This window comes from Odocoileus virginianus, chromosome 17 (genome assembly GCF_023699985.2).
Source record: "Odocoileus virginianus isolate 20LAN1187 ecotype Illinois chromosome 17, Ovbor_1.2, whole genome shotgun sequence".
NCBI classification, from domain to species: domain Eukaryota; kingdom Metazoa; phylum Chordata; class Mammalia; order Artiodactyla; family Cervidae; genus Odocoileus; species Odocoileus virginianus.
In genome coordinates, this window is record NC_069690.1 from 58,491,383 (window position 1) to 58,772,838 (window position 281,456).

Here is a 281,456-nt window from a genome sequence, read left to right on the forward strand (position 1 = left end):
TGGATTTCCTTCCCGGTTAGGTCCCCACAGAGCACAGAGCAGGGTTCTCCGTGCTGCAGCGGGTCCTCATTAGTTGCCTATCTTACACATTGTCATGAACATTTGGGGGCTTCCCCCTTGGCACAGCGGCGAAGAACCTGCCTGTCGGCGCAGGAGACACAAGAGATGTGGGTTCAATCCCCGAGTCGGGAAGATGCCCTGGAGAAGGAAATGGAACCCACTCCAGTGGTCTTGCCTGGAGAGTCCTCGTGGACAGAGGAGCCTGGTGGGCTGTGGTCCAAGGGGTCACACAGAGTCAGACACGGCTGACGGCCTGAGCACAGTGAATGCACGTCCATTCCAGTCTCCCAGTTCAGCCCACCCCTTGCGCGCCCGGGGGTTTTGATTTGGAAAGTTGGTGTTCTTTGGTTTTCACTGGAGGAGCTGTTGGAGAGGACTCAGTGGGGATCTTCCGGAGCAGACGCATCGGACACCCTGCTGGGCTGACCCTTGGTCAAATGACCGGAGGTGCCCGTCTGCCAGCCGCCAGCCTTCTCGCTATGCCTGACACCAGGCAGCTGCAGGGAGCGGGCAGCCCCTTGGGCAGCGCTGTCCGAGGCAGGCAGCCCCTGACCCCTCCTGGGCACAGGCACACACACACGGCATGCTAACACAGGATGTAACCTCTGTCAGCATCCTCTTCATTCATTATTAGCAAGCACACCTCATCTTTTTAAAAACAGTCACCAAATGACAGCTGACTCCCTGCCTTTCCAAAAACTTAGCCCCAGGAAATGGCAGTTGATCCGACTTAATGCTCTACATTTGGCCGTTTTTCAGGCTTGCCATTTTTCAGCTGAACTGAGATGCTGAATGATAGATAGCTACATCTAATATAAAAAGAATACTATATGATCCATGTAGCAGGTTCTATTTTAATACTGATGTTTATTATGAAATCAATGGTACATTATTACATCGCAGGAATGAGGTGGCCAACCGTGTACTGAATTGACTTAGACACATTAATAGATTCCTTCATGTATCCATATGAAAAAAAGAATACTATAAATACATAGGGCTTCCCAGGTGGTTCAGTGGTAGAGAATCTGCCTGCTAAGAATTCCTGCAGGAATCACAGGAGACGTAGGTTTGATCCCTGGGTCAGGAAGATCCCTTGGAGGAGTAAACGGCAACCCACTCCAGTATTCTTGCCAGGATGATCCCATGGACAGAGGAGCCTGGTGGGCTACTGTCCATGGGGTCGCAAAGAATCAGCTGCAACTTAGCATCTAAACAGCATAATACCAGTTAAATTTGGAAAATATCTTTGTTTAAAAAAGACAGGAAACTGACACACATGATGAGTTCATGGAAAGCTTAACTTTATAAAATTAATAATTTTTAAAATTTTTAAATGACTGATCCTGTAAGTAGGCCATTCAGCAAATATTTCATGAGCCCCTACAATGTGGTCAAGCATCACTCCAGATGCTGGGAGAAGACGATGCTCTCATGGACCTTACCTTCTGGATGGAGGAGATAGACAGCAAATAGGTAAACAGATAAACAAATAAGATAATTTCAGGTTGCAATAAGTGCCTTCTCACAGGCTAATGTGAGAAGAATCCCAGGGAGTGGAAGGCACTGGGCTAGGTGTCCATGTGAAATTACAGATCTGGGTCAAGAAGACCTTAAAATCTATCCTATGTTCATGGATTGGGAGAACAGGAGAGGGGGATGAACAGCCCACCACACAGTCCACGCATGAAAGCGCACAGAATCAGCGACGCCTGTTCTTGGTGTGTGCCAAATCTCTTTTTTGAAAAGCACCTCTCCCACCTCGGCCTGGGAGTTGCTGAAGCAGGATTCTTTCAAGAGCTCAGGAGAAAGTGATCCCATCAGGAATGCCGCTGGGAGGGCATGTGGATGTGCCACAAACGTCAGAGGCCGGCAGGGCATTCCAGAGAGCGAGGTCAGACCGCGGTCAACTGTAGATAGAGGCTGACTTAAAGCACCAAGTGTGGGGAGAGATCCTGGGAGAGAGCAAAAACGGAAGGAACTGATGGCCTAGGAAACTGCCATCGTCCGTGTTTTAAGATTCATCTTGTCGACTCAATGTCTGCAATAACGTCTGCAGACAAACTTCCACAGGAAATTAGAGACTCACCGAAGGATGCTTCCAACCTCAGAGGAATCATGAAGCATCTAAATCACGCCCACTTCAGGCATGCAGCCGTAAAAACTCACAGCTGTGTTTTTGGAGAACACACCAACTTTTTATTCCCTGCACGTATTTGCAAGCAATAAGGAAAATAGGTGATCTGTGGGTAATTAATAGGCACCAGAATAAACCTGGGCACTTAGTTTCGGCTGATGAGCATCGGGCAGTTCAAGTTTCCATTTATAACGGAGGCTGTCACTCGTCAGCAATGTGTGACTTAGAGCTGCCACAGCCGGCTAAACACACAAGCCAGCTTCCCTTCCGATAGTGTAACTAAAATTAAAGGAACAGTCCAGACATCAAACAGGACATTGCATTCCAGTTCTCCGGCACCTGGCCTGTTTTCCATCACACGTTACCTGGTCTCATGGCTTCAGCTACTTCCTCTCCACCGTTGATCTGATTCTCGCTCTCTCTCTCCCTCTCTCCCCCAACCCTCTCTCTGTCTGTCTTTCTCTCTCAATCCCATAAATCTACTCCACGCCCGGGACACATGTATCAGTTGCCGCTGAGATGTTCCCTCTTTGATGTCACCCGCATCTTTGGTTCAAAGGAACCGAAGGCTCTGGTTCCCAATGCAATTTCTCCTCCTGTATCAGCTGTGATTGGTACCACATTTCGCCCTAACAAAGAAACCTGCAGATTGGAGATGGTAGGCTGAGCCAAAGCTGGGATCACACACCCAGGCTTATCTGAAGATCCTGTCCCAGCATATCTAGAGGACCAGCAGTGCATCAGGAGGAGTTAGCTAGAGAATAAAAGACCAGAATGGAAACAACAGGCCAGAGACGTCCAGCACGGGTGGCCAAAGGTTACTGACGTATGCACGCACGCATGCTCTGGCCTGGGCTCAGATCAATATGCTCAGATATTGATCTCTTGACATGGCACCGTGGATTCACCTCTGAGCTTGTGTGCTAAAGCTGAATGAATTTCTTTATGACACAAAGCTCTGTAGCCCAGAGCATGGCCCAGAATAGACGTGAAGACCTTGAAAGGAATAGACATAAGAATACAGGAGATTGTGTTCCCAAGGGAAGATGAATTGAAAAGGGGCCTTTTACAGAAATATCAAATGGAATACCAAGAATATCTGCAAAGCAAGAACACACACACAGCTGAAATTTTCACAAATTGGAAGCATCTGAGATTAACAGAGATGGAAAGGAAGCAAGCCGCTCAGACACACCAGCAGGAGCTAGAATGGCAGCAGCCTCTGGTTGTGGAAAATCAGCTCCAGAGGAATTAGCCTGAGGGCCCCAGGGGAGCCAGGAACAGCCCTCTGAACCCCTCAGCCCCCCGCCCGCTCTTGGGGAACAGGTTCACAGGCAGATTCATGGGCCTGCCCTGTCCCATGCTCCCGATGCCAGAACCATTCCATGCTGAATGTCCCTGCAGACCAGCTGGGGAAAACGGATGTGATGAGCGAGGCCAGCCTCTTCCGGCCAGCAGGGCCTTACAGCAGCAGCTTATCTAAGTGCCGGGCAGCATTTGGCGGGTGGAGGGCTGTGATGCACAGTTTTATCAGGCCATCTTGGCCACACGTTCCTGCAGCCGGCAGATCTGATCAGTGAGAGGAATGGAAACCCGTGGAAACTGCCACTTGATGAGTTACCATCATCCACGTGGTTGAGCCGGAGCATCCTGGGGGCCCAGACCACTGTGACACAGAGAAAGTAGAATCATTCCCTGTTCGGGGTCAGCAGGCTCTCTCACTCTGGGGCGGATCCACACAGCCACTCAGACTGCAGTCCTGTACAGTGCCGGTGGCCAGAGGTTCCTGACGCTTGCACGCACGCACGCTAAGTCACTTCAGCCGTGTCCCACTCTTCGTGAGCCCATGGACTCCTGTGTAGACTCTGCTCCTCCACTGTAGCCCGCCAGGCTCCTCCAGGCCAGAACACTGGAGTGGGCAGCCATGCCCTCCTCCAGGGGATCTTCCCAACCCAGGAACTGGACCCAGGTCTCCCACACTGCAGGCTTATTCTTTACCATCTGAGCCACCGGGAGCCCCCTCCAGTGGGTACACCAGACACTTCAGTGGGTGCAGTGTCTCAGCTTAGGCTTGAGGAACTGTACAACAGGAAGTACAATAGGAACCAGAGATCAAATGCCAACATCTATTGGATCATAAAAAGCAAGAGAATTCCAGGAAAATATCTACTTCTGCTTCATTGACTACGGCTTAAAGCCTTTGACTGTGTGGATCACAACAAACGGTGGAAACTTCTTAATGAGGTGGGAATACCAGACCACCTTACCTACCTCCTGCAAAACCTGTATGCAGGTCCAGAAGCAACAGTTAGAACTGGACACTGAACAACCGACTGATTCAAAATTGGAAAGGAGTACGTTAAGGCTGTATATTGTCACCCTGCTTATTTAACTTATATGCAGAGTACATCAGGAGAAACACTGGGCTGGATGAAGCACAAGCTGGAATCAAGATTGCTGGGAGAAATATCAATAACCTCAGACATGCAGATGACACCACCCTTATGGCAGAAAGCAAAGAAGAGCCTCGATTTTCTTGGTAAAGAGCCTCTTGATGAAAGTGAAAAAGGAGAGTGAAAAAGTTGGCTTAAAACTCAGCATTCAAAAAATGAAGATCATGGTATTCATGGCAAATAGATGGGGAAACAGTGGAAACAGTGACAGACTTTATTTTAGGGGACTCCAAAACCACTGCAGATGGTGACTACAGCCATGAAATTAAAAGACTCTTGCTCCTTGGAAGAAAAGCTATGACCAACCCTGACAGCATGTTGAAAAGCAGAGACATTACTTTGCCAACAAAGGTCCGTCTGGTCAAGGCTATGGTTTTTCCAGTGGTCATGTATGGATGTGAGAGTTGGACCATAAAGAAAGCTGAGCACCGAAGAATTAATGCTTTTGAACTGTGGTGTTGGAGAAGACTCTTGAGAGTCCCTTGGACTGCAAGGAGATCCAACCAGTCCATCCTAAAGGAGATCAGTCCTGAGTGTTCATTGGAGGGATTGATGCTGAAGCTGAAGCTACAATACTTTGGCCACCTGATGCGAAGAGTTGACTCATTGGAAAAGACCGTGATGCTGGGAGGGATTGGGGGCAGGAGGAGAAGGGGAAGACAGAGGATGAGATGGCTGGATGGCATCACCGACTCGATGGACATGAGTTTGAGCAAGCTCCGGGAGTTGGTGATGGACGGGGAGGCCTGGCATGCCGCGGTCTGTGAGGTCATGAAGAGTTGGACACGACTGAGCGACTGAACAGCAACAGGAAATAGTCGTGTTGTCCGGCTTCTCCTCAGCTTGAGTGCACACCACCCTGAGGGCTGCCGGCGGTTCCAGGAAAGACCCCCAGGCTCACAGTCGGCATCAGTTTTGCTGACTCGCTACAACAAGGGGGCGCACACGGCCCGGGCACCTCGGGAAGAGGCTGCGTGTGGGGCTTTGCAGGACTCGGGTGTGTGACATGTATTCCAAGGCAGGGAGGGCAGGGGCAACTGGAATCAGTCAGGGTTGGAGGTGGTCCTGAAGCGGGCTGGTCTAACCATTGGGTGTCCCAGGGATCTTTGCCTGGGGGCGGGAGGAACAGAGCGAGCCTGGGGAGCAAAGCTGGCGATAAGGAGGCATGGGTCAGTCCCGGCCACTGTGGCCGTGCCGTGACTGTGCATCTCTGTCTGTCGGGGACACCAGAGCGTCTTATCAGGGCTGACGTGTACTTTCTCAAGCCCCACAAGAAGTTAGTGGGTGTTCTGGGGGGCGGTGGGGAAAGGAGATCTAAATAAGCCTGGAGAATAAGCCTGTGAAACAGTGTTGAATAAACACGATACTGGGCTTCCAGGAGCTTTTTACACACTCAAGTGCCTTGTGAGTCTCCCAAGACACCCCCCCGTGGGGTCGGCGAGGCCACCTGGTTCTGTCCGAGCAGAAGCCGCAGCCGCTGGGGCTTCTCCCCTCCCCGCTCCGGGCCTGTCCCCTCTGACTGCTCTTCCTCTTCACCCTGCACCCTCCCCTCTGCTCCCACCACCCGGCCTCCTCCAGTTTCCATCCCTTCTTCCCAGAATGCTTTTCCCCGTGTGGCTGCAGAAAAGCATCCCCTCCCCTCCTTCAGGCCTTTTGCAGATGGCACCTTCCAGGACGGCCTCCGTTTTCGCTCCACGAAACCCACCTCCCCTGACTCTTCCAGATGCCCTGGTCATTGCTTAATTTTTCTTCTGCGCACTCATTACATCTAAGTCACTCTCCACTTTATTTTTTTTCTTTATAGTCTTTCTGCCTATGTGGGCAGGCACTTTTTAAAAATTATTTTATATTTAATTTTTATTTTATCTTGGAGTATACTTGATCTACAACATTGTATCAGTTTCAGGTGTACACTGAAGTGATTCAGTTCTACACGTACATGTATCTATTCTTTTTCATATTCTTTTCCCATATAGGTTATTACAGAATATTGAGTGGAGTTTCCTGTGCTATACAGTAGATCTTTGAAAGAGAAAACTGCTCAGTGGTGTCCAACTCTTTGCGACCCCAAGGACTATACAGTCCACGGAATTCTCCAGGCCAGAATACTGGAGTGGGCAGCCTAGCCCTTCTCCAGGGGATCTTCCCGACGCAGGGGTCGAACCGGGGTCTGCTGCGTTGCAGGCGGATCCTCTACCACCTGAGCTCTCGGGGAGGCCCACAGTAGGTCTTGCCGATCATGTTTTTCCTGCAGCAGTGTGTACCTGCTCATCTCAAACTCCTGTTTTATCCCTCCCCACTCCCCGTCTCCTTTGGTAACCATGTTTGTTTTCTATGTCTCTGAGTCAGTTGCTGCTTTGTGAATAAGATCATTGCATCATTTTTTAAGATTCCCCATCTAAGTGATACCCCACGGTATTTGTCTTTCTCCGCCTGACATGCTTCATGTAGTGTGAGCATCGCTAGGTCCATCCATATGGCTGCAAGTGCCATCACTCCATCCTCTCTATGGCTGAGTAGTATTCCACTGCATGTATGTACCACATTTTTGTCCATTCATCTGCTGATGGACATTTAGGTTGCTTCCATGTCTTGCAGAAGGAAATGGCAGCCCACTCCAGTATTCTTGCCTGGAGAATCCCATAGACAGAGAAGCCTGGTGGGCTACAGTCCATGGGGTTGCAAAGAGTCGGACACGACTGAGCGACTTCACTCACTTACTTACCATGTCTTGGCTATTATAAAGAGTTCTGCAATGCACATTGGCGTGCAGGTATCTTTTCAAAGTAGGGTTTTCTCCAAATATATGCCCAGGAGTGAGACTGCTGGGTCATATGGTAGTCCTGTTTTTAGTTTTTAAGGAACTTCCATAGCGTTTCCACAGTGGCTGTACCAATTCACATTCCCACCAACAGTGCAGGAGGGCTCCTTCTTCTCTTCACCCTCTCCAGTGTTTATTGTTTGTGGACTCTTTAATGATGGTCATTCTGACCAGTGTGAGGTGAAACTTCATTGTAGTTTCAATTTGCATTTCTCTAATATTAATAGTTAGCAATGTGGAGTGTCTTTTCACATTCCTGTTGGCCACCTGTAAGTCTTTCTTGGAGAAAGGTCTGTTTAGATCTTCAGTCAGGGACTTTTAAACACTTTGTCCCATGGGGCATCCCCAGGGCTGGAACTGTGACTGGTGAGTCACAGGCAGGCACATGATACAAATGTGTGAAGTGAGTGGCTATGCAAACCCCTTCCAACGGAGGAAGTAGGGAGTGAAGCCCAGGTTTTCAGTGCACACCCCATAAAGGGGTTTGGGGAGAACACAGCGGTCGCCTTGGGGACTCTTCTTCCAAAGATTTAGAATCAAGTCTCCATTTCTCTGGTAATGAGTGATGTTGAGCATCTTTTCATGTGTTTGTTAGCCATCTGTATGTCTTCTTTGGAGAAATGTCTGTTTAGTTCTTGTCTACAAGCAATAAATGCTGGAGAGGGTGTGGAGAAAAGGGAACCCTCTTACACTGTTGGTGGGAATGCAAACTAGTACAGCCGCTATGGAGAACAGTGTGGAGATTCCTTAAAAAACTGGAAATAGAACTGCCATATGACCCAGCAATCCCACTTCTGGGCATACACACCGAGGAAACCAGATCTGAAAGAGACACATGCACCCCAATGTTCATCGCAGCACTGTTTATAATAGCCAGGACATGGAAGCAACCTAGATGCCCATCAGCCGACAAACGGATAAGGAAGCTGTGGTACATATACACCATGGAATATTACTCAGCCATTAAAAAGAATTCATTTGATCAATTCTAATGAGGTGGATGAAACTGGTGCCTATTATACAGAGTGAAGTAAGCCAGAAAGAAAAACACCAATACAGTATACTAACACATATATATGAAATTTAGAAAGATGGTAATGATAACCCTGTATGCGGGACACCTAAAGAGACACAGATGTATAGAACAGTCTTTCGGACTCTGTGGGAGAGGGCTAGGGTGGGATGGTTTGGGAGAATGGCATTGAGACATGTACATTATCATATGTGAAACAGATCGCCAGTCCAGGTTGGATGCATGAGACAGGGTGCTCCGGGCTGGTGCACTGGGAAGACCCAGAGGGATGGGGTGGGGAGGGAGGTGGGAGGGGGGTTCAGGATGGGGAACACATGTACACCCGTGGTGGATTCAAGTCAATATATGCCAAAACCAATATAATATTGGGAAGTAATTAGCCTCCAATAAATAAATGAATTTAAAAAGAAAAAAAAAGAACCCACCTGCCAGTGCAGCGGACATAGCTTCAATCCCTGGTCTGGAAAGATTCCTCAAGCAAAGGGACAGCCAAGCTCTTGCTCCACAATCACTGAGCCCGTGTGCCTCAGCTGCTGGAGCCCTTGCCTCCTGGAGCCCACATGCTCCAAGCGCTGGGCCCCGGTTCCACTGAGGACCATGAGCCTGGAGCACGTGCTCAGCGAAAGCAGGAGCCTCCACAGTGGGACGCCTGTGCCCCACCAAGAGTGGCCCCCGCTCACTGCAGCTAGAGAAAACTCCATGCGCAGCAATGAGGATGCAGAGACCATTGAAGACCCAGCGCAACCAAAAGTAAATAAATAATTTCAAAAATATAAATAAAAACTCCTTTTGTAACTTGCAAAAAAAAAAAAAAAAAAAGAATCAAGTCTCCAGATCTCACTCAGGTCAGTCTTTTCTTCAAAATCCAGCCACCAGCCTGGAATGGAATACTGTGGGCCACTAGATGGCGCCATTCACCAGGCTTTGTTGGATTCTTATCTGTCGCCCTGCAGTCCTGACTTCTGAAATCACCTTCTTGGAGAGGATGAATTCCAAGGAACGGTGACCATTCCCGAGGCCATCTGTCTAGACCAGGCAGAAACCCAGAGTCCCACCGCATCACTTATCAACTAGCCACCCCACCACGGAGCGCAGATTAACCCTTTGATGGGAGCAAAAGATGTTGTTAGTGCAGTTGACCCCGGACACCCCCAGGAATTGGTTCCAGGAACCTTCCCCATATCAAAATCGAATTCCAGGGACTTCACTGGTGGCCCAGTGGGTAAGACTCCACGCTTCCCCTGCTGAGGGCACAGATTCCATTCCTGGTTGGGGAACTAAGATCCTACATTCTGTGCAAGGCAGGAAAAAATAAACCAAACCTCTTACATAAAATAACATGGTATTTGCACACAACCTAGGCACACCTCCCACATACTTTTAAATCTTCTCTGCATCACTTGTAAAACCTAATACAATGTAGTGTTAGTGTTAGATATGCTCAGTTATGTCTCACTCTTTGCAACCCCGTGGACTGTAGCCCACTAGGCTCCCCTGTCCATGGGATTTTCCAGGTGAGCATACTGGAGTGGGTTGTCATTTCCTTCTCCAGGGGATCTTCCTGACCCAGGGATCAAACCTGCATCTCCTTTACGGAGAATTCTTCACCGTCTGAGCCCCCAGGGAAGCTCCATAAGGTATAAGTGCTATGTAAATATTTACTGGTATGGCAGACTCCAAGTTTGCCTTTTAGAAGTGGAATTCACTTATTTATTTTGAGATTTTCGGTCAAAGTATGGTTGAATTCATGAGTGTGGAATCCACAGACACGGAGGGCCAACGTCCCTCGAGTAGTAACCCAGCGAAGGCGAGCAAAGCTGTGGGCCTTTTAGAAAGGCAGCAGGACTCAGTGCCTCCCCTGTGAACCTGGCCTCTGGCCTTCTGAGCACAGCCCTGCCTTTCTCTCTTTACCCTGCCTCCCTAGAGAATGGCTGAGAGGTTAGGGTTCCAACTCTGTTTCTGGCCTCAAGTCGTGACTGTGTGAGAGGCGGGGTGAAACGGAGTGAACCAGTCTGACTGAGTGAATGTCTCCAGGGCAACCTGCCCCCAGACCCCGAGAGGTTCATCCAGCATCTCTCCACTTGGTTTACACAGCTCCACGATGCAGGCAAAACAGTGGACAGGAGGGATGTCATGAGCATTTAATGAGATGCTTCGAGCCGAGTTTTCCATAAAGCTTTGTTTTCCATTTGCAGATACCACCTATATCTGTACGCTAACACTTAAGTCCGGGTGACTGGCTGATCTGATGAACCCAAGTCTGTCATCCTGGCTGGTCTTCAGAGGTCCCAGTGAACAGAAACTCCGTGACTGAACCTCCCCGCATTGCCTTGAATAATAGACCATTAGCTCAAGTCTTGTCTGCAAACACAGGCCCAGGAAGCTACTGACTTCATGAACGTCAGTTGATCAGCAACTATTTATGGAGAACCTGTGATGTGCTTTGGTGTTTTAGGAAGATTATTCTGGAAGCCAAAATATGGCAGATCAGGGAGGGGTGGTAAAGACAAAGAAACCCCTTCTTCAGTGACATACCATTGTTTCTTTCCCTCGAGAGGAAATATACACATCAAGGCATATTAGAACAGTTGTTAGATTTTGCTCCTTGTCGTCGCTTTATGTAACCAAAAAAACCAGAAATAATGGTTCCATTGGGGAACAAAGGCACATCCCAGGGTCTGCTCACTCACTGCAGCCACGCTCTCGCACACAGACGGCGCCCACGATGAGTAACAAAAAAGTTTTGCCCTGACTGGGGACTTCCTGACGGCCAAGCCCATGGGCCCGTCTCCTTTCCCAGAAGTCACCCTGTGTTCCAGCGCGTCCTCCCCTACTGAGAGCTGTGGGATGACTTCCTGAGCTGCTTCCACACTGGGAGCCATCACCCTGCCCTCTCATCACCCCCCAAGGCTTACCTACTCTGACGGCTCCTCCTCTCCTGTTTAAGCAGATAACTACCACATACACTTACCCAGTGCGGGTCTATTCTTTCTCAGCTCTCATTCAGAGTGTCGAAACATATCAACCAGAAGAGAAAAGGGAGATCATTTCCGTGACATGATTTTATAAAAAGAGAATAGATTTTATAAAAAGCAGCAGCAGCCAGGAGTGGTATTTACTCACCTAGTAATCACTCTAATTATAGACAGTTGGGTGTCACGGGCAACCATATTGGGTGTCCGGAAGGTTGCATCAGACAGGATGTCTCATTTCCAGCTTCCTCTGTTAATGCCCTGCGCACGCCCTGGTCAGCATCTTTCAATTACAATCTGATTGTTACACAAATAGGAAGTCTTCCCATTCGCTGAACTGCAATTTTATCTTACCGAGGATGTTCGATTTCCAGACCCTGGCTTGGTGCTCCCAGTCTTCTGCTGATGTACATTTCCCTAGACAGAATGGATATTTTGTCTGGGAAAAGATGGACCGTAGGAGTTCTAATTGGAGAAAAAAGAGAAAAAGTGGGACTGCTGTTCCCATTTCAGTGAACTGTGTGGTCTCTCCCTCCCCGCTCCTCCAATATTCCTTTGCTTCTGTTACTTGGCCTTGAAAACTCTGTTCCAAGAATATGGAAGGATTAACATGCCATAAGCAAGGACTTCCCTGGTGGTCCCGGGTTAAGACTCGGCCTTTCAATGCAAAGGATGCAGGTTCCATCCCTGGTCAGGGAGCTAAGACCCCACACACCTCACAGCCAAAAAACCAAAACATAAAACAGAAACAATATTGTAACAAATTCAGTAAAGACTTTAAAAATGGTCCACATCAAAGCAAAATTCTTCTAAAAAAAGATGCCATAAGCCAATATCTAAATCAAGAGTTTCCACTCATATAGAACCTACACAAGAACTAGAACTTGAAAAAAAAAAAAAAAACCGGCCTGACAGTAAACGAATTCAGCACCTCTGAATTTATTTATAATCTTTCCCTTGGTTTTTTATCCAAATGGATTTCTGGGATTTTTTTTTTTTAATTTGAGGGTGGAACCTCTCAAAGTGGCACCTTCTGTCTCTAACAGAAGTCACAAACTGGCTGTCCACAAACCACATCCAGCCAGCTGATGCATTTAGTTTGGCTCACATACTGTTTTTTAAAAAGAATTAGTTGTCAGCATTTAAAATTTTTACATAAAAATATAGGTTTCTATAAAACAAATATTTCTATATACCTTGACATAAGATACGGATTTCTGTAGCGTCTCAGGGAAAATAAAGGCAGATAAGGCCGCCCTGGGATATACCCAGTTATATCCACGTGGTAACTGGTGGGTGGTGATCCATTAACCTGGTAGGAAATAGACAAGGCAGACCATCCGCAGGAAAACGTGGAGCCGGGAAGGGGAGCGGTTTTCTCCTGTATCCGCATCTCTAGCTCGGAACCTTGATTCTGACGAGCATCCAGTCTACCTCCCCAACGTGCCTGAAACTGAAAGCCTCTTCCTGAACACCTGCCAGACGTCTGCTTGCTGAAGGCAGCAGAGTGGTGGTGGGTGGCGGTTTCGTCACTCAGTCGTGTCCGACTCTTGCGACCCCATGGACTGTAGCCGCCAGGCTCCTCTGCCCATGGGATTCTCCAGGCAAGAGTGGAGTGGGTTGCCACGGAATTGGCTTTAAATCTTCCCTCTTCTTTGCAGCTACCCCCACCTCCCCATCAGCCATCGTGCCCTGAGGCTTAGGCTCTCAAAAGTCCCCTGGACAATGAGACAGCACCTAAAATGCGGCTACTGTGAATTGAGATATGCAGGAAGTGAAAAGGACACGCAGGATTTGTTTTTAAAGATTGCTAGTTTATTTTTAATATTTATTAATTTATATATTTGGCTGTGCTGAATCTTAGTTGGGATCTAGTTCCCCAACAAGCCTGGGCACCCTGCACTGGGATCTCAGAGTCTTAGCCGCCAGACCACCTGGGAGGTCCCAGAAACACGGGATTTTAAATATTTACGCTAAAAAACAATGACAATCTAAACTGAGTGATCAATAATTTAACTGATTGATCAATAATTTTACATGGGTTACCTACTAAAATGATTGTTTTTGACATACTGGGTTAAATTTAATAACATTTAAAGGGTTAAATATTATTAAAACTAACTTTCCCATTTTTCTTTACCTTTTTTAACAAGGTGGGGTTTCAAAAAATTTAAATGGCGTACGTCTCAAAAATTTTAAGTTACATTTGGGGTTCACACCTGTGGCTCTCATTTCTTTCTGTTGGATAGCACTGCTTCAAAATAGCCCTTAGTGCCACATGATGAGTGGCTAATTATATCTACAATGGAGTCATATTACAATACATAAATGTATGAAATCAACACGTTGTAAACTTTACAACACGTTGTAAACCTGTATAAATTTACACAATGTTTTACGTCAAATATATCATAGGAAAAAACATCTTTTGGGTTTGTCCTATCCTTTCTGAGCTTGCCACCAACCTAGAGCCCACTTTCTTACTTCTTTCACTCCTAAAATTTCACCTTAGTCTAGGCTTTTCCCCCTTCTAATCTATTTTGCACACCCTGGTCCAGTTTATCTGCCTAAAACACTGCTTTTATCATGAAACACTCCTGCTCAAAAACTAACACCAGCTCCCATCTCTACTCCATCAAGTCCAAATTCTTGGTAATAATAAGACTTTAAAAACCTACTGGGCACATTATGTAATTCTCCCAACAACCTCACACCTAGTATGCCATATTTTTTTATTTTCTAAATAGAACAAAAAGGGCTGCAGCATTTGCCTGAGCTGGGAGGTGAGCGGGAAATCACCTCTGAGCTGAGAGGATGATTCAGTTAAAGCATCCAAGCAGCAGCTGCTTCCCTCACAACAATTTACACAACACCTCACATTCGACTAAAGAGCAATCAACATCTGCCCATCTATGAGCTGAGCTATTTTTACATCAGCTGAGAGAAAGAATAATAGCACTGAAAGAAGAAACTGTTATATTTGCATTTCAGAAAAACAAAACCAAAAGTCAACCAGAAAAGCTTAAGAGAAGCAGCCCAATTTGTTCACTGTTCCAAAAACTATATATATAGCTTTGTCACATAATAGAAAAATTGAACTACGCCAGTTTGGATGCTGTGGCAAGACAATAAAATACCATTTTGTCTCAAAACTGGAAAAGCCTGAATTAAAAATTCATCAGTAATTATATAAACCATAAACTAGCAGACTTGCTGATTCATAAGCTGTGTTGGTAGTTCGATGCTAACATGTATTTATGTTGGGAAGAGAGACCCTTTGTCAGGACTCACCTCCAATTACCTGATTTTTACTATGCTGTCTACAAAACTCCATCCCTTTCATTAAACACAGTATGTTACACACATTTTCTTTCGGGTTTTTTTCAGCTACAGATCAGACAGGTTTTGCCAAATAGTGTCTGGCAGAGTCGTTTGGTGTACGGGTCTTGCAATCAGACAACCCCACATTTTACCATTTACTGTGTTACTTCAGACAGAATTGTGTAGCCGTTCTCTGCTTCTGTTACGGCCTCTCTAAACTGGGCATAATCACACTTTCTTCACAAATTTTTATAAGAATTCAACGAGATAAAGCTCATTGTTAACACAGCTCTGGACCTGCGGTAAGAGCTGTAACGGCGGGACAAGGATGAGACAGCCCCTTATCTGTCCGGCCTCGCCACCCTTGCTAGAAACAGTTTCCAAGCAGCTCGAAGACTCCAGAAGAGGGTGGGGCCTTAGCGTCCAACGCGCGCTCCTAAACTCTCAGTTTAATAGCCGGGGCGTCGGGTGGGGTGAGATCGGCGCGCCGGCCCGTCTGTTTCGCCGGGGCCGCGACGCAGACGCCGGACTGGACTCAGCCCGCAGGCCGGGCGCAGCTGCGGGTCGCTCCCTCACGGCGCTCCGCCCCGCCGCCCCCGCAATGAAAACACCACCACGTGGCCTGCAGCCGTTGCGTCACTCTCCTCCACCCAATGGCAAGCCGTGCCTCGGAGCTGGGGGCGGGTCTCCAGTAGGGCGCGTCCGCCCACCACCCTCACCCGTTGGCTAATTGTGCGCCGCGCTGTGCGCTCTCCACCAATGGAGGCCGCCGGCGGGACCCCGCCCTCTCGGTGGCTCAGTCAGCCGGACCCGCTGGAGGGGCGGGGCTGACGAGGAGGGGTGGGGCGACGCCGGCCTGGGCGGGGTCTGGAGGGACGGGGCGGGGCCTAGCAGGCCCGAGCGGGAATGAGGCGGCCCGGCCCGGGGGGCACGGAGGTGGGGCCTGACGGGGTGGAGGCGGGGGCTAGCGGGCCGGGGCGGGGCCGAGGCGGGGCCTGGCGGGCCTGGGTGGGCCCGGGCTGGGGTACGGTGGCCCGGGTGGGCGGGTAAGGGGCGGGGCCTCGCGGGGCGGAGGCGGGGCCTGGACGGCCGGGGCGGAGCCTGGCAGACCGGGGAGGGAATGAGGCGGCCAGGCCGGGGCCTGGCGAGGCGGAGCCTGGCGGGGAGGGGCGGGGGCTGGTGGGCCGGGGCGGGGCGAGGCGGGGCCGGGGACCGGCCTGCGGGGCCGGCGCCAGCGGGCTGCTGAGGTGGCTGTCGCCCGCTCGGAGCCGCGGCTTCCCGGGTCGAGCCCCCGATGGAGGCCGAGGGCGCGGACGGCGCCCCTGGCGGGGCGGAGGCGGCGCTCAGCTGCTTCTCCTTCAATCAGGATTGCACGTAAGCCGGGCCGCCTGCCCCGTCGGGAGCTGGGAGAGAAAAGTCGCGATCGGGGGTGTCGTGCAGTCGGCGACTTGGACAGTGGGCGCAGGCCTGTGCCCCGGGGGCCTGGGTGGGACGGTCGGCGCGGCCCGGGCCGGTGCGGGTCCTCGTGCCGCCCCTCCTCCGGCGCGCGGACCCCGTCCTCCTGCGGGCAGGGAGCCAGGAGGGGCCGGCTGGGAGAAGGGGGGACAGAGCCCAGGGAGGGGGCGGAAGGAGGCTGGGGAACTTGGGGGGCCGGGGAGTGACCAAAGCGGGGGTCTGGGCAGGAGGGGCGGTGGTCAAGACAAAGGAGATGGGAACGGACGGGAAAGTTGCAAGCTGACCGAGGGCGAGATAGCTAGGGCCCAGGAAGATGGGAGTTCAGGAAAAACTTTCCCATTTGTCCTTAAGCATCTCAACGTGGCATCTGGGCAGGGCCAACGACAAGGAGGCAGCCTATCCCCGAAGCCAGTCCAGCCTGGTCCCAGCCCAGCCCAGCCTGGGCGCCTGCCTGCGGGCCGGGTTGTCAGGAACCTTCCCATTGCCCCCAGTGTGTCTTCAGGAAGCCCACTCGGCCAGATGGAACTCCTCCTGGGAGTCCAGGCACGCTGTCCCCGGCCCAGGCTGCCCTCCAGGGGAGCGTGACCTCCCCTCTGTTGCTTCTTGAGTAGATTTGAATGTCTCGCCTTGATGTTCACATTCGGACTTTGGCCAGTGAGCTGGGGGTTGCTGGACTGTGTTTGAGACATATGGAGGAGTCGGTCCCTTAGAAGCAGAAGGCTGCTCCCTTTCCTCCTTTAGTGGGATTGTTAGACATCTCGGGGACCATATGGAATAACCTCTTTGGAATGTGCCACACAGCATCAGGCAGCGATGACCAGTCCCAGTCCCCCACTTCCTGCTGTACCAGTTTCTGTCGGGTTCCTTCGTGGAGTCGCCTTCAGGCAGGTGTGCTGGCCGTTTGTGCCTGGACTGTGCTAACACTGAACAGTCAGCAGTGTCATTAAGGTCGTCATGTGCCATAAGCAACCCGGGCCTTCCATGCCCTTTGTCTTCTCTTTAAAAACACCCCATGCCAAACAATATGTCTTTGTTCAAAAAAAAACTGTATGTGTAATCGTGTAAGCTGGTGGCCAGACAATTTGGTTCCATGAGTGACTTTCAAGCTTTCCTTGACCACAGCCCACAATAAGAAATACACGTTACAACATTACCCAATATCTATCTACCTATATGCACATACACAGACATATATGTAATATATATTGTTGTTTAGTTGCTCAGTGGTGTCCCCTGACTCTTTTTGACCCCATGGACCCACCAGGCTCCATGGAATCACCCAGGCAAGAATACTGGAGTGGGTTGCCATCTCCTTCTCCAATATTATATATATAATATCACTGAAAAGCAATTCACAGCTGTTTACCCTTCCTATGTGCACTACCTTCTGGAATTTTTTTTTTTTAATTTTTTAAGCCACTTATGACTCACTGAATTGTTTTCTCATGGTTTGAGACCAACAGTTTACAAAAATGATGGTCTAGATACCATTCTGATGTTTTGTAAGAAACATTTTGCAAGAGAGGGTGGCTGTTGAAATGCCCGGGTGTTTGCCTTCCCAGTTGAACTCAGCTTCAGGAGGAGAGCAGGTTAAGGAGGAGAGTTGGTTTGCTTCTTAGCAGGAAGTGTTCTCAATCCTGCTTTGCAGCACTCTTTATTAGATGTTCTTAAGGGTGTTAATTTTTACTCTAGGCGAGTCCCAGCTTTCTATAGCAGGTGGAGAAGCATGTCATTTTCAAAACCATAGGGCGCTCGGGAAGTTAATTTCCGTAGTCTCTACGGTCAGTTCTGTTTTCTTGGATGAAGGCTCTGCTGGACAGCTCTGTCTCACCTATAAATAAACCTTTTTGTCACGGTCAGTTGCTTTGAGCCTTAGAGGGTATGACATTGGATTTTAAAATAAGCACGCCCCTTACCGAATACATTTAGGAGTATCAGCTCTAAGTATAAGCTGAATTTGGGATCCACTATTTCAAGAGAAAGGAGTAATGACAACTAAGCTTTACTAGTCTGCTTCACTCATACTTTCATGCTCGGCCCTGTGCTAGACAATTTGGGTATATTTTTTTCTCATTTCATTTATGATATGTGTTTGTCCCAAATCTCGTTTTCATGGGAGGTGATGAGAAAATTATTTTTTTTTCCTGCAAAAAGGCCTTATGAATGAGATAAAATTTGAGTCTGAATTCCTCGAGTCAGAGTTTTCTGTGACCATTGATTAACCATTTAAAATACAGCAGTGGGACTTCCCTGGTGGTCCAGCAACTAAGACTCAGTGCTTGAAATGCAGGGGGCTCAGTTCGATCTCTGCTCAGGAAACTAGATCCTGCGTGCTGCAAATAAAGATCCGTCGTGCCAGAGATCTGGCATGGCGGGAAGAAGCACAACAGTGATCACAGTGCCATTGCCGGTCTTTAAAACTTCCGGAGCAGAGCATGTGTTTGAAAATGATTTTAAGTTGCCAGATCTTTTGATTAACATTTTAAGACTCTTAATTACGACTTTCCCCCCTTACTTGAAAACTTTAGAAACGTTGGTTTGCAACTAAATGCACATATGAAAGAAAGTGAAAGCGTAGTCTCCGAGTCACGTCAGACTGTTTGCCACCCCATGGACTGTGCCTGCCAGGATGCTCTGTCCATGGGACATTCCGGGCAAGAATACCGGGGTGGGTTGCCATTCCCTGAAAAATCTTTATAGGGAGAAGCTTTAAAAACAGCGCTGGCTACAGAGTATGTGTGTTTTGAAGGTTTAAGATGCTGCTGGCCAGCCTTTCTAGGTGCTGCTTGTGGCCGTTAGCGCGCTGGTTCTAGAAGCGAAGCCCCAGCTCTGAGCCCGCTGCTGCCGGGGGCTAACCTCTGACCTCCCGCCTCCCCCAGCTTAGCCCCTCAGCAGAAGGAGCCACCTGTTAAGGTGTCATCCCAGGGAAGAACAAATGTTTGGGAAGGAAAAAAAACTTCCCATGAAAATCATATGACCTTCTCTTTTCCAGGCTAGTGAAACGAGAGCCTTGGGCATCTGGACTTGTAGCAGTAAGCTGCTTATTTTAGTTTGTGCCTCCCTGTGAAGGGTGAAGCACACCTTTTCATATAGTTATTTTAAATGAGAGAGTTGGACTCATTTTTATGTCCACGTAGGACTGGCTCAGCACTAAAGAATCCACCTTCAATGCAGGAGATCTGGGTTCGATTCCTGGTTCGGGAAGATCCCCTGGAGGAGGGCATGGCACTCACTCCGGTCTTCTTGCCTGGAGAGTCCCATGGACAGAGGAGCCTGGCGGGCTACAGTCCATGGGGTCATAAGGAGTCAACTTAGCGACTAAGTAAGTAAGTGAAAGTCACTCAGTTGTGTCCGACCCTTTGCGACCCCATGGGCTAGTCCATGGAATTCTCCAGGCCAGAATAATGGAATGGGTAGCCTTTCCCTTTCCCAGGGCATCTTCACAACCCAGGGATCGAACCCAGGTCTCCTGCATCGCAGGCAGACTCTTTACCAGCTGGGCCACAAGGGAAGCTTAGTGACTAAGCACACACATATGCTCACCCCCCCCACACACATGAGGCTGTATGTTTCCCTGTCCCCCTGGGAGCCCAGAGGGACGGCTGTGTCTGTCCGCAGGCAGATCCGGGGTTGGACCCAGCACCGCATCACTCCCGGGCCGTCCCTGTCTTCACAGGTCCCTCGCTGTCGGAACCAAGGCCGGCTACAAGCTGTTTTCCCTGAGCTCCGTGGAACAGCTGGACCACGTCCACGGAAGCAGTAAGTGTGTGTGTGGCTGTCGGAGCATCACGTCCTCCTGCCGGATTCCCAGCCGGGCTCCTGAGCTTTCCATTCCCCTCCAACCCCGTGAGCTGTCACACCTACAGAGTCCATACTTTTTCAGGTTTAAACATAAATCACTGCTTCCACTCGCTTAGGAAAAAAAACCACCATAAAGTGAGATTTGACTATAGCTTAGGTAACATTTTTCTTTTTACATAAGAAAGCCTTTGAAACTGTACTGTTGACACTTTCGTATACTTATATGCATGGTCAACAGTTTTTATAATTGTCAAAGCAAAAGATGACTTAATGATTATTATTATTATTTTTTTGCCCTTTCATTGGCACTATAGAATATTGGTCACATTCATTCAGTCCTGGAAGTCACTTCTTGGTTTTAATAAAGCAATACTGCCCCAATCACAGAGTCCATATCAAAGACGTTGAAGTACTTCCAGCAAATATTAGAAACAAGTCCAGCTTAGAAATGTGACTCTCTTGTTGTCTCAGGGAAAGTCACCATTTTTGCCAGCATCATAGTGATGAAATCCATCGTGCTGGATTTCCTGGAAAGGAAGTGGCTTGGCACATGAAGTCCTGGGCTCCTAGTTTATTTGTAAGATGTTATCGTCATTATTATAACTTTTGGAGAAGATCGTGCTCTGTATCTGCCCTGTGTTGTCCCCCGTGGGGCTTGATGGAGCCCAGAAGAGGCCTGTGTGTGAAAAGTGTTCCCGGGAAGACACAGAGGCCCCCCACGGGCGCTCAGAGGGCTTTCTGTTAGCAGTGTACCTCGCTCCTGGGTGCAGGACTCTGCTGGTCGTAACACAGACGTCCAGGTTACTTTCACCAGGAAAGGGACTCAGAGACAGTCGGGGTACCGCAGGACGGGGCGTGGGCCAGAGCTCACTGTGCTCCTGCCCCCATTGTTGAGGTACCTGTACCTCTTAGCAGCGGGGACCTGAAGAATTCCGGAAGCAAAGACTTCCAACAGAGCTGTCACTCCTTGGAAACCACTCACGGAGAAAGAGCAGAATGAGGGAATTCCCTGGTGATCCAGTGGTTAGGACACCCGCTCACAATGCAGGGGCTGCGGGTTCACTCCCTGGTCGGGGAACTAAGATCCCACAGGCCGCACGGCCAAAAAAATAAATAAATACGCCAAATGTACCTGTTTTTTAAAAAAGAGGGACTAACCTGGTGATCCAGTGGTTAAGAATCCACCTTCTAATGCAGAGGATTAGGGTCAGGGAACAAAGATTCCCACAGGCCCGGGGCAACTAAGCCCACGCCCTACACATAAGACCTCATGCAGCCAAATAAAATCCAAATTTCAAACATTTTTTTAAAAAGAGAGAATAGATTGAGATGGTCTAAACCTCCCAGATGGGGCCTCCCTGGTGGCGATGGTAAAGAATCCACCTGCCAATGCAGGAGACACAGCTTCGACCCCTGGGTCGGGAAGATCCCCTGGAGAAGGGAATGGCTACCCGCTCCAGCATTCTTGCCTGGAGAATCCCTGGACAGAGGCGCCTGGCGGGCTGCAGCCCACGGGGTCACAGAGAGTCAGACAGGATTGAGGGACCCAGCAACAGCAAACCTCCCAGATAGGTTCTACAGAGCCAGTGGGGCCCCGGACGGGTAGGGAGGGGGTGGAGAGGAGGGGGCTCCAGCGCTGCGGCCGCAGCGGAGCGAGGAGAGCCGGCTTTGTGCTCGGATCACCGTGTCCCCTTGCCTGTCCACCACCTAAAGGGCGTGGGGACTCGGGAGATGGTTAGAGCTTCACTGTGGGCGCAAGAGAAGGAAGTCACTGCAAGTGGGTGCCAAGGGAGGCGAGCCCCGAGGAGGCCAGCAGAGGGCAGGAGGGAGCCCAGGGCAGGGCCCCGACGTCTGCTCTCCCACCCCCACCTCTCCCCCATCCCGGCCTCCCCATCCCCGTCAGGGCCCTGACGCCTGCTCTCCCACCCCCACCTCTCCCCCATCCCGGCCTCCCCATCCCCGTCAGGGCCCCGACGTCTGCTCTCCCACCCCCACCTCTCCCCCATCCCGGCCTCCCCATCCCCGTCAGGGCCTGACGCCTGTGTCCCCCGCCCCCACAAACAGGGGGCTGACGTCTGCGCCCCCAGCCCTCCCCCTGCACCCCCCACCTCACCCTGGGTAGGGCCTGACGTCTGTGCCCCCCCAGACACACCCCTTCATGGGAAGGGGGGCTGTCGTCTGCTTACCCGGCCTCCCCCCGGCCCTGCCTTCCCCCAATTAGGGCCTGACGTCTGCGCCCCCCGCCTGCCCCCTCGCCCCCTCCGTGGACGGGGCTGACGTCTGCGCCCCCCGCCTGCCCCTCGCCCCCTCCGTGGACGGGGCTGACGTGTGCGCCCCCCGCCCCCTCCGTGGACAGGGGCTGATGTCTGCATCCCCCGCCTGCCCCCTCGCCCCCTCCGTGGACGGGGCTGACGTCTGCACCCCCCGCCTGCCCCTCGCCCCCTCCGTGGACGGGGCTGATGTCTGCACCCCCCGCCTGCCCCTCGCCCCCTCCGTGCACGGGGCTGACGTCTGCGCCCCCGCCCCCTCCGTGCACGGGGCTGACGTCTGCGCCCCTCGCCCCCTCCATGGACGGGGGCTGACGTGTGCGCCCCCCGCCCCCTCCGTGCACGGGGCTGACGTGTGCGCCCCTCGCCCCCTCCATGGACGGGGGCTGATGTCTGCGCCCCTCGCCCCCTCCGTGCACGGGGCTGACGTCTGCGCCCCCGCCCCCAGATGACACCCCCGACGTGTACATCGTGGAGCGCCTCTTCTCCAGTAGCCTGGTGGTGGTGGTGAGCCACGCGAAGCCGCGCCAGATGAACGTGTACCACTTCAAGAAGGGCACGGAGATCTGCAACTACAGCTACTCCGGCAACATCCTGTCCATCAGGCTGAACCGGCAGGTGGGTGGGGGGCCCCGGGGGCGGGGTGGGCGTCCCTCGGGGTCGCCGGAACCGAGGAGGGGCTTGAGTGCCTCTCATGACCGCAGGCACCTGCTCTGCCGGGTTTAAGCCCCAGCCCCGGGCTGAGTCTGCTCCACGTGCTCCTCCTGGTGGCCAGACCTCCCCGGCCCTCCCGCCTGCAGCACTTCCTTGAACACTGGCCACGGACTGGGTGAACGCTGTCCCCCGGGTACAGGCTGGGCTCAGAAGCCATCTCGTCAGCCCTGCAGGGGCCTTAAACCAGAGGGGCACGTCTGCCTTGGGCCCAGATGGGGGCAGTCCTTGCAGGCGGGCGGCCATGCCCCGCTGAGGAAGCTCTTGCAGAGAAAGTGTGGCCCTTCCCAGTCAGTGCTGAAGCCTGCGGTGACCAAGGCCTTTCCTGAGGGCCAGGTGACGGGCCCAAGGCAGGAGGAGCCCTTGAAGATGTTTCTGGCCGCGTTTTGTTAGGGGCTCCCCTGGTGGCTCAGGCGGTAAAGGATCTGCCTGCACGCCAGGAGACCTGGGTTCAATCCCTGGGCCAGGAAGATCCCCTGGAGGAGGGAATGGCAACCCAGTCCAGCACTTTTGCCTGGAGAATCCCATGGACAGAGGAGCCTGGTGGGCTGCAGTCCGAGGGGTTGCAGAGTCAGACAGGACTGAGCCACCAGCACTCCCACTTTCTTTGTTGGATGGAGCCTTAGTGTTACTTCAGATGCGTAATGCACACTCTGTTACAAATGGCAAGTTCCTGTTAAATAAGCATTGGGGTGTTAGTCAAGTCTCCCTTGAATTATTAGATTTTAAGTCCTATACGAGGGACTTCCTTGGTGATCCAGTGATTAAGACCACACTTCCAATGCCCGGGGCACAGGTTCAATACCTGGTGGGGGAACAAGGATCTGACATGCTGCAGGAAACGCGCCTCCCTCAAAAAATAAATATAAATTAATAAATCCTATGAGGGCAGCAACTGTACACATTTTGCTCACTGTTCTAAGACCAGGTAGAAAAGACAGTGCCATTTAGAAAGGACAGTGCTCAGTAGAAAAATGCTCCGTGAATATCTGTCTCCCAGCTGCCTAATAAACACATAAACAAATAAACCCGTTCTTTAGATGACTAGGCAGACCTGTCTGTTCAGTTGAATATCATGTCCGACTCTTTGCGACCCCATGGACTGCAGCCCACCAGGCTCCTCTCTCCATGGAATTTTCCAGGCAAGAGTACCACAGTGGGCTGCCATTTCCTCCTCCAGGAGATCGTCCCTACCCAGGGACTGAACCCACGTCTCCTGTGTCTCCTCTCTTGGCAGGTGCATTCTTTCCCACTAAGCCACCGGGGAAGCCCATTAAACACGAAGACAAGTGAATCGGGTTTTCGTATGGTGAGGCAGACCTGCCTACTCACTTACATGGCCCCAGGTCTCTGCAGGCCGTGGCCCTCCCCGAGGTCACTGTTCGCCCCTTGGTGCCTCAACTACTAAGTGCTCAGTTACTGGTTTTTTTCTTTTAACAAATGAGACAACGTGCTGTCTCAGGTTTCTGAGAAGGAAGTGGTTGTTTCTCTGGGCTGATCACTCTTCTGACTGACTAACCCCTGAAGTCCGGGGTGGCAGAAGATAGCCTGAGAAACGGAATACGGGAGGTTTGAGTGAGGAGTAGCAGGAGATAAAAAAGATAAACCTGGGTTCCCGGCAAGGGAGAGGAAGGCAGTTTGAGGGCTTTTTTTTTTTTTTTTTACTTGAAGGCTTTTAAGCACAATTCTTGGCTCCGGTGCTGTCTCTGATATCTACTGGTTGCACATTAAATTTCTTTGCAGAGCATTTTATCTTGGCATATGCTGATAGCCAGGGTATAAATCTTAAGACTGTTTAGGCAAATGTCCTGTCAAGATCAGAACCCTTAAATGGTATCCACGACGTTTATTTGTATAAAGTCTCACTTGCTCACTCTCCAGTATTTTCATCAGCAGATGGGGCTGTTAAACTTTGCTGCCAGCCTCTCCTCAATAAAACACTCATTAACTTCAGAGCTCCCCTCCCCCACCTCCTGAAGAACACCCCACGCCTAGAACTTTGCGCTGTCGTGGCCAAGCCAACCAGACCTCGGGCCAAGCAAGGCTCTCTTGCTTTCATGTTTCTTCTGCTGAGAGATGATCTGAAACGAGTCTGGAAAGTCTTCAGGCTTTGCTTTTCTTAAAAGTGTTCAGATTTGGCAGAAACAGACTCACAGACTTAGAGAACGAACTTACGGTTGCCAGGGGGAAGGCTGGGGGGAAAGGATAGTTAGGGAGTTTGGAACGGACCTATAGACACGGCTATATTTACAGTGGATAACAAACGTGGTCCTACTGCCGAGCGCGTGGCAGCCTGGACGGGAGGGGGTTTGGGGGAGAATGGACACGTGTGTGTGTGTGTGTGTGTGTGTGTGGCTGAGTCCCTTTGCTGCCTGCCTGATGCCATCACAACACTGTTTGTTAACCGACTATAAGTGAGTGTCAGTCGCTCAGTCATGGCAGACTCTTTTGTGACCCCGTGGGCTGTAGCCCGCCAGGCTCCTCTGTCCATGGGATTCTCCAGGCAAGAACCCTGGAGTGGGTTGCCATTCCCTCCTCCAGGGGATCTTCCTGACCCAGGGATTGAACCTGGGTCACCTGCATTGCGGGCAGATTCTTTATCACTGAGCCACCAGGAAAGCCCACTGGTTACAAAATAAAGTTTTTTTTTTCTTAAGGTTTTTTTAAAAAGGAAAGCATAAATAAAATTCCTCTTTAACCTGTGTATAGAGAAGAGCTTTTCTAACAAGAGCCAAAATCAATAAAAGACTGATAAATCTGAGAACAACGTTCAGGTTTTGGATGTCACTTTTGGTTTTGGGGGCAGCCGCAGCCTGTTCCCTGCCAGGCCGGGGTCCCGCCCTGCCCCCCGGAGGAAGTGGAAACAGAAGCTGCTTGTCTGTTTCAGCGGGTCCTCAGGCAGTGCAGCTCCTTTCTGGAAAACGGGGGGAAAGTCCAAGATTTGTACATGGAGTTACGAGGAAAGAAAACCCCCTTTTTCTTCTAAATCTGGGTAGAAAGGAAGAAAATTGTGTAACTGTGATTTTTCACTTTCAGTGGCTCTTGATCCCCTAACACTAACAGAGGAAGCGTATTCTATGGCATAAAGACAATAAACCCAACGGATCTGGGTTTGTAAACATCCACACTTCTTTGACCATCTGTTCTGAGGGACCCTCGTTGTCCAGACGGGGAGTGACTGGATGGATGCTTCTGAGAGCAGGCGCTACAAATCATTTCCTAATTATTTAGGATAAAAGGAGCTTTCCTTCTAGAACCTAGGAAAGTAGATGCGAGCCAGGGTGACAGGGAGTGAGCTGAGCTGGAGGCCAGCCCCAGGTTCCACCAAGGCTGAGTGGTTAATAAGTGAAAGTCGCTCGGCCGTGCCTGACTCTCTAAGTGATGTCCGAGTCTTTCGCAACCCCACCAACTGTAGCCCGCCAGGCTCCTCTGTCCACGGGAGTTTCCAGGCGAGAACCCTGGAGTGGGTTGCCATGCTCGCCTCCAGGGGATTTTCCCAACCCAGGGATCGAACCCCAGTCTTCTGCCCTGGCAGGAGGGTTCTTTACCAGCAGAACCACCGGGGAAGCTGGCTGGTTAGTAAGGGGGCATAGAACACTCTAGTTAAGTCATAGGGAGTGCGGGGAAATGGCAAGGCGCTGGGTAAGTCAGGGAATGTCCATTTTACAGATGAACGCTAATATATGCCATCAACCTGGAGACCCTGTGAGAATCTGCTTTTTCACCTCTGGGCATCCAGCACTGTGGTCGCAGAGCCTCAGCTAAAACTGAGAGGGGTGTTTCAGTATTATTTTCCTGCTTGGTTCAAGTGGCAGCCTCCTGAGAAGTTCTGAGCGGGAAAAGTCTTACTGGAAGAAGAGGTTTTTCTCAGAAGGAGAGCCTGCTGCTTCTCAGAGCAATTTTAGGTCCTTCCTTCCCAAGAGTTGTTCCTGGGATGAACGGATTGGACCGGGAGCTGTGGTCTGCACTCCCAGGGTCCCTGTTAAAAACCCCTGAACCAACGTCTGCAGGCTTTGCCCCCGGGACGCTCGGCGCTCACTGGGTCCTAAGAAGCAGTGGTCGGGAGGAAGCCGAGGCTGCGGGTGTAGGGAGCAGGGGCTGCCGGAGGCAGGAGCCCCCAGGCTGAAAGCCCCTTCCCAGATGGGAAAGAATCCGCCTGCAGTGCAGGAGACAAGAGTTCGATCCCTGGGTCAGGAAGATCCCTGGGTCAGGAGGAGGGCATGGCAACCCAGTCGCATATTCTGGCCTGGAGAATCCCGTGGACAGAGGAGCCTGGTGGGCTACAGTCCACAGGGTCTCACAGAGTCAGACACGACTAAGTGACTGAACATGCAAAGTACAAGAAAACAGAAAGAAATCTCAATTTCTACATGAAATTTCCCCAAATCCTGTACTTTGCGCTTCTGTCCAGAGGATGGTGATGGAAACGTGGGCACATGCCCGTAATGTAATCTATAATTGATGGCCACAATTCCTGTGCATTTAGGCTCGGAATCAAGTTAGGACGCACAGGCCAGAGGGTGCGTTCCGAGGACCAGGTGCTTCTCCATCCCCAATAACGGATGGTCTGTGATTTCAGAGGCTGCTGGTCTGCCTGGAGGAGTCCATTTACATTCACAATATCAAGGACATGAAGCTTCTGAAAACCATCCTGGATATTCCCGCAAACCCGACAGGTGAGCCCCTGCCTAGGACGAGGGCCCCGTGTCTCATGCCCCGTGGCTTCTTGCCAGCTGTGTTTTCCAGTTGAAAAGCCCTTCGTGGAGATATTACGGGCAGGGCTCCCCGAGGCTCATCAGGACAGCAGCCTCCGGATGGTAAAAGCTCCCCTGCAAGGCCGTGGCCGTGCCTCACTCAGGAACCCCCAGCAGACCCTGTGAGGCAGCGGAAACCACCAATATAAGATCAGAGGCCAGGAGTCTCCTTTGCTGTTCCCAGCCTCTCGTTGATTTTCTGTGCAAAAACCTGTGAGGTGGAAACTGGGGCTCTGGATCTGATGAATTTCGTGGGTTCAGGAGGGAGATGGGACCGTGTGGCCAACAGGCTCAGGCACATAGACTCTGAGTGTCTTTTGATTTGGGGAACTCGGTACTGAACATTTCACGTCCTGCCATCGCTTCCCACCCAGCACCGCCGAGGCTGTGAATTTCCTTCCCTCCGTCTGTCCGTGTTCTGCCCGCCCAACTTGTGTCAGAGGCGGCCGGCCGCTTCCTCCAAAGGGTCTGCCCCACGGGGTCCAAGCTCATTTCCTGGCAGCACAGTCTATGCCCTGAGCGGCTGAGGGTGGAAATCTCCATAAAAACATCTGCCAGCCGCGGAATGTGGGGTCACTGTTGGCCTCACAGGCTTTCGGGGAATATCGGGGGGCAGTCTGCACCCCATGGCAGCGCGGGAAACCGGGTGGGGTGGCTGTGCTCCCCAGGGAGCGCTCTTTAGAGGCTGGAACGCAGGTGGGGTCTGTGCACAGAGCACCTGTGAGTCCAGAGACGACTTCTCTCTCTTTTTAAAAACTGGAAAGCATACCCCATTAATCAACCCAGGGAGAACTGCATTTTATAAACAACTGTTGACTTGCTTGACATATAATACTCTAATATAATACTGGGGCTTCCCTGGTGGCTCAGGGGTCAAGAATCCCCCTGCCATTGCAGGAGACGCAGGTTCGAGCCCTGGGTCCGGCAGATCCCCTGGAGAAGGGCATGGCAACCCACTCCAGGATTCTTGCCTGAGAAATCCCATGGACAGAGCCTGGTGGCTGTAGTCCACGGAGTCTCAAGGAGCTGGACGCATGTTAGCAACTAAACAGCAACAACTGTAAATACCAAGTTAAGAATGACTTAGAATCACAGGACCGCCTTCTCATTCCAGCTGATGATGCCAGCGCTTCTTGAATGAAAAGCAGGCATTTCTTCTCCAGCTGCAGAAGGCTTACAGCCAGACCATTCTGGTGGAATTATAGCTGACCGTGATCTGTGAAAATGTGTGTCAAGCCTAAAGTCCCAAAACCACATAAAAACCCAACTCTTTATATATATATATTTTAAAGATCAAAAGGAAATATACTCAAATATTGAGCATGGTGAAAAGCCTCTGGGTTGTAGAATTATGTGTGCTTTCTTTTCTCTTCCTTTATAATTTCTAGGCTCTACAAATTTTTTTATACTATCCCTTTTATCTTGTAAAATAATATCAAAGAAAAGGCACATTTCCCTTCCTACCAAAGGTTTCATGGGGTACCTGTGACAGAAATGGAAGCCTAGGAGAACAGGAATCCCTAAACCTGTAGTAACATCCAGTTTCTGAGAACTGGACCACACACAACCAAAGGGGCTCCCATTCAGCATTTCCAGGGACCTTCGTGAAGTCTGCGGGGGTCCGCGTGCAGGCTCCTGGGCTAAGTTCAGGTGGGCTGGCCAAGGTGCAGGCCAGAGGCAGGTGGGTCGGTTCGTGGTCACCCAGGGTTACCCACCCTCACCACCATCCTTGGCCCCTTCTTGTCAGAATCCAGCATTTGCTCCCTGTCCATGAGGTGCTACAGAAAGTTACGTGTTAGTTGAAGAAGTTCAAGCTTCCTTCCTTTCTGGGAAGCTTACATTTTTATATAAGACTCTGAAGGTCACCTCACACCTACCAGAATGGCTCTTATCAAAAAGACGAGATAACAGGTGTTGGCGAGGGTGTGGAGAAGAAGGAGGCCTCTTGCACTGTTGGTGGGAGCGTAAATTCGCACAGCCACTGTGAAGAGGACAGCGCTTCCTCTAAAATCTAGAACTAGAGCTACCTTATGGCTAAGTAATCCCATGTCTGGTTATCTAGCCACAGAAAATGGAAACACTACCTCAAAAGGCTATCTGCAGGGGTATGCTCATAGCAGCGTTATTGACAACAGCCAAGACGTGGGAGCACCTCCGCGTCCATTAGTGGATGAACGCATGAAGAGGTGTGGGGCATGGAGATAATGGAACCTAACCAGCCATGAAAAAGAATGAGGCCTTGCCAGTGAGGTGGCATGGATGGACCTCGAGGGCATCCTGCTAAGTGAATTCAGTCAGGCAGAAGAAGGCTAACACCATAAGATCTCACCTATGTGCAGCCTTTTCCAACAAAACACACACACGGATAGACACACTCACAGACATAGACTCAGAGGCATAGGCTGGTGGTTGCCAGGGGCTCGGGAAAGGGGGATGTAAATGGTTGAACAGGGTAAAAAGCTACTACTTTTCAGTTAAAAAGAAATAAATCATGGGCGTATACTCTTCAATGTGGAAACTATAGTTAATAATACTGCACTGCATGTTTGAAAGTTACTAAAAGAGTAGACCTTCAAAGTTCTCATCACAGAAAAAAAACGTTTGTAACTGTGTGTGGTGAAGGATGTTGACTGGACTTACAACGGTGATGACTTTGTAATATACACAAACATCAGATCATCATGTGGGACTCCTGAAACATGTGATGTTCTGTGTCCATTACATCTCAGTTAAAAAGGGAAACAGACTCTGAAGGGTCTGTCCAAGTCTTTCTGCGCAGAGGCCTCCCAGCCATCCCCGCCAGAGATGGGCCTCAATATTTTGAGTGGAGGAAGTAGGTTAATGAGAACTGGGGTTCTTGGAACAGTAAAGCTAGAAAAAAGGCTGGATCCCCACAGCTCCCTGCCTCGCTCACTTCAGGGGTGGGAATCAAGCCTGCAAAGGGCAGGGATAACCCAGTCCGAGTTACATGATGGACAGCAGACCAGGTCTTGAACCCACATCTGCTGCCTCTCTCAGCCAGACGTTCCCAAAACAGCTTCCCAACAGCTTCACTGAGATATAATTCACATGCCACACCATTCACCCATTTAAAGCATACAGATCAGTAGCTTTCATATTCAGAGAACTGTACCCATCACTGCCGTCAGCTTTAGAACGTTCTCATCAGTCCCCTCCAGAACCCGTTAACTCGTAGCCATCACCCCCTTGCCCCCAGTCCTAGGCTCCCCTAACCATCTTTCTGTCTCCATAGATGTATCTGTTTTCTGGCCATTCCCTGTAAGCGGAATTAAGTGCAGTCATACAGTGCCTGGTCTTTGTGAACAGGCTTCTTGCACTCAGCACAGTATCTTCCGGGTTCATCCACACTGTGCACATCAGGGCTTCATTTCTTGTCACTGTCTGATACTATTTTATTGTAAGAAGATCCCACGTTCTATCTGTTCGTTCATCAGTTGATAGACATTTGGACTGTGTCCCCATTTTGACTATGATGAATCACGTTGCTGTGAACATTCGTGTGTAAGTTTTTATGGGCTGTACATTTTAATTTCTCTTGACTGGAAGTTGGGGGTTGTATAATCATTCTATGTTAACCTTCTGAGGAGCTGCCAGGCTGTTTTCCAAACCCTCACTCTGTGCCACGTTACATTCCCAGCAGCAGTGTACGAGGGTTCCAATTACCTGTCTTTTTGAATTGAGGCATCCTAGTGGGTGTAAAGTGGCATCTCATCGTGGTTTTGATTAACACTGCTTTTTTTCTTTTTTAACCCATGTGCTCAGAACCCTTCAGCAGTTACCAGCTACATTTGTAAGATCGTAACTCTTTTCTCTGGTTTGTTGCTCAGGCCGGGGTTCAACCACAGCATCTTCCCTGCTAAGGGCCCCTCTGGGAGGGCACCCACCAGTCAGGCCACCGGTCTCACTGTCTGCGCTCCCCATTTCCGCGAGGCCAGAACACCTGCCTGCTTAGGCTAGCTGTTATGGAAATTGCATTTTGATTGCAAATTCCCCACATAACATGGAGCATTGAGGTTCTCAGAGCAAAACTGAGAAGGTGTGGGTGGTCTCTTCTAAGGCTGGGGCGGGGGGGGGCGGCCCTGTCCAGGCAGGCAGGCTGCAGGGAGCCTCGGGAGAGGGCACCGGGTCAGTCCGTCCCTCCCACGGCCACGGGGCAGGTGACAAGGACACAGCGCTGGCCGAGTCCCCGGCAAAGCCGGAGGAGGGCAGGACCTTGGTTCCCATTCTTGACGTTTGCTTTCTTTTTTTTTTTTAAACTTCTGCTCTTCTGCCCAGAAGATTAGGGTCAGGTCCATTTTAGCCTAATCTAAATTTTCTCTTATGCTTTTATAAGAAACCCACTTAACAGGCTCACGTGTAACAAAGAATCAGCAGGCTTTTTTATTTAAAAAGATGTCTCTCTTGTCTGATCTCCAGGTGCCTGTTCTGGTGATGCTTTTGGTTCTGGGGATTCTCTGAATTCACTTCTGTCACAAACACCTGTGTTCATCGAAACCAATGTTGTGAAAATCCTTTACTTAAATGCTCTTTAAAGGTTCCCAGTAGGAACCTTTATTTCAGTTGGGAGCTTACGGCCCAGAGGCTGAGTTGGAAGCGAGGCAGATGTCATGTCGGGCCCTGGGGCACAATTCAGAGAAGAGCAGGGAAGGCATTGTGCCTTCCGATCGCTCAGCTGCGCGTGGACATGGTCGGTGTCCGGTCAGCAGGTCTCCCCTGGGAGCTCAGTTCACGGGCCCTTTGATGGGAAGGGTGTGCGGGGCGGCGCCTCGCTCGCCAGCAGGCGGCGCTGCGGCCCCGCCGCGTGCGGACAGCTCCCCGCGGTGCCCGCCCGGGCCCCGCGGACCCAGCCGCTTACCGGGCCGCTCCCCGCCCGGCCCCGGCGGACCCTGCTCTCCGCCCGACCCCCCGCCCAACCCCCTCCCGGCCCCACGGACCCACCCAGCTGCTCCCGGGGCTGCTCTCCCTGCCCGCCCCCGCCCAGGCCCCAGCCCGGCCCCCGCGGACCCAGCCGCTCACTGGGCTCCCCCCTCCAGGTCTGTGCGCGCTCTCCATCAACCATTCCAATTCCTACGTGGCCTATCCTGGGAGCCTGACCACAGGCGAGATTGTGCTCTACGACGGACACTCCCTGGTAAGTCGGCGCGGCCGCGCGGTCAGCTCCGGGTGAGCCCTGGGTGTGGACGGACGGTCACGCTCTGCCTCCGTCGCCATGCGTCCACGTCGCCACGAGGCAGACAGATAGGGGGGAAGCGTGTCCTGCGGGCCGCGGTGCGGCCTGCGACGCCAGCGCCCGTGCTGCCCCTGCCGCCGAGCTCCACGGAGCCGGGCCCCAGAGGTTCATCAGCCCCATGGCTGGTCACCGTCTCCCCGAGGGCAGGAGAAGGGACAGAAACGCAGCCGCTGTGAAGCAGAACCTAGACCCAAACAGCCCGGCTGAGCGACAGGGAGCCCAGCAAAGGGGGGAGGGCGTCTCGGAAGGGAGGAGGAGGGACGGAAGGTGGACGGCACCCCCGCCCCCCGGCATCGACCCCACCATCCCTGTTGCCAACAGAAGGCTGTCTGCACCATCGCTGCCCACGAGGGCACGCTGGCTGCCATCGCCTTCAACTCCTCGGGCTCCAGGCTGGCCAGCGCCTCCGAGAAGGTGAGTGCTGCCCGTGGCCGTGTCCTCGGGGGCCCCCCTCTGCCAGGGGTGCGCAGGGTCCTGGGCGCCACGGAGCTGCTGGAATGCACTTCAGAGGGAGGCCCTGGCCCCTGCCTGTGCCACCTCATCTGTCATCGCTGCAGACCCAGGGCTGCTGTGTGTAGGACGTGAGCCTCTCTGCCCAGAGCCTCGCGGTCTGACCAAGAACTGGTGTGCTGGTTGTCACGGACAGATAAGGGTTCTGGGAAGCCAGAGCAGACGGATGGAGCATGCCAGTGCCTTGGGCTTGGCTGGGGACGGACCAGGAGACAGAGGGTGTTCAATTCACCTTCCAAGAACAGCTTACACAGCATGTAGACAGCCCCCTGTGTTTCCTCTCCGGGGTCAGATGCTGCAGACTGATCCAGCAAGCTCCCTTCCAAAGGGGCAGGTCTGAAGGAAGAAACGCCCACCCACTCTCTTCCAGGGCACGGTCATCCGGGTGTTCTCCGTTCCCGATGGGCAGAAGCTCTATGAGTTCCGGAGAGGGGTGAAAAGGTCTGTGTTCACCGTGTGTGTCTGCGTGTGCTCAGCGGCTTCAGGCCTGTCCGACTCTGTGCGACCCCGTGGACTGTAGCCCGCCAGGCGCCTCTGTCCATGGCATTCTCCAGGCAACGATACTGGAGTGGGTTGCGATGCCCTCCTCCAGGGGATCTTCCCCACCCAGGGATCGAACCTGAGTCTTACGCCTCCTGCATTGGCAGGCGGGTTCTTTACCACTAGCGCCACCTGGGAAGCCCTAAAAACCAGTGTGCTGCCGCCGCTGCTGAGTCACTTCAGTTGTGTCTGACCCTGTGCGACCCCGTAGACGGCAGCTCACCAGGCTCCACCATCCCTGGGAGTCTCCAGGCAAGAACACTGGAGTGGGTTGCCATTTCCTTCTCCAAAAAACCAGTGTACATGCCTGAATTTTAAAATATGCCTCCTTGTTTAACAATGCTGACCATCACCTGAGCCTTCAGAGAGTCAATCCTTTTAAAATTTTCACAGCAAAGATCACTGCTGACAGATCACCATGGTAAATAGAATAATCATGAAAAAGCTTACAGTATGTTAAGAATGACCAAAATGTGACCCAGAGACATAGCGAGCACGTGCTGTGGGGAAGACGGCCCCGGAGGGCGAGCTCCGCGCAGGGTCCCACGAGCCCAGTTTGTAAAAGTCGCAGTGTCTGCAGCCATCACGAAGTGAAGCCCAACACAACGAGATCTGCATGTGCCCAGACTCCCCGGGATATGTTTAGGTGTCTGTTTTCTCATGAAGCTGACTTCCAGCCAGGAGGCCGCTCCCCTCGCCCGTGCCCGGGCTCACCCTCTCGCTGTGGCTGTGTCTCCAGGTACGTGACCATCAGCTCCCTGGCTTTCAGCATGGACTCGCAATTCCTCTGCGCCTCCAGCAACACGGAGACCGTGCACATCTTCAAGCTGGAGCATCTCGCCAACAGGTAGGACTGGAAACGCTCGGGGGACTAGAGCGGGGCCCACCTGCGGGCCGAGCATCCGGCTCCTCCCATCAGGCCAGCAGCGGTGTTAAACCAGAGATAAAGGGCACAGTAAATGGGATGTGCTTGGGTGCATGCTGCTAAGTTGCTCAGTCGTGTCCTATTCGGTGCGACCCCAGGACTGTAGTCCAGCAGGCTCCTCTGTCCATGGGACTCTCCAGGCCAGAATCCTGGCATGGGTTGCCATGCCCTCCTCCAGGGCATCTTCCCGACCCAGGGATCAAACCCACACTAGTGCCATCTGGGCTTGAATCACCCCCAAACCGTCCCCTCACCCTTAGTCCATGGAAGAACTGTCTTCCACGAATCCAGGCCCTGGTGCCCAAAAGTCCGGGGATCGCTGGACGAGAGGAGTGGGGTCCTGGTCTGACTGTGCCCCCGACTTCTCTGCTAAGGCCCCGAGCCCGTGTTACTCGCTGTCTCCACCAACGTGGTGACTGTGTCAGCGGCAGACTCGGGGCGATCCCCGGGGGTCAGGGGCTGCCCTCCTGAGCCTGCAGCCCCGCTCCCATGAGCAGGAGACCACAGGCGGGTGAGCTGTTGTGACTGGACTCCCGTGTCCTCGTCTGCAGACCCTGACATAACAACGATCGTGTGTGCATCTTAAGTCTCTAGCAGGTTCCCTTTAGTATAGCGCTGGGCTCAGAGGGAAACCAACTAAGTGTTTGCCAGTCTCTCTGTCAATACTGCGATGCTCAGGCCAGCCTTGTGCCCGAGCCTTGCGCGTCGACCTGCTTCGCCACCCCTGCTGCGCTTTTTAAAACTGAGGATGTGTGGCCGCTCTGCCACCTGCGCCGACTTCCCCACAGCATCTGCTGGCTTGTGTCTCTGGGTCACATTTTGGTCATCCTGAGCATATTTCAAATTTTGGCGTTTGTCATGGTGATCTGTCATCAGGGATCTTTGGTGCGAGGATTGCAAAAGGATTTACGACTCGCTGAAGGCTCAGGTGATGGTCAGCATCCTTTAGCAATAAGGCTGCTTTCAATGAAGGCACGGATGCTGTTTTTAGACATCATGCCAGTGCACACTTGCCAGGCTGCAAGATAGTGTGAGCATCACCATTACACAAACGGCAAAAACAGAACACGCGTGTGACACGCTGTGTTGCCAGGACTGGATCTGAGCCCGCAGTAGCTCCAGGGTCTGCCTGAGCGGTTCCTCTCTAGCACCACGAGACTGCCAGAGCCTCCAGCCCCCGAGGCTGACCCTGGGCGGGGAGGACGGGCGGGAGGGACAGAGCCTGTGCCAGGCTGGAGCCCGGGGTGTGCGTGTCCCTGTCACAGACGTCAGGGCGCGGAGCAGCACGCTGGCGTCCCCCCGTTCAGCGGCCAGGGCGTCTGAACTGTGTTTCTCTGGCCGTGTTGGGGCTCGGTGGTGGCACACGGACGCCTCTCTAGCAGCGTCAGGCCTCCCTGCCTCGTCCACCGGGGCGCTGAGTCCCGGTGCGCGTCTGTCTGCACCCGACGTGTCCTCCCACCCCCCACCTCCCGATTCCGAGCCTGGGGGCCCAGCCTGGGGGCCCAGCCTGGGGGACCCCCAAAGCCCCCAGCTCACTGTAACCCCAGAGACCCCTTTATGAGCGAGCACCTGCCATGCGCCAGCCCCGCGCGGTGTGGCCACCCCAGTGCTCCGAGCAGGTGGCCCGAAAGCCCCACCTCCCGCGGAGGAGCGCCCCCCGGCCATGCTCCCCGCAGCTCCCTGGCTGGGCGCCCCCACGGCTGGGCGCCCCCACGGACACGCTTACATCCTCTCTCCGCACATCTGTGCTGTGTCCCCCCATCCGTCCCGCGTCCCCGCCCCTGTCCATCCTGCATGCCTCCGTCCGTCCCGTGTCCCCCTGTCCGTCGCACGTCCCCCCTCTGTCCGTGTCCACCCCCCCCCAATCCGTCCCACAACCTCAGCAGGTTGCCCCGGGTGTGCGTCTGTCCCGCCGGCGCAGGCAGGTGTGAGTCCAGTCCACTGGCAGCTCACGGGGGAGCCGGCCCGTCCCCCACCCTCCCGTCTGGCCGAGACCCAGGGATGGGGTGCAGGTGGCGGCTGCAGGGGGCGCAGCAGGCCCCGTGGACTCCCCCACCTGTGAGCATCCTGGCGCCCACCCAGATGGCTCGGGGGCCGTAACCCGACACCGCGCAGGCCTCTCGCCCGGGGGTTTGCTGCCCACATAGTCTGGCCTCGAGGTCTGACTCTGAGATCGGCCTGTTCTTTTCTGGGTGAGCCCAGAACAGGCCTGGGTTTGTGTTACAGCGGCCAGGGACCGATTCCGTCTCCCTCTCCCCAGCCCCCTCCCAGCAGCCTAGAATCAGACCCATCCTTCACCTCCTGAATGGAGAGAGGCCACAGCGCCCGGAGCCGCTCAGCGGCCGTGCGAGGGCTCCTCCCCAGAACACACGAGGCCTCGCGCCCTGGGGCACGGCCGGAAGGGCACGTCCCCAGCCACCTGGGCAGGACGTCGCAGCAAGGCACGGGCCCTTCCCCGTGCGGAGGCCGCGGGTGTTGGACGGCCGCCGGGTGGGGCTCGCGCTCACCCTCGCTCGCCTTGCTCCCCAGCCGACCCGAGGAGCCCTCGACCTGGACTGGCTACGTGGGGAAGATGTTCCTGGCTGCATCCAACTACCTCCCCACCCAGGTGTCCGACATGATGAACCAGGACAGGGCCTTCGCCACCGGGCGTCTGGGCTTCTCCGGCCACAGGAACATCTGCACACTCGCCACGTATGCCCACCCCCCCAACGCCAGGCAGAAACCCTCACTGGTGTATTTCCCGAAGTGTGGGATGCCCCAAACATGCAAACGTGTTTAAGAGAAAGTCGAGAGAAGGGAGCCAGGAGGGGCAAGTAAAGGCAGACCCGCCCCCCAGCGCCCCTACCTCACCATCCAAACCCCCACACTGTCAGCCAGTTTCCGTCTGGTTGGACTTTTCTCCTAGGGGGCAGCTGCAAGCTGGCATGGAGGTTTCAGCCTCCTCATTCCAGTGATACTGTCTTGAAGACAGTTTCCATTTTTACAGAATTATGTGAAAGGGCTCTAGTTCCAAAGTCTAGGTCCAGACACCTGTGGGATGGACAGACATCTTATCTAAGACCTTTAAGTGTGCCTGTTAAAGCTGAATGTTGGAAAGATTTCTGTAAAACTAGCCTGTGATGCTGGGGGCCAGTTTCCCGCCGTTTCCTTCGCTGTTAGAGGCAGAGGCGGGTCCCACTCGGCCTTCTGTGCAGGGTTCACCCGCGACCTTTTGTCTCATCCACACAATCACACTCAAAGACAAGGAACCGTCCTCAAGGGAGATCAGTAGGACACGCAGCAGAAACCCAGGCCGCGGGGCTGGCGGGCCTCGGGCGTGTGGAGGGCGGGACTGGGCGCTGGGGGGGCCGGGGGCGGGGCTCGGCCCCTGGAGACGGGTCTGAGCCCACCCCCCACGTCCGTGGGCACCGCGGCGAGCGTCTTCTCCGCCCTCAGGATCCAGAAGCTGCCGCGGCTCCTGGTCGCGTCGTCCAGTGGGCACCTGTATGTTTACAACCTGGACCCTCAGGACGGAGGAGACTGTGTCCTCATCAAGACCCACAGGTGAAGAGGCCAGTCTTCAGAAGGCCAGGCTTTCGGGACTCACTGTCTGCGTCCCCTGAGCCCAGGGCAGGGACGAGCCTCCTGCTCTGGTTGGCGGCTGGGGCAGGGGTGGTGCAGTGGGGGGCAGGGTGTGTGGGGAGGGGCAGCCGGGGTGCAGGAGGCAGCGGGGGCCCCAGGGTGTGAGGGGAGGCACCTGGGGTGAGGGGGTGGCGCCCGAGTGCAGGGTGCGGGGGGCCCCAGGATGCCGGGGTAGCCCCGGGGTGTGGGGGGCCGGGGTGCGGGGGGCCTGGGGTGCCCGGGGAGGGGCACCCGGGGTGCAAGGGGGGCGGGGGTGTGGGGCGCCAGGCTCCTGTCGGCTCGGCAGCACGCATGCCAGGCTCTCCCTGCTAGCCCCTCTTCCCCCGGGGTCCCTGGGACGTGTTTGCTAAACTGAACGGAGATGCTCTCCTGCCATCTGCGGGCAGGACGCCCCTTGCCTGGGCCCTCTGGGGAGCCGGCCTGCACGTGCCCGCCTGGTGCGCACAGGTGGGCGCAGGTTCCGGAACCAGGAATGGGACGTTCGCGACTGACCTGGCCGTCAGAGGGCGTGCTGGTCTGGGGAACCAACAGGGAGCTAAGCCTGAACCCAGGGCCAGGCCCGGCCTCCCCGGCTCTTCCTCGGGAGGTGTCCTGGGCAGGAGGTGACTGCTCATCTCTCCCTGCCCCCTCCATCGCTGCCGGTAGCTTGCTTGGCTCAGGAACCAGCGAAGAGAATAAAGAAAACGACCTCAGACCGCCCTTACCTCAGTCTTACGCCGCGACAGTAGCCAGGCCGAGTGCGTCCGCAGCCTCCACCGTGCCAGGTGAGCGGCCCGCGGGGGCCTGGGTGAGCACAGTCCCAGGTGAGCGGCCCGCGGGGGCCTGGGTGAGCACCGTGCCAGGTGAGGCGCGGCCCCGGACCGAGGCCTGAGATCAGCCCCCCAGCGTCTCTCACGCCTCACTGCCGCTCTGCAGGTTACTCCGAGGACGGCGGGGCGCTCCGTGGCGAGGTCATTCCCGAACACGAGTTTGCCACGGGACCGGTGTGTCTGGACGACGAGAACGAGTTCCCTCCTGTGAGCACTGGCCGCCCCTAGAGCTCGGTCCCTGCGCCTGGACGGGCCCTCCCCTCCGCCCGCGGCGGAGCCTCTGCCCCATTGTCTGGGCCGCACCACCTAATCCTGCCCGGACACCCGGGAGGCCAGCGGGGTTTAGCCTGAGATGGGCCTCCGCGCCCAGACCAGCCCACCCACGTGTTAGGACGGCACATTGTCACCCAGGGGGTCTCTCGGCTTCCGGGTTCAGAGACCCAGGCCGCAGTTCCGCTTCTTTAGCTGTGTTCGCTGCTCAAGACCCCTTTAATTAACAGCCGCATGTCAGTGGGGACCTCCCCCACCCCCGGCCCCTCTAGCCTGGCCGCCCGCGATCCTGCTTCAGCCCTGCCGGCAGCGAGGGCCCAAGGCTGGGCTGGGCGCTGGGCATGGCTCCTTCTCACACCTTGGGGTGAGGAGAAGCTTGTCCCCTGGTTCTGATCCTTCAAGCTTCTGTTCGGGGCAGCAGAGACCCCCTCTTGTGAGCTCTAGTTAGAGAGCAGCCTGGACGGTCACCTTGGAATCATCTCGAGATGGAAGCAGTGTTTAGGCCTAAACGTGGGGGCTCCCTGACCGTCCCTCCCGAGGCAGAGAGAGGGAGCCACTGGGGCACAGGTCTTGGGGTACGGTGTTTCCTCTCGGTGGTGATTTCGTGTCAGTTGGATTCCATTCACAAAAGGATGGAGTCTGGGTCTGGCTTCTCTCTTGCCTAGATCTGTAGAACAGTCTGGTAAGCAGAGGAGAGAAAGGGAGGGGGGTTCCCTGGTGGTCCAGTGGTTAAAACTCCACGCTTTTCATGCAGGGGTGCAGGTGTGATCCCTGGTCAAGGAATTAAGACCTCACATGCCTTGTTACGGCCAAAAAAACCAAAAAGCTGCCATGGGCCCTTCATGCGGGGGCAGAAAGGCCACATTCGTCATTTCCCAAAAGGCTCCACGGGGTGCTGCGTGAGACAAACATTTCTGGCTTTTTATAGATTGTCACACACAGTGCCAACAAGTGAGGTTGACATTTCAGGGGTGGAAGGCAGTCATCGTTAAAACTGTGCATTTAAAAACATTTGTTGGCTCAACGCCTCCCAAGGGGGCAGTTGTTTTGCTTTGGGAGGGTCTCTCACCCCTCCTCACTACAGAGGGAGCTTTACTGTCCCCCAAAACTTGACATCTGGGTCCTGACGTTGCATCCTCGGGACCCAGAGCAGGTCAGACGCAGTGGCTTATGGGACCTTCCTACTCGTCATCAGATCCCACTTCAGCAGTTGTAAAAGTCTGAGGCTGCTCTAAAAGATGATTGGATTGTGAGACTCTCAGCTGTAATCAGAGGAACCTCTTATATTTACAGAACCGGGTTACCTTGGTTATTGGCATTCAGAGGTGATCTCTTGCCAAAGAAAACCTGTATCAAATTAAAGGTACCCCATGTTATTTGGTGTACCTGTTGTTTGACACATCATTTGGAGTAAAAAAAAAACTGGAGATGCTTAAGAACTAGGGATAAAATGGGATGCCTGTCTGCTTAGGCAATGCCAGGGAGCCTGGGAGGAGCCTGTCGTCCCATCTCCCGCGTCAGGTCCAGATGAGTGGAAGCTGCTTTAAATTGCGTCGGGGCTTCTTATTTACACGAGTGGGAGTGTCCGTCACCGAGAGAGGCCCCCTGGAATCCTCGTCAGGCCCTAGTGATCCTGAAGCAGCCCCTGAAACTGTGCAGTGACAGCGGGAGGGCTCGTGGGGGCCCTCGGACCCCAGCCCTGCCCTGAGGCTGCAGGCACAGCGACGGATAACGCGTGCAGGCTTCTCCGTCTCAGCCACGAGGGTCAGAGGCCTGGGATGTTATCACCAGAGGGACTGTCTCAGTCACGCCCTCACTGGCTGTCATCATCCCCGGAGAGTGTAGACATTCCTCTCTCTGCCTGTCCTGAAGTGCCAGGCCCATTACAAACACCGGCCCAGAAGTCTCATCTCTACCCACATTTCTAAAGGCACTCCAGGATCCTGACGAATCTTGGGGTCTCAGCAGCTCATAGACAGGAGCAGAGGTTTGCCCGGATAATCCCGAGGGGTCCCTGTGTCGTCACTGCTGATCTGGAGTGGGTACCATCCGTCTTCCCTCCTTGGGATTTTCTTTGCTCCGAACACAGTGAGAGAAAAGAGGACTGATCATTTCTGGTCCCTGGAAAGATGCTGTATTCGGGAAGGGAGCAGCTTTGGGTCAGTAACAAGTCGACCTTGGCAAGTCTGCTTATTTTCTGACATTTGTCTTACTCTTGGGAGTAGGAGTGAAGGAACTGGGACCAAGGGTGTTTATTGACTTCTTCACAGTGACTTAGCTGTCTGTGTTTACAAGTAAGATGCGCCTTTAAAGAAAATACACATATTCATATCAATATGCATGTATATTCTGGGCTTCCCCGGTGGCTCAGACGGTAAAAAAAAAATCAGCTTACAGTGCAGGAGACCTGGTTCGATCCCTGGGTTGGAAAGAGCCCCTGGAGGAGGAAATGGCAACCTACTCCAGTATTCCTTCCTGGAGAATCCCATGGACAGAGGAGCCTGGTGGGCTACAGTCTGTGGGGTCACACAGAGTCAGATGACCAAACACGCACACACTCGCAAACATACATATACATATTTTACAAATAGTATTTTCTGCATCTAAAGAAGACAGGTGACCCCTGTGGCCACACACAAGGGTCGGTCTGTGGACTGACGGACGGATGGGGAACCTCCGCCGGCCCCGCGTGGACACTGACCCACCGGCATGCCCCCCGCCGGCCTGCCCAGAAAGGGTAAGGCCGCTCTGTTTTGATTTCGGCAGATCACCTCGTGCCGTGGAGATCAGCAGGACAAGGCCGCGCCGTCCTGACGGGCAGCAGGACCGCCCCGGTCAGGAGGTTCTGGAGCAAACGAGGAAGGTGGACGAAAGGCAGGCGGCTGAGTGAGCAGCACCGGGGGTCAGAACCCCCAGGGACGCAGTTCTCGCCAGGCGAGCTCCTCTCAGCTGGCGGGCGCGGGGGCTGGCGTGCACCCACGTCCTGCCCTGGAAAGCGTGTCCCAGCCGCAGCGTCCACGTGAACAAACCGTATCCATCGACAACCCGAATTTTACATTAGCAAGGGCATCCTTTTGAACATGTATGCTGTGTATAAAATGTACCTATAGAACACCTCTCAGAACTGTATTCCTTGTATGTGACTCAGAGAGGCTGTTGTCGCCAGGCAAAAGATGTTTGCAGTGATCGGAATAAATCATTTATGACCTTTCAGTCCCATTTAGGACACTAATAAAATAATCATGGCAATACACTTGAGGCTTTAAAATTTTACTTCTTTGTGGTTTGAGGAAGCAGGAAGCATTCCTAAAATCTACAAAGCACAGACATTTGCCTGTCGAAGGGGATGGAGGGAGGTGGGGGAGCTTCTGTGGCTCTTCCGCTCGGAGACAAGCGACCTACGTCAGGTTTGCGTCCACACTGCCCCAGCGTCCGTGGGGGCGCTTCCCGGCCCCGGGGCACCTCCGGTCCGCACCCCGCCGCCTGGGCGGATCAGCAGGGTCATCAGCTCCCAGGTGGTCTGCGGGCGCAGGAAAGGCGGGGCGGGGCTGCTGCAGACGCCGGAGGGCCGGGCCTCCGCCCAGAGGACCAGCCAAACGGGGTCCATTTCCGCGCTGCTCGGGGTCACGTCCTGTGCCGGGCAGGCATCTTCACGTCTCGCCTGGTGCTCCCTCGGCGGCAGCCTGCGAGTCCGGCTACATAATCGCCCAAGTCCAGGGGCTGGTCTGACTCCTGCCTCCAAAGCCCCGGCGTCTTTGCTCACAGCGCGGGTGCGGCGCGCTCTCAAACGGGGACGCAGAGCGCTGGCGGCAACACAGCCCTGAGCCTGGTCTTCAGAGCGCACGGGGCCGCGGGGGCAGGGACCGCGGCGTCCCGGGGCAGGGACCGCGGCGTCCCGGTGCAGGCGCCGCTCACGCGGCCGGGCAGCGGCAGGCGGGGCGGCGGGGGTCGCAGCAGGGACGCGCGGAGGGATCCTGGCTGTAATCCGCCCGGGACACGCGGTCCCGGGCGATGTCGTCCAGCGCGCCCGCGAGAGCCGCCGCGACCCTGGGCAGCACCGCCCGGTACTGCGCGCCGCCCTCGGCCAGGGGCGCGGCCTCCGCGAGGTCAGCTTCCAGGTCGAAGATGAGAGGGCGCTCGTGGCGCCGCTCGGGGCCGACGCTCCCGTCGCAGGCTCGGGCTCCGCCTGGGGAGGGGACGGCAGAGACCCCGTCAACCCATCGTCGGCCCCAGGTGTGCAGAGCACCGCGGCGAATTCTGAGTGGTAACTGGTGTGAGCCCTGAACCGGCGTGCAGCGGAGAGACCGTTCACCCACACAAGTCTGAAGGGCTCAGCCGGGAACGCACACGGAGCTCACGGTGTGAATGCTACTAAGCTAGACAGGCCTGATAAACACTTCGTTTTCCACTAAAGTCCTTAAATGTTTATGCTAGGAGCGAAGACTATGGCCCAGGATGAAGGCATTTACCTACGATTGAAGACAAACTTCAACAGAGCCCACTCCTAACAAAGTATAAAAGCCAGCCTCCTCCAGTTTAAGGAGATTAGCTGATAATTAACAGCCCGTGAGGGGGCTTCCCTGCTGGCTCAGGGTAAAGAATCCCCTTTTCAATGCAGAAGGCTTGGGTTTGATCCCTGGGTGGGGAAGATTCTCTGGAGACGGTAATGGCAACCCACACCAGTATTCTTGCTTGGAGAACCCCGTGGACAGGGAATCCTGGTGGGCTGCAGTCCATGGGGGTCACAAAAGAGAGTCACGCATGACAACGACAAAACAACAACCTAGTTCACCTAAAAATCTCGTCCTCATCACAGGACACACAGGTCTTTCTCTGGTCTAATGTAGCAGATGTCAATTCATCTCACTCATCGAAAAGCAGGTTTAAGTCGTTCGGATGCAGAGTTTCAAGGATGGGGGTGAGAGAAGGAATCAGCTCCCTCAGGCTGTGTCCTCTTTTATCCTGTTCACAATTTTCACCCCATCTGTTGACATCTCCCTTCTCCCTTTGCTAACTCTCTTGGGAGTTGGGTGACTGCAGAGAAGAGCAGACCTCCCCTGGGTGTCATCATTCCTTTCTGGTTGTGATCATTTCCAACAGTCTTATTACGTCGTATGATCCTAGCATTGTGGTGCCAAGGCTTTTCTGGCTGGGTCCCGACTTCTGAAATTAACTCAGCCTGGAGAAACCATACCTCTTCGATAGAGTAATGTAAGGGCTGTAATCTAGACGCTTCCCATCTGAAAGCATAACAAATATCTGACTGGTTTGCATTTTAGGTCTCGGAGAGTCGCACATTCTTGTGGCAGTTTTAATATTCCTCAAGTGATGAACTCAAAGAACTGGTTTTGCTTTTGTGACACATTTTCTTTGGGGTCACTTATTCATGCTCAAGGCAAATAATGTTTGTTCTTTATTATATAATTCTTTGGAAAGCTCTGACCTCAAATAACTGAATCAAACTGGAATCCATATCATATCCCATATTTGGAAGGATTTTTTTTTTTTTTTGCATGGGCTGGGGAGAGGTCTTGTTTTTCATTCATTACAAAAAAGTGTTAGAGTTCCTACCAGATCCAAGGTTCTGTGTGAAGCACATCAAGAGGACAGAGATTAAAGAGCTGACAGAGCTGAGGTTGTGCTCAGACGCTCAGTCGTGTCCGACTCCTTGCAACCCCATGGACTGTAACCCACAAGGCTCCCAGCAAGGATACTGGAGTGGATTGCCATTTCCTCCTCCAGGGATCTTCCTCACCCAGGGATCAAACCTGTGATTCTTCTGTCTCCTGCATTGGCAGGTGGGTTCTTTACCACTAGCACCACTGGGAGTTGAGTTTAGAGGGCTTAAAACTACTAGGAGAAATAAAAGATGTATTTAAACAACTGGCATATTTGGTAAAATGTGATAAATATCAGAGTTCTCCATATCCTACCGGCTGGGAAGATGAAAAGGCATTCTGCCATCCAGGTGGCCTTAAAAGCTGAGAGGGACTTTAATCCGGAGGCCAAGGAGAGTCACTGCTCTGGAGAACTAAGGACGGGCTTCCCTGGTCATCCGCTGGATAAGAACCCGCCTGCCAATGCAGGGGATGCAGGTCTGGCCCCTGGTCCGAGAGGACCCCACATGCGGCAAGGCAGACAAGCCTGTGTCCACAGTTACTGAAGCCCGTGCGCCCTGGAGCCCGCACTCCGGAACAAGAGAGGCCGTCACGGTGAGAAGCCTGGCACCGCAACGAACAGCAGCCCCGCTCGCCACCGCTGCGAATGACCACGCACGCAGTGAAGACCCAGCACAGCCACAGACAAATAACACTTTTTTAAAAAGAAAAGAAAATACAGAACTTCCCTGGTGGCCCAGTGGTTAAGACTCTTTGCTTCCACTAAAAGAGATGCAGGTTTGATCCCCCCTTGGGGAACTAAGATCCTACACACCCTGCAGCCAGGAAAAAAAAAAAATGTGCAGGGACCCAGGATGGAGGGAGTTTGAATTCAGTTGGAAGCAAGAAGCCACTGGAAGGTTTTAAGAACCATCCTGATCTGGTACCAGGTTTCTAAAATACGTTAACATTTAAGACGCCCACAGGGTTAGTCAAGAAGTAGGAGACCTCAGTTTGCTAAACAGACCTTCTGTAACTATTTTCTGAAACAGTCTCTCCAAGCCTCCACTGAACATTCAGTCACCCTGGCCCTGCAAGTAGAACCATGGGGTGAAGTGTTTTTTCACAGGAGAAAGTACAGTGTAGACGCGCTGGGCCAGCTCCGAGCTGGCTGGGGAGCTCGGGAAGAGTGGGAAGACCTTGTTTGTGTATTTGTGGGTGTGGCGGGGCTCCTGGGACTGGATTTGGGGAAGACGCCATCAGAGATGCCGACTGTGACCCCAAAGGAGGGCAGCCGCCCTTGCCGTTAGGCCTGAGCGGGGGTCTGCGGGGCACCCCCCCCCCCCCGCCCCGACTCACCAGTGACGTAGAAGGCCTTGTACCGCTCCAGGCGGACGGTCTGAAGCGCTCCGTCCTCTCCGGCAGCCCCGCTGTTGGGGTGGAACAGCACCTGGGGAGGGGGGACAGGGCCTCCTGGTGAAGCGCACGACCCCCTCCCTGGACAGCAGGAGTGTCCTTGTCATGGTGCCTGCTCCCCTCACCGCCGAGCGCACCCCGTCCCCGCCCCCCGCCCCACACACGGCAGCCCCTGGTCCACATGGCCTACTCCCTGGAGCCTAAGCGGGTGGCGCTTCTCCGGGTCAGTTCATCTGAGTGGGTTACAGGTCTGGCTGGATTCCAAGCCCAGAACTAGCTAGGTCATCTGCAGGGTCTGGTGCAAAATGAGGATGGAAGAAACCTTGTCCCCAAATCAAGAATTTCAACTGTCAGCACAAGGAATTATGTTCATTATCCTCTGATAAACCATAATACAAAAGAATATAAGAAATAATGGATACATACATATAACTGGGTCACTTTGCTATGCAGTAGAAATTAACACAGTGTTGTAACCAACTCTACTTAAGTACTTTTTTGTGATTTCATTTTTATTTCTCTATTTGCTTGCCCCAGGTCTCAGTTGGGGCATGTGGGATCTAGTTCCCCGACCAGGGATGGAACCTGGGCCCCTGCACTGGAGCAGAGTCTAAGCCACTGTTCCACCAGGGGAGTCCCCTAAAATAAAATTTTAAAAATAGCTATTTTATTTTACTTACTACCCTTGGCCCCCAAATTACAGTTTTCAAGATGCCAGGGCATGCCGGGGGCATGGGTTCGCTACCTGGGGCAGGGTTGTGGGGTGGGGGGCTAAATCCTACAGGCCACAGGGGTCCCCCGTACCCCCCCCCAAAAAAGAAAAAAGAATCGCCCTCCAGAATGGAGTTCAGGGTTCCCAAGGGCAAAGTCTGGTAGGAAATAAATGACCAGCATCCTTGGAAAGCTGGGGGCTTTGGGCTGGAAGCGTGAGACCGCCCTGCTATTAATCATGACCGATACATATCGCTGGAAAGGCGCTTACGTGATTCAAAGTTTCCATGGAGCTAAAAAAAAATGAGAAACATCTGTTGGAGCAGTAAACAGCTGTCCCCCCCCCCCAGTTTCCCGGCCCTGAGCGGGTGCCAGCGAGGGTAGGCCCCCCCCAACACCTGCCACTTCCGAGCTCTCGTGACAGCGCCCGCGATCCCGGCGGCGTGATGACAGCAGGCCCCGTCCAAACAGGAAGAGGATCATAACTCAGAACCCTCACCCCTTCCAGCCCAAGGAAGCCAAGCCTCTCACCGCAGGAGGCTGTGTTGTTTGCTTCTGGAGAGGACAGGAAGTTGGGGGGGGGGGGCGCTTGGAAAACCTATTGTCAGCGGAGCTGCAACCTTACTCAGACACCCAGGAGATGGGAGCCCTGGTCTGTGGTTTAGAATCCTTGACACCGTGTGACTTTCAGTAACAGAATCTCCGCAAGGGCAGACAGTCTCAGGCAGGATGTTTACTCATGTTGCCAGGCACCGCTTCCGAAATCCAAGAGGAAGCAGAGTGGCTCACCCTCAGTCCGGTGGATGGGTTTGGAGAACTCTGTACGCGCACTTCTCTCCCCGCTGAGCCAACCGACGGTGGCGTTCTTGTTTATATCAACAAAGGAAGGAGGCTGGCGAATTTACACACGAATCACAGCTGGAGGCATTTCCTCCCCAGGGGACACGCAGTCCGAATTTCAAAGATAACTTTATCTTCTGCAAACATGTGCATCTTCTTGGTGGTTTTTCTTACCTGTTCGCTTTATTTGATCCTATCGCCGTTTTTCAAGCAGGAGGCATCTCCTTACTTTAAGCCCTGGAGGCCGGTGCCTAGGTGACATCCCCAGAAAGCCAGGAAGGGTCCCAGCCCTTCGGGTGGGGTCGCACAGACCCCCTTCTCCGAAAGTGGTCAGCCTTGTGCCAACCGCTCTGGACAGTGTCTCTGACCACTAGGGGCCTCTCTTCTCCCTAAGAGAGGTGATCAGTGGTCCAGAGAGGCAGACTCAACTGCTTCGACGACGCATGGTCTCCAGGGATGGACTGGGCGTTGAGTGACCACACAGCCCCAGGTTGGTCGGGGCAGAGCAGGTGCAGACCTGCTATGGAAGCCTTCCGCTGGCTGACCATTCTGAGCCTTGGACGTGTCAGCCTGGGGCGGGGATAAGACGTGACCAGCCGTGACGCTGCCACCTCCGGCTTCCAGCCGGGAGCCAGGCAAGCCCCGAGTGGGACCTGCGTGCGCCCCTGCGTGCCCCCTCTCCCCGCGCCTCCCTTGCCCGCTGCGGCTACCCTCAGTGCTTGGACACAGACCCCCCCAGACTGCAGGGTGTGCGGGAACGCACAGCATAGTCAGCAGCCATGGTTTTGAACATCACAGACAAGACGGCCCTGGCTGTCCACGAGGTGAGTGGGGAGAAGACCGCTCCGCAGGAAAACCGATAGCCCAGCACCTGCTCTCAGCGCGGGGCCCAAGGGGCGGTGCCAGGATGGGCAGGGCCAGGGTGCACGCGGCCCGTTGCTTCAGCTCACCAACTTGCCGCCACCTGTTTGCAAAACGGAAGCACCCAACGGCTGAGGCGTTTTGCATAGTTTTGAGATGACAATCTAGGGGTTCCTTCGAGCTTCTTGAAACTGGAATGGTTTTCTAAACCAACCCACAACCCATACCAGAACCTCGTAAGCCCAGAATATAGTTGAGGGTGAACACTAAGTTGTGTTTATTAAAACATACATGTGTATGCTGTGGGAGCGAATGAATATATTCTGAGTATTAAGGAATGTTCCAGACAGGTGGAAACGTTTAAATCTAACTTTTAAGGCTGTCATGTGCCACTGGGTGTCCCAGAATGTCTGATGCAGTGCCTTGCAGGTGATACGCAGTAACTGGTTACTGAATACGGAAACACACACATGTGCGCGTGCATGTCTGCACACACGTATGTGTGTGCACATCTCTATAATCACGCCTATGTTTCCCTCTGGGTCTTCCATCAGCAACTTCGAGAGGATTTACAGTTGTTTCTTCCGGGGCCGACTAGGAGAGACCAAGGTGGGCCCCGGGGTGAGAACCCTCCTGCCACCTCAGGAACTGAAAGAGATTCAGGTTCAGTCCCTGGGTCGGGAAGATCCCCTGGAGGAGGGCATGGCCGCCCACTCTAGCATTCTTGTCTGGAGAATTCCATGGACAGAGGCCATACTCCACGGGGTAGCAAAGAGTCAGACATGACTGAACCGACTTAGCACACACTCAGAAAATACCAAACTCAGGACCAGCGACAAACGATGCTGACCTCTCAGGTGCCTTTACTAACACTGCAGGAGTCTAGGCCTTGGGGTGACCGGGCCGGGCCCACAGGAGACGCACCCTGAAAGTCCCTGCAGAGCTTCTGGTGAGTGGTAAGGTGTGGTTGTTCCCCTTGGGTCACGGGGTGCTGTCAGCTCCACTCCAGCTGTGTCTCCACCCATCACACATCCCCACAAAACCCCAAACGACGCTGTGGCTTTTATCAGGCCGTCCTGCCGGGTCCCTGGGGCCCAGGTTAGTCACCGTGCAGCCCTGAAGAGGGGCCCCGTGAGTTTGCGGAAAGAGGCAGCCTGAGAAAGCAGGTCTCCGCCGGCTGTAGACGGAAGTTCCGCGCCCAGGAGCTGGCTCCCACCGGCGCTGGGACCGAGTTGAGGAGCCAACGTCCAAGCTTCCTGGTGACCTCAGTCGTCCTCCTGGACACTCAGGAGCATCTCTCTGCTGACGCAGTCAGCAACCCCCCAGGGCCACGTATCGCCAGCTCCCAGCCCAGGGGCAGGGAACCTTCAGGAACTGCCCCAGGACATTCGACTCACTTCCCTGTGACCCCCGGGAGGCCAGAAATAGACGCTTTGATGTGTGGGTCCCTAACTGGGAGGCCAGGCCCGGATCCCACCCGCCCCCTTCCCTCTTCCCACTTCCTCTTCCTTTTGGCAAAATGAAACAGAGAGAGACAGCCACGAACGCTTCCGGGAACGCCCTGAGAGGGGCCTGGGGGCTGGAGGACTGTGTGCGCTGAGTACTCCAGGAGCCGGGAGAGGTCAGGGCCCCCCAGGACATCATCCATCCATCCACTCACTCATTCATCCATCCCGTTCAGTCATCCAGTCATTCACTCAGTTCTCATTTATTGCATGCTGGCCAGGTACCAGACCCCGTGTTAAGCGTACTGAGAATTCCACGATGAGATTCCTGCCCTTGTGAAGCTTTCGTTCTGGCGGGGTCAGTGGAGGGGGGAGGCAGGGAGCCCCATGATACACAACACAGACACTGCTCACACATCCCATCCAGCTAAAAACTGTGCCTTCTGCCTATGTCATGTCAGAAAAGTAAATGATGTTGAGAAAAAAAAGAAAAAACCATTTGTTACAGGGAATAAGTACCCATGGACGCCCGCCCTAGGCCAAACTGCTACATAGAAATCTGGGTGATGAACTGGACTGACAGGAAGCAGAGCAGGGAGTGGAAAGAGGCTCCTCTCAAAGGAGGCCCCCTCCCCAGGGTCTGACGCACTGGACCTCCAGCGGCCACTGACGGGCATCTTCTGAGGATGGGCCTACCTGCACAGAAGCAGGCAGGCCAGCCTCCGGATGAGCCTGGAAGGACACGCGCCTCCTCCACTTACCCTGTGTCCCGTCTGCGCCCAGCCGAACAGCACCTGCGAGACGTCCAGACCGTCAAAGCGTCGTCCTCGGGGCAGGGGAGCCCCAGCCAGGGCCAGCACGGTGGGGAAGATGTCCAGCACGCTGCAGGAAGACCAGGCAGAGTCAGCCCCAATGTCCCCAGACCCTCTCCTGGTCATCCTGGGTCAAGACCCACCCGGACAGCCCCCAGCACGGGCTGTCTCTCTGCCCGGGTTCAGTCCCTGGGTCAGGAAGATCCCCTGGAGAAGGGACTGGCAACCCACTGCAGTGTCCTTGCGTGGAGAACCCCATGGACAGAGGAGCCTGGCTGCTGCCGCCCACAGGGTCGGAAAGAGTCAGACACGCCGGGAGCTCTGCTCCATCCTCTGCGACGGCCGAGCCGGGAAAGGCTCTGAAGAGGGGCTCTGCGACGGGACGGGTCAACGGACATGAGTTTGAGCAAACTCCGGGAGTTGGTGATGGACAGGGAGGCCTGGCGTGCCACAGTCCGTGGGGTCGCAGAGTCAGACACGAGTGAGAGGCTCAACGGAACTGAACTGATGTGTGTGTATAACTTTTACTTTGCCCTACAGCAGAAACGGACACATTCGACTCCAGTAAAAATTAATTTTTACAAATAAATGAAAAGAGAACTATGGGGCTCTACCTGTCACCGCCTGGGCCTCCACCTTCCGCTGAGCGGGAGCAGCGTGTGACCAGCATCTGCAGGGGAATACTCACTTCATTTCCCTCCCTGGGTCTCACTTGTGTTTAGAATGCGGTCACGGGTGACACGTCCCGTCCCGTTTCATTCAGCCCGTTTGTTCCTTTTACAAACTAGTCCATGTCTGGGGGCAGGAGGGGAGGTGCTCGGTCGGGCTGGACTCTTTCCGACCCCGTGGACTGTAGCCCACCAGGCTCCTCTGTCCATGGGATTTTCCAGGCAAGAATGTTGGAGCGGGTTGCCATTTCCTCCTCCAGAAGAGCTTCCTGACTCAGGAATGGAACCCACGTCTCTTGCATCTCCTGCACTGGCAGGCGGGTTCTTCACTGCGTGAGCCGCCTGGGAAGCCCTGGTCCGTGCTGAGGGCAGGAGAAAAGGCAGCGCCCCGCGCCGTGGAGGAGCGCCACGCTCACAGCCCCGCCACCCGCAGGCGGCCGCGACGGCGGTGTTCCCGCTCTGGTGTTCTCTGAAGTCGCGCGCTACCCTCTGCCTCTACCCCAGGGCACATCTCTCTCCTGCATTCTGGTCAGAAAAGAAGTTCCTGCAGGCACAGAGCTGCGAGACTGAAGGCCAGGCCCACCGAGAGTCGGCGGGACTCAGTGGAGACCCACGGTCCGGCCCCGTGAGGCTGGACATCCCTGGGAGGGGGTCTGGAGGGGAGCCTCCCCAGGAAGGGGTCTCAGAAGGGACTCGGCAGGCCATCCGCTCCGCTCCCCCGGCCCAGGGCTCCGGCCACAGCAGAGGCTCCCCCTTGACTCGGAATAGGGGTCTCTGCTCTCCCTTTGGCCTCCACAGTCCACGGGGCCGGCAGCTTGTCTCCTGCGACGCTCCTTCCAGGAGCTGGCACCCACACACGTGCAGAGGCAGGAAGGGCGGCAAGCCCTCGTGGAGCACGGAGCAGTCCAGAAACAGGTCCAGAGTCGGGGGCGGTGGGGGGGCGAGGGAGGGATTGGGGGGGTGGGGGGAGGAGGCAGAGGGCACCCCAAACACGCGTGCAGAGACAGGAAGGGCAGCAGGCCCTCGTGGAGCACGGAGCAGTCCAGAAGCTGGTCCAGAGTCGGGGGCGGTGGGGGGGAGAGGGAGGGATTGGGGGGGTGGGGGGAGGAGGCAGAGGGCACCCCAAACACGCGTGCAGAGACAGGAAGGGCAGCAGGCCCTCATGGAGCACGGAGCAGTCCAGAAGCTGGTCCAGAGTCGGGGGGGTGCGGGGAGGGAGGGGATGCAGGGGGAGGCTGCTTCCTAGAAGTGAGGACACGACCTTGGGGCAGGTGTGATCTGCAGGCAGGAAGTGAGAAGTGGGGGGCTCTGGCGGGTCGGTTTGGGTGCAGAGGCCTGAACTCTGGGTCTGGAGTGAGGCAGGGGCTGGCAGAAGCCCCTCTGAACTGTGAAGAAGCGGGAACCAGCCCAGGGCGTGGGGAGCACGCTCTTCAGCCTCTCTCAGTTGCCATCCTTCCCGCGTGGGATTCGCTCGAGTTACCCCCGGGGGAATCTAAGTGCCCCCCTTCTTGGCCCGGGTCCCGTGGAGGAGGCTGGAGAGGCTGCAGCTCCCCCAGCACCCCCAGGTCCCCCCCGGAGACCAGCAGTTTCATCAGCACCTTCCAGGGAGCAGAGCGCGCCCAGAACATCAGGAAAACCCGACACCAAAGCCCGCACGTCCGTGAGAGAAGAGTGCAGCCCGGAGTGGGTTCGTCAGGACCACCCGCCCCCCCAGAGCCTGCTGCCAGACACAGCAATGGGGACGCGGTCTTGAAAGGGGAGGCATGGCTGGGCCTTGCCAGGGAGGGTGGCGCCTGGCCCACGGGACCCCCTCAAGGGCACTGCCTGCTTGTAGCTCCTTCCGGACCCTCTGCCTCGAGACAGCTGCACCCCCTGCATGCAGCGGCCTGCCTTTCTGATCTGGGAGAGAGCCGTGCCCCCTCGCCCAGGGGACTATCTGCTTTCCTAGCAAAACAGACCCTTAGCTGTTTTCCACATGAGGTTATTTCACGTCCTTCCTGCCCCGATCGTCACTGTGGACTTGGCCCAGGAGCCCTCACGAGAGTGGATCTCGGTTCTAGACAGAGATGGGGCTCCCAGCTCAGGTGCGAGCAGACCCATCCCTTTCTGCACACAACCCAGGGCGTCGCACTAGAGCTCTGACTCAACCAGCATGAGTCTCCTCCCAGGGGGCTCATGGAACTGCCAGGGGACGTTCCGGTCGTCACAGCTGGGGCTGGGGGAGCCGCTGGCATCTAGAGACCAGGGATTCTAGCAAACATCCTCAAACGCCTGGGACACCTTCCACCATAGAAAATGGTCCGGCCCAAAACGTCAGCAGCGCCAAGGTCGAGAAACCCCACTTCAGGGCTTTAGGGTCAGACCTCGGGCACTTCCGGCGTGTGCTGCCAAGCCCTGCCCTCCCGAAGGGACATCAGCTCCAAAACAGCAGGATCTTTCGGTCTGCTGCTGCTGCTGCTAAGTCACGTCAGTCGTGTCCGACTCTGGCGACCCCACAGATGGCAGCCCCTCGGGCTCCTCTGTCCCAGGGATTCTCTAGGCAAGAACACTGGAGTGGGCTGCCATTTCCTTCTCCATCGGTCTGATGAGCCTGTCCCAACATCCGGTCCCTGGAGCCATGCCTGATCCATACTGGACACAACGATCCATCTTCAGTGAAGAATTTTATGATTTGGTTTTGGGCGTGGGGGATCCTAGCTCCCCAACCAGGGATCGAGCCTGCACCGCCTGCACTGGAAGGCAAAGGCTTAGCCACTGGTCGGCCAGGGAGGTCCCCAAGGTGGGCTTCCTTGGGGACACTCGCCAGCGAGCCCCTCAGTCAGCTGTCACCTCTGAAGCCTGAAACAATCAGCTCACGGATGCCGCTGCATCGTGGCACCGTGACTGACGGAAGGCACAGACGCCCTTCACAACTGACAACAGCATGCTTGGCTGCTGGTGACGTCACCCGCGAGGTGGCCGAGTTCCTTGTGCACGTCCAGCCCAGCACGTGAACCCCTGGCCTGACTGCAGCGAGTCAGGCCCAGAAAAAGCAGCCAGCCTGACGTCACAAACTCCAGCCCGAGTTGTTGTTCGCACCTGCTGGTCACCCCCCTCCCCGACGGTACTGGGCTGACCAGGGGCTCCTGGGGGCCCAGAGGCTGCAAGGGGCAGTGCCTGGGCACCCGCTGCGCTGGCATCACAGCTGGTTACCCATCTGTCCCCCTGGCTTCAGTCCCCCCACCCCATCCCTCCCCTCAGGACGCGGGAGGACTCCAGTGAGACGTGCCCTCCTCCTCTGGGCTGTGTTCTCTAGCCCAGGACCCAACTGGTTGACAGCAAAGGACCTTTGGAACTAGAAAATTAGTCTTTAACCAGAACAAAGCCTCTGAGTGTGTGAGCAAGCACCTGGGCCCCCCTGCCCATGGGTACGGGGCAGCCACGAGGAGGACACCCCCCCAGTTAGGAGTCACGGCTGCGTGGTGTTGCGTTCAGGACGTTCACCGTGGCCAAGCCCTGTGCCCAGGACATGGCCTCCAGGTCAGCCTCGATAAGGAGATCAGCGTGATCTGAGATGTGATCACGTTGACAGTTGTCCTGCGAAGAAAGCAGGTGCTTCTTTGTAGAAGCTTCTTAGGCAGAGGCAGGAAGAAGGTCCTCAGCCAAGGATTCAGCCTCTCCTCCCCAGCCAGAGGGCCCCTCCTTCCCTCTCCTCTCCAGGGCACGTGAATGCCTAGACCCCTCTCTCAGGGCCATCGGTTCCGAGTGACCCACCTCGGACACCTGCCCTACCCCAAGTGGGGAGTCATTCGTGCACAGTGGTGTGTTCTCCCCCGCTCCCCACAGCCAGCTGGCGTGCGTGCATGCTAAGTCACTTCAGTCGTGTCCGACTCTTTGTGGCCCCATGGACCTTGGCCTGCCAGGCTCCTCTGTCCATGGGATTCTCCAGGCAAGAACACTGGAGTGGGTTGCCATGCCCTTCTCCTGACCCAGGGTTGGAACCCGGGTCTCCTGCATTGCAAGCAGACTCTTTCTCATCTGAGCCACCAGGGAAGCTTAGCCCAAGCGGTGATGATGCTCCTGCAGACGCCACTGCGAGCAGTGTTGACGGCCGTGCAGCCCACCAGGCGCCCTCTTCCCAGAGATGGTCTCCCCGGAGGAGGGCTTGCAGAGCCCCCCGTGCTCCTGCCGTAAGGAGCTCAGGCTGGCCTGCAGGCAGCTCCGCACGGCTGCGGTCTGAGGCTGGGAAGGCCCTGTGGACGCCTGCCCAGAGTCGGCGAGGGGGAGGTCTCCAGTCATCCGAGCACACGCCTTCTCCTTGCATCTCAAGGAAACTGCGGGGGGGGGGGGGGTCGTACCTCAGCAGAGCTGCGCTGGTGACGTTGCCGGGGACCCTGCCGGGCCAGTAAGCCAGGGCCGGGACGCGGTGCCCCCCTTCCCAAGTGGTCTGCTTGGCGGGACTTCCTCCTGCAAGGCAAGGAGGCAATCGGTTCTCTGGGAGGAGCAATCCTTCCTGTCAGCAGTCCTTCCTCCCCGTCCTTCCTTACTGGGATGCTCTGAGCGCTCCCCGTAATTCCAGCAAAGGCCCGACTTCCCTTGGTAATCAGCCATTTTTATTCACCTAGTTAATCCCTTTCAGTGTGTGTGTGTGTGTGTTCAGTCGCTTAGTCGCGTCCGACTCTTGCAACCCCATGGACTGTAGCCTGCCAAGCTACTCGGTCCACGGGATTCTCCAGGCAAGAACACTGGAGTGGGTCGCCATTTCCTTCTCCAGGGGGACCTTCCCGACCCAGGGATCAAACCCACTGTCTCCTGCATTGGCAGGCAGATCCTTTACTCACTGAGCCACCTGGGGAGTCCAGTCTCCTTCAATACGTGCTTTTATTTTACTGGATAAAGGTGTAAACTGCTGCCTCTGTCCCTCTTTATGGAATCATGTCCCCTAATTCCCTCACTCCACTGATGACCGTCAGCTTGCCTGGCTTCTTCACTGACTGGCTTCCTGAGGACCTGCACACCATGACCCGGCAAACAGCCTGCACACTCAGACACAGTAGGCCTTCAACAAACACCTGTCAAATTACGGATGAATGAACGTGTCTTCCTACAGGTCATGTTGAGGATGGGAAATAAAATCATTTGACTAAAGGCAGAAAATCCCCCCAGCTATTTGATCTGGCATAGATTCTGTTGTATTTTCCCTTTGCCTCACTCCCCCCCTCCACCCGCCGCTTTTGTCTGCCTTTATTTTTGAATGAATGAGTTGTTCCGATGTTGTGGAGACAGCATTCATAATAGCTCCGACCTCTTACCTCTCTTGGGGAGGTAAGAACAATCTATTTGCAATCTACGAATTTCCACTGGGTAATTAAGGGAATTCTTTATGTAACTACCAAGTCAAAAGTGACCAGCAGTGTAACGGTGACCAGCAGGCTGGAAGGGATGAGGTCATGCCTTATGGAAACATCCTGAATACACGTTGTGTTGAATTAACCATGACCATCCCCACCACTCCCACACACGCCCCGACTTCAGCCCAGCTGAGCCAGGAATTCCACACAGTTAGCGTGTCAGAGGCCTTCCAAGGCGAGGCTCTGTGTGCCTCACACAGGCCGCGGTCATGCAACGGCCTTATGTTTGGCTGGCGTGAACAGGGATGGGGGGAGAAGACCAGGCTGCCGGCATTCTGCAGCGCCCACCCCGCAGCGAAGGCAACCTTTGAAGTCCCTGGCCCAGCTCGCAACACCGGAAATGCCCAGCATTCTTGGAATTTTCTCATAACCAGTTCTGGAGTCCCCCCAAGTGTTGAAGTAAGAAATAAAACACCCACCAACTCGCGTCCGTGTGGACGGTTCCTGTGTAGGGGTGTGGGGCTCTTGGAACCAAGTGGGCCTGGTGGGAAACTCTGTGGCCTGGCCCGGGATGTCTCGAGCACCTGGTTGCCATCCAGAGTCCTGCTGCCCAGAAGGACCCAGAGCGCCCTCCCATCATTCACGCACATGGAGCAGAGAATCCGGCGCTGCTGGGGCACTCCCACGTGGCTGCAGAATGCATGACTTATGCCTCTGCTCCGGGCCAAGAGCAGGGTGGGAGCGTCGCACGTGCGGGAGCCCTGCACACATTCATCCCCCACCCACCAGGGGCGTTTCCAGGGACGCTTGGGGAATAGGTGGGTGAGAACATGGAGTCCACTTATTTGCAAGTCCATGGAACACAGTATCCCGATGAACTTGCTTAGCCCCAGAAGCTAAGGAAAAGTGAAGGCTTCGATTCCAAGAAACCAGTCAGTGATTCTGCGGGTCAACCAGAAGGCCCAAACTGGGGGTGTGTGCAGTGATGGGACTGTGGGCACCAGAGTCAGCACTGGAGTTGCATCTCTGCCTCCAAGATGTTTCCAGAGGGTACACTGGCCCCTGGGCTTCCCAGGTGGCACTAGTGGTAAAGAACCCTCCTGCCAATGCAAGAGGCATGGTTTCGGTTCCTGGGTGGGGAAGATCCCTGGGCGGAGGGCATGGCAGCCGTCTCCAGTATTCTTGCCTGGAGAATCCCATGGACTGAGGAGCCTGGCTACAGCGCATGGGGCAGCCAAGAGTCAGACTCGACAGCACACACACACACAGGCTGTAGTTAGTAAATCTGCTAACTGGTCCTCGCCACTAGGGGTTCTGCTCATTTGCCATAATCTTCTGTATCGTTCTTTTTCAGATGATTAACTTCCCTTATTCTTTTTCAGAGAAAAATATGTCGATGTGTTTGCCTTATTTCAGCAAAGAGTTGAAAGCTGGAGCGGTGAGGAGGGATTTGGCCCGTGATGAAACATGTACAGGTCAACAGAGTGGGCAGCCACCTGCAAAGATTAGGAATCAGCGGAAAGAGAGCAGAAGGCTGGCTGAGGGAGCCTGTTGGTGTGGACATTTGCAGGGGGGTGGGGGGCAACCCCCCATCTATGTTTTGAAGACTGGCCGGCTGACACCTGTCTGTGCCCTGGCTTCTGGCTTTACCAGAAAGACACATTGATAAATTCCAGCCATGCCCACAAGCCTTGTACTTGAAAGGAATTTATCTCAAGAGCCCAGAGTGCAGGTAAGCAATTATAAATATATATATGTATTTATATACATACACACACCCCACATCTTCTCGCTCCAAATTCCAGTATCCAGTATGTCGTCAGCGTTGCTAGGGTGGACCGACTTTGAAAGGTTCGGCTGGCACTGCTGGTGGGCCCCCGGGGCTGATGCCTGATAGCCAAGCATCTGATGATGAGAAACACCTGGCGCTGTGTGCTGGGCTTTATCCGCACCAGCAAGTACGGAAACCCACGGTAGCCAGCCCCGGCCCCCTGACACCCTTCAGCGACACCTGCTCCTGCTAACGGGCCCTCAGCTTGCGTTTAACATGGGAGTAGTGGCACCAGTGTTAAAGGAGTTGCCTGCCGATGCAGGAGACGTAAGAGATGTGGGTTCGGTCCCCGGGTCGGGAAGATCCCCTGGAGGCGGGCCTGGCAACCCACTCCAGGGTCCTTGCCTGGAGAATCCCATGGACAGAGGAGCCTGGCGGGCTAGAGTCCATGGGGTCGCACAGAGCTGGAGATGACTGAAGCGACTTAGCAGACACACACTAGTAACAATAATTTCTCCAGTTAACTGAACCTCTTCCAAGTACCAAGTTAAGTGCACCCCTGAACTCTCCCATAATCCTTAGGGCACCTTTGTGAGCTGAGCACTGTTAGTCTTCATTTTTCAGATGCAGAAGTTGAAGCTCAGAGAGGTTAAGTCATTTGCCCAAAGTCACACAGCGAGGAAACAGTCAAGTCAGGATTTGAGTCCAAGGCTGACTACATGGCTGGCACCCTCAGTCATTAAGAACTTCTAGGACCTTCCAGGACTGTGATTCCCATCCCCATATGCAGACTCGAGTCACTAGGGGAGCTCTGAAGAAATACTCATGCAAACGTCCATTTCCCAAAGATTGTGAGTTAATTGACCTGAGCTGGGGTCCAGACACCAGGAAAGCTCTGTAAAGGTCTCCTGGTGAGCTCACGTAGAGCGCGCCAGTTCCAGGGCAGTAAGAGAGGGGACACGATACATCTCGAAACTAAACATAGCGTGTGTCTATAATGACAGGTTTTATGTGGCCTGCGCCTTTAGGCCCCGGAGAACAAAGGTGACCTACATTACAGTGAGTAAGAACAACAGTTGAGTCCAGCCCGTAAAGTAACATGTGCAGTTTTTAATTTCAAAAGCTCTTTGTTCATGGACAGCAACCTTCATCCTTGGACCAGTCGCAGTGGCATATCCAAAGCATCCGTTGAATTTGGCTTTCTGCTGAGAGACCACGTGCGACGGCCAGGAGAACGCATTTCGATTCACTTGTGGTTAGTTATGAGTCTAATTAAGGCCGAACCTCTTAGTTAAAGCAATAAATATTTAGCCTCAGCAACCAACACATAAACAGAAGCGTGATTCATGAGTGGCTTACTTCCTCCTCCCTGGCTGTGCGAGCAGAGACCGTTCCATGATGCATGGAGGAAGCACCACCTCGGTCCACGTTCAGACACACGGGCCGGTCCCAGCGAGGGGCCCTCCCAATGCCACGGCCCCTGAGTCAGAGGGCAGGGCTGCTCACACAGAGGCTGGCAAGCCTCTCCGCACACGGAGCCACCAAGGACCCCTGGAGATGCTGGTTTTGTAAGTCTCAGGCGGGGCTGTCATTCCAGGCCTCTCTGACAGCAGTCTCTGGGGACCAGAGGCTGAGAAACAGCAGTAGGTTAACGGGAGAAGGCCTTCTGGTTGTGAGGCCTCGGGCGGTACGCAGGATCTGAACAGCCCCAGCAGGGATCTCCCACGGCCCCTGCATCGCAAGTGCAGGGTCTTAACTGCTGGACACCAGGGATGCCAGGCAGAAATCTTAACGTCCCTCTGTCTCCTCCTCCTCAGGCGTGAAGGGGGAAAGTGACTGTACTGGTCTCATGGGACGCTGGAAAGCGGACGTCAGACAATGTATATAAAGTTCTGAGCAAGGCCCTTGGGCACCGTGCCTGCCACGGGAGTGCCCAACAAACGCGAGCCAGAAAAAAGCCAAACAAAACAAAGGCACGACAAAACCCCCTACGGACAGAAACCGGCAGAAGCTGCGTCCTGGCAGCTCGGGCACTGAGTTCAGGCCTCTGACAACGTGCTTTGGTGTGAAGCGGACTTTGCTTTTGAACTGAATCTGAATGTCGTTAGACAGGAGCCCTCTGTCCCACTGACCGAATCCCTAGTCCTGTCCACAACGGGCGACAACAAGCTGTGTTCATTTAAACTACCTGCGCGGCCCCTCGAGCCGCTCATATGAGTGTCTCAGGGCAGAAGAAGGAGCCCACATTCTGTAAACTTCTAAAGAAGCAGGCTTCGTTTCTAAATATAAATACGTGCCTTTGCCAAGGATGCCCGGAGCTCACACACTAGTTTTCTAGAAACACACGGCAACCAGGCCTCTGGTGGGGCCAAGGACTCCAGCTGGCCCGGGGTGGCCATGAGTGGGGTGGGGGCATTCTGAGCCTGGTGGCCAGTGGCCCACAGGGGACATCACTTGACTCCCACTGGTCCCAGGAGGGCCGGCTGCCAGCATCCTCCCCACCCCGCACCCCCTCTCTGCACCCCCGTACTCCCTCTGACCCCTGACCACCCCCCACATCCCCTCTCACCCCTGCCCGCCTCCCCGCCCCCCACGGGACAGACAGCCCAGGCGGCAGAGCCAGCTTCCCAGTGGGAAAGGTTATGTAAGCGCCTGATAGCATCGCGTTACAACCAAGGTCTCCCAGAAGGCGAGGATGCCAAACTCAACAGCATGTTTCCTCATCACCAGGGGGAGGAAGGAACAGCTCTGCTCTTCAAATAAAACAAGGAAAGATTTTCCAGACAGAGAAGCCGTCCGTTAGGGGACAAACAAGGTGCTAGTTCAGTCCCGAAGAGGAAGTAGGTCTGGAGCGGGGAGGGAGGGCCGCTGCTGCGACGCGGGGTGGGGGTGTTCAGGTTCAGCAGCGGCCCGTGCCCTGGGCCCCTCTGCTTGGGGGAGGCCAGGGCACTCTGAGGTGCCCCCTGCCCCCGGCTCAGCCTCTCACCCCCGCGGGGAGCCGGCCAAGCCCCACGCAGCATCCTCGCCCAGCACGGGACGAAACGCCGCTCCAGGAGACGCTGCCTCATCCCATCAGCTGAGCACCGCCCGGGCCAGGAGAGGAAGGGAGGACGGGGAGGGGGCGCCAGCGCGTGGCCTGCCGTCCTGGGCCTGGCGGCGGGGGAGCGGGCGGCGCTCCGGGTACTGTTTGTCCCACTCCGTTGTGAAAACATGGACCGTCTTCTCGGTTTCATCGACCCTCGGGACGGGCCCGCTCCCAGCAGGACACACAGGCCCCCACTGACCAGGCACCTGCCTGAAGACAAGCCGGTGGCCCAGCGGGACCCTGGCCACACCCCCCCCACCTGGGCCCTGCCTGGCCCCCCGGAGCCCCCTGTAGCGTCCCGGGCAGAGGGGAGGGAGACAGCTGCGGCCAGGGTGGCGGGGAGCCGATGCGGAGGTTGAGGTCGGGGCAGAGCTCAGCCCACGGCCAGGGGCACCTGCGTGACCCCCCGAGAGAAGCAGAGGCGCCCAGCCCCACCGCATGCTCAAGCGCTGCGTCCCACGGAGACGCAGCCAGACCGGGCAAGGCCGTGCCACCCCCTCCCAAAGCTGTTATCTCAACACGAAGGAGCCCCAGCCTCAGGGCAGAGTTTCCCGCCACCCCGCAAGGTGGGTCTCCACCACTTGCAGAGGGGGACCCTGGGCTGGAAGGGCCCAGGCCTTCGGGCACCAGATGCTCAGCTGAGTCGGACCCCGGCTCCCGGAGGCCCCTCTCCACCTTCCCACTCTGCAGCCCACGGATTCAGAAGCACTCAGACAGTCAAAACCAGAGTCTCCTGGACGACCACAGTGGGCAAAGAAGACAGGCAGGGTGTTCCATGCGTTGGGGCAGTCGGTCAGGGATGACAAGCACGTGGGTGGAGGTGAGCCGGGTGCTGGGCAGACCCTGCAGTCCCCTCGATCGGCGGCCCCGGGGAAGCCCCTACCCTGCTCAGGCTGCGGGCCCCTCACTGGGCCTCTAAGGCGGCGGGGGGCGGGGCGGGGGGAGACGGCTGAGCCTCTGAGCCGGCACTGTTTGAACATGACCCCTATTCATCAGCTGACTCGGTAGAAACGAGGTTCGTGCTGGCCCCAGCCCTGGCTGCACCCCCTATCTCAGCCTTCACAGCTCAACCCCGTGCCTGGGGAAGCGGGCGAGAGGCGGTGAGTGCTCGCAGTGTGTGTGTGGGGGGTTTCTTTGGGGTGATGAAACTTTGGGGGACTCAGCAGAGGTGAGAGGATGCGTTTAAGGCCAACACACAAAGCTCTGACTCCCACACCAGGAGATGATGACCACAGTAAGTTCAGTGACCGCTCGCCATCTCATATAGCTACGAGATCATAGAAAAAGCCTTCTTTTCCCTTGTGAAGAATTTGATATACATAGCACATGGCCTCATGTATAAACCCACAAACACCACATCTTCCCCATCCATTCATGGACGGACGGACACTTCCTGGGGCTCAGTGGTCAAGAACGCGCCAGCAAATTCAGGAGACGCGGGTTTGATTCCTGGGTGGGGAGGATCCCCTGGAGGAGGGCGTGGCAGCCCACTCCAGTGTCCTGGCCTGGAGACTCCCATGGACAGAGGCCTGGTGGGCTGCAGCCCAGGGCGTCACAGAGAGTCCACACGACTGAAGGGGCTCAGCGCTCACAGTTCATTCTAATGATGAGTCAGAGTCCCTTCCGCACCGCGCCCGACTCTGTGTCTCTTCTCTTTCCATTTATAAGTTCCTCCTCTCTCTTCCCTACAACATATTTGCAAGCCCGGTTCACTGGTTTAAAACTGCCTCCTAAGAGACAAGATGAGACAGGTCCTCAGACAAGAGGTCAGAGGTCACCTTCTTAGGGAACAGAAAGAGCCCCAGAGAGGGACCGCTTCCTACAGTCGTGTCCCCTCAACCTTGGCCTCCACGCGGGCAGGATTTTCACCCTTGAGAGTGAAGTGATCGCAGTCCCCTCTGACTGAGGACGGCACCCGGCCCGAGGGCACATCAGGACAGAGAAGAGGGTCTGCCCCCAGTGAGCGCAGGAACCACTCCCGGCGGCGCTGGCTTTCTCTGGGTGATGGCTGCAGATTAGAGGATCTGCCTGCCAGTGCAGGAGACGCGGGCTTGATCCCTGGTCTGGGAAGACCCCACAGGCCTTGGAGCAGCTAAGCCCGTGCGCCCCAACTCCCCAGCCCACGTGGAGCCCCGCTTGGAGCCCACGCTCTGCAACAGCAGAAACCGCTCGTGAGAAGGTCACACACTGCAGCTAGAGAAAAGCCTGCTCAGCAACAGAGGCCCACCCCAGACAAAAATAAATACACACACAAAATTATTTTGTAAAAAACCTTCCTCCACCACCCAGAGGCAACCACTGCCTCGCGTTTTGTTGCGTCTGCGGAGAGTTTTCTGAGACTATATATACTCAGCGTTAGACAGTAAGATCACACTTTACATATGGTTTTGTGACCTGCGTTATTCACTGGAAAGTATTTCATGTCACTGTTTCCAGGTGAGTCAGAGGCACCGTTTTCGGTGGCTCCTCGTGTTTCTTTAGATGCCTGTGCCACGACTCCCTGCAGCACTCCTGTCTCGCTGGACACTTGGGTTATGTGTGTGTGTGTTTGTTTAAATCGACAGCACTGAGCATTCTCTTACATACATTGTTGAGCACCTGGCTAACTATTTCTTGAAAACAAATTCTTAAAAGAGAAATCAAAGCACCGTCCGTCATGCATATTGTTTAAGACTTTCATCCGTACTCGAATTGTCCCCCGCAGCACTGCCTTTCAGAGGGTGAGGGCCCTGTGGGGAAGAGCAGATGGGTGCTGAGCTGAGGCTGAAGGATGTTTAAATAGAGAGGCAGTGCGGCTCAGCAACCTCGACGTGGTAGCAACCTGGCTCCGAATTCCCCAGTGTGTGACTCCAGGCCAACTTCTTAGCCTCTCTGAGCCTCTTTCCTCAGCTGTAAATGGAGTTATTACTACCTGCCTCTCATGAAGGTTTAGAGACGACACATACAGAAGCCTGGCATGATTGTGCACTAACCATTTCTTAGTGAAGTAATGGTTGAATGGATGAAGGGATGACTGTGAAAAAGGAAAGAAAAGAAAGGAAGGGGGAAGAGCAAGGTCGTCAGGACGAACGCAAAGGCAAGTGTGTCTGCTGGACGGCCCTCAGCCTGGCCTCTGAGGCAGGGCTAACGCCCTGGAGGAAAGGAAGGGATGCCCGAAAGCATACCAACTTTCTCCATCCCAAACTGTTTCTTTTCTGGGAGCTGGTGCCTGTGAGTAATCTGTTCCTGTGTCACAAACAGGCCCCAAGGCCGGGAGATAAATCGGTCCTCCCAGAGGTCAGGTCTCCTGTCCCCACCCCCGGTGGAGACCTTACCTCGACGAGCCTGCCACAATCCGGTGAAGGGCCCCACACTCCCGGCCAGCTCACACTTCTGAGCCCACGGGCCATTGTCCCCTAGAAACCAGGAAAGGCAGCACAGAGTCAGTGGGCTGCGGGACACCGCCAGCCGTGGCCCCACACCCCCGTCCTCGCCACGAGTGGAGACAAGGACTTGTGAAAACAAGTGTGAGGCGACCCTTGGAGGGCCACCTTTTGGGGCGAGGGCGTCTGCCTCCCACAGGCCCGTAGAGACGTGGGCTGCCCCATGCAGGAGTCTGGCCTCTGGTTATGGACTCAGCAGTCCCGCTACCAGTGCCTTCAACTCAGCAACTGTTCGCTTTTTCTTTTGTGGCCACACAGCCTGTGGGGCCTGAGTTCCCTGACCGGGGATCGAACCCGCGCCCCTACATTGGGAGCGTGGAGTCCTACCCACTGGGCCACCAGGGAGGTCCCCAGCAGCTCCTTCCTGAGGACCTGTGAAGAGCCAGTGCCTCCCACACATCACTGCCTCACCCTCCAGCCTACGGTGGAAGCGGCTCGACCCTGCCAAGGAGGAAAGAGGGGCTCAGAGGGGCTAAAGGAACTTTCCCAACGCAGAGGTTCAAACACCAATGTCCACAGCCCTCACTGCAGACAGCGACCCCCGACCCACGGTTCCTGGGTGGGGTGCGGGCAGTGGGGCGGGGCTCCGAGGACTGCCCGGGGTGACACATGCTCACAGCGTCAGTCATGCGTTGACAATTAGGAGCAGTACCCGGGTGACCCTGACCGGCACCCGAGGGGTCGCAGGGGAACCGAGCTCTCCGTGCAAGCCTGTCCGGGGGTGCGGCCTCGGGGACCCCCCCAGACAGGTGCTCAGCACACAGGCCCCTGAGCACCAGCGGGGCCCCACGTTCAGGGCAAGCCCCCTGCTGCGGTGCAGAGGGTCACGGGCTGAGATGCTGCTTCTCTGGGGGCGCGTGCAGGGTTACCCATTAGCCCCGAGGGAGGCTGGCTGCGGTTTTCTGTTCACCTGTAAACCAGAGGAATGTGTTGTTTTTCCCCTCGAGGTCAACTGTGTCCTTGATCCGGCCCACGAGGCGGTCCATCTCCCGCAGACCCGCGCTGTACGGCCTTAGACTCCTGGGTCCTGCTGACAGCGGCGTCCTGGTCAGGGGCACATGCATGTGTGCCAGGCCCACGTACAGCAGGAAGGGTCTCCCGCTGGTGCTGAAACGAGAGAGCCGGGCGGTGACCACCCAGAAGGGCCCCGGGGCCCAGCGGAGACCCCGGAACCCCTGCGGCCCAGGGAGCACACATCTGTCTACAACCTACAAAGACAACGTGGAAGTGACCTGGTTAGCGGGTTAGTCTGTGAGTCACTGTCATCATCGTAACCACTCTTTAACACTTACTGCAAAACTGACTCACCGTGTCTGAATTCACCCTCGTGAGAAGGCCCAAGTTCCCTTTTCCGGATGCAGCGTCAGGGGCTCAGGGAGACTGAGAGACGGACCCGAGGCTCGTAAGTGACTGCATCCGGGTCCAGACTCAGACCCGGCTGGGAGCAGTGTGCCAGCCCCGAGCTGCTCATGCTAACGCCCAACGCACACATGCTTTTAGGCTTTATCTGCCGTCAGAGCATCCAGGCCAGCGCGTCCATTCCCAGCCTCGGGCCTCTCTCGGGGATGAGTGGATGAGTCGAGGTGGCCACGGGGAATCCCGAGGACACAGCCAGGAGCGGCCTGCTGGCGTGGGCTGCCCCTCTGCCGCTCCGGCAGGGTCCTCGGGGACTCTGCTTCCTGCCTGCCTCCACCTGCATCCCCGCGGCGGGCAGGGTCAAGGCGGCATGAGGGAGCCTGTGGGGGGACGGGCTTTCGCAGGACACAGCGGGGCGTGGGGAGACCTCCGGCAGGTTCTCAGAGAGACAGAAGTGTGGCTATCTTGTCACCAGTTGGACCATGAAGAAAGCTGAGCACCAAAGCATTGATGCTTTTGAGCTGTGGTTTGGAGAAGACCCTTGAGAGGCCTTGGACTGCAAGGAGACCCAACCAGTCCATCCTAAAGGAAATCAGTCCAAATATTCATTGGAAGGACTCATGCTGAAGCTGAAGCTCCAATACTTTGGCCACCTGGTGTGAAGAACTGACTCCTTAGAAAAGACCCTGATGCTGAGAAAGACTGAAGGTGGGAGGAGAAGGGGACGACAGAGGATGAGATGGTTGGATGGCATCACTGACTCAATGGACATGAGTTTGAGTAAACTCCAGGAGTTGGTGATGGACAGGGAGGCCTGGTGTGCTGCAGTCCATGGGGTCGAAAAGAGTAGGACACAATTGAGTGATTAACAAGAGATAAATACTTAAAAAAAAAAAATAAACAACTAAGGAGGACCTCCTGTGTAGCCCAGGGAACTCTACTTGACATTCTGTGGTGACCTACAGGAGAAGAGAATCCAAAACGGAGAGGAAATGTGTAGAGGTGCAGCTGATTCACTTGTACAGAAGAAAGCGATACAATATCGTAAAGCAATTATTCTCCAAAAAAATTAAATTAAAAAAAAAATCAACAATTTTCTTGCTACATTTCTATAGTCTCACTGTCCAAGGCCGTAGCCACACCATGTGTGGCTATTTCAATTCATGAAAATGAAATAAAAGAATGCAGTGTCTCACCCACAAGGGATGAGCCACACAGACATTATGCTACATGGAATGAGCCATCACCAAAGGACAAGCAAGGTCAGACCCACTTAGAGGACGGCCCTGTCGCAGTCAGCTTCAGACGGACAGGAAGGAGAACGGTGGTTGTCGGGGGCTGCGGGCAAGGGAAGACAGGGAGCCGGTGTTTCATGGGGACAGGGTTTCAGTCTGGGAAGACGAGAAGTTCCTAGAGGTGTATGGGTGACCCTGGGCCATTCACTTAACCTCAGTCGTCAGCGCAGTGGGGACTGCCAAGCCTCCCCAGCCGAGCTGTGACTATTAACTGCCCAGAGTAAGCGCTGAATAAACGGCAGCCTTTAAGATCCCCCAGAGAAGGAAATGGCAACCCACTCCAGTATTCTTGCCCGGAGAATCCTACGGACAGAGGAGCCTGGCGGGCTACAGCCGTTGGGGTCACAAAGAGTTAGATATGACTTAGCGTCTGAACAACAAAGAACATCACTTACATGGGGAATCTAAAATATGACACAAATGGACTTATCTAAGGATCAGAAAGAGGTTCACAGAGAACAGACGTGTCGTTGCCCAGGCTGGTGGGGCTGGGGGTGGAGAAGGAGGACTGGGATTTGGGGATTAGCAGATACAAATTATTATAAGTAGGTGGATGAACAAGAAGGTCCTACCGGAGAGCTATGACTATACGGTTCCGTATGACTACAGGGAACTGCAGTCAATACCCTGTGATAAACGAGAATGGAAAGGAATATAAAAAAGAATGTATAATGGAGTCACTTTGCTACACAGCTATTAACACAACACTGTAAATTAACTATGCTTTCATTTAAAAACAACAAGAGAAAAGAATCAGCCTTCAGCATTCCTGCTAGGTCAGGAATTTAAATTCAAGCAAAGACCCGAGGAAAAATGTTCAAAGTCCTGGGGTGAGACCCTTGCTGAGCACGGGCAGGAAACCACAGTCCAGGGACCCCCCAGTGGTTTTGACAAACAAGTCCAGGTGGGGTCAGGGGTCACGGAGGAGAAAGGAACACAGATGGGGCCTCGTGTGTGCTGACTCCTCAGAAACCACGGGCGACCTGGCAGGTCAAGTCCTACAGAGACCAGGTGCCTGAGGATTACTCTCCACCAAGTTAAAAGCCAACAGGATTCATGTGACTTTTCACTCAATAACGAATTAATAAACTCACAAATGCTTCGCCTCTTTCCTACAACAAAGAGTTTGTTCACTGACGTGCTTGCCTTTCAACTGGTCAGTTAACTGGTCTGAACAGCACCACTTCCTGTTCCGGGCATCCGTCAACCCCCACCTAGCTGCTACTTCCCCAAACCCCCCCAGGAGCACGGAGGCCCCACTGCGAACGCGGCAGGGGACGGGCCCCGCCAGCCACGGACTGGGCGCCCGCCCCAGGGCACCGTGAAGCCAAGACAGCCCCCAGCGAGAGAAGGGATTTTCCCTCTTCAAACCAGCCATCTGGAAGATACAGAAACAAGCAGACCAGTGAAAAGGCCTGAAAAACTCGTGAGGTGCCGCCTCTAAAGCTTAAGGTGCTGCCCTCAGAGTCTGGATCTCGAGCAGGTCGTGTGATCAAGTGGAAAGGGACCCACTTAATACCGGCCCCCAAAGACACCCAGGGTCTAATTCCTGGAATCTCTGTTACCTTGTACGACCAAGGGCACTTTGTAGATGCAATGAAGCTAAGGGTCTTGACATCAGAGGCTTTTCTCGGACTGTCTTAGTAGACCCCAAGTGTGAACGTGTTAGTCGCTTCAGTCGTGTCTGACTCTTTGCGACCCCATGGACTGCAGCCTGCCAGGCTCCTCTGTCCTTGGGATTCTCCAGGCAAGAGCACTGGAGTGGGTGGCCATTCCCTTCTCCAGGGGATCGTCCTGATGCAGGGATCAAAACCAGGCCTCTCATTGCAGGCAGATTGTTATTGTCTAAGCAGCCAGAGAAGCCCAGGAGACCCTAAACATGACCACAAATGTCCTCCTAAGGGGGAGGCAGGGGGAGGCTCTTGGCTACAGAAGAATAAGGGCAAGAAGACCACAGGAGCAGAGAGCAGAGTGGAGTGGCCAGGGAGCTCCCTGGTGGCCCAGTGGCCAGCATGCCACACTTCCACTGCCCAGGGTCCGGGTTCCATCCCTACTGGGGGAACTAAGGCCCTGCAAGCCCTTGGTGCGGCCAAAAAAACAGAATGACGCAACCACAGCCAAGAAATGTCAACAGTCACCAGAAGCTGGGAGACACAAGAAACGATTCTCGGGACTTCCCGGTGGTCCAGGCGCTAAGACTCCACCCTCCCAGTGCGGGGGGCCCAGGTTCAATCCCGGGTCAGGGAGCTAGATCCCACACTGCAACTAAGCCTGGCACAGCCAAAAAAATAAATGAATATTTTTTAATAAAAGAAAAAGAAACGATTCTCCCTGGAGACTTGAGAAGGAAACAGTCCTGCTGATATCTGGACTTGAGCCCCCATGAGACGCACTTCAGACGTCTGGTCTCCAGATCTGTAGGAGAATAAAGTGCCGTTGTTTCAGTCAATAGGTTGGGGGTAAGTCTGTGATAGCAGCGAATGTGCCCTGCCAGCTCAGGAGCCCAAGAAACACTCTGAACACACGGAAGACAGCGGATGGGCCCCGGCCTCGAGGGGGGACGCGCCGCAGAGAGGACACGTGACCATGACTAGGGCGTGCTCTGAGCAGGACCCCGGGAATGGACCTGCACCTAGGGCCTGGGAACCCAGGCCTGGAGCCCCAAGACAGGCTGTTTTCCAGCTTTATTTGTTGCAGTTCAGTCACTCAGTCGTGTCCAACTCTTTGCAACCCCATGGACTGCAGCACACCAGCCTTCCCTGTCCTTCACCAACTCCCGGAATCTTCTCAAACTCATGTCCACTGAGTCGGTGACGCCATCCAAGCATCTCATCCTCTGTCGCCCCCTTCTCCTCCTGCCCCCAGTCTTTCCGAGCATCAGGGTCTTTTCCAAGGAGCATCTCTTCCAGGAGACGTACGTGCATCTTTGTTGGGCAATGGAACTCTGCCACGGCTCTGAGCCCATCTGGGCCAGGGGACACGGGGGTGGGCGCAGGGCTCCTCACCTCGCCTGCCGGATGAACTGTGTGGCCTTCTCGGCGTACTTCTGTGCAAGGGCGCTCAAGTTCACGGGCTGCTCCACGATGTTGAGGTTTTCGTACAGAGGAAGGGCCACGTCAGAGTAGCAGTCCCGCTCAAGGTTCCTGTGTGGAAACCACAGATGGTAGAACACTCATTCCCACGACCCGGGTAGTCATGGAGTTGGACAAAATGCCGTGATGCGGCGATGCACATAAATACAAAACACCGAGCAGCCTGGCCCAGATGGTTTTTCCAGCCTCCCACTTCCTCTGAGTGTAAAGCTGATACAACACCTTCCACTCCCTTCCAGCAGAAATGTGCACTTCTTGGGCAGGCCTGGCCGCTGTATGAGGCTCCCAATGACTTTTTTGAGCTAGGGTGTTATTATTCCTGTTTTGCTGGGAGAGAAACTGAGGTCTAAACAAACTGAGATACTCAAGCAGAGTCCCAGAGCCAATCAGTAGCCTGACTTTTCCCATTGACCCCCCCCCTCAACTCAGGGGGACCCAGGAGGACTCTCCAGTTTCCCTTCACGGCCCCACTGTGACCTGGGCCACGAGGTAAGCGCCGTCCCTGGACAATCAGGAGAAACACTTGCCTTGGTCCATGGTCACACAGACGACAGATCAGCACGCAGGGAGCTTAGATGGTAACAGTGTCTCAATAAATGGCCGTTATTACACTAACTACTGTGTTATTAATAAGCCATCTGAGACTCACTTGCCCCAAGCAGCCCAGACGCCTGCGAACCTTGCAAATAACCGTGGTGCACGCTCTGAACAAGCAGAGCACCTGGCTTTATCACCTGATTACGGTATATCGCCTTTTTCTGATAGGAAACGTACTGCGTGCTGATTACAGAACATTGGAAAAATACAATGAGAGAGAAAAAAAATGAAAACTTCTTAATGGCACAGCAGGACTGAATGAACCATGGTCGCCATTCTGGCGTATTTCCTCTGGGGCTATTAGAGGTGTAAATACAGACGCAGTTCAGATCTGTGTTGATGATTTGTTTCCTGCTTTTTTCACTTACTATTCTATTGTGAGCACTTCCCCATTTCACTGAATACGTTTTGAAAGCATCCTGTTGAGTGCCTGCGCGGCATTCCAAGGCTGGGACGCCGCCTTATTGCGGGCGGGGGTGGGGCGCGCCAGCAGCCCTATGCACTTTTCCTGTCTCCCTCCTTCTGTCCCCTGGCGGGATAGGTGCGTGGTCCAGGACAAGAGAGGGGAGGCCACCCGCGTGAGACCTGGTAGCACCCCCTCCCCCCAACTGAGCTCAACAGCCCAAGGAAACTGGAAAATTCCAATTAAAAAAGTGCTGTCCCCTCATCTCCACAGAAAGTGTTCTTGCCCGCCACGCACATGATGCATCTAAGATTCGCACTAAAGGTATACGACCTTCCTTTGCTGCGGTTACTGGTCCTTCCCGGCCTCTCTGTCTCCTCTGGATGGACCACACCCCCGGGACTTCCCCTTGCTCTGAAGCCCAGAGCCGACACCTTGGCCAGAGTTACCTGGATGGCCTGTCGCCCCGGGGACACGCCGGGCAGGGGGGGTGGTTGTAGCCAGGGGTGTCAGTGCAGCCCATGTCGTGGCTGTAGGGGATCCCAAAGTAGTAGTCAAAGCCTGGAACAGAAGCACCGGTCAGACTGCGGGCCTGCGTGCTTACACTCAGGACAGAAATTTAATTTTCCATGATTTAACTCTGCAGTGTTATGAGTGTGTAATTAAAAGAGGATTTGATGAATATCCCTCAGTAAGTATGCAAGGAAAACATGTTGCTGGCTCCTGGCCAGCTGCAAGACCAGATTTGCAAAACATCTTGTGATTAGAGTTAACCCGAAGGGGAGGGAAGCAGGGAGAATCCCTGGACTCCTACCATGCCCAGTGCAGTCCTGGACACAGCAGGAAATATCTGGGGCAAATCTACTCCCTGCACGACACTTTGAGGGACAAAAGAAGACATTCTGCCCTCAAGAAACTTCCCATCTGAAGAGGAGATAAGAAATAGAGATTTAGCTTGAAGAGCAAGCTTCCCAGGAAGCCAGCAAGAGACATCAGAGGGAGGCACCCCAGGATGCTGGGGGGTGGGGTGGGGCTGGGGTTGAGATGGGAATCTCAAAATGCTTCTCAAAATAGCTGGCGTCTCAGCTGGATGCTGAGGGCTGGCAGGATTGGACTTGGGACCGGGAGAGGATGTGAGGGTCAAAGTGAGACCTGAAAACCCCGAGTTGACTTTTTTCTGAGACCCCTTCACTCACCCTACACCTTCTGCAGCACAAGCTTCAGTGTGATGTCTTCACAGAACTTCCCTACCCACCCCCCAGTCCCTGCTCCAGCGAACCCCTCAGACAATCTGACCTCTCACCACACGGGACCTCACGGGGGCCACTGTTCCCCGACATGGGAGAACGGGGTCAAGGAAAATGTTGATGGCCTTGCGATGAGGGGGCCCGAGGGGAGACAGAGGGGGGCCAGGACAAGGGCCAGGCAAGAGGCACGAGAGAGGAGCGGCACCCGGGTGCCCCAGACCCCCCAAGTGACCCTGTGAACGAGGATGTCCTGACTCAGGAGAGAGGCGGCCCAGGACCCGGACGGCTTGAACCCGATGAGTCTTTTCACACAGACACCTCTGTTTCCCAGGTAACCGGTCCCCCGGGGATCCTCACCACGGAAGCTGGGGTGGTGAGAGCCATGGTGCCCAAGATGCCACTTCCCTGCAGGAAGACGAGAGAGAGGCTCTCAGAGGAGTTCCCGAGCGGCCCAGCCCGCGGGGCGCTGAGCGCACGCTGGGGTCTCCTCCCTGAAGGCAGGCAGAGAGGCTGCGCTGCGCCCACCCCCAGCCTGGCCCACCCCCAGCCTGGCTCTCGGGGCAGAGGGGGAGTCCCCAGGGAGACAGAAAGTGAGGCAGGATGACTCAGGGCTCATTCGGGAAGTGGCCCAGGGAAGGGGAAGGCGGGCTACCAGGAGCCCAGAGGAGCGAGCAGGCTGGGCTTCCACCCCCAGTGAGGGTGGAGAGCCCACGGCAGCACCCCCCATCACGGGCCGCCCTGGCCCCGCGCTGGGGACCTTGCCAAGGACCGGGGAGCAGGTGCAGTGCCCACGTGGCCCCAGAGATGCTGCTCACACCTGGTTTCATCACCTTCCTCCCTGGCCAGCAGCAGCCGCCTACAGAGGCTGAGCGAGGGGCCGGGGCCCGCCCCCCCGCGGCCCTGCAGCCGGCAGGCAGATCGGAAAAGTCAGCCGCACCGCACTGCGCTCCCACTGCGCTCCCGCCTGTGAGCGTGCGGGGAGGGGCGGGGGGGAGGGGGGCGGTGCGGATGCGTGGCGAGCCCGGGACTCGCTGCCCTGCCGGCCCTGCTGTGACGAACCCAGGCGGCGAGGGGACGAAGAGAAGGTGCGGTGCGGAGACCGAAACGGCAGAGTGTGAAGCAGCATGAAGGGCGGAAATGAACAGGCAACTGCAGGAGTCTGGCTCAGTACATGCTCTCACGTGGCCTCCATGAAATGCTTCCGACCCATCTTCTTTAGACGCATGCATGCAGCCCAAATAAAGACCTGCTGCCTCTACAGAAAGCGTATATGAGCAGGGGTGGGGCGGTGCTCGGGGAGTCCCTTCTAGCAACTGGTCTAAAGGTTTGGAAGAAATTACGTAATAAGAAGTTAAGGGAAGTGGATTAAGCATTAGATAGACTTCTTAGGTTCAGTATGATGTGGAAATATAGACATAGTACAATTTTAAAATTCTTTCTAAAATGATAGTAAATATGTAAAATTACACCACCAGGAAATGTAAAATAATAGGAAGGGCAGAAAAGTAGGACCAAGAGGTAGGTATACAACTAAGGAAAAACCCATTAACACAGATCAAGGTTAGGAGCAAACAGGGGCTTCCCTGGTCGTCCAGTGGCTAAGACTCTGAGCTCCCAATGCAGGGCGCTCAAGGTCATCCCTGTCAGGGAACTAAGATGTCACAGGCCACAGCTAAGAGTCTGCATGCCACAACTAAAGATCTTGCATGCTGCAACTAAGACCCCACACAAGCGAAAAAAAAAAGTAAAAAGATTATAAGCAAGGAGATCATGGTGTCAGTGGACTCAATATTCCTTCAGCAGGCTTTTAATTTTCCCTGTAAGTGTGCTTCTGGGGAAAGTCATACTCTCAACAAGGAGACATGCTTTGGTATCTTGTCCCAGAAAAAAACAGAAGAAGGTATAGTGAGCGGTGAATAGTTGATCCGTAATCAGTTGCCTTCTTGGGGTTGAAAGGCATGAAGAGGGAGGGGCAAGTGCGACCCAATCCAGCTTGAGAAGAACCCATGCCACCCCCACCCCCCACCCCCATCTTAGGGTCAGCTGGCCCAGGGACCAAAGCCCCTCCCCGGGCTGGGAGTCACGCGGATGCAAGGACCCACTCCGAGGATGCTCAGCCCACACTGAGAGCCTCACCGGGATCAGGGCCTCCAGGCGTGGAGACAAGGGGCCGAAAGGAGAGCAGGTTGGAGCCTTAAGGGTCCCTCCTCCTGCGGCCTGGGGCTCATCCTCACGGACAGTGAAGACCCCCACTCTAGTCTGATGGTCTGAAGCATGTGTCAGGCTCCTTGACCCAGAGCAGGGGTCGAGCCGACACACAGAAACTCCTGCTTCCTGCAGGCCCCAAGGACATCCTCACGGGACCGTCGTTGCCACGTCACTGTGCGGAGGAGGGGAGGGAGGCGGGAATCCTGCGCGACCCGCGGAGAGTTAGGAGAAAAAGCAGAGGCGTTAACACACGGTAATTGTTTTTCTCTTTCTGACTTCACTCTGTACAGAGAAGAAACAGAGACACAGAGATGGAGAGCAGGGGAAAGAGGCAGGGACGATTGAGAAGCCAGCACGGACGCATGCACGCCGCGTGTGACGGAGCCAGTGGGAGGCCTCTCGGCAGCTCAGGACCTCAGCTCCTGCCCTGCTGACCCCGAGGGGCGGGATGGGGTGGGCGGCTCAAGAGGGAGGGGGCATGTGTGCAAGTGTGACCGACTCCAGGCCACGTACTGCGGAGGCCTCCACGGCACTGTAACGTGGCTGTCCTCCAATTATAAAAGAGCGCAGGTGGACTGAGGATGCCCCTGGGATGCTGGGTTGCCTTGGCCGCTGTAGGGAGGGGCGGGAGGAACTAGTTCTGACGGAGGTTTAGTCCACTGTCGTGCTCAGCCGCTAACTCACGCACGACTCTTTGCAACCCCGTGGACTGTAGCCCACCAGGCTCCTCTGTCCATGTGATTCTCCAGGCAAGACCACTGCAGTGGGTTCCCCGTTCCTCCCCCATGGGATCCTCCCGACCCCGGGATCAAACCCCAGCCTCCTGGGTCTCCTGCACTGGCAGGTGGATTTTTATCACTAGCACCACCTGGGAAGCCCTAGTCTACTGTTAGGTCTTTCCAATTATTGATACTGAGAGCTGAAAGCATTTCTAGTTTCCACAGCAAGAAATGAACACACAAGCGGACTCAACAGAAGAGATGGCTCAGCAGACGAAGGAAGCAGCCACCACCGCAAGCGCAAGGGACAGGGTCCAGGCGGCGGAGGTCACGTTACCAATCATCCCCGTGACGTAGCCAGCCCCCCGCAGCACTTCGGCCAAGGTGGTCTCGTTGAGTGGAAGGCCCCCCACGGACGTGACTGCAAAGTTGTGAGTGACTCCATTGCGGAGGCCCAGCCGGCCGGTGAGCAGGGCCGCCCGGGAGGGTGAGCAGGTGGAGGCCGCCGCGTGGAAATCCACGAACCTGGGGGAGAGAAGAGTGATGGGGGGGTCCAGACATGAACAACAGCAGTCACCTGGGGCCCAGTGCTGGGGAGGAGCGCCAAGATATCCAGGTGTGGGGCAGGTAAACAATAAACCTAGACAGCATATTAAAAAGCAGAGACATCACGTTGCCAACAAAGGTCCGTCTAGTCAAGGCTATGGTTTTTTCCAATAGTCATGTATGGATGTGAGAGTTGGACCATAAAGAAAGCTGAGCACTGAAGAACTGATGCTTTCAAAATGTGGTGTTGGAGAAGACTCTTGAGAGTCCCGTGGACTGCAAGGAGATCAAACCAGTCAATCCTAAAGGAAATCAACCCTGAATATTCATTGGAAGGACTGACACTGAAGCTGAAGCTCCAATACTTTGGCCACCTGATGTGAAGAGCTGACTCCTTGGAAAAGACTCTGATGCTGGGAAAGATCGAAGGTGGGAGGAGAAGGGGGAAACGGAGGATGGGATGGTCGGATGGCATCACCAACTCAATGGACATGAATTTGAGCAAACTCCAGGAGACAGAGGAGGACAAAGGAGCCTGGTGTGCGGCAGTGCATAGGGTCGCAGAGACTGAGCAACTGGGACACGACTTAGCAATTGAACAACAGCAACAACAAAGAAAATGAAGCCCACTGGTGTTTTTCTGGTGGTCCAGGGGTTAAGATTCCTTAACTTCCATTGCAAGCAACATGGGTTCAATCCCTGGTTGGGGAACTAAGACTCTACAAGCCTTGCAACGTGACCCACCCAAAAAAGAAAATGAAGCCCACAGAGATAACGCAACTAATCCAAGGTCACATAGTTAACTGAACTAGATTTAATCCAACATATTGAATGGACTGCATATCCCCTTTATCTGCAGATTGTGTATTTTGAATTCACCTACTCAAAGTACCTGTAACCCCAAAATCAATACTCATGGCTCTCACACGCCAAGCAAGTGTCCTTGTCACAGGCAATTCAGTGCCATGGTTTTTCAACGGTTTTCTTTCTGTTGATGATTTTACTGCTTAAAACAATCCCAAGCTCAATACTCAAGGTCTGGCCAGCATGTCTAAGCTTGAGAAGGCTGTGATGGGCCTTATGGAGAAAATGCATGTGTCAGACAAGCTTCATTCACAATAAGCATGGTGCTGTTGACCTTCAGTTCAATGTCAATGAATCAAATATGTATTAAATAAGTCACCCAGTCATGTCCGACTCTTTGCAATCTCATGGACTATAGCCTCCATGGAGAAAGAGCCAGGATCCTCTGTCCATGGGATTCTCCAGGCAAGAACACTGGAGTTGGCTGCCCTGCCCTTTATCAGGGGATCTTCCCGACCCAAGGATCGAACCCGGGCCTCCCGCACTGCAGGCAGATTCTTCACCATCTGAGTCAGCAGGGAAGCTGAGCCACGCCATCACAGATGGTAAAGAATCCGCCTGCACTGCACGAGACCCGGGTTCCATCCCTGGGTCGGGAAGATCCCCTGATAAAGGGCAGGGCAGCCAACTCCAGTGTTCTTGCCTGGAGAATCCCGTGGACAGAGGAGCCTGGTGGGCTCCATGGGGTCAGAAAGAGTCAGATACGACTGAATGACTTTGACGCACATATTAAATGAGATGTCTTTAAACAGAAACACAGGTAAAACCAGGTTCCGTACCGATGAGGTGATGAAAGTGTTGTCTGCCATGTGAGAAATTAAGTACCCCAAGGCTGCCTGGATGGTCATAGCTGCTGCGGTCCACGACGCCAGGTGAGGTCATCGGCGTCTAAGCATCACGCGTTCGAGCAAGGCCACCTGGACCTCCCAGCCCAGCTGTCTGCCTGCTGAATCTCCCCAGAGTGGCCTCAGTCAACCCAAGGTGGAAAAGAACTGCCCACTCAAGAGATGCCTAGATGTCTGACCCCTGGCATCACGACCTACAATCAAGTGGTGGCTGTCGCGAGCCGCTGACTTTGAGGACAGCTGACTCAGCAGGTCAGCACCAGGGCAGAGATGGTGGGACAGCGGCCCTCCCCCTCTGGCCCCCAGTCCAGCACACGGTGGGCACCACCCAGTGCGTGCAGAGTGGGCGATGTCCCCGCCCTCTCTGCTCCTGTGAACACGGTGAGTCTTGCTAAAGAGACCAGGCCTCGGCCCTGGAAGATGGGGGAATTCCAGGACACCAGATTTCATGGGGGCACACGGCCAAGGAGCAGCAGCCCCCGGGGGCAGAGACATGCCCCATGAGGCCCCAGCCGCGCCGTCTGAAAGCACAGGCCTGGGCCTGCGCCCACGCTCTTCAAGCAGGTGGGCGATGCCTCCACCTGGCAGAGTGAGGGCAGGGGCGCCCACATCGTGGGGTCCGTGTGTGCTGGGTGCGGCCGCGCTCTGCTCCCAGGGAGTCCGGGGCCCCGGCTCTGCCTTCACACCCAGCCAGCACTTCCTCCTGACCCTCCATCCCTTGGGGTTGGAAGAAGCCTCCCTGCCCTCCCTTGATCGCTGGGCTCCCAGCTGGTTTCCAGGCACCAGCTTCTCTCAGAGCATCGCCACCTGCCTGCGGGTCGTGGCTGGACCTGCTCGGGACACCAACGGCCACCGGGAGGCGGAGAGGTGAGGAGGGGCATCCTTTAGACCTTCAGAGGGGGCGAGGCCCTGCCAGCACCTTCACCCCTAGCTTCCAGCCTCCTGAACCACGAGACAAGGCATTTCTGGTGTTTTAAGCCACTCAGTTTGAGGGGCTTGGTTACCGTGGCTCCTGTCAATGAACACACCACGCTACAGATCCCCAAAGATCCCCCAACAGGACGGGGTCCTGGAGCACCTCCCAGCCCCGCCTCTGCCATCCCCCACCGCAGGCATCTTGCCGGCCGACACCTCCCTCGGCTGGAGCTCAGCTTGCACAGCCGGACTCTTCCCACCCTTCCGAGTTCTGACCTAAACTTCAAAGCCTACCACTGTCACAAAAGCCAGTGAGAGTCGCTCAGTCGTGTCCCACTCTTTGGGACCCCATGGACACCAGGATGCTCTGTCCATGGGATTCTCCAGGCAAGAACACTGGAGTGGGTTACCAGTCCCTTCTCCAGGGGACCTTCCCGACCCAGGGATCGAACCCACATCTCCTGCGCTGGTAGACAGATTCTTCACCACTGAGCCACCAGGGAAGCCCTATCTCAGAAGCTCTTATTCCCCAGAAGGATGATCCTGACTTTGACTTCTGGGCTTGTGAAGCTTCCTTGCGCCTGAAAGCAGACATTCGTCTGACAGCACCTGGGCGCTTGCTAACGGGGGTTCCCTGGGGCTGTGGGCTCCTGCTCCCTGCCCCGACACCCAGCCACCCAGACTTGGGCCCAGCAGAGCTGCACAGACCCCTCCATAATGGCTGGGCCACGACCCATGACCCGAGCATGGCGATTCAGAACCCAAACCTGGAATCTCCTTCTCTTTTCCTTTTTTCCCCAAATTCTTTTTCTTAATATAGTTTTGTTCAGACATAATCTTCTCCTTGTGTGTATTTTACTTGCTTACGTTGGGCACCGCGGGGTCTTCATTGCTGCGCCAGCTTTTTCTCTAGCTGCAGGGGGAGGGCTTCTCCCTGGGTGGCTTTCTGTGGAGCACAGACTCTTGGGCGCACGGGCTTCAGTAATTTTGCCCCCGGGATGGAGAGCTCACGCTCAGTAGTTGGGGCACACAGGCTGAGTTGCTCTGAAGCATGTGGGATCTTCCTGGACCAGGGATCGAACCCGTGTCTCCTGCATCAGCAGGTGGATTCTTTACCACTGAGCCACCAGGAAAGCCCCCCAAGCCTGGAATTTTCCGACCCAGAGAGAGAGGAATAGCTCGCTCTTCCCCGAGTCTCAAGCTACAGTGACATAAACCCAGAAGGGCAGGGCCTCAGTACCCACTGTAACCAGGAGCCTGAAATATTGGCCTAACCAGCCCAGAAGGCCAAACCAAAGAGGAGGTCTCTCCAGAGTCGGGTTCAGGAGCCGCAGCGGCGCCCCTTCTGGGCTGGGGCTGCGGGAGTCCCGGCTGTCACGCGCGATGAGCCGGAGCGGGGCCTGGAGAACAGCACCTGACAGCAGAAGGCCGGTCACTGCCCTCAGGCCGCAGGGGGTTCCGACTCAGAGCTGGGTGATTCCAGCAAGCGCTCCTCAAAGACTGGCCACGGAAGCTGAGACGAGGGTGTAACACGCCGCCTGTTCGCCTCGTCTCTGAGCGTTTTTCAGGTAGGGCCATCTGTGCCATGTTTCAGATTCCACGTGTGTGTGTGTTCGTGTGCGTGTGTGCCTGCACGTGTGTGAGTGAGTGTGCATGTGTGCATGCATGCATGTATGCGTGTGAGTGTGTGTGCGTGCATGCGTGTACGTGCACGCGCATGTGTGCACGCATGCGCGCTAAGTCGTGACCGGCTCGTCAACTACTGTTGGTTCTCAGTTGCATTTGACTCTGCACGACCCCGTGAACCATGACCCACCAGGCTTCTGTCCATGGGATTCTCCAGGCAGAAATACTGGAGTGGGTAGCCAGTCATTCCCTTCTCCAGGGGGTCTTCCCCACCCAGGAATCAAGCCCAGGTCTCCTGCATTGCAGGAAGATTCTTTATCGTCTGAGCCTCCAGGGAAGCCCACTTAAAAAATAAGAATAATCCACTGACTTGATGTATGTTTGCCTTATGACTCTAGGAAGAGCCTCCATGGGACGCCCCTGGTGACCGAGTGGTTAAGACTCCAAGCTTCCAATGCAGGGGGCTCGCGTTCAGTCCCTGGATGGGGAAGTAAGATCCCACATGCCAATAAAAAAAAAAAACCAAACACATAGCTGCCATTTATCAAGTGGTTACTACCCTAATCGTATCACATATATCATTTCAAATAATCAGAATTCCATGTTACAGATAAGAAGGGTAAAGCAGAGAGTGTGAGCAACCTTCCCAAGACTGTGCCGCTGGCAGGAACATGGACGCAGCTTGCTCTGTCCAGTCCCTGTTTCATGTCAAAGACCAGTCCCTGGAGTCTCCCTGGTGGTCCAGTGGCTAAGACTCTGCACGCCCAGTGCAGGGGCCAGGGGTTCGATCCCCGGTCAGGGAACCAAGACCCCACACTGCGACCAAGACCCAGCGTAGTCAAATAAATACATAAATAAAAATAAACATTAAAAAGAAAATAAATAATCAAGCCTGGACGTGGGAGGGAGGCTCCAGAGGGAGGGGGCATATGTATAACCGCTGGCTGATTCATGCAGACGTTTGGCAGAAATCAACACAACATTGTAAAGCAATTATCCTCCAATTAAAAAGGAACAAATTTTTAAAAATTAAAAAAAAAAAAAGACTGGAGATCCCTACACTTGGGAAAGGACAGAGCTAGAATTTGCACCCAGGCCTGTCCAAACCCCAAATCCCACATTCTTCCCATGTCCCCTTGCACCCAGGAGAAGCCCAGCAGCTGAGCTGGTCCACAGAAGGGGCGACCCTAAAACCACCCAAACACCAGTCACTGGTCTGGGTTGGTCCACAGAAGGGGCGGCCCTAAAACCACCCAAACACCAGTCACTGGTCTGAGCTGGTCCACAGAAGGGGCGGCCCTAAAACCACCGAAACACCAGTCACTGGTCTGAGCTGGTCCACAGAAGGGGCGGCCCTAAAACCACCCAAACACCAGTCACTGGTCTGAGCTGGTCCACAGACGGGGTGGCCCTAAAACCACCCAAACACCAGCCACTGGTCTGAGCTGGTCCACAGAAGGGGCGGCCCTAAAACCACCCAAACACCAGTCACTGGTCTGAGCTGGTCCACAGAAGGGGCGGCCCTAAAACCACCCAAACACCAGTCACTGGTCTGAGCTGGTCCACAGACGGGGCGGCCCTAAAACCACCCAAACACCAGTCACTGGTCTGAGCTGGTCCACAGAAGGGGCGGCCCTAAAACCACCCAAACACCAGTCACTGGTCTGAGCTGGTCCACAGAAGGGGCGGCCCTACAACCACCCAAACACCAGTCACTGGTCTGAGCTGGTCCACAGAAGGGGCGGCCCTAAAACCACCCAAACACCAGTCACTGGTCTGGGTTGGTCCACAGAAGGGGTGGCCCTAAACCGCCCAAACACCAGTCACTGGTCTGAGCTGGTCCATAGAAGGGGTGGCCCTAAAACTGCCCAAACACGTCACTGGTCTGGGACTCACCCCGCTGCTGCCCAACCTGACGGCCTGACTCACAGCCACACAGACCACCTGAGTGACACCCGAATACCCATTTCCCAGCTGACATCCAAGGACAGGCAGAGGAACCAGGGTGTGAGTGGGGCTGGTGTGTCTTCTTCTGCACACAGGCAATCAGGATCCCAAGTTTGCCTGGAGGAGTGTGGAGCTAATGAGCCCAGAGAGCTCACGTGGGCCACAGAAAAAGTCCTCGTTTGCTAAACCTAGGCTCCCCAGGTGGCTCCGTGGTGAAGAATTCGCCTGCCAATGCAGGATACTTGGATTCAATCCCTGGGCTGGGAAGACCCCCTGGAGAAGGAAATGGCAACCCTCTCCAGCACTCTTGCCTGGAGAACCCCATGGACAGAGGAGCCTGGCAGGCTGCAGTCCACGGGGTCGCAGAGTCGGACGTGACTGTGCAACTAACCGCACAAGAAGAGTTTTTTCTCTGCTCTGAGTGAAGACACAGTGAGAAGGGGGCCGTCTACCAGCCCGGAAGAGGGGCCTCACCAGAACCTGACCCAGCTGGCACCCGGATCTTGGACTTCCTGGCTTCTGGAACTGTGAGAAATAAATGTCTGTTGTTTAAGCCACCCATTTGGTGGCACTGTTACAGCAGCCCCAACTGGCTGATACATCCAGGCAGTGCCCAAAACACTTGTCCTGGGTTGATGCCACTGTGCTGGCCTGGTTTTACCTACCAGTTGTGCTGAGAGTGGTCTCTTGCTGAATACGCCCATACTGTCCTCTTGGAAACGCTACGGCACAATCCTGCGGAAGGATGTCACTCGGCAGGTCTTCCCTGCTGGTCCAGGGCTAAGGCTCTGAGCTTCCATGCAGGCCTCCGGGGTTCCATCTCTGGTCAGGGAACTAGACCCCACGTATCTTCATTCCCCACTCAGTCCTGTCCGACTCTTTGTGACCCCAGGGACCAGAGCCCGCCAGGCTCCTCTGTCCATGGGATTCTCCAGGCAGGAATACTGGAGTGGGTTGCCATTTCCTTCTCCAGGGGATCTTCCCGACCCAGGGATCAAACCTGTGTCCCTTGCACTGGCAGCTGACTCTTTACCACTAGCACCACCAGGGAAGCTCCCTCAAGAGTTCACTAGATCCCACACGCCACGATGAGAACATCTTGATTGCATTCTATACTAAGACCCAGAGCAGCCAAATAAATAAATAAGTGAATATTTATTTTTAAAAAAAAGTAACTCTGAGTTCCTCCCTGGACTGTAGGTTCTATGAAGACGGGGCTTCAAGGGGTCACTGCAGCCCCAAGCAGAGTGCCTCAGGGTGATGGGGCTGCTCCAGCAAAATGAACAAAACTTGAAGAAAGAGGCCCCGGTCATTTGATTTGAAAAAGCATGTTAGTCCATTTTCCACATAATCACTTAAGCGGATGCTTTTAGGGTTCAATTCCTTCCCCACTGAGAGCTGAAGTTCATAGCTTAACTCTCAGCAACAACCTTATGTCCTTTATTTCCAAGTCTTTGGGAAGCCCTGGCTGTCCCCCCCTGCACAATGAATGCCCGCCAACACCCCACGCAGCCCAGCGCACTGACCTCCAGGTCACCTCCCCCTCCCAGCCTCCGTCTCTGTTTGGCAGGGACTAATTAATAAGCAATAAAATGGTCTTGCTCTTTGGAAAGCTTCGTTTGTTTTTGCCCAACTCTTTCTGGGCAGGCTTGGGCCAGTTCACCAACAGGGGTCCTAATTAAAGCCTGAATCGACATGGTAAAGGGAAGCTAGAAATACAGAGCCAGACGTTACACCAGCCCGTGAACAGGAAAATCAACGCAAATTAAGACACAGCCAGACAGAAACCAAAGCAACTCGCCATTGCATCAATTACTCATATTAGAATCAGGGAACGTGAGCACAGGAAACGCGGCCTCGAAAGCCCCGGAGATATAACATCTCGAAGAGAAGCGTGTCCAGCCTTCATTTACAAGGAATTTTAAACAGAGGACGAGCCCTGCTCTTTCAACTCTCTAAATGGCTGTGTGACTGGAATGAAAGCTATCTGGGCTCCATTCATAATCTAAAGGCGTGGAGGTGGAAACAGGCTCTAATGACCATCTGCGTGCAGAGCGGCCTCTGAGAGCGGAGGGACAGAGGTGGGTGGGGGACCCGGGAAAGGGCAGGAGCAGGACGTCAGCGGACGTGGTCAGCTCAGCCGCCTCGCTGCTGCTGTTTAGTGAGAAGGGTGCTAGCTGGGACCACTGAGCAGCCATAGGCAGGGAGTTCCTTGGCGGTCCAGAGGCTGGGGCTTTCTCCTTCAGGGGCACGGGTGCAATCCCTGACTGGAGAACTCAGATCCCAAAAGGTGTGCAGTCAAAAAAATAAAATAAAAGGAAATGTGGCAGCAAATAGCCCACTTGGTATGTTTTGCTGACTCATCCACTCATCCATCCACCCCTCCACCCCTCCATCACCCACCCCTCCATCCACCCACCCCTCTGTCCATCCATCCCTCCATCCATCCACCCCTCCACCCCTCCATCACCCACCCCTCTGTCCATCCATCCCTCCATCCATCCACCCCTCCACCCCTCCATCATCCACCCCTCCATCCACCCACCCCTCTGTCCATCCATCCCTCCATCCATCCACCCCTCCACCCCTCCATCACCCACCCCTCCATCCACCCACCCCTCTGTCCATCCATCCCTCCATCCATCCACCCCTCCACCCCTCCATCATCCACTCCTCCATCCACCCACCCCTCTGTCCATCCATCCCTCCATCCATCCACCCCTCCACCCCTCCATCACCCACCCCTCCATCCACCCACCCCTCTGTCCATCCATCCCTCCATCCATCCACCCCTCCATCCCTCCATCATCCACCCCTCCATCCACCCACCCCTCTGTCCATCCATCCCTCCATCCATCCATCCATCCATCCATTAACTCACCCATCCATCCATCACTCCTACTCTTATTCTTTTCCAAAAAATGTCCCTGGCAGCTGAGCTTGGTATGATCCTTGGCAAGTCTCCCATTTCCCTTCCACACTCTCGCAGTGGACACCCACCAGGTACTTGACAACAAGATGCGCACACAATTTATGGCCCTGAATGTGATCCATTTTGGCAAATGTTCCACGTAAGTTTGAGAAAGATGTATGTTTTGCTGTTGTTGGATAATAGCAAAACATACATTTCTACAGTTGATAGAAATAACTTTTCTGAAGCTTCAAAAATTTAAAAAAAAAAAAAAAAAGATGGGCAAACAAGCATCTCAGGGCCTCCGAGATGGGACACTTCTGCCAGCGGCCACCACCACAAGTTGAGCCATCCTGCAAGCGCACCCCTGCCCTCCCAGTCACCAGTGTGGACTACGCCGGTGAGCTGGAATAGTCCATCCCAAACGTTGTGGGTGACTTCAGGGCTCAGAGCCCTCAGATACCTGCAGGGAGGCCCTGCAGCAGCTGCTCCATCCACAGGCCCTCCCTCCAGCCTGCACACTCACTCTGGTGCCATCCTCAACCACGAGATTGCCAGCCAGACCCAGCAGAGCGCGGGCTGTGTATCGTCTGGATGGATCCTCAGCACCGAGGACAGTGATGCTGGGGGCGGGGCGGGGGAGGCCTGTATGCATATTTGTAGAGAGAAGGGGCATCTTTCAACGCTGGGTCTCCGCTCTTGCTTTTCCCGCCACCTCCAACTTCTTTCCTCCCCTTGCTAGCTAATTCCTACTCATCTTTACGGTCCTAACCAATAAGCTCCAGGGAGTCCCTCCCAGCTCCCCTCTGGAGAAGTGGCCTTTCTTTCCTGTGGTCCCACAGCTGTGTCCTTCACGCGCTTCTTGCCCTGGGCCTTTATTGTTTGAAAGGTGAGAAGCCCAGCTCCACCTTGCTCATTTGTGCCTGTGACGATGTATCAGTGATAGGCTAATTCTGTCCCCCCAGAATGTCAATCTGATTACATCCAACTCAGGTGATAAAAGCCTCAGGGGTGGGAGATGCTTCTGGAGTTCCTGCTCTTCCTTCTGCATCCTAAAGGCTGCTTTTCCTGTCTTGATTTTCCAGCAGACTGTAAAACTCAAGATCTTAAGGGCAGAGCTGGCAGGAGCCTCCCAGTGTGACTCATGATGTGCCCTTAGCAGAGACTTGCTGTTGAACAGCTACAGCTGGGAGACTTAAAAGCAGAACGACTGTCGCCCACTGCGCTGGCTGGTGAAGGGTTCAGTTCCTCTTCTCTGAGACTGGCCGTCACCAAGATCAGCGTGTTCCTGCATGTCCCCGTCTGCTACACAAGGATAAACCCAGGCTTCACCTTGTCCCAGGGGACAGGTGAGCATCACTAGAGGTTTATGCCTATTTGACGCACTGCCCCAAGGACAAAGAGGCAAAGCCCCATCCCTCGACGATGAGGATTTACAAAGGGAAGGCAGAAAGGGACGTCCCAGAGCAAACAGCTCAGAGCTACAGGTGAAGCTCACAGGAGGAGAGGCTTTCTCCCCAAGGAGGGTCCCCACCCTGAACCTGGATTACTGAATTACAGGGTCAGGGGCGGAGTAGAGAAGGCCGGAAGGGGATGCCCTGGTGGGGAAGGGTCTTTCTCTGGCTGATATAAGTCTCCTTCAGAAAATCCTTCCTGCCCTCGCTCTTGGGCGTCTATCAGACTTCACTCTCCTGCAGTTTCCAGCACCTCCCCGGGTCCTACAAAATCCCCAAAGCAGCAGAATGGCTGAGACAGTCCTGAGAGGTGGCGGAGCAGATGCAGTTTTGCAAAAAGTCAGTTCTGAAAAGAGAAGTCACACCCGGCCTCGGACCCAAGTGGAAACCGTGCACCTCAGTCGGAGACCTGAACCCACAGGCTGGGGCACAGGCCAAAACCCAGACTGGGACTTGAACACACCTGGTCTCAGGATTAATGAAGCTTGGGCTCCTGACGTCTCATGGCAGCAAGAATTCAGTGAGAGTCAAAGGGATAGGTAAGAAGTGGGTTTATTTAGAGAGAAACACAGTCCACAGACAGTGAGGGCCGTGGAGAAGGTGACTGGCTCCAGGAGATGGGGGCTGTGGTATTTATAGAGGTGGGTAATTCCACAGGCTAATCAGTGGGAGGAACGGGCCAGCTATTTTGGGGAAGGGGTGGGGACTCCAGGAAGGGCCACCGCCCACTGCTGACCTTCTGTGGTCAGCTCTGGAACTGTCATGGCGCCTCTGGGTGTGTGACCTAGCTCTGTGTGGTGCAGCGAGCGTGCACTGGGGCGCAAGGGCTGGTGGGCGTCAACTGGTCTGCCATCTTGGGCCCATTTGGTTCTAATCAGTTGATGTCCTGTCCTCGGGCTGCGTCATTCTTTTACAAAGGTTGTGCCCTGCCCCCTTCTCTCCTGTTTCAAACTGACAGCTCAGTTCATTCCTCACCAGGGCCGTTTTTAGAAACAGCCTCAAGCTCCTGGGGGCCTCTGACCTTGCAGGGGTGACCGCTGATCTCAGATTCTAAGTCACTGCCTGGAACTCTCAGAGCAGCAGGGACTCGCCTCAAAATTAAATTAAGGGCAGAGAAGGCACCAAAAGAGGAAGAAGAGAACTGTGCATAGCTAACAGATTACAAGTTAACTCACAGAAGCAAACATATTTACAAAGTACTGTCACCTAAACCCCTGTGTTCACTGCAGCATTATTTACAACAATCAAGATAGGAAACAACCTGAGTGTCCATTGATAAACCAAAGAAGATGCGGTATATACACACAGGGGAATATTACTCAGCCACAAAAAAGAATGGAATTTTACCATTTGCAGCTACATGGATGGATATTATCCTTAGTGAAGTCAGCCAGACAGAAAAAGATAATTACTGTATGATTCCACTTATATGTGGATTGCAAAACAGAAAACAAACGAACCAAGACAACAAAATAGAGAACAAACATGCTGCTGCCCGTGGGGAAGAAGGAATGAGTGAACGGGTAAGGAAAATTAACAGGGACACATTCCGAGTTTCAAAATAAATGAGTCATGGGAATGAAATGCACAGTGTGAACACTACAGTCACTAATTCTGCAGAACCTCCGTATGGTGGCAGACAACCACTGAGAAGGTATCTGGGCATGTACAGAAGCATCCAATCGCTGCCTTGGGCACCAAGAAATAACAGTCTTGTAGGCGAATCACCAACCCGCGCAGGACCCTGTGGGGCCCTCCTGGGCAGGAAAGCCTTTCCACACCCCCATTTCTTGTTTGTAGAAAAGAGGCTTCACTCAGCCCCTGTGACCTCCCCCGAGTTCTGAACGTGTTACTGTTACTTGCTCGTCGTATCTGACTCTTTGTGACCCCACGGCCTACAGCTCACCAGGCTCCTCTGTCCATAGAATTCTCCAGGGAAGAACGCTGGAGTGGGTGTCCATCCCCTTCTCCAGGGGATCGTCCCAACACAGGGCTCGACCCTGGGTCTCCTGAATTGCAGGCAGATTCTTTACCGTCTGAGCCAGCAAGGAAGCCCCTAAGTTCTGAAGGTAAGATTCAAATAGCTGCTAATCAGGGCAGCGGGGAACTGCACGGACCACAGGCTGAACAAGAAATGGATGGGGGCCTCCGTGGCGGTCAGGTGGTTAGGACTCCAGGCTCGCACTGGAGGGGTTCCATCCCTGGCTGGGGAACCAAGAGCCACAAGCCTCAAAGTGAGGCCAAACAGAAAACCAAACCAGAAGACAATGGCTGACGACTAAACCACAGCTCTCAGCCGCCCCTCCACCTGCGCAGCTCACAAGTCCTTTGCCAGCTTCAAACGGAGGAAAACTACCAGATTCCAACCCCCACCCCCTTCAACAGCTGCCTTCCCTCTTCCCGGCAAGCCGGCCCAGGCCTTGAAGGACGCTCTTGGCAAGCTCCCGTCTCCCAGCAGCCCTTGACGAGAAGGCTCTCGACGGGAGGATGTTGACTCCGCCACTCACTAACTCTGTGCCAGTTGCCTGACCTTGAGCCCTCACCTGTGGACGAAGTGCAGCCTTGGGTGGCAGCAGGAACCAAAGGGGGCGACACCCGGGGCCTGCACCGGCAAGCACTCGGGACAGGCTAGTCACCATCACGGTGTAAATAGTGGTGCTGGTCGGGCACGCGCGGTCCAGATTCCCCGGGGACTGCCCCGGGTCTGTTCTCCTCCACAGTTCTCTCTTAGACTGCTCCACACGCAGAGGAGACAGTGCATATGGACAATTCAAACGTATACTGCTTCTAAAAACAAAACCACAGCTAACCTATCTCCAGTTGCTGTTGCTGTTTAGTCGCTCAGCATGTCTGACTCTTTGCGACCCGGCGAACTGTAGCCCGCCAGGCTCCTCTGTCCCTGGGATTCTCCAGGCAAGAGCACTGGAGCGGGCAGACATTCCTTTCACCAGGGGGTCTTCCCCACCCAGGGACTGAACCCGAGTCTCCTGCATTGGCATACAGATTCCTGACCACTGAGCCACCAGTGAAGTCCAGGTATTTACAGTGTGGGCTGTGCTGAGTTGCTCAGCGTGTCCGACTCTCTGTGACCCCACGGACTGTAGCCCACCAGACTCCTCTGTCCCTGGGATTCTCCAGGCAAGAACACTGGAGTGGGCTGCCACTTCCTTCTCCAGGGGATCTTCCCAACCCAGGGATCAAACTGAGTCTCCTGCATTGCAGGCAGATTCTTTACCAGCTGAGACACCATTATATATATATATATGTCTATCCTTTTTTTGGTAAATTTTACTGAAGTAGAGTTGATTTACAAGGTTCTGTTAACTTCTGCTGTAAGCAGAGCGACTCAGTTACACACGCTCTTCATGTTCTTTCCCACGGCAGGTTGTCACAGGCTAGTGAAGGCACTTCCTTGTGTTCTGCAGTAGGATCCGGTTTGTCCGTTCTATGCATACTAGCTTACATGCCCAAGCCCCCATTCCTCGACTTCCTTTTATATATTCTTTTTCAGATTCTTTCCCATTATAGGTTATTACAAGATACTGACTGCAATTCTCTGTGCCTGTTTTATATGCAGTGGTGTGTATCTGCTAACCCCAAACTCGCAATCCACCCTCCTCACCTTTCCCCTTTGGCAACTTTGTTTGTTCTCTACATCTGTGAATCTGTTTCTGTTTTGTAAACAGGTTCAGTGTTTTTAGACCCCACATGTAAGCGACATCACACGGTGTTTGTCTTTCTCTGACTCACTTCACTTAGCAAGTTCATCTCGAGGTCCATCCTCGTTGCCGCAAATGGCATCATCTCACGCCTTCATATATTCATTTACTTTCGGCTGTGCCCCTAGGCCTGTGGGATGATGGTTCCATGACCGGGAATCAACTCTCGCCCCTTGCAGTGGGAGTGAGGGGTCTTAACCACTGACCCACCGGGAAGCCCCGACATTTCATTCTTTCTCACGGAGGCCACCTCGTCTGTATTAACGGGTTGCCACCATCCTAGGAAACGAGCCCACAAATAAAAGGAAGATAACAGGAGACAGAGTTTCTCAAGTCCCCCTTGGCCCCTGTTGGGCAATACGCGCTCCTTCCGAGAGTCACGGTTCCCCACCAGCGGCCAGCAGGCAGGCAGGGAAAAGCCCGCAGTGAATCAACCCTGGCCTCACAGGAAGCGCGCTTTCCTGTCAACAGAGTGCAGAGTGAAGAGCTGTCGACACAGGCCCAGGGCCCAGTCACAAGGCTGCAGCAGCCGGGAGGGGGGCAGGAGCGGCCCCCACGTGCGGGGCCTCTGGCCCCGAGAGGCCCTTTCCGCTGGGGCTGAGCACGCAGGTGGGGACGGCTCCCGAGGAGAGCCCGGGGCCTCACAAATCTCGGTTTAAGTAATGGGCCACATACTTCCCCACAAGCCCACTCGACATGGAAAGCACGGGGCCTTGAGCATTAGGCAACCCAGTTCCTGTTGAGGCTCTGGTCGATGCTACGGATTAACTCTCTCCCCGGGGAGGAAAAGAAATCTGACATGAAAAACCTGGGGAGACATTTCAAAGCACCTGGACCTCCTGAAGCCCAATTATTGACGAACAAATGTTTATGAATTGTCTACTAGGCTCCAGGCATGGTGCAGGAATACAAGGGTACGGGGACAGACGAGGCATTTTTCTTCCCGAAGCCCAGAGCTCGAAGGGCTCTGTGGAGTCTCCTGTGGCTGCCGTAGCAGATAACCACAAACTGGGTGGCCTGAGATAACAGAAACTGACTCTCACAGTTTGGGAGGCAAGAAGCCTGAAGTCAAGGTGGCGGCAAGGTCGGTTCCTTCTGCAGGTTCATCAGGAGAGCCCATCCCAGGCCTCCCCTGGTTTCCGAGGGTTGCCTGGCAACCCTTGTGGGTGCATCACTCCATCCTCTGCCTCCATCCTCACTTCACCTTCTCTTCTGTGTCCCTGTGTCTTCTCGTCCTATAAGGACACCAGCGGTTGGGTTTAGGACCACTCTAAATCAAGTAAAGATATCACAGAGATCTTCAACTAATGACATTTGCAAAGACCCTATTTCCAAATATGGTCACATTCTGACACTCTGGGCAGACGTGAATTTGGTGCTGATGCTTCTGAACCCAACACAGGTGGTCAGATGGTTAAGCAGTCACCACGGAGAGCGGCAGAGATGATGACAGGGTACACAGAAGACAGCCAAAGAAGCCATCCTGAGGCCCTCACGTGCAGCTGGGAACCAGGTGGTGAGCGGAAACTAAACAGGAGAGGAGTACAGAAGGCTGAGCACTGAGGAACTGATGCTCTCGAACTGAGGTGCTGGAGAAGACTCTTGAGAGTCCCTTGGACAGCAAGGAGATCAAACCAGTCCATCCTAAAGGAAATCAAACCTGAATATTCATTGGAAGGACTGATGCTGAAGCTGAAGCTCAGATACTTTTGGCCACCTGATGTGAAGGGCCAACTCATTGGAAAAGACCCTGAGGCTGGGAAAGATTGAGGGCAGGAGGAGAAGGGGACAACAGAGGATAAGATGGTGGGATGGCATTGCTGACGCAGTGGACATGACTTTGAGCAAACTCCGGGGGATAGTGAAGGACAGGGAAGCCTGGTGTGCTGCAGTCCATGGGGTCGCAGAGTTGGACACAACTTAGTGACTGAATAACAATAGACAGTGGAAAGTGTATCAAGAAAAACTAATCACTATCTATAAAATGGATAACCAACAAGGACCTACTGTGCAGCGCAGGGAACTCTGCTCAGTACCCTGTAATGACCCACATGGGAAAAGAATCTGGAAAAGAATGGCTGTGTGTGCATGTATAACTGAATCACTTCACTATATACCTGAAACGATCATATTGTAAATCAACCACACTCTAACACAAAATAAAAGGTGTATTAAAAAAAGAGTTGGACAAGACTGAGCGACAAATCACCACAACAACAAAAGAACTCATGACACAGATGGGGCTTAAACAGAGGGGGAAAGCAGCTGAAGCCATGAGGGGACTACAGCTGGTCCAGACAGGAGGGGCCTGCGGAGGACCAGGGCAGGGGATGGGCTGGGCTTGTACGTTGCTCCTTGGAGTTCAGATCTTATCCTCAGGGTTACTAAATGCCTTTGAGAGGCTGGAAACAGGGAGACGTTTCTTGAAACTTCCTCTTGGCTGAGGGGAGGAGGATGGATGAGAGTGAGCGACACCAGATGCAGGGACCACAGGGTCCCTATCTCAGGAGAAAGCTCTAAGTGTGAGGATGCTCATGGGTGAAGCTCCAGAGAAGCCTGTGAGCTGTCCCAACAAGCCGGCGGGGGTGATTCCCCACTGGAGGAACTTAACCCTGTCAAACGGGATCTGGCCAGTCAGAGTGACCCCCACCCAATAAGGGAAACCCAAAGTCTGGAAGCCCGACACTTTTTCTCAGTCTCACTTTCAAGGAGGGGAAAGCTGCACTGGAGCAAAAAATTTATAAACACTTGGACTGGTTCAGATATACACCCCTCTTCCATTCTGCAGTCTTCTGAGTTTCGTGCACCATAAATGGACCATAAATCCTGTCAGCTCACAATTAAGTCCTTTGGCCTTTGTATGCCCCACTGACTTTCAGTCACTCTCCAAAGGTCACCTTCTCCCTTAAACTTCCAGGCTGGGGTCCACATCCTCCCCACAGACTCCAAAAACTCCTGATTCAAGCTCATGGACTAGATTGTAATCTGTACTTTGCTTTCAACCTGTTCCCACTAAGAGACCTTGAAGGCAAGGATTTTTATCTTGTTCACCTTTGTGTTTCCACTTCCTAACACACACACACACACACACACACACACACACACACACACACACACGGTTAGTGTTGTCAGAATCCCTGAGCTGCAAGGACTCACTGTTCTCAGTGCTGGGGCCCTGAGTTTGATCTCTGATCAGGGAACTAAGATCATAAAAGGTTGAGGAGCAGAACCAAAAAAAAAAAAAAAAAGTGTTATTGGATAGATGCATGCATGGATGGATGAATGGGTACATGGAAAGATGGATGGATGAAGGGGTGGATGGATGAATGGATGGATGGATAGATGGATGAATGGATGAAGGGGTGGATGGATGAATGAATGGATGGATGGATGGATGGATGGATAGATGGATGGATGGATGAAGGGGTGGATGGATGGATGGATTAAGTGGTGGATGAATGGATAAATGGATGGCTGGATGGCTGAATGGATAGATGAATGGATGGATGGATAGATGGATGGATGGATGGATGAATGGATACATGGATAGATGGATGGATGGATGGATGAAGGGGTGGATGGATGAATGGATGGATGCATAGATGGATGGATGGATGGATGGATGGATGAAGGGGTGGATGAATGGATAGATGGATGGATGGATGAATGGATAGATAAGTAGATGGATGGATGGATGCATGCATGCATGGATGGATGGATAGATGGATGGATGGATGAATGGATGGATAAAGGGGTGGATGAATGGATAGATGAAAGGATGGATGGATGAAAGGATGGGTGGATGAAGATATGCATGGATGGATGGATGAATAGATGGATGGATGGATGAATAGATGGATGGATGGATGGATGGATGGATGAATGGATGAAGGGGTGGATGGATGAATGGCTACATGGAAAGATGGATGGATGAAGGGGTGGATGGACGAATGGATGGATGGATAGATGGATGAATGGATGAAGGGGTGGATGGATGAATGGATAGATGGATGGATGGATGGATGGATGGATGGATGGATGGATGGATGGATTTCTTCATGATGTTGTACTAGCTGAAAAACCAATTCATCAGTCAATTAACTACATCAACATGGACCCATCAATTGCTCTCTGAGTGTTTTTACACAGCCCTCTTCCCCTGGCGAGTCGGGGTAGGACACGCACAGAGATGCTGGCTCAGCACCCCCGGCTCACCTCATTCCTTCTGCAGCCATCTTGTCCAGGTTGGCGGTGTCCTTCGTGCCCGCCCAGTTGGCTCCCAGGTCACCCCACCCCATGTCATCCGCCAGAATGATCACGAAATTCGGTTTCTGGCCTCTTGTTTCCCCACTGAAGCTAAAATCCACGAGAGGATAAAGACATCCCAGGAAACTCAGCCCCACCAACAAGACCTTTAGGGAAAGCCAGGCCATGGTGATCGGGGAGGATTCTGAGTCTGTGAAGTGACACGGTGGTGGAGTCTGCCAGAAGACACCGGGGGTGATGGGGACACCTATCGGGGTGTTGGGGGCTACAGAAGCGAGGCCCCCACCTGGAATCCTAATTCAAGTCAGGAGACTCCAGCCCTGAACCTGGCTTTCTCCAGCCCGGCTCTGGGAGGGGGCGGGCAGTGTGCGGCAGTCAGACCGCAGTGTCAGCAGCTGCTTTCGGCCACTGGGAAAACGAGCCTTCAGTTCAGGACGGTGTGAGCCGGGGCACAGGCCGTGCAGCTGTTCGGGGCTCCAGCTGGTGAGTGCGGGATAAACGCTCACATCTGTGAAACACCTGGACGGTCCAGAAGCCACAGTCCTCCCCAGTCGAGTTTCTGAGTTCCAGATGGTGGAAGACTTCGTGTGTCTGTCAGGTTTCCTGAAAGAACAGAAATTGACAAGAAAACAGAGGTAAAACTGCCAGTGCAGCTGTGTTTTACTCAGTAGCTTAGGAAATAACCACTTTCCCATGCCAACACATGTTTTCCTTCTTATTCGAGTACTGAACGGGTTCATCAGTTTCTCCACCTGAGAATTAGTGATGCTAATAATATTTGCAATAGGCCGATGATTACAGGGCTGGAATCAACATTAGGGACGATGTCTGAACCTGCTCACTGAATGGGGGGGAATATTCTGAGGCCCATGTTCCAGATCGGGGGATAGGAGCCAGCACCCCACTCTGTGAAATACCAGTGCTCCCCGACTCCCACCCCATCATGTTTCCCTGACTCACGAGAAACCAAGTGCAAACGTGTCAAACCCATCAAGGACTCTAGAAGAAGGGGTGAGACCCTTCCTACCAAGACGTGCTCCTTCCTAACAGTCAGGCTGTAAACTAGCATGCTATACAACAGCAGTTCTAGTTTGGATTTTTGGCTGCACCTTCGTTCTCCTACCAGGGATAGAACGAGAGCACCGAGTCCTGACCACGTGGACTTTATTGGCATTTATTTGGAATTCCCAAATAAAAGAGCAGTCTGTACTTTTTTTGTGGTTGCACTGTGCAGCATGCAGGATTGCAGTACCCAGACCAGGGTCAGACCCAGGTCCCTTCAGCGGCAGCTCGGAGTCTGAACCACTGGCCCGTCAGGGCAGTCCCTCTGTATGAAGTTCTTGATGGAAAGTTGGGGGGAAAGGGAAGGAAAATAATTAAGTTAATGGTTGGATCTGGGTGGACAGTCCAGGGAGCTTACTGTAGAACTCATTCCACTTTGCTGTACATTTGAAATGTTTCATAATAAAATGTTAGGGAAAAAAATGTCCAAAATGTGTTTAATGGAAATGTGTCCCTTTACATCTTGACAATGTAATTTGTAAAAAGAAAATCTTAAGTCAACCAGTGCTTCTCACATTTTGACGCACATACAAATCAACTGGAGAGTTTATTAAAGTGCAGGTTCATTACGTGAGGCTGGTATCTGGAAACTGTATTTCTAATGTAGTCTTTGGATCACATTTTGAGTAGCAAGTGGCTTAAAGGAAAAAAAAAATCAAGGACTTCCTTGGTGGTCCAGTGGTTAAGAATCCAGCTGCCAACGCAGGGGACACAGGTTTGATCCCTGGCCGACGAAGGTCCCACATGGGGTGGGGCAGCTATGCCCGTGAGCCACAGCCACTGAGCCACGGGCTGCAGCTACGGGAGCCCGTGAGCCGAGAGCCCAAGCTCCACAGCGAGAGAAGCAAGTGCAAGAAGCGGCGCTCCGCAAGCGGAGAGCAGCCCCCGCTCCCACAACCAGAGAAAGCCCGCCCGCAGCAAGAGACCCAGCACAGCCACAGCACACAACGGCCCGAGCGACTCAAAACAAGCAAAGCGAAGCGTGTCAGTCGCTCAGTCATGTCCGATTCTTTGCTCGCCCACCAACTGTAGCCAGCCAGGCTCCTCTGTCCATGGAATTCTCCAGGCAAGAGTCCTGGAGTGGGATGCCATGCCCTTTTCCAGGGGATCTTTCCGACCCAGGTCTCCTGCATTGCAAGTGGATTCTTTACCATCTGAGCCACCAGGGAAGCCACAAACAAACAAACAAAAAATTAAGATTCTGGTCCTAGAAAAAAGCAGACCTAACTAGAGGTGATTAACATAACTGGAGATGATTCAGCTTCAGTGGAAAAACACAAAAGCAATGAATCAGGTTGAGTTTTGAAAGACAGAAATGGAAGGTTATGCTTTCAACTGCAGGCTGCAAATGGAAACACAGAATAAAACCATATTACCCCTAGTTCACCTAAAAGCCCTAAATTGACTAGGTTGGTAAGGAGACATAGACTTGAAATTCTGGATCAGATTTTAAACGTCTCTATGGAACACCCAACCTATTAAAGGAGAACCAAGTTATAATAAATAAAGACGCTACTAGGGCTGGGACTTCCCAGGTGGCACTAGTGGTAAAGAACCTGCCTGCCAGCGCAGGAGACGTAAGAGAGTGGGTTCGATCCCTGAATCAGGAAGATCCCCTGAAGGAGGGTGGGGCAGCCCACTCCAGTCTTCTTGCCTGGAGAATCCCATGGACAGAGGAGCCTTGGCGGGCCACAGTCCACGGGTTCACAAAGAGTCAGACACGACTGAAGCAACTCAGCACAGCACACACCAGGGCTGGGGTGTTGAGAGATGCCATCTGTTTCCCTGCCTCGGAGGAAGGAATGAACAGCGAACAGATCCAGCCAGCCAACCCAAAGGCCAACCGGCTGGATGGGAGTGGCTGGAGGTATGTAAGTTCTGGAAGATCCAGATAAACTTAGAAGGAGAGGCAGATATGCACTTCATCAAAATAAAAGGAATTCCAAGTCAATAGTCATGGTCATCTGGAGGGCAATGAATCAATTGTTCAGAAATGCAAATTCCTCTGTTTTCCAAAAGGAAAGTTAATATTTCAAACTCAATTAGATTCAACTGGTATTTGTTGATCCTGAGGCCCCAAAGACTTCTCCCTTTCTAGAAGAAAAAGCCTTTGCACACGGAGGGAGCCTACAAACACTTGTTGACTTGTCTCACTGTACTGGCTTCTGACCATGAGCAACAGTCAGAGGAAGCTTTTCTTCTTCTTTTTTTTTTTTTTTATGGTGGAGTGCAGTGTATTACACCAGTGGTCCCAAGGCCCAAGTCTCCTCTTAGCCAAGGACCCCGACCAGCATTTGTGAAAATCTTTTATACCCCATGTGTACGTGTCCAAACCCACCAGCCCAAATCCCTAGAGGCTTACAAAGGAAGGGTAAATACAATCACAATAATCCCATCATTCACGTGTTGTGTGTTCAAACAGTTAATAATCAATAAGCCTGTGGTTACATTCCGATAGATACTGTCCGAGGCAGGGATGATTAGTGTCTGTTTTCTCTTAGGCAATGAGTAACCTGGATGTGATCTTCAAGATTCCCCTGCCCAGTGGGGGTCGTATCCTTCCACTGTCATTCCCACAGGCGCTAAGCACAGAGTTCAGAGTCCACTGGAGAGGCGGCCGTGCCCCATCAGCACGGACAGGCCTGAGATGGAGTCCAGGCCCTATGAATTCCTTCTTCAGTCTATTGAAGCAAGCATCAAAAAGACAGCTATCATCTTTAAGGTGAGCGCCGGGGGCAGCTTTCCGGAATCCCTGAAAACCTGATCCGCCTTGCCCGTCAGGTTTTCTCCTCAGGACCTTGTCATGGGTGGGATCTCGTGTGCCGGCTCCGGCAGTTTAACATTACATCAGTTTGTCCTTTAGGAAGAACAGGATGTTTTCTGCATTCTATTTCTATAGTAGATCTTTGCACATTATCTTCTGGCCTTGGGGCCTATTGACATTTTATGCAAGTCAGGTGACTGTAAACCTATTTTCCGTTTCTGTGGTGATCTTAACAGAAAAGTTGCAGTCTCATAGGACAACAGTACAGCATGTCACAACATAGTAGAAATATAACCTTGTCAACACAAAGGTCAATTCTTCTGCAGAAGCTGTCAGTTGAATTTATCTCAGAGGTTTACCCCACACAGACTCTGTGGCTGGCTTCGGTGAGGCAGCCCCTGCCTAGCACTCCTGGCTAATAATTAACAACCATCTCATTGTTACCACACTAGGGCTAAGCTCTTATTTTTCTAAATTTTTAACTATATTAACAATGGTTTCCACTGCAAAACCTTAGCACATTAAGAGCAAAAACACAGCAAGCAAACATTGACCCAATAACCACTTTTAGAATAATTTTTCTTGTGTTTCCTAATAGGGCTTCCTCACCCCCGAAGGGCTCTATGCCTATTAGGGCCTTTGTGTGATCACGTTCTTTATGCTGTTTTATGATTAGGGTATTATGAGCAGTCATGTACCAAGGACATAAACGCATTTGCTAAACAAACTAAAATGCCAGCAAAGGAGTTTAAATTGAAACACTCCTTTCATCCTGGATAATCTCATAATATACCACCACCTGGGAGACATATTGATTAAAGTTCTAAGTTGATTCTTATTTGAAAAGAGATTGGGCAAGGCCTGCTGCCTATGCCACAGAAATTAGGGAGTAGTCTATTAGACAAGCATCAGAAAGACAGATATCATCTTTAAGGTGAGCGCAGCTTTTCGAGATCCCTGGAATCCTGATCCGCCTTGCTTGTCAGCTTTCCTCCTCATGACCTTGTCATGGGTGGGATCTCGTGTGCTGGCTCCCGGCATCTCCCCCTTTTTTATTTTTTAAGAGCCAGATGGATCTCAGTCGCGAGCTTTTGAGTGTTTTGCCGGAGAGTTCTGACAATACAAGGAAGGATTATAATGAGAAGAGGACTAGGGCTGCTACAGCAGCATAACTGAAGATAGTTGATAAGATATTTTTTTCCAGTAATAAAGTTGGAAAAAGTACAAAAAAATCATTAGCAGCCCCTGCAGCAGTAAAGTACAGAGGGGAATGTTCTAAGGTTTTCATCTGACCGTGAAGCTTTCCAAGAGCTAAACTAATGCTGGAGCTATTCCATACACCCAAAATATGATTTTTAATCTTTTCCCAATTGTAATCGGTATCACTTACTTTTAGAGGTGTTACACAGATCCACCGATAGTTGGTGTGACAGGATAATGCTAACTTTACCCTTAAAGCCTGCAACTCAGTTCCAATATGTATGACCGTTTCTTCTAGGGCGTCTATTTTTACTTCTAATTTCCTATCTATAATCTCTTGCGTAGCTAAAGCTAAAGAAACATTTTTTTTACATATCATTGACATATTGAGCAGTGTGTACCTGTTGAGTCAATGATATCGCCGCCACAGTGACAGAGGTAATTGCGATTATTAAGGCTGAAATCCCAAAGATAAGTAGTCCTACAAGCGGTCGGGATCACATTAAATCTTGCAGTTTTGCAGAACGGCTAGACCGTAATTGTCATGCCAATAGGTACTCACTGCGACGGGCACCATAAGGTAAGGTGGGCGTCGCAGCACCACAAAGGAACAAACATTATATTGAGAGGTTAGGCAGGACGAGAGCATGCACTGCTCACAGTAAGCTATATCTGGTCCACCTGAATAGTTCATCTGTATATGAAGGCTTTTAGAGTCATCAGTGAACAAAAAAGCGTAAGGGGAGGGTAAACAAGCCAGCACAGAATAGGTGGAATCATTTTCTGGCCGAGATAGAGTAACAAGGGAGATGTCAGCAGGGGCTCTCCAAATTTCTGGTTGCCAAAAAGTTTTGCCCTTAGTTGTATAGGACAACATGGGGGGAACAAATTGATTATGATGCCATTTGCTGGCCGCCAGCGGCCAAGGGACGGAATCATCTTTCCAATTGCTAAACCAATTGGCATAGTCAGGAACAGATCCTGGATCCTGACTCGGGTCTGGATTGCTCCAGTCTTGTATCGAATAGTTTCCTCCTCCCGGTATTCTATAATCTATTTTCAAATTATAAGTACAAGATTTCCATACCGGATATCCCAGGAGGTTGTCTATAGTTTTCCATACGACGTCTGAAGGAGCAACATCAATACAATTTGGATATTTTGGTGAATCATTGAGGAACAAGGATTTATAGGGGTCAAGGACCCCAGGCATATGGGCCTGTAATATCCAAACCAGCCAATCTCCTGCTTTATCTGAAAATTTTGATGCTGGAGAATCTGTCAGAATTGCTTTTTGGAGACTCCGACACACCCCTCTTTAGAGGGGGTGATAAGATCTCTTGTATAACTATGGGGAAGTTAAAGCAAACGGGAAGGTCATCTGTTAATCCCTTAAAAGTATAGTTAAAATTAATGGGATGGTGATCTTTATCATAGGAAGCATAGGATCCTCCCAAGAGATGAGGCTGGTTTGTGTTGACCCCTATAGGGTCATTGTTCCAAGTAACTACTTGGAAGGTTGGGGGATCAGGGAAATATGCTCAGTATTTTTCTGATGTGGAAGAGGTAGCACTTAACTGGCAAGAAAGTAAAGCAAGCATAGCAATAAAAACCCTTTCAGGAGAGGCTGAAGATCTCTGTAGAGAAGCTATTCCTTGTGCTTGATGGCAAAGTGACTTAGTTTGCCCCCATGTGGGTATGGAGGCTTGTTGAGTTGCCCGCGCAGGACGTCTTGGTGGTTTTCTACTACATAAAGGAGCAGGAGGATCACAGTCTTTTATGCAAAGCCATGACATCTGTCTAGTGGGTGGATCTACCGTTTGTTCTTCCAGGATCTCCGCTGCCGGTTGTTTCAGAGTCTGCTGGACTTTTCAGGTGGGTGGCGGAGGCAGGGGCAAAGGAGTGCCCTTCGTCTTTTGTGGTCAAAGCAATGGGGGAACCGGATGTCTGGGGGACTGCGACATGGCGAATCTGTCTGTCCGGGATCCAAATTGGTGAGTCAGCACCCTTCAGGTCCTGGTTCGTGGCACCACTTGCCAGGGTCGACCCCAGCCTCGGTAGGATCCAGGGCTACCCTCAGGATGAACGGCGTCGGCGAGAGAAGATGCGTGAGCCCAGCCTCTGTGAAGCCAAGTCTCAAAGCTTTTCTTCTTAAAGCCACTTAGCTTGGAACCCTAGAGCCTCTAGTTCTTCATCCATAATCCATTTCAGGATGACCCAGCATGAAACCTTCCAGGGAGTGGGGGAAAACCACTGAAGAAGGAAGTTAAAATTAAGGTGGGAACAGAAATAAACAGATTGTCTTTCTTAAGAATTCTATGATAAAACATTCCTCTGAGGTTTTTCAAAGAGGGTCATTAGTCCTTACAATTTTTATAGAATGGAAATAAGCTAATTTAGCCAGTACACCATCCTTCTCCTCCACGCCCACACCTCCAGGGAGACATTTAATACTTTCCCCCACTTATTGTTTTTAACTAAAGGGAAAAAGCAAGTCAGACGTTCAAAGATTGGTCTCCAAGCCACAAACCTTGATTAAGATCCAGGCTGACATTATGGAAAACAGTATGGAGGTTCCTCAGAACATTAAAAATAGAACGGCCAGACAATCCCACAATCCCACTTCTCAGGGTATATCCAGAGGAGATGAGATTAAGATCTTGAAGAAATACCTGCACACCCGTGTTTACTGCAGCATTATTCACCAAGTGTCCAGTAACGGGTGAACTGGTAAAGAAAATATGCCGTCTATCTTACACACACACACAATGGAATTAGTGGACCTTAAGAAAAGAAGGAAATTCTTCTGCATTTATAACAACCTGGATGAACCTGGAGGATGTTCTGCAAAATGAAATAAGCCAGGCACAGAAAGATAAATATCTCCTGATCTCACATAGTGATCTCACTTCTACGTGGAGTCTAACAAAGCAGAACACGCAGAAGCAGAGAGGGGATGGTGGTTGCCAGGGGCCAGGGGGTGGGGGAAGGGAGTTTGTCAAAGTACAAACATTCAGTTATTTGGAATCAACCACCTCTGGGCATCTAACGTCCAGCACGCTGAGCAGAGTTCACGAAACTACACTGCAAACTTCGCATTCACTAGCAGCAGACCTTCAGTGTTTCTACCACCAAAACAATTTTAAAGGTGACCATGAGATGAGGGATGTGTTGATTAGCTTGACTGTGGTCATCACTTTGTAATGTATGTATATATCAAAACAATACATTGTACAGACAACAAATACAGTTCTTGACAGTGGACATGAACTTGTGCAAACTCCGGGAGATGGTGAGGGACAGGGAAGCCTGGCGTGTTGCAGTCCATGGGGAAGCAAAGTGTGGGACATGACTCGGTGACTGAACAACAGGCAAGTAACCCAATTTTCACTCGTCGGTTGTACTTTGGTAAAGTTGGGCTGTTATCGCTTTTTTAAGTATCCAAGCTGAGGGACTGCCTGGTGGTGCCGCGGTTGGGACTCCGCGCTCCCAACGCAGGCAGCACAGGTTCCCCCCGGTCAGTAAGCTCCAAGACCCTACAAGGCGCATGTGTCCTAGCTGCTCAGTCGTGTCTGACTCTCTGGCACCCCACGCACTGCAGCCCGCCAGGCTCCTGTCCATGGGGTTCTCCAGGCAAGAACACCGGAGTGGGCTGCCGTGCCCTCCTCCTGACCGGAGGTGGAACCCAGGCCTCCTGAATGGCAATCAGAGTCTCTGCCGTCTCAGCCACCAGGGAAGCCCCACAGTGTGCACGGCAAGGCCAAATAAATAAATAACAACAAAAATTTAAAAATACATATCCAGGCTCAGACTCTGAGCTGTGTCTTATCTGAGGTCACTTTCCCCAATTTTCTTTACACATCACACTTTCCATCTCAGAAGGGGGTGTGGTCACAAGCAAGGAGCACTCCTGGGGGCTTAGGAAGAAAGGGGGAGAGACTCCCCTGGTGGTCCCCTGGTTAAGACCTGGCGCTTCCAATGCAGGGGGCCCGAGTTCAGTCCCTGGTCAGAGAGCAAAGATCCCACGTGCTGCTTGGTGTGGCCAAAAAAAAAGGCAAAAAGGGGGTCTCTGGCAATAAAGCCATCACCTCTCCTTCCACTGGGTCGGAAGTTAGCCGACCACCTTACTCAACAAACTCCTCCAAGGAAGGCCCATCTGTTCCATCGCAGCAGAACTCCCTGATGGTCTAGTGGTTAAGAGTCTGCCCTCCCAATGCAGGGGTGCAGGTAAGCTCTCTGGTCAGGGAACTAAGATCCCGAAAGCCTCCCGGCAGAGTCAAAGAAAGAAATAAAAGGTTATCTGGGACAGATCTTGCTGGGGAGAGCACACCCTGCCCCTGTCCTTGGGCCGCAGGAGAGGGAATCTGGCTACTGATCAGTTTGGCCAGGGTCTGTGCTCTTCTCCCAAAGAAGGCAGTGGCACCCCACTCCAGCACTCTTGCCTGGAAAATCCCATGGACAGAGGAGCCTGGTGGGCCGCAGTCCATGGGGTCGTGAAGAGTCGGACACGACTGAGCGACTTCACTTTCAGTTTTCACTTTTGTGCATTGGAGAAGGAAATGGCCACCCACTCCAGTGTTCTCGCCTGGAGATCCCAGGGACGGGGTCGCACAGAGGCGGACACGGCTGGAGTGACTTAGCAGCAGTGGCAGTGCTCTTCTCCGCCAGCCCCGGTGTGAAGCAAGGCGCTGGGCCTGCTAACCCTGGTTCTCCTTGGTTCCGGGCGGGCTGACGGGGGAAAGGTGCTCCTGACAAGGGGACGATGCAGTCTGCGGGCCAGGAGCGCCGGGAACCGGCGGAGGCGGCCACCTGAAGTGCAGGAGGCCCGTCACCTGACCCTGGCTCCCCGAGGGGCCCCCGGCCACGCGGCCCACGAGAGGGCCTCCAAACAGCTGAAACAACAGGACAGCCGGCGGCCCTCTCTGGCAGAGAGCTCTGTTGGGTTTCCAAAGACAAAGCTGCGGATGAGCCGAGGCCAAGAAAGACACAGGCCCGGGGGGAGCGTGATCTCTGGTTGCAGAGCCCTGTGGTCTCGCCGGCTAGTCGGAACGCGGGCGGAGGGGGCGCGGGCTGCAGCCGCCAGGCACGCGGGCGGTCCCGGGACACCAGCTGCCCACGGGTGTCCAACATGATCCGACATCGCCCATCGGGGGACGCGGAGCGAGGGACGGCCTCGACCCGGGCGCTGTGCTTCATCAGGGGCGGAAACGCGGAACCCACTGCCCGCCTGGCACCCCCCCTTGCGGGTGGGTTACGGGAGGTCAGGGGCGGCCCCACCGAGGAGCGGGCCTTTCCAGCGGACCCGGGAGAGAAGCGAGCAGGACTCGCGGTTCTGGAAGGTTCTGCCAGCGAAGCACACGGCGCAGAGCGCAGGGCCGGGGCGGGTGAGCCCCGCTGCCTGGCTGGGGCCGCGGCGCGGCGGGGAGAGGCTGCCGGGGGCCCAGGGCGCGGCGCTAAAGGCGGAGGTGTGCCCGCCAGCAAGCCCTGGCGAGAGCACCGCCTGCAGTTCTGCCTCGCCCGCCGCCAAGCTCAGAGCCGGCGAAGAGGCGCTGACTTGGCGGCCGGCGTCAGGCGGTTCCTCACCGCTGGGCGTGATGAACCTCCTCAGGGCTACTGCTTGGTCCTGAGACCCCAGCGTGTCACTCTGGGGCCGGCCCAACTCGGAAAGATTCCCTGAGTGCCTATGGTGGGCGGGGGCAGCGGGGACTTGCCTGGTGGTCCAGTGGGTCTCGGTTGGATCCCTGATGGGGAACCAAGGTCCCACCTCCCTCTGGGCAGCTAAGCCTGCACGCTGCAAGCAGAGACCCAGTGCAGCCAAAGTTTAGAGGGAAAAAAGGAGTGTTTGAGGGGGGCGGAGCTTCGGTCCCAGTTCAACAGAGGATGCAAAGGAAAAGCTTTGTTTTCTGTTACGTATTTTTCTTTTTGTTTCACTGAGGTGTCAGTGACACACACCCCTGTGTAAGTCTAAGGCGTGCGGTGTAAGGACTGGACAAACGTAGACTGTGAAACCACAATAAACCTAGTTAACGTCCATCATCTCCTATAGACACAGATAAGAGAGACAGAGAAGAAAAATAAATGGTTTCTCCCTTGTAACGAGAACTTCGAGAATCTTCTCTCCTAACAACTTGCAAATATTCCACAGAGCAGGGTTCCCTACAGTCGTGTGTCATCCGTCTCATCCCCACGACTCATTCATCTTCTAACCAGAACAAAGGAAATCTTTGAATACCTCCATCCAAAGTGGGAGAGCAATTCCACTTAAAAGACTGAAAAAAAATTTTAAGGGACTTTCCCTGTGGTCCAGTGCTAAGACTCCACGCTCCCAATGCACAGGGGAAAGGTTCAACCCTAGTTGGGGAACTAAGATCTCAAATGCCACAACTAAGATTGAAGATCCCCAGTCCCAGTGCAGCCAAATAAATAAGTAAAAGTTTTTTTTTTTTTTTAATTTAAGTTTGAAGACATCTAGCCAGACCCTGTTGCTGGGAACATCAGCTTCTGTGACCCCAGCAATGCCAGGGCACAGATGACATTCTGCCTGGCTTTCGGCTGGAACCACCTGTTGGGATCGGCCCAGTAGGAAACCACGTGGCAGGAGCCAGTCTGGGAGAGCAGAGGTGACCTGAGGTCACACCTCTAAATACTCAGCAGGCTGCAGAAATTATATCTGGGTCCTTGAACACAGGTCAGAAAAACAGAGAGTAGATAGGCCTCTGAACAACATCCTTTCTCTAAAACTCCGTCCTCCACTGGGAAGAAAAACCATGAGGGGTAGGATCCAATGAAAGACTTTCATCAGGAGGGACAGGACATAAGTATACGGAGGGCTGATTCACTCTGATGCACAGCAGAGACCAGCAAAATACTGTAAAGCAATCACCCTTCGTTAAAAATAAACTTTAAAAAATACTTTGTTTAAAAAAAAAGGGGGGCTTACAGTCAGTTACCTCAAATCCACTCCCTTAAAGCCTCTTTGCCAAATGTTTAAGGACATTTTACAAAGCAATGTTTACCTATTATTTACCAAAGTTCTTGTAATGGAACCTGTCAAACATACGAAAGCTGAGAAACTCACACGTACCCACCCAACATCTAAACTCAACAGCTGTCAGCACAAGGCCGCCGCCTCTCCCAGTTCCCTTTCCTCACTCTCCACTTATACTCCATCATTTGCAAACAAATCTCAGACATCATGTAACCTCATCGACAATCATTTCTATATGCTTCTCTAAATTATAAGAACTGTTTTTAATATACTTACAATTCTCAGTAAAGCCCCCCTTTAAAACATAATACAGTAATTTGTGTTCACCATCGAAAACCCAGTGAATGTTGCAACGTCCTCAAAGTCTCACCATTGGTTCTGGGTTTTTCTACAGTTTGTTCTGGACTCCCCCGGAGGCTCAGCAGTAAAGAATCCGACTGCAATGCAGGAGCCACAGGAGCTTTGGGTTCGAGCCCTGGATCGGGAAGATGCCCTGGAGAAGGAAATAGCAGCCCACTCCAGTGTTCTTGCCTGGAGAATCCCATGGACAGAGGAGCCTGGCGGGCTGCAGTCCCTGGGGCCACAAAGAGTCAACACGACTGAAGTGACTTAGCACAAACTGTTCTAATCGTGATCCAAACAGAGTCCGTTCTGCACTGCACTGGACTCACGTGTCTCTTCTCATTTATATGTTCCTCCTCTCTCTTCCCTACAACATATTTGTAAATAAATTTGGTTGTTGTCTTGTAAAATTTCTGATCTGGCTGATTTTACCTCCATTGTATCCCTTAAAATGTTCCCTGGAACTCTGTTCTGTTAATCTGTAGATCTATAAGTGAGACTAGATTCAGGTGAGTTTTCAACTTATTCTCTTATTCTATTTATTAATACTTTATCAGCTGCACCATGGGCCCGGTGGGATCTCAGTTCCCTGACCAGGGTTAGAGCCTGAACCCCCAGTTGGGAGTGGGGCGTCTCAGCCGATGGGCGGGAGGGGCTCTCTCAGCTGAGGTGTATTTTCGGCAGGAGGGGGGACAGGCTGACCTTATGCTCTGTTTCCCCCGGTAAGGCTGGTCAAGGGAGTATGTATCAGAGTTGTATTTTTTCCTTGTGTCATTTTTGCATGACAAGAGGGAAAACTTTCCCTTAAATGCTACTGGAAAAGACCCCGATAATGGGAAAGCTTGAAGGCAGGAGGAGAAGGGGACGCCAGAGGATGAGACGGTTGGATGGCATCACCGACTCGATGGACATGAGTTTGGGCAAGCTCTGGGAGTTGGTGATGGACAGGGAGGCCTGGCGTGCTGCAGTCCATGGGGTCGCAAAGAGTCAGACAGAAATGAGTGACTGAACAACCACCACAGCAACAACTGTCTTTTCTGTTTTGATTTTCTCCCCAAATCTGCAGCTCTGAAATGAATATGTGAGATTTCACTATGGACTGAATGTTTGTGTCCTTTCAAAATTCTTCTATTGGTGGGACTTCCCTGGGAGTCCAGGGGCTAAGGTTCTGAGCCCGCCATGCAGGAGGCCCAGGTTCAATCCCTGGTCGGAGAACAAGATCCCACCTGCTGCAAATAAAATTAAAAAAAAAAAGATCCCATGTTTCACAACTCAGACCTTACGCAGTCAAATAGACAACTTCACATATTGGCGCCTCTCCCCTCATCAGGACAGACTTGCAGAGCCGCCTCTGGGAGACAGTGCAGGTTAGATGAGGTCGCAGGGCACAGCCCTCCTGAAGAGATTCGTGCCCTTGCAGGAAGAGTCAGGAGAGAACTTGCGCTCTCTCACAGGTGGAAACACGGCAAGAAGGTGTGATAGCCAGAACCCTCAAGAGCCAAGTCCACCTCGCTGTTAGACCTCCACCCTCCAGAACTGGGACGGACAGGGTTGTTTTCTCGGCTGCCCGGTCCACGGGGTTCACTCTGGCCGCCCACGCCCACCCAGAGACTAAAGCTGTTTTATCTGAGAAGCTCTGAGGCTGAAGCAGGGAGGAAGTAAGGATAAGCCCAAAAGTTAGGGGAAAAAATAAATGCTCAAGCCAGGACTTCCCTGGCGGTCCAGGCGTAAGGACTCTGCCTTCATTGCCATTTGTTGCTGCTTGGTCCCTCACTCCGTCTGCCTCTCTGCGACCCCATGGACTGCAGCGCACCAGGCTCCTCAGCCCTTCGCCATCTCCTGGAGCTCACTGCCACAGGCCAGGGCTCCATCCCTGGTTGATCAACTGAGATCCTGCAGACTGTGCAGTCCTGCCCCTCATCCCCGCCCCACCCCCTGCAAAGAAAAAAAAAAAAGTTCATTCCAGTGAAGTAGTTACTTGGCAAATCTGCCTTTTGTAGAACTGACTTTGGGGATGTGTTGACATTGACTGACTTTGCAGAACATGTGTCCAGGCTCCAGAAGAGTCATTCCTTTGCCGTGTGACTTTGGATAAGTTGCTGAATCTCTCTGGACCTGTTTCCCAACTTGCCTGAAAAACAGGACCACAGAAAAGTCCCTGCACCCCAAACCCAATGGTGAGCATGAAATAACCCAACACAAGGGCTGGCTCCCAAGACGTGCTCAGAGATGTGGGCTGTTGTTCTCCCCTCCCCCAACTGTCTTGAAGATAAAGAGATAAGAGCCGTGAGAACACTCTGAAAAAAGCACTGTGCAAAGCCAAGGCATTACTGCCATGGCTGATAAGCAAAACGAATTGGAGAACAGATGGTGAAATCCAGAGTGCCTGCAGCTACCGGCCGAGTGCTTGTCCTGACTCTGCGCTGCTGGATTCTGAACCCAGAAAAGGTAAAGGATACAAACACTATGGTTGCCACCAGGACACAGGGAAGAGTTGCCCTGACTGGCATCTTCAAAGCTCTGAGCCACAGTTCTGGTCACGCAGTCCCACGGCTGTCAGTGCCATTCTGGGAAAACCCAGAGGGTCTCTCTGCCCCCGGCAGCCTCCAGCGACAGCCAGCGTGGTCTCGGGAGCAGGCAGCCTACCAATGCGTCAGAGCAGCAGGAGGTGAAGTCAAGACGCAGAGGGCATGTGAGGGGAACTGACTCTCTGCTGATGCTGATGGAAAGTGGGAGTTACATAATGCCATTTGCAGCGACACGGATGGACCTAGAGAGCATCACAGCAAGTGAGGTCAATCAGAGAAGGACAAATGTCACGTGATATCATTTATATATGGAATACTAAGAAAAAAGTACACATGGGGCTTCCCAGGTGGTTCAGTGGTCAGGAATCTGCCTGCCAGCGCAGGGGACACGGGCTTGATCCCCAGTCCCGGAAGATCCCCTGTGCCGTGGAGGAGCTCAGCCTGGGAGCCAGGACGACCGAAGCGCCCGAGCGCCCGAGCTCCGCTCCGAGATGCTCCTGCTCGCTGCGACAGAGACCGGCGCAGCAGTGAGGCCCCAGCGCGGCCAAACCGAGTGAGCTTCACCAAGGGAACAAACGAATTCATCTGTGAAACAGAACTGCTGACTGAGAAAACAAGCCCACAGTCAGCAGGGCTGGGGGAGACTGGGGCGGATGTGTGCACACTGCTGTACCTAAGACGGGCTTCCCCGCTGGCTCAGCGGGTAAAGAATCCGCCTGCAAGGCAGGAGACCCTGGTTCGATCCCTGGGTCGGGAAGATCCGCTGGAGAAGGGACAGGCTACCCACTCCAGTGTTCTGGCCTGGAGAACGTCATGGACTGTATAGTCCCCGGGTCACAAAGAGTCGGACACGACTGAGCAACTCTCACCTTCACTTTTGTGTATAAAATAGATAATCTACACCGACCTACCACAGCGCACAGGAGACTACTCATTACTCCAAATGACACATGTGGGAAGAGAATCTAGGAGAGAGAGGATGCACGTCCACGTGTAACCACCTGATTCACTGTGCTGAATGCCTGAAAGAACGCAACACTGTGAATCAACGACACTCTGATAAAAAAGGTTTCTTAAAGTGGGAATTATATTTTAACATCAGAAACGCCCAAAGGACCAACAGTCACTGACACAGAGCCAGATGCTTCCGAAGGAAGGGGCCCCAACTCCAATATGGGAACCCCCCGAGGGCACTGCCCAGTCCGGTCACCCGGCCCAGAGTGGGTTCAACCCGTGTTTGCCAGACAGAATGCCTCTGTCTAAACCGAACTACAACCTAGCCCCACTCCCACCCTGAAAGCTCAGCTTCACCTCAACACTTCCCTAAACCCAGATGACCTTCCCCGGCCTGGAGACTCACTTGCACAAGCACCCTTGTGGCAGCGCCACTTAAGGTGACAAGCACACGTGTCCTCCCCCCTGAACTAAAGAATAAACACTTTGAGAGGACGGACCACATCCTCTGAGGTGTGGTTTTGTGGCCTGGGAAACTACTGCATTTGCCAGTGTGCATGGGTGATGGGCAGAGGCTGTGCTCAGGGAGGAGCAGTGGGTGTAGCCGGGAGGACTGGTGGGTTCCCTGCACCGGCCCCGCCCCGGATCCCAACCCAGCATCAAACTCAACTACCGCCGGCTCACTGCCCAGAGTCCACCTGCCAACACATGAGACACAGCTTCGATCCCTGGGTCAGGACGATCCCCTGGAGAAGGAGTGTTCTTGCCTGGAGAATCCCATGGACAGAGGAGCCTGGCGGGCTACAGTCCATGGGGTGGCAAAGAGTCGGACATACTGAAGTGACTGACAGGCACGCATGCCAGTCATCTGGAAATGTGTGGATGCGCTGCTCCGACAGGGTTAAAACAGAAGCTTAAGACTGTATTGTTCCAGGGAGCGGCAGGACGGACTGCGTGTTTAGACGAGACAGGGAAAGCCAGCATCTCCCTTTAGGCAAGAACAGAGCAAGGGAACAGGTTTTCATTCCCCGGGCTTGAGAACTTCAACGGTTATCCAAAGGAAGCCTGAGTTGATGGAGCGGTCCCACACCCAGCACCTTCCAACAATTCCAGGGAGGTTGCATGGCTCGCCACTGAGTCACAGAGTCTAATATGACAAGCGTTTGATCCTGAAGGTGATGTGACTAAAACCACTTTGTTCAGAGAATTTTGGTTTCTGTTTTGTTCTGTTTTGGGGACTTTTGCAACAGGTTAGAGATCATGTATCGAGGCCTCTGTGGGCCACAGTTCACTTTCTCTTTCTTTATAAGCGGCGAGATGATGACAGAACTACAGGACCAGTGAACGACGGAGACAAAGAACAAATATCAGTGTTGACAATCAAGTTAAAACTCAGCATGGATCCAGTGTGCCCAGCGATGCATCAACACTGCCCAGCGCGCTAACCAAGCCTGAGACAGTTCAGACCCCAGAGGCCCCTGGTGCCCAGGGGGAGGTGACCGCCTGTCCCCGAGTGCGATGTGCTCTCCGTCCCACCCGTACCTGCCTTCCATCCTCTTCTCCCTCCTCCCCTCTGCCTTCAAGGCCTTGCAGGGTCTCTCCCACCCGTTCCAGGCTCACCAAGGTCCAGCCTCCTCAGCCCCCAGCCAGGAGCCACGGCGTCAGCACCGCTCAAGCACAGCGCTGGATCGCCGGTCATCACGCTGAGTCAGTCACCCCAGCAACGCGGCGCTGAGCTCCTCACACAGCTACCCGCTGCGGGAGGCACCATCGTCATTGTTACTATTCCCATTCTTATTCCCCAGGCTTCCCTGGTGGCTCAGATGGGAAAGAATCCACCTGCAATGCAAGAGACCCAGGTTCAGTCCCTGGGTCAGGAAGATCCCCTGGAGAAAGAAATGGCAACCCACTCCGGTCTTCTTGCCTGGGAAGTCCCGTGGTCAGAGGAGCCTGGTGGGCCACACAGTCCAGGGTCCCAGAATCAGACAGGACTGGAGCAACTTAGCACGCAGGCACACATCATCCCCTCTGCATGGATAAGCAGAGTGAGGTACAGAGACGGTAAGCAGTTCACTCAAGGCGACACAGCTGTGAGGGCAGACCCAGGACTCCAAGGCGGGCCTCGGAGTCCACATCCACACACATCAGAACATTGATAGCAGGGGCCCCCAACCTCTGCAATCTGATGCCTGATGATCCGAGATGGAGCTGCTGTAACAGAAATAGAGTGCGCAATAAATGTAATGCACTTGAGTCATCCCCAACCGTCCCTCCTCCCGGCCCCTGGTGCCACAGAGGCTGGGGGCCCCTGGATCGAACCCCCAGGCACACAGCCCCCTGCCTGCTTCAGCCCACTACAGGACAGGGCTTTTTCTTCTTCTCCAGGGAGAACTCATCCCGGACGGCGGGAAATCCCATCTGTCTTGTCCTCGTATTAACGTGCTTCTTATTCATTGGCCTGAAGATGTTTCTGATGGCGTATCCTCTGAAAGAATGTGGGAGGGGATGTCCCCGGCGGTACAGTGGTTAGGACTCTGCTTTCACTGCCGAGGGCCTGGGCTCCATCCTTGGTCAGGAAACTAAGATTCCACAAAGGGTGTGGCATAGCCAAAAAACACAAAATAAATTTTAAAAATGTTGAGGGGAAAACAATAAACCCCTTCTGCACTAACTCAAGCTGCCCAACAAAGTAGCACAGACTGCGTGCGCGTGTGCAAGCTCACTCGTGTCCAAATCCTCGTGACCCCGTGCCCTGTAGCCCACCAGCCTCCAGGGGCCATGGGAGTCTCCAGGCAAGAATACTGGAGTGGGCTGCCGTTTCCTTCTCCAGGGGGTCTTCCCGCTTGAACACGTGTCTCCTGCACTGGCAGGTGGGTTCCTTACCTCTGAGCCGCCTGGGAAGCGCAGGTGGCTTAAACTAGCAACGTGCCTCCTCCCGGCCCCAGGGCCGGGGGGCCTGTGGTCGGGGGACTCAGAGGCCGTGAGGACCGTCCTCCCGGCCGTCTCCTCACTGCAGCTCCCCGAGGCCTTTTCTCGGTGTCTGCCCAGACTTCTCTAACCCTTTCTTTCTCTTTTTGGCCATCCCCTCCGCACGTGGGATCTTAGTTCTCAGACCACAGATTGAACCCATGTCTCCTGCCTTGGCATCGTGGAGTTTTAACCACTGGACCACCAGGGAAGTCCCTCTCTCTTCCTACAAAGCCACTAATTCCATCACATGGGCCCCACTCTATGATCTAATCTAATGCTAATTCCTCTCAAAGGGTCCATTTCCAGACACTATTGCCAGGTGGGGACCAGAGGGCGGGGCTTAGTCTGAAAGGGGAGGAGCACAGACATTCAGCCCCCAAAACCCTCAGTTTCAAGGTACCTTCAATGCTTCATCACAACTCTAAATAGGCACAAAAGGTCATTTCAACTGTATTTAATAGTATTATCTAAACTATTAAACCACTCTTGTCATATATCCAGTGTCATAGAAACACCACAGCACTGTGAAAACTACCTTTACTCATTTTTATTTATCTATTTATTTATGGCCATACCACGTGGCTTGCGGGATCTTAACTCCCTGACCAGGGATTGAACCCGGCCCCAGCAGTGAAAGCACCCGGTCCTAACCACTGGACCGCCAGGGAGTTCCCACCATTATTCATTTAAAAATGACTTGGTTCTCATTAGGTTGGAAATTTTCTTTCATTTCACTCTTTTTTCCCCAAAACTGCATTTCCATTTTATCACGATATACTTGTATGTTGAAAAGTAGTTAGTTACCTTATCCTGTTTTGTGCGGTTTCTGCTAAGTCCCTTCAGTCGTGTCTGACTCTTCGCGACCCCAGGGACCACACCCTTCCAGGCTCCTCTGTCCACAGGATTGTTCAGGCAAGAACACTGTGAGCGGGCTGCCATGCCCGTCTCCAGGGGGTCTTCATGACCCAGGGCTCGAAGCCTCATCTCTTAAGTCTCCTGCATTGAGAGTTCTTTACCACTCGCACCAACTGGTAAACCAGACTTTATATATAAATTGGAATTTGTTTATGCTTTGCTCCAAGTGTAAAAAAAAAAATCCCTTCTAGATTAAGCCACTGTCATTATTACTGTAAGTCATTTATAATCAAACAACATATAAATTGTGACAGGTTATCACTAAGCACAAATAACGTTCTTGGAAATGCATCTTTAACGAGATGCGCTTGGGGGGTGGGCCATACTGACTTGCAGAGAGGAGTCTTCCCTGACAGAACATTTTGATCTTCCCCCAAGAGGTGTTTACAGCTGGACCAGCGCACCCTGGTGAGACCTTGGCTCCGTCAAGTGAGAGAAGGCCCACTGCGCAGGAATAAACACCCGACCTGCACCATGGTGGGCTCTCACACACATCAGCTTAGAAAAGAGCTGATGTTCAGAGAAGCGACCCCCCACATCTGCACCTAGGAACATACTTTCCCCTTGGCAAATCTTCAGATTTTTCACAAAACATGCATTTCTGTTTGAAGGTCACTCAGTTCAGTCACTCCGTCGTGTCCAACTCTTTTTGACCCCATGGACTGCAGCATGCCAGGTTTCCCTGTCCATCACCAACTCCCGAGGCTCACTCAAACTCACGTCCGAGTCAGTGATGCCATCCAACCATCTCATCCTCTGTCGTCCCCTTCTCCTCCCACCTTCAATCTTTCCCAGCATCAGGGTCTTTTCCAGTCAGTCAGATCTCCTCATCAGGTGGTCAAAGTATTGGAGCTTCTGTTTCAGCATCAGTCCTTCCAATGCACATTCAGGACTGGTTTCCTTTAGGATGAACTGGTCGGATCTCCTTGCAATCCGAGGGACTCTCAAGAGTCTTCTCCAACACCACAGTTCAAAAGCGTCAATTCTTTGGCGCTCAGCTTTCTTTATCTTTCAACTCTCACATCCATATATGACTACTGGAAAGACCACAGCTTGATTATATGGACCTTTGTCGACAAAGTAATGTCTCTGTTTTTTATTATGCTGTTTAGGTTGGTCACTTGAAGGTCGCTACCCTTCTTCAAACCATCAGATGGGTCTGGGTTGGGGGACTCCTATAAACCTCAAGATAAACCCAGTACCTCTGCCTGGAAAATCAAGATTTCTAGAGGTTAAAGTTGGTGATGTTCTCTGCTGCCTGCAGAAGCAAATACTAAAAGTTTTAAAGGAAGAATTTGTGTCCATCGAGGGATTTCCCTGGTGGTCCAGTGGTTAAGAGCCTGCCTTGCAACACAGGGGACGTGGGTTCGACCCCTGGCTGGGGAGCTGAGACCCTATGTGCCGCCGGGGAGCTAAGCCCACAGGCCACAACCAGAGAGAAGCCCACGCACTTCAACTAAGACCCAACACAACCAAAAGAAGTAAGAAATAAGTGTTTTTAAAAATAAAATTAAAAAATAAATTGTGTCCATGGAATACACGTGGTTGGATCATGGGTGCCTGGGGCAGACAGGAAAGGGGAAGACGGGGCGGCAGGCGGGTCACCAAGGTCTCCCCACAAGCCCCCTCCAGATTTCCCCCCTTCACTGGCTGCTCTGAAGACCCAGCGCTTAGAGCAGGCCCGCGCCTCCCTGAGCTCCAGACAAGATTCCTTTCAGTCTGCTTACCCCAAGTTGAGGTTCTCACGGGCTGGTAAATGCAGAGAGCTTATTTGCAAGCCAGGGTCATATCTGCCTAGCAACCTAACGTGAAGACTAGAAGGACTCGGCCTTTGGCTGGGACCAGGCAGGCCAAGTGAGCACAAAGGAATCTGTTCTCATGCAAATAAGTCAAAGCCAGAGGGTAGAAAAGAGCCCTGCGTCCGCTCTCCGGAGCCAGCGCGCTTCCAGAGGTGCTGCTGGACCGCCTAAGGGCCTCGCGACAGCCTCGGCCCCTGCAAGTGAAGGCCCGGGGCTCTGATGCCTCCGGGTTGCGACAGACACAACAGGAGGGGCGAAGGGGGCGCTGAACTTGGGATTTAATTTCCTGATTTTTCTGGTTTTGCACTTCAGATTCCAAAGGTCCTTTTGTTCAGGCTCAGAACGAAACAGAGTTAGTTTTGTTTGGGGGGAGGTTGGTGGGGTAATTGACTCACATGGTAATACAGTGCTTTCCCTAAAGAAGAGAAAAAAAGCAGGGTTTCCACCCTTGGTCTCACTAGGATCCAGTGAACAAGGTGAAACCAGCCCCTAACCAGGGTGGGGAAAGGTCACAGGTTTGTGGCTGGCAACACTGGACAGAAGTTGGGTTCCCAGACACCCCGCTTCTGTTCAAACACAGGTGGCAAATGTCATACCTGATGAGCTTTCGCTGCAAGAAAGGCAGCGTATCTGCACCTTGGCAGAAACCTTTTCGCGCTCTGTGCCTCAACCTTTCTCATCTGTACAATGGGGATGAGTGTCATCTGCAGAAGGCTAGTGACGGGCTTCCCAGGTGGCGCTCCTGGTAAAGTATTAGACTGCCAGTGCAGAAGACTCAACAGGCTCTGGTTCCATCCCCGGGTCGGGAAGATCCCCTGAAGGAGGGCACAGCAAACCACTCTAATATTCAGAGCCTGGCGGGCTACAGTCCATAGTGTCGCAGAGTCCGACACGACCGAGCACACAGACAGATGGGCTTAAGGTCAGATCACACAGACGGCACCTGATACAGGGGACAGAGCAAACGTGAAAAAAAATGACTAATAGGTGGCGGTGTTCCGTCATTAAGTCGTGTCCAACTTTTTGCGACCTCATGGACTGCAGCACGCCAGGCTCCTCTGTCCATCACCATCTCCCAGAGTTTGCTCAAATTCATGTCCAATGAGGCGGTGACGCCATCCAACCATCTCATCTTCTGCCGTCCTCTTCTCCTTTTGCCACTGACACGTATAATTAATATTAATAAAACAGCAACCCATTATTATTATTATTATTATAGTTATGCCCTTCCAAAAGCTAATCATTTCACTTGGTCAAAGACTCAGATGTGATTTTCCCAAAGGTTCATTCACCCCTAGGTCTTTCTACACTTTTTGTCTAATTTTTAAAACCAAGCAGCTGAAGGACCGAGATCTTCTGTGACTTGCCTGCAGTCGCTCAGCCATGATTAATGGATTGCTCCCTTAGGCTCCTAAGCAGGTCTCAGAACACTATGTGCTGTGTCATGTTGAATATGGCATTTCCACACTCGGAAAGGGCTGTGTCCTGACGCGCTGTAACATCCTATGTATCAAGGATTATGTTTCCAGGCACTCCTGATTCAGCATTAAGTGCTTGCATGCTGATGGTTAAAATCAGAGTCTAAATATCATTACGGTGGAGTCTTCGAAAAACAACTCGAAAATGATCCCCAGGCGGTTGGACCTGCTAAGTCACAAACAGCAGTGACAATACGCAGTTACGGATACTGAGGGCTCACCATAAGGCAGTCTCTGGGATCCGTACTTTACCGACATCACCCATCACGCCCTCCGGTTCTGGAAATACCACCACTGTCCCCACTCCATAGATTTGGAAATTGAAGCTCCAGAATCAGGTTGCCTTTGCAAGGCTGCAAAGCGCACCCGCGGTCCCCAGAGCACTTTCCCGGTCCCGAGGGAGCCCTGCGTCCTCAGAGTCCGCCCCTGGGCCACCCCTGACCCGCAGAACCCGGACCCGAACCACCGGAGAAAGCAGGCAGCGCCCGCAAAGAGATCGGTATTAGGACTCGGACCGCCGACTCCGCCCGGCGGCGACCCTCCGTACACACACCGCCAACTCGGGTCTCCCGAGTTGCAGACATCAGGAGCACACTCTCCGAACCCAGACAAGGGAGCGGGGAAAGAGGCCTCTGCTTCCCAGCAGGTCTTCACGTGGCCACGGGGACGCGAGGTGGACACCAGGCGGTCCGGCCTGGGGCCCCGCGGCTCCAAAACACACTGCTTTGTCCCCGCCACGAGCTCGTAACTGAGGTTTCCCGAGCACAGTGTGCTGAGTGCAGTGACCCTGGGGTCTGGACTCCCGGATGGGAGCGCGCACCCCCTCCACGTCCCCGCCGACTCCCCCGGGAGTTAGGCGGCCGCGCACCTGCGAGGACGCCGCCTCCCGCCCGGAGGGGAGGACGCGCGCGCCCCGGGCCGGGGATGCTGACTCAGCCTGGCCGCTCGCTCACATCCCCGGCGCGCCACGCGATGCTGTCGCCGCTGCACCAAAGGGGGTGAAGCGAGGCGCCCGTGCAGCCGGGCCGCGAGCTCCCCGGGGCCTCTACGGCCCCCGTCAAGAGGAACCACCAGCATGCGCTAGTTGACGAAACCGGGGGAAGTGGGCGCGGGAGGAGGAACTCAGGGTCCCCGGCGCCGCGCGCGCGGCTCACACCCAAACTGGAAGGAACCTGTTCTGCCCGCGGCGGGCGCGGAGCCGCGAGCCTGAGCCCTGCGGGCGCGGGCAAGGCCGCGCAGGGGGCGCGCCGGGGACCCGCGGGCAGGGAGGCGGCCCGCGGGACCCGCGCGCCCGGCTGGAGGTCCCGGCTTTCGGCGCGGACAGCCCCCGGGTCCGGCCAGGCCGGGAGCGCAGGGATGCGCGAGACCAGGAGGGGCGGGGGACGGCGTGTCCAGGATGCCGGCGGCCGGGGCGGGGGCGGCCCTGCGGGACCCCGCGGCTAATCGGAACGGCGAAGTCATTACCTTCCGTGACCCCCGGCCCCGGCTCCGGGCGGGCGCGCGCCCGGCACGGCCTCGTCCACGTGGGCCGGCGCGCGCACGCCAGGCCTCCTTGGCGGTGCTCCGCGCTCGCAGCACATGGTCGGCGGCGCGCCCCCGAGGCCGGCGGAGACCGGCTGCAGCCGGTATAGGATAAGCGATAGGCAGCGGCGCGGGGCCGGGGCGCGGGCGGCCGCACGCACGGCTCGGCTCGGGCGCGGGCGCGGGCGCGGGCGCGGGCGGCGGGGCGGGGGGCGGGGGGCGCGGCCCGGGGGCCCGAGGCGCGGGGGCGGGCGGGGGGCCGGGCGCCCGGGGCTCGCCCGCCGGAACCAACTTGCCATAGGCTGGGGCCCACGCCTTAGGGGTTAATCCTTACTCGGGTTCCCCGAACTGCTTAAAAGGAGGGGGCGGCCCGGCCTCCGCCTTAATTGGGAGCCTTTGGTGTTCATTCTCCTCCCTCCTAACTTGGTGAGTTGGTTTTTATCATTTTACGTGTGTAAAAGTTTGATGGTGGGCTGTGGGTGGTTTTGTCAAAATCTGTGTTCGGAGCTTTTAGGGAGCTGGTGTGGCCGGGAGTGGGGGGAGGCTGGAGGGAGGGAGAGGAAACCACTGACCGGCTGAGCGTTTTGGAGCCTGTGTTCCCCGAATCCTGACAGTTCGTGACGCTGGGGGCCCCAGGATGGCGCGCTGTCGCCGGGGTAGGCAGCCAAGAGGTGCCTGTCAGCGGCCCCGGAACAGAGGGTCCGGAAGACACCTAAAGGCAGATCTGGCCTTTGGGTGCCCCCGCGCCGGCCCCGGCAAGGGTCTCCGGGCTGTCGGCAGCGGGGGGCGCCGCGCTGAGCCCGCTGCACGCATTTTCCGCATGAAGTTGTCCGCGCGTCACGGGAGCGAAATGTCAGAGGTACTGTCCCCAGGCTGGCGCGCACGCACGGCGGCCCCAGAGGCAGCGCCGGGGAAAGCGGGGGTCCCGGCCTCCCCCCCATCCGCCGCACGCGCCGGGGCTGCCGACCCGGAGGCAGGCTCGACCCCAGACAGCCGCTTGCCTGCCCCAACCGGCAGGGCTGTCAGCGGACGGCTGGTCGCGCTCAACTTCCAAGGTCCCCAGGGCTGCCCACCACGGGGAAGCGCCCGGGGAGCGGAGATGTGGCCAGGGAGGATGGTCTAGCGGAGGAAATGGGTTGCTTCCTTCTGGTTTTCTTTCCTGCCTTCTTTTTTAAACTAGAGCCCCACGCTCCCCCAGCAGACAGGTGATAGAAGTTTGTTAGGTGGCAGTGTAACTTGTCACCGAACGCAAGGGCGGGGGGAGTGCGTCAGTCTCAGAAAAAGACTTCCCTGGAGTCAACTGGGGCAGAACGAGTGGTGACAACTTGTCCACCTGGGACTGGTTTTGTATGCACAGTTTTAGACACTCCTGGGCAGCTCTTTGTACAGAGACGGTTTCTGCCCTGGGAATGGGATTTCTCAGTAATCTCATCAGTTTGCAAATCATAGTAAGTGGATTAGGTGCAGGGTCTTGTTTGCAAAAAATAGTCACAAGTGCTGTGCAGAGATCTGTAAGGGAGGAGTCTCCCTGCATCCAAGCACCCGTCCCAGCATCTGGTGGTGGGGACGGGGAACAAGTCACCCTGCCTGGTGGATATAGAAATACTTCTCTTAATTAAGGGAAGCCTGTCCAAGATAGAGTTCCAGTATGTAAATAAACAATGCAGCCAAGTGGAAAAGCTCTTCTCTCTTCATGAGAACCACTAACCCTGAGTTTTCCTTCTGTGGTTTCCCAAAAAGGACTTTTCCTCCCTGAAGCTCTGAGGAGGACACTTAAATTAGGGGCTCAGTGTCCGCATCACCGTCTTGTAAAAGGGGTGAACCAGTTTAGCCAATGATTCAGAGCTGTTGGGACGGCTGTCCAGGTTAGGCTTGGGTTTTTTTTTTTTTTTTTTAGATTATGGAGGTGAACTTCACCTAAATACAGACGGGTTCTGACTGCTAGGGCCGGAAACAACTTGTCGAAAGCTGTTCTCCAGGCTACGCCTTTAAGAAGGCTGGAGACAGGCGGTGGCTCGGAGGCTGCGCTCACACCAGCGGCACCTCTGCCCACCAGAGCCTGCATTTTGGACTTCACTGTGCTCTCACCCTGGATGAGCACCCTGATGGTCCATCCCAGTCCAATATTTTGCATTCTTTATGCCTCCAGGGCCAAGCTTTTCTCAGGAAATCAAATCGCAGAGAGATTCCCAGCTCTAGCAGCTTTCCAAGCCTTGGCAGAGGAGTCATTTATTTAAGATTAGATGACCAAATGCTCATAGGAAATCACTCCAAACGGCCCAGCGCATTTTGTTCGTCCCCCTTCCTTTGGATGAACATTAGGGTGAGGGCGGGATGGCTGCCAGGAACCCGTTTGGAGTCTGAGCATCTTACCCTCCAAAGTAGCTGCGTCTCACCCCTGCTTTTAGAGGGTGAAACTTAGACATGAAGTCATTTCCCCAGTTAATGGTAAATAGAAATTCAACAAATGCACAAGAGCCTCACAAAGGCAGACCTGTGGGCCTTGGGTCAAAGGGCTTAGAAACGAATTGAGAAAGATGAAAGGGTCATGTAGGGCCAGTCGGGGTCAGAGGCTATCAGAAGTGGAGGTTTCTAGAGGCAGGAAGGAGCTGAGATCATCCCTGTCTAGTTCAAGCACCCTGTTCACCTCTTGATACTGAAGTTCAAGGAGCAGAGCGATTCTCCCCAGGCCACGGGGTCGCACGACTATATCCCCACACAGTCAACGAGTATCCCTTCCCATCAGAGAAATGCATGTACCCGTAAAAGCAAACAGATATCTCCATGTTCTGGAATTCTCAGAGCCTCTTAAGCCCCAGGCCTTGGTTTCTGGCTCTGTTTGCAGAGGCTGACCTGTTTGTTAAGCCAGCCGGCCTGCTGAGTGCATAGCAGAGTCCAGGGAAGGTTTATTCTGCCAGCAGGGCTTTGGGGGGCTAGAGTCATGCATCGCCTCAGGAGCGCCCCAGGACACATACTTTGTTCAGTGAACTTTCATCGAGCACATACGATGTGCCCAGCACGCTGCCCGGCACTGGGTCTGAGCCGCAGCCGTGGGCCCTGTGGGCAAGGTGCCCCCGCTGTGTCACGGCAGCCGGGCTGTGCCGTCACTGCTCTGTGTCATGAGCTCCAGAGCTCCACACAGCAGAGCGCAGGGTGCACTAGGATGATACAGGAGTAACACTGGGGGTCTTTGGGTTCTGGGGGGTCATCTTCCCTTTAGGGTGACCCCAGTAATAATGAGGAGAGCTGTCCTCCCCAACCCGAAGAATGCAGGTGAAAGTTACAGTTGCATCTGGCTTCAGGGGAGGAGCCTAGATATAAAACAAAGTTTGGAAGAAAAAAAAAAAACACAGAGGCATCGAACACCCAGGAGGAGCTCAGAGAGGAAACAGAAGGGAAGCAGTGGCCGCCATCCTGTAGCCAGCTGGCCCAGCACAGGTCTCGCCAGCATCGACGCCTGTCCACCCACATCCGTGGGCATCACCTGGCACTCACGCCTCCCTCCCAGCTCCCTGGGCACCCTGGGCCACCAGGTTTAACCGGAGGAGTCAGGTAATCGGGCACTAAAGGATCAGCTGCCAGAGCTGGGTGGAGCTTTAAAGAGTCCCAAAGCCAGCCTCCTCATTTGACTAGTGAGGCGCTCAGGCCCAGAGAGGTGCAGCAGCTTCCTCCAGGTCACACAGCAAAGGGGTGAAAGACAGAGAGCCGGGTCCCCAGGAGCAGAACTGAGCGCCGGCCTCACCCAGGGCCTTCTGAGAGGAGGCGGCCTCAGCTTTGTGCGGAGACTGCAGTCCGCTCCTGCTCTAGTGAACGCGGGCGTCGACAGTCGTGTCCGGCTCTTTGCTGCCCCATGGACTGCAGCCCGCCAGGCCCCTCTGTCCGTGGGATTCTCCAGGCAAGAGCACTGGAGTGGGTTGTCGTGCCCTCCTCCGGGAGATCTTCCCGCCCCAGGAATCGAACCCAGGTCTTCATTGCAGGCATACTCTTTACCAGCTGAGCCTCCAGGGAAGCTGTGCTCCGCTAAGTACCACCCAGCCGGAGATCGTGCCTCTGTCCTGCAGCAGGCTAGAGAGAGATTCCTTTTGTCCCCCTGGGGCCTTTATCAATGTCAGCCCAATGTGTTTTTGTTCAGGTTGGCCTGAGCCCGCTATTAAAATGCTCGGATTTCCAGGGCCCCCTTCTGGGTCAGATCGTGCCCATGTGGCCTTGGACTTAGCCACCACTGCCGGCCGGAAATGTGCTGAGTTCCTGAAGGATGCGGCTGAATGGTTTTAAGATGTGATGGGATTTCGGCCTTCAGGGTTTTTATCATTATCATCGGCACGCGCTGGCGCTGGCGCGTGGAGGCAGGGGCCACTTCTGTGCTGTCGCCGTAGGCCCAGGCACCTGGGGGGTGCAGGGCACCTGGGTGGTCTATAGGGACCCGGGCCCCAGCAATTGTTTTCCGTGAGCTTGTAACTTAGCTGAGCAAATAGGACAAGTGCGTACAAGTGGACAGCACCCCGTTTTTCAAGGATGCTTGTCCCATGAAGGGACCCCTGAGGTTGAGTGGATCAGAGGAAGCCTCGTGGAGCAGGAGGACGTGATGGAGCCGCACTTTGTGGGCGCCAGCTGTAGGGAGGGGGCCTCCAGCCTGGGGGGCGAGGCACGGCTACAGGCAGGGGGCTGAAGGCTCCGAGGCGGAGGGGTCCAGGGTGGCCTGGCTGGCCAGCGAAGTTCTAGAAGAGGCAGCAGTAAGGCTGCAGTGGTGGTGGGGGGGGGGGGAGTGGGTAGGGGGTCCAGCTAGGAAGGACAATGAACGTCAAGCTGGTCCCGCTGGATTCTGTCCTTCAGAAAGAGGAGAGCGCTGAAAAAGTCCAAGCAGAAGAATGTCATGACGGTGCAGCATTTCAGCAAGATTAATCGTACCAGACACGTGGAGCCAGTTAAGACACCAGTGAAGGAGTCTTGGGCTTCCAAGGTGGAGCTCAAAGGAATGGCTGAGTCGGGGAACAAGAGGGGAGGGTGACCTGGCCTGTGGGCCCCCCGACACCCCCTCCTTCCCTCCCGGGGTGACCACAGTGCCAAAGCCAACACTGGCGCGGATCGGGTTGGCCAAGAAGCTCAGTCACATTTCCCATACCAGCTTACAGAGACCCGAACAAACTTTCTGATCAGCCCAATACATTTTTTCCCCCCTTCTCAATCGTAACTGCTCTTTCCCACTCCTCTTGGCACGCTTCTGCCCCAGCCACCTCAGCCTGGGCGTGAACTCAGAATGTCTAAGGAAGGAGGCGGCCTGGGAACACCTCCACTGCTGGAGGGCTTGGGGTTTCCTGTGATAGCGGCTGCCTTCCACGCTGGGAACGTGAGAGGCCAGCTGGTCTGTGACCGTCGGCCTCCACCCCGAGCCACCGAATTCCCTGCGTCCCATCTTCCCCCTCCACTCTCAGGCATGACACGCGGACTCATCAAAACAGAGGCCTTTGCTGCAGGGAACATAAGCTTCTCAAAGTGCCGTGTGCCCTATTTTATGCAACCAAATAGCTAACAGTAAGAGGGTAAAATGCGTATATAGTCCTTTCAAAGTACCAGGCTGACGTGCTATCAATAGGCTGAACAAGATGAAATGAGGTCAGATTCGCTGCTTTGTAAGAGTCTTAGAGCAAACTCTGAATACTGGATCCTTGTATCAGAAACTGATGAGTTACTCGCCAGGTGGAATTTGTCCTGTTACTTCTCCTTTGCCCTCCGTTGGCAATAAAACCCGCCTTGGTACCTGCGCTCTACCCCTCAGCGCTAGGCTAGCTGTGCGTCCCGAAAGGTCATGGGATGCAGCCGCGTAATTGCAGAGGATTCTTAAACTCAAGGTGGTGTCATCCAGTCTCCTAAGTCATGTCCGAGTCTCTGCACCCCCACGGGCTGCAGCACGCCAGGCTTCCCTGTCCTTCGCTATCTCCTGGAGTGTGCTGAAATTCATATCCATTGTATCAGTGATGCTATCTAACCATCTCATCCTCTGTCACCCCTTCTCCTCCTGACCTCAGTCTTTCCCAGCACTGGGATCTTTTCCAGTGAGTCAGATCTTCATATCAGGTGGTCAAAGTATCGGAGCTTCAGCATCATCCTCGCAGTGAATATTCAGGGTTGATTTCCTTCAGAATTGACTGGTGGGGTGCCATAAGAGCTCAGAGACCACAGACTCATTGATTCTTGTAGATGTTAATGTTTAGTTGGGCTAAAAACACACTGGACTGTTTGAAAGTGTGTGTAACTGCAGAGGGTTTGAAATGCCCGTGTTTATGGGCTTCAGTCCACTGCAGAAGACTTTAAACGTCCCTCCCTCCAGGATTAACTGTAGTGTGTCCCCTTCGTGGTGATACAGCACTGTCTGTTCTGATGTTTGTTGCGACTCGAATGGAAAAGCACAGTGAAGTCGGGGGTAACTGGGTTAAGTGCCCTGGCTGCCCAGACCCCCGAGTTGGTGGTGCCTTATTTGGCCATTACATCCTAGAGCACTGGTCCTGTGTGGAGGAAGTCCAGCCCTCAACACCACGGGGTGAAGCACTGTGAGGAGCTCGAGCGTGCTGAGCTGGCTCCCAGCAGACAGATGCCCACGTTTCTATCTGCCCCATTCCCGTCCTGCAGGTGCATCCGCACGCGACCGCAGGACCTGATGGGATGGGAGCAGGCGGCTCTGAAGGCCCCGCGGCACCGGGCAGATGCAGGGCGTCGCCTGCACTTGGCCCTGGAGGGTGGCCTGTGCGCCTTTTTTCCTGGGCTTCATTTCTGATCCACGTTTCTTCTGTTCAGTTCAGTGACCAGTTATGGTCACCTCACTTGTCTTCAGGTTCACGGTCAGCATGGATGCCTTTCTTCATCCTCCAAAGTGCCTCTAAACATTCTGCCTGGGTTCTTTGTTTGGTTAGTTTTTCCCATTAACTGCCATAGCTTGGAAACCTAATTTCCCCAAGGGCTCCATCATATACAACACAAAGATAGTTCGTTAGGTGACAGCTAGCTAGCTAGACAGAAGGATGGATGGATAGGTAGATGATGGAGACAGATGATGATAGATAATAGATGACATAGGTACATAAATAGGTACATAAGTAAATGGACAGATCTATAAATAGATATATCTATATTATATATTATATATATAGTATATATATAGTATATATTATATAGATATTATTACTATTCAAAGACATTATCCTAACTGCACATGATTTAAATGTTCATTGACCTAAGAACTGTAGTAAGTAGCTCTTATCCGTGATGTCCACTATTAGAATCATCTGCCCTCAGGCCATTACTGGTCTAATCTTGTTTTAATTTTTTCTTTTCAGGTTAAGAATGTCCCATAAGAAATCGCAGCTTTGTTGCAGAGCCAATGTTTATACTCAAGTGCCTGACGGTGGATGGGGCTGGGTGGTGGCCGTTTCTTTTTTCTTCGTGGAAGTCTTCACCTACGGCATCATCAAGTCGTTCGGCGTCTTCTTCAGTGACTTAATGGACAGTTTCAGTGAGTCCAACAGCAGGATCTCGTGGGTCGTCTCCATCTGCGTGTTCGTCCTGACGTTCACAGGTTAGTGTGTCTCTCAGCTTCACGCAGTAGAGGCGTGTGTGTCTCGGCAATTTGCCTAATTAGCTAAGCGAGGCTGAGGAAGACGGTCTGCTTGCCAGACTTGACTGCCGTCAGTGCAAGGCACACGTGTCAAAGGCCTCCTGTGTGTGCTCTTAGGATCCTGTAAGGTATCCTGAGAACAACAGTGAGCTCCAATTCACTGGGAAGCTAGTCATTTCCTAAAGAAGAAACATCAAAAGGTCCTCGGCATCCCAAGCCCTGGTCTCTTAAAAACGAGGAAACAGGTGGAAACTGCAGGTGTGGCTACAGGCAGGAGAGAGATGGAATGTGTGCAAGGAGAGCATGAAAAATGACACATGTTGTCCAGAGGGGACGTTCTGAATTCCAAACACTCTTTCCCTAAAGGAGCTCCCTTCTGGACTCCCAAATCCAGCAGCATCAGGTACAATACATTGTTGTGTAATTCTTAACATACTCACTTTCACTTCATCCCCTACAGACCTGGTAACACGACATAACTGTGCGGTCTCACGATGGTTCATCCACCTGTCGGGGCCACGGCAGGCTTTCCTGAGCAAGGACGGCCATTGAACTTACCCCTGACAGTTAATGGAGCTGAATTCAGCTTCCCGAACTTTAGGTTCACATCCTGTCATGGAGCTGTTACCTCTGAAGTTTTCTGACGTGTCATTTGCTCAGTCGTATCTGACTCTCTGGCCTGCCAGGCTCCTCGTCCGTGGGATTCTCCAGGCAAGAATACTGGAGTGGGCTGCCATTCCCTTCTCTAGGGGATCTTCCCGACACAGGGCTCAAACCCAGGTCTCCTGCATTGCAGGCAGATTCTGTGTCATCTGAGCGGCCAGGGGAGCCCGAGCGTGTCTAAGTGTACTGTTTTCTGCCCCGCACTGCCCACACGAGGCAGCTCCACTATTCTCTGCTGAAGTCAGACTTTCTCCCATTGGTCCCGACACCGTCTCCTACACATCTCATGGAAGCACTCCTAGTTCCGCTGTGAAGATTAAGATAATTTCCTAATTGGCTGTTTACTTTCTTGGAAAGATAACTTACATGAACTAGAACCAAAATTTCACATTTGATAACCGAAATAAGAAAATTCCAAAGTTGAACTTTTAGCCTTTTTCTAACCAAAGATAATATAGTCAACAAGAAATACCTGTTAATACTATCATACCAAAGATCACTGTTCTTGTTTGACTGTGATTGATTCAGTGACTCATTGACTTGGCCACGCTGGGTCTTAGTTGCAGCATGTGGGCTCTAGTTCCCTGACCAGAGATCGAACCAGGGCCCTCTGGGTTGCGAGTCCAATTTCTTAGCCTCTGACCTGCCAGGGAAGTCCCGGAAGATAACTGTTCTAAATGCCGTTATGTTGTTGCTGTTCAGTCAGTAAGTCACAGCCAACTCTCTGCGACCCCATGGACTGCAGCAGGCCAGGGTTCTCTTTCTCTGTCTGTCACCAACTCCCAGAGTTTACTCAAACTTATGTCCATCGAGTCAGTGATGCCATCCAACCATCTCATCCTCCGTCATCCGCTTCTCCTCCTGCCCTCAATCTTTCCCAGCATCAGGGTCTTTTCCAATGAGTTGGCTCTTCGCCTCAGGTGGCCAAAGTATTGGAGTTTCAGTTTCAGTCCTTCCAATGAATATTCAGGGTTGATTTCCTTTAGGATGCACTGCTTTGATCTCCTCACTGTCCAAGGGAACTTTGATCTCCTCACTGTCCAAGGGACTCTGAAAAAGTCTTCTCCAGAACCATAATTGGAAAGCTGAAAGCATCAGTTCTCCAGCGCTCAGGCTTCTTTATGGTCCAGCTCTCACATGTGTACATAACTCCTGGAAAACCAAAGCTTTGACTAGACGGACGTACACAGAATGCTTTCATCCTGGTCGCCAATGCCTGAGTCTGCGCACTGCCTAAAAATGGCCCACGTGATTTCACTATTCACTATATTAACGAACATATGAGCTGATGCTCTACCAACGTTAAGAGATGTGTTCGCCTGACCTCAGCAACACGGAGTCCTTTTTTGGTTGTTTTGCTCTTTCTGTCCAGCATGTGCCACGTTGTTCTTCCTCCCTCCACCTCTGGCGGGTCCCTTGTACTCAGGGTAGCAGTGGTAGGCTAAGTAACAAACTAGGAAACGTATTTTCCAGACTTAAATGTCCTGGGGGACAGAGTGCGCAGAAGCTAGGCCAGCTGTAATGCATCAGCCACTTTGAATTATCTGTCCCACAGCTAGCCTGCTTCTGCTATGCATAACAGAACCCACCATGCTTTCATGCCGTTTGCAAGAGTCAAGTGGAATTTGACCCTAAATGGAGCCGTGTTCAAAAGAATCCAAAGCAATGAGTATAGGAACAAAAAAGTGACATACAGTCATAGGAAATCTCATGTTTATTACAGAATAACATTCATGTAATACATGTCCAGTTTCACAGGGGCTCCTGGTGGGTCAGAGTCTGTCATCTAAGAAGATAGATGTAAGTTTTAGACTGTGAATCTGGGTTTTTCTTTGAGGAGCCCCCAAGAGATTTGAGAGGATGGGATCTTAGGACGGACTTAAAGGCACAGAGAACATACTTGGGGTTGCCAAGGCGGGAAAGAGGGAGTGTGGGGTAAGCTGGGGAAACAGGTGTGCATGGGACGGATGAAGAGCCAGGGCCTCCTGTACAGACAGGGACCTGTATTCAGGAGCCCGTGATAGAACTTCGTGGGGTGAACTCCCTGTGGTCCAGTGTTAGGACTCTGAGGCTTCACTGCCGGGGGCATCCCTGGTGAACTAAGATCCCACCAGCTGCAGTGCAGCCAAAAATTTGTGTAACTGACGAGTCACTTTGTTGCAAGTCAACTACACTTCAGTAACAAGTTAAAAAGACAGACTCCCGGGGAGGCTGAGGCTGATTCCTGGGAGCTGAGACCCCCGCCCTCCTCTGCAGCCCCCGTCTCCACGGTCCTGAGCAGCCGGTTTGGACACCGCCTGGTGGTGATGCTGGGCGGCCTGCTGGTCAGCGCGGGCATGGTGACGGCCGCCTTCTCGCAGAAGGTCTACCACATGTACATCGCCATTGGCGTCGTCTCTGGTGAGCGTCTCCCGGGCTGGTACCGTGTCCGGAGACTCGGTGTGGGGAAGGAGGGGCTTGGGTCCATCGCGTGTTTCCTCCCCCCGTCCTCTTTTCTCTCTAAAATGAAGGCTCGCCCACGTCTGTGCCTCTGAACGGGGCTCTTCTTCCCAACGCCCAGGACTTTGTCTGATGTTGTTTTAATATTTACCGATGAGAAAGAGAACTTCTCTTTCGCAAGAGTTTGCAGGCACAAGACGTCCTTTTCACAAAATAAGGTTTGAATTTCTTTTTTTTTTTAGGTTTGAATTTCTTTAACCAGCATTTCCCAAGTCTGGCTGTGAGAAGTCTGAGCTGTAGGGGAGGGGCCGGTGCTGGACTGAGGGATCTGAGAAAACTTTTTCCTTTCTAAAGGAGTCTGTACAGAAGTCAGATTATATATACACACACACACACACACGTAACTGTATATATATCATAACTATATATAAAACTCCATAACTCTATATATAACTCTCTATAACTATGTATATATAAAACTCTCTATATATGTGTAACTCTGTATGTAACTATATATATATATAACTAAATACACACATACACACATGTATACATTTGGAAAACTTTTTCCCTTTCGCAGGAGCCCACATATTACTCACAGATTATGTATAGTTATCCCTGTATATATACATATGGGCTTCCCCAGTGGCTTAGTAGCAAACAATCTGCCTGAGTGCAGGAGACACCAGAGACACAGGTTTGATCCCTGGGTTGGGAAGAACCCCTGGAGAAGGAAACGGCAACCCACTCCAGTATTCTTGCCTGGGAGATCCCACGGACAGAGGCGCCTGGCAGGCTACAGTCTAAGCGGTTGAAAAGAGTCAGACCGAGTGACTGAACACACACATGTGTATATATAACTATATATAATTCTCTCTTATAACTAAATACATGCACGTATATGTGGAAAACTTCCTTTTCAATGGAGTCCATACATTACTTAGATTACATATAACTATATATATATATATGTACATAGTTAAGATTTGCAGACTTTTCCCATGTATTTCTGCACATACAAAAACTACTTTATTTCCAAATAGAAGCCTTATGTAAAAACTATGTTTGATAAGGGTTCTGTGCATTGTGGATTATATAAATCTGGGGGGGGGGGACTGCAGAAAAGTAGGGAAAAAAAAAAATCCCACGAAACAGATTTTTTTGTTCCTTTCTTTTTTTTACAACAAGTTTCCCAAAACAGCTCTTGCAGTTTTTCCAGACCTCTGATGAAACCTGCTTTTCTTTGCTCCAGAATGAATGTCTGGGCTCCCTGAATGTAATCATTTCTAAAATAAGCGCCCAAATCCCAGCTCTTTGAACGCACGCTTCGGGCATCAGCCGGCATGTGTGGTTCTCACTGTCCTGTCGATGTCCCGTCACAGGCCTGGGGTTCTGCTTCAGCTTTCTGCCGACTGTCACCATCCTGTCTCAGTACTTTGACAAGAGGCGCTCCGTGGTCACGGCGGTTGCTTCTACGGGAGAATGTTTCGCTATGTTTGCCTTTGCACCAGGTAAGCGGACGACCAGAGTGTGCGTGTCCATGTGAGCTGGCTCTTCTTGCTCTAGATCGGGCAGAAGGCTGTCTTCTCTAGTCAGGCACCTTTCAGGATCTATCCTCCCTTACTCCCATTTTAGGAGTTCAAACATTTTAATACTCATCCAAGTTTACGTAAATAGGAAGCTCTGTGTGTGTGTGCCTGTGTGTGCATGCACATGCGTGTGCTCAGTCACCCTGTCGTGTCCAACTCCTTGCAACCCCATAGGAAGATACACAGCATATATTCAGTGAGGAAGCTTGAATATTCAGCGAGGAAGCTTGAACCATCCATTCCAAAATAGATTTGGGGACTGCTCATACTGTTCTATTTCTCTCCTTGGTCAAAAGAGCCATATTCAGTGCAGATTTAAATTGTGCTGGTAAAGTCGGGTTCATTAGCTGTGTGTGGATGATCTCACGGGGAATCCCCTGGTTTATTTCCCTGTCTCACTGTGAATTTGTGAATCTCACTAACCAGTGGCAGAGAAATCACCTTGGAGACCTGGATTCGCCTCTGTTCTTTGGTGAATGTGTCCGTGAGTGGCGGTGGAATTCAAAGGAGATGTAGCATTTTGGGGTGACACGTCACGTCTGAAGCTTTTCAGATAGTTCAGAAGAATTAATGTATGTGTGCCTGTAAATATGCAGACAGAAAACTGTTCATTGTTGAATTTCGGTGATGGCAGGCATATGGGTGTCACTCTCTGCACTTTTCTGTTGGTTTGAAATGTTTCAGAATAAAACCTGGAGGGGACAGTCAGTGGCCTGCGAACCCCCTGAAGGTGGTAACTGCATCTGGGTCGGCTTTACCCCATAGCTCATCCCTGGCACCTGGTGGGCAGGCACCAAGGAGTGTTAGATGGAGAAAAGGAAACCCGTTATTGCCAGAGGAGGGTCAAAAGCACTTGAAGATGCCCAAGCCTGAAAGTTTGCAATTCTGAGTTTTCCATATTAACAGGGGAAAGAGGTGGGAGCAAAAAAATGCTGAAGTAAATGGAGCCTGGAGCCCCCGGCCCGGAAGACGGGACTGTCTTGCTAAGCCCATCTTCGTCACTGCATCTCTTAAACCTGACTGTCAGCTCTCACAGAGTGAGAATCAAGTGAAGCAAAATTCTCAGGAACATCATTTCACTTTCTGGGATGATGATGAAGATACCTGGAATCTCGTGGGGCCTGTTTATCCTCTAGTCACTGGGGAGCTTGAAGCCTCCTTCGGCCTGACTCCCCCTCCCCATGCCAGGGTGCCCCCCTGGCCTCCAGGGTGCCTCTAGGCTGGCAGGAAGGTAGGCAGAGCATCCCGCAGACTAGAAAGCGGAGAACGGCATCAACACAGCTGCTGACAGCCCTGTACCGTGTTCACACAGTAACTGTGAGTGCCGGGATAATCCTGTGAGCTTTCCGATTCTTAGTTGATTTTCTCCTTCGTCTGTTACTGCTGAGAGCTGAAGGAGTGGCTGGAGAAGGATCCAGCTCAAAGGGTGGAAGTTCTGTTTTGAAAAGACCAGAGAGTCAGTATTCCAGGCTTCCCGGACACAAGTCCTTGTCAGCTCTGTGGGGACGGCACGGGGGCATCTCAGACGCTGCTGAAGAATGCTCCCAGCTGTGTTCTGGTCGAGGTCTATGATCCAAGACGGGCCAGGGGCTGGGGCCAGCCCGCTCTCCGTGCACCCTGATGTGGGTCACAAGCTTTGTTCATTTCTTGTGCCCCTGCTTGGAGGAAGGCACCCCCAAAGCTCCCTTGGAAGCCTGGGCTGAAGATGTTTGCTCCATCTTGTCCTGATACATCTTCCCCCTCCTCGAGTCCTGGAAGCCCCCAGGAATAAAGCATGTCAGGTCATCTTTCTTGCTGTGCTGGGTCTTCAAGGCCGCATTGGCTGTGTCGAGCAAGGGCTTCTCCCTGCGGTGGCTTTTCTTGTTGTGGAGCTTGGGCTCTGAGGCGCTCAGCCTGCAGGAGTCTCAGCTCGTGGGCTCAGCAGTCGTGGCGCATGGCCTTAAATCGCTCCTGGGCGGGTGGGGTCTTCCCGGAGCGGGGACCCGACCCGGGTGCCCTGCACTGGCAGGCGACTTTCTGTCCGGGAGCCACCGCAGAAGCCCCAGCCGAGCCGTTACTGTTCCATCAGCCCTCATCTGCAGCTGTCTCCCTTCCGCTCTCCCGCCCCCCGCCCCAGGCCCCCTTCTGACCTTGGTTTCTCTCTGCCTCGCCGCCCGCCCCCTGCAGCCCTCACAGCCCTGAAGGAGGCCGTCGGCTGGAGGCACAGCATGCTCTTCGTGGGGCTCCTGCAACTCAACCTCGTGGTCTGCGGCGCGCTGCTCAGGCCCATCGTCATCGTCGGCACGCCGGGGACCCCCCAGGCCCCCGCCCCCGAGCACCGGAAGGAAGCGCAGTACATGCTGGAGAACGAGAAGACCCGCACCTCCATCGACTCCATCGACTCAGGGGTGGAGCTCACTACCTCACCTAAGAACGCGCCTGGCCACCCGGCCGGGGCGGCGGAGCCCGCGGCCGAGGTGCAGGCCCGCGGCCGGCCCGGCGCCCCGCTGCTGGACTTCTCCGTGCTGACCGAGAGGAGCTTCATCTGCTACACGCTCTTCGGGCTCTTCGTGACGCTGGGCTTCTTCGCCCCATCCCTGTACATCATCCCGCTGGGGCTCAGCCTCGGCCTGGACCGCGACCGCGCGGCCCTGCTGCTCTGCGCCATGGCCGTGGCAGAGGTGTTCGGCCGCATCGGGGCGGGGCTGGTCCTCAACCGGGAGCCCATCCGCAAGGTCTACATCGAGCTCATCTGCGTCATCCTGCTGGCCCTGTCCCTGCTCACCTTCACGTTCGCCACGGGCTTCTGGGGCCTCCTGGCCTGCAGCGTCTTCTCGGGGGCCATGATCGGGACCGTGGCGGGCACCCACATCCCGCTGCTCGCCGAGGACGACGTCGTGGGCATCCAGAAGATGTCGTCGGCCGCCGGAGTCTACGTCTTCTTCCAGAGCATCTCGGGGCTGGCCGGACCCCCCCTCGCAGGTAAGCGGCGTGCACAAAGGAGTACCTTGGTGGGCTGAGCTTCCCCCCTTTCCCACGGTGGTTCACCCCAGGATACTGACTGCAGTTCCCTGTGCCACGCAGCAGGGCCTGGCGTCGATCCACCCCACACACACTCCTTCGCACCTGCTGACCCCCGGTCTGTGCCGCCCCCCCCCCCGCCCCCCTTCCTCCTCGGCAACCACGGGTCTGTCCTGAGTCCGCTCCTGTTTCGCAGGTGCTTCCACCTCTGTCACAGTTGAGATTCCACATACAAGGGTCCTGTCCTGTTAGGAGTCATGCCAGTTTCCCAGTCAAGTTGAATGAAAAACAGCGTCTATTGATCTTGATACTTGCAGAGAATTTTAGAGGTGTCAGGATGTATGGTATCTGAGCCACCTCTCTTGATTTACTGTGAGGAAGTGAACCCCGGGGCATGTCAGCCTGCAGCCCGAGGGGGGATCGGCACCCGGGTCAGGAGGGACTGGGATCTGCAGCCCGAGGGGGGATCGGCACCCGGGTCAGGAGGGACTGGGGTCTGCAGCCCGAGGGGGGATCGGCACCCGGGTCAGGAGGGACTGGGGTCTGCAGCCCGAGCCGCCTCAGCATTTGCTGCCGGGTCGCCTGGTGAGACGCTTGGCGGGGGACACAGGGATTTCTGACCTCGTTACACTCTGACTTTTCGGAAAGCAGGACTGAGGGGCTTCTGTAGGCCAGCATCCCTTGAGGGGGTGGCTTTTAGGGAACTGAACCCAGAGCAGCACTCTGCGGATACTCCACTGGTCACTTTGGAACATTTCCTAGTAGGAAGGCTGTTTTATATCTTGTGTGCTAAGTCTCTGTCATGTCCGACTCTTTCTGACCCCGTGGACTGTATCCCGCCAGGCTCCTCTGTCCGTGGGATTCTGTCCGCAAGAATACTGGAGTGGGTTGCCATGCCCTCCTCCAGGGAATCTTCCCAACCCAGGGATGGAACCCCAGGTCTCTTAGACCTCCTGCATTGACAGGCGGGTTCTCTACCACTAGCGCCTCCTGGGAAGCCCCGTTTTATATCTTGGACTGGAAACAAGTCCTTGAGGTTACTATGATTACACACCTTATTACCCCGGTGACCTGAGGTGGACCAGGGTAAAGATCAGAGAGCTCTTTCCTTTCAGGAGAGGATGTCAGCTTTCTTTCCAAGGAAATGAACATCTCCCTGATCGCATGTTCTAGATTCTCGACCAGGACAGACCTGCCCACAAAGAACATACAAAGTGACAGAATTCTCTCAGGTGCTGGGGGTGGGGGGCTGCCGGCGTCTCCTCTGGCGTCTGGAAAACTCCCCACTTCCAAGCTCTTTTTCCTTAAAGAAGCCAGACGGAAGCAGGAGGGCAGCGGGTGGAGGGGCTGGGGCTGGGGCTGGGGCGGGGCGGGGCCCGCGTGGCTGACGCCCGCTGCCCCCGCAGGTCTGCTGGTGGACCAGAGCAGGATCTACAGCAGGGCCTTCCACTCCTGCGCGGCCGGGCTGCTGCTGGCCGCCGCCTGCCTCGCCCTCGTGAGACCCTGCAAGCGGGGGCTGTGCCGCCGGCCCCGAGCCCAGGAGGGCACGGCCGAGGGGCCCCGCGGGAGAGTGTTGCAGGACATCCCTGAAGACTTTCTGGAGATGGACCTGGGAAAGACGGAGCACAGAGCCCCCGTGGGGACGGAGCCCGTCTGACACCCGCGCCCGTGTCCGGGGCTGGGAGGGCCTGGGGTGGGGGCCCCGCACCACCCTACCGCTTCCCACTGCACTTCAAAGGGAATGGATGCGTGAGCCACTACCAACATCCTTCTTGTTTTCTTCTTGTAAGTTTTCTTTTTTGCTTGTTTTTCATGCCAAAACAAAAACGGTGGAACACCTTTCTGTCCATCAGCCTGGCTGGATTCAGCAGCAACACAAAGACACACAGGAGGAGTCTGGGTCACATTCCGGCTTTAAAATAGGGACAGGAATTGGCAAAGTGGTTTGAAGAGCTCTCACATTTGATAAGCTACTATTGTAGAAAATGACATCTGGCCCAGGCCACTGAAATGGAATCGGCCACTCAAAACAAAAAAACAACTTACATCATTTTAAAATTCCTCATTTTCAGAACTATGAACAAATTGTTTAAAATCCTTTGAAAAATTCTAAAAAAAAAAAAAATTCTGAGGTTTCCACTAACACATTAGGGCCTCTGAATTTTCCAGATATTCCATGGAAACAGTACAATTTAAGACCAAACCTTTGGCCAGTAAATGGAAATGTTTTAAAATACACGTAACTTGAACTTCAGAAATGTGAACATGACCACTTCTTTGTACGGCCAGTCATTTACCAGAAGCATTTCAATACAGAACACACAGCATGGCATTCAGAAATGAATTTCCTATTGCTTTTTAATTATTCAGAAATATGTGATTGTCGTGTCTTTAATTTAAACCACTATTTATTATTAAGTTATTCTAGAATGAATAAAGTAATCAAAAGAAAGAAAGTCTGAGACATAAGCAGAATTTTTACCTCCTTTCTGCAATCCTTGACATGCCTCTTAACTCGTAAAGTTACTCTCTAAAAGGCCAAGTTGTAAGGATTCTTCAGTTGAATGGCAATGGTGTGTGATTTAAAGGAGAGGGGGGATGAACAGCAAATCGCCTTAGCTTTTTTAAATGACTTGTTTTATCACCTAAGAATACTTGAGGATCTCATTTGATTAGAATTATATCTCGTTGAATTGTTGAAACATTCGCTTTTTTACGACCTCACTGTTGCAGCGTTTCTGTGCCTCACACGGGGCAGCAGATGCGCTTGCCTCGCCGCGTGAGCTGCGTCCTAGAGAGCGTGGCTGCTGTGTGTTACGGGGTCTCCAGGGGAGCCGGCCGCTGGTTTTCTCGGCGTCACACTACACGGACCGCATTTCTCATGTGCACGTTTTTTTTTCTTTTGTAAAAGGGCAGGTTATGAGGGGAACAGGTGGGCTGTGTACTCACGTGTCCTGAATCTCACTCTGCAGGTGATGGTCAGAACCGCTGCCCCACCTTTACTCATTTTACTGTTCATTTTTGACAACTCAGGGGGAAAAAAAATTTAACAAGCCTAGTTTGGTTCCAGGTACACACAAGCTTGAATGTTTCTCTGCACTGAAATGAAAGTGGCATAGGCCTGCTACGTTTTTGTATAGCGTTGGATCAGCCATAGAAATAGGACAATCTGTAACTCTGGGGAGGGCAGGGAGGAGGCCAGAGTGTCCGTCAAAGACAGACACAGCTGGGACGAGGCAGGCAGGGCAGACGTCACTGCCCGGAGGGACTCGCAGCTTGTGGCACGTTTGCAGGCTTCATGACTTCAGCACTTTACTACATTTTTTACTATGAATGTTCGATACAATTTAATATTTATAACTGGTTTCAGAGCAATCTGCTCAAGACATCCATTCTGTTAAGTGCATGGGGAAAAAAAAAAACGTATGCCAATTTCAGTATGTCAGTAATCGAGGTTTTTACATGTTTGGAAGAAATTGAAAACAGGATTGCTGATTTGTTCTGTATTCTGTGACATTCTGGTACTTCTAGATTTGCAATAAATGTATGGCTTTTTTATTTAGAGGGAGTGGTTCGTTTTCCATTGACACCTCAGCGTGCGTTGTTGGGTCCAACAAAGGTTTTAAAAACTCAGGGAGGATTTGTTTAACATTTTTCAAACCTTTTCTACAAAATCTTTTAACTGTACTAGAGACACATAAATGGTTCTAAGATGTGTTTGTTGAATGTCATTATTTCATAAATGAACAACGAATGAATGAAATGATCCAGTGACCACAGAATGATAGCTAAGCCCATCAAAAGCAACAAGTGAAAACTGGGACTTCCCTGGTGGTCCAGTAGCTAAGACTCCAAGCTCCCAATGCAAGGGGCCCAGGTTCAATCCCTGGTCAGGGAAATAGATACCACATGCTGCAACTAAGAGTTTGAATGTTGGAACTAAAGATTCTGCATGCCCCAACCAAGAAGCAGTGCAACCAAATAAATATTAAAAAAAAAACAAGTAACTGTAAATAGTTCAGACTAACCATATGTAGTTACAGAACAGGCCTAAGAACCACTCTAATCTGTCAGGAAACAGCATGACCTCTGCATGTCAGGAGTCCATGAAAACTTTCTGTTAAATTCCAGACAGGAACTACTGAAGGCTTTGCAGGCCCCACAGGCTCAGTCACAGCTACTCAGCTCTGCCTCTGCAGGGCAAGAAGAGCCACAGACAAAATGTAAATGAATGAGCATGGCTGCCTCAATAAAAGTCAATTCGTGTGAAAGAGACCCGTGGACCCCAGTGTTCATCACAGCACTGTTTACAGTAACTAGGACACAGAAGCAACCCGGATCAGCAGACGAGTGGATAAGGAAGTTGTACATATACACAATGGAATACTACTCAGCTATAAAAAGGAACACATCTGAGTCAGTCCTAATGAGGTGAATGAATCTGGAGCCTATTACACAGTGAAGTCAAAGAAACACCAATACAGTGTATTAACGCAAATAGATGGAATTTAGAAAATCGGTAACAATGATCCTATTTGTGAGACAGCAAAAGAGACACAGATGTAAGGAATAGACTTTGGGACTCTGGGGGAGAAGGTGAGGGTGGGGCAATTTGAGAGGATAGCAACTGAAACATGTTTTCTACCATATGTAAAATAGATGACCAGTGCGAGTTTGATGCATGAAGCAGGGCACCACCTCGGACAACCTGGAGGGAAGGGGGGGTGGGAGGGGGGCTCAGGATGGGGGACAGGTGCACCCATGGCAGAGTCACGTCGATGTACGGCAGAACCATCACCATGTTGTTAAGTAACCACCCTCCAATTAAATAAATTTTTTTTAAGTTAATTCATGGATCCTGGAATTTGAATTCCATAAACTTTTCACACACTATGAAATACTGTTTTTTTTTCAACCACATAAAAATACAAAAACCATGCTTAGTTCGAAGGCTGTCGAAAAATTGGCGTGAGTTGTATCTGGCCTGTGGACCGCTCCATGGCATCTGTGACACCATCACACAGGTGCCACCAGTGACAGACTGTAAACTAACAGTCCTGATGGGGAGACTGTGGAAACAGTGACAGATTTTATTTTATTGGATACCAAAATCACTGCATTTTGTGACTGTAGCCAGGAAATTAAAAAATGCTTAGTCCTTGGAAGAAAAGTTATGACAAACCTAGACAGCATATTTGCCAGCAAAGGTCTGTATAGTCAAAGCTATGATTTTTCCAGTAGTCAATATATGGATGTGAGAGTTGGACCATAAAAAACTCTGAGCACCAAAGAATTAATGCTTTCCAATTGTGGTGTTGGAGAAGACTCTTGAGAGTCCCTTGGACCACAAGGAGATCAAACCAGTCCATCCTAAAGGAAATCAACCTTGAATATTCACTGGAAGGACTGATGCTGAAGCTAAAGCTCCAATACTTTGGCCACCTGATGTGAAAAGATGACTCATTAGAAAAGACCCTGATACTGGGAAAGATTGAAGGCAGGAGGAAATGGGGACGAGGATGAGACGGTTGGATGGCATGGACATGAGTTTGAGCAAACTCCAGGAGACGGTGAAGGACAGGGAAGCCTGGCGTGATACAGTCCCTGGGGTCGCAGAGTCACACATGACACAGTGACCGAACACCACCAGTCCTGACCAGGGGGAAAAGACCATCATGGTCAAAGTAAGCCTCAGGTCACAGGTGCCAGAGGCAGGAAAGATCAAACAGCTGCCAGCCTGTCATCACGTTTCACTTCCTGTGATTAAGGCGGTCTGGCTTCCACCTTGCTGACTAGATAATTTCACTACAAATATAGACTATTTTCTTCCCCAAAATAAAGTTGATCCAGTTGTAAAAATGACTTAAGATCATGTGCTCTTTTTTTTTAGATCATGTGCTCTTTTAAGACAAATGAAATGCATCTCTGAATCAATGTTTCCAAGCTTTTAAACAAGGTTATCAATTTTCTACTCCAATAACATATAAATGTAGCATTTATGCTTTTTTAAAAACCACCAGGGAATTCCCAGCTTTTGTGCATTTATCTCCCTTTCCTTTAGCTTAATACCTGTTGATAAAATAGAAAGTGGATTCTAACTCGAAGTTCTCATTGTCCAGTCATCCATTCAAGCCACCTAGAGGTATTTATCCCACCTAGACTTCTGTACTCCTTCCCAGATATTCTGAATCAGAAACGATCATGAATCCTTACTTTTAAAAGCTCCCAGATAGGCTCTGTTCAGGCTCTAAGTCATGTCAGAAGTCGTGTCAGATACGGGGCTCATGAGTATGCCTAGTTTAGAAGGCGTTGCCCTTAAAATTCTAAAAGGTTATGAGCATTAATTAAAACCACCAATATAAAGACAATTCCAACATGGTATATGCTAACGCTCAGTTGTGTCCGACTCTTTGTGACCCATGGATTGTAGCCCACCAGGCTCCTCTGTCCATTGGAGTCTCCAGGCAAAAATAATGGGGTGGGTTGCGTTTCCTTCACCAGGGGATCTTCCCGATCTACAGACTGAACATGCTAAATGGTCACTCCCATGAGTATACATCGCGTTGGGAAAAAAGAACCCGTCCCGGTCTCCAGATTTATCTTTAATAGGAGCCCAGTCCAGCAGGTGGATGGCACTGTTGCATAACTAAGGAAACTGGCTCCCTCTGGTGTTCAGGGTCTGTCATGACTGCCTGATGGTGCAAAACAAGGTGTCAAGGTGGGGAACTTACAAAATTTCAGTTTTCATGTAAGAAGTCTCACAGCCAAATCACAGTGACCACAGTGGCTGCGGATCTCCTCGAGGGGAAACGGGATAGGAAAACCGACCCCCAGAACGCTATCTCTAAAGGCTTTAAAATGCAGCTCACCTGACAAGCCCATGTACACGCGTGGCTGGGCCCCTGCGCTGTCCGCCTGGAGCTACCCCAGCACTGTTCATTGGCTACTCCGGTATAAAGTAAAAAGCTTGAAATAAAATACAGCTCACCTCAGAATCCTGGGGAAAATACAAATTGTGGCCATGAATTTATATTTTTATCTACCTTTCCAGCAACCCAAGAAGACGATACACACACTAACGAGACTAGCAACTTACCCCCTAGAATCTGACCCAAACGTTCCTGTCTCTGCATGGGGATTCCTTTAAAAAAATAATAATAATCGTTTATTTTTATTTCTTGATCACGGTGCAGCCACGTGGGCTCTTAGTTCCCTGACCCGGGACGGAATCCTGGCCCCTGCCCTGGAAGCACGGAGTCTTAACCCCTGGACCGCCAGAGAAATCCCGGGGACTCTCTCCCCAGCCCTGACTCCCGCGCTGACCTCCGGACCGTGCCGCAGCCCGCTTAACCTGCCCTCAGCAGAGCCCCTGGTGCTCCTCCTCAGACCTGCTCCTTCCTCCACAGATCCTACTGACTTTGCTTTCTAACTATACCCATAGCCAGACCGTCTCTGCCAAGTCCGCCAGCAGCCCACCGTCAGTGTGATCCGAGCAGGAGGACTGGTCACCTTCTAGCTGGCGTGCCCACTTCCGCCCCGACCCCCCTGGCCTCCCTTTTCCGCAGAGAGGCCTTGCAACGATCCTAAAGCACAAGTCATACCCGATCCCATTCACAACCTACAAATCCTTAACTGGGCTCCCCACGCCCTGCCTGGGGCTACAATTTGCTGCCCCGGTTCTGCCACGCTGGCTGCACTGGCTTTGTTATTGCTCCTTGAAATCTCAGGCCTCAGGCCTCAGCGAGTGTGGTTCCCTCGGCCTGGTCCGCCCGTCCCTGACGTGTGCACGACCCGACCCTCCCATCCACCCCCTGCCCCTGCCCAGACGTCACCCCCCGAGGAGGCGCGCCTGAGCACCAACAGACACATCACTAGTTTCCTCCCCTCCGACCTTACGTCAGCATTTGTTTCCTCGTTCTTTATCATTAAGGGAGATGCTACCTTTTAAACCGGAGGACAGTTGCTTCACAGTGCTGTTCGCTTCTGCCATGTGATGCTGTGAAGCAGCTGTATGTACACATACACCCCCAGCCTCTCTCCCACCCCACCCCCAATCAAGGCGACAGTGAAAGTCGCTCAGTCGTGTCTGACTCTGCGGCCCCACGGACGATACAGTCCGTGGGATTCTCTAGGCCACAATACTAGAGTAAGGCAGCCTCTCCCTTCTCCAGTGGATCTTCCTGACCCAGGAATCGAACCGAGGTCTCCTGCACTGCAGGCGGATTCTTCACCAGCTGAGCTACCAGGGAAGCCCAATCCAGGCGGCAGTTGATTTACTCACTGATGCGCTCCCAAGGCTTTGCGTAGGCTCTGGCACATAGTAGGTGATGCTCAGAAAATGCAGCTGAATGGACAGTTTAGTGGGTTTCTCAGTTCTCTTGACTCTTTCAAAGATGAGCCTCAAAGGGCTCCCGGTGATGCCCCACTATGGCAGGTCCACTCTGAGGAAGAAAATACAAGTCCATTGGAGACTAAACAAACTGAAAGAAAGCACCTCTAGGGCAGGCATCAGTCTTCTGTATATGCTGGTTCCACAGCTGAGGAGCCAACTAACCAACCAAACGGCAAAATATTTCAGTTCAGTTCAGTTCAGTCGCTCAGTCGGGTCTGACTCTTTGTGACCCCATGAATCGCAGCACGCCAGGCCTCCCTGTCCATCACCAACTCCCGGAGTTCACCCAAACCCGTGTCCATCAAGTCAGTGATGCCATCCAGCCATCTCATCCTGTGTTGTCCCCTCTTCCTCCTGCCTTCAGTCTTTCCCAGCATCAGGGTCTTTTCAAATGAGTCAGCTCTTTGCATCAGGTGGCCAAAGTATTGGAGTTTCAGCTTCAGCATCAGTCCTTCCAATGAACACCAAGGACTGATCAGGATCCTTTAGGATGGACTGGTTGGATCTCCTTGCAGTCCAAGGGACTCTCAAGAGTCTTCTCCAACACCACAGTTCAAAAACATCAATTCTTCTGCACTCAGCTTTCTTTATAGTCCAACTCTCACATCCATACATGACCACTGGAAAAACCATAGCCTTGACTAGACAGACCTTTGTTGGCAAAGTAATATTTCTGCTTTTAACATGCTGTCTAGGTTGATCATAACTTTCCTTCCAAAGAGTAAGCGTCTTTTAATTTCATGGCTGCAATCACCATCCGCAGTGATCTTGGAGCCCAGGAAAATAAAGTCAGCCACTGTTTCCACTGTTTCCCCATCTATTTGCCATGAAGTGATGGGACCAGATGCCATGATCTTAGTTTTCTGAATGTTGAGCTTTTAAGCCAACTTTTTCATGCTCCTGTTTCACTTTCATCAAGAGTCTCTTTAGTTCTTCTTCACTTTCTGCCATGAGGGTGGTGTCATCTGCATATCTGAGGTTATTGATATTTCTCCCAGCAATCTTTTTTGTTTTTTTCCCTCCCGGCAATCTCGATTCCAGCTTGTGCTTCTTCCAGCCCAGTGTTTCTCATGATGTGCCCTGCATATAAGTTAAATAAGCAGGGTGACTATATACAGCCTTGATGTACTCCTTTTCCTATTCAGAACCAGTCTGTTGTTCCATGTCCCGTTCTAACTGTTGCTTCCTGACCTACATACAGATTTCTCAAGAGGCAGGTCAGGTGGTCTGATATTCCCATCTCTTGAAGAATTTCCCACAGTTTATTGTGATCCACACAGTCAAAGGTTTTGGCATAGCCAATAAAGTAGAAATAGATGTTTTTCTGGAACTCTCTTGCTTTTTCAATGATCCAGCGGATGTTGGCGATTTGATCTCTGGTTCCTCTGCCTTTTCTAAAACCAGCTTGAAAACACTCCAGAAAGTTCCAAAAAGCAAAACTTGAATTTCCTGCACACCTGGAAACTATTTAAATAGCATTTACACTTTATTTACAACTACTTATATTGTATTAGGTATTATAAGTAATCTAAGGGTGATTAAAGTATCCTGGAGCATGTGCATAGGAAATACACAAATACTATACACCACTGTACAGAAGGGACGTGAACATCCATGGATTTTGGTATTGTGGGGCTCGGGGCGGGGGTCAGTTCTGGAACCAATCATCCTGCAGATAGAAAGACTGACGCTTGGAGAGCTGTGAATGTAAACATATCTGGTGCAGAATTCACTCTATATACAGGCATACATATGTGCTAACTCACTGCAGCTGTGTCTGACTCTGCAGTCCTACGGACTGTAGCCTGCTGGACTTAAGCCGTTTTCCTGGGGCCTCCCAGGTGGTGCTAGTGGTAAAGAACCCGCCTGCCAGTGCAGAAGACATTAAGAGACATGGGTTCCATTCCTGGGTCAAGAAGATCCCCTAGAAGAGGGCATGGCAACCCACTCCAGTATTCTTGCCTGGAGAATCAATCCCATGGACAAAGGAACCTGGTGGGCTACAGTCCATGGTGTCACAAAGAGTCAGACACAACTGAAATGACTTAACACAGCATAAGCTATTTTTTTCCGGTAGACTTTTTTCTTTCATGATGTCTCTATTGCTTTTTTTTTTTTTTTTTGCCACACCAGGCAGCTTGCAGGATCCTAGTTCCCACACCAGGGACTAAACCCGGGCCCTCCGCCGTGAAAGACTGGAGTGCTAACCAAGGACCGCCAGGGAATTCCCTCAAGGACGTGTCCTTCCCCCTGTGGTTCAACTGGAAGCAAGTGCTTTTCTCTGTATTGAGTCTCTCTCTTTGGTGTTAAAGCAAGACACTGGGATTTCTGACTTTGAGCAGCCCCAGAGGGTCCCACTTGAAAAGAGGTTGAAAGAAAGTTTAATCTTACAACCTCTTCTATAAACAATCTGAAAAAAATCAGTTAAGTCTCCTGCTTCTGGTGCTGTCCTTATGAGGTCATGCAGCATAGTGAAGGCAAAGCAGAACTTGGAAGTGAGGGAGATCTGGGGTCATTTCTGCTGTTGGTGTAACTGCACACAAGTTCACACAAGCCTGAGCTTGCACCACATTATTCACACTTTGCAACTTCTCTTTCCAAAAGTGAAAAGGACGCACCAGGCCCTTGGCAATGGAAAGAGAGAGTTTAAAAAAAAAAAACACCATCTGTTCCAGGGAATCACAGCAGGTCCCCAAAGCACACTCATGGGGAATCCATCCTTCACAGGGACCCCCAGCTTTCAGCCGATATGAACACTGTCTGCACACACTGAAGACCCCGCAACCTTTTCCTTCCAAAAGCCTCACTCTCCTGTTAATTCCACTTCAAAGGGACACGTTCCCACGCAGACTGGAAATGGGTCATAACAGCACCGCACTGTCCAACACGGCAGCCAGGAGCCATCCGACCCGCCCGCCGTTTGACAAGCGGCCACTGGGAACCCAGACGCAGCGTCCCAGCAAAATACAGACGGACTCTGAAGACCTGGTCTGAGAATATAATGTAAAGTGACATAAGTCAGACGGAGAAAGACAAACACTGTGGGACATCACTTACGTCTGGGACCGAAAAGAGCAGAGCTGGTACAAACGGAACAGAACAGAGGTTATCAGGGCTGGGGGCGGCGCAGCAGGAGCGATGCGGTTTAAGGTCCAAACTCGCCGGTAGTAGAGAATCTGTCCCAAAGAGCAGCGCAGAGTACCGCGATGACAAACAACACTATATATAAAACATCAACCCGCCAAGAGACCCGTCTTAGCTCGGCCCCTGCCCCGGCGCCCCGACACCCCCGGCCCACACACACGGAATGGACATACCTCGGGGAGCTCGCGCGGGTCACCTGTTGGTAACACGGGCGAAGTGGAGGGCCGGAGCTACGCCATCACGTGAATGTCACCGCCTCTGTCCGCACGCGCTCACGAGCTCCCAGGAACGGCGCAGGGGCCGGAGCGGCTCTGAGGACCCACGGGCACCGAGGAGTGGGCAGGGTTGACGCGCAGAGGCCTGGCCTCGCCCGGCCGGGCCCGCACGGACGCACTCCCGGCCCTGCGCGCGCCCCGCGCCCCCGCGCGGCTGCGCTCCGTTCCGCGGGGCCGGGTCCGGTCCCGCCGCGGCGACGTCCGCCACGCCCGGCGGTCCGGTGCAGTCCGGTGCGGTCCGGTGCGGTCCGGGCCGGGCGCCCTGGGCGGAAGCTGCCGGGCGCTTCCTGCGGGGGGCGGGGGAGGGGAGGGCCGCGGGGGGCGGCGCGGGACCGGGATGCGGGCGCGCGCGCTCGCGGCGCGGGCATCTCTGGGGCGCGGCCGGGGTCTGGACGGAGCTCGGCCTCCGCGTAGAGTCCCCGCGGCCTGAACTTGAACCCCGACCCTTCCCGTGACCCGAGGGACCCTGCTAAGTCCCTGGGCGCCGCCGGGAACGCTTCGGACTCAGTTTTCTAGAATGGTGTTCACACGGTGGAAAATTACTCTTTCTTCTCAAATACCTTGTTGGTTCAGCGTTTGCAGAGCAAAAACTGCATAGGTTTTTGTCATTGAGAATCATTTTTAAAAACTACAAACACTTTTCCATAGTGTTTTAACTTCAATTGCAAAAAACAAATTATATTGTTTAACTTAACCCTAAGAAGTGTTCCAAAAGTAAATGCAGTGCAATCATTGGTGACAAATAACACCCAAGTGAGGATCGCAGAGTAGACGCCAGAGCTGCCGCTTGTGACGGGAGGGGCCGGTGTAACAGACCTGGTTGCTGGTCTCCGGGGCAGTCAGTGCGGACAGACTTCTGTCTTCACGGAACAGCTGAAACCCCGCCCCCGAACACAGTTCTTCGAATCTGAGTTCTTTTAGGTTTGCAGCTAAAGCTGACCTACGGGACTGTGCTCACCCTGCAGGGCGATGAAAGGAAACTGAAGGGGATGGAGGAGACCTAAAGCATGTACCTCCGGGCGGAAACAAAACTCACAGCAGATCCGTCGGAGTCCATGCTGCATGGGTCCCCTTGGTAGTGTTTCTTAGAAGACCTGGTCTCTGCCCTTCAACTAGTTCTAATGACAAACCACCGTTTTCTAAATGACTAGAGGTTCACCGAGCAGGAGACGGGAGGCGGAGCCATTGATTTGGTTCTAAAATGTGCTTTAAATCATGCTGCGTAAATAACAACAGTGCTAGGCTTCAGGCGAAAACGGTGGAAAATAAAGATTCCCTTTAGTTTCACCCTCCAGGTTAAATGAGAAGCGGGAACTCCTCTCTGCCGGCATACGGTCACGTGATTTGCTCTAGCTTCTAAATTTCCCGGATCCAGCAGTCTGTCCGGTCTTAAATTTTTAACCTGTTCCCCACCGGGACATCCAGCCTGATGTGAACATCTCTGGCAGATGCACAGGTAACCGGCCCCACGCTGCCCCTCACTCATGTAAACATCAACGCAAAGGAATGGGAGATTACTGCAGGAATAAACCCAGCACCTGCTCTAGGCTTTAAGAAAAAATGCCACACACACAACCACAAGCACCACTGTGTGAAAGGGAAGAGCAAATGTGAGTCCGTGTTGGAACAGTTTCCTTTCCTTTAACCTCTGTGCTCTGTCTGTTGCTACCGAGAATGCCGGGGACCTCTCAGCAGTCCCGTGGTTGAGACCGAACTTCCCCAGCAGGGGGCGCAGGCTCCAGCCCTGCTGGGGCAGCGAAGATCCCCCATGCCCCCAAAGTGCGTTCAGAAAAAAAGGCTTGAGGCCTGAAATGCACAGCAGAGCGTTTTCAAGGCTCTGACCTTTAAAAGCGTAACACTTTTCTGTTCATATACAGAGGAAAAGCTGCAGAACACAAAGTAACATCCGTCGTGTTGGAGGTTTGTAAGAAGGTGGCGATGTGACAAATGGACAGCACCCAGAGCAAAGGATGCAGACACCAAGAAGCTGCAACAACCCCCCCCACACCCCCTTCCCTTTTAGTACAAAAGCCGCCCGAGTTCTAACTCTGCTGGGCACGAGTCCACCATTTCTCGGTCTGCTGGCTTTCTGAAGAGTCACTATTGCTTTCCCCCAAAACTCCTCTCGATTTGCTGGCCTGTCATGCCAGTGAGGAGTATGAGCTCGGACTGGCCGACAATCGCGACACGTTATCTGCAAGACCCCTGGCAAAGGACTCCGTCTGTGAAAGCTGAGAACAGCGGCGTCCCCACAAGTACCAACAGCGGGGCAGGATGGGCACCGTCAATGCCACCTGCAAATACTCCCCAGGAGGAGCTCCCATGTCGAGCTGCTAAAAACTGAGGTGAGCTGTTGCTTCTTTCAGGGATCAGCTAATGATCAGCAAAGGAAAAAAAGAGGCATAGTGGGCCCAAGGCTGGAAGAGTTTGCAGAAAAGCAGAAGGCATGTGAATGGAGGGTGATGTGTCAGGGTCAGCAGACGGGGGCACCTCTTTCTAAAAACTGAGCCAGAAATCAACCCCCAGAAATGACGTCCCTTGGAAACCCTTTCTTAGGTCAGAGATAGCTATTTTCACAGGATCTGTTTACTTACTAACTTCTCCTGGTCCTAACCTCTCATGAGATATAAACACATGTGAAGAATGGAAATGACGCGCTTGCTGCCACAGACCAGGCTAAGAGAGAAAAGAGTTTTGAGTTTTTATTCTAAATGAGCCACGGTTCAAAGTTCAGGTGCTGTTAAAAAAAAAAACCTTCACTCCACTGCCCAGACACAACACAGAATCAGTTTATTCCAATGAAGTACTCCCGCCAAACGAAAGCATGATGTGCACGTGTTTATTTGAATTATTCCTACTGAAGGTCCTTATTTCTGGAGAAGAGCCAGGCATCTTGTGATCCACTCCTTCCACTCTTTAAAGGCTTCCACAGGTTTTGGCAAAGTTACCAGCTCCTCACGACTGTGTTTTGGAGTAACTCTAGGAGTGTCGGTGGACTCGGCATCAATCCACCTGACCAGCGCCTGGAAAATCAGAGACACATCTTTGAACAAATCACAGCAGAAGAGACTCAGGCAAGAGAAAAACAGGATCTCCCAAATCATGGAATCTGCGTGGGTGACTGATGCCCCCCACAAAGATGTTCCACCTCATAGAGACGGCCGTGAAGGAGAGACCACGCTCGTCAAAGGGTGTGCACCAGAACCACGCCCACTGTGAGCACACGGGACAGTCACAGGACACACGGGAGAGGAGAGGAGAGAAGGGATGACATGGGTTTTTGAAGGTGGGAGAATGATTATTTTGTTTTCTCAACTTGCCAAGGGTTCCACGAGGCACTGCAGTGTGCGCATGGGGACATGTACACACCTGAAGTGTGCACACTGGGTTGGCAGGCACGCACACGTGAAGACACATGTGCAGACAGGGACTGCAGTCACCCATGTGGGTGGCCATACCCACGCAGGTACGCGGCGTACACTGACATGTTTGTGGGCACCTGTGGATGTAGGGACATTCTTTCCTCCTCAACACCATCCCTTCCTCCTAATGAATATCACACTCCTGCCCCACATTTGGAAAGATAAACCACCTCCACATAGTTTTAGTTTTTTAGTTCTAGTTTTTAAACATGAATTTTGCTCTTCAGTATTTTACTCTGCTCTTCAAAGGCAAGCTCTCTGGCCCTAAACAAACAGCAAATGCAGAAACCTCTCCACCAAGTCTCAGTGGGGTCTAAGCATAAGGCAAGTCAAAGCTGTTGATATTTCTTTGCATTTTTTTTAAACCACAGCATCCTGCTTACCTCTGCACTAACTTCCTCTGATAAATCACCTCCAGAGAAGGGCCTAATAGCAAATGGTCGCTTGCTCCTTAAGTAACCACTTCCCCACTCACTTTGTACCGGTCTCTGAGCCGGAAGCCGACGGCACTCTGCAGCTTGCGTAAGCAGATGGGGCAGAGGTCCAGCGGGCGCCGGTCGGCTTCCTCCAGGTGGTTGGAGCCTTGCATCAGGCAGGCCAGCCACTGGCAGTGCCGGAGGCCAAAGATGTGTCCGATCTCGTGGGTCAGAGTCTGCAAGACAGCCACACGGAGGCGCCCGCGTCAGCGGCAGCAAGGCGAGCTCGTCCAGGAGCAGATCCACAGAACCTGCTCCCTCCGCTCGTCGCTAGGGCCTGCTCGCTGGGCCCTCACCTGCCCGAGTCTCCCGCCCTCCTCTCTGTGCACCTCCCCCGCGGACACCATGGGTCACTCCTTGGCGGGGCCGGAGGTTGGGGGTTGCCGCTACCCCCCGGGTGCCAGCAGCACCCCTCCCCAGCTGTGACAACCGGAAGTCTGCAGGCTTGTCCAACATGCCCAGGGTGGCAAACTCACCCTGGTGGAGACCATGGATCTAGACAGATACCCGCTGAAATTCAGTTCTGGCCCTTCCCCCAGATGCCGGGGCAGCAGGGGAGGGGAGGGGCTCGATCTGCATGACAAGTGGTCAAGGCAGGGAAGGCACAGCTGAGCCCCTACCCCAGGCCCCGCACAGTCAAGACTCTGCTCCAACCTTACAGCCAGCCTTCTGCACCCACGGGTCCCGGGCCACGCGGGATGGTGGTACTTATGGAGTCAGAGAGACACCTGTGTGAGTGGGCCCAAGAGGCTAAAAACCATGCTGCTTAAGGGTCAGTTGTACTTAGAAACCATCATTCCATCAGGTGTTGTTCTTGACCCCAACACACAGCCCGTGTCACTGGCCATGAAGCAGACAGACAGGAGGAGACAGGCTTTCCAGAGCGGGGCGGGGAAGGCATCAGGAACAAGCAGCAGGACCATCAGCTGCAGGAGGTGACCCAGGGGAGGGAAGTCTAGGGGAGGGAGCTGGCGGAGGCCCAAGGGAAGGCCTGTTCTCCAGGAAGGGAAACCAGGGTGCAGGGGTCCTGCAGGCTTGGGGGGCTGGTGGTGGGGCAGCCTGACTTGATGACCATGAATTCTGGAATTAAGCTAACAGTAATGAGGTAGGTACAGGTAAGGCTGTGTGTTACAGGACATAAAACAGGCCCAGATTCTGTACATGTCACTATGAGAGTGTCCCCATTTAAATTCTGTTTTTATTGATAACTTCAGTCAAGCGATATCCACCAAAAGTGTATTCACGACACCAAGTCACTGACAAGGTGACCTTCAGGATTGGGGGTATATAAAGTCAAGGACTCCGATCCCTTAAAAGCCACTGCTGATGCATCGCTTGAGCCACCCACCTTGCATGAGCGGAGCAGCAGAACACTGGAGACCTCAGGAAGGTAATAGTCGTCGAACACCGAGTAGTCGCTCGAAGACTTCCTCTCCAGCTTCTTCACTTTGCCTTTGTAGTGTGAGCTATAGAAGTCCGTGCCGTACCTGGCAAAGCTGAATATGCCCACACCTGCGGGAAGGCGACAGGTCAGCCCAGGGTGAGAGGAAGGTTCCCTCCTCTGGGGGAACTACCAGTTAAGAGCCCGCTTGGGCACCTGGCCAGGGCAGGCACGCAGCCCCCAGGCTCAGGGAGGTCTGCCCACCAAGGGGACTTCTGGCCCAGATTCCTCAGTCTTCTGCTGTCCAACCTGCTCTGCTCTGTACAACTCAGAGGTCTTGAGGTCAAATTCTTCAGAAAAAGAAAGTTCCAGAGAGTTTGTTTTCTTTTTCCCCATAAAATAAGTTATTTTCTCAGGAATTCCTTGGCAGTCCAGTGGTTTAGACTCTGCACTTTCACTGCTAAGGACCTGGGTTCAATCCCTGCTTGAGGAACTAAGATCCTGCAAGCCTCGTGGGGTAGCCAAAAAAATGGGGTGCATTCTCTTAAATCGGCCCAACCAAGTACCCAAAGGAGCAGCGGGTGTCAGGACCACGGGCGCTTACGCACTCTCTGGAAGACTGCGGGCAACGGGTCTCCTGGCAGGCCCCTCCATAAGGCGCCCGTCCTTCTCTCTTCCCTCTGCCTGCTGCTGCTCCCCAACACCTTGGAGATCACGCTTGGTCCCCGCTTTCAGACTGAAGAACCTCCCCGTCCTCCCATCTGTAAACAGCACTGCTCTCTCTACGGCTGGCGCCAGTGACCAGAACAAGCACGCCTGTAACTGACTCCCTGTGACACTTCAGCGAGTCTCGGCCCTCTCTGCACACGGGAACAGACACAGAACTCAGGCTACAGGGCGGCTGCTTTACAGTCCAGCTGGCCACCCGGCCTCTTTCACTAGGCTTGTCTGTTAGTTGCTAGTGTGAAAGCAATAAGGAACTTTTTTGATAAGGAAATGAATTCATAGTAAGTTTGTCAAACCTAAATTTGATTCAAAAAGAATGCGTCTCACCCCACCTCCATATTTGAAATATAGGGAAGAGGGCACTCTAGAAGTTAAGAAAAAACTAAACCTACTCACTCTCAAGTGACTTCCTTTGACCAAACAAAGGTGGGCACATTTCACTACAACACCTTAAGTGAAAGTCGCTCAGTCCTGTCCAACTCTTTGTGACCCCATGGACAGTCCATGGCATTCTCTAGGCCAGAATACTGGAGTGGGCAGCTGCTCCTTCTCCAGGGGATCTTCCCAACCTAAGGCTCGAACCCAGGTCTCCTGCATTACAGGCAGATTCTTGACCAACTGAGCCACCAGGGAAGCCCATAATACCTTGAGCAAGAAATTTTTTTCTTCTAATAATCCTACAAATACATTATTTCCTTTACTAATTAAATATTTCTCAATTTTAAAATACCAATCTTTATAAACCTGCCGAGAACAAAGTCACCTGCAGTAAGGAGACCCCCTCACCGCAGGGCACAATACCCTGCTCCCTCATTACGTCTTCTCTCATGTCATGCAAAATTTAAGAAACTTATTGGGGTAAAAAAAAGGAAATAAGCAGAAACACTTGGGGAGAATGCTTCCTGACGTCCTCGAATGCATAAGATAGACTGGTTAACAAAATCTAGATAAATATTGTTTAAAATTTTTTAATGGTTCTGGTTCTCTCAGGCTAATTATAAAAGATTTGTTTAGTACAACTTTTTGCTTCACTCTTTTTTTTTTCCGATAGAAGGCTCATACAAAAAAAAAAGCAGGACAGCAGGGACCCGAGCCTCTCAGGGAGTGCGCTAACAGGTCGTGGCGGGCGGGCGGGCGGGCGGGCGGGCGTGGGTGTGGACTCGCTCGTGCTCAGTGGCTCAGCTGTGGCCAGCTCTTTGCAACCCCGCAGACTGCAGCCCGCCAGGCTCCTCGGTCCATGGGACTGCTCAGGCAGGAAGACTGGAGTGGGTTGCATTTCCTCCTCCAGGGGACCTTCCCGACCCAGATCTCAGCTGCATCTCCCGCACTGGCTGGTGTCACCCGGGAAGCCCGTGGCTTCGTGGGTGTGGGGCTGGAAGACTACAAACGCAGGAGAGCGAAGGAGGGGCAGGCAGAGAGGCCTCACGGCGCCCTGGGCCCCAGACCCGATGAGAGGGAAGAGGCGGTCTCTGACAGGAAGGCCTTGGCAGCGAGGGCTCCCCGCCCTGCCACCCTGAGGCTCACACACTCCAGGCTCAGTGACAGCCCGCCTGCGAACCGGAGCTCACACAGCCCCACCGCCGCTACCTGCTCCCGCCCCCACAACTCCAGCGGGCAACCATGCCCCTCAGCTCAGTGGGCTTCTCCCCTCCGAGCCTGTCTTAGATCCTGACGGATGCAGGCAGAAAAACAAGAGCAGAAATGGAAGGGTGGGAGAAGTAGAGAGAAGGCAAAAAAAAAAAAAAAAAAACCCCAATAGGCAAAAATATGACTTGCTTATAGAGCCTTTTCCTCCCCAGTGCTAAAATGCAGGGTTCCCCATGAGTTACAGTTAAGCTTATTTCAAGTCAAAAACTGAAACTGGCCATAAATAACAAAACGTCTGTTCTGAGACACAAGATATGAAGCACACACTTATAAATCAGTGCACAGCGACCTCATCTATGCAAGACAACTACGGAAAGAGCTGAAAAACAATTAGCAAGATTTCCGCTTCCATTAATGACAGTTCAAATATCCTTATTTAATTCACCCTGTCACTGAACTACCTATATTTGCCATCTGTTGCACTGAATGTCTATATATGTGTCAGCCATAAGTACACACTTTCTATGGATCAGCAGTTTTATGTAAATTATCTCAAAACAACACAGTGAAACAGGTATTATTAGCTCCAAGTGGTGCAGGCAGTGAATGGCTGAGCTGGGCGGGGGGCGGTGGCGGGGGTGGAAGGACCCAGATCATTGGGGCCTATCAAGAGCATCCTTTCTGCTACGGCAGGATGCGGCACCAGAAATACTGCAAGGTCTTCACTATCTAAACTGTAATTGGTTGGAATTTTTTCCCTTTTTCAAAATTTTCACAATGAGTCTCAAGCTGAGCAAGTTTCTACCAACAATGTGAAAAAGGAATACCCTCTGTCAAAGAGGCCTGTCCAAAGACAAAATTCCAGGAGTCTCTCGGGTAAAGATCGATCATTGTTATTCCCACAACACAAAAGGCATCTTCGGGTTTCTTCTTTTTTAAGAACGTCAGGATCTGCCCTATTAAAAAAAAAAAGTATGTTTAAGATATATTTATGTGTGTGTGTGTACATATACCTATACATTTTACTCAATTCAAGTTGTAAGGCTATCCAGCTCACCTGCATGAATCTGAAGGTTCCGTGTGCTATCATTGATTCTAAAGGAACATCTGGTTGCAGAGACAGGAATCGGCTCTAGGAGTTTGACTGTCAACCCGTAGAAGAAGGCTTCACAGTAGCCCTTGAGCCATTTCAAATATTCCTCACTGATACTTCTGGTGTTTCCCAGCAATCCTACGACAGATACAGAAGAAAATTTAAAGAGAGATTTTGAGATGATCAGAACAGTCTTTACCTCAGTCTACAGTTAGAAATGTGGAATTAGGAACAAATCAACTCTAAATTTTCAATACATATTTGCCATTCACTCAGGTGACCACTGATTAGAAAGAAAACCTGGCTCCTTGGTGCCTCAATGGTAAGGAACCTGCCTGCCAACACAGGAGACACAGGTTCGATCCCTGGTCTGGGAAGATCCCCCAGGCCTCGGAGCAACTAAGCCCATGCGCCACAACTACTGAGCCTGTGCTCGGTAGCTCGGGAGCAGACAGCTGAGCCCGTGTGCTGCAATTACCGAGGCTCGCCTGGCCTAGAGCCCATGTTCTCCAACAGGGCACCACAAGGAGAAACCCATGCACTGCCACTAGAGTAGGCCCTGCTTGCTCCAGCTAGAGAAAGCCAATGTGCAGCTGTGAAGAGCCAGCACAGCCCATAAATAAATAAAATTTTTGAAAAAAACAAAACCTTCTTTCTCAAGGCAGTTTGGTTACCAAACTTCCACTGTGGGAACGAATGTCAAAAATGATTATAAAAACTTCCCTCTTGAATGAGAAGTACAAGGCAAACTGTCCAAGGCAACAACACCATCACAAGACCAAACCAAACCCAGCATATTGGCAAGACGCACCAATGCACTGTATGTAAATCGTCTGCTTCCCTGGAGAAGGGCTCTTTCTGTGAAGATCACTGAAAAACTCTTCAAAGTCTTGGGGAGCCTCAGGATGGGAGATAATCCAGTCTGACGGTGAATGCAAAGTAATGGGTCCAAAGAGATCGCTGTCTGGCCTGAAGGCCTCATTCAGCAAGCGCTGCTCCCCGGGGTCCAACTGCTCATACTGCTTCACAAGCTCTGGGTTCTTTGAGATGAGGGCCGTCTTCAGGGTGTGTTCAGAGTGCCGTACTGTTTGCATCTGCCAGAAGGACACACGTGGTCACATGGAAAATGCATATCCAAACTGGGGTCTTTACAGACATCATTTATTTCCCCCTAGAACGGAATGACTGATTGCTAATGCCTGGGCGTCATCACCAGAGAACTGCCTGCTTTCACCGTTTCTAATCAGTTTCTTAGGGGGACTTCCCTGGTGGTCCAGTGGTTAAAAATCTGACTTGCAACGCAGGAGATGCAGGTTCCATACCAAGTCAGGCATGAGATCCCACATGCCTCGGGGCAACTAAGCCTGTGAGCCACAACTAGAGTCTATGAGGCGCAATGAAAGATCTCAGGGGTCGTAAGGAAGATATTGTGTGATGTGACTAGAACCCAACAGCAGCCAAACTAAAAAAAAAAAAAAAAAAGTCAATTTCCTGGGGAGGGTATCTGAAAGAGTGGAAAGACAATCATATGATTCCTTCCTCCACCTCTTAGGGAACCTGCTCCCACTATAACGTTCGTGGTCACCCTAAGACACGACCCGATTCCCTATCTCCTTGACTTTTGGGTAATAATGATATTATGAGCTGACTCATGACAGCCACATGAAACACATTCTTTCCCACGTGTCTCAAAGACGTTCCCGACCAAAGGGAAGTGCAACTCATGTTAAGTACTGAGTTTCTGTAACTTGGCTGCAGGTTGACAAGGGATCTCGGCCACTGAGGTGGTGTCACCCTGGGGAAGCCGTCAGGGGACCGACCAGGAGCCAGACTCACACTGACAGGCCTCTTTCGCTCACGCGGCGTCCCCGCCTAGAGAGGTCATCCCTCCGTGTGACGGGCTCACAGCTGCTCCCCGAGGGGTCTGGGTGAGGGAAGAAGAGAAACGGGACGTCAGCGTGCGGAGCCCGCCGCTGCAGTTTAATGATGGGGAGGAGGGGAGATTTTTAGCTAATGGCTGTCCTCGTTGACAGCTGAACTCCGGGGTCCAGGGCCACCTCCAGAACGAAGCTCTCTCTCAGCAGGGCTCGCCTGGGAGCAGAGAAGGGTCCTCACCGCTGCTGTGGGGCCCAGTCCCGTCCGGTCAGCCCACCTTCACCGGCGGGGCGGCTCCCGCCGCGGCCCCGCCTCAGCGGGCCGGCCAGTCTGCGCCTGCGCGGGAGCCACCACCCTGATGGGGAAAACGGCGGCGTCAGGGATCGGAGGTCGCATCCGGAGGCCCGGCCGGGCCCGGCTCCCCCGAGACGCCCCCGCGCACCAGCTTCCGCCGCGGCGGCAGTTCCTCTCACACCCTACCCCGCCCCTCGGCCACAAGTGTCCCCCTCCTCCACCAGCAGGCGACCCGGCCCCAGATCCCTCCCGACACCCTCACCCAGCCAGGCGTCAACGCCTCCCGCCCCCGGCGGCGGCCCCAGGCGCGTGCGCATTGCGCCCTGCGCCCCCATTCGCGCACCGCCACGCCCCCGAGCTCCCCGCTCCGCACGCCGTAGCACGCACGCTCCGTCGCCCCGCCCCTTCGCGCACTGCCACGCCCCCGCGCTCCCCGCACGCAATGTCGTAGCACGCACTCTCCACCGCCCCGCCCCTGCGCGCGAGGCCGTACGGCGGGCGCGGAGCTCGAGTCGTAGTGGACGCTGCGCACGCGAGAGAGGCGAGGGGGCGACGAGTCGCCGAGATCCGCCCCGCGCTCCACTTTACGCGCTGCCGTCCGGGGGCGCCGCTGTCCGGCCACGCCTGAGCCGCTGGGTCAGCTGCTCGTGCGCGTGCCGGGCGGGCCGTGGGTGCGAGCGGCTCCCCTGGCGTCGCGAGTCCGCGGGTGGACGCGCGGCCGGGCTGGCCGGCGGCGACCCGGGCCGGGCTTCTCTTTCCCCGGACGCGCCCCTTGGTGGGACTTCAGCCCCGCGGCCTCTGAGTGCAGAACGAAAGGGGCAGCTCCGATCCCGAGGGCCTGGGCAGGCTCCCCGGCCCAGCCCGGTGCTGCCCTTTCGCGCGGATGCTGTGCTGGCCGAGCCCGAGTGCTGCCCAGGAGACGGCCTGGCCGCATCCCCTCCCCGGCCCTTCCCCTTCGACATGGGGGTCTCCTGTCGGCCTCCTCCTCCCTCCTCTCTGACAGGCTCCCTTCCCTCTCCCTCCAGTTTGTGCTGCGCTCGCAGCCCCTCTGTCCTGGCAGCTTCCTACTGGGAAGCCCGGGGAACACCTAACCCTTTATAACCGTTTCCCTAAACCTTTTCTTATACTTGTCCTAAAGGGGCGCCCGACTCCCCGCACCTAACCTGAGACATCCTTGCTGCCCCTCTTCCCTCCCCCACCCCCGCTTCCCTGGTAAAGAATCTGCCTGCAGTGCAGGAGACCCTGGTTCGATTCCTGGGTCCTGGGTCGGGAAGATGCGCTGGAGAAGGGATAGGCTACCCACTCCAGTATTCTTGGGCATCCCTTGTGGCTCAACTGGTAAAGAATCCACCTGCAATGCGGGAGACCTGGGTTGGAAAGATCCCCTGGAGAAGGAAAAGGCTACCTACTCCAGTGTTCTGGTCTGGAGAATTCCATGGACTAGCCCATGGGGTGGCCCATAGGACTGAGTGACTTTCACTTCACTCCCCCGCCTCACCCACTTCACTTTCACCTCCTCCCCCGCCTCACGGTTCACTCAAGAATACCTCTAAATTCCAGGTTTTCATTCCAAGCCCCTGTCCTGCCGCTGCCAGGTAACCTCTTGGAAGAGGTTCTCCTGATTAGAAATGAGGGTGTGTGCCAGCCATCCTTGTCCAAAAAGAAAATTTGTAACAAAATTAGAAGGGTAAAGAAATTAAGTGGCACTGCCCCTAGCCGGGTTTTGGAATAAAGGTACATAGAGGTAAACACTTGGAAATCCTGCACATCTGAAATGTTATTATTCAACCCTCATACCTGACTGTTTCCCTGGATTGGTGTGGAATTTTAGGCCAAAATCAGTTTCTCTCAGAACTGTGATAACTCTTCAATTTCTTTTGTATTCCAGTAATGTCACTTTGACTCCTCATCCTTGGTATGTTATTAATAATACCTGCTTTTTTGAGGAACATCTTACAATTTTCTCTTTATCCTTGGAGTGCTCAAGTTTTTTAAGTTTTTAAAGCTGTGTCCTAATCTGAGAGGTTTGCCCCCACTTCATTTTGTTGCTCACTGGTTGGGCCCTTCAGTCTTCTTTTTTAAAAGATAGCTTGTATATCTTTTTATCTTTTTTTTTTTTTTTTTTTGGTGGGGAGGGGTTGTGCTGCGCTGCCCGTTGGTTGTTGCATGCAGGCTTTCTTGTGGAGAAGTGAATGGCTACACTCCAGTATTCCTACCTGGAGAATCCCATGGGCAGAGAAGCCTGGTGGGCTACAGTCCACGGGGTCGCAAAGAGTCAGACACCACTAAGGTTTTCTCCAGTTGCTGCAAGTGGGGGCTGCTCGCTAGTTTTGGGGGCGCAGGCTACTGACTGCAGGGCACAGGCTGTAGGCAGGAGAGCTCTGTAAGCCTGCTTGCCCCGCAGTGTGTGGGATTTCCCCCACCAGGGAGGCAGCCACGTCCCCGGACCAGCAGGGAGGTCGGGGGCCCTTCAATCTTGAGATGCTTGTCCTTCCATTCTGAGATTTTCTTCTATTATTTCTTTATAACTTCCTTCCCTCCCAATTTTTTTTCCCCCTGGATATGGGAATTTCAGGATGGGTCCCCTAATTTTCTTTTCTTTCCTATTTTCCCATTTATCTTTCTGTACAATTTTCTGAAGTTCTCATCAACTGTCCTTTCTATTGCACATTTATTTTCAGACTTTCTACTTTTCAAGAGCCCAAAGCCCTTCTTGTTCTGATTGTTTATTTTGCACCTTTTCTCATTTCAGGGGTAAAAGGTCGCCTCTTATCTCTCTACAGATATTAACTACACTACTTTTGAAGTTTTGTTCTGCTGTTTCCTGTATTCGGGTCTTTTGCTTTCATGTTCAAATGTTCCACAAACAGCTGATGATCCTTGGCTGGCTGTTAAGATGTTATCGTAAGGCACAAAAAGCTGGTTGGGGGTTCTGTGTGCATAAAAGTGGCTTATTCACTGAGGTTTCACGGATGTGAACTGGCAGAGAACCAGCTGATTCACTGAGGGGAGATCCCCCGGTGTCTGAACCTACGACAATGCTGTCTTTCCCAAGGAAGGGTCATTTCCTAACCGACTGCCAGCGTCAGTCGGTTACGAGAGGCCCGTCAGTGTGAAGATTCTGACTCCTTAACCCCACATTTTCACGCCTCCACCTTGCTGCCCACGATGGCTCTGAGTCTCACAGCCAGCTCGTTTCAGCGTGAGAACGCAGTGAGGGGGTCAGAGGGTCTCAGTCACTCGGCTGCTCCTGAGAATCCCCCCTCAGTCTGCTTTTCTGCTAGCCCTCAGCTGATGATCAACCGCTCTGAGGAAATGGAAGCTGGGTCAGGAGGTGGGGAAAGGTGGGTAGTGTGAGGTCGCCGAGTCCCTCAGCAGGAAAGCAGCCCGGAGCGGCTGAGGCAGATCAGGGGGGGCGCTGTGATCCCGGGGTCTAGGGCACTGGGTCCTGGATGCCTCAAGGGAGGTGGTGTTCAGTCACTCAGTCGTGTCCGGCTCTGCGACCCCATGGACTGCAGCACGCCAGGCTCCTCTATCCTTCACCACCTCCCGGAGCTTGCTCAAACTCATGTCCATAGAGTCGGTGATGCCATCCAACCATCTCATCCTCTGTCATCCCCTTCTCTTGCCCGCAGTCTTTCCCAGCATCAGAGTCTTTTCCAGTGAGTCGATCTTCGAATCAGGTGGCCAGAGTATTGGAACTTCAGCTTCAGCATCAGTCCTTCCAATGAATATTCAGGGTTGATCTCCTTTAGGATGGACTGGTTTGATCTCCTTGCAGTCCAAGGGACTCTCAAGAGTCTTCTCCAGCACCACAGCTCGAAAGAATCAATTCTTCAACCCTCAGCCATTTTTATGGTCCAGCTCTCACACCTCTACCTGATTACTGGAAGGGAAGACAGAAAAGCAAGTTAGCCTGTGTTTCCAGTGTGCTCAGAGCCAGGGCTCCATGGGGAGGGAGGAGCTGACTTGTCTTCTCCTTCTTGCACTTCAGACAACCTGTGCTCCCAGACCCAGAGCCCAGGTTCAGTGGGGGTTGGACCACATGTGCAATGAAGCTGAGAACCCAGGCACGCTGGGAAAGACAGTTGCTAGGGAAAGACATCCTGCATCCCAAACACCCAGCTTATAAATCACCTTCTGGACCCCGTCCTGTTTGCAAACCGAGACTCAGTTCGCCTGTAATGGACCAGCTCAGGCAGTGCCAAGGCAGTGAAGCCATTAGCAGAAATGAAAAGCAAGACATCTTTGAGTCCATTAGGTTAAAAGGGGATTTTTCTAGCTTTTATTATTTATCATTTGTGACTTCAGATACTGTTTCCTGGAACAAACAATCTGTTACAGTTCTGATTCAACTGCCTGGAGCAAACTGATGCTTATCATCAGCCCGGCTGCACAGTGCAGCGCAGTCGGCCACCCCGGCCTTGGGTGCCGTGGCCTCTTTATGCAGCTCTTTGATGTCTTGTCAGGCAAGATATTTTCTGAGCCTCAGACTGTTTCCCAATGCTGCCACAATCTGCATGTGTGTGTGTGTGTGTGTGTGTGTGCCTGCACACGTATACAGACACACGTGTGTGTGTTTCTGTCTGTCTGTCTTGCAAATGAACAAACCCAGTGAAATGAGGAACAGCAGACTTAGGTTTTGACTTAAAGAATGTCACTCCTGAAAAACAGGAGTCAGGTCCCCAGGATCTCCTGTGGGTGGCATCTAGGACCCCTTGGGTGGGAGCTGAGGAAGTGAGTGAGGAGGCGTGACCTCAGGACCCTGGAGGGCGTCCTGAACCCCTGCCCCGCCCGCCCCACCCTCTCCTGAAATCACTGGCACCGTCTCTGCGCTGGAGCTGTATCTGAAATTCAGTTTTCTCTCACGTTCCCCTTTTTCAGTCTCCATGAAGGTGGGCGGGGGTGGGGGTGGATGAGACGCAAATGAAAGAGGAAGTGTCTCAGTACAGACGAAACGCCCAGCAACCCACTAGACCAGTGACCTCGGTGGAAACCCCGAAGACACCTCTGTGTCCTCGGATGTCCTGGGGGCGGGGCGGCCGCCCAGAAGCCACCAGCTTCTCTCTGGCCAGGTCATCACGGTCACCTGCCTGGGGTGAAAGAAACGCGGGGGTGCGGGGCAGCTCGGACGCACCTGAGCAGGCGAAGCCTCTTTGCCCTGGTGTGGTCTTCACGGCTTCTCCCAGGAGCTGGAATCCAGTCTGCTCCTGCCAGGGGCTACCAGCCTGTGTTCACGGAGGCGCCATCTCAGGGGGCCCCCCTGGACCTCAAGCCCTGCTCGCTCTCCATGCCTGACAGCACCCCCACCCCCTGAAACCCGCGGGGTGCAGCTGGGTTACCTTACAGACAGGGGAGGACCCACAGCCTCCAAGAGGGAGGACAGATGTGGAGACGCTGTTGGCGGGCAGAGGGTGGCGTGAAGCAAACTACTAGTAAAGACAGGATCGTCAGGGTGGCACCTGAGTGGTTAGAAAACACTCATTTCTTATTGGGCATAAAAATGCATTTCTCCTGGAGTCCAAGTAACAGTAGACACCAGTGAGAAATACTTCTAATAGAAAGGTGGAAGGGATGGGAGAGTAGGCAAAGGAACAGAATCAGTCCTGATCCCGCAGGGAAATAACCTGGGTACACTGGCTCAACATCCAGGCTTTTTCATGCTGTGCATTTTCAAAGAGAACTTGTACAGACTGATTTGTCAATCCATGTCTTTTTCCAGAGACAATTCTCTGCCTCCAAGGATGTTCATCACAGCATCATTTACCATTTGAAAAACCTGAAAAATAAGCATTCATCATTAGTGTTTCAGCCAAGTAAATCAAGTTATAATCTCACAGGAAAATATGCAGTCTTTAAAAAGACTGATCTCACACTATTTACATAGAAAGATGTTGCCAAGATCTGGCTGAATTTTTTTCAAGTTTTCAAAACAGCATATATAACTTGAGTTTTTTCATATAAAAACATGGGTTTTTACATGTGTAAAAATATTTGCCAAAATGTTGATAATGACTCTCCAGAGGGAAGGCTGTCTGCGCTATCTGCTTTAATATATTTTTGTACCGTTTACATTTTTTTTTTGCAAGGAGCATTTACTAGTTTTATATTTTTAAGCTATTCATTTTCAGAAATATTTTATGTAAATCCATACTTTTGATATCAGATATATCCATTATAAAGTAAGTGAAAATGAGAGATACAAAACCTATAGGTAATACAATACCACTTTGATGTTTGACATTTCTGTATAAAAATTGGCATGTCTTATATATATATAATCTGTGAGTACAAAAATAAGTACATTACAAATGTTAAGTATGAAATTTACTTATTCACTTTACACATGTGCATAAAAACAAGTCTGAAAACTTGTTATCATGTGTGGTTTTTTAAAAACATCATGAGACTATTATATTTTAGTCATAAGCGATATTTCCATGGTGGGGGGCAATGCTTTGGGCTGAGTCCTGGAGGAGCAGGCCTGGCCAGTGCAGGACAGTCTGGGTTGCGGGGACAAGACGTCCCCAAAGCACAAATCACATCAGAGCAGGCACGTTTGTCGGCCTATCGCCCCGGCATCTGACACCACGGAGCTGTCTCTGCTTCTGAAATTCCCTCCTGGCTTTTCTGGGTCACCTTCTCTCCAGGCTGCAGCTGCTCCGGTCAGCCCTGCAGGCACTGGGGCCCTGGGGAATGAGGTCAGGACCGCGGCCTCGGCTGTGTCCGGTGGGAAGTCTGTACCGACCGTGAGGATGCAACCGACCTCGTTCACAGTAGCCTGGAGGCCCAGACCTCGGGAAGGAGAACCTAGAGTCTGCGTCAGGGCACTTGGCTTCAGGGTGAAACAGCCCCCCACCCCACGGCCCGTCTCAGGGGAGATGCTCAGCCTCCCTGAACCTCAGTGTTGTCATCCACAAAATGGGACCGTAAGAACCTCTGCCCCGTAGGGCTGCTGAGGAGGTGAAGGCGGACTCAGAAAGGGACTTCCTGGGTGGCTCAGTGGTAGAGAATCCGCTGGCCAGTGCAGGAGACTCAGGTTTGATCCCTGGTCTGGGAAGACCCCACAAGCCCCTGCCCCAGAGCCTGCGCTCAGTAACAGGAGAAGCCGCCGCAGTAAGAAGCCTGCACGCCCGAACTGGAGAGGAACCCCCACTTGCCACAACCAAAGAAAGCTCACACAGCAGCTGAGGCCCAGCGCAGCCACAGATAAGGAAATAAATAAAATGATGCTGCTGTCCTGTGCGCAGTCGTGTCTGAGACTCTTTGCGACCCCATAGACTGTAGCCTGCCAGGCTCCTCTGTCCATGAAGTTTTCCAGGCAAGAACACTGGAGCAAATAGCCATTTCCTCCTCCAGGGGATCTTCTGCACCCAGGGACTGAACCTTTGTCCCTTGTGTCTCCTGCATTGGCAGGGGATTCTTTACCGCTGCACCACCTGGGAAGCCATATATATGTACATAGATATATTTTAAAAGACTTGGGAAAAGCCCCTTTCAATGAACTGTATAGAATCCAAAGAAGTTGACTCCAGCAAGAACAGTCCCACAAAACCCCAAAGCCCAAAGCCCTGACATTTCAGCAGGTCAGTTTTTGCTAAAAAACCCACGCTCATGACAAGCCCTTGTGATGCGGCCTTGTGGGCGGACTCGTGGGTCACAGGTTCTAATTGTGGAAACTGTCTGACACACAGCCTGTTGACATGAGTCACTGGGTGTTTAAGGCTCAAGGCCAAGGTCCCTCGTGAGACTGCTTTGAGGATATGTGCATCCTCACGAGAAGACAGCAGTGACCTGAAATCCTTTCCATCCGGGGGGGTGAGTGAACAGTCCCGAGTCCCGACAGTAATGGGCTTTGGAAGCTGCAGGTGGTGAACATCGCCCGCCGGCATCTCCCTCCTCTGACTCCGCTGAACTCCCCCGGCATTTGCTCCTGCCCAGAGGCTCTCCTCTTAAATACACACCTCAGTTGATTCAGGATCCGGCCTGGTCACCTGAGTCAGTCGTCGCAAACGGCAATTCACATTTCAGTCTACTTGTAAAACACACACGGGACAAAAGTCGACTTCATGGGGAGGACTCCGTAAAGGGGCCACAGAAGGAATCAGCCTTTGATGGTCGGGCCTGGGTGGGAGAGGGCGTGATAGTGTTCCTTCCTTTCAAGGGCAAATATTTTTGCCTCCTAAATATTTGGATTTCCTCTCTGAAGTCTTCTGAGCTTGTTTTCTGAATTGTCAAGGTGTTGGATCACATAGAAGGCTTTTCAATTCCGGACTCTGTGGCCGGGCCGTTAGGAGAACAGACAGAGGACAACCCCAAGATCCGGCTGGATTTTCTTTTAAAGTTTCAAAACGAAAAAAAAAAGAAGTTTCAAAATGGTGTGTGTGCATGTTTGTGTGTGTGTGGGGGGGTGTATAACTTGAGCCTATTTATATAAAAGGGTTTCCCAGGTGGCTCAGAGGTAAAGAATCTGCTTGCCAATGCACAAGATGCTAGTTCGATCCCTGAATTGGAAAGTTCCCCTGGAGAAGGACATGGAAACCCACTCCAGTGTTCTTGCCTGGAAAATCCCACGGACAGAGGGGCCTGGTGGGCTACAGTCCATGCGATTGCAAAGAGTCAGACAAGAGTGAGCAACTAAACAACAAATTCATATAAAAACATGGGTGTACACGTGTTTTATTTTTTGTACATGTGTTTTAAAAAGCCGTTTGGCAAAAAAGCAGCAGAGTCACGGGGCCAGAGACCAAACCAGTGGTGGCCCGTGGGGCCGGAAGGAGCAAGATGAGGGTGGGAGAGTGTGGGGTGCAGTCGACTGGGTGTCAGACAGGCTCAGGACGTGTTGTACAAGAAAGGAATCCAGCCAATTATTTTGCGATATTGTAAATGGAAAGGGCTTTAAAAATCGTATTAAAGTTTTTAAATTGTTTTGAAAAGATGTTGGCGGAAACATGAATAGTCATTTTCCATAGGAAGAACCCACAGGCTTGAGTCCCAGCCACGCCCCTTCCAGGGGATTACTGGAAGCTCTCTGTTTCCTTGTCTCTGAGGCTGGGGCTTCCCTGGTGGCTCAGAGAGTCAAGTGTCTGCCTGCAATGCCGGAGACCTGGGTTCGATCCCTGGGTCGGAAGATCCCCTGGAGAAGGGAATGGCAAGCCACTCTAGTACTCTTGCCTGGAAAATTCCATGGATGGAGGAGCCTGGAAGGCTACAGTCCATGGGATCGCAAAGATTCGGACTCAGCTGAGCAACTTCACTGAGGCTGGATGGAGACTGTGTGCGGGTTACACAACACAGCAAAAGCACTCCTTCAGCGCTGCTGGCCGGACCTCGAGAACGCGGGTGCTGCCGCTGGCCGCTCCACTGGGCTGACCCAGCACGTGGGGGACAGATCAGAGTCGAGTTCACAGAGAGGATGGGGAGGAAGAACCCTAGGGCCACTCAGTGCCGCCCTCGCAGGGGTCGCGCCCAGCTCAGCACGTTCACTCCCCGGAGGCACGAATCAGAAAGCCCGGGGAATCTGCCAGGTCACCTCCAATGACCCCTGCCCCCCGGAGAGGCGAGGGACCAGAGCTGCTCCTGACCTCCAAGTTGATTTTCTTGGACAAACTTGGAGTGACTGAAGCTTGTCACTTTCTCTGCACTTTCCATCACCAACCAATCCCCTTTCTGCCGGGCATGTTACTAAGACGTGTTTCAAGAGAAGGTTTGAAGTGTTTATGTCAATATGCTTTTTTTACAGTCTCCAGTTACAACCAGGTCTTGCTGAAGGACCCACGCTGATGCCCAAAGTGACCTTGACTTTGCTCTAATCCGCATGCGTTAGTGTTAAACTTTAACTCTCCAGGCAAGGGTGCCAGATACAAGACAAGGTTCTTAGCTACATTTAAATTTCAGATCAACAGAGAATAATTTCTCATGTGTATGTCCCAAATATTGTATGGAATATAGTTAGACCAAAAGAGTATTTGTTGTTGATCTGAAATTCTAATAAACTGGGCATCCTCTTTTCTTTGCTGTATCTGGCAATTCCATATCCATGAGAAATCTTATTTCGCCCCATCCAAGACCTAGACAGGCCTGACCCTGCGTAGCTTCCAAGATCAAGGAGATTGGGCATATTCAGGCCGATATGACTGTAGGCAATCCCACTCCTGGGCATGTATTTGAAGAAAACCGTAATTCAAAAAGACACATGCACCCCTATGTTCATAGCAAAACTACTTACAATAGCTAAAATATGGAACCAACCTAAATGCCGATCGACAGATGAATGGATAAAGAAGATGTGGTCTATATATACAATGGAATTTTACTCAAGTCATAGAAAGAATGAAATAATGCCACTTGCAGCAACGTGGATGGGCCTAGATAGAGATTGTCACACTGAAGTAAGTCAGACAGAGAAAAACAAGTACCATCTAATATCACTCATATGTGGGATCTAAAAAGATTGATTTACAAAACAGAAACAGACTCACACACTTTGAAGACAAACTTGTGGCTGCACAGAGGACATGTGGGGAAGAGGGGCAAATCGGGAGTGCGGGGTCGACACAGACACACCAGTGTGATGAGACAGATAATCAACAAGCAGCTGCTAAAGCACAGAGAACTCTGCCCAAGAGTCCGTGATAACCTGTGTGGAAAAGCACCTGAAGAAGAGAGGATATATGCATATGTAAAACGGAACCACGTGGCTGTCCGCCTGAAACTAACACAACATTGTACATCAGCGATACCCCCCAGCATGAGATAAAAACTTAAAACATTAAAAATAAAACACACACGTTTTATTTCCCTATCTCCAGATTCTTGGAGTGGGTGGTGCCCTTGGGCACGCTCCTGTGACACAGACGCAGCTCTGGGACGGTAAGCAGGTCACTCTTTATGCACAAGAGGACACGTCCACTCGCACGGAAAGCGTCTCCCTCGGCGCGGCGCGGTGCTGGGTGGCTCCCGGAGAGGAGAGGCTGGGCTCCCAGTGTCCGCCTTCAGGGGGCTTGCGGTGTCGACTCCACGGTGTCACTACAGTGTCTGACTCTGCGTGACCCCTGGACTGTATCCCACCAGGGTCCTCTGTCCAGGGGATTCTCCAGGCAGGAACACTACAGCGGGTCATTCCTGCTCCAGAGGATCTTCCCCATGCAGGGGTCCAACCCGCACCTCCTGCACTGGAAGCTGAGCGAGTGACCTGGGAAGCCCCATGGTGTGTCTAACCACCAAAGCCAGAGCAGAGCACAGAGCCCTGCCGAGGTCCCCAAGCCTCCCTCCATCAGAGGGGTGGGGCGGCCCGAAGCAGGACTCCTTGCCCGGCGACCTCTGGCTGCCCCTCAGTGTCACGAGGTGGAAGGAGCGACCTGAACGCATGCAAAGTCAAGGGAAAGAGTGACGTGTCCTCGGTGGCTTCCGCTGGGCAGAAGAGAGATGACCTGAAGAGGCAAAGAAGGGGAAGTGAGTCTGGAAAAAGGGGGTGAGATCAAGAAATGCACAAGTGGTGAACAGGCCGAGGGAAGAACCCAGAGTCACCCCACCGTCCGTGCGCCCTTACCAAACAGGAAGTGCTCCGGAATGGTCACTCGAGAGGAGGCGGGGACCAGCTCATCCCTCGAGCAGACAGTCTCGTCCCACCGAGAGCGAGTGCTGCTCACACACAGTTGGTGCCTCGGGTGAACTCACGCCTGGGCTCCAGCGAACGGTGTGAGAGAGAATCAGGTCTGGTCCAGCTACCTCTGGGCGAAGGTGGCCGTGAAAGACTTCAGGGCTATCACTCGCTTGACAGGTTAGATGCAGCCAGAGAAACTGACCAGGGAATGGATTTTTGAAAAGGCAATTTGTTTCCCGATTTCTCTTTTTGGCAGATTTAATTAATTAATTTTTTATTGGAGTATAACTGCTTTCCAGTGGTCTGTTAGTTTCCGCTGTCCAACAACGTGACGCGGTGACAAGCATACCTCTCCCCCTCCCTCTTGGGCCTGTGGCGCCCCCCAGTCCAGCCCTCCAGGTCTTCACAGAGCCCGGAGCTGAGCTCCCTGGGCTATGCAGCGGCTTGCGCTCGCCGCCGTTCCACTCACGGTGGTGTGTGTGTGTGTGTGTTGGTGCGTCACTGCTGATTCATCCCGCCTTCCCCGGCCCGCTGTGTCCACAAGTCCATTCTCCACGTCTGCATCTTTGTTCTTGCCCTATTTCCTGATTTTTCAATTAAAAAAAAAAATGAGAGTACTGGGCTCTCAAACCTAAGTCGCTCATTTCTTATCAGATTTTTGACTTAGCAAGTGTGTGAGCTAAAAACCCAGATTAGACTCAGTTTTCTCATCTGTAAAATGAGAGTGTGGCCCATGTCTCTACACTCCCCACCAATTGACCCAAAGGAAAGTTCTCAGTGAGGGAGGAGTTGGCAGGTAACAAGGCCTGCTTGGAGGGCCCAGGGCACCTGCGGTTCCCTTCATCCTTTCTGGATAAGGCGGCTGGAGGTGAAGCTGGTCTGGGAGCCAGGAGCCCACAGGAAGGGTGCTGAGGGGGGACCAGCCCTCCGTCCACTGAAGAATTGACCACCTAGAAAGGCAAGGCCGGCAGAGTGCCTGACGGTGGCCAGCACAGGTGTGCAGAGGACCGTGCCTTCTGTACCCAAGCCCTCGCCAGGTGCAAGGCACCTCTGACTCCGGCTGTTTCAAGCCACAAGAAGGGACAGGAGGGACTGTGTACCACCTATCAGCCAACACCTTAAGGAAGCTCGGTGGATCCTGCTTCTGCCCTCTTGGGAGACCAGAGCTACCACCTAACATGTGCCCTGAATCCTGATGGAGAGGCCACGGGGCGAGGGATGCCCTGGACCCCGTGGAGAGCTGAGCACTCAGCCAGACGTTTGCCCCGCGCCAGGCCTTCGGCCACCACCCTGTCTCTGACTCCTGAGTCACCTGACCCAGGGGCAGGGACAGCACCTCGGATGTTCCGAAAGACAGAGACCAGGCACCCCGTGGTCTTGTTTAAATTCCTGACCCAGATCTGTGAACAAATAGCATCGCCGCTATTTTCAGCCCTGATGCTTCGGGTGCAAGCACAGGTCATGAAACCCCACGCTCTCTCGGAAAGGTACACCGCCCTACCCCCCAAATATGCCAGGAATCTGTGCCATCCAGCTGGTCAGGTTTCTCAGGGTCAGAAGAAAGGAGAGCGGAGTTTAAACCACAGACATCCTGCTGGGAACCAAGCAGGCGTTCCCTGTGTCCTAGGTTCCTGGGCTCCAGGTTAGGGGTGACAGGCCCCCAGGGGAGCTTCTCAGAGCACCCTGGGCTGAGGGACCCACCCTGACCTCATTCAACTGCAGCCGTGCCTCTCCAGAGACACAGCGACTCGGGGGCTGTGTTCACTGGAGGCTGGGGTGGGGGGCACGGAGTCAGGGCCGCACCCCGCCTTCCGGGAGGCAGCAAGTGCTGAAGGGGACAGGGAGCGGCGGGCGGGGGGGATGGAGGCGGGAAGTCACCCCCTTGGGCAGCAGAGGCAGCTCCTGGGGCTCTTTGAGTGCCCCCAGCACAGGGAGCGGGAGGGAGAGTGGCTGGAGGGAGCCCGCCGAGAAGGGGCCTCAGTTCAGGGCGCGCGCGGGGGCCTCCGGAGGCAGCACTCACTCCGCGGGGTCTCTGCACCCGGGGAGGCCCCTGAAAGTGCAGAAACAGGAGGGCAGGCCTCCTGGCCGTGGAGGTGCCGTCCCTGGGGCAGGAGGGCAGGTGAGAAAGGACCCGGCCATGGAGCGACCAGCCTGTGAGGAAGCGGCCGCTCACCCACTGCAGCTCGCACCAGAGCGATGCCCAGTGCACTTTGTTAAACAGCAGTTCACTTCCAGGTCAAGGGAGGAGTTCACTTCCAGGTCAAGGGGAGTTCACTTCCAGGTCAAGGGGAGGAGTTCACTTCCAGGTCAAGGGGAGGCACTGAAGCTATTTCCACAGAGGTGAGTGGAGTGACAGCAGTGAATAGAGTGGTGAAACGGCTGCTGGGGGGACCAGCCAAAGGGGAGGTGGGGGACTGGGCCCTGAGCAGGGGGCGGTGGGGCCAGAGAGAGAGGATGGGGGACTGTCTTCAAGAAGAACCTGACCAGGAGGGGCGGTGGTAGGAGCGGTGTCCGGGCCCACAGGCTCTGGTCCAGCCTGCGCATCCCAGCGCCAGGTGACGTGGGCCAGCAGCCACCTCTCTGCAGGGCTCAGCTGTATCTGACCCAAAGGGAGAGGTTGTCTTCTGCTTGGGGACCTGGTAGCTCTGAGGCCTGGTGACTCATGTGGAGCGCGATAGAGTGGTGTCAGGAAGGGTGGGAGCCAGGGGGATCTGAGACAGCCCTGGGGAGACGCACGGAGAAAATGATGCAGCCGTCAGCAGAAACTGGACGTCAGAGGGGAGGACGCGGCTGTGCTGGGTGGGAAAGCTGACGTGTTTGCCTTTAGGGAAGTTTGAAGGGGATGAGGATGTGTCTCCAAGTGGGCAGTGGAGGCAGAAGATCACGGTCAACGAGGACATTCACTCTACCTCCCCCTGCCCCACAGACATCAGTTCAGTTCAGTTCATTCCCTCTGTCATGTCAGACTCTTTACGACCCCAGGGACTGCACTGGCTCCCTAAGCTTCAGCATCAGGGTCTTTTCCAGTGAGTCAGTTCTTCACATCAGGTGGCCAAAATATTGGCGTTTCAGCCTCAGCATCAGTCCTTCCAATGAATATTCAGAACTGATTTCCTTTAGGTTGGACTGGTTGGATCTTCCTGCAGGCCAAGGGACTCTCAAGAGTCTTCTCCAACACCACAGTTTAAAAACATCAATTCAACGCTCAGCTTTCTTCACAGTCCAACTTTCACATCCATACATGACTAATGGAAAAACCATAGCTTTGACTACACAGACTTTGTCAGCCAATAAATGTCTCTGCTTTTCAACATGCTGTTTAGGTTGGTCATAGGTTTTCTTCCAAGGAGCAAGCATTCTTTTAATTTCATGGCTGCAGTCACCATCTGCAGTGATTTTGGAGCCCAAGAGAAAAAAAAGAGATACCCAAGTCCTAATCCTTCAGACTTGCCAGTGTAGGAGAGGTGGGTCTGATCCGTGGTACAGGAAGATCCTCCGGAGAAGGAAATGGCAGCCCACTCCAGTATCCTTGCCTGGAGAATCCCATGGATGGAGGAACCTGGCTGCCTGCAGTCCAGGGGGTCACAAAGAGACAGACACAACTGAGCGACGGAGCACAGTGCAGGCTTCCAGATCCTGGTGATGGAAATGGCACCTTCTTTCAGAGCCGAAGTCATGAAGCCACTACGGAGAACAACTGCACTCAGAGCACATTCGTCCCATCTTGGGACCTTGAGTGTCTGTCTCCTTGGACCTGCTCTGTCCCAGGGGAGCAAACAGGGACCCTCAGAGGGAGTGGTTTGTTCGCTGCCTTAAAGCCGGCCCCCAGTGTTAGAGCCAGAATCAGAAGCGGATTCAAAATGTTCCAATCCAGCACCTCAGGTCTATTTTAGAAGCAACTGAGCAGCTTAAATATGAAAAGAGATAGTGGCTTGGTTATGCAACACTTGCTATCCAAGGCAGTCCCAAGACCAGGCTCCAGAACTAGGATCTGAAGTCAGATGTGCTCTCTGGACACACGTATTCGGCACACGTGAGGTGTGATGCTCACCCCCACCAGGAGGTGCAAGGCAAGCAGGACAGGGCAGTTTGCAGACCACTGTTTGCATGGGTGGTGGGGGGAGTCACTTGCCAAAACAGGTCCCTCCACTGGCTGACTGGTGGCCAGCAGGGTGCCCTCCCATGAGGTGAGCTGTCAGATTAAGCAGGGTAGATCACTGGAGTAAGCTGGAGAAGGCAGAGAGGATTGATGAGAGACAGACAGACGGACAGATGACACAGAGCAACCTGTCTCATTGCAGAGCTGCCTTGCATCCTGAAAACTTACCCGGAAGAGATGTCTGTGCCCTCACTGCCCCCACCTTAAGGCCACCTCTCATTCCTCTGGGCGGATCTGGGGAGCCCCTCCCAGCCCCACGCCCCGTGTAGGTCACTGGACACAAAGCAGAGGCAGACTTACACAATTAACAGTATCTGCCCCATTTTTGTTTGGCATCTTTGCATTGACATGTCGACATCTTTAATTCTTCTTTGAGGCGATATTCTTCTTTTAACTTTATTTTATTGACATACAGCTGGTTTAAAATGTTGTGCTAATTTCTGTTTTCCAGCAAAGTGATTCAGTTACACGTACATATACATTCTTTTTCACGTTCTTTTCCATTCTGGCTTCTCACAGGGTGTTGACTGGAGCCCCTGTGCCGTACAGGAACTTGCTCTTTACCCATTCATGCCCCTCCTCCTTGGAGGCGATGCTCTTAAACGCCTTCCGGAACTAATTTTGCTGCCTGTCACCCCTGCGAATCCACCGGGGCAAGTCAGATTTGCAAGGGGGCCCTCTCTACGGAGACAGGTCCCGGGAGGGCCCCTCACAGAACCAGTTGCAGATGGAGACCTCCTCGGGTTCCTCTTTTTCACGCTCTATGAGCCAGAATGAGATGGGGAAACCTGGGACCCCATTTTTTTCTATATCAGTGTTGCCTGAATGAAAAAATGCTTGAAAAATGAATGTTAAACCCTTCACCCATGGAGGAAAGTTCAGTATCTGCCTGAACACAATGCTAACTTGGAAAAAAATACCTATTTTGTGCTTTTCCATAGTAAAATGAGAGGAGAGCTGAGCTCTGTTGGTCCCTGGTCATGGACGTGACCTGGGTTTACACCTGTGAGCTTGGCAGGCTGCAGGGGCTGGGGCGCATGTCCCGTTAGCACCATTTCATCTAAAGTCTCTTCACTTGAGCCCCTGTCTAGGCAAAGCCCCTCATTGTTACCCCAAGACTCTCTTTGAAGACCTGGAACAATGGTAAACATGTACAAGGCTCTATTCCCCACCATCTGGGGAAAAAAATACAGGCCTCTTTTTCCGAAAATAATTGAAAACAAGTAGATATTGTTTCTTTGGGTCTGTAGTTCAGCCTTGGCACTGATCCTGTGTTACAAAGAGTTCTATTTGCATGCCTGAAATCAAAACAGATTGGTTTCATACAATTTTACTTGTCACTCTACCTCAATAAAGCTGAAGGATCATTTGTTCTCATGAAGAAATGTTAAAATACAAAAAAATAAAAGGTCGGATTCTTGGACTGTGCTTAGGAATCCCATTCTTAGGAGGGTGACCATGGCCAGTGACACTCTTCCTCCCCGCTTCCCCGCCTTCCTTCCCTCCCTCCCTCCAGTATCCACGATGGGGACACGAACTCGATATCACCTTGGGTGACAAAGGTGGGATTACAGACTGAGAATTTCACACGTTGCTTTCTGATTTCTCTACCTATTGAGGTGAAAAACAAAGGAAGCGGAAAGGAGGCCAAGAGGTACAAGAAAGACAAATTCAAGTCAGTGAAAAGAATAACATTAAAAAGATGCAATTAAAAAAAAAAGATAAAAATTGTAATATTACTTTTGGTTGGCCAAAAGGATCGTTTGGGTTCTTCCAGTACATCTTGCAAAAAACCCAAACGTTTTGGCTGACCCAATAGCTTCCCTCAGTTCCTCCTCTGGCCCTGGGGCCGTTTCTGCCTTGATGGTGTATGAACAAACTTGCCGTACAGGTGTTGGCAATGAGGTGCCCAGTGCCCACAAAGGCAGGGCATCTGCCTCAAGTCAGGCGGCAGAGGAGCCTGGGTTGGAATCCACATTCTTCTTAAAGCTTCAAAGCCCGTGTTCTTGTTGATCAATGGCAGAAGCACCCTGTCCTCAGCCTTAGAGAATCTTACAGAACAGAGGAAAGCAGCAGCAACAGAGTCCCCAGACGAGTCATCATTCAGAGTTGAAACTTGGGTGAAAAGCATTTAGCGCGTCTGTCCCGCGCTGGCCTCGGCTGTGTGCACCTCTCGTGTCGTCGAACAGAGAGACCATTAAACAGATTGCACAAAGCCTGGTGGGGAAAAGTGCGCCCCCCTTGGGGACCCAGGGTAACCTGGCCACGTGAGGACCGGACCGGGGCTGAAAGCGTCTTGATGCCTGGGGTCAGCAAAACTCTACCCCGAACACCTCTGGCTCGGCTTTGAGGTGGTGTTTACAGTTACAACACTACCTGCACAAGACTACGATTTCTTTATTTTTTGCTAACTTCTACTATGAACAATTTCCAAACGTACACAGCATTTAAAGGAACAGCACAGCGAGGGGCTTCCCTGGTGTCTCAGTGGTGAATAGCCTGCCTGCCAGTGCAGGAGGCATGGGTTTGAGCCCTGGTCCGAGAAGATCCCACAGGCCAAGGGGCAGTAAGCCTGTGCGTCACAACTAGGGGCTTCCCTGGTGTCTCAGTGGTGAATAGCCTGCCTGCCAGTGCAGGAGGCATGGGTTTGAACCCTGGTCCGAGAAGATCCCACAGGCCAAGGGGCGGTAAGCCTGTGCGTCACAACTCGGGAGCCTGAGCTCTAAAGCCCATGCCCCCAGACCACCGGAGCCTGCTCGGCCAGGAGCCCAGGCTCCACAGCGAGAAGCCGCCATGACCAGAAGCGTGCGCGCCGCAACTCGAGAGGAGCCCCTTCAGCAATGAAGACAGCACAGCCAAAAATGGATGAATAAGTAAAATTATGAAAAAATCTTTAAAAAATAAATAATAGCACAACGAACAATTTTTTTGACCTGTTGTCTTATTTTATTCAAATACAGGCTGCTCACACATGGTCCAAGAACACCCGAATAATAAAGCAAACATAATCACATGTTACATATTGGTCTTCAAACATCACAATCAGTGATGCCACACTTGGCTATGATCTCGCCAGCATGAAACCTCAGCCACAGCTCAGCGGTCACCAACCACCCAGCAGAGCTGCCTGAACTGGGAGCTGCTTGAAGCTAGTGGCTTGAGCACTACTCAGTTCAGTCACTCAGTCGTGTCCGGTCCTTTGTGACCCCATGGGCTGCAGCACGCCAGGCCTTCCTGTCCACCACCAACTCCCAGAGTTTACTCAAACTCATGTCCATTGAGTCGCTGATGCCATCCAACCATCTCATCCTCTGTCATCCCCTTCTCCTCCTGCCCTCATTCTTTCCCAGCATCAGGGTCTTTTCCAATGAATCAACTCTTTGCATCAGGTGGCCAAAGTATTGGAGTTTCAGCTTCAGCATCAGTCCTTTCAATGAATATTCAGGACTGATTTCCTTTAGGATGGACTGGTTGGATCTCCTTGCTGTCCAAGGGACTCTCAAGAGTCCTCTCCAACACCACAGTTCAAAAGCATCAATTCTTCGGCGCTCAGCTTTCTTTTAGTCCAACTCTCACATCCATACATGACTACTGGAAAAGCCATAGCTTTGACTAGACGGACCTTTGTTGGCTAAGTAATGTCTCTGCTTTTTAATATGCTGTCTAGGTTGGTCATAACTTTTCTTCCAAGGAGCAAGGGTCTTTTAATTTCATGGCTGCAGTCACCATCTGCAGTGATTTTAGAGCCCAAAAAGATAAAGTCTGTCACTGTTTCCACTGAGCACTATGGATCATCTTTTTTGGCATTTTGTCCCAAAATTCGGCCGATTGAGACTTTGAGTGAGTCACTGCAGACTTAACCAGCGCTGGGGCCTTCTCTGCAAGGTTATGGATGAGCTGGGCCGTGGTTCTTGGATGGACAGTCCATCGCCCTGACTGAAAGATTCAAATTTTGCCCTTTATTCTCTCTCTCTGTTTCTGGGAGAGAGGTCTTGCTGCTCCATCCTTTCCCCCCACAACCCGCCCCCTCCTGGTGAGCCCGAGGCCTCAGGGCCTGTGCACCTATTGTACCCTCTGCCTAGAATGTCTTCGTCCTGCTTGTCTCTGTAGAAAAGTTAGAAAGTGTGGAGAAGACAAGGTGTCTTGTGATTACCATCTCTCCAAAAAAAAGTTAACATTTTGGTGTCTATTTTCAGTCCTTTTTTTGTGTGTGTGCAAACTGTGTGGAATGATTGAAGGCCCAAATTCTTTTCTGCAAAAACAGTCTTACTGTGTATATAACTCACGTACTATAAAATTCACAGATTTAGACACAATTCAACAGCTTTTAGTCAATTCACAGTTAGGCAACCATATCTATGATGTACACCTGATTTTTTTTTTCTGTGCCATGCGTTAGTCTATTTTATTATTTTTTCATCTGTTTTTTTAAATGAAGTATAGCTGAACTAAGACTTTAATTTTTTTTTTTTTTTTGGCCATGTGGGATCTTAGTTCCCTGACCAGAGGTTGAGCCCTGGATCCATAGCAGTGAAAGAGTAACCACTGGACCGATGGGAAACTCTAATCTGAGAACAAGACCATCAGACCCCAAAGAGACTCACCCCATTTCCCATCCCAACAGCCCCAGGCCTAGCTAACATGCATTCTGTATCTATAGTTTTGCCTGTTTGGGATATTACATATTTATGAAATCATATAATGTGATTGTAAAGATACATCCAGCTTCTTTAACTTAACATCTTGTTTTCAAGGTTCATCAATGTTGTAACGCATGTCAGTATTTTATTCATTTTATTGAATAACATTCTATTGTATGAATATTCCCCATTTTATCCACATGTCAGTGGTTGGACATTGGGGTTCTCATTTTTTCTCTATTATAAATTAGCTGCTCTGACTGCTCATGTACACATTTGTATGGGTTTGCCCACACTTCTCTGGGGTAAATACCTAGGGGTGGAATTGCTGGGTGATATGGTAACTCTGTCTTTCCAGGTGGCTCATTGGTAAGAATCCACCCCCCAGTGCAGGATATGCAAGAAATGTGAGTTCAATCCCTGGGTCGGGAAGATCCCTGCAAGAGGAAATGGCAACCCACTTGTTTTCTTGCCTGGGAAATCCCACGGACAGAGGACCCTGGCGGGCTACAGTCCATGGGGTCGCGAAGAGTTGGACATGACTGAGCAACTGAGTATGATAGCTCTGTGCTTAACACTTTGAGGCCCTGACTGTATTCTAAAGGGAAATGATCTCACCAGCAGTGAATGAAGGTTCCGATTCTCCTCCTTCTCACCAACACTTTCTGTGGTCCTTTTATTTAAAATTCTAGCCATCCTAGTAAGTGTGAAGTGGTTCTCATTTGTGGTTTTGATTTGCATCTCCCTGATGGTTAAGTGATTTTGAGCATCTTTTCATGTGCTTATTGAGAGCTCGAATTCTTGTTTGGGCATTGCTGTAAAGATCTTGGTTACTGTGCCAAAGGCAATATCAAGTTGCTGGTGAATAAAAACCTAAGTTTGGTAACTGAGCACCCTTTCTGAGCTCTCCTCTCAGATAGTTTAAAGCTGGTTTTGTAAACAATCATGAGGACCTCCTTGGACACAAATCCTATACTGTTGGACACATGAAACTAACCACTACAACAAAACGGCCCCCAAACCTAGAAAGAGAGTAATAAAACTACACTGAAATTTAGTTTTACGACGTTGAAATAAAATGTATATGCATAGGTATAAACATATGTAACCTATGGCTGATTCATGTTGATATTTGGCAGAAAACAACAAAATTCTGTAAAGCAATTACCTTTCAATTATAAATAAGTAAATTTTTAAAAATCATTTCATTATTTTTCATTGTTAAATGGGTGAAAAATTATTTGCTATCAGATCTGGAGATAGCGTATGGAAAGCGAGAATGTTTTTCACAATACCAGTGATACATGGAATGCAGAGTCAGTTCTAAAGAGTTCTGCTCAACAGTACCACAAAGAATCTGCGGTTGAACTCTCACGAAAACCTGAAAGACCATAGAAATGGTGGGTTTATGAGAACAGGGGATGATTTCTGAAGTAAATGCCCCGACTCAGAAGTCATCTGATTTGCAGAAATTTGAACACAGAGCAGGCCTGTGAACACAAATTTAATCATAGTTGTTGCTATTTTGAAAATAATTGCATTATTTAAGTTGTTCAGCGCGCTCTGGGCCTCGCTGCTGCACACGGGCTCTCGGAGCTGCTCTCTGGGTATGCACGGGCTTCTCACTGCGGCGGCCTCCCGTGTGCGGCGCAGGCCCCGGGCGGCCGGGCTTCAGGAGCTGCGGCACCTGGGCCCGACAGCTGTGGTTCCTGGCCCCAGGGTGCTGGGTCAGTCATTGTGGTGCACCGGCTTAGCTGCTCTGAGACATATGGGATCTTCCCGGACCAGAGAGAGACCCCGAGTCTGCTACATTCGCAGGAGGATTCCTAACCACTGGCCACTAGGGAAGTCCCATAGTTGCTACTGTAAGAACAGTTCGCCCCACTAGCTTTGGCAAGAAATCAAAGTAGAAAGATACAGGCAGGCATAAAGTGAAATATACAGCTACTTAATTATCACTGGGACTTAAGCTAATGACATGTTAATGAGTCATATATACAGAAAATGGACTAGACAGAAATACGAAATTTATTTTTAGTGGTTGTGTAGAGTAGTAAGATTGGGGTGATTTTTTTTTAAACCATAAGTTTTTGCTCTTATATGGAGAATATAATATTCACTGGAAGGACTGATGCTGAAGTTCCAATACTTTGGCCACCTGATGTGAAAAGCCAAATTATTGGAAAAGACCCTGATGCTGGGAAAGACTGAGGGCAGGAGGAGAAGGGGGCGACAGAGGACGAGATGGTTGGATGGCATCACCGACTCGATGGACAAGAGTTTGAGCAAGCTCAGGGAGATAGTGAAGGATAAGAGAGCCTGCAGTGCTGCAGTCCATGGGACTGCAAAGAGCCGGACACGACTCAGTGACTGAACAACAACAATAGAGAGTTTTACAAAGAGATGTTAAACAGAAGGTTCTCAGGAGCTCCTGGATTCTATCACAGGCTTCCCTGGTGGCTCAGTGGTAAACAATCTGCCTGCACTGCAGGAGACCTGGGTTCGATCCCTGGGTTGGGAAGATCCCCTGGAGGAGGGCTTGGCAACCCACTCCGATATTCTTGCCTGGAGAATCCCATGGACAGAGGAGCCTGGTGGGCTACAGTCCATGGGGTCACAAATACTCAGATATGACTGAAGGGACTTAGCATGCATGCGCACATATTAAAAAAATTCTTTTCCATTATGGTTTAACATGGAATATTGAAAATAGTTTCCTACGCTATACAGTAGGACCTTGTAGTTTATCCATTATATTAACAAATACAGAAGCTTACATCTGCTAACCCCATTCCATCTCTTCCCCAAGCCCCTAGTCCATCCCCTTGGCAACCACAGGTCTGTTCTGCTTGTGAGTCTGTTCCTGTTTCCTAGATGGGCTCATCTGTGTAATGTTCTAGATTCCACATATAAGTGATTTCATATGATACTTGTCTTTGTCTGACTTAGTTCACTTATTATAATCTCTAGGTCCATCCATGCTGCAAATGGCATCATTCTGTTCTTTTTTATGGCCGAGTAATACTCCACTGTAAATATGTACCACACTGCTTTATCCTTTCCTCTGTCGATGAATTTTTTGGTTGTTTCCATGTCCTGGCTATTTAAAGTAGTGTTGTTATGAACACTGGGATGCGTGTATCTTTTTGAATCATAATTTCCTGGGCCAGATATAGGCCCAGGAGTGGGATGGCTGAATCATTTTAAGTTTTATGAGAAACCTCCATACTGTTTTCCACAGTAGCTGCACAAACTTCAATTCCTACTAGAGTACTTTTTATCACAGGTTGAACTGAGATAATGACCATTAAATGAATGAATCTGACTTTCATATATCTGAAAGCTCCAGTGAGTTTCTGAGGACATCAGAACCTAACCTTCAACACCTCAGAAAGACAACACACTGGAATATCTACGGCCTATTACAAGGACATTCTCCATGAGGCAAAGAGGGCAGGAAAAAATAACAACACACTGCTGGTGGGGGCTGGTAAATTTTCCAAAAATCTGTTGAATTACCCTTAGATTCTTCAGAGACGTGTAGTTATAATTTTCCCCATAAAATTCTTTTTTCAGGAAAACTTGAAGACCTTATCATAGGAATTTTGTATTATAGACTATAACCCTGTATTACACTATGAACAATTTTTGTTGCAAGTTGGAATATTCTAGAAGGCTTTCAAGAATCTGAAAGTAGTAAAGGACATGGGAGCCGTGGAGCTCAAGCTCCTTGCTTCCCCAATAATCGGTCTAATCTGGCCACTCCAAGTCAGTGACCACCCACTCGTGGGCCGCTTGTCCCCAGGGGCTGAGCTCTCTTCACCCGCCAGGCTCCGGCACAACAGGACAGCGAGTCTTCTGAGAAGGGGACCCTGTGTTGTGCCTCCTGGGGAGGCAGATACGTCAGACGGGTACATTGCAACAGCATCCGTGTAATGATGGTGGGTCCGCGTCACCGCCGAGCAGAAGAGCTCAGTGTGGACGAAAGTGGCTCCACAGGAACTGCCCTGAAAGCTGCAGCCTGGGGTGGAAGCCACCCTGCCATTTCCCTCTCTCAGTCTCAAAGGGTGGGTGAGATTTGTTGTTCACTTGCCAAGTCCTGTCCAACTCTTTGTGACACCAGGGACTGCAGCACGCCAGGATCCTGTCTTTCACTGTCTCCGAGTTTGCTTAAATTCTTGTCCATCGAGTCGGTGATGCCATCCAACCACCTCACCCTCTGTCGTCCCCTCTCCTCCTGCCCTCAATCTTTCCCAGCATCAGGGTCTTTCCCAGTGAGTCGGCTCTTCGCATCAGGTGGCCAAAGTATTGGAGCTTCAGTTTCAGCATCAGTCCTTCCAATGAGTATTCAGGGTGGATTTCCTTTAGGATGGACTGGTTTGCTCTCCTTGCTGTCCAAGACTCTCAAGAGTCTTCTCTAGCACCGCAGTCCGAGAGCATAAATTCGGCCTAGGGATGGAACCCACGTCTCCTGCAAGGCCCAGCGAATTCTTAACTGCTGAGCCAGCAGGGAAGCCCTTGGCAGGATTCTGCTCAGGGCAGAGAGAACCAGAGGAGAGGCGGCGTCGGGGCAGGCAGCCACGTGGTTCAGTGGAATGAAGCAGGAAGGGCAGGCTGGCTGGGGAGGGAGGCTGGTGCCTTGAATGTTGGGTGGAGGTTTGAACAAAATGTTGTTTCCTGCGCTTTAGAAAGGGTCTGCTGGCGCTTCCCTGGTGTCTCGGAGGTGAAGAACTTGCCTGCCCAAGCAGGAGACACAGGTTTCATCTCTGATCTGGGATGATCTCGTCTGTCATGGAGCCACCACAGGCTTATCCTTGAGCCTGCGCTCCAGAACCCGTGCTCCACCCCCAGAGAGTGGTCCTCACTCACTGCAACTAGAGAAAAGCCTGCGCAGCAGCAAAGACCCAGCAAAGCCAGGAATAAAAGGTAGATACACGAAGAAAGGGGTGCGCTGTCTAGGGCGCCCGTGTCACACGGAGGGTTATTATTGCCGTAAAGCTGGGCAGCCACCTGGCTTTGCAATGTCCTCTTTTTCAAAACTATATTTGTTTATTTATTTGGCCATGCTGGGTCTTAGCTGTGGCTTGCAGGATCTTCGTGGTGGCACGGGGGCTCTAGTTCCCTGAGCAGAGACGGAGCCCGCGCGCCCTGCGTTGGCAGTGTGCCTCGACCCTGCTGGAGCACCCGAGAAGACCCTCACCCTCTGTGACACCGACTCAGCATCGCCCCCAGAACTAGACCCCGCTACAGAAACGCAGGGACGGCCTGGACGCCACGCGTGCTGTTTGCGGAGCCTGGGCGCCGCCATGGTCTTTTTCTCAAGATCAAGTTACAGTGGACTCATTCTGGCGTCAAACGAAACCGGCGAGTTAATTCTCACAAAGCTGACAAGAACTGGGATTTTCCATAGAGAAGAATGGAAGAGAACACGACACTGCTCCTCTCCCGAGGTCAACAGTGTTGGGCCTCGTGGCATCGTAGGAGTTTGCTCTCTCCCTTCCCCCACGTTTGACGGGAGGGAAATCCAGCCCCAATCTCAAGTGGCTGTGAAGTCGGCCAACAAAAGAACGATCAACTCAGAGAGGCTTCACTGCTTGTCTTCCTTTCATGTAACTTCATGGGGAAAAGACAAAGCAACACTGCGTACGATCGTTCATTCTGGAGGGAACTTCCTTCTGCCTCCTTGGGGCCGGAGCCCCGCGGAAGCCTCTCGTTGTCGTGGTGGGCGTGAAGACAGAGATGCTCAGGAAGTCCTGACAGTTTCTGTCCCTCCTTGCTCCAGCTGCAGTTCTGCCAGGGTCCCGAGGGACAGTTACATGGTACGGCTTTTAAAACTGGGCCCGAGTCTTTTTGTTTTTTGGAGGGTTTGCCAGATTCCTGTCACCCAAACCAACTTCTGATTTAACCTATGAACTGAGAGTTTCCTGCATTCTCAAAGGACAGAAGTCTCTTTTTTTCTTCCAGAAACCCACAATCTGGGCAGCGGGACGGGCCACTGTGCCAGGGCGAGGTGACTGCCCGTCAGCCATGTCGACAGCGCCAGCACTTTCCTGGACAACAGGGTTTAGCCGTCTCCACTGACAAAGGAATATTCTCTGTTCCAGCAACAGAATAAGAAAGGTTGTGGGGTTTTCTTTTTTTTTTTTTAAAGACCTCTTGGTTTGCTTTGGGAGAATTAAATGCACACGTGAGTTTAGTTTCAATTTTAAGAGATCTTAAATCTCACAAAGAAAGCCTGTTTGCAGTCTACAAATTGGTAGGTATTTGTAGATTTGGAAGTACCTCCAGAGTCTTCTCAATTTTTCTTGCGGTTAACAGGGAAATCTCACAGTAAATGTTGAGTTCTTGGGCACAATTTTTACTTTGCCAGAAATGCCTGGAACCAACCCATCCTGGATTACAGCCATCACCACGAATGCTTGTTCACACCTGATTTGCAGTCCCGATGGTGGGGAAAGCCCCTTCTCTGCTCCGGGGTAGAAAAGCACATGCTGCCTCCCGTAACGGCAGTTAGGAAAGGTGCACCCAGACCAAGAGTTGTCGAGCGACTTCTAACTGAGCAGAAGTCACAAAGGGAAAGGACGAATGATGTAAGTGCACGAGCGCCGTCTCACCTCTGAGGTCCCGGACAGAGTCCAGCCCAATCACGAGGAAGACACCAGGCCGCTCCCGACAGAGGGACGGCTGACTGAACACCAGCCAGCATTTCCTCAAGCCGCCGAGGCCACCAGAACAAGGCGAGTCTGCAAGGAGGAACGGCCCAGAGGAGCCCAGACAGGGCAAGTCATCATAAGAAGGTGTCCTGGATGCATGGACTTCGAATAGAAAGGGGCAGCAGGGAAAAACTAAGGAAATCTGAATGAAGTACAGGTTTTAGGTAAAAATAAAGCATCGATATTGGTTCATTAATTTTAACAAATGGATTACTATGGGACACGAGTGTAATGCAAGATATTAATTAGGACAGTTCACGATGTCACCTGGGGAAACTGTCACCCACAGTGTGGAGTTTTAGGAGACTGCTATTTTTGCAATTTTTCGGTAAATCATAAAGTTCCTTGAAACAAAAAAAGGAGTGGTATCATATCAGTTTGCTTTTAAAACGCCATTTCAGCTACAAAAGATGTAACAGCGTTAGACTCACAGGTGGACAAACTGAGCCCAGACACCTGTGCACAACTTCAGTGATTTTAAGAGCAGCAGAGAGAAAAAGTGGTGTTTCCTGCTCCTGGCTCCCACATCAGAACGAATGTTTGGGAACTTTCTTCAAGTCCACATCCCTTCCTCAGTGAGGAAACGTTCATAGACTAACTTAAGTCAAAGTATCGTCAGAGATCTGCCAAAAGAGACATTTCTAAGGTTCCAGTCACTGGGCGGAACTTCTTTCAGACTTTAAGTATCTGCTTTACTTTGACATTAATCAAAGAGTTAGTTTAAATAACATCATAGTATGGGACAGTTTATAAATGTTTATTAAAAGTCAGTAATTTTTACAAAGCAAATATTAATAGCAAGAGGCAAAATTTTTGCAAAATATGTACAAAAGTAAAAAGCCTTGATGACTAGCAATTCATTTTATCAAATCAAATCATTCTTTCCACTTTCAGACCTCCTGTAGAAATAATTTATTGCCAATCCTAAAGCACTGACAGAAAAAAAAAAAAATGTACAACAATTACCAGATGATGTGCTCAGTTCTCAGTTATAAAAAGATAGATGTATAAAAAATCTGAAGCTGCAAATGACTTTGATACAGAGCTAATACAAATCATGTTGTTAGGTACAGTATCTACCAGGTTGTTACAAAATAGACTTTTTGATAAGGCTTCTGTGGTAAATGAGCTCCACCAGGCTGGAGCAGCAGGGAAAAGCCATTTCAACACGTTGCGATTCTGCTTTCAAGTAAGAGGGAAAGAAAGGGTAAACGGTACAGTCTGCTGCATTGTTACGGGTCCTTTACAAGAATTAACCCCTAAACAGGCAGGACTGAGGACAAACACAACACTTAACTGTGGCAAGAAATACTACAAACAGGCTTTCAGAGACAAGCCCAGATCAGAGACTGAGTAAGGAGCCTCCTATCAGGAGATTTCATGAACTGACAGTGATGCCCCCTGGAGCCCTGCTTCCATCCATCTGGAAATGTTCATCACTCAGAGGTGATGCTGTTTTGGAAAGGTCACAAAATCTCTTACCAACCCAGAAATCACTGCCCTACCACTAACACTTTTTTGTTCCATGTAAGCTCTGCCGTTGGAAATCAGACGCTTAGACCTAGACGCCGCGAGGCTGAGTTCTTTATATGCTAACTATACATTCAAGTACAGACACAAGGATGCTAGCGGTGTGCTGCAAGTTATGCTAACAGGCCAAGGCTAGTAGCAAGTTGATGGTACTGAAAAAGCCACTAACTTCATCTTGATGAGCAAGTGTCCAGGTTTAGACTTCACTTTAATCTCTCTACAAATTTATTAAGCCCTAACCTCGTACCATAAAATAATGGGAATGTTACTGTTTATCTGGAACGTGGAGATACACACACACACTCCGTCCCTTCCTCGTGTTTACTACATTGAAAAGCCAATCTGGATCCTATCACGAGAAGGAAGGAAGGAAAAAGCAGCACTTTTAGTCCAGCAGCACAGACCTATGGACAGATCACCTGTGAGTAATGTAACCTTGCGTGTTGAAATGATGTGAAAGACAGTGTCAGATTTTCAACTGGAAAAAAAAAAAAGACACATGCAGAATCTGTGCTCTTGATCCCTCAATTAACTTTCTTTCATGAAAAGAAATGAAAAGGTAATGGTAACTTTCTCTAGGTTTATTAGGGAGATTATTACAAATGTGTGACTGAGATTTACAGGCATGATTTCATGGATTCAAACAAGAAATGGAGAGTTAACACTGATAGGCAGCCTTCTCAATACACATACAGAAGTAACACTTCTACAGATTGCAATGGAGAGAATCTTGTTTCAGACGGCTTGGTTTGGGGCTTTGCCGCAATGTCTCATTATATAATGAAAGCACCAATTTGAGGGTTTCTCACACAGTGATTTGAATTTCAGAACATTGCAGAACATGACTTGGTAACTTTATTCTTCATATAAATAAGGCATAACCGGATATGTGTACTAATGCTGAAAATAACATCCTACCAAAAGCATAAATACAAGTATTTGGGCAGATGCTGGAAGTTAAGATTTACTCATTTCTGCTTACAAACAATTATGGAGCCCATGATTTCTGTGCATGTAAATCAACACTTCTAATCACTCCTGGGATTTGGGGAATCCGACTTCTTCCTGCTTTATACCAACCACTGAACAAGGACTTCCCTCGGCAACCTCACCAGAGCCTAACGAGAGGATCTTCGCCATGTGAAGGACACGCAGTGCGGCTTCCATGATGCCTTCTTCGACTGCTGCTGTGCCCCACTATCAAGTGCCCGTTCCCGATGACACAACGGAAGATTCCAGTTTAACACAACACTGGCAACACGCAAGGATGTGGGTTGTTAAAAATAATATTTAAGTGGCAGAGGCATGCCTTTAAATTATTTGGATCTTCAGAAAAAATATCTGACAAAAACTCTTCCCTATTTAAGAAAAAAAAAGGCAAAAATTTGAGGTGTTCTTTGCTTTATAAGGCAACTCTGTATACTGTAAGGTTCTTCAAGGTCAATGAAGACACTTGTGTGACATTTCTTAAGAATTAAACAAGAAGACATTCAGACCCAAGAACAGATGTAATGGAAAATTAGGCACATTTTACTCCAAATTATAACCATGAAGACTTAGAAAATTAAATACAGTGAAGAAGTTTAAATTCAAATTTTATTTTTAGAGACTGGGGTGGGGGAACTGGCATGGGGAAAACTATGAGCACCCTTGCAGCGTAGTCCCTAATTTCCACCTCCCCTTCACACAGTGGTATTTTAAAAGGGTCTGGTTTTCATGATGCAGGTATAGGACTCTTTCACATGGTTTAAAAATACAGTATATAAAACATGTGTAATAAAGCCTTCAGAGTGAACCTGCAAACCTGTATGAGTAATTTACTGCCTCAAAATATACTCGAGGTTTTACTTTAAAAGAAAGTTGACTTTGAGACTTCACACACATCAGGAAAGGAATCTCAAATGCTCAGAATAGTATCCCATCTCTTTGTTGCCTTAACATCTGACTGTGGTGCTCAAAATGGGGACCTCTGCTTTGTCGGGCAGTATGTGTGGCTCATATCAGAGACCTGAATGAGGACCTGATTGAGACCATCCTTCCTCACTGCACACACAGACTTTAGCCCTCACTGGAGGGAAACAACACCTCCTGCTAACCTGACGCACAGACCTCCACCAAAGTCTCAGGTAACGCGCAGGTGCTGTGCCCTGAAATGGTTCACTCTGCGGGTTAAACAACACACTGGTGTTTGGCGAGAAGCACTGGACACAGAACTCTCAGGCATGCACGAGCCCTGCTCTACGGACACCTGTGTCACAGGGAGGGCTCAGGTCAGCAGCAGAGGATCACCAGGCCACAGACACACGGGCAGCTGTGGAGGGAATGACGGAGGAGAGATGCGAGAGAAGTCAGGCGCCCGACAATCCCTGGTCAGGTCCCGGCAGAGTCCTATCCTAACCCGACCCGCAACACAGACCCAGAGCCCGACCGGGGAGGGCTGGGGGATCCACAGTTCTGACCAGCCTCTCAAGGACCGCTCGCCTATGAAATACCTGAGAACACAGTCAGCTGCACAGTAAAGGTGCAGGCATCACAGCCAGTCACACTGTCAGGCAAGGGAGAAACCATCAGACTTCCCAAACTGTCACCCTGGACACCTGCTCCTCTGCCCAATTCCAGCACCACGTAACCTACAGGGCGCTCCTCGTAATGCTGAAAACCAGCCATTCTGAGGCACTCACGGAGGATGCGTCTGTTAATGGCAAAGCTCCTTGGGGGGTGCGTTTTAATTTGGGGCGTGGTGGGGGAGGTCACATGTAACCATCTTTCAGCAGGAACTGGAACACGACTCCTCATTCTTGGGAGAATCCTTGAACCTTCCAAACGTAGCTCAGGAAAGCTAGAATTCCACGAACAGTGCTGCGAACACGTACAGCCTCTTAGAGACACAGCGAAAAGGAACGAGAACCTCAAACAATGGCTTCCTGGATAGTCTTGACAGGAAAATATTGCCCTTGGCAAGCTCCAAAAAACCCCAAAACACCCCATAAATGCTGCCACGTGGAGCTGACGGGAACAGGGAGGAGTGTGAGAGAACCACCTCCGTGATGGTGCGACAGGGACTCCCACTGTGGGACCCACCGCGTCTGAGACAGGGCCTCGAAGTCTGAGAGTAAAACAGAATTTCCTTGGGAAGGGCTCTGTGTATTCAGCAAGCTGTTATCAGGCTGCACTCTCCAGCTGCTGCCATGGCCAGTGTTTCCTGCATGGCACCTGGATGACATGTCTAAGTATGACAAAGGCGACCTGCACTCCTCTCTTCTGACTTCTGATCAAAACACCAGGAATGGCACGTGCCCGTGCACACCGGACCACGCGTGAGCTTCCACCAGCATCAGGTGAGACACCCTGACATAAACTAAGACACATGCAGGGTACTGCCTTCAGGAGCCACAGAAACTCAGAACTGTTGGGTATACGAGCAATCAAAAAATGTGAAGGCCAAACCCGGGGAAGTCTACGGACTGCCACCCCTCACAGCAAACTTTTCCCCATGGCCCTTCTTTCCCAACAGGCCACCAAGGCTGGGCACAGGCGCGGCTGCCGCGTGTGGGCGGCCAAGAGGCATCCAGGGTCTGTGCGTGCAAAACCTCACCCTGCGGCGCTAAGGGCACCTGCTACACTCGGCACTACAGGAGCACTGTTTGAGAAGCGCAAGGTTCAAAGCCGGAAGGACAGCTCCTCTGAGGCCTGGCGGGAGGAGGGCCCCGCCACGGAGGCCGGAGCTGCGACCATGGGCAGCCCTCCACCAGGGACCGGGAGTCGTGGGAGGAGGACTGAGATTTCCAAGGAGTTAAACCCAGAATCAAGACTGTTCTAATTCCTGCTGTAAACTTCTATTTTAAACATAAAACAAACAGAACACAGGAAGGCGGGAAGGCGGAGCGCCTCCGGGCGTCACTGGAGCATCAGCTGCTTGAGGTTGTCGTGCAGGATGGTGTCCTTGACGTCGCGGAACACCAGCCGGATGTTCTCGGTGTTGATGGCCGTGGTGAAGTGGTGGTACAAGGGCTTCTGCTGCTGGTCCCGGCGCTTGCTGCGGAAACACTCCACCAGGAACTTCTGGACGTCTCTTAAGCAGTGGGGGTCCCCTTCAAACTCTAAGAAATAGTCTTTGATGCTCACAATTTGCACTTTCTCCTCAAGCAAATCTGTCTTGTTCAAGAAGAGAATTATGGAGACGTTGCTGAAAACCCGGTTATTGACAATGGTTTCGAAAATGTTCAGGGACTCGGTCAGGCGGTTGGTCAGGCGGTCTTCCATGAGCACCTGGTCGAACTCGCTCGAGGAGACGAGGAACAGGATGGACGTCACGCTGTCGAAGCACTCGAACCAGCGCTTCCGCTCTGACCGCTGGCCACCCACGTCAACCATTTTGAAAGGAACATTCTTGATTTCAAAGTCGTACTCGTGGATGCCTTTGGTGGGTCTTCTGGCGAGCAGGATGTCTTGCTGGGACGGAATGTACTCCTGGAAAAGAGGAAAGTATTTCCTGCTCAGTGATTCAGGAATAGTGAGAAAGTGTAGTGTACCGTTAACTGGTCTGCAGATGAATCTGAGCAAACTCTGGGAGACAGCTGTGGACAGGAGAGCCTGGCAGGTTGCAGGGCGCTTGCTGAATGTCAAAGAGGTGCCAGGCCCTGTCGCTAAGCAGCAAGAACTCAGCTCTTCAGGACCAAGACACAGGTCCCTGCCTTCAGGCAAAGAGGGAAGAAGACCAGCCAACCTCACATGAGTCAACAACTGTAATACAAGTGGTGGGGTCTGAACACAGAGGAGGGACTGTGATGAGTGATATGCTCAAGGAAGGCTCCATGGAAAGGTGAACCCAGAACAGGTCAGTCCACACTATCTGAACTGGAACACATGAAATAACTGAAAAACTGAGTTTATCCACCAAAGCTTCCCTCCACTTGGCTGGTACTTCTTTTCTTTAAGGCTGACTACAATCTAACGCGACGGAAGAGTGACAGTGAGCGGGGTCTTCACACACAGTCTCACTGAAGTGGATGGAGTGGACCAAACAGACACACACAAGGGCTTGCACAGAGACCGCCCGAGGACGCCCGCGTCTGGGGAGACACACGCCCTGAGCGCAGGGAGGACCAGTGCCACCGAGCAACACACCCAGGAAAATGCAATGCGCGTCCCGCGGGAGCAGACGGAGGTCCTTCTCCACACGGCCGGACACACGAGGCTGCTTCCCAGCCTCAACAGGGCTCATTCTGTGCTCCCCTTCCATTTTATTTCCAGGTTAAACACCTCCAAGACCCCTTAAGACCACATGAGGCTCTACAATAGGACAGGGTTCGGGAGGAGGCACACGAAGCCAGGCTCGGGAGGGGTCAGCACCAGAGCAGCAGCCCTCAGGGGCCTCCTGAGCAGCGTGAAGCTTCCTCCAGGGAGGCCTCTGCCTGAGCCCCGTGTGGAGAGCGGCCAGTGCCGGCCTGTGCTGGCTCAGGGCCACAGGGCATGCACCGCGGGACGGTCCAGCCGGCGGCTCCCTTGGCAAGGGTGAATCCGCCCGCGTCAGAGCCTCAAGAATCCAACCTCCTACCCTCCAACCCTGCAAATGGGGGTCCTGAACTAGAAAACAACGTTTGCCGGAAAGTTCTGAACTCAGCACTTTGTGTTCAACCTCCGCTTACAGAAAAGCAAAGACCGCGACATGGACTCGTTCATGCGCCATCTTCTTTTCAAGCATAAACTTCTTTCTGTGAAGAGTTTTACTTTCATGAAACAGTGGGCAGGGTATTCCTTGTGGAAATGGCAGTGGTCAGGAGGGGAGACGGAGGGAAAAACGAAGCAAGAACAATCCGTATACAGCCATGAGGAAAAAGGAAATGGCTCAGTACATAATTTCTCCAAATTTCCTCATCCTGGCTACTGCTTTCTAGCGACAATAAACATAAACGCTGCCTGAAAACTTACTGGTTCTCCGAGTTTATCCAAGTTATCCAGGAAATATTTTACAGATTCACCCTGAAAACAAGAAGAAAATAAATCATTATTAGCGCTGAGAAATGGAAGACTTTGCTACAACAGTTTATGTTAAACTGTCTGGTTGTACACTTAATCCAAACATACTCTGTTTAGTCACCAACTTCAGACGGAGCAGCTGACCCCACTAAAAATGTATAAAACGTCCGCCTCCGCCAAACCCTGGGAGTCTCAGTCTCTGCACGAGTGTCCCCCGCGACCATCCCCTCAAAGAGGATTCCACGCACACATTTCCACACAGCTGCAAGTCCACAGGAAAGACGTAATGAAAAGGTGCAAACTGCTTTCGAGATAAACATACAAACACAATCCCAGTGGGATGATTTCTGTCTACATCCTCCCATCTCAAGTTTACGTGAGAGGTGGTCATCTTCTGAGACAGGAGCAAAGCACAAATGAGGTGGGGACCCGAGGGCACAGGCGAGCCCAGACAGGCGCCCCCGAGCCCCGAGCCTCCACTCTCTGGGCCAGACTGCTCCTAGACCAGGCAGTTTCAGACACCGGAAGCGTATGGGAACACGCTCCTCAGGAAAATCCGTGAACAGCAGACAGACCGGTGAGCAGAGAGCACCCACGCAGAGAAGGCTGTGGGCTTACCCCCACTGGATCTCTGGCAGCCCAGCACCCATCTGCCAGAAGCTGCTCCCCAGGTCTGGCTCTGGAAGGCAGTGCCTCCCTGATGCAGAAGAGAGTCACCGAAAGGTCTTGCCTGTAGGTTGTTTCTGCAATCAGGTGATTTCTGGGGCCACACTCTTGGACTCATGAGGCCTGAAAGCGGCAGATCTCAAAACTTTAGTCTCTGGATTCCCTTTATATACTTAAGATTCTTCAGGACCCCAAAGAGACTTTAAGTGGATTACAGCTACAATACCATGTTAGAAAGTAAAATGAGGCAGCTTAACAAATATTTTACTCATTAATTCATTTAAAAATACCAATAAACTCATTCACGCGAGCTTAGTAAAGACAGTGGGAACTCGACTGCTTCAGAACCCACGCTGTCACCAAAGGGGACATCAGCTGGAGCCAGTTAAGCAGGTCCAGCCTCCTACAGAATGCCCACTGGAAACATAATATCTTAATAGCCTCTGCAATTGTAGATATTTTTGTTTCTACACCAGAATTTGACAAATGACAGCTTATTAAAAAGTCTACCTCGTACTCTGAATGGGTCTTTTACCCCCTAACAACTTTGTAGCATCAAGCCCTAGAATACAGTGGGCAATCAAGTGTACAAGACGTAATATGGAGAAAATCATATTCACTGTTATCATCACGATCTCTTAAGAAGCCTAATGGCTTGGGAAGTTGACAAGGTCACAGTGGCAAGCAGACACAAGCTTTCCTAAATTCTGATTCTCAGTTGAAAGCTGAAGTTTTATCAATGGCAACAAACTTATTTTCCTCAAATTGGCAGGCTAATAATTTCACTCATTTTCTTAAAAAAAGCCCATCAAATGCCCAAGTGTGAGTAAGCTGGTTGTCTGTTTCAAGGAAAAATGGTTTTCCATGAAAAATACAGTGAATTCAAACACAACATGGCCAGTTACCAAGGTGCTTCCAGAGACTGTGGTCTATGCAGGAGCCTGCTGTGTCCAGAGTGCTTCACGTGGAGACCTGAAACAAACTTTACTGCTCGATCAAGGCGTCCAGAGTGCTTCATGTGGAGATCTGAAACAGCCTTTACTGCTAGATCAAGGACACTCTTTGGGCAGCCTGGTGGGTATCTTCCTTGGGGCTCTGCCTGCAATGCGGGAGACCGGGTTCGATCCCTGGGTTGGGAAGATCCCCTGGAGGAGGAAATGGCAACACACTCGTGTTCTTGCCTAGAAAATTCCATGGATGGAGGAGCCTGGTAGGCTATAGTCCATGGGGTTGCAAACAGTCAGACACAACTGAGCGACTTCACTGGTTCACTGGTGCGTGTTTTCAGCTGAGGACACTGAGCTGCGTGTCTGGGGCTCAGCCTGTGTGGAGGCTCCAGCATTGGCAGTTGTGCGCTCTGGGCTATTGGCGCGCGTCCGCCCGGCGACAGGAGAGGACTTCCCAGGGACACCACGAAGAGTGCAGAACATGAAGCCTCCTTTTAAAGGTTTTCTGGGATCCCTGTGGCCCAGGGACCACACCTGGAGAACTGCAATGTGGGAAACCCAGGTCTCCCTGGGTCGGGAAGATCCCCTGGAGCAGAAAATGGCTACCCACTCTGGTATTCTCGTCTGGAGAATCCCATGACAGAGAAGCCTGGCGGGCTACAGTCCATGGAGTTGAAGAGAGTCGGGTATGACTAACACTTAACTGCTAAACTGAGGTAGATGATTAGAAAGCGAAGGACGACAAGCTCCCCTTGAGCTTGGCCCCAGCACTCCTGCGGCAGCAAAGCCAACCTGAACTGCCATGAGGCACTCTGAAGTCTTTATTTCTCCTACTGGGTGAAACTACTGAAGTGTTTTGCTGCAAAACACAGTGGAGATTACACAGTATGCAGTATCTATCTGTAATCCAGAAAATTCTTAATTCCGTTAATAAATGAGGACTCATGGATTCATGATAAGTATAGCTCTGCAGTACACAGGTTTTGGTTTTCGCTATTTAAAATATGGACGAGGTAATCTGGCAGTTCTGAGTGACTATATTCTCTTCTTAAAACAGGAAAATCATCCCCATTTGGTCTCCTCTTGGTATTAGCATACAAAGAAATATTTTAAATTTCACTAAGCTTCCTGATTCAACTGCATTCCCTAAGAGGGTGGTCTCAGAACATGTCTTTGTTTATTAGTAATTCATAACCTCACCAAAATCACATGATGATATTAAACAAATATGCATGGGCTCCCAATAACAAGTTTCAACTTCTACTGAAGAAGGTTTCCTCAGTATTATCTACGAAGTCCTTTGTGCATTTGACACTGTACAAAATCTAAATAAAAACATTTTAATTCATTTTCACACATTTCAATGTGTGGATTATTGCTAATATTTTAAGTCCTAAATAAGGTGTCCTTTGCCTTCTCCCCTAACGTTTGGCCAATATCTATTCAAGGACGAGAAATGCTTTAAAATATTATTCCTATGAAAAACATGTTTTGGTTTAGAATAACTCCTCAGTCAAAAAGTGATGTTAATTCATCTTTTATATCACAGGTGATATGACTGACCCTCCGTTAGTGAGAAGACTGAAAGTAGGAATGATAATCTTAAGAATAAACTCAATGATATTTTATTGCACATGGTGTGATTATAATGGAGGCCCCTGACTGTTAAGAGGTGATGTTTCCCCCCAAACCTGTCCTGAGACAATACAGGTCTAAACATACACATGTGGTGTGAACACACATGCTATAGAAGGGTGAATACTCTTCTGAATTCGGTAACTTAGGGGAAATTCCTTATAGGAGCTTTAAAGACCTCTACTGGGGAAAACAGAGAAAAATCTGTATTTTTACAACCTCAAAAAAAAAAAAAAATCCAAATTAAAAGATAAAAAAGGACCTTGCTGGTGGTCCAGTGGCTGCGACTCTGAGCTCCTTCTGCAGGAGGCGTCGGTTCAATCCCTGGTCAGGGAACTAGATCCCTCATGCCACAACCAAAGTTCAAATGCTGCAACTAAGATCCGGAGCAGCTAAATAAACAAACATTTCTTGAAATATGTATAAAATGTGTGTTACTTGCAATTCAACCATGAAGGACACAGAAAATGAATGATGGCATCCCTGTTCTCAGGAGTCTGGGCTGAGTGGAATTCCGACACCTCACTTAGCATGGGATGGCAGCCCGTCGCCTCCCCCAGGGCCTGGGAACGAACTGTGAAGAACCAGGGGCCGAGCTCCCTCAAATCCTTTGCCCTAACCACTTCAGAGGTGATCGGAAGTCTTCCCCCGTCTAGCATTAACTTTGATTTGAATCCTCTCTTCAATGCTGAGCGATCTGGCAAGCCCCTACAGTTCTCTGAGCCTCAATGTAAGGGCTGGTAAAATGAGGAAGTCCCCTGGTTCGATGGATGATCACCGAAGTTGTGCCCTAGGCAACAATTTCAGTTTGCACAACTGATTTAAAGTGAAGTTCTCCTTTCCTCTACCTGTGTGCCTGTGGGCCCTGAAGTGGGCACTTCTGCTGTGACTCACCATTCAAGCTGTGCCGCTCAGTCCCCAGGCTAACACAGAAGCAACCTGAGGTACTGGGCAAGGAACACCACGGGCTCAAGACGCAGTCTTCTCTGGCTGTGACTTGAGGCGCCATTTTATATTTAACTCTCCTCAGTGTGTGTCACGTTACTGAAGAGAATTCTTAATAACTCCCAAAGAACAGCCATTTCGCATTTACGACTTTTAAAATTTAAGACGTTTGAGGTCACCTCTTAATCCTTTTGTGTGTGTGCAATCCTGAGCTAAGTTTCCAGGTGGCTGCGGCTGGCCGGAGGGGTCCGGGGCGCTCTGACGGCCTGCCCGCTTCTCCCCCTGTGCGTGCACGCTCGGCCCACAAGGGCAGGGCCGCCGGGACCGCGGCGCTCATCACTTGACAGGCTCTGCTGCTGACAAAGCCGGGGCCTGATGACGCCCCCTCAAGAGGCAGACAGACTGACAGTGAGACCAGCTGGCTCCAGCATCCCCTGAACTGGATTCTAGGAGTTCGATCAGCCACATTTCGCACCAGCTTTACAGAGCAGAGCCTAAGCCGGGAGTGGCCTCGACGTCGCCCCCAGACAGCGGGCACGTGTCAGAAAGGCTGTCTTTGCGCGCAGAGACCAAGTGGGTCAGGACCCCACGCGCAGCGCGCGGTGACCCCACAGGCTGGCGGACAGCGCTGAGCGCCACGGCGCCAGACCACGCTCCCGGAACAGAACGCCACAGCACGGAAGAGCGAGGAGGAAAGCTAACATTTTACACGGAACAGCTCGTCCCAGGACTTCTTCACAAGAGGCACAAATGGAAACGAGGTTGCAGCCGAGGGCTGACGAGTGTCCGGCAGCTGGTGTTTGCGAGCTCAGCGAGGGCCGCCCGCCCTGCTCGGCGGCGTCCCCTAGGGGTCAGCGCCAGGCGCGGACTGAGCGAAGGCGGAGCCTGGGCGCGCCGTCTGCGCCGGACGTGCAGCATGGCTGCCGGCGGCGAGGGTGTGGAGCAGAAAAGGCCACTTCACAGACCGCGGAAACGGTCACACCGCAGACTCTGCGGGAAGATCCCCTGGAGAAGGAAACAGCAACTCACTCCAGTGTTCTTGCCTGGAGAATCCCAAGGACAGAGGAGCCTGGCGGGCTGCAGTTCATGGGGTCGCACAGAGTCAGACAGGACTGAGTGACCAAGCCCCCCCAGACTCTTCACCAGCAGGGACTCTGCAGGAAACACCTGATGTCTACACTGTCTTACAGAACCAGTGTTGTTAACAAAAGACTTAATCCGCTCTCACGGACGGGACTGTCACCAGGCCCAAGAGCTTGGTCAGCAAGAAAAGCTGAGTATGCTGACCTGCCCTATTACACCAGTCCCACATCTCAGCAGAGGTAAATTGTCACTGAGATTTTTCAACTAATGGATGAAACCAAATTTTTTTGCAACAAGAACCCACCCTCAACCACTAAAGCAGAACACTGAACGGCTTTTCAAAATCAACTTTGGGGAAGACTTGACTACATTTCCCGATGAGTTCAATCCAAACCTAAAGGCAAAATACATTATGTAGGGGCTTCCCAGGTGGCTCACTGGTAAAGAATCCACCCACCAATGCAGGAGATCAGGGTTCAATCCCTGGGTGGGGAAGATCCCCTGGAGAAGAAAATGGCAACCCACTCCTGTACTCTTGCCTGGAAAATCCCATGGACAGAGGAGCCTGGCGGCTATAGACCATGGGGTCGTAAAGAGTCAGACATGACTGAGCACGCACATGCATGCAAAAATCACTTTGACAATCAGCATTCCTGGAATTATAAGCAATGTCCAACCACTTAGAACATGTTCTCTGCTGTCAGGTTAAAACAGTGGGCCTCCATTTCATGCAAACATGCAGCAGACAGATATTTCTAAAATAAAACATAGTTCTAGCAACATCTTTCAGACAAAAATGCAAGTGTTTTTTTTTTTTTTAAAAAAAAGCATCCATACTTGGAAATCCACTCAGCTATGCAAGAACTGGTGAGGATAAAGCTGCAATGTAAAGGCCACGCCCAGAGGCAAACATGGAGAAGATCCCATAGAACTCTCCCAGGTCTCTCACGTTAGGATCACATGCCCGACGGCAGCACCGCCCGTGCAAGGCAGAGACTCTCCCCAGGGTGAGCTGCGCAGCCTCGGTCCAGAGCAGCATGAACGGTGCGCACCCGCCATGGATCCCGGCGACAGTGGACCCCTCCTGTGAGCAACACACTGTCCCCTTCCAGAAGAATCTCTCATCAGTAAACCTGCACTAAAAACACTTGTGTACAACTTTCTATTATGGATTTCTTCAATAAAAAGTCTGTGGAAGTTTGAATTCTCTCTTGTTAACACAAACACCTACAAAATGCCCTTGATTTTGTCCTTTGGCATGCGAAGTCTAAAGTATCATACCATCGAGCCTGTGACAGGGATTTCTGAAGGGGGTGCTCCTTAAAAACAAACAGTCCCTAGGCCTAGCACAGTTCCACCAAATCAAAATTTAACAAGTCCCACAAGAAGTGATCCTGAGGAGCCAATCCCAGCATCAGTTCAGGTCTGCACATACTGACTATTAATTCAAAATTGGATTTCATATCTTTTTTTAAAAAATTGTTTTTATTTATTTATTTGGCTATGCTGGATCTTAAACGCAGCCTCTGGGATCTATTCCCCGACCAGGGACCGACCCAGGCCCCTGCACTGGGAGCACAGTCTTAGCTACTGGGCCACCAGGAAGTCCCTCATGTGAATGTCATCTCTGATATTGATTATACCAAACCAACTAGGGTTCTTTAAAAGCTTTGTAAAAATGCCAAGAACATTAAGAATCTATATTAGAAACTTATTTAGCTTTATCTTATGATTGAAGTAGGTTTCAAGCAACATTTACTTGAGCTGAACTAGGGTGCACAAGAAAAGCGTCAGGCCTTCCTCTGACTATCTGAACTGTGACCTGAAGAGCAGAATCAAGCCTGTGAGCAGAGCTTTCTCTTTTCAAAGCCCGGCCTGGTGACTCAGAGGTGCTTGACTTCCTGTGTTACTGCAGCTCTGGCCTCTTTCCTCTCTGAACCCCCAGAGCCCGTTTTCAGAGGTCCCACACAGCCCACAGCCTTCAGCACTGAGCCCCCGGAGCCTCCCGCGGTTGAGTCAGTGGCGCTGGTCCTGCAGCTGAAAGAGCGCAGATGAGGACGACTGTAGGACTCCTGCTTGGGTCTGGCAACAGGACCTCAGTTTGTTATAAAATTAATTTGTTTCTGCAACAGACACCTGAACTCTGCATGACAGGTAAATAAATCAATGCAAACTGTTTAAGAGCAGTCTTTTCACCAGGTGAACAAGTAAAAATTACACTTTAGAAAGAAAAGAGCTGATAAAATTCAATCAAATGTGAACTGTTAAGTACTGCAGCGGATTTTAGCTTGTTACTAAAATGCTTAAAAATGTCTAGAACTTAACTGCAGGCTGAGTAGGTATGTCTCATAAATGGCGGAAAATTCACTGTGAATAAAAGTCAATTAGAAAAATATAAGTGCTTCTTAATTGAAGCATCCCATTTTCATGTGTGGAGGCCCTTCTAGTTACGAGACTGCTGTTGCTGTTTAGTCGCCAAGTCATGTGTGACTCTTTGCAACCCCACGGGCTGCAGACCACCAGGCTCTCTGTTCATGCAATTTCCCAGGGAAGAATACTGGAGTGGGTTGCCATTTCCTTCTTCAGGGGATCTTCCTGACCCAGGGATTGAACCTTCGTCTCCTGCTTCAGGAGGTGGACTGTCTACCACTGAGCCACCACCGAAGCCCGTTATGAGACCAGCACTACGTAACAGTTTTTTAAGAGTAAACATGGTAGTGCAAGAAATGCTAAAATTCAAAGAAAATCTGTATCATCGTGATAATTAAGCAGTGAGAGGTTTTCCTCTGAGATCTAAGCATACACGTGATTCTGGAAACGATGACATGGCACGAGTTAACATCCAGCTTTTCTTTACGCTGAGGAGCCGCCACCAGGCAAGCACCGTGAACAGCGCACACGTCCAGAAGGGCAGTCAACTACAAAACAGAGGTCTGCCGAGTCCACGGCGCAGTGGCTCGCACGACTGCCATGCATTTTAAGCCCTTCTATCTGCAAGTCTAGAGTATTTCAGAGAGGAAACACAACCGAGAGGTAAGAGAAAATCACAACTCTTTCTACTCCTTAAACTGACCACAGCTGTGAGCTGACCTGGCGGGTGGTGGTGCCCGACTGGCATCGGAAGGTTTTCTTGTATTCCCACAATGTGCCTTCACTTTTCATCCGTCTTAACAATCCTCAAACTGAGCCAGGTAGGAGGCTTCACCATACCTATGCTTAAAGAACATCTATTCAATAGGAAATTTATTAACTTGCTTTTAAAAGTGACCTAGAAGGGTTTTTTTTTTTTTAAATCAGTAGTTCATATTTGTATACACTGGTAATTTCAGCCCTGCAAATATCCTGGTGAGGCCACATCTAAATAGACTTTAGAAGAGACTTTAAATAGTCTATGAATAGACTCTGTGTAATATAAGCCCTTCCATCTGGCATTTACTTATATATAAGGTTTACAGCAAGAATCAAATGCCAGATATAAACAAGGAACAAAATGGAAATGTTTTGAGGTTAAAGCTGGTTAGTGAATTGAGACTTCTCATTCCAATCTAAGGATGTAGCTGGTAATACAGACAGGAGGCAATACTTCTTACTGGATGGGCCCCAGGTCTGTCTCCCCCTTAGTTTTTATTTCAAAGAAAGACGAGGTGATGAGGCTAGCGAGCTCCTCATGCCAGCAGGCGTGATGAGCGCCTGTGCCCGGCTCCCGCCCCCTGCAGCTCAATCTGCTTTCCTTCACCTGCCCTTCCAGATGTGCTCCTTCTGCCTGGTCTCCACAAAGAACCCATTTTACTGCTCCTTATCTTCGAGATGACCGACCTTTTTTAAAAATGACTTTATTCATTTTTTTCTGGAGAAAACATCGCAGGCACTGAAGTGACACACAGCACATGTTTTCACCTTTACCACTGAAGGATCTTCCAAAGTACTACCACTCACACCTGTTGTGTGGTTCACAGGGAGAAAGACAGTGTTTACTTACATTCAAAGAAATGTAAGGACTCTCCCCTTGCTCAGTGGATAGGTCTAAATTAAGTGGAGTCCAGCTGAATGTGCTTGCAAATATCTCACTAGCATCTTCCATGTGCACCACTCAAAACTCCCAAAAGAGCCAAAATCAGTCAGTCACATCATAAAGCACCCAAACCATTTTTGAAAGCATTTTTTTCAAATTAAACACCTCTCCAGACTAAGCTAGGTTATAACAGCCTAAGCAGAATTTTGGAAAGAATACTTCTAATTTAAACAGCTTCAGATTTCTCTTGCATATAAGTTAGAAAAACAAAGTGGTGCACAATATTAATAATAAGAGACTTCTGGAAAGAAGTCAGCACTTTAGTTTATAAACTGCCATGTTCTTGCCACTGCTCACAAATACAATCTTTTAATATCAGGTTTTCTAATTAGACTTATCACCGAAATGACTTAAAGCTAATGATCTTAGTTTTCTAACAGTATTCCTGCAGTCTCACCAAATTCCAATTTACATATAACACAAAATGTCGACACAGTTTAATAATTCTACTACAGATGTAACCAAAAAATGAAGGACTTTATTAAAATGCTTCATCCTGGAGACAGAAAATGCGAGTTTGGCTGTATGTTTACTAAGTACTCACAAATGCACGTCTTACACTTATACGGTGTTCAGTTTTGTTATCTTACAGTATCAATTGGGGCTTCCCCGGTGGCTCAGAGGGTAAAGCGTCTGCCTGCAATGCGGGAGACCTGGGTTCGATCCCTGGGACGGGAAGATCCCCTGGAGAAGGGAATGGCAACCCACTCCAGTGTTCTTGCCTGGAGAATCCCATGGACAGAGGAGCCTGGTAGGTACTGTCCATCGGATTGCAAAGAGTCACACACGACTGAGCAACTTCACTTCTAAAGTATCAATTAATTACAGCCCCTTCTTTAAAATGCAGGCTTCAGAGTGGCAGACAGTGTTTCTTTATAAAACCTTCCTCCCTGAAAACGCAAACACACACTCTCAGTGTGTGGCGGGAGGCGGCACTGAGAGCCGGGCAAGCTCTGAGGCCACGGGCCGCGCTCTCACCGGTCAGCGTCACGACAGGATGGCCCGTCACCACCACCACCTCATGGAACACTCACGTGTGGGTGCCGGGAAAACTGTCCCTGCAAGTCGGAAATTCACATCCACTGTCTAGATGAACACTTTACCAGTCCTCTGAGAAAATCACCGCCTTCCAGGAAACGCTAATGGTACAACACTAAATGAAAAGGATATGAAATTCTGTACAGAAACTACAGCAGAGTTTACTGTATCCAAAGACTGGAAGAAAACACAGCAGTGAATCAACAGAGACGGAGGTACAGTGGCCGACCAAGTGATACTCTGCAACGGACAGACGGTTTTAAAATCTACGGTGGAAAAAAAAAAACTGTTTTGGATTCTGGAGCTTATTACAAGTAATTCCCTCAGAAAATAAAATAAAAACAAAAACCAACCATCTTGTGTTCAGATAATAACAACACTTAAAGAGTTCTGAACCCTGAAAAAGTCCTCAAAATTAAGTACTTTTGGGAAAAGAACCAATCATATACGATCCCAACAGCATACAAAGAACTGTTGTGAGTTCAGAAAGAAACGACCTTGACTGCTGAGAAAAACAAAACAGAAAGAATATGCAGTTTTCCAACATAAGACATAACTTCCCAAATCGAGTTTCAATTCCCCTGCTGTCTACACGGACGAGCCCACAGGCGGGAGGCCTCTGTGACCCCGGGGGGCCTGTGCACGGGGCGCCCTGTGGCGCTGCCCCTTGCAGTCCCCACGGCCCAAATACATGCAATAGTCAACATTAATTAACCAAGTCTTTCTACGCCTAAGAGTGCACTGCAGGTGAGAGGAAAACCCGGGTCACTTCGCTCCCAGTTTCCTGTTCAATCCAGCGCCCCATACTCGGGGCAGCAGAGAAGGCGGCCTGAGCACTAAGGAGCCACTCCCAGCTAAAGTCAGTCAGGCCAGGGGGCACGGACGCGGGCAGCTGGCCTGCCTCACACACTGCTGGGTGTGGGCACGGCTCCCAGCACCCACAGTCACTGCTGGGTTAGCTGTGCTCTTAAGGGAGGCAGGGGGGCCCCGCAGTCAGGATTCCACTGTGACCCCACTCACCCAAACTAGCCGTGACCTTACCGTCGAAGGGCCTGCATGTCTGGGTCCTTCCTGAGCTGGCAAACACTCGCTGATTCCGCGCACTCGTGGCAGGGAGGCTACAGATAAGTGCTCTACACCATTCACTGGATCGCCAGCAGCACTGCGGGGGACTGAGCTGCCCTCACTGGACCCAGAGCTCCGTGACGGCAGGCCGGTAGGTGGTTCCCAGCCCCCAGGGCCTGCCCATCCCAGGACACGGCGTGGCAGCTGTTCCACACGCGCCTGATAAGGACGGGGAGCTGACGGGCACCACGCTCTGTCACCGGGTCGTGAGCCACGGTCACAGGTAAGCAGTGCCAGCCTCCAGGACAGCGCACGGGACAGACGGACGCTGGCTGGCTGCTCCTTCCCTGGGTGCCCACCCCCCAGTGAGCCCACCCCCCAGGTCCTGCACACGTGGTCCTCTTCCTGCCTGCTGGGCCCAACTCTTTCCTCACCTTTCCAGCCCTGGGGTCTCAACCTCAACCTCACCTCTTCTGACCACCCTCCTGCTCTCTCATCGCTTTCCTTTTCCTCCAGAGCATTTATCACATGTGTGGCTATTTACTTCTTTGCTTTTTAATGTGGGTTCCTCCGAACAGCATCTAAGATTGATGCGAACAAAGATTACTTTCATTTGGTTCACTAGCCAGTACTCAGCCTGCTAAAAAGTGCCTGACTGGTTGGTGGGTGGCCAGGCCCACGTCCTTGAACAGCTGCTGGAAGCTGGCAGCTGACGTGATCTCTTTAAGGTTTAACTCATCTCCTGAAATGCACTACATAAGGCCTTCTTGGCCTTTCACACTTGCTCTTTGGGTCTCACATTTGAAAAGAATTCAGATTTATCATGATGAAAAATGGATAATCTAAAAGTAATGCCTAAGCCTTCACATCTGCACAGAGTATAAAATAGCTACACATTAAAATATCAAATGGATATACTCATATATATTCCCATAAAAAGAATGAAGTTCTACAGGATGAATTTTTTGTTTTATAAAGCTCCTTTTTCAAAAGAAAGTTAACTTACATTAAGGTCAAATGCGCAAAATACAAGCGGTGGGGACCTTGGCTTCTTACTAGATTGTTAACACCAATCTTAAAATTGATTGCAATATTTGATCATAACATAACAATTTAAAAGTTAAGAAAACAATTAAGTATAATGTTCCCTAACCCTAGCGTAGGGCTGAAATGTACATAATCTATGACAACAATTCAGTGTCCCCATTATTTTTGAAGCTGCAGCTAATGAAGACAGTTTTACTGCAAATGTGACAAATTAGTATCATTTGAAAATGGCAAATCATTTGCAATGCGATATTTTAACTCTACAGGCTAAATCACATTCCTTTTATGAAAATATTTCAATGAGGATATATAGTATTTGCAGCTTTGTAAATACAAAGCATTTGACTATTAAGGCTTAAAAAAAATGAACAGAAAATGAACTGAGAGGCCACCTCACACCTGAAGAGCTCCGTGCCTGCGTGGTGTGGGCATGCGCCTCCTCTCACCCGTGGGGCCCGCCGGGCGGGCACTGCCTGTGAGCCACTCCCCAGACACCGGAGAAGCTGGCGCCACCGCTCACGGTCAGCGCTGCCCCGAGGTTTCCTTCTACTTCACGTCAGTCAATGCGAACCACGACACTCCTCGGCAGGAAGCCTCAACGCACATCACACCTTCAAGTCAGTCAATGCGAACCACTACACTTCTCCACAAGAAGCCTCAATGCACGTCGCACCGATGTCAGAGTGCAGACTCGATACACAGTTTCTATTGAGGCAGTTCATTCCACTTAACAGGAAAATAATCTTGAAAAGATCACTTGGGGATAAAAAGTGGTAACCAGGATACTGAAAGGGAAAGTGAAAGCCTCTCACCCCGACAGGACTCACTCCCCAGCCCCTCTTGCTGAATTTTCTAGAGAAGACAAACATCCCGAAAACAGGCTGAAGCAGCTGCACGGGGGAAAGACCCAGCGACACCCGGCTGTCTGGGGGAGGCAGGGCTGGCCAGGGCTCTGTCTGCAAACTCGAAATTTATTTTTCTCCATTACTCTATTAATGTTTTTAGTTGGTATTTTTTAACAAAATGGTCAGAAGTTCTAAAATCTCTCAGAAAGTAACATGAAACCTTAAAAAATAAATAAATAAAGATTTTGTGTTTCATGAATATAACGAATTTTTCTAGGTTGGAAAAGCCCAAACACCCTCTTTAACATGAATGCTGACAACATCTCTGCCAGGGAATGGTGAAAGGGAAAGTGGGTCCATGTGCGCAGGGGGGATGCTGGAGAAACGCGGGTGGAGAGCCCACACTCTGGCCAGTTCAGACCACACACCTGAAGTGTTCTAGGATCATGTTCTTCAAACAAATAATTCCGGCTATACATCTCATGCAATGCAGGAGACCCAGGTTTGATCCCTGGGTTGGGAAGGTCCCCTGGAGAAGGGAATGGAGTGGGTGCACTCCAATATCCTCGCCTGGGAACCCACGGCTCCAGTCCATCGGGTGTGAAACAGTCAGACACGGCTGAAGCAGCCAAGCACTCACGCATGCAAACATCAAGAACCACATCGAGTTTCCAATCTGAAAATCCAGGGCAGTGACACTGGAAAGGAAATGGAGCGACAGCAGTGGAAACCTCAGCCTCCTGCGGTGCTGCCTCCGTCAGAGACCACGTGGTCTGATGAGAATGAAGCGCTCTCCTGCACTGGTTAGAACGCGGGAGTTTATACTGGAAATCAAGCTCACAGACTCAAATCACAGTTGGCAGTGCTTTATACTCGAGCAAACGACTTACAGTCTGCATGTGGCAGGACTGTCAACAGCTAATGATGGTAACATGATCAGTAGGTATCGGGCACTGGGCCACAGGCTTTATTTACCTGGATGATCTGAGCTCATGGAATCCCTGCAACTCGTAATAGTCTCAGAATCGTCCCTACTTCACAGTGGAAGAAAGAGGAAGTCAGAGAGGCTGGGGGCCTTGCGGGGGCTCACACAGGAGAGGCGGAGCCAGGACGCCTTCGCGGTGCGGCCTTCAAGTCCACTTCACCCCAAGGTACAGCGGGAAACCACATCACACTGTAAAGTCACCACGTTAACGCCCTTCACAGAAATGTTTACAATATGTAAAATAATTCAATAAATTCAGACATAGTTACTTTCTAATTTGTTTGGAAGATACAAAGTAAAGTTCCAAGCAGCAAACCAAGAGTACAAGTCTTACAACTTAGACCAAAACCAAAACCACTGCGAGGAGAGCAGTTCTACTGAAGGACTCCCCGCGGCTACTGAACAGCAGCTGTGGACGGAAAGGTTCACCCACTGCACTGATTTCAAAATCTTTTTTATTCATTTTGCCAAAAGAAGAGAAATTAAATTGGAAAGATCAAGATAAACAACTACCATCACTGAGACTGGCAAATTTAGCAAAGGCCACTAAAGTCCAGTTTCAAAACAAAACTATTTCCTTGATCCCTATCAACTCATGCTAATAATGTGGATGTAACAAAACCTCTTCAACAAGGGCATCTTGTTAAAAAAAAAAAAAATGTTCACAACACAGACTGAAGAATTGTATCACACAGCTAGGAAAAGACCATGGAACAAAAAAATCACTATTAATTTCCAGAAATAGGTACTTTATAATTGGAAGAAAAATTTGCAACTGTAATGTGAATCTGGAATGCTCATAAGCAGAATGCAATCTGTGGCAACTACATGAGAAACGTGGCAAAGGGATTCATAAACATAACAGAATAAAAGTGCCCTGACGTCTTTTAACCCCAACAACAGCTCTGAGCAACTGTGTACAAGATGCGCACCAAGTTCCAAATGTCCCTTTCCTAGAAAACTGTGTGCCTACCTTCCAGATCACTGGCCGTCACTAAACTCCTACTCTTCAGGGTACATTAAAACCATGTTCACTGATGAAACATCAGGTGGGGATCAGCAAAGCTAGCTTTCAAGGCGGAGAACATCCCACAGCCTTTACCATGACGCACGCTGGACGGGATGAACGGCACCTGTTAGTGAGTTTACTGGTACACTTTGGGTGATCACCACCACCGTCGTGACTATCAGGTGCTAAAGTAACAGGAGTGGCACAGGAGGTAGGGGGAGCTCAGAACACAAAGGCAGCCTGCGCCTGTCAGGGCCGTGCCACCCAGCCCTAAGAAACAAGCTGCCAGAAGGTCCCAGGGGGTGCTAACTGGGCGCAGGGTTCCGGGGGGCCGGGACAGCAGGAGCGCGCCCCGAGGCCTGGGTGGCCCCTGGACCGGAGGCGCAGGCCGGGCTCCAGCCCCATGTGTCACCGTGACCACCCCTGTGGCCGGAAGGCACGACCTGCTGCCTCCGAGTCTGCTCGCCTGCGAGAGCAGGGCCAGAGCCCACACCTGTATGCTGGGCCGACAGGACAGGACAGGGCACAGCAGTCGGTCCACCTCTCTGTCAAAGGTGAAGCGGGACCACGCCGCGCACGGGGTCCCGGGGCAGCTCTGCTCTCCCCACAGGCGAGCTCGCGGCCCTTCCGAGTGCGGGCTACCTGCAGGCGGGAGGAGCAGTAAGAGGCACCACACACACAGCGCAGTATCCACTGTCGCTCTTCAGCACCAGAGCTCAGATCCCCCACGGCAAGTCAAGCTTCTACCCAAAGTAAAATGACCGAAACGTGAGCATGCCCACTCGATGCGACACGAGGAGACAGACGCAGGTATGCGTGTACGTGTGTTACACGTAGTGCGTGCCAGTCACTCAGTCGTGTCCGACTCTTTGTGACCCCATGGACTGTAGCCCACCAGGCTCCTCTGTCCATGGAATTCTTCAGACAAGAATACTGGAGTGAGTAGCCATTCCCTTCTCCAGGGGAATTTTCCCGACCCAGGGATCCAATCGGGGTCTCCTGCATGGTGGGCAGATTCTTTACCAGCTGAGCCACCAGGGGTCCCTATGTTTGTCACACACACACAATCTCACAAAGTCACACTAAAACTATAAGCACATGCCAAAACAGCCTCTCTGTTTTCAATGTGAACAGCAGACAGCTCTGGGTTTCCAAGGCTTAGCTAAAATGTAACCATTCTGACATCTGATCAAGTTCACCAAAAAAATAAACACAAATTTTACAGAGACCTAAATTTTAAAATCTCTACAAATTCTAATGTTACATATAATCCTTGTAATACAGACTTAAATATTTCACCCTAAGCCTACCATCAGTAGATTTTTAGCAACTTGAAATCAAAGTCCTTTATTGATTTCATTTCATAAAGAAAATGGACCAGATCCTTCTCCAACTATTTTCTCCTGAAAACAGTTCACAACTGAAACTAGTGATCCTCCCTTTGAAGCAAGCCCTGAGTGGTGCTGCGGAAGAAACGAAGGCCTGTCTCCCCAGGACCTGCATCCATGCCGCAGGGCCGACAAGGAACACCGTCACAGCCCCTGGAAGCTCCTACTTGACTGAGCTCTCCGCACCTCCTCTCAGGCCCGCGCCTGAGGTTCAGCAGCTACTGTCACCCAGACCGCGGGGAGCTCAGTCCTAAGAAAGGCGAGCTCAGCCTGGAGAGGTGAAGCCGTGCCCAGGCACCAGCTGCAGCCCTGGAGCGAGAGAAACCAGGTCAAACTCAAGGCAGTTTCAGCTGCGGGAGCCGCAGAGGCAGGACCGGCCGTCACAGGAAGCCGCGCTCACGCTGACGGCGGCTGCGTGTGCAGAAACCCAGGAGCGCGGCCCAGGCTCGCTCACCCCCGGCGGCGGCGTGTGCAGAGACCCAGGAGCGCGGCCCAGGCTCGCTCACCCCCGGCGGTGGCGTGTGCAGAGACGCAGGAGCGCGGCCCAGGCTCGCTCACCCCCCGGCGGCGACGTGTGCAGACCCAGGAGCGCGGCCCAGGCTCGCTCACCCCCTGCGGCGGCGTGTGCAGACCCAGGAGCACGGCCCAGGCTCGCTCACCCCCGGCGGCGGCGTGTGCAGAGACCCAGGAGCGCGGCCCAGGCTCGCTCACCCCCGCCCTGGGTAAGGGGTCTGTACATCGCGCGTAGGCTCCTGAACAAGTAACGGTGTATCACAGACTCCAGTGACTCGTAGCCGTGCTGTTAGCTCTCACACGCATCTCCAACCTCTGGCTGCCATCCCTGGAGCCATCTCAGCAAATTCCCTAGCTACGGTCACCTTGTTTTTCTAGAGAAGGTATCTCTCCAGCGCAGGGGCAGGCTATGAGGAAGGCACGCCCCAGGCAGGGGTTACAGACATCTAACTGAGACGCTAAGAGACCACCTTTCGGGGGCACTGTCCTCAGTGCGCGAGTTCAGAGGAACGAGAAGAAGACAATGCAAGTTCCAACAACAACATGAACCTTTAGACTTTTCTTTTCCACAGTAAGGCATTTAGCTCACTCACAATGATACTAACCAGAAAAGGAAATGTTTGCCTTTAGGAGCTAGAGAAAGAAAACGTTATGTTTGCACCCGAAGTTATTACTAACAAATGAACAGCCTGCTGAAAACTAAAAGCCTACGCTGTGGGTGATGTCACTACACTGCCCTAGGCCCAAAACTGATTCGAGGGCAGTCATTCCTCTTAAGCAAAAAAGTGGGAAAGAGCTTAGAAATTGCCCCCCCCTTTTTTTTGCATTTAAATTTGCATTAATAAGCTTAATAATCAAGTGGTAGTTGAAAACAAAAAGGCTTATTTTAGTTATTTTAGCTGCTAAATCCTCTCATTTCCCCAATGTTTACTTTTCCTATCCAAGATTCAAGAATATACTACACGGTTAAACATATCAAAAAAGAAAAATCGATTCCATAATACAAGAACTTCCCATCTCCTGGAAAATAAACAAACCAGCACACAGAGAACCCCACGGACAGGGAAGCCTGGCGGGCTGCAGTCCACGGGGTCGCAGAGAGCGGGACACAACTGGCCAACTAACACATCAACAACAGAAACACCCGTATTTCCCAGAAAAAAAAAGGCTGTTTCTCCCTAGAAGAGCATTATAATTCAGATCACCTAACAAGACGAGGAAATGTGTCAGACCCTATGGCAGTGAGAGGGAGCCCAAACAGAAGGCAGCCCAAAGGAGGCCCCGCCTCAGAGGGAGGGCGGCCCAGGCCCAATCACCCCTCACCCTCATGTGGGTCTCCACGGACACTGCACCGACCGGGGCCCTCCCAGGCTCCCCAGGTGAGGAAGGGGTCGTTGCGGAAACTGCTCTGTCCTTCAGATTCCAGTGGAACCCACAGAGAGGGCCCAGGCCTGCAGGGAGCCGCGTCCACCCTGTTCTGTGAAGGGGAGCCCAGATGAACGGGACAGGAGTGAAGGCGTCGGGCAGCGGGCCTGGTGAGGGCAGCCGTGGGTAGAGTCCACAGCGCGCGGGGTCGCGCGCGCGCGAGGTTTGAGCGAGTGCGGGGCGTCACCAGCAAGCCCCTCAGAGTCCAGGCTCACGGAAGTGGTGGCTCTGTGTTCTGGAAGCAGTGGAGATGAGCAGAGCTTCCTGGCAAACCCGGCCAGGTCTGGACAAGGTTACTGGGGTCCAGGGAGGAGACACCAGGCCAGTGGGAAGGAGGGGCGGAGTGGGGGATGCAAGAGACCTCCAGAAAAAATAGGACTTGGGCTTTGTGTATGCAGACAAGAGAAGGAATGAAAGAGGTCGCAGAGGAAAATTTTAAGGAAGCAAAGTGACTTCCCAGTGTCAGCCACATGCCAGGCACCACGGAGCATCCCAAAGTATGAGAGTCATTAATTCCACGTAATAACCCAGTTCCTACCACCTGTGCCAGGTACCATTAACAATGTGGGGCAGACAAGAAGGACCCCTGTCCTCAGGAGCTTAAAGCAGACCTCTCCCCGTTCCTCCTCATCATGAGCTTGCCTCTCCTTGTCCCCGAGGCTGTCTCTGCTCTGAAAGCATCAGCTGGCTCAAGCCAAGAATCTGCAGGTCCTCAGCCTCAGTGGTTTAACAGTCTGTTCTTAATGGCAAATAAATTCTCAGGAATATCTTCTCAACAATGATGACCACGAGAGTGTAAGATGTGAACGTTCAAAACAAGAAGTGTCAGGGAAGTCCATCTTCACCTAAACGGACCTGCGGAGCTTCCCCACAGAGCCCTGTGCAGGATGGCAGGCTGGTCAGTCCCTGAACCAACTTGCAGAGTGTGCTATTACACACAGACGTTTCCTCCCTGACCTGCAAGGATGAATAACCTCCTGACAAAGCGCAGAGTGAAATGTGGGGTTTGTTGGGAAAATGAATTTAGAAGAAAGGAGAACGATCCACACTTAACAACAGCAGGGAGGCCAGAGGAAGCTGAACAGGGGTGTGTGAAGGACAAAGACTAACCCAAGTCCCAGCGCCGGAGGGAGGCTGCCTGTCAAGCCAGATTCATAATATTCATAGAATGCTTCCAGCTGCTCAACCTTAACAAGGATGCAGGACCGCCTCTGCCACTTACTCATGCATTAAGTTAACAAACAAAACACACAACAAAGGAGAGACCCGACGCAGACGACACACGCAGGCCGTCATCCAGACGAAGCAGAAGCTCAGGGCTCAGCTTTGTCAGCAGCCGTCGTGGACGCTTTTCGAGAACTGGTAGCCAAGGCTGCTGCGAGTCCAGACTGTAGCAGCGAGGACGGCGGGCGGCCTGTCGCAGCGGCCACACCCAGGTGTGCGGGCCGTCTCACACCTGACGTCATCAGACAGGCTTCTGAGCAGCTTTACTTCTAACTGCCACTTCATTTTGATCACATTACAGTAAAACTTACTTTACATCTGAACTCCCTCCAAACTGCATACAGGAGAGATGGCTATCATTCTTGGGATCTTTCTGGTCTTTGGCAAATAAGACCCCCAAATACAATCAACACATTCACAATGCTTTGTAATTTATTTCGATTATTATTTTTTACCTTTAACCTAGATCAGAACCTTATTTTCCACCCTCTCCTCAATGCTGTGTAATAGCTACAAACTTTTACAGTCTTGTGCAAGACAAAGTAGAAATAATAAATGCAAAATAAATTCTAGGTGTTTCCCATGGAAAAGAGAAGTACAAAAAACAACGTATTATTTTAAGAAGGAACATTTTCTAAAATGTGCTTAGAAGCTTTTAAAAAGCATAGCATGCAAATATACAAAAAGCGCAATGACTGTTAAACATTAAGGATTCTAACCTATACTGATGAATTGTGAAATAAATACCTCTAAAGGTTAAAGAGTATACTTGAACAATTAAGTTACTGAACTCTCAATTCAAAAATAAAAGGTCAAAGATTAATTTTGCTGCTATAACTGAAATGCAATTACTTTTAAAAGGAGAAAAAATTAGATGAAAGTGCCTAAGAAACCTCATTATGATCTTACCCTAGAAAAAGAAAAATGAGCAACTAATTACTCAATATAACAGCTTCACCAAACGCACTGGGGGTTTGCCTTATTTTTACCTTGGTTAGTTTATAAAGCTCATCTAGAAAACTATCCATATTTCTGAGGCTAAAATTTTAGATACAAACATCATATTGTGGAAGGCAGTGAAAAGGGTGTGTTACAATCAGATGCTAATAAATGCCGTTAAAAAAAAATCATAACATTAAAAAAAAAAAATCTCTTACCAGTTGAAACTCTCGACGCCGGTCATAGGCATTCTGTATGCCACTGTCTGCCCATAATGCTCTTATAGCAGGAAGGTACTGTAAGAAAACTTGCGTTTCCACGATTCCCTGGGCGGTCAGGGGTGTCCGGGTATCGAATGCCATCAGCTTGTCTCCATTGAGCTGGTTTGAGTTATCCCCCCAAGGAATGTGGAGTTTCTCTCGGGCATCTACCAGCACCCTCATACCTTTGTTTGAAAAAAAAAAAGTGTGATGGGAGTCATTAGATAGTCTCAGAGATTCGATTCTTGTATTCTTTCCTTAAACTTCTTGAGTATTCTAGGCCCAGCACCTCCAAAAAATGGAGACCAACATCAAAACAAATAGAAGTAACTTCTCAGAGTGTAAAAAGAAAAAAAATTAAAACTCACAGTCATTCAGTTACAAAATTAGAACCTTGAAAAGCAAACACAATTAACACCAGTGCTTCTTCTGTAACATTTTAACATGTTCTAATTAATAAAATAATTCCTGGGGAGAAGAGAGTCGCAAGACAACCAAAACCAGCAAACAAAGAAGAAACTCCGCTGCATAACCTGATGTCCAGGCTCTGAAGATCTGAAAACAAGGCTCTGAGTCTATCAGAGAAACTTTTATGAAACGCCAAGAAGAGACTCGGCCCCGTGTTCTCCCGGTCCCTGAGTGCCCTGCCCAGCCCAACCCATGGCTTCCAGGACCACGCTCAGAGCTCAGACACTTCTCCCCTCCCAAGCTTCCCATCCGGGTGAGGCTCAGGGTGGCGTGAGACTTCCCTAAAAGGAGGAAGACCAACTGCAAAAAAGATGTAGAAGCAGAGATTTCAACTCACAGAGATGAATTCAAACCCATTATTTCTAACTCTACACTGTTACCTTTCATCCCTCCTAACACTCACGTGACTATTAGGTCGTTTGTTTAGATAACTGAAAAACCCTTTGGCTGTCAATTTTCTGACCACGTCAACTCAGAAAATGCAGACGGCCAGTGACTTCATCTCACCAACACTCGAGGGAGGTCACAGTTAGGAGCCCGTGTACAAGAGGAACCAGGTGTTAAGCAAGAGCCAGGTGTCTACCTGGCTATCAGTCAACAGCTGGTCTACTCGTTACCAGAGCCCCTCACAAGCAGCTGCATCAGCTACAGGCACCTTCGCTCAAGGACTGACTACGCGGAGTCTTGGGCCTTGAGAGAGACCTTAGATTAATTTTTTACTAAACAAGGAGAAAGAACAAATTCAACCTCTTCTTACAGCTTACCGCAGAAGTCCTAGGGCTGGTTGTGGTCTGTTAGCTCCTGGTGTCCTGCCCCTCCCTCATCGTTAACCCCACAAAGCTCCCCCTCTCCATTCGCCGCACCCCAAGCAGTTTTCCTCCACTCAATCCTCGGAGGGGGAAAAAAAGTGACTCAAAAGAGTAACTTAAGTACTTCCGCAACAAAACCCCCCCTTGAAAATAACGCTGCTTGGAAAGGCTTGACATCTATTACCAACCCCTAGATAAACTGCTACCCAGATACCACAGAGAGCACCCTCAGGCACCTGAAGAACCAGGCTCTGAATCTCAATTCTGCCAAAATGCCTTTTATGAAGTCCAAGACAGCTGGACACTACAAAGAGTGCTAATCATATCTCAAATGACAAAAGTAAAATCCACCCCCATTTGTTTGAAAGCCCAGAACTAAAACTTCTCTGCGTTTTTCACTTGAGAACAAAGATCAACTCTAGTTTTAAAAATATCCACGAACAGCAGCAGAACCTGTGACCCAAGCCGACACTGATTCATTGACTCCGCCTGCACGGTCTCAGGCCCTTGACCCTCTGTACCCACACACAAATCCGTTTAAGCAGTAGACGCTCCCCCCACCGCAGTGAGAAGCAGAAGGAGGGTGCAAGGTGCTCGGGTGAAGACAGGCACACATCCTGCCCGACCGTGACACTGGGGCGAAAAACCACTGATGCTAAAACTTTTTTAGACCGACTGCATGGTGCGCTCTCTCCTGACGGCAGCACAGCAAACAGGACACCCTCGAGCTTCACATCCTTGCCCCCTAAGGGCCAGGAGCCTGTCACCCTTCGGCCTTGACCAGAGTCTCCGGCACAAGGTTCCGGAGCTCCGCGGCTCCGGAGCTGGGAGTAGCCCCGACCCCATGTGACTCGGCCACCCGCCACCTGGGGCGCGAGGCTGGACGGGCAGCGCCCGGGCTGGCTCGTCCCGGGGAGAGGCCAGCCTACACCCCGGGGCGCTTCCCTCCGGCGGGGGGCGAGGCCAGCGGCGGGGTGAGGGGGGCCCCCCCGGCATCCTCTCCCCCGGCCGCGCCCCCTTCCCGCGCGCCCGGCCCGGGGCTCCGAAGGGGAGGGCGGTGCCCAGCGCCGCCGCCCCGGCCCCCCGCCCCCCGACCTCCCCAGTGCCCCCGCTCCCCGGCCCCGGGCCCCCCACCTTTGATCACGTTGCTGTAGATGGTGGGGCGGAACTCCTCGCGCGCGCGCTGATCGAAGTCCTGCCCGTGGATGATGCGCATCTGCTTGAGGAAGGTGGACTTGCCGCTCTCGCCCGCGCCCAGCAGCAGGATCTTCACCAGGCGCTTCACGTAGGTCTTCTCCCGCGACAGGCACTTGTCGATCTCCTTGGACTTGCGCTGCTGCTCGGCCTCGCCGCTCGTCAGCACGCAGCCCGGGAAGCACACGGACAGCACGGACCGCGACGGCAGGAAGTCCGCCATCTTGCCGCCTCGGCGGGGCCCTGCGGCTCCTCCGCCCGCTCGGCGCGAGGCTCCGGCTCCGGCTCGGCGGCTCGAGGGCGGGGGGCGCCGCGGCGGCCCGGGCGCGCCGGCGGAGGGCGGGAGCCGGCGGTCTGACTCGCAGGGCGGGCCGGGCAGGGCGGGCCGGGCGCGCCGCGGAGGGAGGGCGGGAGGGCGGGCCCGGCGGGGCGGCGGCCCCGGGGCGTGCGCGCGCCCGCCGCCTCGCGGGGGCGTGCACGCACGCCGCTCCCGGAGACTCGCGCTCTCTCGCGAGCCCGCGAGCTCTGTCAGGCGCGCGCGAGGCGGGACGGGGTGCGCGGGGCGCGCGGGGCGGGGGCCGGGCGGTCACGTGGCCCGCTCCGCCGCTGCGCCTCCTGCTTCCCTGGAAGGAGCTGTACCCACCTCGGGGCCGCGCGGCAACTTCCGGGGGTCCAGGGGGCCGGAGACCCGCCCCAGGCTCTGCCCTCTGGGCTCGCAGCGTCTCCCGCCGCTCCCAGTCCCCGCCACCGGCCGCCGAAGCCTTTGGCTCCAACGTTGTTCAAACAGAGAGCGGGCGTTTGCGGTTTTGGTGCATCTTCTTCCAGTGGGTCCCTTGACACCCCGCCCTCCCGTCCCCGGGATGGAAACCGGCGTGACCCCCCAGCCCCACCCGAGACCGTGCCGAGACGCTGCTTGGGGAGGAGGGGCCGGGGAGGCGCCAGGACGGGTTGTGGATGCCTCCCGGCCGCAGTCCGCACGCAGGCTGACGCCGACGTCTGCACGGGTGAGGTCACCCCGAAAATCCCCCCGCACCGGACACCGACGCGGCTGTTCCCCAGAGGAAGCAGATAAGCAGACAGACCGAGGACAGGAGCCGGCGGAGGTTAGGTTTCCTGCCGGATTGCAGAGGATGTGACCGGCCAAGACTCGGGCCCAGACACCTGCAGGGCTCCGGGACCACAAGTGACACCTGGGCTGGCAGAGGGACGCCTCGCAAGGACCCCGGAAGCCAACTTCTGTCTAAGCGCTCTAGTTTCAAGTGGAAAAAGCCCTCTGGGCAGGTCTCTATGGCGGTGCAACTCCTCCCAAGAGCCTTGCCTGGGGCTTCCGGGGCTCAGAGGCTTGTCTGTGTCAGGCAGCGAGGTAGCAAAGAGTTCAGTGCCCTCGACAGGCTCAAGAACACGTTTAAACAAAAAAAATCGGTGATAATCAGTTTACTGGCCGGATTGGGTTAATGGCTGAGGAGCCCCATGACTCAGTAAATTGGCTGCAGTAAACGATACCTGCAGTAGGATTATCTCCTGTTGTCCTGGCCAAGCCCAGCGTGTGGACAGGCTGCCCTATACAAAGTAGGGTAGGTTCCCCTCCAGTATCACTAGGCGGTGCCTGTAGGCAAAGTAGATAGTAAAAGTCCACCCAGGTTGGAAGAGCTCTCTGCACCTTCAGCTACTGTTTGGGAAGCTTGGTTCTCCACCCTTGGAAGGACCGACCTCTGCCCAGGACAGGGTATAGCGCTGGCCCCCAAGCAGCATGTCTGCTTGGACTCCACATGCTAATCTGAATGCCACAAAAACGGGAAGAGGGAAGCCTATCAAATAGTTGGCATCTTTTTCTTCCTTTTCCAGGAGTGCTCACTACATAACTGAAGCACCAAGGATGCCCCGCAGGCAGGAAGGCTTTCCCGCCCTGCCAGTTCATGCTGTGACATGTAGAACAGCAGAGGAAGGTGTCCAGAGCCCTGCCTGTAACCTCGAGTTGAACAAGCTTGACTCATATCAAACCCCGCTGCTCGCCTCAGTGCTTCAGAAAAAAAAGAGACCTCTTTGGGCCCTGCCTGGGGTCAGGCTGCAGTCGTCCAGTAGCTTCTGTCTGGTTGTCAGGCCACCTTGAAAGTATGAGCATTAAAATGAGCTGGTGGTACAGTAGATAAGAATCCTCCTGCTGATGCAGGGGCCGCAGGATTCGGTCCCTGGTCCGGGAAGACCCCACATGCCGCAGAGCAAGTGAGCCCCGAGTGCCACAACTAGTGGGCACACGGGCTCCTAGAGCCCATGCTCTGCAGTGAGGAGCCACTGCATTGAGAAATGCAACATAGAGAAAAGCCTGTGCACAGCAATGAAGACCCAAGGGTAATCAAAATTAAAGACATAAATAAAGGACTTATTATTTAAAATGAGCTGGAGGACTTCCCTGGCAGTCTTTTGATCAAGACTTCACCTCCCACTGCAGCGGGGCGCAGGTTCCATCCCTGGTCGGGGAGCTAGGATCCCACATGCCTCTTGGCCAAAAATCCAAATCATAAAACAGTATTGTAACAAAGACTTTAAAAGAAATGGTACACATTCAAAAAAAAATCTAAGAAGAAAGTGAGCTAGAGGTTTGATGGTTCCTCAGAAAGTTACACTTAGGATTGCCATATGACCCAGCAATTTCATTCCTAGGTGTATACCCACAAAGAATTGAAAACAGGTGTTCAAAGGAAAAATTGCACACCTGTGTTCATGGCAGCACTATTCAGAATAGTCCAAAGGGGTGAGCAACTCATTTATCCATCAATGGATGGATGGATGAACAGTGTGATATCTCTATGCAGTTCAATTATTCAGGCATTAAAAGGAATGAAGCGCTGACACGTGCTACAACGTGGATAAACCCTGAAAACTTTACGCTACGTGGAAAAGCTGGTCATAAATCCACATAGTGTAAGGCTCCATTTATAAGAAATGTCCAGAACAGACAAATCCATAGAAACAGCAGATTAGTATTTGCCAGCAGTAGGCAGAAAAACAGGGAGTGATTGCTTCAAGAGTATAGGCTTTCCTTTCGGGGTGATGAAGATGTTTTAAGAACTAAATAGTGGTGGTGGTTCGTTCACAGAATTTTGGGAATATACATATATTATATATATCCTATATACATAGGATGTGCTCAGTCATGTCTGACTCTTTGTGACCCCATGGACTGTAGCCCACCAGGCTCCTCTGTCCGTGGGATTCTCCAGGTAATAATGCTGGAGTGGGTTGCCATTTCCTTCTCCAGGAGTTCCTCCCCATCCCAGGGTAGAACCCACATCTCCTGCACTCCAGGCAGATTCTTCACCCACTGAGCCATCGGGGAAGCCCCTGGGAATCTACTAAATGCCCCCAAATCATACACTTCAAAATGGTCAAATGATAAATTTAATGTTATGTAAATTTCACTACAATAAAAAAAAATGAGGTAGGGAAAACAATATCTTCCATAAAAGTCACTGGATTCATTTACCGTTGAAGACCCACAGTGTATGATGTTCACTGCATGAACATGATTCTGAGTTTTTTTTCCTTTTTTGGCCATGCAGCTGTGGGATCTTAGTTCTCTGAGCAGGGATTGAACTCAGGCCCTCGCCAGTGAAAGAGCTGAGTCCTAACCACTGGATAGTCAGGGAATTCTCTGGTTATGTTTAAAGTAACTCGAACAATTAAAATTACTTGCACCAGAAGCAAATCTACTCTAGTTGTTGCTTCAAGTCACATTGTAATGATATTAGTGAATATTATAATTTTCAGACAAATTCTTTCATAACTGAAAAGATAGTCTAAACTTTTTAAGGGAATACAGAGTCTGTCGGTTGGAATTGGATCTGCTGGCTGCTGTATTTCCGATAGACGCAGATGTGAATCCATCGGAAACACCTGTGTTAGCCGGTTAATCCTTGTGCAGATGAGGGGTTCAGATACCCTGAGGAGGAGCTGTGATGAAAAGATTGCACAGCTAAATGGTTAATTAGTTGTAGCGTGGCTCTCTTCTTAATGGAAACTCAAAGTCTAGTGGCAAACAGTCTTGCTAGATAAATAATCAAGGTGTGACTAACAGTGTAGAAGCACATTTCCACTCGACTTTTCTACTCTAATGTGGTCGCCTTACGAAGGATCAGGCCCTGTCTAGCAATACTGTCGATTCCTGTAATCTACTATCTGTTCTTTTTTTTTCCCTCCTTGGCGACTCCGCGGCTTGTGGCGTCTCAGTTCCCCGGCCTGGGATGGGACTCGTGCTCCCTGCAGTGGAAGTGCAAAGTCCTAACTACTGAACCTCCAGGGCAGTCCAGCTATTTGTAACTTTCTGTTGGAACTGAAGGAAAGCCAGGTTTCCTGTCTTAATCATGGTTTCCTAAAAAGTGTGGGCTTCCCTCGTGGCTCAGTCAGTAAAGAGTCTGCTTGCAATCCTGGAGACCCGGGTTTTTATCCCTGGGTCCGGATGATCCCCTGGAGAAGAAAATGGCAACCGACTGCAGTATTCTTGCCTGGGAAATCCCGTGGACAGAGGAACCTGGCGGGCTACAGTCCATGGGGTTGCAGTGGACTGCAAGAGTCAGACCCAATTGAGCAACTAACACTTTTTTAAATAGTGGCACTACTTAGCTCATTTAACAGACCCTGTGACAAATAACTTTGAGCTGTTTACAAAAACCAGTGTTTTTCACAAAGGACAAAAATGTGTCACCCTCAGACATGTTTGAAAGAATGTGCCAGAGGCTCTCGGAACGATTCCAAAAAAGGAGTTTAAAAAAAAGATTTGGGAACGATGGGAAATATAATTTAAATAAGTGCTTGGCCTCCCAAGGTGACTACTCACTCTTCAGGATGGGACAACACCCATTTAGATGTGTTTATTTAAAAATCAGTCACATTACTGGATGGGGAAACCGTGGGTTAATTTTCTAATAAAGACGATGACACACCCAAGGTTTTCGCTACTTGACTCTTCAGTCTCATCACCAGTGTTATTATAATAGGTGGATTCTGCTTCTTTCAGATAAAACAGGCGTGGGTTTTTCGTGTCTTCCTTTCTGTGCTAGGAAAGGAAGGGAATTCCCTAGTCTTCCCAGAATACAGATCTCTTTGAGTTGTGTGTGTGTGTGTGATGTTTTAAAGGCCCCAAAGCATTTTGACCTACTTTATCTCATTCTCTGCTCACAATAGGCTGACGGAGCACCCAGTGTTAGGCTCACTCCCTGAGCAGGAGGAAGCTGGGTAAAGAGAGATCTGAGGACTCGTAGCCTCCCTCCAACTGTCCGGGGGCAGAGGCAGAACCAAAACCACCTCCTTTTGACTCTAAATCCAGGGCTCTTTCTGAGTCACCAGAAAGAGATAGTTCCCTGGATGCCCAGGTGTACAAAGATTGCATTTAAGGAACAAGTAGTTGGTTGGTTGGTTACTCGGTGTTTTTCCAGCCCCTTTTGGGCAAAATGCCACCTCAGAGTTTACCAGCTTGCAGGCTGATTCTAGCACAGTAAGATGTTCTGCACTGGAGGTCAGACTCTGGTTTGTAAAACGTTCTGGGTGACTGAGGTAGAAACAAGAAAAGAGGAGGCTGGCTTTACAGCCATATTTACATGGTGGTAGAAGCTCCAGAGGAGAAGGCAATGGCAGCCCACTCCAGTGTTCTTGCCTGGAGACTCCCAGGGACGGGGGAGCCTGCAGGGCTGCCGTCTATGGGGTCGCACAGGGTCGGATACGACTGAAGCGACTTAGCAGCAGCAGAAGCCCCAGATGGTCCCTTCATGTGAGTCCGGAATGAAAAGGCAACTTCCTTTGTTATGAAATGCGATGGTGCCCTTACCAGAGTAAGCCTCTCATGTGGAAAGTTTTGTATGACACCCGGCATGTGGAATTGCCTTCGTGGTGGTTTTTGTTGCTGGTGTTATTGAAGGAAAACGTGACTTTAATTATTGGCTGTGTCTTTCTCAGCCTCCAAGGAAGATCCCCGAGCTGCTTGTTGAGCAGTCGTGACTTCTCTCAGCTTCTCTGGAGTCGGAAGCCTGCCTTGGAGAGACACACACCCATCCCGGGAGGAACCCTCACATCTCGCTTGCTCGCTGTGCGAGTAACAGCAAAGGCCCTCTGACGTGAGCTCTGTTTCTCCAGAGAGGCTGACGTGCGGGCTCTCAGCTGACGCCCGCATCGCCTCACCCTCTGCTCCCAGTGCGGTTCTCTTTCCCTCGGAGCGTGGACTGGCAGGTCCGGGCCTGCTGCTCCCGTGGACCGTGCTCCTGACTCGCGGGCAGCCAGGCGTCGCGGGGCACGCCGAGACTGGCCTTCGCCTCTGAACCCGCCAGGCGCTGACCGGCGTGTGGTCAGGGCTCACCCACACAGGGGCACGGAGGAGTGGCCCCCGGGGCCTTAGTCAGGCCCTGGCAGCCTGGCTCCCGGGGCGAATAATGCCATCGACAAACCGTCTCCAAACTCCTGCGAGAGCCGCTGCCGAAAGGAACAGGCCGGCTCCAGGCAGGATTCAGGGAGCGACCCCAGCTGCTGAGTCAGAGTCACGGAGTCCAAGTCTGGGAGCCGAGCCACGAAGGCCTGTCTCTGTCTCTTGCAGTAGTCACTGCCTTTCTCCCGCCCCCAGCCCCCAGGGCTGGCCGGGCACCCCACTGCGCACGGGAGGATGAGGAGGGGTAAAGGCTAGAGGAAGCGTTTTCTTCTGTGCCGGCAGTTCTGCACTCATGTTTGCCCTTCACTTGTACACGGCTGGTGATGGGAAGAGTCCTTTAAGCAATGAGTTGAGGTCACCTGCTTCTCTGGTTTAATCCCGGGAAGCAGATCAAATCATCTGCTGGTCATTTCCTTTCCCAGAGAAGGAAAGGAGTCAGGGTACAGGGCCTTGGGGAGACCTCACTGAACATAGCGTGCCTGGCTTTTCCTGTCTGTAAAATGGGAGTTTGGTGATGATGATGATGATGATGGTGGTTTTTACCTTTTGGCCACATCGAACAACATGTGAGATCTTAGTTCCTCGACAGGGGATGGAACCTGTGCTCCCTGCACTGGATGCTCAGGGCCCTAACCACTGGACAGCCTGGGAAGTCCCTGGGATAAAAGCGTTTTCTTAGGGAGACATTGCTCCTGGTGAATTTCATGCCACCCGCATCCAGTGCCGGCCATTTTTCTCATTTGGCCCTGGGTGGTAGACAACACCCAGGGTTCTCCCTGTTGCATTTCCCAGGCCCTGGCCCTCTGTCTCACTGCTTTCCTTCCGGGCCCTCCCCCGCCACCCCCATCCCCACCCCACCCCCCCCCACCACCCCTATCCCCCCCCCACGCCATCACTGTTTCCCTCCCCCCCTCCCTCCCCCTGCCCCCCGCCCCCCAGGCTGATCAAGGTTCCCAGCCTCCGCGGTGCGCTAGCATTCTCCGGCCCCCGTGCCCCTCAGAGCACTGGTCACAGTGGACAGTAACTTCCGCTCCCTCCCCCACCGCCCCAGAATGCGCCCCGAGGCCAGGGCCACAGCCGCTCACTGGTGCCTTCGGCATGCAGCAAGGCACCTGGGTGAGCTCGTGCTCTTGACCTCAGTCGTGTCTGACTCTCTGTGACCCCATGGACTGTACCCACCAGGCTCCATGGGGCTTCTCCAGGCAAGAATACTGGAGCGGGGTTGCCACTTTCTTCTCCAGGGGTTATTCCCGACCCAGGGATCAGACCTTCATCTGTGGCATTGGCAGGCAGAGGCCTCAGCACTGAGCCCGGGAATCCCATGTCATATGGTAAAGACTCACTGAACGTGTGTCATTTAAATGAGTGGCCACCGTCTGCCTGCTCCCAGGCGTCTCCCTGCATTTCTGATGACTGCCAGCTGGAGCTGCAGCCCTGCAGGCCTGGAGGGGCGTGTGTGCGGTGGCCGGAGACCCTTATGGCCCCGCCCCACCGCTCAGAACCAGAGTCCAGATCCTGCGGGCCGCTCCGCTAACCTGGCACGGCCGGACGCCACTCGAGAGGGGCTCAGGAAACCTGAGCTAGCCGGAGGCTGTGCCTGCTGCGACGACGAGGACGCACCACCACTCGCTGCGATCCGGCAAGTGGCCGCCCCCGCGGGGCAGGCAGGACGCTGCGGATGCCCGTGGGACGGGAGAAGCCAGAACTTGAGCTCTCACCCCTCTCAGCCGCTGCCCACTCCTGTCAGGGTCAGGCTGGGGTTGCTGAGGGCAGCAGGGAGAGACTGCACGAGTGGGGTCCCAGCTCAGCTGCTGCCTCACGCATCTTCCGTGCTGTCCTTGTTCAGGCGCTGAGTCATGTCCCCCTCTCTGCGACCCCGTGGACCGCAGCACGCCAGGCTTCCCTGTCCCTCACCATCTCCTGGAGCCTGCTCAAACTCATGCCCACTGCGTGGGTGATGCCATCCAACCATCTCAGCCTCTGTCACCCCCTTCTCCTCTTGTCCTCCATCTTTCCCAGCATCTACCATGTGAATCCCGCAAAAAACACACACACACACACACAAACTCTCTGAGCTTCATTTCTTTTCCTTAAAAAATTTTATTTATTTATTTATTTGGCTGCCCCGGGTCTTAGTCACGGCGTGTGGACTCCGGTTCCCTGACCAGAGATGGAACCCAGGCCCCTGTGTCGGGAGCGAGGAGCCTTAGTCAGCAGACACCAGAGCTTCATTTCTGTTATCTGAAAAGTGGAACTAATTCTGCCCTCACGTCCCTGGGCTGCTGAGAGTAACGTGTAAAGCACCTGGCAGGGTGCCTGCCTGGCCCCACAGAGGTGTCACATAATGTAGCGTTTGCCACTATGCATTGGGGATTGAAAGTGGTTAATGATTCTGTTACATAAATATGAAGGTTGAAAAAAATACAAAGCGTGTTGTTACTGTTTAGTCGCTATGTCCTGTCAGACTCTTCTGTGACCCCACGGACTGTAGCCCGCCAGGCTGGCTCTTTAGTGAGGGCAGGGACAGAGGCAGAGGCGCTGGGAGGCGTGGGGGCTGCCCGTGGGCTGACCCTGAAAGGCTTAAGGAGCCAGGGTGCTTCTGTCCGTCAGAAAGCTCCTCTCCTGGGAAAGGACTGAATGCAGGCCCAGGAGACTGGTGTGTGTGTGCGTGTGTGTGTGTGTTTTAAAACAAATGTGTGATTTATGACATCTACTCCACCCTCTGAATCACACAGTGACCCTAGACTTTGCCCAGAGTCTCTGAGATTGTGAAGGACACTCCTTAATTCTAGGGAAGTCCTGGAGGTGCTGGGTCCAGGCTGGAGACATCAGAAGTTGGAGGGAAAGTCATGTCTCCAACAGCTCCCTGGCTAGCTTTTCAATCCCCCTCATACCTTCCCGGGGAAAGGCACGGCTTCTAACAGGACTTTGGGCTTCGCTGGGTTGGAAGGGGGAAGACTCTGCTGGAAGGGAGAGCTGCCCCACCCACCAGCGAGCCTCCCCTTTTCTCCGGCTCCTCTAATCCTCCAGCGGCCTGAGTCACTGTGACCCTGGTCTCCTGCAGACCGTCCAGGTCAAAAGCCAGCCAATGGCGGCGGGTGTATAGGGAGGGACCGACCTATGGACCGTGATACCAGTCCAGCACTGCTTGGTCTGGACATGTGGGGTGCGTCTGTGTGGGCCGGGCACTGTACCCTGTATTATAGACTCAGAGGGGAGGGCCGTTACAGGGATGGCACAGTGGATGAGGCCAACTGGTCAACCAGCTATCAGGGCGCTAAGTCGGGAGTAGGGACAGCTGATGTGTTCAGGCAAGTCCACCAGCCTGGGAGCCCAGATGGGGCCTTGGGAATCAGGTGGAAGGTATTCAAGTTGTTTTGAAAGAAAAGAAGAGGAAGGAGGGGCTGGGAAGGTGAGCATTCCGGGCTGGGGAAAAACCAGGAGGCCCTGAATGACAGCGGAATAAGGAGATGATGCTGCTGGAAGTTCATCATCAGTAAGCTCTTGCTCTGTGCTGGGCAAGCCCTATTCCCATTTCCTGGATGGGTAGACTGAAACTCCCAGCCATCAGGGGCACTCATCAAGGTCGCACTCAAGGGGTGATGCTGATTGAAATCCGGAAATGCCTGACCCTGGCCATCCCACCTAGACGCGCGGGGTGCCCTGGGGGCTGCAACTCATTCAACTGCCCATGGGAGGCACATGGGGACCTCACACTGATTCACAAGCATTTTTTTAAATTGTCTTGACGAGTAGACTTGGAGGAGCTGAGCAGGTAGTTCTGTGCAGGACACGAAGGCGACGCTAAGTGACGGTCGTGTGTGGCGGGTCCATCGTCAGGGCGGCGTGTGCAGAGTGGCCTCGCTCCTGGGCACATCCAGCAGCTCTGGACTCACGGGCACTTCCCCCGGGTGCTGGCTGGGCACCAGATCTGGGTTTCTTTCTAGGTCAGGCGGCCTAGGATGCAGTCAGTGTAAGCTGCAGACCCGGCTGGAGCGCTGTGTCAACACAGACTATCTCCTACCCCAACGTTTCCTTTACGGACGCCTCTTCCAGCTGGGGCGCTTGATTCCAACTTCCTTATCAACTCGAACTTCCTACCCAGATATAAGGAAGCTATTAAAGTCCACTTCCTGGTCTTGCCTTGACCTCCCCTGGCCTTGCTTGCGTGGCATGGAGCTGTCTCATCGAGTGACCGAGAGAGACCAGGGCCCTGCGTAGCTCGGGCCTGGGTGTGACCTGTAGCCGCTCCTGTTCCCTGATGCTCCAGGCTTCGGTCCTGCCCGTCTGGGGCCCTCGCTCCTGCCAGGGCCTGGGGTTTCAGTCTACCTGTCAGGCGCTGGCTCCGAGATGCTCTGACAGCCAGGTTACTGGAAAGCTCAACGTTACTGCTCACCTCAACGCCCGCTCCCTCCCAGTGCTGCCTGGGGGCCTGTGGGTCCAGGCGGGGGCAATTTGGGGAAAAGAGGGGGTGTGTCTCCTGACAAACTGGATCCTGGGTTCCCCGGGGCCCGCTGCAGGGAGCCTGGCCTGAGCAAGGTTCTGCGTGCCCTTTAGGGGCCCTCCGCCGGGGCCCCGCCTGCTCAACCATCTCTTTACAGGTGTGCCTTCCCGGACTTCCCGAACATGTGGGGAGGGGCGGGAGCAGACTATAAGGGTGAATGCCACAGGCTCCTGCTCCCCAGGAGCTAAGGGCCAGCGAGGACAGGACGAGGTCGGACTATAGGGGGAAGGTGGGGCGGTGATGGAAGTGTGGGGGTGGGAGGCGGGGCTGGGAGGAGGCCACGCCCCATTTCCCCTGGGCAGGCGGAGCTCAGGGCTGTCAGTGTTAACCTGCCGGCCTCTGGAAGCGGGGTGCCAGGCCGCATGGGGAGAGGTGCCTTACGTCTGTTCCAGGGGCTTCTGGGAAGACGAAGGAAGGGGAAGGAAAGCCCAGGCCCTGGAGTCCAGCCGGCTTCTCTCCAGGGAGCCGTGCGGCACCCTTGGGAACACAAGAGCCCAGCAGAGTCCCCGGAGCCTCTGCCTGCGGGGCCGACGGTGGCGAGGCCCCCCAGCTGATCGAGTCCCCAGGGCTCCGGCCACACAGCACCAGCACTGGGGGACTCGCAACCCCCCCCCCCCCGCGGCCTGGGGGCCACAAGCCCGAACTCCCGGGGTGGCCAGCTGGAGACCGGGAGCCTCCTTTGCTTGTTCGGCGTCTGTGGTGGCCGAACTTTTGGACACGCCGTGCCGGCAGGCACACCGTTCCGCTCCCACGGCCACTTCTTCCTCTGGGTGTTCATGTCATCTTCCTTGCGTCCAAATTTCCCCTTCTTGTAAAGACACCAGTCATACTGGAATAGGGTCTGGCTGACCTCATTTTAATTCGATTTTGTCTGTACAGACCCTGTTTCTCTATCACGTCACATTCTCACGTGTGCGGGGGTCAGGACTTGGGTCCATCTTTTGGGGGGACACAGCTGGCCTCATCAGACTATTCTTAGCAAGTCCCCCAGCCAAGGGAGAAGGAGACAGAACCAGAGTCAGAGACAGACAGGGTGGAGCGGGGCCAAGGTGGTGAGGGAAGCAAGCGGAGGGGAGCGCCCGCGGGGAGGCGGAGGCCTCCAGCAGGACAGCTTCACCCTCTGGCAGGGGTCGGTGAGGATGGGTCAGGGCAGGGATGGGGTTAAAGGTCAAGGGTGCCACGCTTCCTACAGAGAATCAGAGGGGTGAGGTGTGCCCAGGGGTGTGGTCGAGCCTTGGGGCCCCGCCAAGGTCAGGGGCGATGAGTATCTTGAGGACCCGGATCAGACGTGACCTGGGGTCCCGCTGACCAGATTCCACAGCCGGGTTTTCCTCCCGGGTCTCTCATTCCCTCGCCCGGGGGACTTGAGGCCCTGGAGAAGTGCGTTTGCCGGCTGACCTGGCGTCCAGCGAACCGGGCAGGAAGCGCGGCCCCTGGGGGCCCGAGGACCCGAGGGGAAGGGCAGGGCAGGAGGGGCGTCAAGGGGGCGGGGGAGGAGTCAGAGGGTGTCAGGGGGTCGGGGGAGGGCCGGAGGGGCGTTGGGGGGCCGGGGGAGGAGTCGGAGGGGTGTTATGGGGGGCTGGGGAGGAGCCGGAGGGGCGAAGCCGGCTCGCAGGGCCCGGAGCCGGACTTCAGACTCTGAAGGGCGCGCGTCTCTGGGTGAGGACAGGGTCCCGGTGCGGCGGGGGGTGGGGTGGGCGGCTGACGCGGGGGCAGCAGGGTCCCCGGGGGCCTGTGAAGCTGGGAAGCGTGGCACAGCGCCGGGGGCTCTGAAGGCACACAAGACAACGTGGAGGACGAGAGACTGCCCGTGGGGGAGAGCCTGGCAGTGGGAGGAAGCGGAGGGGCGGAGGGCGGGAGCCCCAGGGGAGCGGGGCTTCCAGCCTGGGCGTGGGGGTGGGGATGGGGGGGGCGCAGGGGGAGGCCCTGCGGGGGCTGCTGCTTGGAGTTCTTGGGGGCAGAGGGCAGTTCGTTTAGAAAGGGGGCCCCATGGGGGTGGAGAGTGTGCGATGCAGGGGCCGGAAGGGGGTTGACAGGAAGTTGTCCCGGCACCCCGCTCTCCCCCGGGGACGCCCACAGTGCAGCGGGGACCCGGGCCCCTGGCAGCTGTGTGTCACACGCGGGCGCGGGCCAGCGCGGAGGAGGAAGGAAGCGCTCTGGGGGCTTCGGGGCCGCCTCGGTCAGACTCTGGCAGGGGAGAGGCCAGAGCCGGCCGTAGGTCCAACATGAGCCAAAAGCCGAGGTGGGGGGGGGGGGGTTCGGGAGGGTGAGGGGCAGCACTGGCTGGAAAATGAGCTCAGATCCCCATGGCCTTGGGGTGTCAGGGGAGGGGCGCCGTCTTCTCCCGGAGGCACTAGGGAGCCACAGTAGGTCTTTGCGGGAGGGATGCTGGCAGTCCTCGCCGAAGATAAATTCTCTGAGTTTGGATTAAAAAAAAAAAAGCCTGGTGTCTGCAGGGCAGCCTTGGCTTTGGTCCCAGAAAAGCTGCCTACCCAAAGAGCGAGGAGGCAGGAGGATAGGACTGCTGTCCCCAAGGTCAAGGTGCTGCTCACGTTACTGGGGAGAGAGGGGGGCGGGGGGAGGGCAGGGGTAGCGGGGGCAGAGGAGCGGGGGAGGTGTGACCGAAGTTCCCCGTCTAAATAAAGAAAGTGAAACTGGTGGCCTGGAAACCGGCCCTCGCAGGTGCGTCTTCTGTCTTCACTTCCTGCCGTCGGTCAGCTTCCTGAGCCCTCCGGAGGGGCTCTTCCCAGGAAGACCCGGAAGGAAGCAGGGCGGGAACCTTGGAAAGCCCCTGACTCAGGAGCATCACAGTTAAAAGGACTCTCTGATAAGGGTGAAGCTGGGGACCTGCGCTTGGTCTGGGGGTCCAGCGGGCCTGTGGAAAGCCGGAAGGAGACGGGATCTCCGGGCTGGCCCAGGGCAGGGCTTCTCAGGGCAGCAGCGCTGGAGAGATGCTACCTGTGGGAAGGCCCGGGTCGGGGAGGTTGGGCGGGGGGAAGGGCTTGCCCACGGGATGAGTCACCCGCCCCCAGGACAGTGGGAGCGGAGGGCTGAGTCGGGGTGGGAGCGGCCTTCAGCCCCCTCGTGCCTCCTCGTCTTTATTCCACAAGCACTTCACATGGGAGTCGCAGAGCCCCGCCGCGGTTCCTCTGGACTTCGGACCTGGACTGCTGGGTTGGAACCTCATCTCCGCCCCTTCCTAGTTCTGGGCCAGGCCTCTGGCGGTATTCAGGTTCTCTCTTGAACACGGAGCGGGTGGGGAGGGCATCCATGTGACATGAAGACCAAGTCTTTAAAACACACCTGGGACTTCCCTGCAGGCCCAGTGGTTAAGACTTAGCCCCCCAACAAAGGGGGTGTGGGTTTGATCCCTGGTCAGGGAGCTAGGATCCCATAGGCCTCAAGGCCAAAAAAGCCAAAACATAAAACAGAAGTAATATTGTAACACACTCAATAAAGACTTTAAATATTGTCCACATTAAAAAATAATAAATCCAGGGGCTCCAGTCCACCCCTTTCCCTCCTCCATTCCACTTCAACTCACTCAAACTTCTTTTCCTAGATTAGATGTGAAGTTCAAAAATTTGCTTCTATTTCTATATTTTCAGGAGTGAGCATACATTTACAGGGGAACAAGGAGACTTGTAAAATCAAAGATGTCAATTTTCTCAAGCAGAGTCCACCTGACTCCTGTTGACGGAAGGCAGAGTGTGATGTCTTCTGGGGAACAGAGGATGGGACAACATGGTCCTATTTGCCTTTGATAATTTCTAGCAGGTGTTTCTGGGAAGTGTGTGCCCCAGACTCACTGCAAGAGCTCTTCTCCTTAGGATGGAGAAGACAGAGGGGAACCATTCCTTATTATAGAGGGGCATCCTGGAGGCGACTAGGAGGTCTCCCTTGGCTCTGATCATTCTAAGTGGAATTCCTGAAGTCCTGGCAGCCAGCCACATTCCTACGTTCCTACCTGCTTCATCCATCCCTGACCCACTCACTCACCCACCTCACCTGGAAGCACTCACTCACCCACATTACCTGGAGGTGCAGCTCGGGTTGAGAAACAAGACGTCCTGTTACTTCTGAGCTGAGCTGATTGGTTTAGATAGACAGGCGTGATCTAATCAATTGTCTTGCAAGGAAAGCAAGTTTTCATCAAACTGCAATGTATTTTCACCACACTGTTCTCCTTCTCTCATGCATCTTGGACTAAAATAAAACGATGTAGGTTCAACAAACAATTGGACGAATATAGTCATTTATCTTGAAGACCATTTTGACTGCTCAGTTTTTCCTTTCTCCCCGAACCGTGTCCAATTCATCAAGTCAACTCCCATTCGCTACTCAAATACAGTTTATTTCTATCCCAAGTCATTCTAAAAAGGAGTTTTGGCTGACCAAAAGACCAAAACCCAGAGAATGAAACCAATCGTACATGAATTCAAATAGGAAGACAGATTGGAGGAAAAAAGCGAAAAATTGAACATTCATTCCAGTTCTTGCAAGAGAGCCTGATGCCAGATTTGTTCTACGGCTCAGGGTAGGAAATGCCTGGGTGCATATCTCTTTTTAATCACGGAAAAGGATACATTGTGATTTCTGTCTTCAGGGAACTAAACTTGGAAAGAAATTTCTTTTGTGGTGTTTGTTAGACAGAATAGACACTATCTTGACAGTAGTTTAGGGTCAAGTCAGATTTTTTTCGAAAAGAAATTCACATGACTTGTTCCTGTAATGACTTCTGGTAACCGCTGGAAACCCTCACACTGTAGATTTGCCCGGAGATGCCGATTCAATGTGGGCATTTGAAAGCACACCGGTGGAAGCTCAGACTGGCAAGAATTTTTGGAGGCAAATGTTATTTCATAATGTATTGGCCATTATTTTATTTGGCATCTTTGAAAATGTAAATACTATGTCGTCAGTGTCATCAGCCAGGTCATTATGATTTTTAGTAGGATGCCATTAGGTGAATCCTGTGACATACAACTGGGGACTAAGGAGGAGCCGGGAATGTGGTCATTTGGACGCGAGTCCACTTAATCCAGTACTCATCCATTCTTGATTCATTTATACCCTGCCTCTTTCCGGGCTTCCCTGGCGGCTCAGATGGTAAACAACCCTCCTGCAATGCGGAGATCTCTGGGTTTGATCTCTGGGTTGGGAAGATCCCCTGGAAAAGGGAAAGGCTACCCACCCCAGTGTTCTGGCCTGGAGAATTCCATGGACAGAGGAACCTGGAAGGCTACAGTTCATGGGGTCAGTTGCAAAGAGTCAGACACGACTGAGCTACTTTCACTTTCACTTTATGCCTCTTCTCACAGTTGGGTGAGCGCGGTAGACAGGAGGTACGTACTATAAAATGTGTGTGTGTGCTTAGTTGTTCACTGTGTCCGACTCTTTTCGACCCCGTGGACTGTAGCCCGCCAGGCTCCTCCGTCCATGGGGATTCTCCAGGCAAGAATACTGGAGTGGGTTGCCATGCCCTCCTCCAGGGGATCCTCCCAAACCAGCAATCCAATCCAGGTCTCCTGCATTGCAGCCGGATTTTTTTTTTTTTTTTTTTTTTTTTACCATCTGAGCCACCAGGGAAGCCTTAATATAAAATGGTAAACTATAAATTAGAAATCAAGACAAGGAAGGAGTGCCCTGCTGGTCTAGTGGTTAGCACACAGTCTCACCCCAACCTGTTGAGCCAGAATCTGCATTTTTACAAGATCCCTGGGGGACTGCTCTGTACATTAAAGTTTGAGAAGGTTGAAGAGCAGACTCTGGGGAACGCTGAACAACTCTGACCGGGGACTGGGATTCCCCGAGGTGATGAGTCTTGCATGACGTCCCCAGTGGGTCAGTGGTAGATTTGGAATCAGCATCCAGGTGTCCTGAGTCCTGATTACGTTCCTTCTTCGCACCCTAGCTCGTCCCCTTCATCTGGGAAATGAGGACACTTGATGAGATCCTTGTTGGAGCAGTCAACTGTGGGGTGATGAGGGTGGCCATTCGATTTATCATCTGAGCAAAGTCACCTTACAGAAGTGCCAGAGGACACCACGAGCCTCTCCAGGACAACGGGCGACAGAAAGGGATACAGGCGGTCACTCTACACACCTGAAGTCCTCTCCTAGTTGACAGAGCCCCTCACAGATGTTAAGTAATTTAAACAGCAGAAATATCCAGTGACCAGATGATCTTAACGTTCTATCTTTTCAATAAAATCTGATTCTCAAGGAAACTATACACACACACAATCTCATAATAGACAAGTCACCATCTAACATAACCGAGAAAACAGAAAGCCCAAGTCAACAAATAAAAGAGTGGGGAGACAGGTTCGCCAGTTATGGGATTCTGAGATCATTCTGCTTTCCCCATCCCTGTGAGTCTGGGAGCCCGGCTGAAGCTGAAGCGGGGCTTTCCCGGCCGCCTGGCCGGGCTGACGTCACATCTGCTGGCTTTCGGCCAAGTCATTTCCCGATGAGTCAACCAGCCCTTGGAGCTGGGCTATTCTAGCACTTCAGCCCGGAGCTGAGATGTCAGAGCAGCTTAGCAGGAACTCAGCTCTTCCGCTGGGATGGGAACCTGATTATCTGGTAACCTGTTTGTTGTCTGCGCCTCTGACAGCAGCTGCCCACGTCCCCTCTCTGCCACGGCGTCACCCGCTGCCCTTGGCTGCCCAGCTCTAGGCAGGTCCCCGTTTTTCACAGAACGCTGCTGCTAGACCTGGGAGGGCTCGCCCTGTCGGAGACTGGGAGGGAGCTCGAGTCACTCCTTTACAGATGAAGAAATTGACGACAGGGGGAGAGAAGTGGCTGTCAAGATGAGACTATTTTCATTCACTTTGTGCTCTTTCTATTATACTGTCAGCAATGACACTGATATTAATAACAGTCACAACTGGCATCTATTGATTTGCGTCCTGTCTATCACGTGGGCAGTCATTGTGCCATTCCCATTTCACAGAGGGGTTAAGTAACTTGCCCAGAGTCACACCGTTCGCTGGTTAGTAAGTAGCAGTGTGGAGATGTGATCCCACATAATCTGACTTCTGATCCTATTCTCTCACCTCCACTGACTAGTCCAAGAGTTCTCACATTATTCTGGGAAGACACAGGACTCAGACGACGGGTGTAATGGAGCCACCAGCGACGGTAATTTTTAACAGTCCCCCGAAACACATGAGAACTGTGGTTTATCCGACATTCACCATTTGTCAGTCACGGTTCTAAGTATTTTCAAAACATTTTAACATTTTATATTGGAGTATAGTTGATTTACACTGCTGTGTTAGTTTCAGGTATGCAGCGAAGTGATTCAGTTCTACATATAAATATATATGTCCATTCTTTTTCAGATTATTTCCCATTTGGGTTATTATAGGTTATTGAGTACAGCCTCTCTTTGCAACCCCATGAACTGTAGCCAGCCAGGCTCCCCTGTCCAAGGAGTTTTTCAGGCAACAATATTGGAATGGGTTGCCCTTTCCTGCTCCGGGGATTTTCCTGACCCAGGGATCAAACTTGAGTCTTTTGTGTCTCCTGCATTGGCAGGCAGATTTTTTTGCTCTTGCACCACCTGGGAAGCCCTCATTAATATTCTGTGCTATATACAGTAGGTCCTTGTTGATCATCTATTTTATTTATATATAGTAGTGTGACCTGGGATAACCACGATGGTGTGGTCACTCACCTAGAGCCAGACATCCTGGAGTGTGAAGTCAGGTGGGCCTTAGGAAGCATCACTGCAAACAAAGCTAGTGGAGGTGATAGAATTCCAGCTGAGCTATTTAAAATCCTAAAAGATAATGTTGTAAAAGTGTTGTACACAATACGCCAGCAAATTTGGAGAACTCAGCAGTGGCCACAGGACTGAAAAAGGTCAGTTTTCATTCCAATTCCAAAGAAAGGCAATGCCAAAGAATTCAAACTACTGCACAATTGTGCTCATTTCACATCCTAGCAAAGATGCTCAAAAATTCTTCAAGCTAGGCTTCAACAGTACATGAACTGAGAACTTCCAGATAAACAACCTGGATTTAGAAAAGGCAGAACCAGAGATCAAATTGCCAACATCTACTGGATCATAGAAACAGCAAGGGAATTCCAGGAAAACATCTCTTTCTGCTTCATTGACTATGCCAAAGCCTTTGTGTGGATCAAACTGTGGGAAATTCTTGAAGAGATGGGAGTATCAAACCACCTGACCTGCCTCCTGAGAAACCAGTTTGCAGGTCCAGAGGCAACAGTTAGAACCGGACATGGAAGGATGGGCTGGTTCAAAATTGGGAAAGGAGTACATCAAGGTTGTATGTTGTCACTCTGCTTATTTAACTTCTATGCAGAGTACATCACATGAAATGCTGGGCTGGATGAAGCAGAAACTGGAATTAAGATTGCCAGGAAAAATATCAACAACCTCAGATATGCAGATGACACCACCCTTATGGCAGAGAGTGAAGAGGAACTAAAGAGTCTCTTGACGTAGGTGAAAGAGGAGAGTGAAAAATCTGGCTTAAAACTCAGCATTCAAAAAATGAAGATCATGGCATCTGGTTCCATCACTTCATGGCAAATAGATGGCAAAACAATGGAAACAGTGTCAGATTTAATTTTCTTGGGCTCCAAAGTCACTGTGGCTGGTGACTGCAGCCATGAAATTAAAAGACGCTTGCTCCTTGGAAGAAAAGCTATGACAAACCAAGACAATGTATTAAAAACAGAGTCATTACTTTGCCAACAAAGGTCCATCTAGTCAAAGCTATGGTTTTTCTAGTAGTCATGTATGGATGTGAGAGTTGAACCATAGAAAAGTTTGAGTGCCGAAGAACTGATGCCTTTGAACTGTGGTGTTGGAGAAGACAGGAGAATACCTTGGACTGCAAGGAGATCCAACCAGTCCATCCTAAAGGAAATCAACCCTGAATATGCATTGGAAGGACTGATGCCGAAGCTGAAGCTCCAATACTTTAGTCACCCGATGTGAAGAGCTGACTCATTGGAACAGACCTTGATGCTGGGAAAGACTGAGGGCAGGAGAAGGGGGTGGCAGAAGATGAGGTGGATGGATGGCATCACTGACTCAAAGGACATGAATTTGAGCAAGCTCCGGGAGCCAGCAGAGGACAGAGTAGCCTGGTGTGCCGGGGTCCACGGGGTCGCGAAGAGTCGGACACGACCTAGTGACTGAACAACGAGTGTGGGCTTGCTGGCGGCTCAGCAGTAGAGAATCCACCAGCAGCGCAGGAGATGCGGCTTTGATCCCTGATTTGGGACGATCCCCTGGAGGAGAAAATGGCAACCCACTGCAGTATTCTTGCCTGAAGAATCCCATGGACAAAGGAGCCTGGGGCGGGGCGCGAAAGTCCATGGGGTCGCAAAGAGTTGGACATAGCGTGCGCGCGCACACACACACACACAGTGTGTATGTTAATTTCACATTCCTAATTTTATCCCTCCCCCCTTTCCCTTTTGGTAACCATGTTTGTTTTCTGTGTCTGTGAGTCTGTCTCTGTCTAGTAAATCAGTTGATTAGTATCACTCTTTTAGATTCCACATATATTTGCTAAATGCTTTTCACATGTATTAGCTCAGGTATCCTAAAACCAAAACCAAAACTCCCCTCCCAAAGAAAAACTCACAGGAGGGGGCAGCAATGTCACCGCTGAGACAGGGAGAATGAAGCAGAGCAAGGCTGCGTAACTGGCTTGAGATTTCACTCGAGTTCTGGGGTTCAGAGCCAGTCCACCTGGCAGGGAGCTGCATTCCTCCCCGCTAACCGCACTCCACTGCCGGTTCACCGAGTTATTCATTCTGTCCTCGCAGCGCCCGACACACAGGCGTCACTTTCCATCCACTCACTTTTTTCCAGCGAGATGAGGAGACAGACGCTCAAAGTTCAAGCAGCTTGCCAAGGCCCATGCAGGAAGCTGGTGGCAGCCCAGCCAGGGATCCACGTCCCGGGGCGCACTCTTTTTCACGCCCCCCGGGCCTTGGTGCTGGGCCCTAGCTGGCCGTGGACCACAGAGCTTGCGGGCGCCCGGGGCGCACCTCACCTGCGGCGCCCCCGGCCCGCCGGCCCGACACCGTCCCCTGGCGCCAGGTGGGCGCCAGTGCAGCGCTCGCCCGCGCTGGCGCGACACCCTGATTGGCCGGCGCGGATTCGGGCTCCCATGGGTGCGGGCCGGGGGCGCGGCGGGCAGCCTCGCTCCGCCCGGGCTCCGGGCGGCGGGCGCGCTCTCCGGGGGCTTCCCCTTCCGTCCCGTGCGTCCCGGTTCTGAGTCCCAGGGGCCAGGATGACCATCCGATACCAAGGCCAGCAGTACAGGCCGAGGATGGCGTTTCTGCGGAAGGTGAGCGCGGTGTCATCCCCCGGGGCCAGGAGGAGCGCGGGGACCACCTCGGGGAAGTGGCGGCGGGGACGTGGGCAGGGCTGGGGGCGGCCCTCGTGGGGTGGGGGGCCGCCCTTGTGGTCTTAGTAACCGCATTATCTAAGCTTCCACGCCGCCTCTTGGTCCATGTTGGACTACGCGGGCCCGACTGTCCTGAGGGTGTGTCTACATGCCACGCTTGCTCCGAGAAGCTTCCAGTGACTCCAGTGACCCACGGGGGGGAACCTGCACAGGAATGCACCTGACATTGCACTCATTTCTTTCCCTGGATCGGGCACCCAGCCCCTACGGCCACTTCCGCGCATCAGACTGCCCAACAGACACTATAAAGATAGGTTTGACTACTGTCCCCATCTTACAGGTAAGGAGGCTGAGGAGAGTGAGGACCAACACTGGCAGAACTGTCAGTGTGATACAACAGTCTCCCTACAACGGTAGGAACATAATACAGTGTCTGGTGGGAAGGGGCTTCAGATTCTACTCCAGGAGTGGGGGAGGACCGTGGAGGAGGCCGCCTTGAATGTGAGAGGGGAGGATGCTGCATCGGCTCTGCTGGGCCCAGGAGAGGCAGAATGAAGACCCAGGTGATGCGTCTTGTCTGCAGGTAGCCCTCTCTGGTTGATGGGAGCTCCCCCTGGCTGAGATCTCCGTGGAGAGTGCCAGCCACCTACTGTGAGAAGCACTGTAAGCAGTGGGGGGTGAGTGGGATACTGACGATGCCATCCCTTCTGATACTTTTGGTGACTGTCTGGATTCCTTGAAACATTTGCAGTCACACCTCAGTGAGCCAGAATTTGAGAGCTGTAGTGCCAGGCCTGCCCGAGGGGTCAGACAGGCCAGTGATGACCTCTGTTACAGCTGGGAAGTGCGGTCTGGTCATCTCTGTGTGTCTACGTGTCTGTGTGTTGCGGAAGGGATCTTCAGGAGGGATGCACACAGAGCACAGATGATGGGGGGCCGGAGAAAGGCCACAGCAACAGCCTCTGTGGAGCGCTTTAAAGTCTAGGTAGGTCTTCTGTTGGTGGTGGATAGTTTCTGCTCAAGAAAAGGAGATCAAGATCGCTCTGAGATCCCAGGTGTCAATCATAATTTTTTTTTCACTTCGGATTGATAACTTATATTTTTTTTTATTTCTAGGTCTTAGTTGTGGCATGCAGAATTCTCTAGCTGTGCATAGGAACTCTTTAGTGGAGGCATGTGGGATCTAGCTCTCTGACCAGGATTGGAACCCAGGCCTCTGCACTGGGAATGCAGTCTTAGCCACTGGATCACTTGGGAAGTCACTGACTAGAACTTTTTAAAAAGGAACCATTTAAGTGGTTCCTTTAGAGTTTGGTTGGCATTGGTGCATCCTCTGGAGCCCGGTTACCTCTGTGGGAACTGTGTAGGTTTCTGGCCCTACAGGATGGAGGAGCAGACACTGGGACAAGGACACTCTAATGTCTTGTTACTTGTCCTTTGACAGGTCTTCCTTGAAACTACAAGTTTAGTAACATACTATTAACAGTAAATCACGTCAAAGCTCCTCTTGATAGAGGTTCGGGCCAAAGCTGCCTCATTAAGAGATTCTGTTGTTACTTCAGTAACTACGTCATTGTGAATAAAGCTGAAGACGTTCCTTGTACTGAATTTTATTCCATAATGTTAGGGCAAGTTTCCAGTGAAGGTTACTTCATGCACACATACAACATTCTTGAGTGTTTCTTAGCAACCTTCTATTTATCGGAGGAAATGGTAATCATGTTTTACTAAAGTAGGTCCTTGAACGAATTTCCTAGGTTTGTCATTAAGAAGCCCTGAATTGTTGAATTTCCACTTGGAACAATTTATATTTTTTCCATGTAATTGTTTCTATGTTTTATAAATAATACATTGATAACACTGGCTCAATGATATTGAGACCCTATCTATTCATGATATATGTAGGAGGAAGAGCAAGGAGGGTTCGCTTCCTTTTCCAAATGTTAATGGCTTGTAGTACTTCATTATTTATGGACTGATTTCTCAAACATCTGTAAAACTGAAACCATCCTTACGGAAATCCAGTCAGATGATTTTCAAAACAGGAGTTCCGAAATGTCATTTGAGAAGTGAGAGTGACTCTTGCACAGGTCTGTGCTCAGGTGAATGATTTATGTCAGCGTCTCCCAAGTGTGTTCTGGGAAAAAACCGCAGTTGCTGGTGGGGAGAGGGGTGGCTATCAACAGGGTGTTACCCAAAAGTCTCTGAGGTCAAATGCTTGAAAACCACCAGGCTAAACAAAGTCAGGTGAGCTCCATTATTGCAGAGCTTCTCAGAACAGTTTAACATTCTATCAGTAACTGTGGTAAGAGACTGGAGTTCAGATCCCAAACTTACTTGTCCGTCTTTTATTGTCTCCTCAAGAACACACTGTGTGAAAGCTTCTTTATGTGAAATATTCCCCAGTGCAGTCTTACAGTGTCAGAGAAGGTAAATCTGGTTCACTGAAGAATGCATGCCACAGTAGTCACATGCAGCAGGCCAGGGTCACACAGGAGGCCAGGGTCACAGGATGACAGGGTCTCACAGGAGGACAGGATAGCATACAGGAGGCCAGGGTCTCACAGGATGACAGGGTCTCACAGGAGGACAGGATCGCATACAGGAGGCCAGGGTCTCACAGGAGGCCAGGGTCACAGGATGACAGGGTCTCACAGGAGGACAGGATCGCATACAGGAGGCCAGGGTCTCACAGGAGGCCAGGGTCACAGGATGACAGGGTCTCACAGGAGGACAGGATCGCATACAGGAGGCCAGGGTCTCACAGGAGGCCAGGGTCACAGGATGACAGGGTCTCACAGGAGGACAGGATAGCATACAGGAGGCCAGGGTCTCACAGGATGACAGGGTCTCACAGGAGGACAGGATCGCATACAGGAGGCCAGGGTCTCACAGGAGGCCAGGGTCTCACAGGATGACAGGGTCTCACAGGAGGACAGGATCGCATACAGGAGGCCAGGGTCTCACAGGAGGCCAGGGTCACAGGATGACAGGGTCTCACAGGAGGACAGGATCGCATACAGGAGGCCAGGGTCTCACAGGAGGCCAGGGTCACAGGATGACAGGGTCTCACAGGAGGACAGGATCGCATACAGGAGGCCAGGGTCTCACAGGAGGCCAGGGTCACAGGATGACAGGGTCTCACAGGAGGACAGGATAGCATACAGGAGGCCAGGGTCTCACAGGAGGCCAGGGTCTCACAGGATGACAGGGTCTCACAGGAGGACAGGATCGCATACAGGAGGCCAGGGTCTCACGGGAGGCCAGGGTCACAGGATGACAGGGTCTCACAGGAGGACAGGATCGCATACAGGAGGCCAGGGTCTCACGGGAGGCCAGGGTCACAGGATGACAGGGTCTCACAGGAGGACAGGATCGCATACAGGAGGCCAGGGTCACACGGGAGGCCAGGGTCACAGGATGACAGGGTCTCACAGGAGGGCAGGAACGATACACTGCAGGAGACCACACACAGGAGGCCAGGATGGCCACTCCCACGCTTCTCACAGCTGAGGGCTCTGAGGGCACTCAGCCCGGGCGGTCAGCCGCTACTCGGAGGAAGCAGCCGGGTTCCGAACGGGTCTCCCGGCCAGGCCCACTTCCGGGCGGGGGCTCGGTTCTGAGCCCGGCCCGCGCCGGGGGCCCTTTCCGGGCTGCCGGCAGGGCCTTCTCCCCACACCTGCACGCGTGTGTCAGTTACTTAATGCGTTTTACACGCGCGGCCGGGCTGACACAGCACGACGAGCCCTAGCTTGCGTCCTTTTAGGGCCGGTTTTCACCCTTCTTGTCCACGAACCAGTCGCCTCGAGGGGTTGAAACGAGGAGACAAGTCCACAGCGCTGGGGGTCGAGGGGCCGACCCCGCGCCAGGCCCTCGGGAAGGGCCCCGGGAGTTGGGGGTCCCACCCACACTCCCTTACTAGCGCGCCCCGCCCAAGCTTCGGCGGGCGCAGGGAGGGACCGAGCCGGAAGTGCCCGCCGCCGGAAGCCTGCCGGCGGAGCCTGCCCTTCCTCTCTAGGGCTGGGGCGGTACCCGCGTCTCTGTGGTCCGGGCGCGGCGGATGGCGGGAGGCGAACGCGGCGCCGGGCTGTGCGTTGGGGCCTTTCCCTGCCCTTTGGCACCTGTGCGCGCTTGGCGGCGCTGCATGCAGAGTCAGGAATTGCCCTCATCACGATATTAAATGTGGAGCTGCGGGAACGCGACAGGGCCCCGTTTCTCACAGCGCGGCCATAGGTGGTTTATCGACAGGAAATCTGGCGCCCGTGCGCTCACACAAATACTCAACTTCTGTTTCTTTAAAGCGGTCTCACCCTTGAAGTAACTTGAGCCTGAAGCCCGGCTTGGCCGCTGGATCCTGTGTCCCTCCGGCGCCCTGGGTCTGCGGGGCTGACAGACACACCTTCCTTCTCTTCCCCGCGGGCCCACTGGTTCGCCTGGGTTCAGAGGCTCCTGTTAGCACCCTCTTACTTGGATTTTCTGGTCCAAGAAGAGAACGGAAACTATACAAATACAGACCCTAGGAAAAGTAGAATCTGCTAGGTTTAAAAAACTTCACAGCATCCAACACAAACAAAGGCGTGGTGAAATTAGTTCATTCTGGGCAAACGGAATGTAAATACGCAGTCTTGTTGAAAGACTCCTTGGCGTACTGTTATCAAAAGCCACTGAAGGAGCTTGGGCTCTGACCCACCAGATACCGTCTGTGGAGGATTGCAGACAATCAGAGAAGCAGAGGGGGAGAGAGAGGAAAACCTGCATTTCTGAAGTGATCCTCCCATGAACGGCTGTTGGGTTTGCTCGCCCAACACCCAGTTTTCTTTGTTGCAGTTTTAATATGATGATTTTCCTGTGGAAACCAGCTAGCGCTCAGTCGTCCGAGGTGGGCACAGGACCCAGGCGTGCCGGGTGGGGGCGCCCCAGCACGTCAGGGGGGTGAGGTGTGAGGTCAGAGGCTGGGCTGCCCAGGTGCCAGTCCTGGGTGCTACCTCGTAGGGCCTCTAAGAACTTCAGCTTATTATTTGTCCTCTTTACTCATTTTTTAAGGAAGACCTTGTTTTAAATTGTACAGTTGATTTACAATGTTGTGTTCATTTCAGGCGTACATCAACGTGAATCAGCCATACATATGCATATAGCCACCCTTTTTCAGATTGTTCCCCCATGTAGGCCAGGGCAGAGTATTCCACAGAGTTCCCTGTGCTCTATAGGAGGCCTTGCTGCTCATCTGTTTTATTGTTTTACCTTTTATTTTCTATGGGAGTATAACCAGTTAACAGTGTTGTGATGGTTTCAGGTGGACAGTGAAGGGACTCAGCCACACGCACACACGTGCCCATGCCCCCCAAAGTCCCCTCGCGTCCCGGCTGCCCCAGAACCCGAGCAGAGTACCTGTGCTTTACCGGAGGTCCTCGTCGGTTCTCCATTTTGTGTATAGTAGTGTGTGTATGTTAATCCCAACCTCCTAGTTTAACCCCCCACTTTCCACTCTTTACTCATTTGTTGACTGAGGGTATTTTTTTATTGGAGTATAATTGCTTTACCACATTGGGGGTATTAACGACAGACGTCTACTCCGAGACTGTACCACACACTTGGGGAATGGGGCAGGTGTGCTGAGGCCTGTTACTGCAGACCATTGTGGTTTCATCTCAGCGTGCTCCCTTCAGCTTTCTGTTTTTTCCTTTTCTTTTTTGCCTCCCACATGATCCCACATCGTCCACTGTGTCACCCCAGAAGTTTATTTTACGTCTACTGGAGACCCCCTCACGGCAGGACCATGTCTTCTGTGTGAGCTTAGTTGTATCCACCTCTTCCCGACCCCATGGCCTGTAGCCCACCAGGCTCCTCGGCCCGTTGGATTTTTTTTCCAGGCAAGAATCCTGGAGTGGGTTGCCATTTCCTTCTCCAGGGGATCTTCCCGACCCAGGGATGGAACTCTCATCTCCTACTTGGCAGGCAGATTCTTTACCACCGAGCCCCCTGGGAAGCCAGGACCACATCTTACTCACCTTTATACTATGGGTGCTTGACACAGTCCCCACCCCAGAAATGGTGCTCGATCAAGTTTGTCGAACAAAACTGAGTACTCCCTGACACAGAGCGGAGGGCACTGGAACAATGAATGAAAGTGTAATGAATCTTAGAGGAGAAACGACAGGAAAAAGGTGAAAACCACAGGAAACTGAACAACTTTCTTACCGAAAATGGCGTGATCCCTGGAGACTGTGGACTCCGTTTCTGCCTGGCGCTGGACTTGCTCTCCTATGGTGGGCAGGTGCTGGTGGTCAGCAGTCTTCTGGTGCCCATGACTGGCTTTCTAAAGAACTGCTTCTTTTTTCCTGCCTTAGAACCCATTTCTTCTCTTGGGGACTGGCAGGAGAAACAACTACTGCCTTCAAAGAATCAATCTACCCAAAGGTATCAGATATTGCCCTGTGAGCCCAATGATCAGATGCAAGAGTTCCCACACATGATGCAGAGCGGAGAGTAGGCCTCCTTAGGCACGGATGAGATGGATCTGGGCAGCCAGAAGACCCTTTTTAGAAAAAAGTCATTTATGTATTTGTATTTGTTTTTGGCTGTGCTGGGTCTTCATTGCTGCACGGGCTTCTCTCTAGTTCAGAGAACGGGCTGCTTTCCAGTTGCAGTGCTCAGGCTTCTCACTGAGGCGACTTGTCTTGTTGTGGAGCACGGGCTCAGTCAGCGACCGTGGAGCGCGGGCGCAGTCAGCGACCGTGGAGCGCGGGCGCAGTCAGTGACTGTGGAGCACGGGGATAATCAATAACTGGTACATGGGCTCAGTCAGTAACTGTGGAGCACGGGCGCAGTCAGTAACTGTGGAGCACGGGCGCAGTCAGTAACTGTGGAGCGCGGGCTCAGTCAGTAAGTGTGGAGCGCGGGCTCAGTCAGTAACTGTGGAGCGCGGGCTCAGTCAGTAACTGGAGCACGGGCGCAGTCAGTAACTGTGGAGCGCGGGCTCAGTCAGTAAGTGTGGAGCACGGGCGCAGTCAGGAACTGTGGGGCGCGGGCGCAGTCAGTAACTGTGGCGTGCGGGCTCAGTCAGTAACTGTGGAGCGCGGGCTCAGTCAGTAACTGTGGAGCGCGGGCTCAGTCAGTAACTGTGGAGCGCGGGCTCAGTCAGTAACTGTGGAGCGCGGGCTCAGTCAGTAAGTGTGGGGCGCGGGCTCAGTCAGTAACTGTGGGGCGCGGGCTCAGTCAGTAACTGTGGGGCGCGGGCTCAGTCAGTAACTGTGGGGCGCGGGCTCAGTCAGTAACTGGAGCGCGGGCGCAGTCAGTAACTGTGGAGCGCGGGCTCAGTCAGTAACTGTGGAGCGCGGGCTCAGTCAGTAACTGTGGAGCGCGGGCTCAGTCAGTAACTGTGGAGCGCGGGCGCAGTCAGTAACTGGAGCGCGGGCGCAGTCAGTAACTGTGGAGGGCGGGCTCAGTCAGGAACTGTGGGGCGCGGGCTCAGTCAGGAACTGTGGGGCGCGGGCTCAGTCAGTAACTGTGGGGCGCGGGCTCAGTCAGTAACTGTGGAGCGCGGGCTCAGTCAGTAACTGTGGAGCGCGGGCTCAGTCAGTAAGTGTGGAGCGCGGGCTCAGTCAGTAAGTGTGGAGGGCGGGCTCAGTCAGTAACTGGAGCGCGGGCGCAGTCAGTAACTGTGGAGCGCGGGCTCAGTCAGTAAGTGTGGAGCGCGGGCTCAGTCAGTAAGTGTGGAGCGCGGGCTCAGTCAGTAAGTGTGGAGCGCGGGCTCAGTCAGTAACTGGAGCGCGGGCTCAGTCAGTAACTGTGGAGCGCGGGCTCAGTCAGTAACTGTGGAGCGCGGGCGCAGTCAGTAACTGGAGCGCGGGCGCAGTCAGTAACTGTGGAGGGCGGGCTCAGTCAGGAACTGTGGGGCGCGGGCTCAGTCAGGAACTGTGGGGCGCGGGCTCAGTCAGTAACTGTGGAGCGCGGGCTCAGTCAGTAACTGTGGAGCGCGGGCTCAGTCAGTAACTGTGGAGCGCGGGCTCAGTCAGTAAGTGTGGAGCGCGGGCTCAGTCAGTGAGTGTGGAGCGCGGGCGCAGTCAGTGACCGTGGAGCGCGGGCGCAGTCAGTGACCGTGGAGCGCGGGCTCAGTCAGTGACCGTGGAGCGCGGGCGCAGTCAGTGACCGTGGAGCGCGGGCGCAGTCAGTGACCGTGGAGCGCGGGCGCAGTCAGTGACCGTGGAGCGCGGGCTCAGTCAGTGACCGTGGAGCGCGGGCGCAGTCAGTGACCGTGGGGCGCGGCTCAGTCAGTGACCGTGGGGCGCGGCTCAGTCAGTGACCGTGGGGCGCGGGTGCAGTCAGTGACCGTGGGGCGCGGCTCAGTCAGTGACCGTGGGGCGCGGCTCAGTCAGTGACCGTGGGGCGCGGGCGCAGTCAGTGACCGTGGGGCGCGGGGTCAGTCAGTGACCGTGGAGCGCGGGGTCAGTCAGTAAGTGTGGGGCGCGGGCGCAGTCAGTGACCATGGAGCGCGGGCGCAGTCAGTGACCGTGGAGCGCGGGCTCAGTCAGTAAGTGTGGAGCGCGGGCGCAGTCAGTAACTGTGGGGCGCGGGCTCAGTCAGTAACTGTGGAGCGCGGGCGCAGTCAGTAACTGTGGAGCGCGGGCGCAGTCAGTAACTGTGGGGCGCGGGCTCAGTCAGTAACTGTGGAGCGCGGGCGCAGTCAGTAACTGTGGAGCGCGGGCGCAGTCAGTAACTGTGGGGCGCGGGCTCAGTCAGTAACTGTGGGGCGCGGGCGCAGTCAGTAACTGTGGGGCGCGGGCTCAGTCAGTAACTGTGGAGCGCGGGCTCAGTCAGTAACTGTGGAGCGCGGGCGCAGTCAGTAACTGTGGAGCGCGGGCTCAGTCAGTAACTGGAGCGCGGGCTCAGTCAGTAACTGTGGAGCGCGGGCGCAGTCAGTAACTGTGGAGCGCGGGCGCAGTCAGTAACTGTGGAGCGCGGGCGCAGTCAGTAACTGTGGAGCGCGGGCTCAGTCAGTAACTGGAGCAGGGGCTCAGTCAGTAACTGTGGAGCGCGGGCTCAGTCAGTAACTGTGGAGCGCGGGCTCAGTCAGTAACTGTGGAGCGCGGGCGCAGTCAGTAACTGTGGAGCGCGGGCTCAGTCAGTACCTGTGGAGCGCGGGCTCAGTAACTGTGGAGCGCGGGCTTAGTTGCTCTACACCATGTGGGCTCTTCCTTGATCAGGGATAGAACCTGTGTTTCCTGCATTGGCAGGCGGATATTTTTTTTCTTTTTTACCACTGAGCCACCAGGGAAGTCCCCAGAAAACCCTTTCTCAGGGATGATTGCCCAGCCTCTAGTGGTGATGCTGGGTGAGTGATATCACCATCTGTTTCTCTGCTGAACAAGACTCACGTGGAGCCACATGATCTGAGACTCAATAATTCTTAGAACAGACGAAAGCACTGAGTGTAGTGTAGGTCTCATTTACAACATCCAGGACCATGGCCACTTAAGCAGTGACTCCTGGTTCCCTGGTCCATGAGATAACCTATGTAGTTTATGGAATATTCTAGTTGCTAGAAAGTTTTTCACTGAATCTGTATGCAATGATGCCCTAATTCAGGTTATGCTAATTCTTGGCAAGCTTTGGTGCTGCAAAATGAATCCAGCAAATACAAAAAGACCTTCACCTCCCGTCCAGTGGCCCTGTGGTCACTGATGTCACAGCAATAGGAGCATTTACACTGCGGGAATCGGCAATGCCACAATCAGATCTGCCTCACGTCAGAACCAAAACCCAGCAACCGCCACTCACAAGCTGCGGGCTGAGTTTCTATGGTGAAACTCATAGAGTGGGAGGGGCTGTAAGGTGTGCAGCGGTTATTTCCCCCAAATCTGCGTGAAAAAAATGCCACATGGTGGCACCTACTCCGTGCTGAAGGAGGGGGGAAGAGGGAGACATGAGCAGAACATGCGACAGGGGAGAAGATCTGGAGGGGAGAAAACCCACCGTGTGCTGGAGAAAAAGTAAGTTTCAGGGATGGTAAGAGGGAGAGACTCTATGTTGAGGGGAAGTGAAACTACAGCTGACAATTCAGATCAGGCCAGACTGGGAGAGGATGAGCGTTTTCAGGGAGGTGATGAGAGCCATTGAAGATTTTTAAGGAAGGGAGGGGGCCTTATAAGAGCAGGACCTGGGGAAAATTATTTCTCTGACCTTGCACTTTAAAAAAATTGAGATATAACTCACATACTATAAAATTCACCCTATTAAAGTATACAGTTCAGTCATTTTATCTATTCACAAGGTGGTGCAGTCATTACTACTGTCTAATTCCAGGACATTTTCATCAGCCCCAAGAAGAAACTCAATACTCATTAGCAGCCACTCTTCCCTCCACTAAATATTTGTACTTTTTACAAAGCACCAAATTTGGTTAGCTGTGAAGTGACTTGAATTTTCAACCCAGGAGGGTTTATGTGTTCCAGACATAAAGACGAAAAGGGACAGTGGCTTTCTGAAACAGAAGTGGCGTTTCCAAGTTTCTGTTGATATAACCAGACATTATCCATCTATCCATCCATCCATCTGTCCCATCAATGTTCTATCTAACTATTCTATCTGTCTGTCTGTCTATCTTTCTATCCATCCATCCACCCACCTACCCAGAAAGAGAAAAGAGAGTGAAAGAGAGAGAAGGCAGCATTAGACCCATGCACGGGAGCGAAGAGCGTGGTTGGAGCTGATCTTCAGACCCAGTATCTGGGTGCCGCGGCAGCTCTGGATGTTAGAAGACAAGTCTTGCAGGGGTCATGTTTTTGCCTGCGGGCATCTCCCGTATCAACCGTCTTCCTGTAGGCTTCCAGATACTGCCATTCCTGGGCAAACCAAGAGAGAGCAGAAGGTGCATAAACTTGGCAAAGCCCTTGCTCTGGAAAGCCCTAAGGGGACCCTTGCTCTCCACGGCCCTCTGGGCCCTTCTCCGAGGACAGGGGTGGCAGCTGGGGCCCGGGGCTGTGGGGCCTGAGCCACTCCACGGGCAGGGGCGGCATCTGAGCGTCAGGAGTGGGGCTCCCTCTTGCCGCTCCCCCATCACGTGTGGCAGGAATGGTTGGGGCACGTGCATGATGGCATCCGCTCTTCAGCCACGTGGAACCTTGGGCTGGCTGGTCCAAGGGCAGCGGGGCCTTGATTGGTAGGGAGCGCTCAATCCCACCGTCAGCCTTCGGGCTGATTGAGCTGTGTATTTTCCTTCACAAGTTAGTCTCGAGACTTCAAGACTGGAGAGCAATTCTGAGTTCATCGAGCCTCTTTCTTACTACTCCTGAGAAAACAGAGACTCAGAGAGATCCTAGGTAACTTGATCAACTCCACCTCTCCCACTAATGGAAGTGTCAGAAAAGCGGGGTGGGGGGTGGGGGTGTCAGCAAGAGGGACGAAGGCCACAAGGAGACTTTGGGGGGTAATGACGTGCTCCTCGTCTTGACTGTGGGTGTAGTTTCCTGGGTGGATACATACACTGAAGCCCATCAGGTTGTTCACTTTAAATTCCTGCAGTTCAGTATGTCAGTTCTCACTCAATAAGCTGCTAAAAAGAGTCACACATCCGGGGAGAGGCGGGGCAGGGACTAGCCAGGAGGTTCACGCTTCCCTGAAACCCAGCGCCCTCTTAAAACCAAAGCCTGTTTGAAGTCGTGAAGATGCCTTTCCCCATAAAGTCATTTTTCCCTTTTTTAAATTAAAAAAAATTTAAGAATTGAAGTGTAGTTGCTGAACAATATTATATGTTACAGGTGTGCAGTATAGTGAGACAATTTTAAAGGTTACACTTCATTGGTAGTTACTATACAATATTGCCTATATTCCGCGTCCTGTGCATACATCCTTGTTTTACACCTAATACTAAGCACCTCTTACGCCCCCCCCCACCCCCCTCCACTAATCTTCCCTCCCAGCGAAGCCCCATCCTGCCTAAGGCTTCTCCCCAGACCGCAGAGCATGCGGGCGCCCTGGACCACAGAGCTTGCGGGCGCCCGGGGCGCGGCTCACCTGCGGCGCCCCCGGCCCGCAGGCCCGACATCGCCCCCTGGCGCCAGGTGGGCGCCAGTGCAGCGCTCGCCCGTGCGGGCGCGGCGCGCTGATTGGCCGGCGCGGATTCGGGCTCCCGGGGGCGCGGGTCGGGGGCGCGGCGGGCAGCCTCGCTCCGCCCGGGCTCGGGGCCGCGGGCGCGCTCTCCGGGGGCTTCTCCTTCCGTCCCGTGCGTCCCGGTTCTGAGTCCCAGGGGCCAGGATGACCATCCGACACCAAGGCCAGCAGTACAGGCCGAGGATGGCGTTTCTGCGGAAGGTGAGCGCGGTGTCATCCCCCGGGGCCAGGAGGAGCGCGGCGACCACCTCGGGGAAGTGGCGGCGGGGACGTGGGCAGGGCTGGGGGCGGCCCTCGTGGAGTGGGGGGCGTCCCTTGATGTTACTGAGTGACTGTTTGCCGTGTGTGTGTGTGTGTGTGTGTGTGTGTGTGTGTGTGTGTCTGTCTGTCTGTCTGTCTGTCTTAGTCTGTATTGGTTAGGTTTCCTTGTAACCTGTTTACAGTGGAGAGTCTGCAGCGGGGCGATGGTCGGCTGGAGGCTGAAAACAACCTGTTACTTGGGAGAGGAGGCGCCGGAAGACAGTTTGGCGAGGCTGGGTCATTTCTGAGACAGTCTCCAAACACTGTTGGAAGGCGCCCAGAGAGTAAATCAACATAGTTACAGTTTTCTGATTCAAAGCGGCAGTATTTAAAGTGTGTGTGTGTTTGTGTGTGTGGTTAGTGTGTCCACACAGAAATGGTGTGATTTGTAAGCTAGAGAGACACCCTGCTTCCAGCATCCCTAGGTTGCTCATTCAAATGTGTGTATTTGTGGCCTTTGGCTCTCTGGGCCGGCAGCAGAAGTCGGGACCCCCCTGTTGCAGGGCTTCCTCAGACCAGGGCCCAGGCACTGGGCGTCCGTCCTGGGGGCTGGTGCCAGGGGGAGCGCGTCTTGTGGGGTGATGTATTGGGGACGAAGTGGCTCATTGTGTTCTGGGCTCTTGAGATAACTGGTATCGGAGGAGGTTGGCAGAGGCTTCCGTCCTGGGTCACTCACCCCCTCCCGTCTGCAGTGAAGTGTCCTGTCTTAGGCTTATCTTGAGGAGAATTAGCCGAATCCTTTGTGACGGTGAGAGCTGCCCTGAACCCTTGCAGCTCAGCAAGCTGTTGTCAGCACTGCCCTGAGTGGTCTTGCAGTGTTAAAGGCCGGGCAGTCCGGGCTGCACTGGGACGTTGGTCACCCTTGGCCCGCCTAGTGCAGTGAGCGCGTCGTCTGCCAGGTGCAGAGGGGTGAGGGCATGCAGCAGAGATGCAGTGGCGCCTCCCTGGGGGAGAGCACGTATCAGAGAGTTGCTGCTGTGGTTCAGTCAGTGGCTGAGTCGTGTCCGACTCCTTGAGGCCCCACGACCTGCAGCACGCCAGACGTCCGTCACCGCCTCTTGGAGTTTGCTCAAACTCAAGTCCGTTAAGTCGGTGATGCTATCTGGATCCCCAGGTGGTGCAGTGGTCAAGAATCCTCCTATGAACGAAGGAAACCAGGGTTCGATCCCTGGGTCAGGAAGATCCGCTGGAGAAGGAAATGACAACTCACTCCAGTGTTCCTGCCTGGAAAAGCCCATGGACAGAGGAGCCTGGCAGGTTGCAGTTCACGGGGTCCCAGAGCCGGACACAGCTGAGCACACACACAGTGAAGAACGGCATTTAGGGAAACCCAAAGCTTAGACGTGGGAATCGTGCGGGGCCGTGGGGGAGCCTCAGGGAGTGGGGAACTAGCTTGGGCGGGCGCGAAGTCGATGGTGGAAGGGCTGGTGGTGAAGGGACGGCTCACGGCTCAGGCCCGCACGCGTCTCCTGGAGATGCGGGGTTTGATGCTCTCTGTGTTCAGTGAGGAGCTGCTCAGCCGCTTAAAGTCAGGGAGGAATAAAGCCCGTTGGTTCCCGTGTTAGAAAAACAGTTCTGAGTAGAGGGGAGGGGGGCCTCTCTACTCTGGTGGCACTTTCAAAACTGTAGCCATCAGATCACCAGTCTTAGAGTTTCTGATTTACTTCAGTTCAATGCAGTTCAGTTCAGCCGCTCCGTCGTGTCCGACTCTTTGCGATCCCATGAACTGCAGCACGCCAGGCCTCCCTGTCCATCACCAAGTCCCAGAGTCCACCCAAACCCATGTCCATCGAGTCGGTGATGCCATCCAACCATCTCATCCTCTGTCATCCCCTTCTCCTCCTGCCCTCAATCTCTCCCAGCATCAGGGTCTTTTCAAATGAGTCAGCTCTCCGCATCAGGTGGCCAAAGTATTGGAGTTTCAGCTTCAACATCAGTCCTTCCAATGAACACCCAGGACTGATCTCCTTTAGGATGGGCTGGTTGGATCTCCTTGCAGTCCAAGGGACTCTAAAGAGTCTTCTCCAACACCACAGTTCAAAAGCATCAATTCTTCGGCGCTCAGCTTTCTTTATAGTTCAACTCTGACATCCATACATGACCACTGGAAAAACCATAGCCTTGACTAGACGGATTTACTTAGGAGGTAATTAAGTCGTTAAGTCTGTGGAGCCCAAACATGGGTGTTTTTGAAAATAGTAGCTTCCCAGGTGATTTGAATGTACGGTGCACAGAAAAGGCCTTGGGATGCTGAGTGGCATCTGGGGATGTTGTGGGGAGGGGGCTGTTCCTGGCATCTCGGGGGGGGGGTGTTGCCAGACCCCTGCGTGCACAGGACATCTGGCCCCTGCATGTCAGCAGCAGTGCTGGGGGGGCGCCCGGGAGGCTGGGGACCTGCCAGGCACAGGCAGAGCCGGGTGACCGAGCCTGGGAGTCGGGGGAGGTGACACGTTCCCTGGAGGCCAGGTCCACTGGGAGTGGGAGACTTGGCAGAAACAAACGCAGAGCCCGCGAAGCTGGCGGGCCCTGGGGGTGCCTCCTGGGCGTCTGTCCGGTAGGCAGAGCAGGTTTTAGGGAGGGGCCCGTCTGGGAGTGGTGCCCCCGAGGGTTGGAGAGTCGGGGGGCGACGTGACCCGGTGTCTGCCGGCCCATGGTGGGCCGGCTCCTTTGCCAGAGCCTTGTCCCTGTTGGCTGACAGCCTCGTGGTGCTGCTCCCTTGCCCGCTCTCTATACAGAAAAGGGCTGATGATTATCGTCCCCCGGGGAACCTTCTCGGGCTCAGAGGAAAATTCCAGCCCCTGATCTTGCCCCGTGAGTGACAGCTCCCTCCTGCAGGAGTGGCGTGGGCGTGGGAGGTGGGCTGCCATTCCCGCTCCTGTGACACTGGTGTTCCCTGTCATGCCTGCGGTCACGCCCAGCACGTGAGCTCCAACGCCCCCATCCCGCCCCCAGCCCGGGGTCACCCGGGGTCAGGCGAGGCCCAGGTCCCCCTCCATCCTCTTGCTGCCCAGGATCATGGGGGACTGAGGTCTGGGGTGCAGGCGGCCGTCCCCTGGGTCTCTGGGCCCCAGGCACAGAGAGGAGCAGGGGGTGGTGGCAGCAGCTGGAGCTGAAAGGCAGGTCCTCTCACCCGCTGAGGACCCGGGACCCGTCTGTGGTGGGCACGGGGCCTTCCTGCCGGAGGCAGAGCGGGCACCCGGGTCTGCACGGCTGTGCTGGGCCATGATGGCAGAGGTGGGGCCCGGAGCGCAGGCCCTGGACGGGGTGTGGGAGGTGGTCTCCGGGCGGCTCTGTGCGTGCCCGCGGGGCTGTCCCCTGCGGTGGATGCCCCCCTGCCCGGTGTTTGTGTGTGACAGTCGCTCGGTCGTGTCCGACTCTCTGCGACCCCATGGCCTGCAGCCTGCCAGGCTTCTCTGTCCGTGGGGTTTCCCAGGCGAGAGTTCAGGAGCGGGCTGCCGTTTCCTCCTCCGGGGCATCTTCCCGACCCAGGGACTGAACCTGTGTCTCCTGAGCATCTCCTTCACTGCAGGCGGGCTCGTGACCGGCTGAGCCGCCAGGGAAGCCCCTCCGTGTGTGTCTGAGTCCTTACCTCGTCTCTTCAGCGGACCGCAGCCAGGCCCACCCTAGTGACCTCCTTTTGACTTGGTCACCTTTGCAAAGACCCTGTCTCCCGATCCAGTCACATTCTGAGGTTCTTGGGGGCCAGGACCTCAACCTATGAATTTGAGGAGTGGGTGCCACAAGAGAGTCTCTCGGAGATGGGACCACCAGCCAGAGTCCTGTGGTTTCCTGCCTGGAGAGACCCCGGGGGACCTTCCCTGGGGAGCGTTCTGAGAACGGTGGGCCCAAACCCCGAGTGTTCTCTAGGTCCCCGTGCTGCTCCCCCTCCCCCAGCCCCACTTTTCTGAGAAGTGTGGCACCTGCCAGGGAGAAATCTGACTCCCCTCATTCTGTTTTTAAAATAACTCTCATTATTCCTCCTCTGAAGGTTATTTTCAAACCCTTTGTAACTAGATTTTTTTTTTTTTCTGATGCAAAGAGAAGGAATCAAACCCCCTGACTTTCTGCTGGAGAAACTCAGGTTTCTAACTCATAACTTGGGTTTCTATTTCTTCTCCAATATATGAACGCCTGGACTCCATGAAGTGCTGCTATTTCATCTCATACAAGTTTTGGGATAAAGGTGGACTTTCTTCTGGGAGTTAACACGGGGAATGGGGCAGCGGGGCGCCGGGCTCTCGTGTCCGAACGGCGGGCAACCCTGGGAGGAACAGGCGTGTCCCAGGTTCATGGGCGGGCGTGAGTCCAGAAGTGGTGCCTCCTGCAGCCCGAGGCCCCTCGGTCCGCGCCGCTGTCCAAGAGAAGCACCCCTCCCCAGCCTCCTGGGGCGCCTCCTCCCTCGCCTGTACTGTGAGCTGCACGGCTGGCCCAGTGGCCTGAGGCGGCAGTGGGCTCCTGGTTGTAAACGCCCCACGTTCCTCTTGGCATCTTGTTCCCTCGGTGCTGCTCGGCTGACCTGGGCGGTTCTGTCTTGCAGATCGAGGCCCTTGTGAAGGACATGCAGGACCCGGACACAGGGGTCAGAGTGCAGAACCAGAAGGTCACGGTCATCAGCATCCCTCACGCCATGACGGGTAAGGTATCTGGCAGTTTGGCCTTGGCCTGAACAGACCACACACAGGTGTTGGCAAACTAGAGCTCGCCGGCCAGAAGCGGCCCCTGTTCTGTATTTGCGAATAAAGTTTTATTGGAACAGATCCACGACCCCATTTATGTGTGGTCGGTGTCTGCTCTTGCACGGCAGTGCAGAGTTAACATGCACACCCCCCCCCGACACACGAGTCCAGTGTCCAGCCTCTCACCCCTTGTCTAGGTGTGTGAGCCGCTGTCCTTCCTGGCACCTGGGGCCCCCTCGGTTCCCGGATTTGGGGCGCTGCCCACCCAGCCACGGTCCCCCTCGTTTCTCCTACACGGGTGAATCCCAACCGCAGTCAGAGGCCCGGGGGAGCCTTGTCATGCCACATCAGCGCTGATCAGAGCAGACGGGGTCAGCGCCGCTACCTCCTCGGAGGGCAGGTGACCGGGACTTAGGGGACGACGGGGCTGACGTGCGAGCTGAGATCAGCACAGATCACGCGGTGGATGCCCCGGGAGCCCCCTAATCCCATCTGATCTATTTTAGGAAGTGCCCCAGTGGATGCGAAAGTCCTCGGCTCCTTGGTGGGGAGTGCTGAGCCGTCTGCTGTCAGCTGAGGGGGGTGCTACTTTTCTTGGTCTGCACACCTCTGTGTAGAGATGTGGGGTGGACCGTCTAAGAACACACCCAGTCTTGGGATTTTAAGTCGGGTTTTAGGGGAAGTCTGCATTTGAATAAGCAAGGGGCTGAATAAAGGCAAGAGCTACAGGGGCCCCTCTGGGAGCCGTCATGGTGGGCACGTGGACACAGGGAGTGGGTGGCTGGACGTGTGTGCCCCCAGGGCGTGTGTAGGAAGGGGCGGGTACGGGCTGTCCCCCCTCAGCCGTGCTGTGCCCCCCCACCCCAGGGCACAGGCTGTGGGGTTCAGACCCTGGCTCCCCGCCGTGGTGTGATTCATGGGCCGGTTTCCACTCAGGCAGGACACCCAGCTAAGCCCGTGGGAAGCAGGCTGGGGTTGTTAGAGAGAGTGGTGGTTGGCATTTGCACGATGGCGTCGGGGCTGGGGTGCATCTTTGTTCCCAGACGATGCTGCCACCTCCGAGGAGCGTGTCCTGCTGAGGGGCCGGGGGCCTGGCCGAGTAGGAGACACGCAGCTTCCTTGAGGTCCCGCGTCCACACTCAGCTGGCTGGTGGGACTCGGCCTGTCCTGGCCCTGGGATCAGTGTGAATCCTTGGGAGGGCTCCCCGTGCCCCGATCTTGTCCCCATCTGCCTCCCCTGCCCTCTTCCTCGTCGGCCTCCCGTCTGCATTGCTCCCAGGCCAGCCCTCGGGTGTGCGGGGCGCGAGAGCCCCCGTTACACGGCCTGCATTTGTAAACGAGACTCCAGAGTGTTCCTAAGAAAGTGTCTCATCCTTCTGCTTTGACAGAAGCCTTTACGATGACCTGAAAAGCCAGGCTTGCATGTATCTCCGACCCTCAGAGTTTTGCTGGGGAACTTAGGGGTATCAGAGATCCAGCACCCCGACCCCGGTGCACCCCCCTTCTCCTCCCATCCTGGGTTCTCATTTACTCCCGGGACTGAACTCCATCCAGAGCTCCATGGACAGCTTGCTTTGGGGCTGTTTTTTTCCTTTGGTCAAGACTTCATCTGTTTCCCTCTCTCTTGATGGATGACAGTCCAGGCACCCATTATTGTATCAATAAGAGAGTCAGTACCACAGAGAGGTGAAGGCTGGGGGGTGGCGAGGGGATGTGGGGTGGAAGTCTGGCTGTACTAACATCATGGGCGGCCCTGAATTATGGGCTAGGGGTTCGGACTGGACCCAGTTCGGGGGTGGGGTGCAGGGAGGTCCCTGGAAGATCTGAGCAGCAGGACAAGACCACGGCTGGACAGGGAGGCGGCCAGCTGGGTGGCAGCGTGGAGGCTGGTGTGGGTGTCGGGGAGGCTCAGACGTTGGCCAGACCCTTCTGCTTTGCAGGAAGTGATGTCCTCCAGTGGATCAGCCAGCGCCTGTGGATCTCCGGACTTGGTGAGAGCCCCTTCTGTCCTCAGCTGGCCGAGGGCTTCAGGGCGCGTCACCCCGGGGCGTATCTGGGCGCAGCTGGGTGAGGCTCAGCCGGTGTCTCTGAGAAACTGACCTTTTAGTTGGTGAGATGAGGCCTTCGTGGGTAAAACAACCAGACTCAGGATGGAAGGGGTGATAACCGGGGGCCACAGTTGTTTTTTCAGGCAAAACTCTGAGAGTGTGTAAGTCACAGTATTCCCTGGTGGCTCGGAGGGTAAGAATCTGCCTGCAAGGCCAGAGACCCAAGTTTGATTACTGGCTCGGGAAGATCCCCTGAAGAAGGGAATGGCAACCCACTCCATTCTTGCCTGGAAGAATCCCATGGACAGAGGAGCCTGGCGGGCTAGAGTCCATGGGTTTGCAAAGAGTCGGACACGACTGAAGCGACTAACACGACCACTACTACTGCTAAGTCAGAGGAGTAACTGGGGAGGAGTCAGCCAAGAAGGACTTCCTGCGGGGGTGATGCACACGTATACTTGGTCTGGAAGGAAATGATGCCTGTGAAGTGTGCAGGGGAGCTCGGAGGATCTGGACCCGGGGTGCAGGCAGAGTCCAGCTTGGGGCAGAAGTCGACCGCCCCTTCCTGCTTCTCACAGGGTGAAGAAGGGTCTGTTGGTCAGAGACACTTTCCCTGCTCCTGGGTTTCTCCAGACCCAACGGGCCCAAAAGTGTTCCTCCAGGAAGTCCCCATCTCTCACCCCAAACCTGGTGCCCATCAGCCCTGGGGTTCACTGGCTCCCCGCCAGATGCCCTGAGCTGTCACTGGGGCCACCAGGCTGGGGGACTCTGGAACCGTCTCCCCAGCTGGTACTTGTCCACAGCGAAGGTCAGGAACCGCTGTTCCCACTTCTTGGTGAAAGTGCCGATAGGATGGGGCCGCCCGTCCTGGCGTTTGGGGTGCTGTGGGGGGCGGGGCGGTGAGCTGCTGCCCTTGGCCCCTGCTCTCAACGTCCTTGTCTCACCTGCTCCTCCGCAGAGGCCCAGAACTTGGGCAACTTCATCGTCAAGTACGGCTACATTTACCCCCTGCAAGACCCCAAGAACCTCACTCTGAAGCCCGACAGCAGCCTCTACCGATTTCAGGTGAGCCTCGGCCTTGACCTGGGGCGTTCGTGGGGCGGGATGCCGTCTGAAGGTGTGACCGGTTGGCATCACGTCCTCCCAGATCTGCGGAAACGGTGGTGGAGGCGGAGGCCGTTTTATGTTTCGGGCTACGGGGCGGGGGGCCCGGGGCGCACAGCCTGCGTCAGCCTGGCCCCCTGGTTTCTCTCGTAGACGCCGTACTTCTGGCCCACCCAGCAGTGGCCAGCTGAAGACGTCGACTATGGTAAACCGCGCCCACCCCGGGCCTGGCGAGGGCTCCGCGCGCTGCCTAGCTGCACGCTGCGTCTTGGTGACGTCCGGTCGTCACGACCTTTACGCCCGCCCTCGTCTGTGTTAGCAGTGGCTCCTGGGGGATGGGCGCGGGCCTGGGAGCGTTGTCTGCAGCGCTGAGCACGGCCGCCTCCTGCGTAGAGGGGTTTCGAAATGTGGTGAGGGTGGAAAACGCCCTTGTTTTCTTTTCCAGCCATCTATCTGGCCAAGCGAAATATCAAGAAGAAAGGGATCTTAGAAGAATATGAGAAGGTACAGAGATGCTTCAAGTGTAGGTTCTTGTAATGGAGTGCAGTGTAGTCTCAGGCTGTTTCCCCCGTCACTCCACGCACACGTGCCCTCATCATCCCTCATACCCATCTCCCGTCCCGTGTCAGTCCGTCATCCGTCCATATGTGAATATTTGGAAGCAGCTGCTTGGAGTGAATTCTCCCCCAGGTTGTGTTACGGTTTCTCCTGCTGCAGTTTAAGCCCTTGTCTCAGTAACTCCTGGGCCCGCAGTAGTGACCACTTTCCTTTCTCTGTCCCCAAATAAGAGGACTTAATATGTGAGATAATACACATTATAGGATGGTCAGATTAAAAAAAAAAAAACAAAACACTTTTTATTTTGTATTGGAGTGTAGTGGTTTAGGAGAAGGAAATGGCAACCCACTCCAGTACTCTTGCCTGGAAAATTCCATGGACTGAGGAGCCTGGTAGGCTACAGTCCATGGGGTCACAAAGAGTCGGACATGACTGAGCGACTTCTCAGGACAGGGCAGGATAGTGGATTAACAATGTTGCGACACACAGACTTGAAAAAAACCACACTTTTTATTTTCTGCAGGAGTTTAGCGGATTGACAGTGTTGTGATGGTGTCAGGCGGGCTGCAAAGGGACCCAGCCGTACATGCACATCTGTCCATTCGCCCCCAAGCTCCTCTGCCTTCCAGGCTGGCACACGCCACTGAGCAGAGTTCCTTGTTTACCCATTTTAAATGAGCTGTGTGCACACGTCCATCCCAGGCTCCCTGACTACCCCTTCTCAGCATCCTTCCCGCCGGCAACCATAAGTTCCTTCTCTAAGTCTGTTGAGTCTCTTTCTGTTTGGTAAATAAGTTTGTTTGTATCATTTCTTCTTGGATTCCTCATATAAGGGGTGTCATTCCTGGGTGTTCATTGGAAGGACTGATGCTGAAGCTGAAACTCCAATACTTCGGCCACCTCATGCGAAGAGTTGACTCATTGGAAAAGACCCTGATGCTGGGAGGGATTGAAGGCGGGAGGAGAAGGGGATGACAGAGGGTGAGATGGTTGGATGGCATCACCGACTCGATGGACAAGAGTTTGAGTAAACTCCGGGAGTTGGTGATGGACAGAGGCCTGGCGTGCTGCGATTCATGGGGTCACAAAGAGTTGGACACAACTGAGCAAATGAACTGAACTGAACTGAATACACTATTTCTCCTTCTCTGTCTGATTTACATCTCTCAGTATGACCATCTCTAGGCCCAGGATGGAGAGATTTGAACCTGAGTGTGAGATGGGAAAACAGCAGTGCAGGCTTTTGTTTTGGGCAGAATAAGTCAGATTTCTCAAAGAACACACCCTCATCCTCAAAAGGCTAGATTTCTGGGCAGATGGCAACAATCTTGCTGTGTTTACTTTTTGAAAGTGAGAGTTAGTTGCTCAGTTGTGTCCAACACTTTGCAATCCCGTGGACTGTAGCCCTCCAGACTCCTCTGTCCATGGAGCTCTCCAGGCCAGAATACTGGAGTGGCTTGCCATTCCCTTCTTCAGGGGCTCTTCCCGACCCACGGACTGAGCCCACCTCTCCTGCATTGCAGGCAGATTCTTTACTGCCTGAGCCACGAGCGCAGCCCAGACACGTGTTTAGAAGGGCCAGCGTCACACCAGTGTCAGGCTGTAGCTCTGTGGGTCTGTGGTGCTCTGCTGTGGACTGTTAATTTTCCACATTCCTCTCCACATAACTCCCATCTTCCTAATCAAATCAGGATACATTTATTAAAAAAATGGAAAATCCAAGCCCACCTGTGACTTCTGTGTGTTGCGAAAGCTTGGTGAGAATTTGGCACCACCCTGTGAGTGACGGCCTTTGCACAGGGGTGGGAGGGGGTGTTTGGCTAGGTCTCCTGGTTGACGGGCTCCCTGCCCCACTGCACACAGCAGAGCGCCTGAGGCTCAGCGTTCTTGTTTCGTCCTCCTCCTCTAGGAAAACTACAATTTCTTGAACAAAAAAATCAGCTACAAGTGGGACTTCGTCGTCATGCAGGCCAGAGAGCAGTACCGGTGAGTCGGCGCTCACCCTGGTCCTCTCTGCCCTCCCTTCCTTCCTTGTTTCTTTAAAAAAATTAGCTTTTATTGGGCGTCTATGTGTTAAACAGCGGGCTGGGCATGGGGGAGGGAGAGGCGTTGTCCGGGGAGCCTGGAAGACAGGCAGACAGCCCACAAGGCCTCAGTGAGTGGAGGCGCACGTCTGGGCTTGGGAAGGAGCTGCAGAAGCAGCAGTGAGCCTGGAGGCAGCGGAGGGGGGTATCTGGAGGAGCAGTGGGGGCGGGGAGGGAGAGGAGCGGCGGGGTGGGGGGTGCCTGCCTGAAGCCGGGAGCTGGCACAGAGAATGGCAGGGGTGAGGCTGGATGTGTTAGCGGAAGCAGATTGGGAGAGGGTACTCTGCTCAGGACTGCCGGGTGGTGAGCAGCCTCAGTTCACATGTCATGAGCTCAAAGAAGTTTATCTTTTTAAAAAATTTTTTTATCAGAGTGTAGTTAGAGAAGGAAATGGCAACCCGCTCCAGTATTCTTGCCTGGGAAAGTCTACAGACAGAGGAGCCTGGCGGGCTACAGTCCATGGGGTCACAGAGAGTCAGGCCCGGCTGAGCGGCCACACAGCAGTGGTTGATATACGGTGTTGTGTTAGTTTTGGGCGTGTGGCGAAGTGAATCAGATACACATACTCATATGCCCAGTCTTTTTTAGATTCTTTTCTCATGTGGGTCAGTGCAGAGTATTGAGTCGAGTTCCCTGTGTATATAGTAGGTTCTTACTTGTTGTCTGTTTTATATACGGTAGCGTGTCTACGCCAGTCCCAAGCAAAGAAGCTTCTCTGATGAGCAGTTATTACTGCACGCAGATCGCCCTGAAGCTTCGTGCTCAAAACGGCAACAGTTGTTTTACCTCTCAAGGAAGTTTCTGTAGCTGTGGAATTTGGGACGGCTTCTTGTGTGGTTGCAGTCATGAAATAGTCACACAAGTAGTCAGGAAATAAACAGAAAATTACATACTGGGTCATGAACTTAAAGGACATGTTCTGTGCACTCTCATGCATAATCAGGGGTGGCCCCTGTGGTGCTTTTTAAATCTGTCTGCAGTTCTGAGGGCGTCCCAGCTGGCTCAGTGGTGAAGAGTTCACCTGCAATGCAGGAGATGCCGGTTCGATCCCTGGGTTGAGAAGGTCCCCTGGAGAAGGGAATGGCAACCCACTCCAGTATTGTTGCCTGGAGAATCCCACGGCCAGAGGAGCCTGGCGGGCCGCAGTCCGTGGGGTCACAGAGAGCTGGATGCTGTGCGCCTGAGCACACACGTACGGTTCTGCGACCCTCCTCCACCATGAGGAGGAGGGCTTGGAGTCATCCCCTCCTCCCCTCGGGGTCTCTCCAGGAGGTCTGCCTTGGGCCTTGCTCACAGCATCTGGCATCTCACCACCTACAGGTGGTCGGACGCTCTGAGGGCAAACACCACAGGGAAGGAGGGTGGCGGCAGCCCCCTGTGACGGCCCAGCCTCGGAAGCTGCGCGGTGCCGTCTTCCTGACGTGCTCTATTGGTCAAGACAGCTGGAAATCCCCACCCGGTCTCTGTGGGGGAGGACACGGACGCACCTCACCGTGGGGGGAACCACAGACAGATTTATAAAGCGCCGCAGTGGCCGTCCCTGATGTTGCATGCAGCACACGGAGGGTGTCCCTAGAGCACACAGCGAAACTTGTGATTTCACATTTGTTTCTTGACTCTCTCTGTAACATCTAGACCAGAAGCTATTCAAGGGCAAGACACATGTTTGCGTGTCATGCTGCTGGGCTGCCGTTGTGAAATACCGTTCCCTGGGTGACTTAGAAGACATTCATTTTCTTGCGGGCCTGGAGGCAGGGAGGTCAGGGTTCACAGTTCTGCCAGGGTCTGGTTTCTGATGGTGACTCTTCTCGGCTTGCAGGTGGCTGGTGGTCTTTTTGTTGGGGTGAGGGTGGTGGGGAGAGGAGGCTGGCCTGTGTCTCCTGTGTCCACGGCACCAATCCTATCCTAAGGGCCTCACCCACATGGCCTCATCTAACTGCTTCTAAACTCTAAGTGCTTCTTAAAGGCTCTGCCTCCAGGTACGATCACACTGGGAGCTAGGTCTTCAGTGTCTGAATCTTGGGGGAGAGTTGCTAACATTCAGACCTTCACAGTCTGGTTCTCCCAGTGCTTGGATCAGAGTGGAGATCAATAAATACAACATTGAATGACTGTGGGAGTGAGTGAATAATTGAATGATTAAGGAATACTTTTGCTTTAAAGATCATAAAGTGACAGACTAAGATAATCCCTTGCCCATGGTTCTCTTGGAGCCCATTCCCCAGGACTCCTCCAATAACCTCCATGCAGATGAGCAAGCCAGAGAGGACACGGCAGTAAATTAGACCTTGACTGTATTTCCAGAGCTGCCAGCATTACGGAAAGTCCCCAGTGCCCCAGGCCATCTGTGGCCCATCTTCCTGGCTAGTTAACCCAGTAGAAAATCCACTTAGGTTGGCAAGGGGACAGTGTTTGTAGTTAACTCCAGAGGAGCCTGCAGAGCGCCCACAGGAAGGGCCCTCCCCGCCCACCTTGCTGGCTGGGTGTGCTAAAGTTACTCACAACACGTGAGCTGGCACATGAACCCGCCGACCGAGTCTTGAGAGGGTGTGTGCGTCATCCTGCGTTGCCTGGGAGAACGAGCCTCCCCGAGCAGAGCGCAGGTTGCCGTGGAAACGGCGCTGACGGGCCCACGGTGGGATAACGAGCACGGCCTCGTTTCCTACCTGTGAAGTCAGGGGAGACTGCGATGGGAAGGAACACAAGTGACCTTTCCCAGGAATCTGGGGACTCAGGAAAACCCTGACTTGGCACAAATTCTCTGAAGCAGCAGAATGGAAGTGATGCTGGAAAGAAGCTGGGACCCCCCGTGCAGGCTCCCGCGTTGCCAGCCGCCCCCTCTCTCGGATGTTGATGATGCTGTTTGTCAGAACAGGGAAAGTCCGGAAGCCGGTGGGCGAATGTCAGCCCAGAAAGTCCTCCAAACTCCTGCAGGGGCGGCGCGGGTGGGGATGGTCTGACCCTCAGCTGGTCATGGGGCCTCTATCGCCTCGTGCCCCGTGCTCTCTGGGGGAGCTGGACTCTAGGGCCCGTTCCCAGTTCAGGTCTGGCCTCTGCCCCCTGCTGACCCCGTGACCCTCAGTGGGGTCTCAGCCTCTCTCTGCTTCAGTCCCTAGGCTGCTCACGGGGAGGATTTGATGAGTCAATATGTATAGAAGTATTGAGCAGGGTACTCAGCACTTAAGTGTGGTGTTAAGGTTTGCTATTTTCATCATCGTCATTATTATTATGGCAAATACAGCTTATCTGGGCAGATGGGGAGAGTGGTCCGGAATGGGGCCCATCGGGAAGGGGGTCCATTGGGAAGGGGTCCATCAGTGAGCAAAAGATGCAGCATCTTCCTGGCCTGCAGCGTGGCTTGTGGATTTTCAGGGCCGGGAAGGAGCGGAACAAGGCGGATAGGTTCGCGCTGGACTGCCAGGAGAAGGCGTACTGGCTGGTGCACCGATGCCCTGTGAGTATCACCCTCCTAGTTCACCCGCCTCTTCTCACGCTGCCTTCCCCGCCCGTACTCCCCACCCCGTGCGGCTCAGCCGTCTGGGGCTGGAGCTGAATCTTCAGGAGCTCAGTGTTGGCTAGCCCAGGGCCCTCTGGCTGGAAGAGGAAATTGACTGGATGGATGGAGTCTGCCCATGGCCCGCCCGTTGGTGTCAGGATGGAGCGAAGTTCCCTAACCAAGGGACCAGAATGAGTCTGTCTTGTGTGAGGGCTGGGACCCGATGCCTTGGAAAAAGAATTTAAGAAGAAAAAACTGCACTTCTCTGGGGGCCCAGCAGTTAAGACTCTGCTCCCAGTGCAGGGGGTTAGGTTCAGTCCCTTGTCGGGGAACTAAGATTGCACACATCGCACGGTGCGGCCAAAAAATTAAGAAGAAGAAGAAAGAACTAGAGCCCAGGCCTCACGGCAGAAGCAACCCCCCGCTGCGGGAACTGGAGCCGCCTCGCAGCGGTGGCCATGCCATGCCGTTTCTTCACCTCCTCTCCGTTCCTCGTCCGGGTCCGGTCCCGCTGGCGAGGACGGTAGGAGTGGGTGAGCATGTGCTCAGCCTCGTGGTTTTGAGCATGGGGCTTGGGGGCGGTAAGTGGCCGAGAGAGACCAGTCGGCTCTCTGACGGCTAGCTGATAGGCTAGGTGCCCTGTCAGCTTGTTCCCCGGAAGGCTGACCCCGTCCCCCAGCGCGGCAGAGGCTGTGCCCGCCACGGGGAACGCCGCTGTCTCTGTTCACGCCTGCATTGGACCCCGACTGCTGCAGGCGAAGGGATTCGAAGTCAGGTGTTCAGAATAGAGTTCCTTCTTGTCCTCCTTTGATTTTTGTGCCTGACCAGGAACCGAGTTCTCAGAACCAGGGTGACCTGCGTCTCCCACGGTGTCCAAGATCCTGGACTGTTTGAACTTGGAGCCCATCAGGGTTTGGCCATTTTGCTCATTTTCTTTCTGGATTCAGAACAGACAGCCCATAGATGTTCCATCTGTGAAGGCGTTGGTGTGGACGCCGTGCTGGCCTGGGCTCCGCGCTAGGCCTCATTATGCGATTTCTTTCTCCTTTAGAAGAAGCTTCTCTCTCTTTGGTTGTCTCAGGTCCTCGCTGCAGCATGCGGGGTCTTTGGTTGCGGCATGTGGGGTCCAGCTCCCTGACCGGGGGTGGAAGCCGGGCCCTTGCATTGGAAGCATGGAGTCTTGGCCACAGACCAGCAGGGACGTCCCTGCGCGCACGTTCTTATGTCACCTCTCGGCCCATGTGGGAGGCACTGTAGTTAGTCCTATTTTTCTGATGAGGGAGCAGAGCCCCAGGGCTGGTGCTGACTCCTGTTAGAGCTGGAGGCCCCACTCTTCCTCCTGGAGAGCTCCTCTGCCTCCCACAACAGCGTCACGTGGTGTCACTGGGTGTGCAACGCCTTTGTCACCTCCTTGGTCATTACAGCATCCTGTGATTGCTGCTCAGAGGTACCTGCCCCCTCGTGGATGGCCCTGGGGAGCTGTGTTCAGAACGAGGCCTGATGTGAAAGAGCAGATGTGAGCAGACATGAACAGATGTGAACACACATGAACAGATATGAGCACATGTGAACAGACGTGAGCACACGTGAAAGACGCGAGCAGACATGAGCCGACGTGAGCACACATGAGCAGACGTGAACCGATGTGAGCAGTCGTGAGTAGACGTGAACAGACGTGAACACACGTGAACAGACATGAGCAGATGTGAGCAGACATGAACAAATGTGAGCACATGTGAACAGACATGAGCAGACAAAGCCGCTCTTGCACCCCGGCCCCCTCCCGGCTGTCCTGCTCCATCGGAACTGGACCAGGGGTTGGGGATGAGACCAGGGTGTCCCTGAGTCTCCTCTTCCCAAGTTTTTTAAACCTCTCAGCCTCTTGGTGGCCTGGAGCATCGGGATGAGGAGCATTCGCTTTGAAGTCTGTCTCGGGCGGGGATGGAGCGATCCAATGGACAGGCCAGCAGCCCAGGCTGTCGGACGTCTCCAGGAGCACTCTCCGGGAGCACTCACTGAGAGCGCCCACCCTGGGCTGCACGCAGCCGCGCGGCTCCCTGTCTGCTGATGGCCACCCTCGCCCCTGTTTCCTGTGCCCTGACATCAGCTCTGAGGGGTCTCCATTCCAGCTGCCTCTGGGGTCCCAGAAACCGCATCAGAGTGTGGGTCAAGTGTGTATGTGTATGTAAGAGAGAAAGACTTTCCCGTCTCTCCGGGATGGGAGGTCCCAGATGGCTGCCTGCACCAAACAAACAGAGGAAGTGAAAGACCTGAACTACTGGCCCGAAGGAGTCCAGAGCTGGAGCAGGACTGGCCGGGGAGGCGGCCTGGTGGAGGCGGCAGAGCCGGAGACCAGCTCTGGGCCAGGCCTCTCCACTGGGCTCTCAGGGTGAACACGAGGCCTTGCCTGGTGACAGCAACCATCTCTTGTGAGCGTCCATTGTGCTAAATCCTCACAAGAACCAGACAGACAGGAGGGGTCACCTCTGGTTCTCAGGGCAGAGAGGAGCTGTTTCCAAATCCTCCTCCCAGCTGGGAGACAGCAGAATCCAGATCAGAACTTCTGGGTGCTTGACTGAAGCCTGGACTCTCCAGAGCAGTGAACCGTGGAGCAGAGCGGTCGGGAGGCCCCTGTGCCGATCCCATGAATTCCGATCCAGTCTGGTGTTGTCTATCCACCCACCCATCCTTCCATCCATCCACCCATCCATTTATTTATCCATCTATCCACCCTGTCCCTTGGACTGTAAGGAGATCAAACCAGTCCATCCTAAAGGAAATCAACCCTGAATATTCATTGGAAGGACTGAAGCTGAAGCTCCAATGTTTTGGCCACCTGATGCGAAGAGCCGACTCACTAGAAAAGACTCTGATGATGGGAAAGATTGAAGACAGAAGGAGAAGAGGATGGCAGAGGATGAGATGGTTAGATAGCATCACTGACTCAATGGACATGCATCTGAGCTAACTCTGGGATATAGTGGACAGAGGAGCCAGGCATGCTGCAGTCCATGGATCACAGAGAGTTGGACCTGACTTAGTCACTGAACAACAACCACCACCCATCCACCCACCCACCCACCCACCCACCCATCCATCCATCCATCCATCCATCCTCCCTCCCTCCCTCTGGGGATGCTGTGGTGGTGGAAGACACCCCCCCCACACACACACACCTGGGGAACCTCACACCCCTGTAGCTAACCAAAGACTGGGCCACAGCCCTCAGCTTGGTCTCATGGTGGGCAGCTTGGCCAGAATCCGAAGTTAATCAGAAACCGGAGACTCTCCCTACGGTGGTCCTTGCATTGTTTTTCCTCATTCAGCCGGGAGTGAACGACGTGCTGGACCACGGCCTGGACCGAGTGACTAATCCCAATGAAGACCAGGTAAACCAGGTCAGTCCCTGCTGCGTGCGTCGGGCGGGGCCTGGGTCAGGGGGCCTTAGGCTGGGCGGGTGTCCCTGTGTCTGCCTGCGTCTGTAGGGCAGTGGTACCTCCGCTCTGAGATGGCCAGGGAGAGGAGTGCTCTGGTGTCAGAGAGGGGAGGCCAGCGCAATGGGGTCTAATGGTTTTCAGACGCCTGAATTACTTCCCTCCTTGAAAATCTGATGAAACTTATTAACCCATTTCAGCCAGAGAGGCACAAACAGGCCTTTTGCACACCGTTTCCACTGATTCCCTTCCCCCTCAAAGACACTAGGCCCAGGCTCACAACCCTTGAATCAACTTTGGGTTTAAACCTCAATCCACACGACAGGACCTGGTCTTGTTTTTTTTTTTTTTTTAAAAGATCCCTTTCCCCAGTAGGCCACCGCTGATGATGAACCATTTCCTATGATGGGTTTTTATTTAAGGAAATGTGGTTCAGAAGCTGCTGAAACAGAGGACACCCCAATTAGGGCTTCCCAGGTGTGGCACAGTTATTTGGGGCAGATAGTTCTGTGGGGCTGTCCCGTGCCTTGTGGGGGGGGGGGTCCACAGCACCCCTGGTCTCTCCCACTGGATATCTGTAGCTCCGAGCATCTCCCTGATGCCTCCCAGTCCAGAAATGTCTCCAGACATCATCTGGTGGCCTTGGGGGCCAAGACTGTCCAGGCTGAGCTGAGAACACGGGTCCCAGTAAACCAGCCTATCCCCACTTAAACTAGCTGTGGGCGGTTCCCTTGCTTTCTGTCCACGCTGTCATTGGCAGCAAGCAGCCAGGGGCCGCGTTAGCCTCGTGTGTCACCTGTAAGCCTCAGCAGTGCCTGGAAATGCTGGCAGGAGGTCTGACTTGTGTTCTTAGCCCACGGAGACCCGGAGCTCCGGACGACTGTGGGGACTTCCACCAGTGCATACAGGTTTTGGGTGGGGTCTGCGTGGAGGGTGTCCATACCCAGAGGGCACCTCGGGGACTCCACTGAGCCCCCTGTCCCTAATTCAGAGCCCCCCTCCCTTGATACATGTTTGGCACCATCAGCGGCCTTTTTCCACATTCCCTGCGTCAGAAGACAGATAATTGCCCAGGCCTTGTCGGCTTGGTTGCCATGGAAACAGCATCATCAAGGAAAATACTGAATAGGGAAATTTGCTTTTGTAATGGATGACTGGCAGCTCTGGAAACCTGTGTGTGGGGGGAGGGAGGCACGTCACTCAGTCTGACCAGCCACACACCACACATGCGTGTGCGTATTGTGTATATGTGTGTATGTGTGTATTGTGTTTGTAGCTTTCTGTGTGTGTATGCTGTGTGTATGGCATGTGTATATGTATGTCTTTCTCTGTGTGTTGTATGTATGTATTTTATGTATATATGCATGTGTGTGTATGTGTTTGCATTATATGTGTATATGTGTCTCTGTGTATGTGTTATTATGTGTGTGTGTATGTATATGTGTGTGAGCATTGTGTGTGTCTCTGTATGTGTGCATGTATATGCATGTGCATGTGTTATGGATGTGTATATGTGTGTGTCTGTGTGTATTGTGTGTATATATGTATGTGTTGTGTGTCCCTCTGTGTTGTGTGTATATATATGTATGTGTATTGTGTGTATGTGTATGTATCATATGTGTACGTGTGTGTATGGTGTGTATATGTGTCTGTGTATATGTGTGTGTTGTGTGTCTCTGTGTGTATTTTGTGTATGTATGTATATGTGTCTCTGTGTATGTATGTGCGTATCTATGTGTATTGTGTGTATGTGTGTTTTCTGTGTGTGTGCGTGCTGTATGTATGTGTGTTGTGTGTATGTGCGCTGTATGTGTGTCTCTGTGTCTCTGTGTGTATGTATGTGTGTATTGTCTCTGGGTATGTATGTGTGCATGTATGTGTGTTGCGTGTATGTGCGCTGTGTGTGTGTATGTGTGTTGTATGTATGTATGTATGCATGCATGCATATTGTGTGCGTGTGCGCTGTATGTGTCTCTGTGTATGTTGCATGTATGTGTGCATTGTGTCTCTGTGTATGTATGCGTGCATGTATGTGCGTTGTGTGTATGTGTGTGTATGTATGTGTATGTATGCATGTATTGTCTCTGGGTATGTATGTGTTGTGTGTATGCATGTGTATTGTCTGTACGTGTGTATGCATGTGTTTTGTGTGTATGTGTGTTTTCTGTGTGTGTGCGTGCTGTATGTATGTGTTGTGCATGTATGTGCGCTGTATGTGTGTCTCTGTGTCTCTGTGTGTATGTATGCATGTATTGTCTCTGGGTATTTATGTGTGCATGTATGTGTGTTGCATGTATGTGCGCTGTGTGTGTATGTATGTGTGTATGTATGCATGTGTATTGTGTGTGTGTATGTGCGCTGTGTGTCTGTGTATGTGTGTATGTATGCGTGTATTGTGTCTCTGTGTATATATGCGTACATGTATGTGCATTGTGTGTATGTGTGTGTATGCATGTGTATGTTGTATGTATGCATGTATTGTGTCTGTGTGTGTATGTGTGCATGTACATGTGTTGCGTGTATGTGCGCTGTATGTGTGTGTATGTCATTGTGTATGTATGTGTGTATGTGTGCATGTGTATTGTGTGTGTGTGTGTGTGCTGTGTCTGTATGTATGTTGTATGTATGCGTGTATTGTGTCTCTGTGTATGTATGTGTGCACATATGTGTGTTGTGTGTGTATGTGTTGTGTGTATGTATGCATGCATATTGTGTGTGCGTGCACTGTGTGTCTCTGTGTGTATGTATGTGTGCATGTATTGTGTCTCTGTGTATGTATGTGTGCATGTATGTGTGTTGTGTGTATGTGTGTATGCGTTGTGTGTATGTATATGTGTATGTATGCATGCATATTGTGTGCACGTGCGCTGTATGTGTGTCTCTGTGTATGTATGTGTGTTGTGTGTATGTGTGTGTATTTTATGTATATGTGTCTCTGTGTATGTATGTGTGCATGCATGTGTGTTGGGGGTGTGTGTGTGTGTATGCATGTGTATTGTGTGTACGTGTGTATGTGGCAGAGGCGGGCCGTGGCTGGGGTGCTGTGAGCGGCTTCACGGGGGTGCTCTGTGGGGCGACTGCCCAGGGGGTGGCCAGCCCCTCCTGCCTGAGGCAGGGTCCTCAGGGCCCCTGTCTGGGCAAAGGCAGGCGACGCGCTCAGCCTGGAGCCCGAGCCGAGGCTGGGGAGGCTGCGGCCGCGGTGCCGGGGGGGCGGGGGCGCCCGGTGGGCTGGGGGTGGGGGTGGGCGGCGGGGGGCAGGTGTGCGCAGTGGCGGGGACGGCGGGGGGCAGGGGCGCCGGGTGGGCCGGGCGGCTGGGGGCGGGTGCGCTCGGGGGCGGGGCGGAGGCGCGGGGGGGGCGGGGCGCCGGGGGGGCGGCAGGGGCGCTGGGTGGGGGCGCGCGCTGCCGGTGGGCGTCGCAGCCGGGTACCCACTGTTTTTCTGTCTCTCTCCCACCAGCTCCCCGCCTCCGTCTGCACTGGGCTGCCCTGGCGCCTTAAGAAGAACAAAGACCTGTAACTCTCCTGCTTGCAGGCCCCTCCCCGGCCCTCCGCCCGGGCCCAGGGCGCCCTCTGCCTCAGCTGGGCCGTGTCCCTGCTCGTCTGGCCCGAGCGGAGGGTGCAGGGGGCGCGCAGCGTGTCCGGGGGCTGGGTGTCCAGAGGCGTGGGATTTCCGCCTTACTTCAGAGACTGTCTCGCGGTGCTGGTTTGAAGAGGGCTCGTTTCTGACAATTTGTAAATTCTTGGAAAGACTTCTTTTCCTTAAACAGAAGCAAATGACCCAAGAACTGTAAACACCGTGGAGAGAGGACAGAGGCTGGGGGTTGGCAGGTGCCCGGGGCCCTGGGAGACCCCCTGCCTCTGGCTGGTGGCCGTCGGCGCCGCCCAGCGTGGGGAGGAGCTGGTGGAGCGGGGTGACCCGTGGAGCGGGGTGACCCAGGGAGCGGGTCCTCTTGGTCCCGTCGCCCCAGGGCGGGTGGGGCGCCCTTTATCTCAGAGAGCACTTGTCCCCACGGGGAGCAGGCTGAGTGCCGGCCCGCCCCCAGCCTGGCTGTGGGCAGTGGAGCCCGGGCCGGCCCTCCCCTGGACTTCAGCAGGGTCTCCAGGTCGTTCTGTGCCGGGGCCGGTGGGAGCTCTGACATCAGGGTAGGCCTGCTCCCATCTTCTGCAGTTGTGTGATATCGGACAAGCTGTGGCTCAGGCAAGCTCTCGAGCGCAAAGCCTCAGTTTCCTTGTCTGTAAAATGGGAATATGGATAGTGCTTCCTTCAGGGACTGAGCGAGGTCATTTATGCCAAGCATTTGGAGCGGGATCGGGGTTTGGGGCCCTGGGCACAGCCGCGTGCACTGTTGTCACGACCGTCTCTCTGCTGCCGGAGACCGAATCTGTGGGGCCCGGAGACCCTTGGCCCTATCTGGGGGGCTCTCCCTCACCCCAGGTTTCCCCCTGCATCCTCGTCTCTTCTCATCCTTCTGCCCTGACTGTTGGCGGCTGAGGCAGGCCCGCCCCAGCGCCACCGCCCTGCCTGGCCCCGTGGACGGCTGCAGAGAGCAGCGCCGTCCACACTGGTGGCCCCTCCAGCCTTTGGGGGATGTGATGTGCCCTGCGGAGCCCCGGCCAGGCGCCCTCTGTGAGCGACACCCATCGCCCCGTGTGTCCCCACCAGCCGGGGACAGACAGCTGTCTTCCTCTGGCTCCTGTGCAGCCAGCGTTGGCAGGGGCATCCCTGGGTGTCTCGCCCCGCCGGGGCTCCTTGCGGACTCAGCGAGTGGCTCCTGACGTGGGAGCTCTGGCCTCTGTGTTCACAGTTGGGGAGACAGGCGTGGGGGTGGGCTGCTCGTCCTGGACACACTCTCGGGGCTGGTGAAGCCAGGTGTGAGGTGACGGGCCCCGAGCCCCCTCGGGGTCCTGTTGATGTGTCCCGATGTCCACTGTGCGGCTTCTGGAGGCTTTGCTGGAGTTTATTCTCTTCTCCCAGCAGTATGATGAGAAAGGTCACGCCAGTTCCATTTTGCAGAGAGACTGAGCCGTCTGCTCAGGCTGGGCCAGCCAGGGGGCGTGTGGGTCCTCCCAGTTCTGTAGCCCCTGCTCCTCCGGGTACCGCCTCCCCATCCCCAACCGCACCCTGCGGTCCTGCGCCTGGGGCCCCCTTCATGGCAGGGTCTGTGCTCAGGCCTCCAGCTCTACGCTCAGCAGGCCTGTGCTTGCTTTGGTGCTCTGCTGTTCTAGAACCTTCTTTAGGTCCCTGGTCCCCTGGAAGCCGGGCGGTTAATCCTGCCCCCATCGGGAAGGACACTGCGGCGCAAGGACTCCTTCCAATGCTCACAGCCTCGGATTCTCGTCTCCTTGGACGGCTGGCTGCCCCCTTCTCTTTTCTGGTCTGCTCTGCGTTAACCGCTGTAGCTCTCGGGTTTCCTGGTTTCTGGCTTCCTCCGCTCTCAAGGCCTGTGTTGCCGGCATCCCTGGGGTCCTCCCCACCTTACGCTTCACTCCACGGCTTGCCCGGCCCTCACTGCTGTTTCTGCACAGATACCTGCCTGCCTGACCCCAGGGCCCCGGGGTTGCCCGGCTTCAGTCTCCGTCACCCCAGGGCAGGACCTTGAGGCCTCCTGCCTGAGCCCATCGTCTGCAGCCTGCGTCTGGGTCTCAGGACCGGCACGCGGGCCACAGGGCTGTGTGTAAACAGGCTCTGGACGTGTCCCTATTTGGGCAACTCTGGAAAAATCCCAAGCCAGAATCCGAGGAATGCAGAGAATGCCAAGATCCCTCGGGTGGAGTGCTCCCCCTGTTGCAGCGTCCCCCCTGGGCTGTATAAAGAGGCGACCTCACTCTGGGAGGACCAGCTGCGGAGCCGGCGGGGTTTATGCTTGCCTTCCCGGGTGCAAGACGTGTTTGTCTCTAGTCTTCCCAGGAGACGGCTTTCTCAGAACTGCCTAGAAATACACGTGTGTGCTGTTTAATGGGCTTCCCTGGTGGCTCAGATGGTAAAGAGTCAGCCTGCAATACGGGAAACCCGGGTTCCATCCCTGGGTTGGAAAGATCCCCTGGAGAAGGAAGGGGCAACCACGCCAGTATTTTTTTTTTTTCATTTATTTTTATTAGTTGGAGGCTCGTTACTTTACAATATTGTCGTGGTTTTTGCCACACGTTGACATGAATGTTTCTTACCACCTTTTCTGCTCCCCTGGTGGCTCAGAGGTAAAGAACCCACTTACCAATGCAGGAGACTTGCAGGAGATGCAGGTTCGATCCCTGGGTGGGGAAGATCCCCTGGAGAAGGAAATGACAACCCACTCCAGCACTCTTGCCTGGAGCATCCCATGGAGGGAGGAGCCTGGCGGGCTCCAGTCCAGAGAGTTGCAAAGAGTCTGACACGACTTGGCAGCTGAGCACACACACGCGTGGCCTTTTCTGTATCGACAGTGATAATCGTGTTGATAGGTTTGTGAGGCTTAGCAGATAAAATACAGGGAGCCCAGTTAAGTTTAAATTTCACGTAAGCAGCAGATCCTCCTGTTGGTGTGACTGCATCCCCAGTATTGCCCGGGCATCCTGATTTGCCTCCTGACTGGGGCTATCGCGGTACCTGCACATTCTTGGCAGAAGCACCTGAGCCCTCATCAGCAGCCAGCGCTTAGAGTCCCGCCCCACGCCAGTCACTCCGGATAATGTCATTCAATCCCCATTTTCTGTCCCTCTTTACAGATAAGAAAGCAGAGGCTTTCAGATGCCAGATAACTTATCCAGAGTCAGGTAGCCAAGAAGTGACATAACAGGGATTTTGACCTTTCTGATGCAGAAAGTGGATACTCTTAATGACCCCCATCCTGTCAAATTGTCTCTCTGTCTTTTTGAGAAGTCCAGAACCCTCTCTCCTACTGCCAAGATACACACTCTCCAGACAGGAGAGAGACTCCCTGTATGTAAACCTAGAGGAGGCAGGTCCCATGGACAGAAGGTTGTTTTTTTTTAATGATGATTTTTTTTTCTTTTAATAGTTGGGCTTCCCAGGTGGCGCTAGTGGTAAAGAACCTGCCTGCCAATGCAGGAGATATAGGAGACGTGGTTTCTATCCCTGGGTTGGGAAGATCCCCTGGAGAAGGAAATGACAACCCACTCCATTATTCTTGCCTAGAGCGTCCCATGGACAGAGGAGCCTGGTGGGCTACAGTCCATGGGGTCACAGAGTCAGACATGACTGAAGTGATTTAGCACGCATGCAGTAGCTTCACAGTGTTGCATTTTTGTGTACAATGAGGTGAATCAGGTATCTGTGTACATGTATCCCTTCCCTCTCGGACCTCCCTCCACCCCACGCTGGACATCAGTTCTTAAAGTTAGAAATAAATGCTGACGCCCATGCGGGTGATCCAGGGTGGAGGTGGACAAGCTCTTAGACCCCAAGCAACCTGCTGCAGTCTGATTCCCAGGAGATCACTGGTAGTTTGGGGAAACCAGAAAGCCCACAGCAAGCCCAGTGCCCTGAAAGGGCAGTAAAGTCAAGAAGGGAATTAAAATATAAAAAAGTTTAACACCCTGAAGACCAAGATAATGGCCCCAGCAATGACAGGTATCAGGCCGAGGTCAGCCCACGCCGAGTAGACCAGAAGTGGGTGTGCTGGTGGCTGGAGGTGTGTGAGGCCAGCCCCCCGGGGGCCCAGAGACCGTGGGCAGGCTGGACCGCGTGTCTCGTCCGTGTCTGCCCACAGGGCGCAGGGCTGGAAACAGTGGCTCGTCCTGGGGCCTGGGCACCGAGGGAGGGTGTCTGAGACGCTGCCCGCTGGGCACCCCGAGTACAGTTGCAGTCTTTGCCAGCGTCAGTGTTTCCACGCTCCAGCCTTGTTGAGATATTATTGGTGTTATAACACGTGCAGGTCTCAGGGGTATAGTGGGTGGTTAGATGCGAATAGATACGCAAAGTGCCTTCCACCAATGTGGTCACACCTCCACCCCTGCCGTACTTGTGGCTTTGTGGGGTAATGGTTAAGATCTATGCTCTGCATGACTTCTAAGCGTGTGATGCAGTGTTGTTAATGATGGTCACTGGGCTGTGTGTGAGATCCCAGGCCTTATTTCTCTTCCAGCCGGGAGCCTGTTTTACCGTCGTTAGTGCTGATTAAAGAGCGCGTCAGGTGTGTGCTTCCTCTTGGATTGGGGCGCGCGCGTTCTTTTTTGGTTTGGGTTTCTCTTTTTGTTTTTCGTGTTTATTGGAGTGTAGCTGATTCACAGGGTGGTGTTAGCTCAGATGTACAGCGGAGTGAATCCGTTCAATGCACACACATCTCCTCTGTTTTGGATTCTGTTACCGTGTGGGCCACGACAGACTGCTGAGGAGAGTTCCCTGGGCTGCGTGGCAGGCCCTCATTCTTTACCTGTTTTATATGAAGTAGTGTCTCGTGGCCGGATGGGGGCATTCCATTCGGCACTTAGCCTCAGCTTCGGGGCACGTGAGGAACTGGTGAACAGAACAGACCGTTTTCTGATTCTCCAGGATCACTGCTCAGACTTTTTTGTTTGCAAACAGCCTTTTTTCAGCCTTTCTTGCTGTTATTCTTGTTTTCTCTTGGCCGCACTGTGCTCCATGTGGGATCTTGCTCTCTGACTGGGGATGGAACCCGAGCCCCCTGCAGTGGAAACGCAGTCTCAGCTGCTGGACCACCAGGGAAGCCCCACTTCTCCGCTTTGCCAAGGTCACATCTGGATTTGAATCCTGGTTCAGCCAGTTACCAACCAGGAGACTTCAGAACCTTGGTTTCCTTGGTCGAAAATTAGAATAATGAAACCTCCCTCCCTTAAACTTTCTAAGGGCTCAGAGAGGTGTAAATTGCTTTGTACCTAGCTATTTTTGTGTGATTATTATCACACAGAAGTCCAGCTTCTCTTTTGAGCAGAAGGCATAAACCAGTAGATACTCTTCTTAATCCACTTGCACATGACTTGAACAGAAGCATCTGATTATATTAGATTTGAATGCAAATCCACCCTGACCCTGGGGTCCTTTTCTACCTGAAATGTGTGTCTTCTCACCCAGCCCTGTGTTAGGAGAGCATAGGAACAGATAATTAGCGTAATTGCCAAAATATTTGGGCCACTTGGAAAGTGTTCTCAGTTTTTTAAGCAGAATAATATTCTCTTCACCTTAAAATGCATCTCCATTTTCCTCAGCCTCCAAGCACACAGCCGTCATCATTTGTCTGGTATTTAGTGGGCGTCTCCTCCATGCCCCACGTTACGCTCAGGAAGATGAACACAGCCTTCCTGCTCCTAGTAGTGCCTGATGGGTGATGCATGGGTTAAACAGAGAGCTGCACAAACAGTATCTAATTCTGGTTGTGATGAGTGCGACGAAGGAGGAAGTGTGTGTGGGGATGTGGGTCAAATCAGAGAGGTGTGCCCGGGCGCTCCCTTCCTTCATTAAAAAGTATTTACCTTTTCTCTTTGACTGTGTCCAGTCTCAGTTTGGCCGTGGCCCCCGGAGTGCACGGACTCTAGCTGTGGTGTAGGTACTCAGTTGCCTTGTGGCGCGTGGAATCTTAGTTCCCTGAGCAGGGATCGAAGCCACGTCCCCTGCATTGGAAGCTGGATTCTTAACCCCTGAACCACCAGGGAAGTCACATGTTGCCTTTCTGAGATCACTTGTCCTAGCTTCCCACCTTGAGAAAAGCAATCACATGAAAATAATTTAATGATGCAAAGTAAAAAAAATGATGCAGAGTAGAAAGGAGACTCATGTGGACGTTCCAGCTCAGACCCTCCTTCCTTCCTCGTCACTGGGCTCTGGCCCAGGACTTACTTTACTAGCCGGCTAAAGGACACCGTGTCATCCTTGGACTTTTCCAGAGATGCAAACCCGGTAGCACTCAGCAGCATGGGGGTTAGCCGCCAGGAATGGAGATGCTCAGCTTGACCTGCCAGAGTTACACTAGGCGGGCCTTGGATACAACCAAACCTAGGAAAACTGACTTCGGAAGCACCAGGTGTACCAAGCCTCCTAGAGTTGGATGGGGCAGACACGTGATACCAGGGACGCGTGTCAGATAGTAGGAAGGTTCAGGAAGAGGCAGGTCTGAGTGGTTTCCGGGAGCTTCCAGGATCCTAAACAGGGGGCTCCTCTCAGAGCTGTCCTTCCTCTGCTGTGAAAATCCAGACCGAGGATGGAGCCCGAGGTGAGAGCTTCCACATTAACGGCTCAGCTTGCAGTGGAGGCTGGTCTCGAGTCTTTGAAGTGTGTGCTTTCTTTTAGGTGGCGTGGCTTTTCCCTGCAACATCGAGGACTGGCCAAGTGGCTAGTTCCCCCACCGGGTGTTCTGTAGGCACCGTGGTGGATTGGGAGCAACCCTGAACTTGGTCTTCGGTTCATCTTGGCTTTTAGGAGAGTAGGATAAAGTTATAGTGGCAAAGCACCCCCTTCTGTCACCAAACCTCTCAGCTGATCTAATTCTCCAGCAGTTGTGCAGAATAGGGTGGAACAAGTGGTGATGGGGAAATTCTGTCTTTAAAGTAAAAAAACAAAGATGGGCAGTGTTCTCTTGGGGAAGGGTTTTTATGTTTCAAATGGGTATTTGGACTCTAATGATTTCATGACGTCTGTTTAATGGTTTTTGCTTCTTTGTTTTTACAGAAACAGACAGTGGTTTCTGTCAGGAAAGAGGTAATTAGCCTCCCAGTTTCAGGGAAGTCTGATTTTTAATCCTCTAACAAATTATATGTGCTTTGGCTTCCTGCTCTGCACTCAGTGATGAAATGAGAACCACGTGTAAGGTTCAGACAACTGTCTACAAAGTAATGGGTGGCACAGAACGCCAAAGCATGTCTTGTAAGATGTGCGTGGAGTTGAGCTCTATGCAGGACATGAAGCACCCTCCGAAGGTGCAGATCCGAGGGACGTGGGGTGGGTGCCCACGTCAGAGGAGTCAGAGGAGCTGAGCGTCTGTCCAGGGTGATGGGCTAACCACGTGGGCAGAACTTCTATCCAGGGCCCAGGACAGATGGGCCGGTATCGATGGCCGTGAGGGTAGATCTGTGCATCAGAGGCATCTGGGGAAATGCTGAGCCTTTGTCTCGGTTTGGAACTTTCACTTTTCCCCGGTGGTGTCTTTTCCAAGACGAACACACGAAGAGTTAAGGCTGCTCCTGTGGAGTTGTGTGTGTTGCAGACCTGATTCCTGTGTGCTGCAGACCTGATTCCTGGGGTCCTGGGGGGCCGGCTTGAGGGGGCGGGATGAGGTGCTGTGATGGGGAAGCAGCTTCTAGTTCAGAGTTGTGTGTAGGCGTCAGCGTTGGCGACACCCCGGGAGGGGGGGTCTAACCACTGTGTCTCTTCCAGATCATGTATTACCGACAGGCCTTGATGAGGTCCACGGTGAAGTCGTCCGTGTCCCTTGGAGGGTAGGTCTCTAACCTGTTGCTCTTGCTGAGGTTGGCACAGCAGGTCGTCAGGCAGGAGAACTTCTGCCTTAAGGAGGACTTGACAAGTCGTGGTTGGCTTGAGATTCCTGAGGACAGAGAGGGACAAAAGCAGTCTCACGGGGGTTAAGTTGGGTTGGCCTCCAGGTCTCAGGTGAGGAATAATCAGGTGGGTGAGGCGCTAGACAGTCTGTGGGTGGGGAAGTGGGAAGCGTTCACGGGCTAGATGGTATGGTTCAGCAGTACTGATAAACATCCATTGTTAGCCTTTGATTAAAATCCTATTGGGAGAGACTGGAAATTAATGTTTGATTTCTTACGCATTCAGACTGTCTTGATCCAGTCTCTCAGAGGGCATTACTACTCTGACCTGCTCCAGAAAGCCAGTTTCATGAAACCAAGTGGACAGTCCATTAGAGGAGGCTCAAAGGCTGCAGGATACTTTTAGACTCGCGGTCTTGGAGCCTCATTACCATAATTCTGACACCATTAGTGTCTGGGCCTGTGGGCCCGTGTCTCGCCCCGTCTTCCCGCTGTTGCCCGGCGGAGGTCTGATGGGAATAAGAAGGTCCTGTGAGAAGTGCGGCCCGGGGCCTTGAGTTCCACCCGGGACTCGGCCGGGCTCTGCTGTGTCTCCGGGGCACGGGTCCTGCTCTGCAGTCCCTCGTGGCGGCGGGCAGGCTTTGTGGCGGGCGCCTTGTGTGTATGTTAGGGATGCAATGCCCACTCTTAGGGTGAACACCTGGCAGCTTTTTTTCCAAACTACCAGACGCCAGGACATGTGTTGATTCAGGACGTCTAACCCAGCTAGAAGGGATTAGCGCTTGCCTGCCTTTGTCTCGGCGAGACCACAGTGTTGAATAATGGGTCTGAATGCCCAAAGGTGGGCGTCTTTGACAGAGGGTGGACCCCAGGGTGGTGACAGAACCTCACTGAGTCCGTGGAGACCTCGTGCTTCAGAGATGGTGCCGAGACCCCTGTTTGAATGCATGCAGAATCAGCTTTGCATTGTGAAGACTCACGATCAAGGGTAAAGAGGCCGTATTTTATGAACCAAGTACAGAGAAGTCGGGAGACGCCGACCTCTCCCAGATCGGGAGACGCTGTTTCGTTTCACGACTCGAATAGGACAGATACTCTTAAGCACCTGCCAATCCCAAGAACTGTTAGTGTTTCTCTGAGAAGATGGTAATAAGTGTATAACCACGTGGACCTGAGTGGTGATTGATTTGGTCTCTGGGGTGTTGAACTTCTAGGAAATCATGTCTTTTTTTTTTTTTTTTTTTTTTGCTTTTAAGGATCGTTAAGTATAGTGAGCAGTTTTCATCCAATGACGCTATCATGTCGGGCTGCCTCCCCAGCAATCCTTGGATAACAGATGACACCCAGTTCTGGGATTTAAACGCCAAACTGTACGTATTCGAGATATCTGTGTTCTTTTAAAAGAAACTTTTTGAGTTATAATTTTCATGTCATAGAATTCACTCACTTAAAGTGTATGTTTCGGTGATTTTGACTAGAATCATGCAACTACCACAGGTCAATTTTTAAAATATTTTCATCACCCAAATAAGAAACCCCCTACCCTTTAGAATCCACCTGCAATGCAGGAGGCCCAGGTTTGATCCCTGGGTCGGGAAGATCCCCTGAAGAAGGGAATGGCATACCCACTCCAGTATTCTTGCCTGGAGGATCCCATGGACAGAGGAGCCTGGCGGGCTGCAGTCCATGGGGCCACAAAGAGTCAGACAGGACCGAGCAACTAAAGGACACACCCTTTAGCTATTACCCCAAGTCCGCATCCCCCAAACCCCTCCAGCCCTACTCAGCCACTCAACTGTCTCTCCAGGTTTGCCTCTTCTGGATGTTCATATAAATGGAATCGTACAATATGAGGTCTTTTGTGATTAGCTTTTTTCCCTTAGCATGATGCCTTCAAAGTTTATCCCTGTTGAAGCAGATATTAGTACTCAGTCTCAAATTATGGATGAAAAATATTAATTTTATGGCTAGACCACACTTTGTTTATCCATTCATCAGCTGATGGACATTCAGGTTGTCTCTGCCTTCTAGCAGTTGTGAATATGCTGCTATGAACGTTCATGGGCTCGTTTTCACGTGGACATATATTTCTCATTTCTTGGGGTGTGTACCTAGGAATGAAACTGCTGGGTCAAAGGGTAACTCTGTTTTAACAATACAGAGATTGTTTTTGAAAAGAAAGCAGTCATCTCTATGGCTTTCCATTCTCGATTTCTAATTAGAGTGAAAATAAGTTCCGGGAAGGCAGAGCCCTCAACCTGCCTTGGGGAATTACACCGCTCATTCCTTCGCTATTTGTGAACTTTGAGGGATTGTTGCTGCATAAACCTGCTGTTTGGAAGAGGGGGCAAAGGGTGGACTGCAGATGAGAAAGCCAAACTGACAGAGGGAGAAAGAAGGGCCCTCAGAGGGGGGGGAGGAGTGTGGAGGGGCAGGGGTGAGGGCATGAGCTGGGGGAGGAGTGTGGAGGGGCAGGGGTGAGGGCATGAGCTGGGGGAGGAGTGTGGAGGGGCAGGGGTGAGGGCATGAGCTGG

At 52.8% G+C, this 281,456-nt stretch overlaps 6 protein-coding genes and 4 long non-coding RNA genes across 38 annotated transcripts in view; 5 read left to right on the top strand and 5 right to left on the bottom strand.

The window, feature by feature from the left end:
• Positions 1-10,631: 10,631 nt before the first annotated feature.
• LOC139039213 (uncharacterized) lies at positions 10,632-13,151 on the bottom strand. The gene is made up of 2 exons (XR_011492531.1): positions 12,673-13,151; positions 10,632-11,941 (listed from the first exon to the last, which is right to left on the bottom strand). It is a non-coding gene; the product is annotated as an uncharacterized lncRNA (long non-coding RNA).
• Positions 13,152-16,008: 2,857 nt separating this feature from the next.
• Positions 16,009-42,967, top strand: WIPI1 (WD repeat domain, phosphoinositide interacting 1). Its single transcript, XM_070480109.1, has 13 exons — positions 16,009-16,171; positions 19,929-20,011; positions 22,769-22,938; positions 27,611-27,707; positions 32,840-32,937; positions 33,358-33,450; positions 33,917-33,987; positions 34,826-34,933; positions 37,541-37,705; positions 38,450-38,557; positions 39,281-39,399; positions 39,551-39,651; positions 42,481-42,967. Exons 1-13 carry the CDS (start codon positions 16,092-16,094, stop codon positions 42,526-42,528), a joined length of 1,341 nt encoding a protein of 446 aa, XP_070336210.1. The 5' UTR covers positions 16,009-16,091; the 3' UTR covers positions 42,529-42,967.
• Position 42,968: 1 nt separating this feature from the next.
• Positions 42,969-147,601, bottom strand: ARSG (arylsulfatase G). Of its 19 annotated transcripts, none has more exons than XM_070480104.1 (13): positions 147,213-147,598; positions 95,632-96,285; positions 76,927-77,114; positions 73,981-74,067; positions 72,865-72,976; positions 71,329-71,466; positions 66,583-66,779; positions 65,565-65,645; positions 56,402-56,510; positions 51,346-51,466; positions 47,710-47,731; positions 46,671-46,761; positions 43,724-43,900 (listed from the first exon to the last, which is right to left on the bottom strand). In XM_070480104.1, exons 2-13 carry the CDS (start codon positions 95,847-95,849, stop codon positions 43,822-43,824), a joined length of 1,443 nt encoding a protein of 480 aa, XP_070336205.1. In that variant the 5' UTR covers positions 95,850-96,285; positions 147,213-147,598; the 3' UTR covers positions 43,724-43,821. The 19 variants fall into 19 exon arrangements, with proteins under 19 accessions (XP_070336191.1, XP_070336189.1, XP_070336192.1 ...); XM_070480096.1 differs by lacking the exon at positions 43,724-43,900 and adding an exon at positions 43,931-44,440 and having other exon boundaries at positions 147,213-147,601; XM_070480106.1 differs by lacking the exon at positions 43,724-43,900 and adding an exon at positions 44,452-44,954 and having other exon boundaries at positions 147,213-147,599.
• On the top strand, positions 99,064-108,442 carry LOC139039214 (uncharacterized). The gene is made up of 3 exons (XR_011492533.1): positions 99,064-99,466; positions 102,541-104,079; positions 108,091-108,442. It is a non-coding gene; the product is annotated as an uncharacterized lncRNA (long non-coding RNA).
• On the top strand, positions 120,437-139,065 carry SLC16A6 (solute carrier family 16 member 6). 4 transcript variants are annotated; one of them, XM_020875633.2, is made up of 6 exons: positions 120,437-120,629; positions 127,535-127,773; positions 130,732-130,875; positions 132,297-132,425; positions 134,670-135,464; positions 136,910-139,065. In XM_020875633.2, the coding sequence occupies exons 2-6, from the start codon at positions 127,542-127,544 to the stop codon at positions 137,158-137,160; spliced, it is 1,551 nt and encodes a 516-aa protein (XP_020731292.2). In that variant the 5' UTR covers positions 120,437-120,629; positions 127,535-127,541; the 3' UTR covers positions 137,161-139,065. The 4 variants fall into 4 exon arrangements, with proteins under 4 accessions (XP_020731292.2, XP_020731295.2, XP_020731294.2 ...); XM_020875636.2 differs by lacking the exon at positions 120,437-120,629 and adding an exon at positions 124,999-125,163; XM_020875635.2 differs by lacking the exon at positions 120,437-120,629 and adding an exon at positions 125,170-127,106.
• A 2,402-nt stretch (positions 147,602-150,003) lies between the features above and the next one.
• On the bottom strand, positions 150,004-158,502 carry AMZ2 (archaelysin family metallopeptidase 2). Of its 3 annotated transcripts, none has more exons than XM_070480110.1 (8): positions 158,431-158,502; positions 157,836-158,229; positions 156,811-157,093; positions 155,964-156,137; positions 155,734-155,862; positions 152,561-152,724; positions 151,212-151,388; positions 150,004-150,337 (listed from the first exon to the last, which is right to left on the bottom strand). In XM_070480110.1, exons 3-8 carry the CDS (start codon positions 157,091-157,093, stop codon positions 150,182-150,184), a joined length of 1,083 nt encoding a protein of 360 aa, XP_070336211.1. In that variant the 5' UTR covers positions 157,836-158,229; positions 158,431-158,502; the 3' UTR covers positions 150,004-150,181. The 3 variants fall into 3 exon arrangements, with proteins under 3 accessions (XP_070336211.1, XP_020731320.1, XP_020731323.2); XM_020875661.2 differs by lacking the exon at positions 158,431-158,502 and having other exon boundaries at positions 157,836-157,923; positions 158,115-158,371; XM_020875664.2 differs by lacking the exons at positions 157,836-158,229; positions 158,431-158,502 and having other exon boundaries at positions 156,789-157,073.
• A 10,437-nt stretch (positions 158,503-168,939) lies between these two features.
• LOC139039215 (uncharacterized) lies at positions 168,940-172,002 on the bottom strand. Of its 2 annotated transcripts, XR_011492535.1 has the most exons (3): positions 171,794-172,002; positions 169,720-170,357; positions 168,940-169,600 (listed from the first exon to the last, which is right to left on the bottom strand). It is a non-coding gene; the product is annotated as an uncharacterized lncRNA (long non-coding RNA). The 2 variants fall into 2 exon arrangements; XR_011492534.1 differs by lacking the exon at positions 171,794-172,002 and having other exon boundaries at positions 169,720-171,776.
• A 14,024-nt stretch (positions 172,003-186,026) lies between these two features.
• GNA13 (G protein subunit alpha 13) lies at positions 186,027-216,772 on the bottom strand. Its single transcript, XM_070480111.1, has 4 exons — positions 216,292-216,772; positions 213,839-214,065; positions 192,747-192,797; positions 186,027-191,285 (listed from the first exon to the last, which is right to left on the bottom strand). Exons 1-4 carry the CDS (start codon positions 216,572-216,574, stop codon positions 190,713-190,715), a joined length of 1,134 nt encoding a protein of 377 aa, XP_070336212.1. The 5' UTR covers positions 216,575-216,772; the 3' UTR covers positions 186,027-190,712.
• Positions 216,773-216,888: 116 nt separating this feature from the next.
• On the top strand, positions 216,889-218,747 carry LOC139039216 (uncharacterized). The gene is made up of 2 exons (XR_011492536.1): positions 216,889-217,454; positions 218,197-218,747. It is a non-coding gene; the product is annotated as an uncharacterized lncRNA (long non-coding RNA).
• An 18,622-nt stretch (positions 218,748-237,369) lies between these two features.
• The window catches only part of RGS9 (regulator of G protein signaling 9), a 65,168-nt gene continuing 21,081 nt past the window's right edge, over positions 237,370-281,456 (top strand). Inside the window, exons 1-13 of one of the 5 annotated variants that reach the window (XM_070480115.1) lie at positions 237,370-237,609; positions 237,753-238,082; positions 254,615-254,711; positions 256,694-256,744; positions 257,760-257,866; positions 258,059-258,110; positions 258,351-258,409; positions 260,373-260,449; positions 263,920-264,001; positions 267,370-267,432; positions 278,096-278,125; positions 278,801-278,862; positions 280,179-280,292. In XM_070480115.1, coding sequence (XP_070336216.1) covers positions 254,636-254,711; positions 256,694-256,744; positions 257,760-257,866; positions 258,059-258,110; positions 258,351-258,409; positions 260,373-260,449; positions 263,920-264,001; positions 267,370-267,432; positions 278,096-278,125; positions 278,801-278,862; positions 280,179-280,292 — 773 coding nt within the window. In that variant the 5' untranslated portion in view covers positions 237,370-237,609; positions 237,753-238,082; positions 254,615-254,635. Of the gene's footprint in view, positions 237,610-237,752; positions 238,083-249,784; positions 249,979-254,614; positions 254,712-256,693; positions 256,745-257,759; positions 257,867-258,058; positions 258,111-258,350; positions 258,410-260,372; positions 260,450-263,919; positions 264,002-267,369; positions 267,433-278,095; positions 278,126-278,800; positions 278,863-280,178; positions 280,293-281,456 lie in introns of those variants that run through there. The other 4 variants (XM_070480118.1, XM_070480117.1, XM_070480113.1 and 1 more) reach the window with 4 other exon arrangements.

Coding starts and splice junctions, on each gene's coding strand:
- GNA13 (XM_070480111.1), bottom strand. CDS start 216,574: ATGGCGGACTTCCTGCCGTCGCGGTCCGTGCTGTCCGTGTGCTTCCCG. Junction 214,066..216,291: donor CTACAGCAACGTGATCAAAG/GTGGGGGGCCCG, acceptor TTTCAAACAAAG/GTATGAGGGTGCTGGTAGAT. Junction 191,286..192,746: donor TGGATAAACTCGGAGAACCA/GTAAGTTTTCAG, acceptor CCTCTTTTCCAG/GAGTACATTCCGTCCCAGCA.
- WIPI1 (XM_070480109.1), top strand. CDS start 16,092: ATGGAGGCCGAGGGCGCGGACGGCGCCCCTGGCGGGGCGGAGGCGGCG. Junction 27,708..32,839: donor TATTCCCGCAAACCCGACAG/GTGAGCCCCTGC, acceptor TCCCCCCTCCAG/GTCTGTGCGCGCTCTCCATC. Junction 39,652..42,480: donor ACGAGAACGAGTTCCCTCCT/GTGAGCACTGGC, acceptor TGATTTCGGCAG/ATCACCTCGTGCCGTGGAGA.
- AMZ2 (XM_070480110.1), bottom strand. CDS start 157,093: ATGCAAACAGTACGGCACTCTGAACACACCCTGAAGACGGCCCTCATC. Junction 156,138..156,810: donor GATTTACATACAGTGCATTG/GTGCGTCTTGCC, acceptor TATCTGTCGTAG/GATTGCTGGGAAACACCAGA. Junction 151,389..152,560: donor TGCTGCTCCGCTCATGCAAG/GTGGGTGGCTCA, acceptor GCTGTCTTGCAG/ACTCTGACCCACGAGATCGG.
- SLC16A6 (XM_020875633.2), top strand. CDS start 127,542: ATGTCCCATAAGAAATCGCAGCTTTGTTGCAGAGCCAATGTTTATACT. Junction 127,774..130,731: donor GTTCGTCCTGACGTTCACAG/GTTAGTGTGTCT, acceptor CCTCCTCTGCAG/CCCCCGTCTCCACGGTCCTG. Junction 135,465..136,909: donor GGCCGGACCCCCCCTCGCAG/GTAAGCGGCGTG, acceptor CTGCCCCCGCAG/GTCTGCTGGTGGACCAGAGC.
- ARSG (XM_070480088.1), bottom strand. CDS start 95,849: ATGGCCTGGCTTTCCCTAAAGGTCTTGTTGGTGGGGCTGAGTTTCCTG. Junction 51,467..65,564: donor ATTGTGGCAGGCTCGTCGAG/GTAAGGTCTCCA, acceptor GTCTTCCTGCAG/CGTGCTGGACATCTTCCCCA. Junction 43,901..46,670: donor CAAGGCCTTCTACGTCACTG/GTGAGTCGGGGC, acceptor TCCCCTCCCCAG/GCGGAGCCCGAGCCTGCGAC.